The sequence below is a fragment of the Podarcis bocagei genome, assembly GCF_964188305.1.
Source record: "Podarcis bocagei genome assembly, chromosome: 2".
Classification (NCBI taxonomy): Eukaryota; Metazoa; Chordata; class Lepidosauria; order Squamata; family Lacertidae; genus Podarcis; species Podarcis bocagei.
In genome coordinates this window covers 109,554,080-109,842,437 of record NC_138126.1, presented here as the reverse complement: position 1 = coordinate 109,842,437, position 288,358 = coordinate 109,554,080, and the positions used below count along the sequence as shown (strand labels likewise).

Genomic DNA, 288,358 nt, shown 5'->3' with positions numbered 1-288,358 from the left:
AAATTCCTAATAAAAATATTAAAAAATAATTCTACATGTGCAATCTAACAGGGAAGTCCATTCTTTGTGTAGCCAAAGCAGCACTATCTGTGCACAACCAGGAGGTATCAACAGCCTTTTGGGCAGTCCATGGTTTTCAGAAGTACAAAAAACACAGGGCAGGAGACCCAAAGCAGCCTGATGCAACTGGGCATTCTCAGTGGCCATAGAATGCTAACTTCTGGAGAGGGGAAAATACAAAACCAGAGAGGGGGGCAAATGGAATTAAGAATCTTGGGAGCTGGCAAGGCTGTCTGGCTAGAACCCTACACAGAAGCAAGCCAACCCACAACACTTTTTTGCCAGCCCCACTTGTAAATACCAGATAAAAACCTTTGCTTGCAGCATGGTATCTCCATGGTTTACTTTCCACATCACCCTAAAATAGGTGAGTTGGGCTTGCCTTATGGAAGTTTTTTGTGTGATGCGTATCTCACCTCTAGCCATAAGCTTTCTGGCTATTTGGGAGCAAGTTCAAGGTGTTGTTGAGTCATTTATCCTCATGGTGAACTTGCCTTGGAATCACGTTTCCAGCGAATCTTTTTTGTTTTCGGGTCGCGAAAGACCAAGCTCCCAATGTGCCGACACAACAAACCGTTTGAAGCTTTTCTGGGATATAATGAGCTGCAATCTCATATGTCGCAGCACCTAGGAGATCATTTCACCATGCCAAAATTGTGTAGAAAAGTCAACTGCTTCACCACTCCAAGAACTGTTTTGCTTACTAGGACAGGCTATACGCTCTTGGCCAAAAAAATAGATTTGTGGTGGCAGAGTCACTTTAATCTTCAAATAAATATTATGGCTAAACAGGAGAGAAAATCCTCTTCCCACTAAGAAAGAAAACAACCTGGTTCTTTGTTGACTGAGTGTGTTGCTGCATCTGAATGGCATAAAAATAGGATTCTTGTTCCGTGGGCGTCAGGGTCCAATAGAGCCCTAAGTAATCGCATCTGACAGCAAGATTCCAACACCTGCAATCAAAATGTCACCCAGAGTTTCCCATTGCACTGTGTATGCTTGGTTCATGATGAGTGGAGAAAGGGTGCATGCTGAATTATTCACCTTTTAAACACCCCCCAGCAAAATACAAAACAGGAGGCAGCCAGGCAGACCTGCATTCATTTGGGAAAGGTATATTTACCTGGATCCTGACATGTATTTTCCTTCCCATATGTGATGAATCCACAGGGACATCTTCCTTCATATTTCTGATCATTGTGTGCATTTGCCGTTATCATTGGACCTTTGGAAATGTCTGCCTGTTATTTATAGATTGTTTTTTTTAAAAAAATAGATTGAATTTATTAAATAATGACAGGCAGGTTATGGGGGGGGGGAGCAAATGAAAGAAAAAAATAGTTTAAAAGTGAAAAGGGATCACAATTGCATAGGATGCAGCTGTGTGATTTACCAAGTCAACTGACCGTACCCACTGTCTTGTCTTCTGACGCGTATATTATACCCATTGCTTACCCCCCCCCGCTGCAAACAATTTGAAATTTGTTTTGAATCTTGTCTTAGTCGGTTGTAGTGCCTAAGGTCTTGGAAGTTTGTCTGTTCTCTCATGTTATGAAGCTTTAGGTTGGAAACCTGTGCATAGTTTCCTGGGAGTAAGTACAACTGAATATGACGTATTGCTTCTATGTTTTAAAAAAATGCTTCTATGGTGTTTTTTTTAAAAAAGCATTGGCTTACAAAGTAGCAGAGCTGTGGGAAAAGACAAATATTTTTGGAATGCAGCTTTCAGAATGAATTTTAAAGGCTTGGATGTGCTGTTTCTCTTCAGGCACAGGTGGGGGTGCTATAAAACAAGCACAAGGGAAAACTACTTCCAAGAGATGCATAGAAGAAATAGAAAAGGCAAATGGAAAAGAATGAGAAAAAAAATTCTTCAAGAAAAGGATTGTGTCATTTAAGATAATTGCTTTCCCTCAGTGCCCTTCACAGATTGCTGCACAAGTTGCCTTTTACAGCCATTTCTGCCATCCACACAAATCAAAGGGGACTATAAGATGAGTGAAATTAGTGGAGCGTTGCTTTTGTGTGTGTTAAGAAAGCATCTCATCTATTTTTCTTCCTCCAAGCTGCTAGTCCTATGTCAGTGAGGAGTCAGATGGCTGCTGGGCAAAATGTTCCATTTAAAAACTGAAAGAGTTGTGGATGTTTGAGTTGACATTAGACCTTTTGTAAAAACACTGTCAGGCAATTTGGGAAATCTGGCTTCATGCAACAGAGGGCAAGGCATGGAAGGTTTTCAGAGGATGACACAATGGCCTCTAAATATGATAGTTCATTCATGATCAGACAACACTGTATGCACCAGGGGCATTTATTAGCGGGTGGGCCAGGGAGCCCAAGTCTTGGGTCTTGTTGGAAGTGTTGGAGTGCAACTTGGCTTGTATTGCTCTGAGAGGAAAGAAGAGATAGAGAGGGGAACCTCCAAGCTTCGTAAACTGTTTCACTGCCCTTTGCCTGGGCTGATCTTCCTTCAGATGTTAGATTGAGACTTCTTAGGGTTGCTGACCTCATTTCCTGCTCCCCCCTTCTTCTTCATCTCACCATGAGAGAAGAATCATCTGGCTTTTCTCTGCACCTACAGCTTCGTTAGATGCAGCTAGGATCTCTTTACTATCAAGCATGGATTTCCTATAATAAACTTAGTTTTCGTATTTTTGCAGACTGAAAGTCACAGTGTGGTTGCTTCCAAGGTGTTGTTGTTGTTTAGTTGTGTCCGACTCTTCGTGACCCCATGGACCAGAGCACGCCAGGCACTCCTGTCTTCCACTGCCTCCCGCAGTTTGGTCAAACTCATGCTGGTAGCTTCGAGAACACTATGCAACCATCTCGTCCTCTGTCGTCCCCTTCTCCTTGTGCCCGCCATCTTTCCCAGCATCAGGTTCTTTTCCAGGGAGTCTTCTCTTCTCATGAGGTGGCCAAAGTGTTGGAGCCTCAGCTTCACGATCTGTCCTTCCAGTGAGCACTCAGGGCTGATTTCCTTCAGAATGGATAGGTTTGATCTTCTTGCAGTCCATGGGCCTCTCAAGAGTCTCTTTCAGCACCATAATTCAAAAGCATCAATTCTTCGGCGATCATCTTTCTTTATGGTCCAGCTCTCACAAAAGTTCAGGTCTCTGCTGATGCATATGAACTCCATATGCTATCAGGTATTTTGCAGTGGTCCTCTCAGCTCATAACCACCCCTTTTAAAACTATGTTTACAGTGTGGCAGGGAAGGCTATAAAACCCAGTGCTGGTGAAAAACAGCCACCTGCCATATTAGTTTTGCTCAGAGGTCTAAATTTGCACATGCAAATGTGCGTGCGGCCTTTATACCCCGAGTCCTATAAATTCCCAGCAATGAGTCTGGTATGAAGAAGGCCTGGTGATAGTACACACATCTTTGGAGAACCCCATTGTTTCCCAGGGACCATCACCATTACCCTCTGTCACCCAATTGGCATTGTTCCAAGTCATTGTAAATGGTCACTTAATTGGAGTGTCGTCATTGTCTACCATAGCTGCTGTCACCAGATGAGTCCACCAGGGAGGACCACCATGGTAGGAGGGGGCCGATCAGTCAGCATCTTTTACCAAATACCTCCTCAAACCTGGAGTTAGCCCTAAGATGAGCCATGACTAATTCTATCAGTGGGGGGAATCTGGTGAGGAACTCACCACCACCACCACCAAAAACCGTAGAGATCAGTGAAGGGCAACTCATGGTGTGTGGACCAGATCTTTCATATTGTCAATGAATTTGGGTTGAAAGGTATTTAAAAGATTGTCTCGTAAGAAAACAACAGAACCATGCTTTCAAATTGGAATAAATAGAGGTGTTCTATATTGGCCCTGACCCCAGAGTCCATTAGCAATCAAGGCTCAGAGTCAGAGGCTGCAGAATCTCTAAGAAGCCAGACCAGGTGCTTGGCTCCAAGTCTGCTGCTGGACATTAGGAGATCATTGACACTGAGCCTGCGACAGACAGACAGGACTCCCCAGAAGAACCTCACATTGCCTGGGCAGAGACTTTAATAAAGTTCGGTCTGTTCCCAACCATTGCTGGAGCAAGTTGCTTGCTTAGAGCTGTCCATGGTCCTGAACCTTTTGACCTGCCTTGCCCCATGGGTTCTTACATCAGACCTGAACAGGACAATAACTTGTTATTACTCCCTGGTTTTGGATTATGCATGGACTGTGGCACAATCCCATTAAAGGTTTATTCATAAAGAAACTGGAGCAACACTGATTTGAGAAGGAGTTATGTCATGCATGTAGATTTGATCACACAATGCTGGAAGGAACAGAGGAAGATGCCTTGTAGTGAGTCAGATCATTGGCCCATTTAGCTCAGTATTGGCTACACTGACTGGCAGTCTTTACCAGTCCTTCTTGGGGATGGCAAGGATTGAGAGCAGGTGCTTACCATTGACCCTATGGTCCTCTAGTACATGTTCCCAGACTCCTAAAAGTAGCATCACCAGTTCTAGAGAAAAGAGCCTTCCAAAGGAAGAGCAGGGCGTAAGTGGAAGCAGTATGGGGAAAGAAACTGCTGGCGTCTGCCACATATTCTGAAGGTCAAAAAGCCCTTGTTGCTATACCCTCCTTGTTGGAAAAGCAGAATTCTCCCCCACAGCACTAACAACTCAGTCTCTCTCTCTCTCTCTCTCTCTCTCTCTCATGGTGTCAATCATTTGGTTTTTAATTGCTTATCCCCATTTTTTCCAAAGACTACTAAGAAACCCTTGATTCATAAATGTCACCTCTTGGCAATATAGCAAAACAATCTTTTGAAGAATGGGTAGGATTTGGGACTTTGCAATCTATTGAGATCATGAATATTTTATCTAAAACCTTTGCTGCAGACTGACAGCACAGCTGGAGCACAGGAAAGGCGAGTAATCTCCTTACTCAGAAGTCTGCCAAGGTTTCGGAATTTCCATTACGTCATAATTCTGAGAATCCCTAGAAAGTCCAGCTTGTTGGCAAGTCACAGTAGTGGCTCCAGCTAAACCGGGCTATGATATTGCGGATCAGCAGGGGAGGAAGGAAATAGAGGCATGTGACTGTAGTGTGTGTAAGGAGTAATGGTGGGGCTGTCAAGTCTATATCTATATTTAAAACTGCCATTAATATCACCTTGGCTTAGAAAAATTGGCAAGATCAAACGGTTTTGTAGTACGATGGAGAGTTTTGTCTGTTTGTGACTGGGGAAGATGCAGAGGTCCCGGTCCGAAAGGAGTGGCAGCTTTCCTTCTCGGGGAAAAAAATGTCGGCTAACATAAGTTGCAGAAAACAGCTTCTTCAAATGGACAAGCCCAGCATTTTAGATTACTCAATCTGCCTTGACCTAGTTTCTCTGGCCTCGTTTTCTCTCTTGATACAAACAAGATTCTGTTGCATTTTTAATTGCAATAAATGTGTTTACATGAAAAGAATACAGCTTGTCAGGGGAGAAGGTGACCTACTTTCTTCTTGCAAAAAAAAAGTGTATATCTAAAAAAAAAATTCCATATTGTTGTGAGTTGGAATGCAGCTTTCAGAATGAATTGATTGTGGTGAATAGGTGGGTGTCTGATGTGTGCTAGGACTTTGAAACAGAAGAATCTAAATGTCCTCTTAGACTGGAGATGTTCTGTTGATGGACAGGAATCCAGCCTTCAGATGGTAACACCTCCCAGAGCTAAGAGAAGAGTTTGGCACCTGTACACTGCAACTGTGTTGGAGAAGCAGGAAGATTGCAATTTGAATTTGAGAAAGATAGTGTGAGTTTTCACTCTGGAGGTTGCAGAAAGTGGGGTGGGGTGTGCATTTGTCTCTGTAAACTTAGGAGCCAACTCCTAGGGGCTGGGGTCTCTTCAACCTCACCCCCCCCATAAAATATTTGAGGGCCCCTCCCAAAGTTGATGGATGTTGCCATTCAAATGGTATGCGTGTGCTGTGTCTTGTGATTGATTATGCAGGGAGAAGTTTCCCTGGCCCCTCCCCAATATTTTATTCGTGTTGGCACCTTGATATGTAAATAAAGCAAATGCTACAAAGGAACCCTAAATCTCCAGTTTTCTATCATCCAAAAGAAAACCAAGCTCTTTAGCATAGCCCTTGGATCTCAGAGAAAATAGGGAGCACTTAATAATGATATTCATTTCCCTCATTTTCATTCCTCCAGTTGTGCAACTATACTGCGTTGTTTTTTGTTCTTTGGAGTCATACAAGGAACAGTGATATATGTCACAATGACTCATATAGGGTGACCACACTTAATTTTACATTTTGCATTACCATGGCACCCTTAGAAGCCGAGGGTTTGACTTCCCAGTGCAGACAAGAAGCATGTTGGATGGTGTGTAATTTACATAATTTCACAAGGGTTTCACCAAATTAGCTGTGCCCTACTTAGAAATGCCTCTTTCTATTTATCTAGATAATGAATAATAATATGGAATATGCTATTGTTCTGCATAAATATGGCTGATGTTTTTGTGGAAAACTTGTGCAAACCTAACCCAGGGTAATGGAAACACACGCCAGCTAGGGCTTCAGTCTGTGTATTGATCACATTTGCAGTAAATCACACTGTTTTAAAGCCCTGCCAAGTACTTCTCATCATTCTTTCATAGGTCTTCTTAATGTAGAGAAACAAATATTTAACTTGCGTTTACTTACATGTTATTGCCTAAATTGGAATCGTAAAAGCTAAATTGAAAGGAGTAAGGCACTTCTCTTTCTAACCATAAATATTAATCAAGGTATCAAGGAACAAACAACCATATTTCTAGACTGTTTCTTGGGGACTCTGATGAGGCATGGATTAGTTTTTAAAACGATCACAGGAAATGTACCTTCATGTAGAAATGTTATGCAGAGACTGTAAAATTTCCCCCGGTGGATTAATGAACAGTGTGCTACTTGGGTCTTATTCATAGATTCATTCTAGAAAAGTGGATGATCAGTCTCACATGAAATTAAGCTCATATAAATGATATGCCATGTTTTTATGATTATGGATGCTGTATTTAATTTGAGTTAACAAATACTTTTGTAGGGAGTGTTTTAGAAATAGAGTTTGCATCTTTCATTGCCCACAAGGACAATGTGAAACAAAATGCATCGGGCGTGTTATATCTCTTAAAGCTTCCAATATATTTTATCACCATTTTGGGTCTTTCTTTCTTTTTCTTTTCTTGCCCTTATTCCAGAGTAAACACCTGGGGTGGAGGCTGTTGCAGCAAAAATGCACACACGCGCACACTTAGCAAAATACTATAGAAGCGGAGCAGCAGTGTTGTCAAGATGTGTTAAAAGCATACTAACTTCGGATATCTGTTCCACTTGTGCAACACAGTGTTGGATATAACCCAACAGGATTATTCCCTTCACATGGCACATTTTGCTCCCCTAGGATTATCTTCAGAAAAAAGCAATTCCGCTTTCAAGTGAATTCCATAAAGTTTTAACAAACTAAGGCGGCAACCCTAAACCCCAGTTACCTGGGGGTAATTCACACTGAATTCAATGGGGCTTACTTCTGAGTAGGCATGGTTATGATCACCCTATAACTCTTACAAATACTTGGGTTTGATATTTAGCCAAGATAGTGAGGTTGGGTGTTTTTCTTGTCAGTCTTCCTTGTTTTCTTGCCATTTTTTTATCCTAGCCTTTGCTTCAGCACTGATAAAATGCCCTTAAAATATATATACTGCTGTAACCATTTTGTACCACTGGTGAATTGGCACCCTGTTAAATGCCTTTTCCTGTAAATGACTGTGTACGGAGAAACTTGCAACGTGTGCTACACTGGATGATCTATTGCCTACCTCAGCGTTTTGTGCTTTAAGACTGTGGCGTAGAACAAAAGATATGGGAAATCGTATGGGAACAAGAAGTGTGTGCGTATTAAGGAAATATCATACAAAAAAAATGAACTTGCATTGCAGGAAAGACCAGACTTGCTTGCATGTCTACAAGCAATCAAGACACACACACACAAATGAATAAAGACTGCCATGCATAATAGGCCTGGAAACAAATGATCAAGAATGAATGGGGGCAAATTTGAGTTGCAGAAAATTAGCATACTTAATGTCTAGAAACACAACAAACTGCAGGACCACATTGTCCAGTTTGGGGCAAAAAAAATCAAATTTGCTGCTCTTTATTGAAAGTTAGGCCTCATTTCCATATGCAGCTCCACCATTTCGGTGGACATTTCATTAGCATAATCATGACTGCTTAGATCAGTGTTTTTCAACCACTGTTCCGCGGCACACTAGTGTGCCGCGAGATGTTGCCTGGTGTGCCGTGGGAAAAATTGAAAAATTCGAAAGATTTTTTTTTAAAAAAATGTCACATTTTCGCCCACTAGGCGGGCGCCGGACTGTGTCCACCCTATTTTCCATCCGTCCTGGGTGGGGATCAGATCGGATGGGATCGGATGAGAGCGGACAGGCGGTCCGCTCTCATCCGATTCCCCATAGAGAGCAGCGGGGCTCTGACATCTCCCTCTCCGCACACAGTGGTGGTGTGCCTCGTGATTTTTTTCATGAAACAAGTGTGCCTTTGCCCAAAAAAGGTTGAAAAACACTGGCTTAGATTACTGGTAAGCAACAGTAAAATCCTGAAATAACCTAAATAAAGCATTGTTGTCACAAGGGTGCTTGGCAGATTGCTCAGATTTGACAAAAGTTGAATTCATCGAAAGGACCATGGGCAAAGATTATTATCAAGGAATTTACTTGCCCCCCCCCTGTTTCCACCCGGACAATCTCCATGCACAGGGGTCCAAGAGAGCAGTGATGAGGAGAGAGTGCTTGCTTTGCTTGCATCTTCTTACAGACATCTGCCACTTCAGACATGCTGGTCCAAGATAAGCACAGACAACTGCATGAAGGAAATGTGGAATAGCCAATGGGATAGGTTGGGAATTCCTGAGAATTTTGAGCTTCTGAGGCCAAGCAGTTTCACATGGGAACACGGGATTTCAGTTGTAGTAATGTAGCAGAAGATGCCTCACTGAAACCAAATGAGCAAGTTTACTGTGACTTTAAGACCCATTTCAATGGAAATGACGGAGCTGTCTTCATTTCAACAATTCGTTTTGCTTTCCTGCTATGTCATGGGTTGTTTCCCCCCCTCCCCAAACAAACTAACAAACTGAGCAATAGAACAATTGCCCTTATTCCCTTGTTTCCACAACAAAAAGGATTTTATCTGGTACCTTTGCAATAATTTACATTGGCCTGGGGGGGGGGGTGTTGCATGAGAAAAATAAATAAATCCAAGTGTGTATCTGTACTCTGCCACTCCAGACCCACTTGCCTTCTCCGTTAGATCATTGCATGCTAGAAAAAAAAATATTGTTTTGAAAACTTGCAAAATAAGATTAGTATTTTTTTAAAAATGACATTGTGGAAAGCCATGACACGTAGCATTAGCCTGAGAAGAGCATTCATCACGAAACTCCAATTCATCATGAGACTTCCCCAGCTTCTTTTCAAACTGTGGGCTTATCTGTCTCCCCCACATGCTATTTCTTCACTCCTTCCTGATCTTCTGAACAGCTTTCTGGTGTCATGAACTCCGTATGTCATCCAAATGGTTATAATTCATTTTTCTCTCTGTGCGTGTGTAAAAGAGAGAGAGAGAAATGTGTCGGTTGCAAGTGACTTTCAGCCTGATGCAATATTTAGTAGCTCCAAAGAACATAGGAAACCTTTACAACGAAAATCCCAAGCCATTGTTTTCCTTGACCCGAGTAGCAAACCAAACTGCTGGGCATGTTTGTTTTTGAGAGGCATATTGCTGAGATATTAACATATTTACAGATTCAACAAACTGAGTAGATTGAAAATAATATTTTCTAACACGTGTCTTACATTTCAAAAACAATAATGGTATTTGGATATATTTAGCCACCATATTGGCTATTTTGAGCGTAGAATCCAAAGGGATCTCTTGCAGCATCTTGTTTTCATGTTCTTACTTCCAATGATGATTTTGGTGGTGTGTGTGTGTGTGGGGGGGAATTATGGAGTTTCAGAACACCCAGAGACCATCTTACCTGGCAGTTATCAGAAGTGAGAGTATTGATTGTACTAAGACTAGGTAGATCCATGTTGATTCATCCCCACTCATTCATGAAGTCCACTTGGTGACCTTGGAAAAGTCCTTCTTTCTCAACCTAACGTACCTACAGAGGATAAAATAGGGTGGGGTGGGAGGGGACCATTTTCACCACCCTGAGCTCCTTGGAGGAAAGGTGGAATATACGGTACATTTGACAAACAAAGAATATTGTGCATCCTACTAAGCCACAGTTGTCTTCTTTTTTTAGTATAATTTTATATGTTGAAGAGCTGAACTCTGATGTATGGGACTGAATCATGGTGAAATGGATCAAATTAGGGTTGTTGTCTTTTACATTGCTTCTATTAAAGATTTTTTTTGGGTTACAAAAGTCCATACAGCATCTCTGTTTTCAATTCGTAGAGTCCTTTCTACAGTTCAGTTATTTTTGATGTGAGACACTAGAGCAGGGCTTTCCAAGGTGGGGAGAGAAGGGGGGGGTAGTAAACTTTCATTCTTTTACACAGTGTATGATCAAGGCTTTTGTGTCAGTGTCACGTGGGTAAGTTCTATTTCTATTCATTTATTAGGGGGGTTTTTTGGTTGTGAGAGAGATTTGGGGGCCCAGGGCCCGATTGGTTTCTGTCAGTTCACCGCAGTGAGTTTTGTTTGCATGTGTGTGAGGGAGGGGGTTGCTAGGACAAGTTATGCTTTTGGTGGGTTCTTGTTGTTGTCTTGTGTATGTCATAAAGGGAAGCCACACCGGGGTGAAGGCATCCTCTTTTGTTTGTCCCCATGCTAGTGGATCAAGCTGTTGTTGTTTAGTCGTTTAGTCGTGTCCGACTCTTCGTGACCGCGTGGACCAGAGCACGCCAGGCACTCCTGTCTTCCACTGCCTCCCGCAGTTTGGTCAAACTCATGCTGGTAGCTTCGAGAACACTGTCCAACCATCTCGTCCTCTGTCATCCCCTTCTCCTTGTGCCCTCCATCTTTCCCAACATCAGGGTCTTTTCCAGGGAGTCTTCTCTTCTCATGAGGTGCCCAAAGTATTGGAGCCTCAGCTTCAGGATCTGTAGTGGATCAAGCTAGGTTTGAATTAACTCTTAAACTCTTGAGTGGGGAACCTGTGGCCTTCCAGATGTTTCTCAACTCCAATAGCCTCAGCTAACATTGTCAAGTATAATGGAAGCTGCAATCCAACAACATCTGGAGGGCCACCTCTGTCTTAAATAAAGGCTGGTAAATAAAAGTACTAGTACTGAGGTACAAGAATGCCCTGGTACCTGATTAAAATGTTCCCTGCTTCCATCATAGGTATAAAATTTATTTAAGAGTTTTCTGCTTAATCCTTGAACATTCCTAAAAATACTCAATAAGTATGTGTTTTAAGTGGAAGAAGTAGAATAGCTTCAAGGAGATAATGTCAAAAACATTTACACACATTAGAAGGCCCAAAATCACACTCTGGATTTTGAAACAAAGTGAATTCCAAAATGATTTCAACCTGTATATCGATGGAGCCCTATATAGCTCCTGTTTCTTCAGTCTGGGCTGGAGTGACTTGACCTTTCAGTTTATATACAAGCGCTTGACTTGAAATGAAGATAACAGCTAGAACTGGCATATTGCGTTGCCATACCAGGAAATGCTAGTGTATGTCCTTCCACATAATTAAGTTGCCAGATGAACGCTGGTGCCCTTTTCTTAACATGAAGAGAGGGAAAGATGTAGGGGAGTATAGCGCCACATACCAGAGAGAAAGAAGTAGCATAAGTACACGTTACCTTCCTTCATTCTCATGGCTTGAACCCCATTTTTTTAAAAAAACTAAGTTAGAAGTGTATTTTACACTAGGGTTCCAATCCGTCTAGGACAGGGGTCAGCAAACCTTTTCAGCGGGGGCCGGTCCACTGTCCCTCAGACCTTGTGCGGGGCTGGACTATATTTTGAAAAATAAAAATAAAAAATGAACGAATTCCTATGCCCCACAAATAACCCAGAGATGCATTTTAAATAAAAGGACACATTCTACTCATGTAAAAACACCAGGCAGGCCCCACAAATAACCCAGAGATGCATTTTAAATGAAAGGACACATTCTACTCATGTAAAAGCACGCTGATTCCCGGATTCAGAAGGCGATTGGGCCGGATTCGTCCCTCGGGCCTTAGTTTGCCTACCCATGGTCTAGGAGCTCTGTGCATGCTCCTAGCAGGAAGCTTCTGCATTTGTATTAAGAGCTGGATGGGCAGACATGTACTGTGCACAGTGTTCCACTCGCCAATTCAGTAGTCAGAAATGCATGTACAGAGCTCCTTTCTAAAAGGTAAAATCTGGCTGTTTGGAGGAAGGGTGTGTGTGTGGCGAATTAATCCCCCTGCTCACGCTTCCCCACCAAATATCTGATCAGTGGGATTTTAGCTTTGGGGGAGGGGGCAGGGCTCCATTGCGCATGAGTTTAGAGGGACGCGGGTGGCGCTGTGGGTTAAACCACAGAGCCTAGGACTTGCCAATCAGAAGGTTGGCGGTTCGAATCCCCATGACGGGGTGAGCTCCTGTTGCTCGGTCCCTGCTCCTGCCAACCTAGCAGTTCAAAAGCATGTCAAAGTGCAAGTAGATAAATAGGTACCGCTCCGGTGGGAAGGTAAACGGCATTTCCGTGCGCTGCTCTGGTTTGCCAGAAGCGGCTTAGTCATGCTGGCCACATGACTCAGAAGCTGTACACCGGCTCCCTCGGCCAATAAAGCAAGATGAGCGCCGCAACCCCAGAGTCGGTCATGACTGGACCTAATGGTCAGGGGTCCCTTTACCTTTAAGACAGAATAATTAATTTCACATTTCAATTCCATAATCTGAGATGGAAAACTTGGAATCCTGGAAGTAAAATTGGTGGATATTTCATTATTACATACAGAGACAAATTTAACACCAGCAACTGACACATCTAGTAAGGAAGGAAATACTGGACATGTAAGATCAAAAAGTATACCAGCTCCAATATGTGTATTTGTTCACGATCCTGTGTTATTCAATGAGAACAGTCATCCCGTCTGCAACAGCCTGAGTGTTTTCGGAATCTTTGTCATTATTTTATTTTTTAGCATAATTAATTCTTACAAATATGTTGCAAACAGACTGGAAGTCTGGATTTTGTTTACTTCTTTTTGATTACAACTCAGGATAACTTCAGAGTGGAAACAAAAACTGGCATGTACATAGAATTTTGTACACTTACGTTTTTCAGAGCAGCCAATCAGCTTACTGTATTCTGTACATTTGACTGCAGTTCTCTGAACATTCTAGCCATAATATACACATGGTACAACATACAGATATGAACTTTTCTTTTCTGTATACTTTATTTACAGGCAGAGCTGAATGCCAACATGACCCAATCAATCCCCTGAGGCGCCAGTTATAATACAAGCACTTCCATTGCAGTGGGTTTCCCAAAGAAAGGAAAATAGCAAAATAAACTAAAGGTGATTCATGGAATGAAGCCTTTGGACTTGGTTTTTGCAGAGCATAAATTATCATATCCCCTATTCACTCAGTTCTAAGACCACGTATTATGAGCCAAATTATATTTGGATCCTTTATTACTTCAGAACCTATATTTTCAGTCTGATATCAGAAGAATAGATTGTGTTTACACGTGCAGAGCACCAGGCACTTTATTTCAACGTGTTGAACCGCAATGTCAGAGGGTTTGTTGTGAAGTTATCAAATTGGATTGAGGACTACCCTCACCGGAATGGAAAGGGATAATTGGTGAGGGCTAATTGTCTGGTTCCTAATGAAAACCCCAACCTCACTTCATAATGAAATACTGCCAAGAGGAAGTACTTTTAGTTAATTCTAAAATTCTACCTTCCAGCTTGAAGACAATGGCACCAATCCGCAGTTTTCTTACGATCATTCACTAGGAATGGACATTTACATCTTATTCTGGTAATGTTTTACAATGAACATATTCTAATCCGCAAACCTTTGTTGCTTATCACAGGTTGCCTTTACGAAAACCCTACAAGTATCTTTCTGGTCTCAAGCTTCTGCTGGGTACGATCCTGTATCTTTTCCACACTCTCTCGCGACTCCAAGAGATCTGGGCATATGGACCAGCTGCAGGATCAAAATCTCCACTGTAGTTTTCTGGATATGCATATGTGCATCGCTGTGGGAACCCGTTTATACTCTAGGTAAGAATTAATATTATTCACTAATTGTATAAACGGAGAGGGATTGTCCTGTAAGAGTGGGCTTTTTATTTATTTTTTAAAAAGTACATACTGAGGACACAACAGCCTCCACCAGGTTTTCATTCCTAAAAGGCGAAGGAGTTACTTTTGATTCAACACGGAGAGGACGACATCTGGTCATAATCCGGACATTTCAGTAGAGCAGGGTAACTACTGTTCATCTGGAGAGATGCATCGCTGGAGATGTCGGAAGGACTGCGTCCACGAACCCAGGCATCCGGGTGGAGGAACTGGCCAGAGTAGTCGGAGCAGTTGCTAAGCCGTGGGCGGTAGAAGCCAGGATGAGGCCTGTACATCTCCTCTGCAGTATATCTCTTCATGAACAGGTAGACAGACATGACACCTGCGCTCTGGAAAGGAGAACAAAAACAAAAGCATTGCTTGAGTTGTCGGAAGGACTGGGGTTGCTGTTCTAATGTTCTGATAGGATGTGACATGCTGATGAGCCAGGCAGGCAAACCAACCATGAAATATCTCCACTCTGAACCTTGTGGGATGCTGCTGCCTTAGCCTTTGAGGGAGGTCTGTAGCTCCGTGGTACAGAAACTGCTCTGCAGGTAAAAAGGTAAAGGTAAAGGGACCCCTGACCATTAGGTCCAGTCGTGACTGACTCTGGGGTTGCAGCGCTCATCTCGCTTTATTGGCCGAGGCAGCTGGCGTACAGCTTCCGAGTCATGGGGCCAGCATGACTAAGCTGCTTCTGGCGAACCAGAGCAGTGTACGGAAATGCCGTTTACCTTCCTGCCGGAGTGGTACCTAGTTATCTACTTGCACTTTGACGTGCTTTCGAACTGCTAGGTTGTCAGGAGCAGGGACCGAGCAACGGGAGCTCACCCCATCGTGGGGATTTGAACTGCTGACCTTCTGATTGGCAAGTCCTAGGCTCTGTGGTTTAAACCACAGCACCACCCGTGTCCCTTTGCTTTGCAGGTAGAAGGGTCTATATTTTTTGCTTTGCAAAAAAATTTTTTTTTGCTTTGCTTTGCAGGTAGAAGGGTCTATATTCAATCTCTGGCCACTCCCGGTAAGCCTGGGAATGACCCCTGTTAGGAACCCTGGAGAGCATAGACAAGACTGGGCTAGATGGTCCAATAGTCTGACTCAATGTATTATTATTAAGATAGCTCAGTTGGTTAGGGTATGGTGCTGATAACACCAAGGTAGCAAGTTCAATCCCCATATGGGACGCCTGCACATTCTCGCATTGCAGGGGGTTGGACTAGAATGATCCCAGCTCCACAAGTCTATGGTTCTTTGATTCCCCTCCTTTTTCCCTGATGGGACTCAAGGCAGCAGTGATATAAGGTAGCTTCCTTATATCATATGATGTGCCTCTGAGGGTAGGAGTGTGTTTTGGTTGTGAGGCTGCTGGGGGATTTGACATGCAGAATTTTTGCATGCATTAATACTTCAGAAATATCGCTCCCAGCTGGAGTTGTTATAACTGAACATCTTGTCCCAACATATTATTTCAGGAGTGCAGGTGGATTTTCTATGGCTGGTAAGTCAAATGGTCTTCATCTTCTCTCTGGGAATGTGCAATCCTCCCCTTTGACTATACGTTATGGCCAATAAGTGGTACCTCGGGCTACAGATGCTTCAGGTTACAGCCTCCGCTAACCCAGAAATAGTGCTTCAGGTTAAGAACTTTGCTTCAGGATGAGAACAGAAATCGTGTGGCGGCAGCAGGAGGCCCCACTAGCTAAAGTGGTGCTTCAGGTTAAGAACAGTTTCAGGTTAAGAACGGACCTCTGGAACAAATTAAGCTCATAACCCGAGGTACCACTGTACTCATTTGCCAACAGTGAAAGGACATCACAGCACGCTCTGTGGGGAAAATAGTCTGAGTGGCTCTTTCCTCCACTACCAGAGCACTCAAGCCAGACATTGCAGAATCAGTTTCTCCGTCGCCTCCTGAAACTCCCCATGTGTGTGAGCAACGCAGCCATACGTCTGGAGTTAAGGATTGCAACATTGGAGACTGTCATCTGGAAGCGAGTCTTTGGCTATTGGCTGTCCAGCTGGCATAGGCTTCCCGACCATTACCTTTTTCAGTGCCTCTGGCGGGACGAATTTGTTAATCCGTGGGTAGGAAAAATCCATGCCAAACTTCTGAGCATCGGAATTTCCCCAGCGGACTCCCTAAAGATGAACTTACGCTCAGCTAAAAGCCTCATTGTGCAAAGATTAGCAGACATTGAAAATCAACACAACCTTGCCAGAGGTGGGGGTGTCTGCTCCCCCAGGTATCACGGAATAACCCCACCACTTGACCTTCCATCATACATGTCATCTCTTTCATCAGTACCACACCGACTTGCATTTATTCGTGCAAGGTTCAATGTCCTTCCATCGAACCTGCTGAGCCACAGATTTTCCAAGGGTTTGGTGTCTCCGCTATGCGTGTGTGATGGGAAAACTGTTGAATCTCTTCCACATATAATGTTCAACTGTCCCCTACATAGCATAGCCAGGACTAAATTCCTGGGCCCTGCTTTACTGCGCTTGGTTAGCAGGCCTGTTGAGTCACACGCCGCACTGCTTTTGCAGGATACAGATCCTTCTGTTACTCTGCAGGTGGCGAGATTCCTGAATGCGGTTATCTCACATGCAAAAACCACCAAAAAACAACAACAACATCAAAATCTAATCGGACAGTTATGATGAGAGTGCATGTCGGATCTCGTCTTCAGTTTTCCTTTTTCTGTGAACCGTCCCTTGGAGCTCTCCGGGCCACATCCTGTTATTTGGCTTTGCCCAATGAACCACCCTTGCATCGCAGTGTTCACCTTCTGTTGTCAGATATTTCGGTTTTTTAAGCCTTTGTGCTTTTTTATGTTTGTACATATTTTATGGGCTAATAGCCGTAAATAAATAAATAAATAAATAAATAAAATAAAAATAAGCCACTCTTATCAAGCAAAACTGCTCCAAAGAGGAGCTGGAAGAAACCACTGGGACAACAGTGCCAATGGGAGCTGCTGCACTGGGATCAGGAGTCTTTGAGTTGGTGAAAGGAAAGCACACGTTTCACTTCCTGTTATCCTGGTGTTACTTAAGCCATTGTGCAGAATTATATGCAACACAGGACTTCACAGAAACAGGATTTCTGCTGCTGTGTTCGTATTTTGACTTGACAAACCCATTCTTTCATGTGTCCCCTAACAGATAGGTACTTCCGATTTCCAAATGCATGAAGGTACAGCAAGGTCAAAGGGCTGTTTGAAGCAGGGATGCTTGCAGTTCCACAGCCCCCTCAAGTTTACAGGTAAGGCATTCTTGGTTTTTTGGGGGGTGGGTTAGAATCCAAGCAAGTGACAGTGTCGGCAAGAGGAGAACATCACAACAAGCTCCCTCACTTGCCAAGCCACACTGAGCCTTCAGGGCTGTGGCTGCGGTGGTGACTCCTTCTGCTCGTGGTTGGTGAAGGGATGCCCGCCTCTGGGCCAGCTGAGAGGAAGGGCGAGGAGAGTGCTGCCACTGCCCACCAAGGACAGGCATGAGGCTTTGGCAGCTGCCCCCTCCTCTGGGAATGGGGAGGCTTTGAGCCTCTTTCTCCCTCACCTCGCCACAGGTCCAGACCACCATGGCCCGGTTGGCAGCCACCCTCCAGACTCCTTTCTGAGAGCCAGTGTGGTGTAGTGGTTAAGGGCGGTGGACTCGTAATCTGGGGAACCGGGTTCGCTTCCCCGCTCCTCCACCTGCAGCTGCTGGGTGACCTTGGGCCAGTCACACTTCTCTGAAGTCTCTCAGCCCCACTCACCTCACAGAGTGTTTGTTGTGGGGGAGGAAGGGAAAGGAGAATGTTAGCCGCTTTGAGACTCCTTCGGGCAGTGATAAAGCGGGATATCAAATCCAAACTCTTCTTCTGAGGTTTGCATGGAGGGGTGGGAGAGTTACCTTGCTCGCCCCCCACTCACCCAATTGCACGGAGCCTGTTAGGCTCAATGCATTTGACTGCCTTTGCTTGTGGGGGCCTCTTTCCGCCTGGAGTGGTCATTTAGCCTGGGAGGAAAGACACAGCCCATCCTCCTGGGCGAAGTCTGCAAGGTGGAGCTGGGCCTGGCAGCATTACTGCCTTGGCAGGGTGGGAGTCTAATGAGGCCCACACCCTGCCAACAGCAGGAGGTGGGCTGGGGGCTCCTTTAAACTTCTCCCTTGAGGGGGCACACAGCCACCCCCCCCGGGAACAGCTTGGGTGCAAGCAGGAGCCGGACTCTCTCAGCTGGGGAGCCCCTGACAGCTCCCTAAAACTTTTGGCACACTCCTCAGCCAACCAGAGGGAGGAACATGCTCTGTTGTGCCTCACTGATGCAGCCTCACTCAGCGGTATGTTGCTGATGAAACCGCCACTGCTCCTGAGTCAGTTTCATCAGTGATATACCGCTGAGTGAAGTCATCATTGTGGTCTGCCCCTCATAACAGTCCTGGGTGATATATTGATATACAGTGGTACCTCTGGTTGCGAACGGGATCGTTTCCAGAGGCCCGTTCACAACATGAGCAGAACGCAACCCACCGCTTCTGCGCGTGACGTCATTTTGAGCATCTGCGCAAGCTGCAAAACCCGGAAGTAACCCTTTACGGTACTTCCGGGTCGCCGCGGGACGCAACCTGAAAATGCTCAACCTGAAGCAAATGTAACATGAGGTATGACAGTATAGCCAAGGCCTACCGCCCATGGATGTCTGGGGGTGGAACCAGCAACATGGCCCCACTTCACCTCCGAAGGGGCTGGTGAATGAGGGTTATACATCATTTACTAAATTCTACTGCAAGTCAGATCAGCGGCAAAGCCTGTCTCCATGTTAGAGTGACAACAGTCCTGAGCAGTATGGCTCTTGTACCTTCCTTATACTACCTTCCCTGGTTCCAAGCCATGCACCCCTTGATCCCAGCCTCACTGGGGACAGCAGTGGAAGAAGGATGCAAGAACCGCGTGCTGCCTGGCCAGCTGACGCGGCACTTGGAGGTGCTCCCATGCCAGTACGGCTTGGCCCAGTGCTTCTCTCTGTCAGCATTGGTTCCTCAGACACCAGGAGAGGAGTGCTGGGCCAGACCATGCTGGGGGTGCCTGCTTCACACCAGGGCCCCTCTGACTACACCCCTGTGCTAGAGAATGATAAAAATACCGAGCATCAACTATTGACACATCAAGATAAAATCTTTAGCACAGGGCTTTCTAATGATCTCGCAGCCAACCTTTACCTCTGTCAGGAGAAAAGAGATGGCAGAAAAAGCAAACGACCATCCATATCTATAAGTGAAGTAAGTCTCGGAGTCCTTGGTTCTGTTGAGCATCTCATCGTTGATGCTGGAAATGTACAGAACGAGCCCCACAACCAGAGATAAACCTGGGGTGGAGAAAAATTTATGATTAGAAAAAATACACACACACAGACATAGGGTAAGACTCCAAAGCACCCATTCAGTTTCCTCAATGGCAAGGATGGGGATCAGGGAACCTGCAGCCAATTGGCAATGCTGCCTGGGGGAGTCCAATAATACTGGGAGGGCCACAATAGGATATTTACAAATGCAGTCAAACCACCAATGCATGTTTGCTAGATAAGAGCTCAGAGTTCTTCCTGTAGAACGAACTCTGAGATACTCCCACTGTGCCTGTCAGGAGGAGGCCATAGCCATATATATAATCTCACCTGAACAGGGCACTTCCTCTTTGCTCGATGTCTCATCATCATTCCAGCAACGTGAGAACATATGCTAAGTCTGAGCCATCCATTTTAAACTGGACTAAAGCATGTATTTGTAACCAGATTACCATTTTAAACCTGCCTTAACAAAGCTGCTACATCTGTTACTCTTCAACAAGTATTCTGAGTGAGTAAATGTTATTTTTTTACCTTCTACAAGATTGTCTGTGTGGTTATTGTTTTAAGGGTGAGAAACCAGGAGGATCCAGTATGTATGCCTTAAAGCACCCTGTATTAGTTAAATTAAAAGGCTAAAACTAGCCTTTTTAGGATGCTGTACAGTGGTGCCTCGCAAGACGAAAAGAATCCGTTCTGTGATTCTCTTCGTCTAGCGGTTTTTTCATCTTGCGAAGCAAGCCCATTGAAGGATTAGCGCTATTAGCGCTTTTAGCGGCTTATCGGATCAGCTGATAAGCGGCTTAGCGGCTTAGAAAAAGGGGGGGAGGAAAAAAACCCCGCAGGAACTCGCAAGACATTTTCGTCTTGCGAAGCAAGCCCATAGGAGATTCATTTTGCGAAGCACCTCCAAAACAGAAAACTCTTTCGTCTAGCGAGTTTTCCGTCTTGCGAGGCATTCGTCTTGCGGGGCACCACTGTACTTGCAAAAGTGAGGAAGGAAGATTAATATCAAATAAACATATCCCCTCTGTTTCCCTACACTCCATCGCTGGTCTAAGATGAAACATGCAACCTGAGGTAACAATCTTGGCCATTACCCTGAGGCTGCATCCGCAGTCACTCACTGAGAAATGAGCGCCCTATGCTGAATTAAACAACATATTTATGTTCTCAGACATGGTTCTTCTGAACTACAAGCTCTTGATACGAGAGAAAGCTTTTAAGATCTGCCTTCACAGCTGCTGGTTTAACACTCGCTTAATGCTATGAATAAACCATCAGCTTCTCCTCTCAAATGGAAACACGGTGGCTGGTTATTTCTAAATTCCAGCTCTCCCCTGTTAACTCCAGCCACCATAAAATGAAAGAATTGTGCCAGATTTTTAAAAAAACGTGTCTGGAGCTGCAGCAGAATGTTCAAACACCACAGAAGATTTTGCATGCGTGCGTATGTACATGCACACACCTCATTTTATCAGGTTCAGTTAGCAAGGGCTAGACTCCAATTGTCCTTCGCAATCTAAGCCTGAGCACTTTTCGGAAACATGGTAAAACCAGCCTGATTGAGGTGGGTTTGCAGGTTCGGTGAAAGGATGGTGAAATCGTATTGATTCCCAGGGCACAGCTCTATATGTTTACTCGGAAGTAAGCCCCACTGTGTTCAATGCAATGCAGCCTTGATTGCCCATTTTGTCTTTATAAGCTGCCATGAACCTTCAAGGTGGAAGGGGCCTCCTAACGCACATAAAGAAGTAAATAAACAAAGGGCCTGTCAACAATGTTGGGAAATAGGACTATGAGACAGACTGTAGTGAAATCATCGCCTTTCAGAAGCATCTTCTGCAGTGTGTCCATTCAAGCAATCGTGATACTGTCTGGAATATCTGGCACGACTGCCACAGGGCCATGGGAAAAAGTGGATCTCCATGGAATGGCTGCAAACCTTTGGGGAAAAGAGCTCACACAGAGGCACGCTTCAATAAAGAGCTTTTCCTCAGGGAGCATCGCAACAAGGGCAAAGTTAATGCATTGACACCCACCCTTTTACATTTTTTGTGACAGTCATCTACTTAGCCAAAGTGCTGCATCTCATCAATTTTAGCCAATTTACTTAGTTGGGGTGAAGGGAGCTGATTTATTTACTGCGTTTTATGTCCTCCCTTTCATCCAGGGAGCTCAAGGCAGTTCTCCTCACGCTCATTTAATCCTTCTAACAACACTGTGAGGCAGGTTTGGCTGAGAAATAGTGACTGACTCAACGCCACCCAGTAACCTCCTTGGTTGTGTGGGGATTTGAACCAGGATTTCCTCAGGCCTAGTCTGACACACTAGCCATGACACTTTCCTGAGATGTTTTTACTTTTATTATGCATTTTGTGCTTTTATATTGTGCTTTTGTGTTGTAACCGCCCCGAGACCTGCAGATATAGGATGGTATACAAATTATTATTATTATTATTATTATTATTATTATTATTATTATTATTATTATTATATCTGTTTGATTGTTCGATACTTGGAATGAGCCCTACTGAGGCAAATGCAGAACTGTGGCATGATATTATGCTGGGGTTGAGCAGGCTGACAGAATACAACATCAAAATCTGTCACACACTGACTTTCTTAATTGGTCCCCCCCCCCCCCCCGATTCCATCGTCCTTCTTAGATGTGAACACAAAAGACTGGATTTCAGATGCAGACTAAGGAGCTGGCAAATAAGAATGTCAGATTCTTAAAACTCACCGGACAGAATGAAGAAGATCCCAGATACGAAGGCCAGGATGGTTCTGTGAGGTCGAATATGCCCTATGTTGCTGAGAATGAACCCGATAAACATGAAGAATAGGCTGACCAAAGGAAATGGGGTGGCAGAACGAATCATCTCTGTAAAATATAATGGGCAGAAATAACATGAGAAAGGGTAATATGCGCAATGCTTCCCTATAAAAATTAGTAAAATAACACCATGTGTATAAGAACATTTTCGGCACTTGTGACTCATAATTTGCTTTGTTTTTATTTTTATTTTAAATCTGCATGCTCCTCACATATGAATAGAAATAAGTGCCATATCTGCAACACCACATATTTAAATTGTACCATTTTGACAGCCATGGCTCTCCCCACCCCCCAAGAATGCTGGGAATTGTAGTTTAAGAGTGCTGAGAGTTGCCATGAGACAATTATTCCCCCTCACAAAGCTACAATTCCCAGAATCCCCTGGGAAGAAGGCCTGACTTTTATACCACACTGAGAACTGAAACTCTGTGAGATATGGCCACACATTCCTGTCAATGGGAAAACCCTACTTTCTGTGGAGTTTACACCCTTTCTTTTCTTAGGTGTTGTTAGTATGAAAGCATCTTATTGTTTGATATCCCAGTGTCCCACTAAATAACTAACAACACAGTGCTAGGCGTGTCCACTCAGAAGCAAGTCCCATCAAGTTCTATAGCCACTTACCTGGGAGAAACCCACTTTGAATGTACTTCTGGGTAGACTTACATAGGAACTGTTATACAGTGGTACCTCGGGTTACATACGCTTCAGGTTACGTACGCTTCAGGTTACAGACTCCGCTAACCCAGAAATAGTACCTCGGGTTAAGAATTTTGCTTCAGGATGAGAACAGAAATCGTGCTCTGGCGGTGCCGCAGCAGCAGCGGGAGGCCCCATTAGCTAAAGTGGTGCTTCAGGTTAAGAATAGTTTCAAGTTAAGAATGGACCTCCGGAACGAATTAAGTACTTAACCCAAGGTACCACTGCACTGTATTTTTATGACATTGCTGGATGAATGTTCACTCACTTGTAGCAAAATATCACCCCCTGTGGCTTTAGCTCATGCCTAATTGTCAAAAACAAATGAATGCATGTTGACAGCAGTTGCACTCTGGGGTGTAGTAGATGCTACTCAGAGTAGGCACACTAAAATTTAAAGACATGACTAACTTAGGACTATTCATTTCACTGGCTCTACTTTGAGTAAAACTTAGTTAGATACCACCCTTTGATTTTTACAACATCTCTCTGCAAAGAGCTGTAAAATAGATGGTGGTAGAATGTAATATTAATTGCTGCAAATTATTTACTTGTCTCTTGTGAGCACAAAATACAAAACCATCTGTTCCAGAAATAGAGATATGGATTGCTATAGCAACAGAAGATGCTTAAAAAAAAGACGTAGGGTGGATGGCCTATGTGAATTCCTCCTAAAAAAATAATTTCAGATACTTTGGCCAAGGCAAAGATCTCAGAAGAATCATTGGAGAGGGTGGCTGCTGTTGCTTGCTTGCTTACTTCGTGGAATGGGGAAAATCTAAGATCATTTAAAAATATTGTTTCTCATCTGTCAACACTAAAACATTTACAATGCAGATGTTACCCCCCCCACCAGTAAACAAAATATCCTTTTTGATTTTGAGATTTGCAGTGCTCTATTCTTCCACCTCGTCCAACAAAGTCCTGGAGAACTTACAGGGCAGGATATTTTTCTCCTCTTAGCTAATAGGATTCCTTTTTTTTTGCAGGGGGTAGACTTGGATCACTACCATGGTATGGGAGCAAATGGTTTGACTCCAAATCACTCACACACACCCCCCCCCGGTGGGATATTTCCAAACATGGAATACCCATGTTACAAACCGTCTGACCTTAGAAACTTGTGTGGTGTGGGGGATAAGGAGTAAGACTAGGACCTTTGGCTCGCCAGACATTGGTGAACTACACCTCCCATCATCTCTGACCATTGGCCATGCTGGCCGGGGCTGATGGAAGATGAGGCACTATCCAAGTGCTCTCAAGACAATCTTGTGATACTAAAGGTAGTAGACCGGTGGGGTTTAAATTTAGCCAAAGCCAATAATTAAATGTCTTACACCAAATTTGTAACTCAGTAGAGGGGAGATTAGCTTCCAAGCACAATGAAGCATTTGAAACACAGGGGAAAAAATGCCTTGGGAACTTAAGACTGAACAGCTTCTGTGGCTCCAAGGTGAGCACATACAGTCCTCAACTTTACAAAATGTTTGCTTCCCTCCCAGTAACCCTGATACAACTCTATTGTTTGCAGTGTCTGTGGGACCCTATGGGAGCATAATCCCACCCACCTCCTCCATTAGCCTACAGCCCTTCACATATTCCTGGGTTATGTACCACTTATTGAACCTTCTCCTTGGGTGCCTGCAAGTTCTCCATGCAGAGAAATCTATTTCTGCCCTGTGCCAGTTCTGCATGTGTTTATTCATAAGCCACTCCCACCCATTCAGACTCATTTCCCCATAAATCTACGCTGTTTACTCTTGTTTTTAAAAGCCATATGAAAATTCCTATTTCAATATGTACTCAAACACATCTGTGATCCTAAAGTACACAAATATTGTGCTTTATCTCAACGTGCAACACATTTCTAGACGTATTCTATGTTTAAACACACATTTAAAGGATGCAATTTGGTATGTTTATGCAGCCAAATCTGTCAGCTAATTACATTCTGATCCATATCATAATTGGAAAAATGCAAAAATATATCTGTTTGCTTAAAAGTGACGTTCTCATCTACCCCTATCTCTATGGATACTTATTTCCAGTTGAGTTATGGAGTTAGCTGAACGTTGTGATAGAAAGGTCGTGCCTTGCTTCCATGGAAAAGGGGGGTTGTTCCAGATTATTTCTGTGCTACAAGGAGATTCAAACACCTGTCTGCAGGGAACAGTTATCAGTGTCTGTTACCACTAGATTCCTTCTTGCTTTGCCATGGTGGTCTGCAGCGTAGAGATCAGTTTACAGCAATTGTCTATTGTATATTTGCTGGCTATTCTAACATCATTATGATGGGAGACATGAATGGGGTGGTCTCTACCTATATGGATAAGTCACAGAACCAGAACCTGACCAAAGATGGAAGACTACCAAAGACTTTTTTCGAACTAACTGACAATATGGATTTGATTGATCTATGGAGGACGAGAAACCCCCTAGGTAAAGAAGGAACTTTCTTTTCTGAGGCCCATCTGTCATGGACAAGAATCGACCAAATCTGGACAACTAGAGGTCTGGCACCTAAGACCACAAGAGTAGAAATCTGCCCAAAGACATGCTCCGACCATAACGCTATGAAAATAGAAATGAGATTTACTACTGCCGATTCCTTCAGATGGAAAATGAATGACAACCTGCTAAGAGATCAAGAGATTGTAAAGAAGGCCCAAAAAACTTTAAAGGACTACTTTGAAATTAACCTCAACACCTCGGTGGAAAAAAGAATAATCTGGGACGCAAGTAAAGCTGTTATGAGAGGGTTTCTGATACAACAAAATATGATCAAGAAAAAACTTTGGAATGGGAAAAAAGATAAGATATTAGAGAAGATAACAGCCGGAGAGAAAAAATTAAGACTGAATCCAAAATCAAAAGAGACTTTAAGAGAAATTAAATTTCACCAGTCACAATATATGAAACTGATCAACCAAGAAGTGGAATGGAAAATTAAACAAATGAACCAAAGATCTTTTGAATCTGCGAATAAATGTGGGAAGCTGTTAGCTTGGCAGTTGAAAAAGAGACAAAAATTAAACTATGTTACCAATCTAGAAGTGGAAGGAAAAAATATTCAGAAACCAGGAGAAATTAGAAAGTGCTTCCAGAAATATTTCAAAAAACTGTACACCCAAGGGCCTGAGGAAGTGGCTGAGATAGAACAATTTCTGAAAGATAATGGCCTACCAGAATTATCTCAAGAGAAGAGATCAATCTTGAATTGTAAAATAACACAACAGGAAATTGAGGTTGCCATACAGAACATGCAGTTGGGCAAATCCCCAGGCCCTGATGGACTTACCTCCAAGTACTACAGGATGTTAAAGGACTACTTGACACAACCATTAGTGGAGGTTTGCAACCAGATTATGGGGGGAGGGAGGGCACCAGATACGTGGAAAGAAGCATTCATCACTCTGATACCTAAAGTGGAAACTGAAAAGACTCAACTTAAGAATTACCGTCCCATCTCACTCCTGAACGTGGATTACAAAATATTTGCAGACATTTTGGCAAATAGATTTAAAAAGGTTTTAAATGAAGTAATTCATAAGGACCAAGCAGGCTTTCTCCCTGGTAGACATTTGTTTGATAACACTAGGAACATTATTGATATTCTGGAACTTTTACAAACAAACATTAACACTAAAGCAGTGTTAATTTTTATTGATGCGGAGAAAGCCTTTGACAATATTTCTTGGAAATTTATGAAGAGAAACTTGGAAGGGATGGGAGTGGGAAGGGGGTTTGAGAACGGAATAGAAGCAATCTATTCCGAACAAAAAGCTAAGTTGATAGTGAACAATGTGGTGACAGAAGAACTTCAGATTGAAAAAGGAACACGCCAGGGGTGCCCCCTGTCCCCTTTATTGTTTATTTCAGTCCTGGAGGTTTTGCTGAACATGATAAGGAAGGATCGGCAGGTACAAGGAATACGGGTCGGAGTGAAACAATATAAACTGAAAGCATTTGCAGATGACTTGGTTTTAACATTACAGGAGCCAGAATCTAGTACAAAAAGAGTTTTAGAACTGATACAGAAATTTGGTCGGGTGGCGGGTTTCAAGTTGAACAAACAAAAAACTAAGGTGTTAGGGAAAAATTTGACAGCTACTGAAACAGAAGAGTTTCAGAAGGAAACAGAACTAAACATTGTTAAAAAAGTGAAATACCTGGGGGTTAATCTCTCTTCCAAGAACCTGAACCTATTTAAAGATAATTACGAGAAATGCTGGTTAGAAGTTAAAAAAGATTTAGAAATTTGGTCAAGACTGAAGTTATCCTTGTTAGGCCGAATTGCAGCTATAAAAATGAACGTTTTGCCAAAGATGCTGTTTTTGTTTCAGGCCTTACAGATTGTGGACAGAGTGGAATGTTTTGGAAAGTGGCAGAAGGATATCTCTAAATTTGTCTGGCAGGGCAAAAAGCCCCGAATAAAGTTTAAAATACTAACTGATGCAAAGGAGAGAGGGGGATTTGCCCTGCCGGACTTAAGGATATATTACGAAGCTGCAGCCTTCTGCTGGATGAGAGATTGGATTTTGTTGGAAAACACTGATGTCCTGGATCTGGAAGGCTTTAATAACTCGTTAGGTTGGCATGCGTATTTGTGGTATGACAAGGCAAAAACACATGGAATGTTTAAAAACCATATTGTCAGGAGAGCAATATTTATGGTCTGGAAAAAATACAAAGACTTATTAGAAAGCAAAACTCCGAGGTGGGTATCACCAATAGAGGCCAAGGCTCGGAAAAAACCCAATATGGAGGCCGGATGGCCGAAATATTGGGAAATAATAGAGAACATTGGAGACAATTGGAGGTTGCAGAGCTTTGAAAGGTTAAAGGGTAAGGTGCAAGATTGGTTTCACTATGCCCAAATTAATGAGGTTTTTAAGCTAGATAAAAAAACAGGATTCCAGGTGGAAAAATCGAAACTTGAGACAGAATTGTTAGAACCAAAGACCAAGCTATTATCGAGAATGTATAACTTGCTGCTTAAATGGAACACTCAGGACGAGACAGTTAAATCAGCCATGATAAAATGGGCTCAGGACATTGGTTATAACATCATGTCTGAGGACTGGGAAAGGTTATGGACCACCGGTATGAAGTTTACGGCATGTAATGCCTTGAAAGAAAACATTATGAAAATGGTATACAGGTGGTACATGACCCCAGTCAAGCTTGCTAAGATTTACCATTTGTCCGATAATAAATGTTGGAAATGTAAGGAGGCTGAAGGGACATTCTTTCACCTCTGGTGGACCTGCCCAAGAGTGAAGGCCTTCTGGGAAATGATATATAACGAGTTAAAAAAGGTGTTTAAATACACTTTCCCTAAGAAACCGGAGGCATTCCTCCTGGGCATTGTCGACCAGAAGGTGTTAAAGAAGGATAGAACTCTTTTCATGTACGCTACTACTGCAGCAAGGATTCTTATCGCTAAGCATTGGAAGACTCAAGATTTGCCCACACTGGAGGACTGGCAGACGCAACTGATGAACTACATGGAACTAGCCGAGATGACTGCAAGGATCCGAGATCTGGGAGAAGAAGCTATGGAGGAGGATTGGAAAAAATTTAAGGACTATTTGCAAAAGTATTATAAGTTATATGAATCTTAGGACGCCGTATGATCTGGAATGTTAGCCCCAGCAACAAAAGTGGTTTATATAAGAAATTGGATAATTTTTATGAAAGAATTAAGGTTTAAATGGGTAAAAATGACAATATGCTATATTTTAAGAGTAAATGGAAAACAAGAGATTTAAACTTAAACTGCAATTGAAAGTAAAAAGAAACACAGGAAACAAGGTTATAATTTGCTGATAAATTTTATTGTTAAGAATGCATTATGCGGGAGATGTGGGGAAGTCCGATAGAATTCTGAAATAAGTTGATGAAATGGTTGAGATTCTCTGTCTTTTTTCTTTCTTTTTACTGTTTATGTTCTTTCTTTTCTATCTGTAATTTGGAAAAAACTCAATAAAAATTATTATATATATATAAAAAATATATATTTGCTGGCTAGGTTAGCATCATTCTGCCATTACCATGCATGACTAATGTGGGGCATGTGATTGGTACACAAAGCCATGATTGGTGGGCAGTGGCGGGAGTTTCTAGAGAATGGGGGAGTGTGTCAGAATTGCTATTGCCCCATAGGACATAATATACAATGTGAGGACTGGGAAAAACTGTGGAAAATAGATTTAAAATTTACAGACGGTTTCTTTCCTTGAAAGAAAATTACATGAAAATGATGTATAGATGGTATATAACACCAGTACAGATAACAAAAATGTACAAAACTGGCTCAAACACTTGTTGGAAATGTAAGGAAAAAGAAGGGACTTTTAATCATATGTGGTGGGAGTGTAGAGAAGTTAATTTTTTGGGGGGAAATGATATACAATGAATTGGAAAAAAATGTTTAAAACTACATCTGTAAAAAAAACCAGAAGCATTTTTGTTAGGGATTGTAGGACAAGACCTGCCAAGGAAAGTAAAGAATTTATTTATGTATGCTACAACAGTGGCAAGAGTTTTGATAGCACAAGGATGGAAGAATGAGGAAATCCCGACGAAAGAACGGTGGCAAGAGAAATTGATGAATTATGCAGAACTGGCCAAATTGACTTATAAATTGCGAGACAAGGACAACTGTAACTTCAAGGAGGAATGGGAACTTTTTACAAATTATTTAAAAAGACAACAAAATGAATTGGACTCCCTGGCAGGTTTTGAATAAACATACACAAATTCATTGGTTTGATAATATGATGGATAGATAATGTAAGGATAAGTACAATTTTATAACATGCAGAGAATAATATGTGCAGAGAAATCAGAGAGAGGAGCTGAGGGAAGTCCTTGCTCGGGGGGGGGGGTAGGGTTGGGAGGGGGGAGGGGGGAAATAATGTATGTGATTATATGGTTTGATAATTTGGTATGTTGAAATTCTTTAATAAAAAAAATATTTTTTTTAAAAAAAGAATTGCTATTGCCCCCTCTAATTTAAAGGAGCACCATTCTGCTATCCTCTTTGCTGCTTGAAGTGCAAAGGATTGATCTGCAACTACGTCACACTGTGGTGCTGATGTAAACAGCTGCCAAGCCTAGCAGGACTATTGGAATGGCTTCGTGTCTCCCTTCCACATGTGCTCATGAACTCTTGAGTTTCCTTTGACAAAGAAACCCAGGAAACAACGCAAACAACAACGACTTCTCGAATACACAATGTTTTGGTGCAGTCCTTTGCTGAAGATAAAACACATGACTTCTTTTCTAGTCTCTGAAAAGCCGGTGTTAGAATGAACACACATAAACACTGCTCCCGCAATAAGAAAAGATAACCACCTACTTAAAACATTGACTGTTGATTCAGATGTCAGCTGGACATTCATTGGCATGACGTATTCTATCGTGAAGCACCTCCCACGTTCTTCACCTGGAATGGCAAAAGCCCATTTTACACTTTCTTGGGGAGCAAAGGCATCAAGCCCCATACTTCCCACCAGGATCAACCTGTGATTGATATTTGCTTCTTTTAAACCATTCATACAATTGCAAATTGTGTAATTGGTGTATTTCCTTGTTTAGTTTGGCTAAGGGCCCTTTAAAATATCACAAGTAAAAGAACAGAAACCAAGCAGCCCGGTTTTAAATATTGCTTAGAAATATGTAAACTCCACTGATATAGCAATAGCACAGGTTTCATCTTCATGACAAGAGTATAATGCAGGGATCTGCAAACTTACTGTGCCTCGGGCCGATGTCTCCAGAGCCGATTTCGCGGTGGGCTGGAGGGTGGGGGAGCACGTGCCCATACGTGTGCCCACACTCTATTTCCGGCGCACTTCCGGGTCAGAGGAGCACCGGAAATAGCTTGTGCGCATGTACACAGACCTCCTCCGACCCAGATGTGCACCGGAAATAACACTTGCGCATGTGCACAAGCTATTTCTGGTGCTCCTCCGACCCGGAAGTGGGCAGCCGTGCAGCACAGCACCAGTAAGAGTGGGCAGGGGGCAGCAGGGGGCGCCACGGGCCGGATAAATATGTTCATTGGGCCTTATCTGGCCCGCAGGCCTTAGTTTGGGGACCCCTGATATAATGAATGGATTGTGCTCAGAGGTCAATGTGTGCACCTCATTTCTCTTCCGAAGCCTGCCACGGTTTGATTGCTAGTGGATTTACAGTGCAATCCTAATGAGATCTACTCAGAAGTAAGTCCTATTGGATTCAATGGGTCTTACTTGCAGGCAAGTGTGGTTAGGATTGCAGCCTAAGGGTTGTCCTGTTTGCTAAAGGACTTTCACTTGTATCCCTTTCCCTGCACATCCTTGCCCCCAAACTGCTCCAGAGCATTGGAAGAACCCCAAAAGCAGATCTGGGGGCACACAGGCAGAGGAGAGGGAGGGAATTTTTCACTACACAGAGATATGTCCTTGCAGGAGAACTCCATTAGCCATTGACAGTGGATAATGTGGTCACTGAGACCACATAACACCGGTCCTAAGATACCTATATTGGCTCCCGGTACATTTCCGAGCACAATTCAAAGTGTTGGTGCTGACCTTTAAAGCCCTAAATGGCCTCAGCCCAGTATACCTGAAGGAGTGTCTCCACCCCCAACGTTCAGCCCGGACGCTGAGGTCCAGCGTCGAGGGCCTTCTGGCAGTTCCCTCATTGCAAGAAATGAGGTTATAGGAAACCAGGCAGAGGGCCTTCTTGGTAGTGGCTCCCGCCCTGTGGAACACCCTCCCATCAGATGTCAAGGAAATAATCAACTATTTGACTTTTAAAAGACATCTGAAGGCAGCCCTCTTTAGGGAAGTTTACAATGTTTAATGCTGTATTGTGTTTTTGATATTCGGTTGGGAGCAGCCCAGAGTGGCCGGGGAAACCTAGCCAGATGGGTGGGGTATAAATAATAAATTATTATTATTATAATGGAGTGGCTGCGGACTGAGGTTGCATTAAGACATGCAGTGTGTGTGTGTGTGTGTGTGTGTGTGTGTGTGTGTGTGTGTGTGTATGTATGTATATATATATATATATATGTAGGTTTTGGTGTCTTCGGGTGTCTTCCCGTGTAAGAGTTGGGGTGTCTAGGCGACGTTTCGACGAGGTCTCACTCGTCATCTTCAGGCTGGTGCTTTCGGCTTCTTGTTACTGGAACAGAGCAGGATCTCAGTGTTTGAGTTCCTATAAATACTGTTGAAACGTCGCCTAGACACCCCAACTCTTACACGGGAAGACACCCGAAGACACCAAAACCTACATTCCTGTACCCGTGAAAATCTACGAAAGCAAATATATATATATATATATATATATGAGAGCCTATGCAAATCCATATAGTGAATTGCGCATGTGAACCAATCCAGTGACTCACTGGAATATTCCAACAACTTCAAAATGGGCCACCAGTCCATTCTCCCCACCCCCACCCCAAGTTGTTGGAAATTAAAACTGTGAAGCCATTTGCACATAATCATGCATGATATAACTGGAATATTTCACAGACCGTAATTATAAATTTAATCAAAATGCACAACTAACAGGACTCAGAAACAGTCACTAGACATGACTAGCCACAGGGACAGCAAGCAAAAAGAGATCCACTTTTCAGTAAAAGCACAGTACCTGCCAAAAAGCAAACCCTCCAGAGCCCAGAGTGCAGAGACATCTTGATTTCAGCACTCTGGTTTTGGGGCAAGATAATCCCTTCCTCCAGGTACAGCCAGTAGTCCGTGCTCACAGCAATCCCCAGGAGTCCCAATCCACACACTGCAAACACACTGCTAAGCAGAGTCAGGGCCTTTCTGCCACAGGTGCTCATTCCCAAAAGCATCAGGGTCCGACGGGACAAAAGAGAACTCCTGCACGGGCAGAGAAGAAAACAAGATCTGTTAGCAGTGAATTGGAGACGTTATATGCACTGAATGAAACAGAAATTTCCCTCCTTTTGTGCACGGTTTGATATCAGAGTTATCGGTGGGGAAACAGCACAAAAGCCCCATATAAGTTGAAAATGAATGTGGCAAACCATTGTCATGTCCCTTCATGTCCAGGCGTAGGCAAACTTGGCCCTCCAGAGGTTTTGGGACTACAATTCCCATCATCCCTGTCCGCTGGTCCTGTTAGCTAGGGATGATGGGAGTTGTAGTCCCAAAACCTCTGGAGGGACAAGTTTGCCTATGCCTGCTCAATGCAATGTGCTCTAGGTGGGGCTACCTTTGAAGGTGAACCCGGAAAATACAACTAATCCAGAATGCGGCAGCTTGACTGGTGACTGGGAGTGGCCACTGAGACCATATAACACTGGTCCTGAAAGACCTACATTGGCTCCCAGTACGTTTCCGAGCACAATTCAAAGTGTTGATGCTGACCTTTAAACAGCCTTGGCCCAGTATACCTGAAGGAGCATCTCCACCCCCATCGTTCAGCGTGGACCTCTGGGTCCATATGGAGTCATAGTATTACATATAGTAACATAGTATAGTCATAGTATTACAATAGTATCCCAGAGGGTCAGTGTGGCATGGTGGAAAGAGGATCAGACTAGAGCTTACGCTCTAGCCACTAGGCAACACTCTCAGCCCAGTCATCTCTCGGCCTACCCCCCCCCCCATTCATTCATTTGTTCAGCCTTTATTGGCATAATTTAGACAATAAAACCATAGGAGGAAAACCACCCATTAAAATAATGGTAATCCAGACATATTAAACACATAAAACATACAAAAGACTCAATAGCCACCATTAAATAAAATTAAGTAATTTTAGATTTGACTTTAAAAATCTTGGCTAAATATCCTGATACAATCTCAGTAGTTTTGGGAATACCATCCCTCAACAAATACTGGATTACAGATTCTTTGCAATTTAATTTACAGGGCTGGGGGAGGATTTTTTTTAAAAAAAGTGGGGGCAGGGAACCACACTTGAGCTCCCTGGAATAAAGGCAGGATATAAATATAAGAGGGGTGGGACTTTACATCAGGAGGAATTTGACAGAGTAATAAGCCGATTGCTCCATCAGTGCAAGTATCTCTGATTGCCTGTTGGAACAATCTACCCACTCTTCCCCTTCTATTTTGTTCTGGGGGTTTTCTCATTCTTCCCCCACCCCCCAGCCAATTTAGACGATGCACTCAGGGGGCTTAGAGAGGGAAGAAGCCTCATGGTGTGAGTGGAATTCCTTGTAAGGGGCTTCCACTAGCACAGGGATCCCCACACTAAGGCCCGTGGGCCGGATAAGGTCCGAGGGATTTGTTTATCCAGCCTGCAGCAACCCCCGCCACCTGCCACCCACTCTTACCGGCACTGTGCTGCGCAGCTGCCCACTTCCAGGTCAGAGGAGCACTGGAAATAGCTTGTGTGCATGGGCAAGTGTTAGTTGCACACGCACAAACGTTATTTCTGGTGCACATCCGGGTGAGAGGAGGCCCGTGCACATGCACATAAGCTATTTTCAGTGCTCCTCCAACCTGGAAGTGCGCCGGAAATAGCATGTGGGCACACGCTCCCCCACCCTCCAGCCCGCCGCACGATCAGCGCTGGAGACACTGGCCCAAGGCGTGGTAAGTTTGCTGACCTCTGCGCTAGCAAGACTGAGATGCTTGCCTAAGGCTGAAAATCTACAGGCACTTACTAGGGAGCAAGCCCTGTTGAATGTAGTGTGACTTACTGCACAGAATTGGGCTGCTTGGGTGCCTAGCCAATTTGTGGATTTGAGGTGAGACTGAACACTTATCCATTACATCAGAGAGAGAGAGAGAGAGAGAGAGAGAGAGAGAGAGAGAGAGAGAGAGAGAGAGAAGCAGTTTGCCAGGCCACACTGCAAGCTTTCAAGATGCTCAGAGTCCTTTTATCAGCACTGGACTGGTGATACGTGCACAGCAAGACAGCCAACTCTCACACAGGATTCGAAATCCCGCTGCCTTCGACTCTGACAAATCTCTCCCTCGGCGGATTCTTGACGTGGATATTATGAAGATGTGGGGCTCAGCAATGCAGTGTAGCACGGCAAATTACTGTGGTAGTTTCCCCCCCCCTTCAATATATATATTCCTAGCACTGCCATTTGGCTTCCCGTTAATTAGCCCTTTTTGGTACTGGTTCAGAGAAAAGCACACAAAGTCTCGATACTCCGGCATGTGTAACGTGCAGTTTGTGAGCTGCACCTCTGTCCTTTCTCTGCCGGAACAAACACATAACTCTCCTAAATAATAGGAAGCAGCTACACAAGTCCTTTAGAGAAGCAATCATCACAATGTCACACAAGTTATTTACAAAGCATGGTGCCGTACTTAAACGCACAAGAAGGCAGCCCTCACTCTGCAGGGCGTATGGTCCAATGTAGACCCCAAGTTACCAGAAGCCTTCTCTGACCAGGAAGCTTTGAAAGTCAGAAAATTGGTGCTGATGTAATGCAGAGCTCACCTCATATCGGACATCACCTGCTTAAAATTCCTACAGAGGTCTCAAGGTTTCCATAGTCAGTACATTCATCAGGACTAAGTGTCTCTGACTATATGGAGATGCAGAGGGCTTGTCCGCTAAAGGACAGAGCTGTGTGAAACAGCGAAGGGGCTCATTAGGGGCACTTGCTATCAATATGAAAAACAGGGCACCTGATCCATGCGACGGTCACCTCCAGGCTTGACTATTGTAATTCGCTGCCCTTGAAGCTGTCCCAGAAACTCCAGCGGGTGCAGAATGCTGCAGCGAGGCTCCTCACAGGGTTTCTGCCATGGAAGCATATTCACCCAGTGCTTTTCCAGCTGCACTGGCTCCCGGTGGAGTACAGGGTCAGATTTAAGGTGCTGGTTTTGACCTTTAAAGCCCTTCACGGCCTAGGACCCTCGTACCTACGGGACCGCCTCTCCCGTTATGCCCCACGGAGGACCTTAAGGTCCATAAATAGCAACACCCTAGAGGTCCCGGGCTCTAAGGAAGTCAGATTAGCCTCAACCAGAGCCAGGACCTTCTCAACACTGGCTCCGGCCTGGTGGAACGCTCTGTCTCATGAGACCAGGGCCCTGCGGGATCTGATTTCTTTCCGCAGGGCTTGTAAGACAGAGTTGTTCTGCCTGGCCTTTGGCTTGGAATCAACTGGATCCCCTTCCTCTCTATCCTTTTTCCTTTCTCCTTCTGTGATGGAACTCCTATTTGGGGACTTCCTTGGCTTTTTTCCTAGCCCACGTAGGACCAGTCTGGATAGTTGGCCTGGTGAAGATTTGACGCTTTCATCCCCCCAAAAGTTTTTGATTTGAGTTTCTACTGAAATGAGGCTGCATTTTAATGTTGCATTTTAATCTTGTTTTTCAGTTGTATTTTAATCAATTGTTTTATACCTGGTGTTAGCCGCCCTGAGCTTGGTCTTGGCTGGGGAGGGTGGAATAAATAAAATTTCTTCTTCTTCTTCTTCTTCTTCTTCTTCTTCTTCTTCTTCTTCTTCTTCTTCTAGCCCCCCCCCCCCATTCTGTTCAGCATCTGTTCAGAATCTGGCTGATCCAAGCACTGGCTGATCTGATGTTGACAACCCACCTGCAATTCAATTGCATGCAGCTGACCCGATAACAACCCAGCCACAATAGGGAACAAACAGGTGGCACTCTGAGGAAGGCCTGGCCTTGCACGTCCCCCTGTTGCATGCCCACATCAACAGCAACCTAGCTGAATGAGACATGACGAGGTCGAGTCATGGACATCTGAAAAGCACCTTCAGTTGGTGGCAATTCACCACTGTATCCCTTAGGAACTGTAGATTCCCTGGGAGCATACTGGGATGGAGGAGCTCAACCGAAAGATCAGTAAAGACAGACAAGTTTCTTTCCTAAAAGAAGTGCCTGTCCAGTGTGACCAACTTTCCTCTGCAATATTCAGTCTCAGAAGAGGAATGGGACCTTTTAGCCTGTTGGGTGCCCCCTGTCATGAGACTGCACCTTGTAATATGTTCCAGGCTACAAAGGTATAGTGAAGGCTTTTTAGCAGAGAAAAACAAGGAACTTTCCAAATCCCAGAAGCTCTTCTACGGGTCAAAATTCAAGCAGTAAGTAGGTCAAGGCATGTCGTTAACTCCTTTTCACAACCTCAGTTATACGTAGAGCTGGGAGATTGGAAACAGGAATGGTCTCAAATAGGGCTGTTACAAACGTATTATCTATCTATCATAATAGTCAGTCAACCCCAACATGGATCTACATGCTGTATTGTTGCAAGCTGTCGTGCTTCTTCAGTGAGCATGATCCAAAAGCCACAACATTTGGTCTAATAGATCAGCCTTTCCCAAACTTTTGTCCCTCAGTTGTAGTATTTTGTACTACAACTTCCATCAAACCTGAGCTTTGGTCATGCTGGCTGGGGCTGATAGGAGCTGTAATCCAAACCATTGGGAGGGTACCATATTGGACAGTGAGTATGACCATTACACAACTGGGAAGATGACCATGGTTCAGGAACAACTCTAGACCTAACTTTTAGGCACTTTCCCATCATCTAGGGCAAAGAAGATATTACTCTGGGATACCATTACATAAGATGTCATTGAATCACAGCTGAGCACAAAAACAAAACAGAAGAGGGACTGACAGTTGAAAAAACCTGGAGCTGGTTCCTAAACAGAGGAGGGAAATGACTAATTTTGAAAGTACAGAGCAGGAGGAGTCGGAACATATGCTGCCAAACACCTTGTTTATGAAATTCATCATTTATGGTGGTAACGAATAGTTCTAATCTCTCAAGGACCAGAGTTCAATCCCATGCGTTGGTTGGCCACAATGACAACAGGATGCAAGATTAGATGGACCACTGGCCTGATCCAGTCAGTTCTTCTTATGATCTTATGTTCTTAGTTTCAACAGATCTCAGCAACCACTGGGCGACCCACACAAATTATGGCAGTGAGCATATTTTTCTATATTATTTCCCAAGGTTTCAGCACTCAGCGGTAAGCTCTTTAGAAACTACTTTCCTTTTACAACCCAACCCTTCTATTTTTCTCATTTCTAGCATTTAATTTAAGTATTTCTATGCTGCTTTTTAGCAGAGAGACCTGTTCTTCAGTTCTGGCATGTGCAAGCTGGAATCAAGCCAAGAAGGAAGTTTCAAGTTCACAGTTGGCAAATCTGCTAATTGCGACAGTCAATGCACACTGGATGACTTTTTTTGAAATTAATCACTTGCAAATGTATGCTCATAATTGATAGCTTTGGAGCACCCCACCCCCAAAGCCCCATCTGTGTTCACTCAAAAATAAACCCGACAAAGTTCTTAAGCACGTTCCTTTCTCCCAAGAGGCAATTTCCATGGACACCAGTGAGAATTATTTCAAAAGAGTTGTGTTGAATAGTGAGGTGCCAGTTCCTTCTGCTTAGCACAGCTGGCCCAATTTCAGGGATGTAATTTTCAAGCAAGTACCTATGAATGTTGGAGGGTGGCAAGGCCATTCAGCACACCCCCACATGCCAATCAATAAATAACTTTTCTTCAAAACAAATATGGCTGTTACCGGTTTGTGCAACCTCTATAAGTTCCTATAAGCCCTGGAGCGTGGTAGAACAGCAGAATATAATTAACAGATAGGACTTGCCCTTATGCTGCTTAAGTGCAAGAAAACTGGCTTAAGCACTTTATGGCTTTCACTGTAAGTAACTTTAATTACATAGTTTTTAAGCTAGACAGAGTTATGTCATGCAGAAAGATCCAAGAGCATGATAGACACATATAGTACAGTGAAGCCCAGATACAAGATTGTTCAAGCTAAGCTCTTTAAAAGAACCCACTCTGATTAAGACAAGTGCAAAAAATAGCTTCAATATGAGCCCCACTAAGGGGCCTTGGGCTTCCCAGTGCCTGCTCACCAGCACAATCCATGCACAAGGTAGGAGCTGAGTGAGAAATGATGAAGTGCTAGACCAGAGGACTTCTTCAGAAGGTGGACAGAATCTGGGAAGCGTAGTCTGGCCCAAAAGGAATAAAAGGTCTCCCTTGAGCTCCAGACCCTCAACAGAGGAAACTGTCTGATTGGAGCTATCCAGGGTCCTGAAAATGCAACATTTTATCAGTTACCTAGGTAAGCTGCCCTCAGATGCCTGCAATGCTATGCCCCATAGGCTCCCAGATCATGGGTAAGCAAACTAAGGCCAGGGAGCTGGATCCAGCCCAATCGCCTTCTCAATCCGGCTCGTGGATGGTCCGGGAATCATGTTTTTACATGAATAAAATGTGCCCTTTTATTTACAATGCATCTCTAGATTATTTGTGGGGCCTGCCTGGTGTTTTTACATGAGTAGAATGGGTGCTTTTATTTAAATTGCATCTCTGGGTTATTTGTGGGGCATAGAAATTCATTCATTCCCCACCCCCGTAGTCCAGCCCCCCACAAGGTCTGAGGGACAGTGGACCGGCTCCCTGCTGAAAAAGTTTGCTGATTATGGGAACAAGAGCAATACAATAGGGGACATGCACATGACAAGAGACAGGAGTAGATCAACTGAGGCTTTACAAGATCACTTTGGTGTGATTAAGATTACAGGCTAAAAAGTGGAAGCGTGTGAAGAAGAAGAACACTTTCTTGTTTTCTATAGTCTGTATTTTAAAATCTTTAAATAACCCTCTAAGTAAGAAGTAAATGACATAAAAGTTTGCTCTTCCAGTGGAATCATACCTACTGTACATGTTCTATTTCCCAATCCCCTTGCAACAAAAAAATATGTTACTGGTTGTGACTTTTCTCTTTGTAGATTCCTTAAATGCTACGTGCATCTGCAAGGCTGCACACATACAATATTTATGTATTCTGCTTATCAGTTACTGATGATAAAATAATGCAGTGAAGGCGAAAAAAGGGACAGCCATAACAGCACACAAAAGTGTCAGGAAAAAGGGTTTGCAAAGCAGAAGGAATATGTAACTATTGCAGGGGTTGTCACCCTGGTCCCTACCGCCCACTAGTGGGCGTTTCAGGATTCTAGGGGGGGCAGTAGGGGGGGTTCTATTGCACAAGCTGAATCCTCCTTCCATCGAGCACTGGTGGGCGGTAAGGAAATTTTACCATCAAGAAAGATGCATTAGTGGGCGGTAGGTCTAAAAAGGTTGACTACCCCTGAACTGGGACGTGGGTGGTGCCATGGGTTAAACCACAGAGCCTAGGGCTTGCCGATCAGAAGGTTGGTGGTTCGAATCCCTGCGACAGGGTGAGCTCCTGTTGCTCAGTCCCTGCTCCTGCCAACTTAGCAGTTCAAAAGCACGAAGTGCAAGTAGATAAATAGGTACCACTCCAGCGGGAAGGTAAACAGCATTTCCGTGCGCTGCTCTGGTTCACCAGAAGCGGTTTAGTCATGCTGGCCACATGACCGGAAGCTGTACGCTGGCTCCCTCGGCCAGTAAAGCGAGATGAGCGCCACAACCCCAGAGTTGTCCGCGACTGGACCTAATGGTCATTCTGAACTATTGCATGAAATGTCTTTGTCAACAGATGCATTTGTGAATGCACTAGTGGGCTTTTTGTGGTGTTGGGGGACATGTTACTCCACACTCATTTTTAACACCTCCCCATTAACCTGCCGTTGAGGCGCTCCTCACTTAGGAGAGGGTTAAGTTCCACATTGCCCCATGCAAATCTACTCTAAACGTGAAGAAAAGGTGGGTCCTAAGAGAGAAATATCATGTTAGCGTGCCCAGTGCTCCAGTTACCAATTAGGGAACACATCCACTGACTTTTCTATCCTATTGTCAGGATGGCATTTTCATTTACATTCTAAATGCTCACAGAGATCCAGCAATGATACTTTGCCTTCAGTGCTTTGGCTAACTGAAGCCTGGAAGTGCTAACTTTAAGCAAAGGCTTTAAGAGAAGCATTGATGCAGGAAAGAAAGCTGAAAGCCCTGAACTAGCATAAAAAAAACACCAAGAGTCAAGTGGGAGAGAGATGGGGAGCAGACTGGCTGACAGCTAATCATCTGAAAGCAGTCTTCATCCCAAGATCACATAGTTGGAGGGTGAAAGAATTACCATCTGCAATGGCCCAGATACTTTCCAATAATGTTTCTGCAGTGTGTGTTTTTTTGTGTTTTTTTTTGTCCTTGCTAAGTGATACATCATTTCACTCCCACATTCCAGGATCAACGTTTGCTTGTGCTCCCTGCATCTGAACTGCCTCTCCTAATTTATTCCATTTATTTCCACAGCTCAGTCTGCTTCCAAAGACTCTATTAGCCACCAAGACCACCACATTTTATTTACTTAGATTCATTGTCCTTTCTTATCCTAAAAAAGGAGGCTCTTTCAGAAAATACCAGTTAATTTATTTCTTTCAAATTGTGTTTATATTCAATTTATAGATGCAAATAAAGAACTAACCTAGTTATTAGATGCTCTGTTTGATGAAGCCATGTTTTCCTACGTTTCTGGTTGTGGCAACAGAGGTCATGCTACAGTCTTATTCCTTTGTATTTTGTCTTCAAGAACAAAAAAGTATATTATTTAATGTATAGAATTAGATAAAAAATATAGCTATAAAAATGGCTCTGAAACAGTCCCAAGTGATTGGTAGTTGGAGCACTGAAGATACAAACTTTTATTTTTCTCCCAGGGTCTCTGTCTCTCCTGCACAGGATAGCTCAGTTGGTTAGAGCATGGTGCTTATAATGCCAAGGTGGCAGGTTCGATTCCCGTATGGGGCAACTACATATCCCTGCATTGCAAGGGGGCTGGAGTAGATGACCCTTTCCTGCTCTCCAAGTCTATGATTCTAATAAATTAGTATCTAGAACTTGGAGTTTGTATCTCTCTGTGAAGTGGTGAGCACCTCACCTTTCGATTTTTGTTCAAAGCAAATGAAATAAAATAGAGCCAGTCACTCCATCATAAAGATAATGATTCGTTCTGGGTGCTAGACACACACGGTGCTAGGAACCAGTCAACTATGATGAGGCACAGAGTGGGAAGCAGCAGAGTCATTCAAAAATCCAATGATTCTGGAACCAAAATTCTAATATCCTCTCGTGCTCCTTAGTAGATAGATGCACGCCAATGGAAGCCAGAATGTTCTTGCTTAAGACTACCCAATAAATACAGGAAGGACTGAAAAAGGAATCTGGTTTTGAAAGCATTCTCATGTGAACACCCAAATGCTGTGTGCAATTCACTGGGCAACCCCTAGGTGTTTATCCACACATGTTTACAAATTGCAACATGAAAGTGTCTTATCTAATTTTGAATTTCACAATAAGCAAAGGCCCAAGTAAGCTTCTGGGGAGTGCAAATTACATCTGTTACCTTGTTGGGATCCCTCCTCCCCAAAACTTTAAATTTTTCAAAGGTAAAAAGGGAAAGGCTGCTTTTTTCATGTTCTTCAAGTTAATCAGCAGAATGCAATATGGCAGATGAAAACCCTCTGGATATAATTTCTGCTCTTAGGCTCATAATATATTTAACAAGTTATAGAAATGAACCACTCCTGGCTTCCATTAAGCCAACGCCACCTCAGATGAGCCTTGACTTAAATTATTCTCTGTGCTATGCCACCTTAACTAGGTCAAAGAGCTAGGAAGCAAAGAGTAAGGCTAACTCAGTACAACAGACTTATTCATTACTATTATTATAAGACTTGGTAGAAGGAAGCTAGCTTTGGTTCAGAAACATCTCTGCTCACTTTGTCCAAAGGAAGAACAAAGAATGTGCCGGTCAAATCCATGCACACTGCTTATTCTCACATCAAAGAAAACTTTTTAAGATCTCCCTCCCTTGGCTCATGTAGATGTCTTTCTTCATCTAAAAAAGCTGCCCATCTCAGAACAGGCTATATCTGTGTTAAGTGAATAGGATTGATGTGTACCGTATATGGAAACATCATTTTCTAGAGATAAATAAAATTTGTGTAGCATAAATGTCTGCTTTATTTTAAATATACTATCCCATTTGCAAGTTCTAGTTCCATGCAAAAGTACACTAGCTTTCCCAATCTTTATTTCATTTTACACGGACATGATTTTTCCGTTAAATTTTTATCCCTGTACCTTCAGCACCCAATTCCCCTTAGGACTGCCAACCTTAAAAAGAAAAACACAGTACATTCAGCCTCCAAATCATTAAAGCTCCAAAAACAAACATCACATAAAACCTAATAAGGAAATAAGAGAGAGATGATAAAATTATCACAGTAGCCGAGTAGCCAATGGTTACAACAAACATGGAAGAATATAGAGATCTTTCCTTGGTGCTATGACAACATATTATGTCCCAGGAGAGATTCCCTAAGGACAGCATTCCAGAAAGGGGGTGCCACACCTGACCAGGTACTCATTTGCCTTACCTTACGTGGCGGAGGCACATGGAAGAGATTCTGAAATCTGAGATTCTCAGTGATCGGATGAAGAATATGGGCATGACAGCCTAACAAGTCCTTGGGCAATAAAGCACATGGGACTTTAAAAGCAAGCACCAGCACTTTGGGGTGGTGTTTAACTAAGAGTAGACCAATTTCAATTACTGAACATGACAATGTTAGGCCCCTTAATTTTAACAGGTTCACTCTGAGTAAAACTCAGCTGAATTGAGTTGAGCTTGGAAATGGACCAGGAGACAGTGAAGATGCTTCAGGACAGGTGAGATACAGTAGGCTGAGACCCTACCTGCCCGTGGACTGTCTTGCCAGAGTGGTGCATGCTCTGGTTATCTCTCACTTGGACTACTGCAATGCGCTCTATGTGGGGCTACCTTTGAAGGTGATCCGGAAACTACAACTAATCCAGAATGCAGCAGCGAGACTGGTGAGTGGGAGCAGCCGCTGAGACCATATAACACTGGTCTTGAAAGACCTACACTGGCTCCCAGTACATTTCTGAGCACAATTCAAAGTGTTGGTGCTGACCTTTAAAGCCCTAAATAGCCTCGGTCCAGTATACCTGAAGGAGCGTCTCCACCCCCATCATTCTGCCCGGACACTCAGGTCCAGTGCCGAGGGCCTTCTGGCGGTCCCCTTGCTGTGAGAAGCCAAGTTACAGGGAACCAGGCAAAGGGCCTTCTGGGTAGTGGCACCCGCCCTGTGGAACACCCTCCCACCAGATGTCAAAGAGAACAACAACTACCAGACTTTTAGAAGACATCTGAAGGCAGCCTTGTTTAAGGAAGCTTTTAATGTTTAATAGGTTATTGTATATTAATATTCTGTTGGAAGCCATCCAGAGTGGCTGGGGTATAAATAATAAATTATTATTATTATTATTATTATTATTATTATTATTATTATTATTATTGCTGATAACACAGAGAATGAGTATGGTATAGCGAATAGCAGGGTAGACTTAAATACGGAAAACCAGATTCAACCAATCTATGTGCTAAAGAATAACATTTATTAGGTGGTCTTGGGCAATATGGCCAGCTGGCCTACTTTTATCCAATGGGACTGTTTTAAAGACAATCAAGGTAATATCAGGGTAAGCTCTGAAAGCACTTTGTGCGTTGACAAGTGCCATAGAAATTAGCAAGGACTTGTGGGGGGAGAGCCCCCACTTTAATATTTATATAAAAGGTTAAGGTAAAGGTAAAGGGACCCCTGACCATTAGGTCCAGTCGTGGCCGACTCTGGGGTTGCAGTGCTCATCTCGCTTTATTGGCCAAGGGAGCCGGGGTACAGCATCCAGGTCATGTGGCCAGCATGACTAAGCCACTTCTGGCAAACCAGAGCAGCGCATGGAAACACCATTTACCTTCCCGCCGGAGCAGTACCTATTTATCTACTTGCACTCTGATGTGCTTTCAAACTGCTAGGTTGGCAGGAGCAGGGACCGAGCAACGGGAGCTCACCTCGTCGCGGGGATTTGAACCGCTGACCTTCTGATTGGCAAGCCCTAGGCTCTGTGGTTTAACCTTATATAAAAGGTTACACGTTGACAAAGAACCAGTGCTCTGAGAACACGGGGGGAAACCCCCTGAATTGAGTGTAAATGGTCTAGAGGCAAGGCTTTCTTACAGTTTGTTACACTTCCCAAGTACACTTTGGAGCTGGCATTGCAAATCTCATCTACACATCTGTCATCCTTGTGAGCAAGAGCCTTTGGCACCAGCTGGGAAGCAGACATTTGGCAAGCTTGATCTTCCTTGCTGCTTTTCTCGGCAAGAAGAATGGTCGGATTGCTTTGCAGGCAAAAATATTGCTTGAGTTCATGGTGTGCTGGTTGCCTCCGCGGTGGCAAGACTCAGCTAAGAAGGAACAGAGATATTACTTTCTCCCATAGATTTCCTTCCTTTTTGTTTCTTTACTGAGTGCTGAGTAGCAACATTTGCACATCACATCCATGATCCTCATGGTCAGCAAATAATGTTAGACCCACTGTAGTCTAGTGGTTAGAGTGCTGGAACAGGACCTGGGAGACCAGGGTTCAAATTCCCACTCTGCCAAAAAGCTCACTGGGTGACTTTGGGCCAGTCACCATGTAGGCCACTTTGAGCTCTTTGGAGGAAAGGTATGATAAATTTAACAATAATTTTACTGATTGTTACTGACAAAAGGTCAGTGTTCTCCACTGCACCTGAAGACAGAGGAGAAGCCACAGGGAAAACACAAAGCCCTTCGTACTGCTGCTCCTTGCATTGACTGCCTGAATCTACCATATGATGGGGACAGTCCTGTCTAAGAACTCTTTGATATTACTGAGAACAGATAAAAGAGATTCTGTACCAGGTCAAAGTTCCACCCTCTGTAATGACTGCATTCTCTGTAATCTGGGCACTCCTCAAAAAAAGTACAGTCGTACCTTGCTTATTGAACAGCTTAGTTCTCGAACATTTTGGCTCCCGAACGCCACAAACCGGAAAGTGAGTGTTCCAGTTTGCCAACTATTTTTGGAAGCTGAACATCTGACAGGGCTTCTGTGGCTTCCAGTTGGCTGCAGGAGCTTCCTGCAGTCAATCAGAAGCTGCACTTTGGTTTTCTGAAATTTTGAAATCGAACGGACTTCTGGAACGGATTCTGTTCGACTTCCAAGGTACAGTGGTACCTCGGGTTAAGAACTTAATTTATTCTGGAGGTCTGTTCTTAACCTGAAACTGTTCTTAACCTGAAGCACCACTTTAGCTAATGGGGCCTCCTGCTGCTGCTGTGCCGCCACTGCACGATTTCTGTTCTCATCCTGCAGCAAATTTCTTAATCTGAGGTAATATTTCTGGGTTAGCGGATTCTGTAACCTGAAGCTTCTGTAACCTGAAGCGTATGTAACCCGAGGTACCAGTGTACAACTGTATTGTGGAACTAGATAGGGCCCACAAAGGGGCAGCAGAAACAGCTTTTTCCTTTCTCAACAGATCTGAAATTTGCTCCTCTGAGGACAGGAGTTTCCCCATGCTGGGTATAGAGAGATCCACTGAATGGGAAAATGACTAAATCAGTGTGCTTCGATGGATACCATCTGCTACACAAAGTTCAGCTTTGACATCGGCAGTACATTTTTGTAACCATAAGTTTACCAGCCCATAACCATAAGCAAGAGCCATGCTGATCTGCAAATGCAGATTCCTTAAACTTGAGTAATATTTACCAACCATCGAAGGGGCGGCAGGGGGTGGAGAGACCTGCTAAGCTTCTGCTGAAAATAGTACAGGAGCTAGTGAGCCGTGTGAAATTTAACACGCAGAGATCTCCTTCCGCATCATTCCTGCAACATCAGCTTCATGCTGACTCTTGTGTTCTGGCATCTTGGGAGCCTTTGGTCCTCCATATGTTATTAGACTACAACTCCCATCATTTCTTGCCATTTGCCGTGTTGTCTGGGGCTGCTGGGAGTCGGAATACCTGAAGGGTCACAGGTCCCCCATCCCTGCTCTGCCTCTTTTGTTGTCGATCTTTTACTTCTTTTAAAAAAGATACTGCATCGCAAAGCTATCCCCGCCTTATGCCAAACTTAGCATGTCGATCAATTAAATACCTTTTTGTGCCAAAAGCAAGCTGGAGTTGCTACTTTTTGCAGCAAGGATGTTGTGCCAGATGGAGATTAGTTCAACTCAGTGAATATATCAAACGGCTACATGGGAGCTTGCAAGGAACTGGGACAGAGCAGAAATAGCCCTGATGCTGGCCTTCACATTTAACAGAGGCGCTTCCAAGAGCTGGCAGATGGAGGAAGCCTTTGCAAGAAATGCCTCTACTTATACCGAAATGGCTTATTTAAAGGCCAAGACTTAAAATTAATCTCACTGAAGCCAACTAGGCATGTGGAAAAGGAGGGCAGAATTTAACCCAGAAACAACAGCATTTCACCGCAGCAGTTCTGCATGCTTGCAGAGGGAATTCCTAATGGCAGGGAGCCAAGAAAGGGGTACGTGTGTAAGGAGCTTCCTCCTTTTTTAAAAAAAAAACCAGCAACAACCCAAAGAGGTGTTTTCCTTGGAATTTTGGCTGTGTCCAGAAGCCACCTCTCTTGTGACACTGACCCGTGACCTACTGATCACCCTGGCAGCATTGACCTGGAAAAGCAGGCATTTGTCACAAGTGCCCTGAGCCAAGCTGCTGTCTATCCTCACTGTGTCCTGCCTCAGTAGCTGGCACGTTTGCCACATGTGTCCTCCTAGCACACTGTTAGAAAGTCATTGCCCCCTGCCTCACTCCCCCTGCTGATAGCTCAAGAGGAGGTGTCCACCAGGAGGGAATACAGCTTTGATGAGTGGCTGTACTATGGAAGAAGGGTGTATTCGTTAGAAAGCAATATGTGTTATACATGACTTGCACCTATAATAATTACACCATGTTCTCCCTCTGATGCTATCACTATGTCACACAACAGCAAACTCAGATTTGCCATTCAGTGGTGAACTCTACAACCCTCGAGATCTAAGAGTCTTGCCATCACACCCCAAGCCATTGTAGCTTCTACTGCAGCAGCTACGCCTTCTCCTTATCTGACAAGCATCAAGATGCCTGGTGCTGGTGGGGTCCAATAGGAGCAGAAGGGGGTTGTGGCTCCACAAATGAAAACAAAGATACTACCCCAGGAGTCTCTGAGCACTCTCCTGTCTTGAAAGGAGCTGGAGAGAGGAAGCACAACTTTTTGCACTCCTTTTGGCCCCCTCCTTCAAAAACTTCCAGTTGCTAAGCAGGCACTCCTCTATCTGGGGGATGGGATACCGTCAAGTATCTCCAGTTTGTTGGTGGTGGGCCATGGGCAACTCTTGACAAGCATCCACCTACATTGACTGTCAAGGTCAGCCACGGAACTGCAGCCAATCCCAGCTCCTGGACAAGTGTACCTACAAAGCCCACATGTATTCTTGCTGATAGATGAAGAGGTCCTTGTAGCAGCTGAAATGGGTCTGCCAAAAGGCCTCTCATCAAGGCACGGAGCTGCTCAGCTTGTGCAATGGAACTGCAGCATGAGACTTCAACATGCTCTGGGCAAATGGAACCCCATATATTTTGAGAGCTGTCACTCTATGGCAGGGGATAATTGCTCATAAGAGATGCTTGTGACGAAGTTACATTGACTGAGCTGTCTCGGGATAAGTTTGCCTTTCAGAAGGAGTGGTTATATTCAAGTATGTTGGGTCCGCAATACACACACTTCTTTCTGTGAAGAACGCGTTCTACAGCCCCTACAGCTTCTACTTACTTCTACTTTTGAGGATGCTGTCCTCCTTTGTAGAGATTCTACTTTGAAGAAACAAACAAACAAAGGAAGAACAATACCTAAACTACTCTGGGCTTCAAGCGTCTCTTGCACAGACGCCACACTTTGCCTGCAACAGAAGCTCTTGAGCGATAAATTATTCCCTCACTCTCCTAACCTAGTCTTGTAGGCAGCAACCCTCTGTTAAGTCTTGTGCCTTAATTTAAACCTTGCTGCAACAGTGCAAAGCATTCCCACCTACAAAAGAGTCACATTTGCCACTAAAATTAGCCGGAACATGTGTCATTTTGCGAATTCAAAAGGAAAAGAAAACACGGAAACAAAAGAGGCTTGGGCAGAACAAGCACCTTGTGTGTTAATGTCCCTGCGGTAGGATGAAATCATTAGCTCCGTTTTTTGTTACCTTTACAATGTCTAAAGCGCTGCCTTTTCAAAAGGCGCCCTGCCAAGAAGGCCGCTCCTTCCTCTCTGTCAATGCCCTGTAATGTACTGGGCCCTGTAATCACAGCAAACTCTACTAATAGGAAGCAATTCCCAGCAAGGACTTGGTTCTGGGGGTTGCCCAAACAGCTAGGGAAGGGACAAGCTTTGTCAAGCTGACAATAGCTTTCTCTAAGGCAAGCCAGCTTCCACCTGTTCACTGAAGAATGGCTTGGATGTGATGGTAAGGAGAGGCAAGGGAGAGCAGAAGAGGAGGAGGAAGAAGAAGAGCTTAATTCATTTTGGAGGTCCGTTCTTAACCTGAAACTGTTCTTAACCTGAGGTACTACTTTAGCTAATGGGGTCTCCCACTGCAGCCACGTGATTTCTGTTCTCATCCTGAAGCAAAGTTCTTAACCCGAGGTACTATTTCTGGGTTAGCGGAGTCTGTAACCTGAAGCGTCTGTAACCTGAAGCATCTGTAATCCAAGGTACCACTGTACAGTTATTGTGGCATGAATCCATGCTTGCAGTTGTGACAGAAATTCTCACAACCAAGAGTCTTAGGTAAGGAAAGGGCAGAACTTTTCTCCAATCAGACAAGCAATTGCGGCAGCCGAAACCTTTCTCAACCAAAGCAAAACACTTCACAAAACACTTCATTGGATGCTAGGTATATTGTACAACTGCAACACTTACATATCCACAGTATCTTCGCAAGGGAAGAGGATGGAGAGAAAACCAGAACAATTCCCCACACCTCTGTGACCTCACAGTCACACCCCCTTGACTTCCTAGCAGCCCTGCCAATTTTGGTGGGCACCAAACTCTAAGCCATTTTTAGCCTTTGTCAAAAATCAACATTTGCAATGCTCCTTGCTGCAGTTTGCCGATTCCAGCCTAAAAACACATGGCCTGGCATTATTTTACTTATACTTCATTTAACACCCAGGCCATACATTTGTTGGCAAGGCTGACTGAAAGGAATACCCCTTGTTTATTTCATTTTGTTTATCTAGAAATAACTATCCCTGCCCCCCTGCCCTTCTAATGTCAATGTACTACTCAGAGCTCTTTAGCAACATTTTAAAACCACAGTACACTAAAAATATATATCAGAAATGGAAAGAATCCAACAGCAAACACACATCAAACATCCATTTAGAAGCTGCAATGAACAAGATCGTAAGACCTTAGCAGGCAAACGCCTGCCAGAATGCCAATTCAAAGGCTAGCCTATAGATTTCTCATCCCCACCCACTTTATTTTCCTCTATTTGTGGTTTAAAATGTGGGGGAAAAGAGGGGTCTTTCTACCACATGTGGTGGGAAAAAGAGGGGTCTTTCTACCACATGTGGTGGGAATGCAAAAAGGTAAAAGGTTTTTGGGAAAGTGTATATAATGAAATGAAGAAAATTTTAAGGTATACATTTGAGAAAAACCCCGAGGCTTTCCTGTTAGGAATAATAGGAAGGGAGATATAAGTGAAGGACAGATAACGCTAGTGGGGTTTAAAAGAGCACTGTGAAAAATGTAGGAGTATTGTCTAAAGAGAAATGGAAGTAAGGAGTCAAATAATGTCAATATAAAGTATGAAATGCGTAACTCAAAAAATGACTACGGATGATTTGTGGAGAAGCTGAAGGAAGTCCTAAAGAAAGTAATTTGTGAAAATAAGATGTAGAATTTTATTTTTGTTTTGTTTTGGTGTAAATCAATAAAAGTTATGTTTGGGGGAAAAAATGTGGGTAAATACGGCAAGGAGTAGGGTGACTAGTTACATGTTGTGCATGCTAATTCATATGGCTATACACCAATGCAGAAATAATTGCTGTGATTTAAACAGAAGCATAATAAATCTTACCAAGAATGGGGAAGATGACTGTGAGCTGGGACTCTACTACACAGCTGCAAATTATACGTTTTAAATGCGTTGTGCGATATACAAATGTAACAATAGATGGCAACAATGAGCTATGCAAAATTCAATGTATTTTTCAAAATGTTTTTTTTTTTGAAAAGCATTTTCACAGCGTTTTTTAAAAATGTTTTTAATGTGTGACATTTTAATGTATTTTTAATCTTTGTTGGAAGCCGCCCAGAGTGGCTGGGGAAACCCATCCAGATGGGCAGGGTAGAAATAAATAATAATAATAATAATAATAATAATAATAATAATAATAATGTGTGTTTGTAGATTCCAGGTTACCCATGTGTCCACTTCAAGGCTTTTCTTGCTCTCTTTAATAGATGCTTCAACTGGAGACTCCTTCAAAGAGAGGCCTGTCCTCTTTGAAGTAGGGCAAATGTTCTCCTAGCTCAGGATGGTGGTGGTTGAAACAACGAATAATCTTACGCAGTAATCGTGTCAGAGGGAGTGCACACCTGTGCAAATGTGTGTGACAGAGTATGTACACTTTCCCTCCAACATTTCTCCAATGAAAATAGGGACATCCTAGTCCATAATGATAATTATAATCATAATTTATTTATACCCCACCCATGTGACTGGGTTGTCCCAGCCTCTCTGGGTTGCTTCCAACATATATAGGACATTTAATATTAAAAAAACAAAACTCAAAATACTTCCCTATACAGGGCTGCCTTTATATGTCTTCTAAAGGTTGTATAGTTTATCTCCTTGACTTGGGGCTCACAGGACTCCATTTCTCCAATGAAAATGGGGAAATCCTAAGGAAAAGTGGGATACTCCTGAATCAAATCAGAAACAGGATGGTTTTTGTAAAACCGGGACTGTCCCTGGAAAATAGGGGCACTTGGAGGGTCTCTGCACATAGACATGCAAGTATATATCGTGGGAGGCAGACAGAAGTGAAAACCACTGCGCTCCAAATGAGCATCTGTTCTGTACAAGATTTATCATTTTATTGTTATTTATTACATTTTTCAAGGACTCTTCTCTCCCAAAGGAGCCCAGGGCACTTAACAGAACGAACGGAAATAAAAGAAAAACAATTCCAGCCTGTACTGCAAGAAATCTCATTTAACACATTTCTTTTAGATACCGTTCATTAGAAGCAGTGGAACTGCTTGCAAAGCCTGTGATAGGACTAAGGCACGTCTAAAAGGAACCATTACATGGAGGTAAAGGTAAAGGGACCCCTGACCATTAGGTCCAATCGTGGCTGACTCTGGGGTTGCGGCGCTCATCTCGCTTTATTGGCTGAGGGAGCTGGCGTACAGCTTCCGGGTCATGTGGCCAGCATGACTAAGCCGCTTCTGGCGAACCAGAGCAGCGCACGGAAACGCCGTTTACCTTCCCGCCGGAGTGGTACCTATTTATCTACTTGCACTGGCGTGCTTTCGAACTGCTAGGTTGGCAGGAGCAGGGACCGAGCAACGGGAGCTCACCCCATCGCAGGGATTCGAACCGCCGACCTTCTGATCGGCAAGTCCTAGGCTCTTGTGGTTTAACCCACAGTGCCACCTGCATCCCATTTCATGGAGGAGAGGGCCACAAAAGGCTACTCGCCAACAATGGCGATGCTTCTGCAGACCAGCTGGCAGAAACCACAGGAGGGGAGAGTGCTCTGGGGCTTGGGTCCTGTTTGTAAGTTTCCCCATAGGCATCTGGTTGGCCACTGTGAAACCAAGAAGCTGGACTACATGGTTCAGTGGCCTGATCCACCAGGGGTCTTCTTATGTTCTTGTATCCAGTGGCGTAGCGTGGGTTGTCAGCACCCGGGGCAAGGCAAGTAATTTGCGCCCCCTAACCTGTGGATTTGCGCCCCCTAACCCCCAGATGTTGCGCCCGGTGCGGCCGGCCCCCCCTGCACCCCCCACGCTACGCCACTGCTTGTATCGCCTGGCTGTGAGTCGTGAAGGCCACTCCCTGCAAGGCCCTTTCCACCTGGCCTGGGGGTGAGGCCCAGACTCGCCGGCTCTACTAAAGGGGCTCTTGGTGAGACCAGGGGAACATCGCTATGCCTGACAATAAACCCTAACTTTGGGATTCTTTTGCCCCATCTTTTTGTGCCTGCCGAACAGCCGTGTCACCTTATGACAATGGCTTATTCTTTTGTTAATTATGCTGTTTTAAATGTGTATTTTATATTTGACTTCATTTAGTAATTTTTTTTTCTTTCTGAAATGTTTAAGTTTTTTTTTTGTTAGCTTTGTTTTAAATATGTATTCTGTACTTGACCTCCTTTGTAATGTTTTATTTTGAAATCTAAGATAATATTTCAGTTTTCTGTTCATTACAGTGGTACCCGTTCGCAACATGAAAAGAGAACGACCCGCAGTGGCGCGTCTGCGCGGGTTGCGATTCGCTGCTTCTGTGCATGCGCGTGATGTCATTTTGCGCTTCTGCGCATGCGCGAGCGGCGAAACCCAGAAGGAACCCTTACTGGTACTTCTGGGTCGCCACGGGACGTAACCTGAAAGGACGTAACATGAAGCGGACGTAACATGAGGTATGACTATATGTTGCTTTGACTGTATACTCTATATTTGACTTTCTTCAGAAATGTTTGATTCTGGCTTGTTTTATTGATGTTTTAATATGCCATAAACCGCTTTGAGATTTTTCTTAAAAATATAAAGTGGTATAGAAATGAAATAAATGAACAAATAAATAAATTATAGAGCTGTTTTTGAACTCCAGCTCTTTTTGGACTACAACTCCTATCATCTCTAGCTAGCAGGACCATTGGTCAGGGATGATGGGAATTGTAGTCCAAAACAGCAGGAGACCCAAGTTTTGGAAACCCTATTATAGAGGAAGGGCATAGGTCTGCAATGGACAAAACCTCCAACAATCTGCACATCTAACATATTTGAAATGACACATGTGCTAGGTTTTGCTTTGTGAATGCTGATATTATAAAATCAGTAATAATAATAATAATAATAAAAAATTTTTAAAAAGCAGTGGAACCGATGTGTGAGAAGGCAGCCTGCTAACCTTGCGAATGCAGCTGAAAATGCTTTTCTCTCTGGGAGGGGTGGGGAATGGCAAACACATAAGCGGACACCTTGCGCCTTGCAACACCAGCACGTTCAAACCAGTGTTGGGATAGAGCGCCAAGGAGTGCCAAGTATGATGAATGGGGTTTTGTTTTGTTTTGTTCTGGGAAAGAAAGCAAACTCATCCATTTTGCAGGCTGATATCATCGGAGAAGTTGCCCAGGCAGTTTGAAGAGCCTTATCCAGGAGGAACGTTTCGTAGAGGTTCTGAATCTGAAGCAATGGTGGGCTGGGAAGGCTGGGATACTAGTCTAAGCGTGCAGCGAAAGCAATGGACAAGAGGCCCTTGACAGATGTCCCAGTGCTGCCCAAGCTTTTCTTCCCAGGCAGCTGGACCAAGTGTCCCCACACCTACGGCCCACCAAGCAGTTCCAGCAACCCACGGGCATGGCTGGCGTGCGTCCTGGGGGCATGGCATGCCTGTTAGGGTATAGTTCCGTTCCACCTTAAAAGGGTACAGGCATGACTGTTGTGTGTCACATGCCTGTTTACTTCCAGCACGGTCTGCTAGGAACTTCCGTTTGTATATTGCTTTTGCTTTCTGCTGTTTTGCTGGAGACGAAGGGAAGCAGACATGTTTTTTCCTTTGTTCCTGCTGCTGAATAAAAAGCTGTAAAATACTGCTTACACATGGCTCTGTCTGCCTCTTCTGCTGTGAGAAGATTTATTCACTCTGCTGATAGAGCGTGCATGGGTCTCTAAACATATCTGAGGCTCGTGTCGCTGATTGACTGATGCTGTTCCAAGGGAGACCAGTGATCATCCAGCCGCCGGCCAGTGGCTGGAGCCAGCTGGGGACCTGCCTGATGCCACCGTCTCCCCAGCAGTATCCCAACAGTGCCGCCCGCAGGGGCATGGTGTGCTGCCTGCGGGGCCGTGGCACCCGGCATGGTGGCAGGTGCGTGGTGCGTGTCTGGGGGTGTGTGGCCGCGATAGTACCCCCTCCCCGATGGTGCTGGGGGCGGGGCGCTCCCCCACCCCCCCACGCCCAGCTGCTCGTGCCTCAGTACAGCTTTTCCTATTATTCTGTATAAAGATGAGCAGATATTTACAACTGCACATGTACACACACCTGTGTAAGCAAGGAACGTAGAATCAATCACAGCAAACCTTGCCGGTGGCAGAAATAGCGCTAAGTGACTACAGTGGTACCTCAGGTTACATACGCTTCAGGTTACATATGCTTCAGGTTACAGACTCCGCTAACCCAGAAATATTACCTCGGGTTAAAAACTTTGCTTTAGAATGAGAACAGAAATTGTGTGGTGGTGGCAGCAAGAGGCCCCATTAGCTAAAGTGGTGCTTCAGGTTAAGAACAGTTTCAGGTTAAGAACAGACCTCTGGAAAAAATTAAGTTCTTAACCCGAGGTACCACTGTACTGGCAGCAATGACTAGCAACCAACCTTTCGACTACCGTATTGTCAGAGGCATAGCGTGCATGGCTTGTGCCTGGTGTGTGCCCAGGTGCAGGGCTGCGCTGTGCCCCTACCTGCCTGTGACCCTTGGTGGACAAAAACAGGCATACACACCTGAAGGGCGCACTCACACAGCCCCGCCAGCCCCGCACTGCTTTGCGATGCTGCAGGGCTGCATGAGTTCTATGCAACAGGCATGCGCCATGAACAGGAAGGGTGCGTCCCTGTTGCATCCTCACATGTGCTTCTTGGACACATGTGTGTTGCACCTGCCAAGGGCTGCAGGCAGGTAGGGGCGCAGCAACATGGGGCTGGCAGGGTGGGGAGGAGCAAAATGCACCCCCATGCATCTGGGGGCACCACCCCTCTGGCCCTCCCTACACGAGGCCACTGCTGACTGGTTAGTATTCGTCTACACCTGTCTAAGGCTAAGGCCACTCGTAGCATACATTAAAGCCAGGCATGGCCACACTTGGCCCTCCAGCTGTTTTGGGACTACAATGCCCATCATCCCTGACCACTGGTCCTGTTAGCTAGGGATGATGGGAGTTGTAGTCCCAAAACGGCTGGAGGGCCAAGTTTGGCCACCACTTCATTAAATCACTATGGTACACTTTTGACATCCATGGCTTCCCCCAAAGAATTCTGGGAGATGGAGCTTGTTAATGGTGCTGAGAGTTGTTATTCCCAATACAGCTTGGGTCCCACGAAGGAAGAGAGGTGAGATCTAAAGGTACAGAAATATTTTAAATTTCCTCATCCAAAAACAGCATAATCCTATGTAAGTTCAGATGGAAGTGAGTAATTCAATAGTTAACGGGGATTATGCCGAGAAAAGTGAGCCTACTCAGATGTAAGGTCTATTGAATTCAATGAGAGTTCCTTCCAGGTAAGCGTGTAGAGAGCTGCAGCCTTAAAGGTAAAGGGACCCCTGACCGTTAGGTCCGTCATGGACGACTCTGGGGTTGCGGCGCTCATCTTGCTTTATTGGCCGAGGGAACCGGCGTACAGCTTCCGGGTCATGTGGCCAGCATGACTAAGCTGCTTCTGGCGAACCAGAGCAGTGCACGGAAACGCCGTTTACCTTCCCGCTGGAGCAGTACCTATTTATCAACTTGCTCTTTGACGTGCTTTCGAACTGCTAGGTTGGCAGGAGCAGGGACTGAGCAATGGGAGCTCACCCCATCGTGGGGATTCGAACTGCCGACCTTCTGATTGGCAAGCCCTAGGCTCTGTGGTTTAACCCACAGCACCACCCGTGTCCCAGCTGCAGTCTTAATGAACCTCAAATGCAGGTTGTAAGTAGGAGAAATTTAAGCTCAATTTCCCCATCAAACTCAATGGGAGTTTAAAGTTGAAGTCCTATGCTGGCTTACCGAGGAGTAAGCCCCATTGAGCACACCTTCCACTCTGAAGTACATAACTGGATGGATCATGCCTCTGTTTGGGTCAGAATATTAGGTCACAAAACTTTTCATTCCAACAGTACATTGATTTAAGGGCCATTATTCAAAAAACAATCAGCTAATTGCCAATGTTCCTAAACTTGTACTATGCTAATTTTATCCTTTCTGGGGATAAAAAAAATATATGTTTCATTCCTCTAAACTAGTCACGTACCAGTGGTAGTTTATTTTTATGGCTCTTAGCAGATTTATAGTCCAAAATATCATTCTCCTACATGTGAAAGTACATTTTCTCGTGTTTGGTGTAACAAAAATGTGTCAGGAGTAGTTCACTGCCACCCACCCCAGCAACCCATATGCTAATACTTAAAGCCAAATCTGAGGAAACCTTCGATATTCAAGGAATAATTTTTTTGGTATATAAATGAGCAAACAATGTGGAAACTAGAGACAGGCAGTTCCCAATTTACGCGGGGGTTACGTTCCGAAGCCCCACGTGTCTAAGTGAAACCACAAACAGTGGTACCTTGTGCTAAGAACTTAATTCGTTCTGGAGGTCCGTTCTTAGCCTGAAACTGTTCTTAGCCTGAGGTACCACTTCAGCTAATGGGGCCTCCTGCCGCCACACGATTTCTGTTTTCATCCTGAAGCAAAGTTCTTAACCCGAGGTACTATTTCTGGGTTAGCGGAGTCTGTAACCTGAAGCGTCTGTAACCTGAAGCATCTGTAACCCGAGGTACCACTGTATACCTGAAACACCATTGGAAAAGCCTGCAAACACCCTCCAAACCTCTGGAACCCCTGGAAAAATTCTTTAAGAAACCAGCAGTACTTATGAGATGCCAAACTCCACCACAATCACTACCCTCCAAACTTCCAAGCTCAAAATTCCAACTCTCCACAGGATTCAATGGTCAGTGCAAGGGCTCCTGGGATTGAACTTGCAAAGGCTTATGGGATTGCTAGGCACTGTTTCCATGTATTTTTGTTTTGTTTTTTGCCCTTTCTGCATTCTTTTAGGGCTGTTTTGCCATTTTTTTCTAGTTTGGGCACAATGCACGTGTGAAGGCCTGCATCCATTGAACCTGTGTAAATAGTGAGTTGCCTGCATTCACATAAACATAAGAAGTTTGAAGCAGCCCTCATAAGCAAAACTTCTAATAATGGGGAGCAGGAATGCTATTTGAGGCAGGGCAAGGAGAAGAATCCTGTTGAACTCAGGACTGTTCTACTCTACCAGCTGGCCCCATACAAGGCACAGTGTGGGCCGGTGGAGATCCTCTCTGCTTTCCTTTGGAAGCACCTTCACAACAACGGTTTGGAAACTTGCAAAATAAGGCAGTTAGCACACTTTTAGGAAACAGGTGTTTGGATCACACGCTATTATACACCAGTTAGATCAGCTGCCTGTTTATTTCTGGGCCCAGCACAAGGTGCTGATTCAAAGCTTGGTTTGGCTATCTGAGGAAGCTACAGTGGTACCTCTAGTTGCAGACACGATCCGTTCCGGGGTGCCGTTCGCACCCTGAAAAGTCCGCAACTAGAGTGGCGCTTCTGTGTACGAGCAGAGCGTGATAGAGCGCTTCTGCACATGTGCGAAGCGTGCAGAACGCTTCTGCGTGTGCGGTGAAACCTGGAAGTATACACTTCCAGGTTTGTCGCGTTCGCAAGCCGAAAAGATGCAACATGAACCTAACGCAACATGAGGTATGACTGTATCTGCACCCTGCCCTGCTTGTAAGATTGGCATCTGAGGCCCCTGCTTTGTGTTCCACTGGTGAGAGTTGTTAAACTGGTGAGCACCAGAGACAGAGTCTTTCTTGTGGTGGCCCTGCATTTCTTGAACACCATCTCCAGGGAGATACCTTGTTTTGGAACACAGGAAGCTGCGTTACATTGGAGTATCTTGTTCAGTATTGTCTACACCAGGGTTTCCCAAAGTTGGGTCTCCAGCTGTTTTCGGACTACAGTTCCCATCATCCCCGAACACTGGTCCTGCTGGCTAGGGATGATACGAGTTGTGGTCCAAAAACAGCAGGAGACCCAAGTTTGGGAAACCCTGGTCTACACGGTCTCAAGCAGATGTCTCTCTCTGTCCTACCCAGGGGATATGCTACATGACCATTTGGAAAACCACAAAGACTTTTTCTTCTGGTGGTCTGCATTCAGGTGGTGTTATGGAGCTGAGCTGTTCTAGACGCTGATCTGCTGCTGCTACACTTAATGCAATATTATTATTTCAATAACTGGAATCTTAGTATATGGCTTAGGTAGCAAGCTGCCTAAAAGGCAGGACATCAATCTAGTAAACTATCAAACAAGCAAACAAAACTACTCTTGGGAAGTCTCTCTCTCAGGCGTGGCTCCTGTGAAAGTGGAATAACTCTGCATTCATTCCCAGGACAGCTGATGCTAAATGCAAGTGCTGCTTTTGCCATCTCCCCTGAAACAAACTTATCTATAGAAGCTTCTCCTGTTGTCGTTTATTAGCAGTCCATCTCCCCTGCCACGTGGCAAGAGCTTTCCAAGGGACCATGGGCATAGCCAGTTATTTTTTTTGGGGGGGGGTAGGACTTTTGTCGGGGGAGGGGGTGCAGAACCGACCTGATTAGTCAGCTAATTAAGTATTTATATTACTTCATTCAGGGGGCGGGGCAGCTGCTCCTCCCTGCACCCCTGGCTACACCCATGCAAGGGACCCAGCTGAGGTCAAGGTTCAAACGCCACCACTTGTGAAAAGCTGCAGGGATTCCAGACTCCATCCCGATTCAGAGACCGATAGTGTCCTGCTGGTGAGTGGAGCGCAGCTTTTCTTACTGGGGTGCCACAGACGGAGTAGGAGAAGAAACAGCTTTGCCTCTGCCTTCCGGGGTCCACCATTCCACAGCCCCCACCACTACCCACAGCTAAGTCACAGTCACCCAAGAACTGCAACATCAGGCGGTGGCTTGCGCACCTTAACCAGCCTCCCAGGTTCACAAGCGCATGCAGAACTTTCACATCTCTTCAAGCGCAGGTCAGTGGAGACCGCTCACACGTTCAGCTAAACCCAAGAGTCGCCAAGCATTACAGGGTGAGCTGCGTGTGTGGACCAGGGAGGGGAGAGAGGTTCTCGGCTACCCAGGCACGCCACCCACCCTGTCCTTCCGCAGATGCTCCAATAAAAGCGACAATCGCCTGCCTCGAGTCGTCGGGGTCCCCGTGACACGCCGCGCCGCTCCACTCTCGCCAGGTCTCATCCCAGGACCGCCTCCAGCCTCCAAGGGGAAAGGTGGTTGTCCCGAATATCCCCACATCCAAGGGAACACCGAGGGCACCCAAAGCGCGGCTCTGGGAGTCAAAGTTGCGCACGAGCCCAGGACTCCAGAACCGGTCTCTTTCTCACACACAATACACAGAGTCCTCTTTGCTGATCGGCACATGGCCAGGGCGCAATGAACACCTCCCCACAAACGTCTTACGACCCCCACCTCCAAAGCAGCAGAGCCCCGAGATTTCTTCGCCTTGCACCCCGCGCTCTCCCTAGGACGCACCGGCTGCCACCCTCCTCCCTTCCTCGCCAATTCAAAGAGGGAGTCGCTCTTACCTTTGGGCGCCAGGTGACTCCGGAGCTCCCCTTTGCAAAGGACCCGAGCTCCCCACACTTTAGATGCTCCCCTTTCCCCTAGGTTGTGGGGTGGCGACGCTCCGATCCGAGGCAGTGGAACTGGGGCGCGCGGCTGCGAGGGTCTCTAACTGGAGCGCTGGAAGGGCGCGCGGAGTTCCGTGCTGCTCCAGCGCCGCGCTTTTTATCCCTCGCCCGCCCGCCTCCCCTCGGGGCGTTGCTTCGAGGGGCGGCCAGCGCGGGAGGAGGGGGGCCCCCTAGAGGAGAAGAGGCGCGAAGGCGGCGTGCCGGCAGGAGGAGCTGGTGGCAGCGGGGAGTGTTGCTGCAGAGACCCCCCCTTCCCCAACCCACAAAGGCTTCCCTCGGCTGGGCAGCCTCTTTGGCAGCTGCACCCAGGACGCGGAGGGGAGGGGAGTTCTGGGCATCGCTGCTGAATTACAGCAGCCAGAAAGCTCGAGGGCTCGCTTCCCCGCAGAGACACGGAGGGGAGAAGAGGACGGAGGCTGGAACAGGCTCAAGGATGCCGGACGGGGCGGGCGGGGAGACCCCCCTGGTCTCCCCTGGAATAACCGGCGACATCTAAAAGACACCTGCCGCCCACCCCATCAGATCCAGGAAGTGCCTCACTGAAGGTCAACAAGGTCGGAACCAGCAGGGTCCTTAACGGGAGATCCTAACCTAACCAACCACCGCTGGAGCTCTCTCTTTGTTGTTGTTAAGAAATGAGTACATTCAGTGGCGTAGCGTGGGTTGTCAGCACCCGGGGCAAGGCAAGTAATTTGCGCCCCCTAACCCGTGGATTTGCGCCCCCTAACCCTAACCCCCAGATGTTGCGCCCGGTGCGGCTGGCCCCCCCTGCACCCCCCACGCTAGCCACTGAGTACATTTCCATTTTTAAATCCCACCCCCGTCCCCATCTGTGAAAGCTCTTTAAGGAAAAAATGACTGGGAACCACTCTGAGATCTAGCAAGTGGGGCAGGATACCAAACAAACAAATAAAATTTAAACTATAAACGTATTTTAAAAATAAATAACATAATCGAAGGTATGATTCATGCCAGTTAGAAATCCCTTTCATTTCAATAGGATACTCAAAGCACATGTTTAACTCTCTTCTAGAAGTTCAGGGAATGAGAACTAGCTCTCTCTAACCTTGGATGAAACATGCCCTGTGTGTGTGTGTGTGGTTATGATAATCAAAAATATGCTAAAATTATGGTCGTGCTATGCAGCTGAAGGCTTACACAGTGGCGTAGCGTGGGTTGTCAGCACCCGGGGCAGGGCAAGTAATTTGCGCCCCCTAACCCGTGGATTTGCGCCCCCTAACCCATGGATTTGCGCCCCCTAACCCTAACCCCCAGATGTTGCGGCCGGTGCAGCTGGCCCCCCCTGCACCCCCCACGCTACGCCACTGGGCTTACACAAATGGCTGAAAATTCGTTATAAGCCGTAGTCGGCTTCCAAAATCTATCCAGGTCCTTTGCAACTTCGGGACATTACTAAAGCTTGGGGTGGTAGTAATTAAGCAGGGATTACAACCTTTCTGTTTGCATGTCCATCATTTGAGACTGCGCTGTCAAGCGATGACTTGGACATGTGAGTAAACTGACAGAGACAAAACACTGCGTGCCACACCTCATACACAACACTTTTCAATGGGAGCAATTGACACATTGATTGCACTGGCTGTCAATTAACTGCCAGGGTAGCTTAAAGGTGTTGGTATTGCTGTACAAAGTCCTATATAGCTTGGGACTTGGTTCGCCTCAGCCCTTACATAGCCAACCAGTCCCTGCATTCCGCAGGAGTGAGCATGCTGCAGATACCATCCTGTCAATACAGTGCTACCTCTGGTTACAAACGCTTCTGGTTACGAATGCTTCAGGTTACGAGCTCCGCTAACCAAAAAGTAGCTGCTCCTGGTTGCGAATTTTGCCCCAGGATGCAAACGGAAACCGTGCGACGGAGGTGTGTGTGCAACGGGAGGCCCCATAAGCGAAAGCGTGCCTCAGGATAAGAACGGTTTCAGCTTAAGAACAGACCTCTGGAACGAATTAAGTTCGTAACCAGAGGTACCACTGTAGGTCAATTCTTCATGATGCTAGAATCAGGCCTTTAGTGTGGTGATACCTGCTCATTGGAACCCCCTATATATTGGACAGGCACAGCGTTTTTGTTCGATTTTTGGTGCCTGCTAAGGACGTTCCTGGAAGTGAGAGCTGGACCATAAAGAAGGCTGATCGCCGAAGAATTGATGCTTTTGAATTATGGTGCTGGAGGAGACTCTTGAGAGTCCCATGCAAGAAGATCAAACCTATCCATTCTTAGGGAAATCAGCCCTGAGTGCTCACTGGAAGGACAGATCATGAAGCTGAGGCTCCAATATTTTGGCCACCTCATGAGAAGAGAAGACTCCCTGGAAAAGACCCTGATGTTCGGAAAGATGGAGGGCATAAGGAGAAGGGGGCGACAGAGGACGAGATGGTTTAACAGTGTTCTCGAAGCTACCAGCATGAGTTTGAGCAAACTGCGGGAGGCAGTGGAAGACAGGAGTGCCTGGCATGCTCTGGTCCATGGGTCATGAAGAGACGGACACGACTAAACAATTAAACACCACGACGTTCCTCTTTCAACAAGTCTTCTAAATGGAAATCTTTATCTTAATTGGTATCCGTATTGATTTTATGTGTGTGCCATTGTTGTTTTTATGGCTTTTAAAAAGAAAGTTTTTTTATAGATGAAAGTGTTTTAATTGCCCCAAGCTAATTTTAATTTTTTTAAAATTGATTTTGTTAAGAGGTACAAACTTGGAAAAAAGAACAGAAAGTGTAAAACGTAAAATATCACAGCCTGGAAGGACAAAAATACAGCACAGCTCTAAAAGAACTACAAAGTACTGACTCAATGTTTTAATTGATTTTATATATGCAACTATTCTATATATGTTTTATGACTTTGTATATTTGCTCCAGGATGCCTCATGGGAGGTGATGCATCAATGAAACAAACAAACAAACAAACATGCAAACAATAGTGAATCATGCAGTGTTGAGTAATGCAGTGATGAAGAGAAACAAATGCCATTCAAGCATACATCAACCAGTCCAGGGAACTTCACTCTCAGCCTACAATATTAGCAACAGCCAAGATCAGGAGTTGTGTCCAGGGAGAGCTCTAGATCTTTTAGCTCTCTATCTGGGGCAAGAGTCCTCCAGTGTGTTTGAGGCTGCACCCCAAATAAATGATGTGAGCAACGCACTCTTTCGCACCATAGAGTTTCGTGTCCAGGGGGTCCCTTTTCTAGGGAGATTAAAGATAAAACTTTATTCGCATTAGCCAATGGGCATAGCAACAGCAAAACATTACAGTATACACAGAAAAGGAAATTTGATATGAGCACAATTTAAAGTCAGTCGTCAGTTAGTGGCCCTTATTCTGATTGCTCCTGCTGTGAACCTAGCAACCTTTGCTGCTATCTGCTCATTTTGATCTGACAGAAGAAAGGACATTGTGGCAGTGGTTGAGCGCCCTGGGATGGTTAGTACAAGTGAGGTGATGATCTCGTTCCTCAGGTCTTTGTAGAGAGTGCAAGACAGGAGGACGTGTGCCCCTGTTTTGGTGCTACCATCTCCAAAGGGGCAAAGACGTTTCTCAGGCGGGATCTTTTGGAATCGACCCTCAAGTACCGCAGATGGCAAAACACCCAGTCTTGCAAGTGTAAAAGCATGTCTGTATTTTGGGATAATAAGTTTGTGCAGATATGGGGCCAGAGAATCAAAATGGAGAGGTGGGAAATGAACCTACCAAGGACAGAATTTCCTTATAGTGGCCAGGTTTTTCTGATGCTCGATATCTTTTAGACATTGACCAATTAGACTGTTTGCTTTAGTAGGGCCCATAGTGAGTAGGTGTTGTGGGGATAGGCCACAAGAGTGAAGTTTTTGATAGACGGTTTTAAGCCAGGCACTTTTATAGGAGTCTTGATGTACAGTGGTACCTCGGGTTAAGTACTTAATTCGTCTGGAGGTCCGTTCTTAACCTGAAACTGTTCTTAACCTGAAGCACCACTTTAGCTAATGGGGCCTCCTGCTGCGGCCGCGCCACCGGAGCACGATTTCTGTTCTCATCCTGAAGCAAAGTTCTTAAACCGAGGTAGTATTTCTGGGTTATCGGAGTCTGTAACCTGAACCGTATGTAACCTGAAGCGTATGTAACCCGAGGTACCACTGTACTAGGGGAGTCTTGTATGGGATGTATGGGAGTCTTGATGTACTAGGGTTTCTAGGGAGATTATGCCACTCACTTAACTCCTGTGGTCCTTCCTTCAACCTCCTCCTGACTGCCCAGCAGTGCTGTTTTTCTAGAAAAAGGGGTTCCAGAACTCATCATGAACTTGTTCTCTTACAGTGGGAATGGCACCCACCTGAGAGGTGATGGAACTGAGTTCCAGTGACTTCTGGCTGGGGAAAAAAGCCCTGCCTCCCAGGCATCAAGGAAGCTCAGAGTGGATGGTCCTGGAAGCAAAATTTAGGTTGCCAGGTAGGGTGCTAAAAGCTAGGGCCTCCAAGGTAGCTTCCTCTGAAATAGGAATTCCTCCTCACTGGCCCAAATAGGACTAATTTAGCCAGCTAGCCCTGGTGATTATCTAATGTTTATTGGATGTATTCCCCCCCCCCAACTGATTTTTGAATTCTGAATTTATTGTTATTCACGTTTTATACTGTATTTTATGCTGTTTTTTGTTGCATCAATTAAGTGTTTTAAATTTGTTGTTAACCGCCCTGAGCCCAGTTTTCTGAACCAGCAAGGGCAGGGTATAAATACAAATTTATTATTATTATTATTATTATTATTATTATTATTATTATTATTATTAGGGTCAGCTGGACAGGTGCCATTACGTAGTCTCAATGCTTGGATGAGCCAATAATGTTGGGAGGCGGAGTTTGGATCAGATAGGCACTGGGGAGAAATTTAGGACAGGCTGGGACTGTACAAAAAGGGATGGGTTCTGATTGAACTGGGATGGAACCAGATTGCTGGCACTTAAAATAAAAACTTAAAATGATGGTGGGTGGGGGGAGCCAACAGGAGCTGAAGTGGTTCTGGTTTGGAGTGAAGCTTCCCCCTCACATCAAGAAACAGTTCAGCCTGAATACAACCTGATAATAAGTGAATATTTAAGTTTTGATAATAAATTTGAAACACCCTGCGCACCCAGAAGAATGATTGCACATGAAAGGCACAAGTTCTTCACTAGAACTCCGAGTGAGGGAGAAAGCACACTAACCCATCTGTGACCAACTTAGTTTAAAGCTGTTCCCACGAACTTCTGAATTTGTGGAGCTTTTGAATATCAAGATTAGCATGCAACATGAAGCCAGGCAGACGGAGATCCAGATCACTGTGACTGTTTTAACCCTCAGGTGGGAAGCAGATTTGTAAGAACAAGTTGCTGAAAGCAATGGAGAGGATGAAGGCAGAGAAAAGCAAAATGGCGGCCTACAAAAATGCACTTGGATGGCAAAACACTTGGTTTCTTCTTTGTTCTGACATATTAGGAATGTCAAAGCAGTTATGAAAAAAGGGATTACAATTGTTTGGGGTGGGAATGTTAATTGCTTGTTTAACAATTTCAGTTAGACCATTAATTCCAGAATCTAAAATTCCCTAGTGGCACCACTGAATGGAGATTTCCTCTCTGTAATCTACCATTTTTGAAGTACACACCTAAGGAGCAATCCTATGATTCCTGGGAGGGCATGCTTCCAGGGTTATAAAAGTAACCATATTGTTCTCTACTTCATAGGTCTGTGGGGCTATGACTCCGTATCTGTTAACTGTTCTCTGATCCAAGTTGGCTTACATTTATTTTGTCATAAGGACATAGGTAAGCCCTTCTAGATCAGGCCAAAGGCCCACCTGATACAGCAATTCATGACTAGCCTTCTCCTCCATGAATTTGTCTAATCCCCTGCTAAAGCTATCCAAGTTGGAGGACATCACAGTATTTTGTGGTAACCTTTGTCACTATTTATTTCTTTTATTGAATTTATATACCACCCTATACCCAGAGTGCAAGTAGATAAATAGGTACCACTCTGGCGGGAAGGTAAACAGTGTTTACGTGTGCTGCTCTGGTGTCAGTGTTCCGTTTCGCCAGAAGCGGCATAGTCATGCTGGCCACATGACCCGGAAAAACTGCAGACAAACGTCGGCTCCCTTGGCCAGTAAAGCAAGATGAGCACCACAATTGCAGAGTCGTTCACAACTGGACTTAACTGTCAGGGGTCCTTTACGTTTTTTTTTACCTAGAGGTTTCAGGGTGGGTTACAGAATAAAATCACAATATACTGGTAAAACCACAAAATACGCAATCAAAGGAACAACAACAACCCAATAACCCCCCCCCCAAAAAAAAATCACCCACATTTTAAAAGGCCAGTTTGTGTACTGAAGTAGATATATTTGCATTTCAGTATTGTGGTGGTGGTTAAAAAAAAGATTCCCTGCTCTCTCACTTTAGCTTACAGGCATAGTATGTTTTGGAGCTCCCAACTTTTAAGAGCAATTCAGGTTTCCAATTATCTGAATGCAGAAGTGAGAGGTAAAATCCGAGAGCTTCTGTAAAAAGGAATTATCCCAGGATGAATACATTGGATATAAAACTTGCATATTGATGAATTCCTCCCCCCCCCCGTTTTTTCATTTAAAAACAAATTTAACCACGAGTTTCAACTCCCCCTTCTCCCTTTGCTTCTCCCCTTCAACACTGCCCCCTTTTTCTCCTTCAGAAGTGGATTTTGTGCCAAGGGTACACTTGCCCCTCTTCCTGGAGTCAAACTGGCATGTGGAGTGTTATTTGAGTCATGTGGTAGGATGGCTGAGTGTGCAGTTGGATTAAAAAATATATGCAGCTGGGGGGGGGGAATTGTGCAGTTGGAAAGCAGAGAATATGCAGTGGGAAAAATGTGGGAAACGTATCCTGTTTATGTGCTTATTGAGCACTTAAGTGGCAGGCAGGGCTTTTTTTCCAGTTGGAACTTGCCGGAACTCCGTTCCAGAACTTCTTAGAATTTTCCATTCTAAGAGAATGAGGGAGGAATTCATGGTGAGTTCCGGAACCTCTATAGCACTGACGACAGGAAACGTCAGGGATAGCATATACAGTGGTGCCTCGCAAGACGAAAAGAATCCGTTCTGTGATTCTCTTTGTCTAGCAGTTTTTTCGTCTTGCGAAGCAAGCCCATTGACGGATTAGCGGATTAGCGCTGTTAGCGCTATTAGCGGCTTTTAGCGGCTTATCTGCTGATCAGATCAGCTGATAAGTGGCTTAGCGGCTTAGAAAAAGGGGGGGAAGGAAAAAAAACCAGCAGGAACTCGCAAGGCATTGTCGTCTTGCGAAGCAAGCCCATAGGAAATTCGTTTTGCGAAGCACCTCCAAAACGGAAAACTCTTTCGTCTAGCGAGTTTTCCGTCTTGCGAGGCATTCGTCTTGCGGGGCACCACTGTACACAAATTATATCAGGCTAGAATGTGCTTAGCTTCCATACCTACAACAAACTGCCTAAACCATATTGAAAAACCATATACTTTTTAACTGAAACCTCCTGAGAGTTAATTGGGTCCTGCTCTTACTTTTCAGCACAATATTTGCACTTGCAAGCATATTGACATCAACACTATGGGGTCTGGCTTGGGCATAGAGAAATTGAAATATTTCTGGCCCGCCCACCAGAAGTGACATGGTCAATCCAGGCAAGGGTCCCTAAGATTTACATCAAATAGGGTGACCCCCGCAGGGACCGCCAACTGGGAGGATGTTAGAATTCCTGCTCCGTGATTGCAGTCATGGGATTTTTGTCTATCACATGACGCTGTATGTTTTAACTCCACGAAGTGGGAAGTGATGGAGACAGGATGTTTGTGTTACAGTGTTCTGTGAAGTGGGACTATTGTCCTTTGTTCTTTCTCTTTGCTGTCTGATGCTAGAGCGAGAGGGAGCCATGTTGCAGTGCTCTGTGTGTGTTTATATGTAAATAAAGTAGATTAGCCCAAATGCTGAGTTGCTGAGGTCTGTTACGCAAGCTGCAAAGACTCTGCGGATCCCTAAGTGTGCCGGTGTCGGTTGGCATTGGTCACTGTGATGTTCGGGCTGAAGAAAGCTTTTGAAGCTCCCAAACAAACAGGAGGGAGAGAACATGCCAGTCGGGCATGTGTCTCTGCCAGGGTCCTACTCGAGTATAGGACGAGCTCCTGACAGAGAGTGCCTTTGGCCTTGGCCCTGCCTGGGCATGTGGACATGCCCACTCCTCCCAGATCCCTTTGATGAGATACCCCAGTGTTTGGAGGGGCAGGTGGAGACTACAACCTCCCCTCCATCCAAGACAAAGGATTGCCCCAATGCCCAACCCAGTTGTGACAATTGCTGTGAGGTAGGCAAAAAACAACCTCCCCTCCATCCAAGACAAAGGATTGCCCCAATGCCCAACCCAGTTGTGACGATTGCTGTGAGGTGGGCAAAAAACCACTGGGTCAGAGCCAACTTGCCCAGTGCACAAATTCCTACCTGGCCCCATAAAAATGGCGACCACCCTAGCCATAGCACGGTCCTTGACTATCAGCTTAAACCGAGGGCGAGTGGGTGGGGAAACCTGACAAAGGAACAAACACATAGTGCCCCAAGCGTGGGCTGCATAAATGGCCAGGGGGTGGACCCAATGGAAGCCATCCCGCTCCGTCTGCTCCACCCCCTGGCGCAGCCCAAGTCCCAGCCTGCAAGCCCATTTGCCAAAGCAGGATGCAGGCCAGGATCTGGCTTCCGATAGGCTGCGGGGGCTTATGTATTCAGTTTTGAGTGACTGAGTCTCTGGTTATTCTGGAATCAAGAGTCTTGTTCATTTGAAAGCGCTCCCATTTCCAGAGTCTGAATAGCTGAGGCTACAGAGGCGGATAGTTCAGCAGCCTTGGCAACTGCACGAGGGGTGTAGGCAAGAGCCTTTATTTATTAAACAGCAATGGAGAGGCCGCGCAGAAGATAAATATATAGTTTTGTAGCTTTCAATACCAGTCAGCAGAGCAGAGATTTCCCAGGACAAAAATAAAAAAGGGGAAACTCATCCAAAGATGTGCGGTAATGAGCAGTTTCCTCGGATCTGACAAATTAGTTGCTCCAAGTCTTTTTAATAAAACAATGGCTCAAAATGCATTGGCTTCATTATTCATGATCTGCCCTTGCCGTGGCTGACAAGCTACCCAGCGACTTGCCTAGAGAAGCGAAATGCTTCACTGCTGCCTGGAGAAGTGAAATGCTGTGTCTTAACGTCACTGCTGCAATTTGACACGATGGATTTGAACCCTGTAGGTAACAAAGCCACAGCTGGTGTGTATACACACAAAAAAAGTTTTGGAACTACAGACCACAGGTTCCTCACCGATGAGGAGCTGGCTTACGTGAGTTTTAATTTGCAGGCAGTCCCAACCTTATTCCGGAAGAGGTAATAAAATTATATATTTAAAAGCCTTACCAACGACAAAGCAATTACAACCCTTCATGTTTACCTCTGTATTATTGGGGTGGAGACGCGAGCTGTTGTCGAAAGACTGTGGCATACAACAGCTCTGCAAAGTTGTTGTTGTTGTTGTTTAGTCCTTTAGTCGTGTCCGACTCTTCGTGACCCCAGAGCACGCCAGGCACTCCTGTCTTCCACTACCTCCCGCAGTTTAGTCAAACTCATGCTGGTAGCTTCGAGAACACTGTCCAACCATCTCATCCTCTGTCGTCCCCTTCTTCTTGTGCCCTCCATCTTTCCCAACATCAGGGTCTTTTCCAGGGAGTCTTCTCTTCTCATGAGGTGGCCAAAGTATTGGAGCCTCAGCTTCACGATCTGTCCTTCCAGTGAGCACTCAGGGCTGATTTCCTTCAGAATGGATAGGTTTGATCTTCAAAGTAGCCCACTGTTAATAGTGCAGAGATTGCGCTTGAGCAGAGAGGGTGTTTTTCAACCACCCTGCAATGTAGCCCAGTTTTGTTAAATCCACCAAAGGCTGGTGGGGAGATTAAGTTCACGATGCAAGACACAACAAGGCATGCCACTCGGAAGCCATGTCTTATAGGTAATTTGCTGTGTGCCTGTGTATGATTGCAGGGGCTGCTTAGATATTGTACCCTGTGGGGCTGCAGTATTTTTTGTGAGCAGGTTTTGCCCTCAACACAACTGCATTCCTAAGGGCAGTACTCAGGGGTGGCCCATCCCATTTAACCGCCTGAGGCAAAATGGGAAACCTGAGAACACACACACACACACACACTCTGCAACCTTGCTTGCTGAGGTGTAGCTTCCATGTTCTGTCAAGATCTCGTGAGAGTCCAGCAAGATCTTGCAGGGCTCTTGTGAGTTTTTACAGGGCTCTTACCAGATCTCATCAAAACCCAAAAGCCGCTGCCACAGCCACAGCCACAGCAGGTGGGCAGGACATCCACAGCAGCACCGGAGAAGCAAGAAGCAGCTGCTGCTTCCGGCAAGTTCTTGGTGGAACCCACAACTGCCGCATCTCTTAACTTATCCAGCAATGGTGGGACAGCAGGCAGGGTGCCTTTTGCACCCTTGGATTCTACCGCCTGAGGTAGCTGGCCGGCCCTGACAGTGCTTTATATGGGGGAAAGTAAGGGATACACCTGCAGATACCACAGCTAAACCTGCTCTCTTGCTATTAAGCAGCAAGCCGCCTACTCTTTGCATAGCCCCATTCAGGATTTTGATTCTTTGTCACAATAGCTTGCCTGGCGTTAAGAGCTGTAGAGAACACTGGGAACTGGGCTGGCTTACAGAAATATTCCGTTCCCCCCTGCCCTTAGGATCTAGATGGGCAAAAAACACACACACTGAGCTCACTAGTACAGTGGTACCTCAGGTTAAGAACTTAATTCGTTCCAGAGGTCCGTTTTTAACCTGAAACTGTTCTTAACCTGAAGCACCACTTTAGTTAATGGGGCCTCCTGCTGCTGCTGCGCCGCTGCCACACGATTTCTGTTCTCATCCTGAAGCAAAGTTCTTAACCTGAAGCACTATTTCTGGGTTAGCGGAGTCTCTAACCTGAAGCATATGTAACCTGAAGCATCTGTAACCTGAGGTACACTAATGTACACTACTACATTACAGTTGTTCTGCCTTTAGGCACCAGGCAAAAACATTCCTTTTTAACCAGGCCTTTGGTTGATCTTATTGACATCCAACACCCTTTTAGAATGCGGCTTTTTTGGGGGGTGGTTATTGGATTACTGCTTTTGGTTTGAATTTATATGTTGTGGTCTTGTTGTGAACTGCCCTGAGACCTCTGGGTATAGGGTGGTGTATATGTTGAATGAATAATAATAATATGTGCTCTATAAAGGTCAGGAGGACAGCTACCAGGGGTGAGCACCAACAACACGATTCAACAGACTGCAATTCAGTGTTTCGGAAAAGAGCCTGATTCAGCGCAGACTGTTGTAGAGACTTGGCTTGGGTCTGAATCGGAATCCCAATTCCAGAGCACCAAAGTTTCATGTCTCTTCCCCCCCCCCAACTGATTATAATGGGGAAATCAACAAATGGCGACATCTGTTTTGTTTTTGACAGAAGTGGATTCCATTTGCAGGCGTACCAAACCCAGTCTGAGCTGCAGAAAGCAACAGCTGCGAGGCTGATTTGGCAGGAGTGGTTGTGTCGGAATTAACAAGGAGCACAGAGCACACAAGAACAAGGTGACAACATCACTTTAACATCCCTCCACATCAGCAGTGTGATTAGAGAGCCCTCAGATAATCATTCCCTCTGACTGAAAGCTAGGCTCAAAACTACAGACCCTTCTTTTCAAGCCTGGGGAAAGTGACATGTTTTAGGTTTTGCAGATACAGTGCCTGCAGGTTTTTGTTTTGATCTCCAAATCTCTCCCAGGACTTTGAGAGGCTCCTGATTTTGATCAGCCACGTGATTACAGAGGGAGCACAGTTTGACCCCAACAAGTCCAGAATATCTCCAAAACTGGCCAGAAAACCACTTAAGGATTTGCGTTTCCTCCAAATCTGATGCACACTCCTGACAGCAAGACATTCCGCTGTGGATATTGTAGAGCACTTACCTTGTAGATATGTGTCTACCTCAAACGAATGATTGTTTGTGTGTATGTTGGGCGAGGAATCTCATAGAAGCAGGCCTTTTCATTGCCTACGAACTGGGTTTGTTCTGAAAAGAGAAAGGGCATTTGCTGGAATCAGCTCTCCGCAATGAAACATGGAGAAAAGCACATCAAGTGGAAGAGGAGACTTCAAAGCACCGGAGACATGGCTACACAAAGCATCAAAAAAGGGGAAATGCTGCAGTCGCTGCTTGGGGCCGAGTTGAAATCCAAACACAAAAGAGTACCTAGGGAGCTGGGCTGGAAAGGGACGCTCTGAACACCTTGGAGACAAGATGAACTGTCCCACTTTGAGCTTTGATGCAACCATGTTTTCTCTCCCCCTTGCATTGCAAAAAGCTTTAATGCGAATTCATCCTTCCCAGGGGGACTCTTGCAGGCGAACATAAATATTGATTTATGGTATTTAGCAACACTAACTAATAAAGATCTCATCTGACTTCAGTGGGAGGTGGGAGGGCTGGGCTATTGTCACTCTCAAAGCACGCCGGCACATTTCTGCCTGCACACCCACAAAGTTGTGTTACACAACTCTGAAGCTGCAACTTAAGTCAGCAGAAATGATTTTCTGATTCACCGTGGAGCAGGACCCAAACTTGGAGATTCTCCCCCCCCCACCCCACCCACGCGCAAAAAAGGACAATGAATAATTAACTTTTTAAAAAAGCAATACAAAAAAACAACCTCTCAACAGCCTGCCTGCCTGCTGTATGGGGGTGGGGGGTTATTTAAGAGACTCAGAAGTTAAGAAAACAATACAGTGGTACCTCGGGCTAAGTACTTAATTTGTTCTGGAGGTCTGTACTTAACCTGAAACTGTTCTTAACCTGAAGCACCACTTTAGCTAATGGGGCCTCCTGCTGCTGCTGCTGCACCACCGGAGCACGATTTCTGTTCTCAACCTGAAGCACTATTTCTGGGTTAGCGGAGTATGTAACCTGAAGCGTATGTAACCTGAAGCGTATGTAACCTGAGGTACCACTGTAACCTATAAAATAACTTCAATATTAGCAGTTTGTGACCTGCTGGCATGTCAAATCTGTAGCAAGTCAGTGGTCTGCCTGGCTGCTGAACCAGAAAACTACAGAAGGCAGCAGCAGCAGCACAAATGCTATGCAGAATTCCTATTGCATGGTCAGTACATAAGCTGTTGTGTGGTGATCCCAGGGTATTGTACAGGCATGGGGGGTGTCACCAGGTTCAAAGAGGTTCAAGTTCCTCCGTGCAGCAGGGCTTTCGTACATCCACTGGTGAGAACCTCTCCTGTCCTCGCCCTCTCTGAAGACATTCCCTGGGAACTCTCCCTCTCCTCCCAAGAACTGTCTGGAACGGGCTCTCCCTCTCTCCGCAATCCCTGCCAATACATATTCAACTCTCTGTCCCCCACCTCCACATTTGCCTGAGGTGGCTTATGTTAAAGCGGCGCTCAGTTCCAAGGTGCGTGCATGCGTGGGGTTTTCTGAAGTCAGCGTGCCACGAGGCACACGTCTGGGAACGTACCCATCCGAGCTAAGCTGGAGGTTCTCCACGCAGCTCAGGTCAGATAGTTTTGCAGCATAAGCATTTCAGAGCAGCTGTCAGCAGATGCCAGCTTTCCTAAGGGATGCCGCATTATTGCCAGCAAAAAGAACATTGCCATCCGACGTCTTTCAGTTCTGTCCCTTGCTGCATTGCGTTCAAAAAAAGGGGGCGAGAGGAAAGCCAGGGAGGACATCAGTGGCATTGTGTCTTTGCACATTTATGCAGTAATAGCTCCACTTCAGACTCCTCTCCTGGGGGAGGCTGGTTGGGGGGGGGGTACCACTTGCACGCAAAAAATAAATTACATCAATCCCACCCGACTGGTCAAAGGCCTGGAAACGATGCCTTATGAGGAATGACTAAGGGCGCTGGGCATGTTTAGCCTGGAGAAGAGGAGGTTAAGGGGTGATATGATAGCCATGTTCAAATATATAAAAGGATGTCACATAGAGGAGGGAGAAAGGTTGTTTTCTGCTGCTCCAGAGAAGCGGACACGGAGCAATGGATCCAAACTACAAGAAAGAAGATTCCACCTAAACATTAGGAAGAACTTCCTGACAGTAAGAGCTGTTCGACAGTGGAATTTGCTGCCAAGGAGTGTGGTGGAGTCTCCTTCTTTGGAGGTCTTTAAGCAGAGGCTTGACAACCATATGCCAGGAGTGCTCTGATGGTGTTTCCTGCTTGGCAGGGGGTTGGACTCGATGGCCCTTGTAGTCTATTCCAACTCTATGATTCTATGATTGCATATAAAGAAAGGACACTTAAACAGTCTCCGAATCATTAATTGCAGAGATTTCTGCAGGCCCCATGGTGGAAAACAGCTGGATTTTCTTCTGTTGAGAGCCCATTTAGCAGAGGATGTTTGGGAAAAGAAGGAACTGCATTGGCTATATTCTTCTCCTTCCCATACATAAAGTCTGCCCAGCAGACAAAATTCAATAACCCAGAAAGAGTCTGTTAACTTGGAGTGCGTGTGGAGAGGGGAGTCAGAACATGAGTGCAAATTGGAAACTGAAGTCAGGTCACTCAGGGCCTCTTCACATATTGGGTTTTAGAGTGTACATCTAGAAATGTTCTGAAGTGTGAATGCAATGAAGACAAATTTGCAAACCCTTGTATCATGCCAGGTACACTTATCAGGGAGCCGGGATTGGTGCCAAACCTAGCTTTGCCCTGTGGAAGGTGTAAAATGGATCTAAGATATATGCAGTATATATATATATATACTTGAGGGTAGGAAAGGCTAACGGTGACTCAGATCCACTCTGTGTACTTTATACCCAAATACTCGAGATGAAAACAAAAATGGTTGGGGGGAAAGCGTAAGAAATGCTTTCATTTGAGTTGAAGACTCTGATCTTGTACTTCCCTGAGACCATGGCAACAATACATTGTGTTAATGTAAACCTACCCAATTCACACTTTCTTGAAACAACCCGAGAACCAACTTGCAGCTATCCTTGGAAATTCACACTTCTTTAAATTTTGTGACACAGCTGTCTTACCAGATAACACGCACACTCTCTCAGAGAAAGGGTGCATAAAAATGCAAATATTAGTAAAATCAACACATTTTATGCATATGAACATGGGTGTATTGGGGGGGATGCCTTAAAATAATAATGAATTTTCATGAGGACAATATATACAGTGGTACCTCGGGTTAAGTACTTAATTCGTTCTGGAGGTCCGAACTTAACCTGAAACTGTACTTAACCTGAAGCACCACTTTAGCTAATGGGGCCTCCTGCTGCCGGAGCACGATTTCTGTTCTCATCCTGAAGCAAAGTTCTTAACCTGAAGCACTATTTCTGGGTTAGCGGAGTCTGTAACCTGAAGCGTATGTAACCCGAGGTACCACTGTATTGGAAACTGGTGTACAAAAATGTGGAAAACTGAACTTCTGGAAAAATAAGCAACTGAGAGATTTGTCCAAAACTGATTGATTTGTCCATCACTGTCTGCATAGAAACAAGTTTGTTTAAAGCAGGAAAGGTCTATGAAAATGAATCTCAGCCTCAAGCAGCTCACAGAGGATGTGGTTTTTCGTCATGGTAGCCTTAAAACACACCTAAGTTGGTGCCAGCCACCACATTCTGACCTGAAGGCTCTTTAGATTCTGGCACTAAAATGCAACAGCAGCTCTTCAAATGGTTGCAGCTGAGTGCCATTTGTATGACTGGATAACAGCTTGAGTGGGGAGAAAAATCATAATGGCTGGTAAGAAGTCGACAAAAAGATGGCTAAACTACATGGGCCTAAACTGCACGTTTGAAGGAGTCCCGAGTCAACTATATGATTCTGACTGGAATTAATGAGAGCCAATAACTGGCTGGGCCTGCTGCCAGTTCCCAAAAATACCAAGGGCACTGGGAAGCAGGCGGCAGCAGACATAGCAAGGTCTAAGCAAAGTTTCCTGGACCAGATGACAAACACACAAAAAACTACACTGGACTGAGGGAAAAGGGATGTGAGAAGGCAACAGAGTGAGACTGAGGAGCAAAGATGGAAGCCAACAGGAGAGAAAAGTACCTGTTGCTGAAGAGATCTCTTTCTATGGTGACATATCAACAACATGGAGTGGATCTGCCTTGAGCCGAAAGCAGCACCGTTTAGATTTAGCACCAAATTCCAACAAGGCCAGATGCAAGCTGCACTTCCGAAGCAACGTCAGGAATGCAGTTGTTCCTCCACAGCAGGTGTGGGGAATCGCTGGCTCTCCAGGTGTTGTTGATTTGCCATCATCCCTGACCAATGGCTGTGATTGCAAGGGCTGATGGGAGTTGTAGTTCAGCCACATCTAGCGGGCCAAAGCCACTCTACAGTCATGGCTTTACCAGTCTCACAGCTGAGCATAGGATAGCAGGTGAGTGAGAGGTAGGTGTGGCTGGGGAAATTGCTTCACAGGGCAAATTAGGGAATCTGGTGGGCCTAATTTTGTTCACAGGCTGCATTTACCTCACCCATTCTTATTTAGGGGAAATGTTTAATCAAATAGATGCCTTGCCTCAGAAATATCAGGTGGGTTCCATTAGCTCAAGGATTTCCAATTGTGCAATGGAACATCCTCTTATCTCTTCTCCTTGTGGCTCTGCGCCCTCCCCAAATCTGCTCCAGGAGGTTGTGGGAACCCTCAGGACAGAGGAGAAGGAGGGGGAGTTCTGTTGTGCAGACAGTAGTCCTTGTGCTAATGGATTTTTTGGGTATTTTTTTGGACGTCACTCAGATGCAAATTTAATGGGCAGGTTAATGGGTTAACCAACCAGTACTCATATGCTTAATAAATGAGCATATATTTAATTGGCCAAGGTAAAAGCAAGGCTCATTCACATCAGATGAAAAGGTGGAAGGTCCTGTTTCAAGGACAAAAGGGACTTGGGCCTCAGAGGTTCTGAACCTTCTCTTTGCCCACATGGTAAAGGTAAAGGGACCCCTGACCATTAGGTCCAGTTGTGGCCGACTCTGGGGTTGTGGCGCTCATCTCGCTTTATTGGCTGAGGGAGCCGGTGTACAGCTTCTGGGTCATGTGGCCAGCATGACTAAGCCGCTTCTGGCGAACCAGAACAGCGCACGGAAATGCCGTTTACCTTCCCGCCGGAGTGGTACCTATTTATCTACTTGCACTTTGACGTGCTTTCGAACTGCTAGGTTGGCAGGAGCAGGGACCGAGCAATGGGAGCTCACCCCGTCGTGGGGATTCAAACCGCCGACCTTCTGATTGGCAAGCCCTAGGCTCTGTGGTTTAACTCACAGCTCACATGGTACCTTCTCACAAAGGTGTCCTTGTTGTGAGGGAAGTGCTTGGATGGAGAGACTACAGGGAGGTGAATTATGGGGTGGCCTTCCGCTTCATAACCATGCACAGCCTTTCACACATATAAACTGAGCTCCTGCCCTTTGCTTTATGCGTAACGGGGACAAACCTGCATTTACAGAGATGGGCCTGCAGCCATCACATCTGGTTTGGGCCTGAGTCACAAAGATAACAAAGGCCAACGTGTGACAGGAAGTCATACTATGCCCTGTTAAAATAGAACACTTTTCACTCTCCTGTGCTTCACTCTCATAACAAAGGCACCAGAATGCTAAATTAAGGGTTGGTGCCTCAGCATTTCCGGAAATTGCCTAATTTTAGACAGCTGTGTGAGGAGGTGGCATCTATAAGTACCTGGCAGCTAGCATCTATTTGGAACCAAGCTGCAATTTGGCTTTGATGGAGGTGAAATACTAGAACTTACCAAGGCCGCTCAGAGTTTGCTAGCACTACATATGTATCCTCTGCTGGTGCAAATCTGAAGCATCCATAATGCCTTGACCCTCATCGTCTTGAGGGGTCCTTTCCATAATACCTCAAGCTTTATCTTTTATTGCGCAGGAAGCCACAAGATAGGGAGGGGGTTTGTGTGGTGAAGCTTGCTGGCAGCCCGGGGACATTGCTAGACCCTTAAAACCCTCAGGGCACAGGACTATGACATAAATGTGCATATTCTAATATATGGGCATAGATGCAAATTTAGGCCAACTTTTAAAGGGAAAGCTGCCCTGTAAGCAAAGGGGGAAAAGTTGTTCAAAAAAAGGAGGTCCAAGGAGGTCCAGGTGGTTTTTTAAGGTGGGGCTCAGGGCCCCTTGGGCTGCGCTCTCAGAATTCTCCTGCTACAGATTGAGAAATATCTTGCCCACCATATATGTGTATGACATCCCTATCGAATTGGCACTTCCTTACTGGTCCTATTTCTGTGACTGACAGAAGCCTGCTTGACTCAGAGACATGTTGATAGCAAGTGCCCCTATCTGGACATGGATAGCTTAACTTTTGTCAACTATGCTTTGATAACCTCTAGGTTAGATTACTGCAATGTGTTATATGTGGGGCTGCCTCTGATGGTTTAGAAACTTCAGCTGGTGAAGAATTCGGGTTGCTCACCAGGAAAAGATAGTTTGACCATATTACACTGATCCTGACCCAACTGCACTGGCTGCCAATTAGTTTCTAGGCACAGTTCAAAGTGCTGGTTTGACCTATAAAGCCTGAAACCGCAGCACCTCGAGGTCTGCCTCTCCCCATATAGACTGAGCCAGCCCCTGCCATCATCACCTGAGGCCCTTCCTCGTGTGCTGTCTCTGCAAGAGGTCCGGAGAGTGGCAACATGAGAAGGGGCCTTTTCTATGAGGGCTTCCCACTTATGGAATGCTCTCCTCAGGAAACCTTGCCTGGCGCCTTCGTTACATATCTTTAATCCCAAGACAAAAATATTCCTCTTCTCCCAGGCCTTTGGCTAATTAAACATTCAATACCCTTTTAAACTGGGGTAATTGGGGTTCTTTTTGTTTCTATGGTATGTATTTTGGTGTTTTTTATATTCTAAACCAGGGGTCAGCAAACCTTTTCAACAAGGGGCTGGTCCACTGTCCCTCAGACCTTGTGGGGGGCTGGACTATATTGGGGGGGGGAATGAATGAATTCCTATGCCCCACAAATAACCCAGAGATGCATTTTAAATAAAAGTGCACATTCTACTCATGTAAAAACACCAGGCAGGACCCACAAGTAACCCAGAAATGCATTTTAAATAAAAGGGCACATTCTACTCATGTAGAAACACGCTGAATCCTGGACCATCTGCAGGCCGGATTGAGAAGGCGATTGGGCTGGATCCGGCCCCTGGGCCTTAGTTTGCCTAACCATGTTCTAAACAGCCCTGTGATCCTCAGATGAAGGCTGGTATAGAAATTAAACAAAGTCCCTTCTGCATGTCAAAAAGTGCATGCGCATGAAGCCCTTTCCCTTTGTGCCATTTCTCCATTCCAAATCTTCCAGCTGCAATTCCCCACAGCACGTGCTTATTTGAAATCCCAAGGGGTGTGGGCAAAAGAGTACATTGTGGAGCAGCATAAGACCTGAGTGTTGTCTCCTCTGCTTCCAACTGCCCCCATCAGAGGTGACTTCCCTAGCTCTGCAAGGAAACTATCACCCATGGTTGCAAGCCATGTTTTATTTGAGCTCAAGGCTGATGTTTAAAGAAGCAGGGAGAACAAGAAAGCACACACACACACAACATGGATCCCTAGATATTTACAGTATTATTCCCACAGCAGTTAAGGTGGCACTGTTCAGTTGATGAACCACTATGGAGCTCATCGTCCTTTGAACATGGGCAGCGAGACAGCCTTCCCGAGATGCAGGCTGTTCCCAATTTAGACCTGAGCTACATCCCACGGTAAACGGAGAGTTCAATACACTTCATGCCTCTTTTTCTTTAGGGGGAGATAAATAGCTGCGCTCCTGGCAAAGGCAACAGCTGAAACGAAGGGTTGCCATAGCAATCGGTGGCTGAAAAGCTCTCCGGGCTGGTGGCACCTGCACCAATTTAGTTAGGCAAACAAGGTGGGGTTTTGAAGTACTGTACTTTGCAGCCAATTATGGCAAGAAACTGGAGGACCGTTTTTTAAAAATAGTAATGATAATTCACCCCCTCCCTCACAAGGAAAAAGCAGGGCTGCTACATCAGTGATTAGAGGAAGAATGCTTCCAGACCTGGCTCTATCAAAAAGGGAGAGAGGGGGAAAGAGGGAGATATTGGACATGGCCGTTGTAGGACACACATTCACACACACACACACCAATTACTGACTGAAATTATTCCAATATCAAGATCCAAAAGATAAATGGAACATTATTCATAGCTGCTGGCAGAAACAGGAAAGGCCGGATTTCACAGATGCAGATGATGTAGGGTACAAGTATTGCTCATTGTGGAATGTAGCTAACAAAATTAGAAGTGTGATCAGAAGTACAAGAGATCTGGGTGAAACGGACAGGATAGTGGTCCTGTTGGTAATAATAATAATAATAATAATAATAATAATAATAATAATAATAATAATAATAATTTGTACCCTGCCTATCTGACCGGGTTGGCCCAGCCACTCTGCGTGGCTTCCAGCTCATATAAAAACATAATGAAACATTATAAAGATTACAAACTTCCCTATGCAGGGATGCCTTCAGATGTCTTCTAAAGGTTGTATAGTTACTAATCTCCTTGAGGGGAGGGTGACCCTCAGGGTGGGTGCCACTACCGAGAAGGCCCTCTACCTGGTTCCCTGTAACTTCATTTCTCTCGGCGAGGATTGGAAGGATACCCAACCCACCCACTCCCAATTAAAAGATCTGAAATTGCAAAAACATTCCAGTATATTGGGGTACAAGTGTTAGGAAAAATAGGAGAACTTACCTGTTTATGCTGAGGCTTTTGCTGGCTGTTGATTGCCAGCCATTTGTCATAACGCTTTTGCTAAACCAAGCAGCATTGTCAGTACACATTTTATTTTATTGCTGTTGTATTTTAAGAGATTTTACGTTTTTGTTTCGTTTAAACCACCTTTATATTGTATTATAGGCAGTATATAAATAGTTTTAACAAATAAATATTATCAGACTCTGTGAAATGTTGCCCACAGGCTGGAATCAAAACATATTGGGGTTGGTTGGCTCGCTTCACGACATTCCCTCACAGTAGCAAGAAGTTCTTTTCTTCTTCATTTTTGCCGGCTGTGAGAAGCCAGAGAAGTGGGTTGAAAGCACCTCTAAGCTGCCAGAGTTTTGCTTTCTGAAATCAGGTTGGTGTCACAGGTGTGTGGAAGCACAAAATCCTCTGGCACACATGGCTTTTCCTAGAATATTGCCGGCAATATGGTATTATTTCTAAGATTGCAAAAATGTGAGGAATGGTGAACAGCAGAGGAGCGTGTCTCAGGAAAGCTGCCCCATCCTAAAAATAAATTGCTCATAAATTAACTTCAGATTAGAGTCATAGACTGTAAAGCCTGAACTGAGTTAGGTTGCTTACATTGCACTGACTTCAGTGGGATTTAAACAACCTAACTGTACTTTCCCCCCTTTTTTATATTTATATTTTATATAAAAAAGTATAAAGATAGAAGTAATCTACATTAGACACAACAACTTAGTAAAAGTAAAAAAATTGAGGTCTTAGAACAAAGGAAGGAAGTCAATACAGTGGTGCCCCGCAAGACGACTGCCTCGCAAGACGGAAAACTCGCTAGACGAAAGAGTTTTCCATTTTGGAGGTGCTTCGCAAAACGAATTTCCTATGGGCTTGCTTTGCAAGACGACAATGTATTGCGAGTTCCTGCTGGTTTTTTCCCCTCCCCCCCTTTTTCTAAGCCGCTAAGCCGCTTATCGGCTGATCCGATCAGCAGATAAGCCGCTAAAAGCTGCTAATAGCGCTAATAGCGCCAATCCGCTAATCCGTCAATGGGCTTGCTTCGCAAGACGAAAAAACCGCTAGACGAAGAGAATCACAGAACGGATTCTTTTCGTTTTGCGAGGCACCACTGTATGTGTATATGTATGTACAGTGGTACCTTGGGTTAAGTACTTAATTCGTTCTGGAGGTCCGTTCTTAACCTGAAACTGTTCTGAACCTGAAGCACCACTGTTCTCCTCCTGAAGCAAAGTTCTTAACCTGAAGCACTGTTTCTGGGTTAGCGAAGTCTGTAACCTGAAGTGTGTGTAACCCGAGGTACCACTGTAATGACTAGATTAGAATGATGAAATATGATAAAATATGGTTTTATTTGTAGATGTGTGCTTTTTCTTTTCTTTTTTGTTTTCTTTTTTGTGTTCTGTTTTTCTTTTTTGTTTGTACAGTATCATTTTGGATTCAATGTTTGCAATTTTTGTTATAATTTTGCATTGGAAATAAAATATAAAAATATAATATATAAGCAACTTAAATGTACACTGTTGAGGTCCTATATTTGCTGAAGTTAATTTATTTTAGCTGGTCGAATAGAGGGATCATGTCTAATATAGTTATCAACACAGTAATGAAGAACTTCCTCTCAGTGACTGGGATGCTAGTTCGACACCGAGAATGCAATGGTGGCAGAGAAATAATATCCCTTCTTTACCACAGCCACATGGTAAATAGGATTAGGTGCCCTTAGTTGCGTTTATTTATATTCCTTGTCAGATTTGTGTCACAAGTGTGTGGTCCTGCCATGGACAAGGAATTACTCCCAGGTTACTGTTCTGGGGGTTCTGAAGGATATATTTTGTATTGGCCACTTACAATTATTTTTTATAAATGCAGCTGATATTTGCTTTGCTGAGTGTGTCAGGGCAACACAACTGTTAAGGGTTTTCATATACCTGTTTATGGATCTGACAGTTTGTCTTCTACATAAGCCAAGGTCCAAAATAACAATCCCTCTGCATGCATCTCAGGCTAAAAGCACTAACTGTTCCCTCAAGGAGGATTTAATCCACCAGGTTATTTCAGCAACCGATTTCTAATGAGCTCCATCTGACCTGAAATTCTAGCAGCGCTGTGACTCTCCCCTTCTGCTAGAGCAGGTGCCTGCTTTGAGAGTATGAGATATTTATGTTCTATCAGCTTATTTCCTTTTCTGCATTCTGCTGACATGGTTACAGAGAGGAACGGAGCAACATTTGAAAAGAATTGTCATGGTTAGAGGAACTCATAGTGTGGATTAGAGCAAAGTGATTTTGCCCGGGTGCCTTGCAGAAATTTTAGTTCTCCTGTGAACTTCTGTTGTTGTTGTTTCGTAGTTTAATGGTGTCCGACTCTTCGTGACCCCGTGGACCAGAGCACGCCAGGCACTCCTGTCTTCCACTGCCTCCCGCAGTATGGTCAAACTCATGCTGGTAGCTTCAAGAATACTGTCCAACCATCTCATCCTCTGCTGTCCCCTTCTCCTTGTGCCCTCCATCTTTCCCAACACCAGGGTCTTTTCTAGGGAGTCTTCTCTTCTCACGAGGTGGCCAAAGTATTGGAGCCTCAGCCTCAGGATCTGTCCTTCCAGTGAGCACTCAGGGCTGATTTCCTTCAGAATGGAGAGGTTTGATCTTCTTGCAGTCCATGGGACTCTCAAGAGTCTCCTCCAGCACCATAATTCAAAAGCATCAATTCTTCAGCGACCAGCCTTCTTTATGGTCCAGCTCTGGTACAAATAACTAGTTAGTGGTGCAACTAGTCAGAGGTGCAGAGGGCTTGATGTATTATTACACCTTTGGATGCTGAATCACAGCTAAAGCGCAGGAGGAGATAAATTGCGTCCATAGTCATTTCCAATGTGAAACAAAAGCAAATTTTCAACCCAAGCAGGTGCCATGGAGGAAGTTGAGTGAAAATGTACCCTAGGTTTTCTCAGTGAGAATGGAAACAAAATTTAAGTGGCAGGAGTAGATGTGAAAATTGAATGTCAAAGTTATATGATACTTTTCACAAAGGTGCAAAGGGGGAGAGGGCTTTTATACCAGGAAAGTAGATTTAAAAACAAACAAACAACCGTGTTAAGATGAAGCTTTGTTTGTACATTCTCTTTGTTCTTATAGAATGTCCTACATGACAGCCAGCACAGGACACCTGATTCAAATTGTCAGCTGTGAAGTTTACTGGATAGTTTTGACCCAATTCTCAGCACAATCCTGAAGCATAGAGTGAAAACAAGGCAACATATATGCACTGGCCACTTTAGGTTTTGCAAGAAGCACAAATGTGATGTACTTTGGTTGCCTAATAAAGGGGAGGTGGGAGCAGACAGCTTCTTCTTAGAATATTTTATGTTATTGTTTATTGTGTGTATGTGTGTAGATAAATAGAAATGTGTGTGCAAGAGAAGAAAAACTCTGGTCTTCGATAAAAGAGCACAGGAGGCAACTGTTGGATTAGAGACCTGGCAGGGTTCTTGTGTATGCAGTGGTTCCTGAGTATTCAGGAGGAAACCTACAGCCACTCACACCAGGGTAAGGAGGTAGTTTTTCCAAGCATGGCTTCTTCTACATCTCCCTTTTATGTAACTGTCACAAGAAGTGCCCAGACCTGTACTAGAAGCTGTGCATAAAAATGGACCACATTAGCAATGCAGGGTGTGTGTGTGTGTGTGTGTGTGTGTGTGTCTATATATCTCTACAAATACTGTATATAGTGGGAAACATCTTTCATGTGTTGCAGCTTTGCCAGTCCAACGGTTCACAGAGTTCATTCCTGCCAAGCCTTGCCCACATTTAAAGCACAAAATCAATCTGCTCTCTGAAGCGCACACAACTCTTTGCGGGTTTTGTCAGGCAGAACAATTTAAATATGCAGAGATGGTGCTAAAAACGGCTTTCTTTTCTTTCTTAAAACTCAGTCATGTGCTTCTCAGGTTTTAGAAATAACTTAAGAGAAGCCCCCTTTTCGCTTTGGTGGCAATTTTGCAAATGACTGTTAACAATCACAGGTAAAGAATTATTCTGCAATGGAAGTAATTAGGCAGCCGAAGAACTGGAGGGGTGGGGGTGGGGGAGCAGCGGCGGACATGAATGAAATGAAAACAAAAGAAAAACAGCAGACATAAATGGCTCTCTGGTTTGTTTCAAGAGTGAACTGGGCCTTAGAAGTATTTCAAAATGTCATTTCAATGCCTCCAGAACCCGGAAATGCTAAGTAATGTGTGAACTGAAAAAACGCTAGTTGTTAGCCCTTACACACAGCCCAAATGCTGCTTTAGATAAGGGGTGGGGGACTGTTTTCAGCCCGAGGGTGGACTGCATACCAATGGAAGGCAGGGCCAGAGGCAGTAAGTGGGGCCCCCAGCAAGCATTTATCCAGTAGACAACATCCCAGCCATGCAACAGCCAGAAATCTCTACAATCCCACCCACACCCCAATCCATCACCCACTCAGGCAAGCAAGAGTAGTTATCAAAGTTCAAGGATGCATTCTTGTGGGGGAATCATATATATGATGGACACCCTTCCCTTGGAAATTAAACCAACATCAAGTCTTTTAACATTCAAGAACTTTACCTACAGAAACTGATAGATGAATTAAAACATTATTTTTACAGTCAGGTGCTTCTCCAAGCAAGGGCCCGCAGTCTCTTCTTCTAACTTCCAAACAACTGTATTTTCCTCTAAGCAGTCAGTCTTCTGTATCTCAATTAGGCCATCCCTTGCAGCTCCTATGAGAGATTTCTACTTTTACCTTCTCCTGCTGCTTTGCTCTTTTCCTTTCAAGCAGAGAAGAAGCCCCCCACCAGTCTATTCAACTTAGCAGTGTTCACAGTGGATTCTAAAACAGTCATCTCAAATCACATAAAATAGAGTCTCTCCTTCACTAGATACCTCCCTTGTGACCAACGTTAGCCAACCCCATGAGAACTACTAGAGAACTCTCTAGAATTCAGTTACCAACCAATCAAATTTAAGCATGTGGTAATGCATTTACAATTTTGGTGAATTAAATTACCATACTTAACATGCTCGCCATAAAAAAAGGGTGTGTGGTAATGGTGATAGTGCTTAGTGAAATCCCTCTCAATGCCAGTCACCCAGTGAAGGGGAAAAGGAGACAATGGACATGTTCAGAGACCCTCTTTCTTCCCCCTGCTTGCGCCTTGCCCAGCACCTAATAAATAACTTCCCCCAGAGGTTCCTCACAGCAAGCCTCTAATGAACGTTGAAGGCTATATACTTGGAAGCAACTATGCCAATGCAACCTTAGGTAGTGGACGACTGGAAAAAAACAAAAAAAAACAAGAATGAAGTATGAACAAAAGAAAGACAGCTAAGGACCCCCCCCTCCAACAACTTATTTTCAGCCCCACTACAGCTGATATGTGCACGGACTAGAACACTCTTCTTGGATGGGGACAATTCAGAATCAAATGCAAAATTTCCTTGAGTCAAGCTTAAAGAAAGGAAAGGCAGTCCACACAGCGAACTGTGAGAACTGTACTTCAACTGGAGTACCATCAGGGATAAAAAGCAATAAATTCAAGCTCTTGACAAGTCAAAAACTGGCAGTGTAAGGAAGACACTCCTCCACAAAATAATTATCAGTATCTTTATTCATATTCACTTGCTTTCAAACTACCATTAATATTTAACAAAAGAAAATGTCATGCAAACAAAGATTAAATATTAATATTAAGGGGTGTGGGGAAGAAATGCAACAATTTTTACATTAATCTTGCCTGCTATTTTTTTTAGATTTCCCCCTGCAAACGAATGGCTTCTCCCATTATCCCTACAGTACCTTATCGTCATTAAATAATTAGAAAAGGTTCCCTTCTCTCCAATAATATAAATGTTGAGCCTTAAAAGTGGTATCATACATACAAGGTAACTTTTATTGATTCTATCCTTTGTCGAAAGAAAAGATAAGGGTTAACATAGCAAATACCATGATGTTATAAGTTGTTGACACATTCCAGGGCTGCAACCTGACCATAGTGTGTGACCTGCATATTTGTAGGCTTTACATTAAGCAAATAGAATAAAATAACAATAAAATCACATTTTATGTTAAGACTGGCTTGCATTCATATAAATAACAAAAAGAAAGGAAGAGCTCTTAAGTTATTTCCGTGAAACCGGCAGTGATCTTCCAGCTACGTAATAGAGCAGACCTCTGAAATAAATAGACTTTCCCATTGATTTAAAGGGGTTCACTTTGGGTATTATATTACTTACTTGGAGATCAGCTATAGTATGCTACCAAAGAAAAGAACCATTTAAACCCTAGGCCTGAAACCCTGTATAGCACGCAGATAAGCACACACAATCAATGATGAAATTAATTATGGGTTGGTTAAAAATCCATCCATCCTGGCCCAGCCATTTCTGCTTGGTACAGATGTACCTGTAAGGTACTTGCATGGCACAGAGATAGGCTCCTCTCCTTCAAGGGCCTCCCAATTCACTTTAATAGAACAGATTGCTATGGGGCTGCCTGGCAATGAATGGGAAATCTCAGGGGCAAGACGTGCATTGCACTGAAAATCTAGGGAGCACTCAAGGACATTGGAGAGGTGAATTTTTAACCTTTGCTGGAAAATGGGTGGAGGTGGTGGACTCAGGTGCTTTGCACAATCTTGCCCAATAGGTTTCAATGGGGTTTGCATAGGAGAAATTCCCAGCGGAATTTGTGAGCTTTGAACGTCCGATGTGGTACAAAAGATGTATCCGATGGAATCAGACTGTGGCCTGCTACATGATCTGAAACCTTTTTTATTTCTTTCTAGCATCCGTTTCTTCGTGGCACCCACCGATAAAGATCAAATCTCTCCTGTACAAATAGTCATAGTAGCCGAGGCCAGCAAACCTCAGACAAACCGAATTAAGAACGGAAGTAGATTTTTTGGTGATGGGATTGGTTGCCTTCATAAGGATAACTTATTTTATTTTCTGGTGCTTTGGGGTACACTGAAAATATGGTGTCGTTTCATTCTACAGTAATCAGTGATGCTTTATTTATACAAGATTTGAATCTCTTCAATAGGAAAACTGTTTTTTGTTGTTGTTGTTTTGTAAAAGCAGCACTTGATAGTACTATATAGGACTTTGCCTGGCAAGAGCTAAATTGTATTCCATACCCCCGTAAGACATTGATTAGGATAAGTTCAGTACTCCCCCCGCCCCCCTCAGTACTATTACAGTTGTATAAAAAGTATAAATAGCATTGGTTTTTTCAGCAAACCATGTAAATTGAACAAATGGATTCCTTATTAAAAAGTATAATACTTTTAATATATATATTTCATATTAGAAGTGTACCAGGAACAACAACTAAACAGCTCTCACAGCAGCCTGTGAGGGACGTAAGTAGTAGTATTGTCCCCATTTTACAGATGGGGAACATGAGGCAGAGAGGTTTAGTACCATGCCAAAGGCCACCAAGGGAGTCATCGGTAGAGCTGAGAAAGAAGCCCTAGATCCCAGAACTGTGGTACAACTATGACAACATTATAGCAATACGCCCCCCCCCGAATTTCTTATGAACAGGGAGGACTTTGCTGCATGCTTTTAGAGATTCACTATAAGGCTGTATAGATGCCAGCTTTCACTGGCAGTGTTATCAGCTGATGATATGAAGTGATATGTAAATTATCAGTGCTAAATCATTCCCAATTTACTTTAAATATTTCAGATACGTTTTGTTGGCAAAGATGTGAGGTTTAACCATTTTGTTGTCTTGCAAGTAAACATTTTTTTCCTTTGAACCAAACCTTGCTACAACCAAATTCTTAATATTTGACACATTTTTACAGATGCAAACAGATTTAAAAAATGAAATAAAAGCGACAACCATTACATTCTAATGGCCTAGACAACAAAGATAACAAATCACATGATTATTATTATTTTTTAAAAAACCTACCAAATTCCTTAATGGGCATAAACTGAACACTATAAATACATTTCCCACACTATGTTGAGTTTGTGTTGAATTTGGCCACCAGGGAATCACTTGTATTTGATAACCGTGGACCAATATGCACTGAGGGCCTAATTCAGCTGGTCCTGTGAGCACAGCTCTCGACTTACAGGATGCTACTAATGTGATGGGAAGGATGCGAAAAAGGTGGAGTTGTGTCCTGAATATACAAAAATAAAAATAAAATAATGCAACCTTCAGCTTCATCTTCCTAGAAGATCCGTTTTGTCCTCCATTTGTCTCCTATTGCAAAAATAATTCTAAAAGTCGGGACAGAACTCTGTTCTGTGGATACTAGACTTGCTAAAATTTTCATATGCAACCTTAACCCCACCCCCTCAAGGCCAATAAGAATTGCTTTTAATTCCACGGACGATTAAATAAGCTATGTCTCCGGTGTTTATTAAGTCTGCGTAAAATGAAATGTTGACTTTCAGGGGACCATGGCTTCTTGAGCATGCATTTATTTTCACTATTAGAAATAGGAATCCAGCTATTACGGATGAACTGTTGTAGGAGCTGGTGGGTAGAGGCTTGTGCCATTTTAATATTCTGTATTGGATGCACAAGTGTCTACAGCTGGTCCTGGTTAAGAATACATGCTCTCAGGGATTCTAGGGGAAACTAGCTTGCTTTGTGCTAAAAAAACCCCAACAGTCGCCAAATACTTCGCTGTTAAACCCTTGCGGCACCCTCTTAACGCCTGCCATTTTGCTATACAAAAAAAAAAAGGCGGGGGGGAGTCTCTGTGTTTCTGTAACTGGTGATTTTCCCAGTTATGTAAAAGGTAACTAATGGCTTAAAAGCATTGAGCATATACCGCATTAGACCAATGCTGGGATTTCAAAAGAACAAGAACAGAGACTACTGTCTGCTATTGAACAGGCAAATTCCAGAGCAATTGAAACAGCTTATGAAAGTGCCGGTATGTTTGTCTGCTGGAAAAGGAAGGGAAAGCAAATTATTGTATTTTGTAATGCAATGCTCCACCTGCGTTTTAAGCAGCTGTATGCAAACTGAACAGCTGAGACACAGGGCCCTGAAACAAAACCTAGTCAGGGCCGGTTACTGCTCAGTATCACACTTTTCCATATATGTGCTATAAATACAAGTTCCTGTCATTACCATCTATTTGCCATTATTTCACTAGCTTTTGTTGGGTGATAATTTTAGAAGCAGTCCTTTGCTCAGTTCAACAAATCCACATTATCTAGCACTCAAAGCCAAAGGAACATAGGGTAGCGTCATATACCTGGTTAGACTATTGGTCTATTTACCCCAGTGCTATCAACTATGAATAGCAGCAGTTCTTCATAGTCTAAGGGCAGGAAGAGGCCTTTCACAACACCCCTCCCTTATCTTTTTAAACGGGAGATGTCAGGAATTGAACTGGTGCCTTGCACAAGAAAAACATGTGCTCTACCATGGAGCTAGGCCTCCTTTCCCAATGGAGGCAAAGCACTCTTGCATCTTGCTTTTTAGACTGTAAGCTCCTCAAGGCAGATACAAGTCTTCTTGTTTGTTGCTCTATAAATTGCACCACCACCTCCACGTTATTGCAATCCATGCACCCTCAACGTATATACTGCAATCCCCTGTCTGTGTCCGTGGCTGCAGAAAGTGGGGATTTCATGGGGAAAGAACATGTCCTAAAATAACGTTCCCTTCTCAGCATGCTGATGGGCAGATTTTGAGCCTCAATATAGTCCCAAAACTGTCATCACCGAATATATTGTGTTCCCTCGCCCCAGTGGCAAAAACATATCAAGTAAGTGGAACGCTAGCGTTTGTTTCTTTATCAAATGAAAGTTTAATTTTGCTAGCTAGGCTGTGCCAATTATAGATAAACCACTAAGCGTTAAGTCTGGGAATTAAAAATTATCTGCCCAATTATGATAAAATATGCTTAATTTTCTCTCAAACTGTGACAACTGTTTAGAAAAAGAGGCAAATGTGAAGGAGATATGGTGCCAGAATTCAGCTCAGAACACCTTTATTGTAAAGTAAAGGTACCAATGTCTGATAGCTTTGATACTTTTATGCGTAAAGATAGTCCACCCACACTGACCACATTTTTCATTGTTATACTATTTTTATAGTATAAAGTTCATATGCCTCTTATTCACAGTATCGGTTATTTGCTGCAGATTTCAAGTGGCATGCTTATGTGATGTTCCACATGCACACATGCGACCCTGGGGCCACTAGTGTGCTTCGTGAGTTCTACACCAGTGAGCACACATGAAGGTAAAACACTCTGTGTTAAGGTACCTTCAGAGAATAGTGGGGCCGTTCAGCAAGTGCTTTCAAGAAGAGGAGAGATGAAATATTTTGGCACTGTTCGGAGCTATAGTGTACTATGTAACAGTTTCATAAAAGTGGAGACCTCTCTTTCCTTCATGGTAATCTTGTGGAACTCATCCCATTTCTAGGAAGCACATTCGTGCGGCCAAAACAGCAGGCGCATTGCCCTCCGTGCAGGAAAAGGCATGACAAGATTCTGGCACTGGAGTGCATATTCAGCATCTAGGTTTGCAAATATTAAAAGGGGGAATGTTAACAAATGGAGAGGAGTGTACCATACCGCATGCCGAAAGTGCAAATCAAATACAAACTGATTTTTAAAATCAACATATTCTAATAATAATAATAAAATAAGGTGGGGGAGAGCTTAAGCAATTTAAAACATGGGGGCTGGAACTCTAGAGGAAGCATCTATCAATTATAGCAATGGCCTATTATTATTTTCCTGTTTTGAAAAACTAATTGATGTGTAATAGCCACAACTTCAACCATGTCTCAAAGAGGATATGAACATGTTCTGAGCATGCAGTCAGTTCTTTTCAAATTTTCCTGTTCCAGTCCTCTTTTCCTGTACATATGAAACCATCAAGCTGCTCTATAAACTGCCAATGATCAAAACATGTTTTGGGGATTTGGTGCAAAAGGAAACCTTGGGTGAGGTGGGCAGAGAAATTATCTACATGCACCAATAGAATTTTTCTTCAGCAGCCTGGGGGCTCAGAGGGCAGTGGTTAAAAGTTTTTTGATGGAGGTCAGAGCCTTGCAGAAAAGCTGCAGGTGGCTGTTATAATTTAGCATTAGGCCTACGTAAGAACAAGGCATAGATTTCCCTAAACTATCCACGTTATGCAGAACTTAAAAAAAACAAAACACACCTCCAAAACTAGTAATAATAAAACATTAAGCTAAATCTAAATAAAGAGTCATCCAGAACAATAACCTTCACAAAGATAGCACAGCTGTGTCTTATAAAAAATGTATATATCTTCTTCATTCTTGATAACAATCATCCGTAATAGAGATTCACTTACTGCTTATTATTAAACATGCAAAATTCAATGCATAATGCATATGCAAAAATGTATTCAACGTCTTCAGCCAGGACAACTGCAGCCAAAGACAACATCTTCAGCTGCTTTTCAATTCTCGTTTTGTTTTTCTGTGGCTCCAGGGCTCTTAAACCATGTAAAATACTGAGGGAAGGGATTCATCTAACGAGCCCCATCCATAGAAGTCCTGTGCAAGGACTTCTCCTTGTGCCTAGAGATTCCCCCCAGAACAGCCTGTGGGGAGAAGAGAGGGTGATCGTTCTGTCTGGCAAGCTGAGATGCTTTTACGGACGGAATTTAATCCTAACACGATGTTGAATTCCACCCTAAGCTTTTAATTTTTAAAAACCTTACTTTTATTGGGAAAAGCAGGGACTGACTCTGAATTCTACATTTCTATTATTCGCTGTACAAACACCTTCCTATCATGCACTTTGCTAAATAAATAAGTATAAACTGGGGACTTGGGGCTTTGCAGGTTTGTCTCAGAGCCAAGCTAAGAAACAATTTTTAGAACACAGTATTAGAACTTGGCTTAATGATAAACGTTGAGTAGTGGCGAAAATTAAGCAGTACAAATGGCACCCTGGATCACAGTGTAATCTCATGGAGATTAAAGTTAATACACATTATCAGCATGATGCAGTTTTACCTTTGAGATAGTTCATCATAGGTTCAGTTAATCTTACGTATCTTATCTTTTCCATTTCATATTTTCATACGTTTGCCGCTACTTTGATCAACTGATTTTACAAAGATCTCATGGATCTGATTTGTTCATTTGTTTGCTGTAATAGGTATACATGCTCAATTTTTAACATTGAAGCATTTCCCCCCACTCTCCGCTCTTGTTTTCTCTCTGTTTCAGTTATTTTACATTTCCGGGCCTATTACCCAGCCATTCATCCTGTCATGTGACACCAAGCAGACCAAAGAAAGACCTGGTCCCACAGGGTTCTACATGCAATAATTCAGATTTGCTTATTATGATTATCCCCCCCCCAAGTCTACATGATACTCTTAATTAACCCCCTGAAAGGAAAGAATCCCAGAGGTGCAGGGTACAATGGGAAACAACAGAAGTTATATTAAAAAAAATGACAAAGGCTAGCTTCGTAAGAGTAACCTAAAAGCAGCAGTGATTCCTAGATGAATACAATGGGTAGTATGTGGTGATCTCCTGAGACCACACGATCTTTGCTGTAAACCTTGGCATCTTCCCCCGCCTCTTACCCCTACAATTTTCAGACCCAAATGGAATCAACAAGGCAAAGGTCTAAAAACTCCAGGGCTAAGTACAATTTGTCACTGTGTGGCTTCTTCGCGTCTATCGTTTTCATACTGAGCTCTGCAACAGGGGATGTACAAACTGTGGGTTGACATAGGAGAACCCTTCAAAATCTGCTTGGTCTATGTTAGAAATGACCAGCTGATCAGGCGGTGTTAACACTGGCTGTCCTCTGGTAAAGAACTTGTCGAAGTTTTCGGCGCCCTTGCCGCACTGTAAGGTGGGAAGAAGAAAAAAAATCAATCAGAAAAAGAGAATCTTGCTGTAAGTTCTGAAGTAATTTAAAACATTGCACCAGGTATGGAGAAGCTGTGGCCCTCCAGATGTTGCTAGACTCCAAGTCCCGCCATGCCTAGGGCCACACTGGCTGGGGCTGATGAGAGTTGAAGTTCAGCAACATCTGAAGGGCCAAAGGTTCCCCACAAAGGACTACAGTGTTCTGAAAGTGTGCTAATTGCACTGGACCTCGCAAATTTGTACCACTTCTTTTCGACACAAGCGATGAATGAAGAGAAGTCCGCACATTGTTTTGTTCCATACAAACAGTTCCAACTATCTTAGGGCATGCATTCAAGTGAAGTAAGTAATAATAAAGCTATTCAACAGTATTAATTCAGTGGTGCTTAGTTTGTTTTTGACTGTTATGTTTGTTAATGTCGTTAATACTGCTCTGTGGGTTATGAGTGCCGTAGTGCTTTGTGATTCGTGTGAGCGAAAAGTAGCGTAGAAATATAATACATGAAATGAAACAAAGCAAGGATTCCAGTTGTTGTGGTGGCACTTTGCATCAGCAGCACTTTAGTGCTCATTACAGTTAAATAATCTGTAATAATTCAGATCTTACATGAGCATTTGTTCATGAGAATCTAGGAGTGGTCAGGGCAGCCTATGAATTTTTAGTTTTTGTACTGATTCCCCCCTGCAAGCTAGTTTACAACCCAGTCTATTGCTGCTATAACTGAAAAGAAGAGCTGCACGAGTTTTAATGTTAAGTATTCTTTTCTTTCTTTCTTGAAGGATGTATGTACTCAGACTCTAGACAGCTGTAAAATAAAGATGAAAAACCAAGGGAAATGGGGGGGGGGTGTCCAAATGCCACAAGCAGCTTTTGAAAGGGACGTGGCAGGCAATTTTGTCGCTGGCATATTCCGTCAGACAACAGCCATAGGAAAACACTTCCAACAGTTGCACTAAAAAAAAAGATTGAGTTGCTGGATCAGGAGTAGCCAACAAGGTGCTCCTAAGATGTTTTGGACTACAACTCCTATCAGCCCCAGCTAGCATGGCCACTTGTCAAGAATGATCGGAGCTGTAGTCCACAACATTAGAAGAGAACTGTGTGGGCAAACTCAACTATGGTATTCTCGTTACTTAATATTGAATTAAATGTATTGTACTTCAGAAACATTTGATTTGGATTTTTCCTCTTAAAAATCATGAAATGCTATTGCAATTACCACAAATGTCCAATATATGTACTTCACATGAGCTCCTAAATGACTATTCTCGAGTGAAAGGCAGAAGTTTTAATACATGCTGCAATTTAATTAAGGACTAATATATTAGCTACCCAGATTCTTCCTTATTTCAGATTATCTGAGCTACATATAAAATAGTCCTACAACAGAATATCATGTGTGATCATTTCTGCAATGAAATAATTAAGAAGGCTTGAGGAACATGCCTCAAATATATGGTACAGACGACCAGAAAAAATCTCACACATACAGACATAGATATCTGATGGTCATGAAGTGTTAAAAAAAAAAATCATCCCAATCATAGCTCTTGAGCCAGAGAAAGATAGTCTGGAATTGTGCACATGTAACTCCTTGGTCAGATAATTGACAATAGCATTTATCAAGGACTCAGGTGGAGGAATAAATTCATCTCCCCACACCACCTCATAACCAACTGTTGACTGGTGTAATATGACTCCAGTCCTGTGAGCCAGAAGTATACATAGAAATATACATAGAATCATAAGTGACCCTGAGAATGATCTAGTCCAACCCCCTTGCAATGCAGAAATAGGCAGCTGTCCCATATGGGGATCAAACCTGCAACCTTGGTCTTATCAAAACCCTGCTCTAACCAACTGAGCTATCCTCTTTCTTGCTTGACCTTCTGAACTGGAGAGCATGAGATGACTCCTCCTCCAGCCTTTTGCTCACGTGATCCTGCCTGACCAGTGAAAGGGAAGATTTGGGGAGGAAATGCGTAGATAATATCTACAAGGCTCATAATTCAGTTAGTATGTGTGCAGGAGTCTGCTTCTGTAGATGTATGCCTAACAGGATTGGGAGCGATAATTAGTCAAGGAACTCCCATTTCATCTGCAGCAGCTAAACTGTAGAACAGCACGAGTAATAATGTCCCACTAGCTGCTCAGCCCCCTCCCATGTATTTAACCTCGGTTTTTGCTTCAGCATCCTGAAGCTCAAATGCTTACACTGCTATTAGAGAGGCACAAGTTCTATATTACATTCTTTAAAATCTCAACATTATGTGGCCATGGCTATGACTCATAATTGCCCTACAGTGGGATTTGTCATTAGTCTGTCACTATTCTGCCAACATGCACCACCTTAATGTCTGGTTTGCTATAAATGGGAAAGTGTTTCAAATGATACACTCTTACCCTTTTGCTGTGTGTGTGTGTGTTTTTTTTTTTTAAGAAAACCAAGCAACGCTGTGACAATCACAAAGGCCTTTAGCTTGGTGGGTTTTTTGGTGGCATTCCAGCCCACAAACCAAAAATAGACGTTTTAGAGAATACTCTTTCCAGGTCCCCAGTTTATTCTGTACTAAGCAGCATGTGACTGCAATTAATTGTTCCATCAAATGTAATGTTCATAAACTATGAAGCATTTCAAAGCCTTCAGCTGCCCACACCAAAGCTGGAAAACAGCTTTCCATTATCTAAGTATGCATAGCAAGCATTACCAAACAAATTAAAAGGTATTACTGTTATTTCAACTGACATGGAGAGCCAAAGTTTTGGGTGGTTGGGTGTTGTTTTTTGTGTGAAAAAGGAAATGAAATACAAAATTCAAGAAATAGTAATGAAACTGCTGAATTCCCATGAGGTGAAAAACCAGCACTACCCTACTCTGTGATATGCTGCTGCTGCTTATTATGATTATTAATATCAATCTTCCAGCACACATGGAATTAAAAAACCACAGGTATTCCAGATTGGGATTCTCACTCAGAGAAGTGAAGAAGTGATAAGCCGGAAGGGCAAAAGTATAAGTGCAAGGGAAGGGAACAATGAGAAAAATGCAGACTGTATAAGACTGTCACTCCACTGAGCTACCATTGAAACTGACATGCTTCACACACTTTACAGTGACTGGATCCAATTGTATCTATCAACTTCAGCTGCTACTTTAGTTTTAAGTGCTAAAAACAGGTGGCTGATATAAAAACAGATTACAGGGTACCTGCCTACTCCATGGACTGATGTAAGTATATTCTCACTCCATGCTTAAAAGTGTAAAGGCTAATGTGCTTGACGTTTAAACTTAGCATGACGTAGTGCCATTTCTGGCTGCCGTTTTATTGAATGCCTCAAAGGCTACTTGAGTTATTCTATTGTTCTCTTTGCTGTTTCAAATCTGAGCATATTTCAGCATACGTATAAAACTTGTTATGATCATTGAGATAATTTGGATTGAAAATGTGTATTTCAGGAAGCTCAATTTTTTTTTGTAGTATGTGTACTTAAATTATGAAAAACAAAACAAGTTTTAAATATTTCTTTTTTAAAAAACAACAACTCCAGAAACAGTTCATTGGGGAAAGGAAGTGTTTGTTGTGCCACTTACCACTTTAGGTTTGAAGGGAGGCTGTATCTCTCGGTTTTCCAGTCTCTCCCAGTCAATTCTCCTGAAGAAGGCATGCTCTCGGATGTCTCTCTCCCCCTCAGGCCCACAGCCAAGACGCTTTCCAGGATGTTTAGTCATTAGCTGGAAATCAAGCACAAAACTCATGAAAAGAGGTTTCCAGAATGGGAGCAACAAAGTAGAGCTGTGCCTGGGAATAGGATATTTGAAAATGTCCTTTAATTGTTGCAAACCTGGTTATGTTTTTATCTCTGGAAACAGCTTTTACTTTATAAACAAGCCAATTAAACTTGATAAATTCCATTATGCTGAAACTGTAAGAAATGTAATTTACCCTTTATCTTTTGGCCACACTCTAGCCATCCCATTGGCCTGGCTCACGCATCATGTTAAGCCAAATACTGGCTCGTTGGGAGAAGATTGTGGCCTCTTTACTCCTCCTTGGACATTTTGCTGCTGCACCAAACCAAGCTAGGTCACGCCGTGGCTTAGCATGTCACCTGAACCTCAGCTCCTGGACAACCCAAGAGATGTAAAACCAAGAGCAAGTTTTGGTTATACCTTGTTGTTAGAGCCATGGTTCAACAACACGCTAAGCCCAAACCATTGGCATGGCAGGAAAAGGGCCAGGGTGACACAAAGCAGCCACAATCTCTTTCCTGGGAGCCCACAAGCTTGCATTAAGCCAGAGTTTGGCTTAGCATGACATGCAAACCAGGCCACTATGCGATTTAACCCAGTGGCAACAAGTATGCCTCTTTTTCGTTTGTATATTTACTACTTATCTGATCAATACCATCTGCGTGGAGGAAGCATGATCTTGGAAAAGGAGAAAGCCTTTATATTTGTAACTTGAATGGCTCTCTTAAAAAGGAGGGCAAATGGATAGTTGCAGGGAGTACGGTTTCAATGAATTCTGTGGTCTGTCTACCGGCTTCAACACCTCAGCGATTTCTTTAATGTTCATCTCTAGTTATGTGTTCAACATGAATAAATGCGGAGTTAGAATAAGCAGAAATCAAAACAATTCAAACTTTGAAACAGACAGCAAAAAACCCCTACAAGTCACTTTCAAGGGTGCACCATTTTTGACAGGATAGCAACTTATATACAGTATAGGAATGTGTGAATTACTGTAGGTCTAATTTTGTGTGATTTTTAAATGCTTCCTTTGTATTCTTTGCTTATCTGTATGCCACCCTGGGTACTTAAGAGAGGAAGAGGGCAGGGTAGATTAATGTCTCCATTCACTTCTGCAGCATCTCCTTATTAAGACCCCTAAAGTCAATAAAGCAGACCTGTTTTTCTGTAACACTTAAAGTGTCTTATAGGGGAATCCTAAGCCCACTGGGACGCGGGTAGCACTGTGGTCTAAACCACTGAGCCTAGGGCTTGCTGATCGGAAGGTCGGCGGTTTGAATCCCCACGACAGGGTGAGCCCCTGTTGCTCAGTCCCTGCTCCTGCCAACCTAGCAGCTTGAAAGCACATCAAAGTGCAAGTAGATCAATAGGTACCGCTCCGGCGGGAAGGTAAATGCCGTTTCCGTGCGCTGCTCTGGTTTTGCCAGAAGCGGCTTAGTCATGTTGGTCACATGACCCGGAAAAACTGTCTGCGGACAAATGTTGGTTCCCTTGGCCAGTAAAGCGAGATGAGCGGCATAACCCCAGAGTCATTCGCGACTGGACCTAACAGTCAGGGGTACCTTTACCTTTAAGCCCACTTACCAAAGCTACATAGGACTTCTTAATATGCATGCTTAGGACTGCACTGTTAATTGCAGAGTTTCTGAATCTTTGGACACAAGCCAAATGCAGATTATCACTTTGTCACAATTACAAAATGAAAAGAAGGACTGTGCGGGTTGAGCACCAGAGATCTAAAGAAATGGCAGGCTTGTTTCTGGATATAAAATAACCAGAGCACATATAAAGCATTTGTTTGAGGAGCAGCTGGCTCCAGAAATGGTTTCTTATCATAAGTACGGTATGTGTTCCCCCTAATCTACGGTGAAATAAACTTCTCTGTTAGGAACAGGTGCATAACTGCTCTCCTGCTGACGGATCAGGTCGAATTGCTAGGAAGAAGAAGGAAAATCCATCTGTATTTCAGAAAAGATTTTTGCATCAGGGAGTAAATCAGCTGTTTCTGCCCCCCTTAATTTATGGACAGTATGCCCTCCTAAAAGCATGAATTGAAGCAGATATTGCTGTGGGAGGTGTCTGCTCAATTTGCAAGACACGATGCATATGCCACCTAGCGGTGCAGGTGAGCAATAAATGAAGCTCCTTTGTTAGATTTCTTACGCACCCTTTACCATAAGGTCCTAGGGCAGTGACCTTTTGTGGCTGCACAACTGGAAATTAATTTCAAGGGTGGACAGAAGATAAACTTAAAGACAAAGAAAGATGTGACCATTTTCTTCTACGGAGGAAGGCAGCTTTCTATGAGCGAAGCAGCCTTCAGAATACTTAGGAATGCAAGTAAACAATTCAAACACAAAATTCTTTCTGTATTAATAGAACAAGGAAGTTCTGGTTCAGAAGTGTCTAGTGAACAACCAAAGGACCTAATGATTTTTTTTTTAATTAACAGAGCTTAATAAAATGTTTAGTAATAATATTAGTGGTATCATCATCATCCTGAAAACAGAGAGAAATACAACAAGCAACACCCTCCCCCTAAAGCAACTTTCCCAAACCTGGTGCCCCACAAAGAACTTCCACATGTGTAGGTCAGAACATTTAGAGGGCAACCAGGTTGTGGCAGGGTGCCCTAAAGTATAGCAGCCATTTGTACTCTGAAGGCATGAAACAAAAACCAAACTAAACAAAGAACAGGAAGAATGCAGACCCAGGGAGCACAAAATCAAATTTTAGAATCCTCCCTGAGATATTGAGCATCTCCTTTACATTCAAGCACCTTAAGGATAGAAAAGATTACTTTATATTGCCACCAGCTTCTATCTTTAGAACCAGTGCAAGATCTGGGAGCTCCCTCTTCAGTTTCTAATACCTATGAAATTGAATTTGTGCCTCCTAGGTTCTACGAAACTGTGTGGCTATGAAAGGGACCTCCAGGAATAACCAGGTTGCAGTTGAATCCGATGAGATGGGAAACATTAAAGCAGAAACTTATGGGAAAGGCAGAAGTTCCAATATATTCATTAGTATGAACAGGCAAAACCACCTGAACCATGGAGTACCTCCAAGTATAAAGCCATTACACGTGGCTGATGATGCATCTCAAACCACTATAGCTTGTTTGTTTATTTAAATAAAGCACAGAAAATAGTATAATCAATAATCTCAACAGTAAAATACAGTATATAACCCAAACAGCAAAACAGATAATTGCAGCAAACTTTCTTACCCCCTTGCAAATGGACACAGCTTCTTTGGACATTGCTTTGGGGTACGAAACATTATGTTCCATTATTGATTGAAAGAGCTCATCTTCATCTTCACCATCAAATGGAGGCTGTTAAAATGTGGAGTAATTGTTAGATTAAATGTTAAATGGGTAATTCAGAGTTAATGTCAACACAGAATATTTACCCAAACGCAGATTAATCTATTGAGCATAGGTCAGCCTTCCCCAACTTGTTGCTCTCCATATGTTTTGGACTCCAATTCCCATCTTCCCCAGCTAGCATTGCCAATGGTCAGGGATGATGGGAGATGGAGTCTAAAACATCTGGGAGGCACCAGATGGAGGAAGGCAGTTTTAATTACCTTCAGGTGAATATCTATGCTGTTAGGTGCCTTGATCACAATTTTATGGAAAGGTGAGATACATTTAATAACAAAAATGTGGCCAAGGTCAACCCTGAAGTATGAGATAGTGTGCTATTCTGTGCACACTACTGTGTGACAGCTATACATTGCTAAGGCTTTGCTTCTACTCCACCAAACGAAGGAGCAGCCAGCGCTGTTGTCCTAGAGAGGCAAACAGGGCAGCAGACCAGCCTCAGTGCCATAGTTCAGCACATATGCCTTCCAATTCCTCTCCCTGAGTGCCACAAAACCCTGCCATTTATGCTGCTCCTGGCATCCATTTCATAGTATTATATTTGCATACACTTTCCAATTTAAAGTATCAGGGATGGAACAAGAGCATGTAAAAGCTTGAGTTTCTTCCCCACCCCCAGCAGTTTTTTGGAAGAGAGGCAGAAGCAGCAAGATCTGTTCTCATCCCCAAATCAGCTTTAAAGACACCTAACTGCCTGTGCCCAATCTACCTGAATTTGGAAGGCTTTGTCCCCTCAGATGTGTCTGCTATGCCTACAAATGTAATCCAATTCTGACAAACAAAACGTTACAACAGTTTGTTGATTTCCCCATTATAATCAATGAAGAGACATTATAATCAAGGGAGAGAAACAAAGTAACAGTGTTTACAGAGCAAAGGTGTTGTCTGAAGCACTCCAAGGTCCATAGGCCTACTATATGAAGCACCCAATCAGGATCTGAAGATTTTTGTTTGTGTGCACACCTCAAGTTTAAATGTTCAAATCTTTGCTTAATAAATCAGGATAGGAGTGAGCTTACTGCACACACGCTTATTTTGCTCCTTCCTCTGCACAAGCTGGGAAACAAATCAGGAGGACACAGTTAGATACTGCTTTCTTTTATATCCAGACTGAAAACCACAGTTAATGGCTTCCACACAAACCAGATTAGGAAGAAAAGTTCCATGGGTTTATGTTGTGGATGGTTCAGATGGTATTAACCATAGTTTCCTGGTTAGGACATAACATGAAGGCATGGTTAGCCATAGCTTCCTGGCTTGTTTCCATGCTCATATGAAGGGAGGAGCAAAAGGACTCTGTCCAGGTATATAAAACTCATTCACACTTCAGCTTACTAAACCAAGATTTGATCATCCGAATGAGGCTTTAGTTTGTGCTGCATTACATAAGGGAAGGGATGCGGGTGGCGCTGTGGGTTAAACCACAGAGCCTAGGACTTGCCGATCAGAAGGTCGGCGGTTCGAATCCCCATGACGGGGTGAGCTCCCGTTGCTCGGTCCCTGCTCCTGCCAACCAAGCAGTTTGAAAGCACGTCAAAGTGCAAGTAGATAAATAGGTACCGCTCCAGCGGGAAGGTAAACAGCGTTTCCGTGTGCTGCTCTGGTACGCCAGAAGTGGCTTAGTCATGCTGGCCATATGACCCGGAAGCTGTATGCCGGCTCCCTCGGCCAATAAAGTGAGATGAGCGCCGCAACCCCAGAGTTGGTTAAGGCTGGACCTAATGGTCAGTGGTCCCTTTACCTTTACATAAGGGAAGGTGACAAACTATTTTCAATCTGAAAGTGGCCGATGATTCCCCAGAAATCCCTAAGTATTGGAGACAAAAGAAGCAGAACTATATAACTATAAACCACACTTTTTGCGCAGTTTTGCTCCTTCACTCCCAGCGATGGAAAACAGCACAGCTTTCAATGGGAAGGCTAGCTCTTAATGGGTTACTGGATCACCTCTTCCATGAGCCAGCAGAACGAAATTAAACCTAACTGATATGTTGCCTTCAACCGAACTCGGCCACTCTGTGTTTGCATTTCTCATTACATACTTAAACGGTATCAGTTTGTGTGCACACAGGAACAGGTTGGTTATTAAGGCTGATGAGCTGTTAGCTATGCAAACAATGTGCATATTATAATCTCGTGACTTGATTTAACTTTCATAGAGCGTTTGGGGGGGGGGAAATATGGATTGAACTGACTGAATCTAACAACCCTGCTGTTAATTTCTCTACTAATAAGGCATCTTTCACATTTAATCATTCACCTGGCATCAATGCTCACTCATTGAAGTATTAAATGCAGAAGCACAAACATCCTTACCTGACCAGCTAGCATCTCGTATAACAGTACGCCATAGGCCCACCAGTCGACTGACCTTCCATATGGCTGATAGGCAATAATCTGTGAATTGTAAATGAAGAAACATATGTTTTAAAGTTGATTTTATTATTTTTTAATCAAACATCTAACTGAAATATTCTGTAGAAATAATTTTATAAACAAAATCAAGATAATGGAAAAATACGGAAGTCATGCTACGGAGGGACACAGTTGGAACAACTGGTTGATTCAGCTTCATGTAATTAACATTTATAACTCCATGCAATTCACAGGAACAGCTACAGGCAGGCCCATGCATAACAGGGAGTAGCCAGGTACACTTGCCACAGGCCTCAGAGGGCTGAGCCAGCCGGAGGGTGGGGAGACCCACCAGATTTATGTTGGCATGCCAAGAACAAGACTCACTCCCACTCCAGGCCTCAGACAACCTCTGCATGGGCCTGGCTACAGGCATCTGTAATTGTGGCAAACTGAAAAGGGCAAGAAATGGCCACAGTGTGCAATCATGGGTTGACAGCCATGGTTTGCATGAAGTTTTAAAGCTGCAACAAGCAAACCATGGTTAAGAAAATATTCTCAACTCTCCAGTCTCTATGTTTGTTAAGGGGAGAAACTGATGTTGACAGTATCTTCCTATGAATCAACTCCAGAGGGAAGGCAAGGTAAAACATTCTGATTTTAGCAGGGGCTAAGGAAACAAATCATAGTGAGTGCTAACCAGAATTAAGGGTATGTTTGCACTTAATGCTAAACCATGGCTTAGCAGCACATAGATGATTCTCAGTAAGCCAACTTCGAATCAGGAGTTATGAAGCTAGCTTGTTTAACCATTGCTTGTTTCAAACCAATATTACATGTTTGTACACAAGCTATGCAGAAGTCAGTATTCTGGCCATAGGGGAGAAAGAGGGAGCGTGCAAGTCCGACACTTCACTTGGGTTTGCTGAGGCTTGTACACATAACACCTGTTTAAGCATTATGTGTAAACCAACCCTAAGTGCTGTATCTGCACAAGGACTACTGAACACCAGTTATTTGTTTGTTGAAGTAGTTGAGTATGTTAAACAAGGTGTTTCAGTGGAAATTCACATTGCAGACCAGATCTATTACATGCTACTTCAAAAAGAAATGTTAGTAAACACTGGTTTTAATGGATCCTTTTGCTCTGCTGTAGTAACAGAACTTCATAGCAAGTCAACACTAACATTAAAGCGATTATTGCTTTATTCTGGGTCTTTAAAGGCGTTTTTTAAAATCTGCAAACCCTAGTTAAAGACATACTAGTTGAATCATCAATTGATTTCTATTCCATTTCACTTCTACAGTATAAATAAAATGCAGGAAGGCTGTCTTACTGTGCTAATGCAAGCCACATAAAATGAGAGTGGAAACTGTGTTCACACTTAACAAACAGGTGCTGTCTGAGGCACTAATTGGGAGAATGTGTACTTCAAAGACATAAGTAATTGGGAAGCTGAATTAATCCCTTTCATGATATAAAAGGAAAGTGAGCAGAAAGGTGAGAGCCAAATAAAAAAAACATTCAGCTCACTTGCTTCACTGACAGAGAAGATGTCTAGATACACAAAATATGAATATATATTAATTCAAGTAAGGATTTATTTGCCTGTAAATAACAAGCCAGTCCTAACTGACACTAATTCAAGATATAACTGTGTGGTAAATTCAGACTTTACTCTTATGGCTGTATAACCTATAAAACTCAAAGAAACTGGCTGTGTCAATGATTTCCTTTTGGATAAATGCAGTTGGGTAGCACTGGGCCTAAGAGACAAATTAACTGCTTGGCAAAGTTTTCCTTCACTGTGCTTCATTTGTCCATCCTATTTGGGCTTGCAGTGCTTCAGGAAGGCCCAGGAGGGTGTGGTTTTCCCCAGTTTGTCACTATGCACTGTTATGTACTGAAGTTCTCACCCTGGGCCGGCAGGGGGATACTGTAGATAGTTATGCAAATAAGGGATCGAAAGTGACGTTCAGTGATTGGATAGTTTTAGCAAGTTGTTACAGTAACGTTGTACTGGAGCTCTATATAAGCAGGCTGACTGAACCCTTCAGTTCAGTTCTGTCCTGGCCTGTGAATAAACAAGAGCTGTTTGGAGAATCACTGTGTCGTCTGATATGTTCACCCACAACCTAACATGCACCATTTTTATCATCATGTGATTATCAGTGAAAGGAATCTGGTACTGGACAGGTTGCTTAAACATGCATTTCATAGTTGCCTTGGGGAAATGGGTGTACGGTGTTTCACGTCTCAGATAGCAAGTACCTCAGGTGCAATGTAATCGGGAGTCCCACAAAAGGTCCTCGTCGACACTCCATCTGCCATATTCTCCTTGCACATCCCAAAATCTGCAATCTTAATGTGCCCTTCATGATCCAACATTACGTTATCTAATTTCAGATCCCTATGAGAAATCACACAGCAATTAAAAGTCTGAATCCAAACAAGAGGCGACAATGCTCCATGGGCTCCAATGGAAATTTCAATTCCAGTGACACAGGTTCATAGTCTGGGAGTGCTCATGGGTTAGGTGTGAGAATCTCAGGTGCTCAGATACAGTGGTACCTCAGGTTAAGTACTTAATTTGTTCCGGAGGTCCGTTCTTAACCTGAAACTGTTCGTAACCTGAAGCACCACTTTAGCTAATGGGGCCTCCTGCTGTTGCCACTCCACCGGAGCACGATTTCTGTTCTCATCCTGAAGCAAAGTTCTTAACCTGAGGTACTATTTCTGGGTTAGCAGAGTCTGTAACCTGAAGCGTATGTAACCTGAAGCGTATGTAACCTGAAGCGTATGTAACCCGAGGTACCACTGTACTGTGAAACTCCAAGAACTAACTACTGTAACATGTATTGTACTCTGCCAAAAGTATTCTGCCCTCAAAGGGAGTTCAGAAGTTTCCACTTATGCAGTATGTATACTCTCATTTTGGAAATTGGAATACATTTGTTTCTTCAGTCTGAATTGTGGCAACTGCTGTGGTTATTGATCAGTTTCCAGATACTCAGTTTTATGCTCTAAGGTGGCCAGGATAGACCACATAATCAAGCAATTCAGGGTTCAAATTCCCACTTAGCCATGAAACTCACTAGTTGGGCCTTGGGCCAATTACCATTTATCAGCCTAACCTATTCCTTCCTGAGAATGCATGCAGCCAACTTCCTCCCGCCCTCATAACTATTTTTTCGCCGGTGGTGACAAACTTTGTTTTTCTGCAGAGCAAACAAAAGTGTTTCTGGGTGCGACTTGAATACTCACCGATAAATGATTCCTTTTTTATGCAGGAAGAACAGCCCCACTGAGATCTCTGAAGCATAGAACCTGCAAGAAAAGGACACCGCATTAGATACAGGAATATGTTTTGGAGCTTCCATTCTGGCACTTGCCAAGCAACTGCTGCCTCTCCCCATTTTAAAAATTGTTCTGGCTTTTTGGGGGTCTGTTTGGCTGTTTGTGTGTGTGTATGGGAGGCTGCTTGTTGTTGTGGTGGTTGTTTTTGTTGTTGTTGTTGGGCTTTACTACAGCCAGCAAAATAACTCAATGACTGTGTCAAGAAAGGCATGTGTCCTGGAGCCAGATAGAGAGGTCTGCATTTGGGCCTGGGCTTAAGGTTCCAGACCCCTGTTTTATGTCCTTCCTTGCTTTTCTCGATCCCTCAGGTCTCTCTGGCTGGTTACCAGGGGCCTCATCCTGGAGGGGCCTATGCCCCTTTCTCTCCTGAAGGAGAGTTATCGGTATCAGCCCAGAATGTTACACAAAGCTTAAAAGAAATATAATACAACCTGACAAAAGCTGTGTGAACAGGAGATAGCCTATGTCATATCAGACGATATCTAATTTTTGTGACTGCCACTGTTGCTTAGCTTGTTTAAGAGTCGCACAGGATACAGAGATCCAAGAAATACATTTCCTTGCCAAATGCTCAGTGACTTAATTACATGAAGATAACGGAAATGACTGGCGCCTAGAATGTAATTGTTCTGAGCAGTTCACAAATCTGCGTAATACTGACGAGCTTTTGGAAGCCAGAGTTACTGCGTAGGGTTGCCAATGACACACCCTAGTAAAGGGGCAGGGTGGGGATGGGAAGGAGAGAGGACAAATATAGCCCTAGAACAAAATATTAAATGACAACTCTGATTTGAAAATGAACAGAGAAAGAGACACTCACACGGCTTGAGGCTCCTTGAATTTTCCTACTTGCTGGATATGATACATGAGGTCACCGCCATTCACGTACTCCATGACAAAATATAGGCGATCCTAGCACACAATGTGAAAGCAAAAATATATAGCAGAGACCTGTCACTATGAAATTGTTAAGAGAAATCTTAAACAGATCTACACTGAACACAAATCTATATAATAATAACACAGCAGCACAGACAAGGCATGTAACAATAACGTATAGCTATAATAACGTCAATGCTCTTCTGTTCGGTAGACAAACTCATATTGGCTTTTCATAATGATATTTGATTATTGAGCCTGTCACTGGGGGGGGGGGAGCCTCGCCCCCCAATCATTATTTCTGAGACAAAATAAGGAACAAATAAATTGATATTGCAATAGTAGATAGGTAGCCGTGTTGGTCTGCCATAGTCAAAATAAAAAAATTCCTTCCAGTAGCACCTTAAAGACCAACTAAGTTAGTTCTTGGTATGAGCTTTCGTGTGCATGCACACTTCTTCAGATATTGCAATGTTGACTTTAATTTCCCTAAATTTCTGTTTTTTTACAGAAAAATAAATGGAACCAGTGCCAGATATAGGGCAGGGCGGGCGGTTCACCCACACAAGGTTCCCAGCTGGGGGAGGGAGATAGAATCCAACTTAGTGTCACATAAGGTAAAGGTAAAGGGACCCCTGACCATTAGGTCCAGTCGTGGCTGACTCTGGGGTTGCGGCGCTCATCTCGATTTATTGGCTGAGGGAGCCGGCGTACAGCTTCCGGGTCATGTGGCCAGTATGACTAAGCCGCTTCTGGCAAACCAGAGCAGCGCATGGAAACGCCATTTACTTTCCCGCCAGAGCGGTACCTATTTATCTACTTGCACTTTGACGTGCTTTCGAACTGCTAGGTTGGCAGGAGCAGGGACCGAGCAACGGGAGCTCACCCCGTTGCGGGGATTCGAACCGCCAACCTTCTGATCGGCAAGTCCTAGGCTCTGTGGTTTAACCCACAGCGCCACCCGGGTCTCTTAGTGTCACATAGAAATGGTTAAATTTACTTCCCAATTACAGAGCTACCCTTATGACTTCTTTTCCTTATGTCTATTAATTGCTTCATCAACAGTCAAACAGTTTGAAGTATATTTAGAACACACTGTACCAGAAACTCATTAATTTAGCATTCCTATTCTAGTTTTTATACATTCGTTTTTATTCCTTTGCCACAGCATCATTAATTTACTGTCCAGTAGCTTATTATTTTTCTTTTTTTAGAAAAAGAAATTTCTTTTCATTGTTTTGAAGTGGATGCCCCCAGCAAATTTCATTATTTTAATTAATGTGGGCAAATCACAACTTTCAAGATTTATTTTGGGGTTGTGTGATAGAGATATATCTCTTACAAAACTATTTAAATTAAAATTTTAAATAAGCATTACACCACTTTACTGCATATGCTTACTCAATGACATGTTCAAACCTTTTGTGCAGAAATAGGGTTCCCCTCCCATTCTTAATTCTATAATGCTTATTTCCTTTATTACAGATCCAATTCCATCCGGAAGAATATGGAATGAAATACAGAATGTCAGAATGGAACCGTAATTCGTTCAAGGTTGTTGCTCAGAACAGCATCTGAGAAATTGCTCAGAGAATAAAGTGACAGAGTTCACTGAGGTCTGGTGCATGGTCACTTGTAAGCTCAGCCTGTGAACTGTCTTCACTGAAAAGCATTATAAAAACTCTGCCTGTGCTATTAGTTCTGGAACAGCCATTTCACACATGCTGATCACCCATTGACACCCATCATGTAATGAGTGTGTGCATGGATGAACTGACTGGTTTTCTTGCGCATCATCAGTTCAAGTTAAACTGAACATGCATCAGAAAGCCAATGATGAGTTTTATAGGTTTGAAAGATCTACTGCAAAGGTTCTAGAGGCAGTCATTTCCAAGCAAAGTTCTTAGTTGTTGCTTAAGGCTTATGTCAGGAAAACACTTGACATATGGCAAGTCTAGTTCAATGACAAAATGAAGAGGATGGGATTCAACCAAATTGTTCCATGCACAGACCAGAGTCTTCTCACACAATGAGGCTTCCGCCTCTCTAATCCCCTGTGCAACTCACACCCCTAAATCTGCTCTGGCTGGTTGGGGAACGACAGAACAGGTCTAGGGTGTGTGTGGGGGGGTGGGGACAGGAAAGTCTTGTTGTGTGAGTGGCCCCTGTTCCATGCATGCTCACAACACTTTGTGGTTTGCAGAATTCCACCCAGAGCCTGTATATTCAAAACTCTGGCCTTATTTTAACAATCTGTTAACTAAATTATCATTACCATCTAAATCTCAAAGAGCTCAGAAGTTTGTTGTGAATGTTACTGAAAGACAGTGCCAAGAGTGGTGACCTTGGCAGACAACTGAATAGCCGCAGGAGTCAGAAAAAATCAGGGTCACCCGTGAACATGTGACGTACCACAGTCTGGAAGCAAGAATGAAGCTGGGTTAGGAAGGGAGGCTTGTCCTGCAAGGCTAGAACTCTCTTTTCAACCATGGTACACTCTACATCATCATCCTGAATCACCACATCCTTTTTCAATATTTTGACTGCGTACAGTTCTTCTGTCCCTTTTCGTTCTGCCAGCATCACCTGCACAAGGAGAGGGTGAAAAATTTGATGGCCACAAGAGACAGGTTATTTCTTATAAAAATCTATAGACAAGCAGCCCTGGTGATTTGTCTCCTGCTCTAAGGAAGTGTAGTCAAATTCTTACTAAAATCTTACTGTTCTACAATGAAGCTATGCTACACAATCAGTTTTGCAAAAATATATATATATAAGGAACCGAATCAGCTCTCAACAGCCAATTACATCTCCCAGGAATAGGTACATATTTTTTGATGTAGAGATTACATCTTGTTTTATTAAACACCATTAAAGTAACAGAACAATAGCAGGTTGCTTAGTGGCTAATAGCTGAACTAGAAGACCTTCCTACTCTTGTAAATTCAAATTTTAATCATAAAGTCGCATGGCCATCTCAATAATGGCTCTTATAACTTTAAGGAATGGTCTGCAGCATTTTTAGCCATTAAGCAATTAAAGATGCATCTCATTCAGAAATGGAAAAAAGGGGGTTGAGCTATTATCCTCCTTTCTCAAATGTTGGCAATGTGGACTCCCATATGCATGCTGTTGAGCTGTTCACTAATGTTACTTTTCTTAGGTGAAGTCTTGAATACAGATGTTGTTTGGAATCAGGCACCAGGCAAGGAATTATGACATGTGAGGGCACTCGGTGCAGTTAAGAGCAGTTATTGAATTCTCCACCATCCAATACAATAATGGATTGAGAACTCGCATTCCCTATTTTATACTCACTCTGAGCACAACAGCACACCTACAAGGATATTAACTCTGATTTTCTGGAGACATGCCCAGTACTTACTAATTCTGTTTAGCACAGTTCTTCCCTTTATCAGAGATTGGGAACACTGAATCTCTTCCTTCATACATTCAGTATTCCTCCTTTTCCTTTAATTGTTGTTGCTCCCCACACCTGCCCCTGTGTATTATTCATTTCAGTAAAACACAAAACCCCATTAAAATAAGGCACATGAGAAGAAATCATCAAGGCTACCTACCTTCCCAAAACTCCCCTTTCCAAGCACCATGAGAAAGTTGAAATCTGTCAGCTTAACCTGATCAAGGTTATTAGATGGTAAACTACAGCTCCGGTCTTCAATTGGAGATATGACTTTGTTAGCTGAAGGTCCAAGTCTGGCTTTCTAAATAAATAAAGAATATAGCTGTAAGGTTTGCACTTTGCTTTCAAAGCTATGATTCTGACCCTTGTGCAATGAGAGAGGGAGTAGGAATGAAAGTACTAGCTGCATCCTCATCACACTCCATGAGTTGGAGGGTTAACTTCTGAAGTGGGAGCCTTTTCTACTCATAGGTAAAGGACCCCTGGATGGTTAAGTCCAGTCAAAGGTGACTATGGGGTTGCGGCGCTCATCTCGCTTTCGGGTTGAGGGAGTTGGCGTTTGTTCACAGATAGCTTTCCAGGTCATGTGTCTAGCATGACTAAACTGCTTCTGGCACAACGGAACACTGTGATGGAAACCAGAGTGCACAGAAATGTCGTTTACCTTTCCACAGCAGTGGTACCTATTTATCTACTTGCACTGGTTTGCTTTTGAACTGCTAGGTTGGCAGGAGCTGGGACACAGCAACTGGGACAGAGCCTGAACCAGGCAAATGCCTACATGGGATTAATCTGAAGGTTTGTTCTCAGAGAAGGAACTGCACAAAATATTGCATAAGCACAAATTCAAAAACCCATTCCAACAATATTGTGGGTATTGTTATAGGTGGCAATAATCTGTGCGACTAGATAGAAGCAACTTCTCTCACCTGCTTAAGAACACCCAAGAGAACAACATCAAAATAAATTATTACCTTCATGCCAAAATCCCTCAAATCAATTGATTTGAGAGCTTCCCTTTCAAAACATGAAGAGTGTCCTTAATAAAATTCATGCATTTAATATGTTGCAGGGTATACAAAACATTTTGAAATGTTTTAGTTGAAATATGCTCTTCATAGTGATGTTTTTCACAACATATGACATGCTTTTTTGGAAAGGAAGTCTTTACTCTCACCAGACAGCATATTATAGCAACCCACATTACGAGACTTACTTTCTGACCAATTACCACCAACAAATTTTGTTAGGGATTGATTAGCTGCTTGTGCGTAAAATCGTGCTCCCTCAGAGTTTGTGCGACCCCACAAACCTCAGTGTGTGACGGAGCTCCTCAGACATGTCTGCTCTAGTCACTAGTAGAGTCCGACAGTGGCTGTCTGCGGAAGCGTTTCCAGCAAAGGAGCTCCTTAACGGAAACGCGTCTCCTGGACTCACGGCGTGACAGTTTCCGGCGAGGTGTAGGTCTCCCTATGTGAGACTCAGATACCTCCCCACTGTTTTCGCTGGAAGCGTCCCTGAGCCCTCCCTCCTGCTCACATTCCCTCAGAGAATCACTCCTCCCCCTGCTGGTGCCTGCTTCAGCTGTTGAGTCTCTTTCTTCCTCCCTGAGCCCCTCCACCACCTGATGCTCCGATGGCAGTTCCCTGACATCCACCTCCCCTCCAGGGCCCCCCTCACCCCTCCCATTACCTCCCCTCTGGGAGGTGAAGGGCTAAAACCCCGAAAAGAATCTTCCTCATCTTCAGACGTCTCGAACAACTCCCTCCATCGATCGTCGTCCTGGCTCGCTGAATCCTCTTCCTCTTCAGAATCTGGGAACCCCTCCAACTCCTCTTCCTCATCGGTGGTGGCAAAGTATTCCCTTCGGAACCTCGCTACAGGCTGAGGTTTACGTGGGAACCTCTGATGAAAAGTCTCTATTAAAACTTCGTCATTGACATCCTCTGCCCTAACCCAGGTGTTTTCCGACTCCGGTTCCCCTTCCCACATTACCAAATACTCTACTTGATCTCCCTTCCACCTGGAATCAAGGATCTCCGCTACATGGTAGCTGTGTTCCTTCTCCTCCATTGCTGGTCCCCTAGTGACCCTCCCTTCACTGTCTCCTCTATACGGTGACAGCAACGACCTGTGAAAAACTGGGTGCAGCTTCATGTGGTTCGGTAACCGGAGTCTGAAAGCCACTGGGTTGACCTGCTGCATGACTTCAAACGGACCCAGCCTTTTGGGTCTTAACTTCTTACAACCTCCTTTGAATGGCAACCCTTGGGTTGACAGCCACACCTGGTCCCCCACCCTAATGCTTTCACCTTCTCTTCTGTTTTTGTCTGCCTGCCTCTTATATTCCTCCTTAGCCCTGTTTAAGTTGAGTTGGAGCTGGCGATGAATCGCTTCCATTTCTTCAACGAACTGTTCTGCAGCTGGAACGCTCCAGTTCTCCCCTTCCCCCCCTGGGAAGGCTCTGGGATGGCACCCGTGATTAGCCAAAAAGGGGCTCATCCCCGTGGACACGTTCTCTGCATTGTTGTAGGCAAATTCTGCCAACGCCAGCTTCTCCACCCAATCATTCTCTCTGTCATTAACGTAACACCTCAAATATTGCTGGAGAACCCCATTTGCTCTTTCCGCCTGCCCGTTGGTTTCTGGATGACGGGCCGTAGAGAAATTAACCTCTACATGCAGTAAGCTCATGAGCTTCCTCCAGAACCTGGAAGTAAATTGTTTTCCCCGGTCTGAAACCACCCTCAAGGGGGCGCCATGCAGCCGAAACACATTCTCTACAAACAATTTGGCTGTTTCTTCTGCTGTGACCGCATGTGAGCAGGCTATAAAGTGGGCCATTTTAGTTAACAGGTCTACCACCACCATGATGGCTGTTTTCCCTCTAGACCTTGGCAGATCAGTCATGAAATCTATTGCCACTGCTTCCCACGGTCTTTCAGGTGTGGGCAGTGGTTCTAATAAACCAGCCGGCGCCCGCCTCTCCCCCTTGGCTCTTTGGCATTGTTCACACCCTCTCACATACTCCCGCACATCTTCCCTGACCTTGGGCCACCAAAATTCCCTAGTAACCAGCCACATGGTCTTGTGTTGCCCAAAATGCCCTGCCGTGGGACTATCGTGCAACTGCTTGAGTACCTTCTCCCTCAATTCCCCTTCGGGTATATATAACGCTCCCTTGTAATACAATGCCCCATTTCTCTCCTCAAAACCACCGGGTTTGTCTTCCTCCCTCCTGAGACCCCTGAGTTTGTCCTGGGCGTATGCATCAAGCACCGTACCCTCTACCAATTCCCTTTGTCCCACCAAAGTCGCCCCACACACCCAGCGATCCTCTGGGATGATATGGGTTTCTTCAGGTGCTCCCTCCCCCTCCAAATATTCAGGTTTGCGTGAGAGAGCGTCCGCCCTAACATTCTCTGGGCCTGGCACGTAACAAATCTCAAAGTTAAATTTGGAGAACTCCTGGGCCCATCTCAACTGCCTTTGGTTGAGCACTCGCGCAGTTCTCCAATACTCTAGATTTTTATGGTCCGTGCACACTTGCACCTTATGTTGGGCACCAATTAGCAGATGCCTCCATCTCCGGAACGCCTCATGAATCGCAAGAAGTTCTCGGTCGTACACCGTGTAGTTCCTCTCGGATTTGTTCAGCTTTCGCGAAAAGAAGGCACACGGTCGCCACTCTGACTCCTCCTTTCCCGGCTGCAGAAGAAGCACCGCCCCTATGGCTCTGTCAGATGCGTCTGTTTCGACCCTTAGCTTCTTTTGTAAATCCACATGCAGAAGTTGTTCTTCAGAGGCGAAGGCCCTTTTCAGCTCCTCAAACGCTCGCTCCGCCTCCGCCGTCCATACAAACTTCTTTTTACTGCTGAGACAGTCAGTAATGGGCGCCGTCAGATGGGCGAAGTTGCGGATGAACTTACGATAAAAGTTTCCAAACCCTAGGAACCTCTGCACATCCTTCTTGGTTTTTGGTGTTTTCCAGTCCAGCACCGCCTGCACCTTGCCGGGATCCATGGCCAATCCCTTGTCTGACAGGCGGTACCCCAGGAATTCCACCTCCTTGGTATGAAACTGACACTTCTCCAGTTTCACCCACAGCCTGTTGGCTTGCAGTCTCCTCAACACTTCTCTGACGTCTCTCACATGTTGCTCCTCATTCTCCGAATACACCAACACATCATCTAGGAAAGCAACGCAATTCTTGTAGAGCAAAGGGCCCAGTACATGGTTCATAAAAGATTGAAAGCACGCGGAGCCTGCTTGTAATCCAAATGGCATAACGAGATATTCAAATGCCCCCAAAGGGGTAAACATGGTGGTTTTCCATTCATCTCCTTTCCTTATGCGTATCAGGTTGTACGCCCCCCTTAGATCCAGCTTTGTAAAAATCTTTCCCTTCCGCACCCTGGTCAAAATATCATCAATCCTGGGCATAGGGAACACCACTGGTTCAGTCACTGCGTTCAACCTCCTAAAGTCACATACAAGTCTCGGCTTGTCCGCGTTTTTTTTGTCCACAAAAAACACTGGGCTACCCCCCGCTGCTTTGGACTCTCTGATGAAGCCTCTCTTCAGGTTCTTGTCAATAAACTCTCGCAACTCCTGCATTTCCCTGTCTGACATGGCATACAACTTGCCCACAGGAAGCTGTGCTCCAGGGAGTAAATTGATCTGGCAATCAAAGGGCCTATGCGGGGGTAGTTGGTCAGCTTCCTTCTCGCTGAACACGTCGCTGAGATCTGCATACTGTGGTGGTACCTTCACCTTCTCCATTACTTCAGTCCCTGCTAGGGTGGCTTGGGCCCCTGCTGAACCCCTTTCCCCTTTGCAGTGTTCTAAGCAATGTGCTGAACCAAAGGACACCACTCTTTGATGCCAGCCAACCAGCGGATCATGTAGAGCTAGCCAGCTCATTCCCAAAATAATGGGAGCGCCTCCCAAGGTGGCCACATTAAACGCTATCAGTTCTGTGTGCCTTGCCACCCTCATGATCATTGGGACCGTCTGCAAGCTGACTCCTCCTCCCAACAACTCCCTGCCATCGATCGTGGTCACCTGCAGGGGGTTGCTTAAAGGGATAGTCTGTATCTGGTGTTCAGCAGCAAACTCCTTGCTCATAAAATTGCAGGAGCTGCCTGAGTCCAATAGCGCCTTTATTTTTAGGGGGTGTCCATTTTGCAGCTCTAGCGACACTTCAATCACTAGAGCAGGTCGAGGAGCTTCTGGCACGGGCACTTTCACTGCTCTTTGGCCTGGCTGCAGTGCCCCGATTGTGGCAACCAGGCGTTGGCTTTTACCTGCTCCGTCTCCCCCTGCTCCTCCCCCTCAACAGCTCCCACCATCCCTTGCCATTCCTTCCTCTGGGGGCAGACTCTGGCAAAGTGGCCTGGCTGTTGGCAGAGATAGCATTTCCGGGCGCCCTTTCCCTCCTTCTTAGCCCCCTCGCTGGGTTTTGAAAATGCGCGCGCGCGCGCTGTCCCGATTTCCATCGGCTCTGCCGGCGGGAAAGCTGGCTCAGGAATGTCTGGAATGCGGAACTCCTTCCAACGTTCCCCTCTCCCTTCCCGCCTCTCCAAGGCTCTTGCCTCCTGACGCGCTCCTATGGTCAGCGCAGATTTGGTCAGCTGATCCATAGACCCCGCCCTGGGGCTCCGTGACAGCTCGTCTTTCACAGCCGACGAAAGACCTTCTTCAAATAGCATCTGAATGGGTGCCGCCGATAAATCCCAACCCAGTCTGTGAACCAGCATGGTAAACTCAGTCCAGTACTCACGGACAGATCGGCTTCCCTGCTTGCAAGCCATTAGCTGTCTGCGCACCACCCCTTCCTCAATATCGCTGGAAAACATGATATCCATTGCACGAAAGAACTTCATCGTGTCCTTTAGTACGTCATTGTGCGTTGCCATCAGGGGTCGAACCCAGTCTCTCGCCCCCCTCTCAAGATGCCCAATCACGAAAGCAACTCGTGATTCCTCATCAGGGAATTCATCAAACTGCACATTAAGTGCATATTGCATCTCTGTCCTAAAGGCATGGTAATCCTTGGGGTCCCCCCCAAACTTCTGCACCAATCCTGGTACCTTTCTGGGGAACTGAGTGGCTCTCCCCTTCTTGTCTGCATCCTGAGCCCTTCTCTCCTCCAGCCTCGCCGTCTGCAGCGCCAGTTGGACCTCCAACGCTCGGTATCTATCTTCCAAGCTTGGACCAGCCCCAACCCCAGCTCCTCCGGTTCCGGTTGGTTCGCTCATGATGCTTTCTCTTGCACAGGCAGCGTACAAAGACTGTCGGACTGCTGTTAGGGATTGATTAGCTGCTTGTGCGTAAAATCGTGCTCCCTCAGAGTTTGTGCGACCCCACAAACCTCAGTGTGTGACGGAGCTCCTCAGACATGTCTGCTCTAGTCACTAGTAGAGTCCGACAGTGGCTGTCTGCGGAAGCGTTTCCAGCAAAGGAGCTCCTTAACGGAAACGCGTCTCCTGGACTCACGGCGTGACAGTTTCCGGCGAGGTGTAGGTCTCCCTATGTGAGACTCAGATACCTCCCCACTGTTTTCGCTGGAAGCGTCCCTGAGCCCTCCCTCCTGCTCACATTCCCTCAGAGAATCACTCCTCCCCCTGCTGGTGCCTGCTTCAGCTGTTGAGTCTCTTTCTTCCTCCCTGAGCCCCTCCACCACCTGATGCTCCGATGGCAGTTCCCTGACAAATTTGATTTTCAATCAAAACATTGTTCTCAGTGGGAAAAATATTGTTGCACTCAAAGCATTTGTCATGAGATATTTATGATTTGCAAATGCATCCTTTAGGGTAAATAAAATTTAAAAGCAGCAATAAACAGTTCTTTGTATAAGCTGATTTCCAAACCACAGAATGTTAAGACAAGGAGAATTCAAAGACATCTCTTAAGGAAAATCTCTCCCTAAAACATAACTAACTTGGGCTACAGTCAATGAATTCATTTTGTTAGCACCAAGATTTGCACCTGCACAATGGAACAGTCTCTTCTCCCAGATTGTGCCCCCTGTACCCCACAAACCTGCTCCAAAGGGTTAGAGAAACCTCTACAAAACCCCTAGGAAATTTCCCCAGATCTTCCTTGTCATTTTTGTGCCTAAAATTAACATCCAATCATTTTAATAAAGAAGCATGAATACTGGGATTTTCTAGCTGCTTCAAAAAGCCCCCCCCCCAAAAAAAAATACAGACAAAGGTGATGTGTAGAGTCAGAAATGCTTCAACAAATTTTCACTGTATCATTTCACTCATAACTTCACTGGCAACATCAATTGGTTAAATGTAGTATACTCCTCATAAGTGGCACACAGAAAATCAACTGAGATAAGAAAAGAAAAACACAAGACTGCAAAGGACTTTTATCAGAAAAGAAAATTCTTAGAACTGTAAACTCCGATTTGAGTGTTTTATGGCCAAGTAAAATTAAGATGATAGATAAATTTATACAGGGGGTTAAAATAATAAAAACAACAGCAACAGTAAGTAAAGAGTAGCCCCTATTACTTGAATAAAAGGTTGTGTTTAAAGCCACAACCACTACACTAAAAGTCAGCGAATCCTCACACCATGTCGTAGTGGCAATTATGGTGTTATCCATATACCATCATTCAGATCTCTGGATGACCTCTTACAGAGGCTTTGTACAGATGTTAAAAGGCATAAGGGACAATACTGAACCCTGCAAACCCCCACAGCATAATCATCACAAGGTTGAGCCGCTGTATCCCAGTGCTATGCTCTGGCAATGATCCTGCAGGTAGGAGTGTAACAAAGCCATTCCAGGAGACTATAATAGTATCAAAAGCCATTCAGAGGTCAAGATGAATAAACATTTATCATTCCCCTGATATAAGGAATCAACCAGGGAGATCAAGTCTGTTTCAGTGCTAAACTGGCCTGAAACCAGATCAAAATGGGTCCAAGATATCGGTAAGAACACAACGATAATAAAGAGTGTAATTCTGTCCCACTTATTTCTGCTACAGAGTTCAGTGGAACCAGGACTGGATACAAAATCTGGAGGAATTTGTAAAGGTAACTGAGAAGACAACAGGTAATACTGGGGGACATGTCTTACATTGCTAGAAGACCATCAAAAAGGAGCTAGGAGGCTTTAATTTCCATCTAGACAACCCAGTCCCAATTATTGGGGACGACCAATCATCATTCGCCAAACACTAGGTTCTTGCCTGAAGCAAGTGCTAGCTAATTTTTTTTACATATTGGAGCCAAATTGCAGAATATGAAATATCACAATTCCTAAAATTAATTACATGCCTCCATTTTTAGGACACAGAGTATGATAATTACTGCATTATAGCATATGCCTCATATTACTCCAGGCAGAAAATATTATTTATAGTGTGTATCCCAAGGCTGGCTCCTGACCTGTGAACTGAGGTTGAAAGGAAGCAAGCATCCTATCAGTCTATCAAACCTGACACGGTACATCCATCAGATTGGGAATAATCCCAAGGGGTTTTAATTGAGTTCAACATAATTTATTAGGATAAGAGCCATCACTTGAATATTTTTCATAGCCGTCCTCCTTTTTTAATAAGAAATCAATATATGAAACAGATTTTTAGCCCAGCACAAAAATCAATAAAGGTCAAAATATTTTAATGTATATCTTAATGATAAAATGGAGGGCCTTTTTCAGATTTATTTTTAATATATATATATATAACACAAACTTTTTGTGGTATTGGTTATGAAGAACTCAGAGAGCTTTTAAGCCTCTGAATCACATTATTCTGTCACGCTGTATCACAAGCCAAATCTCACCATGCAATATGCAATGCATGCCGAATAGACTTCAGGCAGAATACCATGCAATTGACTTACTCTGCCTTAGCCAGAGAAGGCGCTATAGGTAGACATTTAAACAAGGAGAAAAAAGTTGTGTTCAGTATCAAACTCAGAACACTGCTTTTGCCCTTTGGATTCATGTTAATGTTTCAGAAACCAGTGCTTTCTGAAGAAGCAAAATACCACTGGAAAATATACACTTTACAGTCTGGTGCCATTTCTGCTAATGGTGGGGTACATTCATAGTCCTCCCCTGGTTCAGCAGCACTTATTAGGACTGCTGATTTCCTCATTCCTCTGCGTAACACAGCTGGGCTTTCAAATTTTAAGCCAAGAGCACAGAAGGGGCAAAGACCGTTCTGGTCTCCTTTCAGGCATGCAAGACCTGTGCAAGTTGGCTGGGGAGCTTTTCGTTGCACACAGGGTCCTACTTTAAGTGCAAGCCAAAGCAGGTTAAAACTATCCATAAAGCTGCCCAGGAGATACCTATCGGGATCTCTTTTTTGATGATTTGTCATTATTAGAAACTCATCTTGCATATTGACACTACACATGTTAATTATCTCTTAGTAAAACAATACAAAAAACCCACAGACAAACTTCAAATGCAGATTTCAAATGGAAATTAGTTGCACCACGAAGAGGGTAGAAAAATCCCAAGACATGCACGTAGTCTTACTTTCTTTGGTTTGGACGCACCTTATCTTGGACCTTTCTTTTACCCTGTAACCACAGGCAAGTTATTACTTTTGGGCATTGAACGAAACCATTATAATTCTATAAGTAAAAAACCAACCCCAGCCCCACCTGGTACAATTATAGGGGGTTCCATTCACTTTATCTGCTCCACAACTCTCTTTGGGTTTTACCTGCAAGTACTTTACGGACAGCATTCCTTCACAGAGAAGAAGAAGAAGAAGAGTTTGGATTTGATATCCCGCCTTTCACTCCCTTTAAGGAGTCTCAAAGCGGCTAACATTCTCCTTTCCCTTCCTCCCCCACAACAAACACTCTGTGAGGTGAGTGGGGCTGAGAGACTTCAAAGAAGTGTGACTGGCCCAAGGTCACCCAGCAGCTGCATGTGGAGGAGCAGAGACTCGAACCTGGTTTCCCAGATTACGAGACTACTGCTCTTAACCACTACACCACACTGAACTAGCAAGAACATACCCTCCCAACTCAACAGAAGAAAAGTGATCATAGCCCAGTCCTCATGCTTTCTCTGCCAGCAATTTAATCCTTAGAAGGGCATGTACCAATAGCACTGCCACAAAACATGTTCGCTTGCCTTCATGAAAAAAACAGGAATGGGTATCTTCAAAAGTATATCTTCAGAAACTGATATGTTTTTTCCTAATTTGTGGATTTCACAATTTCAAGAATTGTGTCTGCAGATTCATTACAGACTAGAGGGAGGCTGAGTAGGGTGCTTTCCTGAATTCAAAAGCCAATCTGTTATACTCAAGCAGAGAAGTCACCATGGTTGCATCCATACCATACATTTAAAGCACTTTTCAAAGTTATGGCTTCACCCAAAGAATCCTGGGAACTGTAGTTTGTTAAAAGGGTTGGGAATAATAGCTTGGAGACACACTGCAGAACCCAGGATTTTTGGGGGAGGGAGAGCCATGACTGTTAACAGTTGCAAACAGTTCAAAATTGAACTATTAACTTCAGTGGCAATCACACTTCATCCATTGCTCCGAAATGTCATACACACACCCTTGTTTTTTCCCCTATACAAAATCTTCTGGGTTCAGTTTAAAGTAACTATAGTCTGGATTGCATCTTGTCTCCAAACCATGATTTGAACCTGGAGTTTGATGTGGGTTTGCAAACCATGGTTTAGAGGTTGGCTCAGACCACAAATTTGCCTCAGCAAATTTTACCTCAGCAAACAATGCTTAGCAAAAAACGAAAAGCAAACAAATAATAATAATAAACCCAGGAAGTGGAAGAAGGAACCCATGGACAAGAATGGGAAAGCACTTTGCTTTTGTGCTACGTTTTAATTAAACCTATGAGTCACACTACAACTAACTGCAAATAGTAGCAGGGCTACTATCTGGTCCATTTGAGAAGGCACAGTATGCCTGTTGTCATAGCAACATGTTTAAGACAATCTCGAAGGAGCTCTCTTGCCTGCCTTCTCTTCAGTACACAGAAAACATGAAAAATGGTTTATGTGTGTGTTTTCATCTAATACACTGGAATATGAACCTATGTTTTCTGTAGTCTCTTTCTGGTGAACAATCACTTCAGCCACATCTACTGATACTCCTGCAGTTGATCCCTGCATTGCAGGGGGTTAGACTAGATGGCCCTCGGGGTCCCTTGCAACTCTACAATACAATGATTTTAGACTTATGTGACATACATCTCTGCAGCTCACTACAAATTACTACTCTGAGCTCAGGAAGGCTTAGGAGATATAAACAGTATGTGACCAATGCAGCAAAGAGCAGAGCCCATGCAGATCCGCAAAATGTTATTGAGCTTTGAGGAAGAGAAATCAGAGTTTGTCTATGTCCCTGCTGTTGATTTAAAAACAGAGCGAGGGATAACAACAACAACTTATTATTTATACCCCGCCCATCTGGCTGAGTTTCCCCAGCCACTCTGGGCGGCTCCCTATCAAATGTTAAAAACAATACAGCATTAAATATTAAAAACTTTCCTAAACAGGGCTGCCTTCAGATGTCTTTTAAAGATAAGATAGCTACTTATTTGCTTCACATCTGAAGGGAGGGCGTTCCACAGGGTGGGCGCCACTACTGAGAAGGCCCTCTGTCTGGTTCCCTGTAACCTCACTTCTCGCAATGAGAGAAGCACCAGAAGGCCCTCGGCGCTGGATCTCAGTGTCCTGGCAGAACGATGGGGGTGGAGACGCTCCTTCAGGTATACCGGACCAAGGCCATTTATGGCTTTAAAGGTCAGCACCAACACTTTGAATTGTGCTCGGAAACGTTCTGGGATCCGATGCAGATCTCTCAGGACCGGTGTTATGTGGTCCCGGCGGCCACTCCCAGTCACCAGTCTAGCTGCCGCATTCTGGATTAATTGCAGTTTCTGGGTCACCTTCAAAGGTAGCCCCAGGATGGGTGCCTTAGCTATTTTCTTACTAATTAGAGGGGAGGTAACCAGCCTCTCTCTCTCTCTCTCTCTTTCTCTCTCTCTCTCTCTCTCTGTGTGTGTGTGTGTGTGCATGTATTCAGCCTAGGAGCAAAGACAACAAAAATAAGGCAATGGCTGCTACTGGGTAAAGATGAGCTGAAGGGAGGAAGACTGGGCTAGATGGAATAACGGGAGGAATGCCATAGGAAATGAGTAAAATAACAAGTTTCTGGTTGAAACCACCAAGTGAGGAAAGAGATCATGAGTTGTAGCACTCCCAGAATTCCACCTGTTCCCCACAGCAGTCTAGGAATACAACTGAGCTCTATCTTCGGCACCGGGAGGGGATAAAAGGATGCAAAACAGGGGTGGCTAACATGGTGCCCTCCAGATGTTGCTGGACTACAACTCCCATGACCTCTGACCACTGAGCTGTGCTGGCTGGGGCTGAGGGGAGTTGCGAATTTCAATGCCCGTGATCCACGTTTGCTATCCCTGGTGTAGAATGATAAATGGCAGGGATAGGCCGTTTTACGTTGAGGACTTCAGTTCCTGTTGAAAGTCATTGGTTCAGGGGCTGCTCACCAGTCGGGAGCAGAGCAAAAAGTGAGCAGGGCTGGAACCAAAGGTGTGTCCCTGTCTGTCTGTCTTTCTGCCACCCCTTTTTTTCCTTTCTGCTGCCCTTTCTTGCCACCCCCATAAAATCAAGACAAATACACCGAGGGAGTGAGCAGGTTGCCCAACCCTGCTCTACCGGGAGAGAGTGGAGTTGTTCACATGACAGGGAGAAGTCCATAGGGATTGAGCGCTGCAACTAGGAACTGCCATCCTAGGTAATCATTGGAAATTAGGCAAGATTTTTTTTTTAAGTTCACAGATCTTCCCTACCCAGAAGCCTCCGTTCAAGCCTGTGTATCTCCCTTGACACCCAGGATAATACCAGTTTAAGTATTAAAGCAACAGGCTATGTTATTTTCCTGTTATGATTTAATGTATATGGAGGGACAGATAGAATATGTGTTAAACGTTTCCCCATTGACATTAAAAGCGGAACTTTAAAAAAATCAATTATTTTTGCCTGGATTGCATACTGTGCCTTTAAGCATTAGGAAGAGAAATGTTCCTGAATCAGGTTAATGAGTCTCACAGAATGCTTCACTCACTATATTGCTGCTTCTATCACAGAGTAAGAAGACAAATTATAGCTTAAAGCAGGACAGAGACTACCTGCAGCATTATATGCTACATATAAAAATAATGCCATGAAATCACAATTATGTGGTCCGCAGTAATAAACAAACACATAAATAAATGTATGCAGTTCTAATTTCTTACATTAGGATCCCAACAACCTGAATTAATTCTTAAGAGATGTTTAAAAGGAACCGCTGCATATTTGCTTTGTTATAGTAATGCACTACTGCCCTCCTGTGGTTTGCAAATTTAAAGGAAACTTATTATACTCCGTTTAAAATTACAGACGTGCACACACACAAACAAACACACTTTTGTGTATTGTATATCTGAAGCATCATAGCTGTAGAATCCATCATGCCAAGGAAACCTGTAGACAAAGTTGTTTCATATTACTTCCTGCAACACTATTTGCAAATGTCAGTCTTCAGAAGCAATTCACTGACTACTTAGGTAAAAAAAAGGTAAAGGTAAAGGACCCCTGGACGGTTAAGACCAGTCAAAGGCAACTATGAGGTGTGTCACTCATCTCACTTTTCAGGCCAAAGGAGCTTTCCGGGTCATGGGGACAGCATGACTAAACTGCTACTGGCGCAATGGGACACCGTGGTGAGTGCCAGAGTGCACGGAAATGTCGTTTACCTTCCTGCCACAGCGGTACCTATTTATCTACTTGCACTGGTGCGCTTTTGAACTGCTAGGTTGGCAGAAGCTGGGACAGAGCAACAGGCGCTCATCCTGTCGCATGGATTCGAACCTCCTACCTTCCGGTTGGCAAGCCCAAGAGGCTCAGTGTTTTAGACCACAGCGCCATCTGCGTCTACTTACCTGGCTACTTACAATGTAATGGGTCACCCACACCCATGGGTGATTGAAGGTTGATTGGAGGTGGGGGAGAACAAATAAAGAAACAGCAATCTGCGAAAGGCCGCAACTTCTTTTGAAAGGAGCATGGCCTAACATGTATCTCATAAAACCAGCATGGATAGGATAGTTCAAACGTCTCTTGACCCCTTATCCAGGGAGATTGCCATGGAAAAGTCATCTACTGATTGCCCAGCAATTGTATAAGGTAACTGGCTTCCCTTGTGGGCAAAGGTGCCAACTCTATGGGGCCCTGGTTCCTTTGGCCCTCCCTCAATAAAATATGTAGGGATGCTGCTCCCCCCCCCCAATATTTTCTGCAAGTTGACACCCCCTCCCTTCCTGCCTCCCACCCTCCCTTGGGCAGCCACCTCACTGCTAACTGGGCACCGCCCACTTTTCCCAAGCCATGATTTAGCTTATCTTAACATGTGGACTAGGCCTATGTTTTCACCAAACTAAAAGATTTAGTGCCACCTGCAAACCTGGCCACCTCACTGTTCAAAACCCTAACTCCAAATCATTTATGAACTAGTTAAAAAGCACTGATCTCAATACAATTCTTTGTGGGACCCCACTGTTTACACCTCTCTTTTGCAAGGAATGTTCACTTATTCCTACTCTCTGGTTTGCCTTCTTGGTAAGTATAACATTCCTATTCTCCCCCTAATGCTTAGATTTTCCCAAATCTGCAGTGGTCCTTCTGCCAAAGTTACAGCTAAAAATTCAACCAATGTACATTCCCCAAGAAAACACCACTTATAAAATAAAAAACCCTCAAAGGAGATTAAACATGAACAAGACAGCCCAAAAGTCTTATTAAAATTATTGTGAACTATTTCTTTCTAGCTCCCATAAGGAGCATCTCCACCCCCATCATTCACAGCCCAGACACTGAGGTCCAGCTCCAAGGACCTTCTGGCAGTTCCCTCACTGTGAGAAGTGAGGTTACAGGGAACCAGGCAGAGGGCCTTCTCGGTAGTGGTGCCCACCCTATGGAACGCCCTCTCATCAAACATCAAACAGATAAACAACTATATGACTTTTAGAAGACATCTGAAGGCAGCCCTGTACAGGGAAGTTTTTAATGTTTGAAGTTTTATTGTGTTTTAATACTTTGCTGGAAGCTGCCGATAGTACCTGGGGCAACCCAGTCAGATGGAGTGGCATATAAAGAATAAAATCATCATCATCATCTACCCCCAAAAGGTAGGGTGTCTAGTCTACCTTCCTTGACTAACAGGGCTTTTGATAAGTTCTATTTCCATCTCTTGTCTGAACTATTTCAAGACTCAGGGCCAAAGCCTGAGTCCCATAAGTGTTATATTTTCAAAGCTGCACTGTTTTTCTGTATTTATTTTTTACTCAAATCTGCATTATTTTGAGATTGATCTAAGCAAGATTCATATATATAATCTTTGTGTTTCATCAATTTATTCTGATAAACAGCAATGCTGGTCAGCAGGATTGCATCAAAAGACCTTAGGATTTTTAATTAAACTGTGAAGGCAGAAGCCTTGAATGCGGAGTAAAGGGTTTTAATTTCCTCAAGTTAATTATCAGAAATCCCTCTGATGTATTTCAACCTTTTTCATAAACTTGTAACCAATTGAAGCTTCTTGTATTTAGTCTTTATTTGCTCTTGTAAAAGTGGAGGCTACTGAAAGCAAAAACGTAACTGAAGAAAATATCATGGGAAGACGAATGCCAGGGACGGTTTTTGTTTTTTTAAAGCTTTCTACCACAGCTATCCGTTTTAAAAGCAACATAAAATCCTTCCGATTAAGAATACTGTTCATTGGAACAATGCAGAATGTTTGGCATGGTTTAGACACAGAAATTCTTTGTTATATTATGCAAAGAACAAAACGAGTATGAAATTACAAGCTAATATTCAGGATCTAAGGGAAGCAGCTAACATGTTTTAAATTTAGCTGCCTGTTTGTAGGACTACAGTTTTAAAGCACAGGCAAACCTTCTTTCAGAAATGCAGTTCTGCAGGGAACAGATTTTTCCAGTATATTTTAAATCACACACACAGAAGTACTCACAATAGCTGTAATCTCACTGGAAATGACTTCCTATCTTCCAGCACCAGATTAAGCCCCTTTTATTTCCCCTGTTCTTTTAGTGTTTATATTTAGACTTATTTTAGCCTGGATATTCATTTTATTCTGAGGCTAAGTTGCTTCAGGTTGTGCCCATTGATTTCCCTCCGCTGACATCAGCGTAAAGTGAAGGAAGGTGAATTTCGCAAACTTCTTCTCCCTGTGACCCTCAGCACCATTTTAAGTAAAATAAAATAAATGAATAAATTATATTCCACATCAAGTGCACCACAGGTGAGAAATATCTATAAATGCAAGGGGGAAAAATAAATAAATATGTTGTAACGCTCAGCTTGTTAGCGATTTCAAGTCACTTATGTATGATGCTTCATCATATAGTTATAGATAGGCTTTGGGGTTTTAACACTGTAACGGGGGGGGGGATGATCCTATTATATATAAAAAACGAAGTCCTCTTCTGAAGATACTTTTCTATAGCAAAGACCTGCTTTTTAATACACACACACACACACACACACACACACAGGGCCGGATTTAGGTTTGATGAGGCCCTAAGCTACTGAAGGTAATGGGGCTCTTTATATGTCCAGCTGTCCTTTGTCAACAACAAATTGTCGCTGTTTTTTGTGTTGAATATATGCTATATAGTAATTTATGGACCTAGTAGGTATCTAAAGCCATTTGATTTTTTTTACCTTATATTTTAGAAATGTACATTCAGGGTTTTTTCCCTTTAAATTTTTTGGGGGACCCCAAGAGAGTGGGGCCCTAAGCTATAGCTTGTTTAGCTTACACGTAAATCCGGCACTGCACACACAGACTGCTTAAAAAGTAAAATTGAATCCAATGTTGTGTGAGTGAAGTTCTACTCATGCAATAGGATCTTCCCCGCCCCCTGCCACACCCATACCCTGCCCCCCAGCTCCAACTGGCCAGAGCACATGGGAACAGAAGAAATTGAATGTTTGGAAAGATGTGTGAGAACTTAACTAAGCATTATTATTATTATTATTATTTGCAAACTGACTCTATAGCTAGTTCTAGAGAATGCACTGCAAGTACGGTACTTCCAGGGGGTGGGGATGAAATAAACCAGTATCATTTAGTCGAAGATGTGCTCTTTCAATTTCAGGAATTGAAACAAATTAAAAGATAAGATTTTACTAGATGCATCTAGCTAGCTTTTGCAAGTGAACTTTGTGAATAATTTCTATTTTATGAGACGTTATTCTTCTAATAGGTTATATTTTTTTGCCTACCTATATTAAACTAGCAGCTTCATTACCTAGTGTTGCTCAGGAATTCTATGAAACAAAAATAAAAAAGGGCAGTTTCGAAATCAGTGGTTAAAATCATTGCAGGTTTGAATGCTTTGGTCCACCATCTTGATTCAAAATGGTATCCAACTGTATCTATGCAGACAAAAACCTGCAAATTGATCTCAGGGACCACTGTGCAAAATTTGGTTATGATATCTTAAGAGGTGTTGAAATGCATAGTGAACAAGCAACTTTCTAAAGCTTTTAAGTCAGGCACAGGCAAACTCCGGTCCTCCAGATGTTTGAGACTACAATTCCCATCATCCCTAGCTAACAGGACCAGTGGGGTCAGGGATGGTGGGAATTGTAGTCCCAAACAACCTGGAGGGCTGGAGTTTGCCTATGCCTGATTTAAGTGGATGAGCAGCGCTAACTAATATTAGAAGATTCAATGCATCCTAAAGAGGTGACACATATGAACTGGGATCTGAATTTTGGAAAGCGAAAAATAACCCTGGAAAGAAATGTTGTGGATGCAAATGAAACAATTTAAAAGGAGAAAACTACTGTGAAGAAGGCAATATGTACTTGGAGAACTGAAAACAACAGAAAAGGATGGAGGGAGCCTGCCTTGTTAAAAATGGGAGAGTGAACCAAAACAATAATAATGAGTTGCAACAGATTTATGGCAGCAGCAATGTAGGAAACACAACTTATTTTTGAAGGGATAGCTGAGAGCCCAGTAAAAATCAGTAACTTCATCTCCAATAGCAGACACAATGCATGGCATTGCCCTTAAGCAAAAAGGGGAAAGTACATAATTAATGAAGGAAGCAAAGCATACCCCTATCTGCAAAAATTGTCATTTACCTCAATACACAGCACCATTTGACAGATGGAATCATTGACCAAGACAGCGTTCCCAGCCTACCATTTGCCTGTTAAAGGTATCCATTTGAGAACAGCAATAGGCTTAATGAGGCTTGCATGCAAGGATAACTTGCTGATCTCTGGGGGAGGGAGAAAATATGAATAAAATAATGATATAGTGCAATTATAGTAGCACTGTAATTCTATGGAGGCATGGCAGTGAGAGAAGCCTTAAGAGGGAGTGTCATGTTTCTCATGCAGTGACGTAGAATTGTGTAAATATCCACCTGCAAACATATATAAGGTAAAGGTAAAGGGACCCCTGACCATTAGGTTCAGTTGTGGCCAACTCTGGGGTTGTGGCACTCATCTCGCTTTACTAGCCGAGGGAGCCGGCGTACAGCTTCCGGGTCATGTGGCCAGCAGGACTAAGCCGCTTCTGGCAAACCAGAGTAGTGGATGGAAACGCCGTTTACCTTCCCACCGAAGCGGTACCTATTTATCTACTTGCACTTTGACGTGCTTTTGAACTGCTAGGTTGGCGCAAACATATATATTCATCCCTATTAACATAGGGTGCTATTTTCTAGTTTGAGTCATGACGGGTTTTCCCCTCAAAAATTATCTCCCACTCATTCATGCCCTTTGGCACTTTTGCATGAATGCCCCTCTCACACTGCCATGCAGCATTTCATTTTTCCTGAAATCTGTATTGTTGTTTTTTACTTAATTTAGGAAACAGCAAATGCTCTCTGCACAGCAGGGCAGAGAGTAGATGGACGAGGTCCCTTCTGAAACTTGAACTTTGGAAGTTCTGAGCGGGACAATGCCAGAACTGACTCAGCGACAGCCATGCCAATTTCATAAAAGGCCATGTTATACACTGACTCTTTGTGCCTTTTAAAAAAAATATTTGTGCTTCTTGTTCACAGACTCATTCCTGCTAGTTAGCACACACTATGTGATCCATCATCTTATATGTGGCACAGCCGTGTAATACACTGTTTGCTTGCTAAAGGGCAAGGGAATCATCATAAAGAGTTATTTATGGCAGCTCTGAGTCACCTACCTCTTGCGAGGTGAAAACTGAGGAGTCTTACTTATTTATAGCCAAGACTTGTACTGATACATTCTGCTGGCCTTTAACATGAAACTGTGGTAAAGATGGTTTAAAATTAGACAACACAGAAGCACATCACCCGTGATGAACAAGACCATAACGGTTAACCCTTCCCCCCACAAACCACCACCTTTTCCGGTGCTTCGGCCTGAAGCCAATCTTGTTCTGTTCCAAGGTTCCTGAATAACCCTAGGGCAGCATTGGCAAGGGAAAGAGTAGCACCAGATTCTGAAAGAACTTCAGTGCAGAACCTCGGCGACAGGGAGAGAGTGATGTATGCAAATGCTCCTCCACGGTCCTTGCGGGCTGCAGTAAAATTACTTATATATCACTACTACCAATTGTATGACCATATCGCCATAGTTCTTATTTAGGGGTTTTAATGCATTGCTTCAGTGCAACAAATGCAAACCGTTTGTTATTTTGCCCCCTGTGAGCTGCTCCATCCATTTCATGATTCAGGAGGGCCATAATAATGTATGCAGCTAGATTCACATTACTGTGTGTACACTCACGCCCCGGTTTTTCCACATTCATGATTGTGTATCCGTCTCATTATGATGTTCATCACATGGCTGAGAACATTGTAATAAGCACTGGTTGTTCACTAAATGGGCAAGATCCAATGTTGCGCCAGTAGACACGATGGGACTCCCCTCTTTCCTCTCCTAGGCCTGCTCTTGAGGGTCCCCCAACCTTCTCAGATTATTTTTGAGGGTATGCTAGGGTCTCTGGGGGAGAGGACAAGGAGTCTCATTTGCACAAGTGGAAAGTCATTGTGCAAGCAAGATGACACAATTGTGTATTACGCGATAAAAGCCAATTGTTTCTGAAGAGATGGACCACTGGAAGAGGTAACCACCTGCTTCTCAAGGAGATCATCATGCCATGATGAATGAAACATCCTCTTTGCAGCCCATGAGCTAAGAGACCACCATTGTTGAGACATCTGACTTCTTGTATTTTCAGTTTAGTCCATTAGCACAAGATTCTAACACAGATTTTTCTAAAGAAGCACAGAGTAAATGGACAGTTCTTCTTCTTACCATTTATTAAATTTGTATATTGCCCTTCATCTGAAGATCACAGGGTGATTTACAACATAAAAATTCAAAATGAGAACACAAAATACAAACAAACAAACAAACACAAACAAATAGCCCCCCTCCCCCCAAAAAAGCATTTAAAAGAATTAGAATGTTTAATCAGCCAAAAGCATGGTTATAAACAAACATTTTTGTCTGATGGAGGGAGGTAAAAAATGGATTGGTCTTGGGACCTGTGCTTTTTAACTTGTTCATAAATGACTTAAAGAGTTGGGAATCTATGGTGTAACCAGACTCAGAATACGGTGTACAGTTCTGGTTGCCTTGGCTCAAAAAAGATATTGTAGAGTTGGAAAGGTCTATCCAATTGGATGCTCGCTATACAAACACAAAAAATGGATTAATTGTTTCCTAGAAGTAATCAGGACCATCCCTCAAGTAGGATTTGAAGTAAAGGATGTCACATAGAGGAGGGAGAAAGGTTGTTTTCTGCTGCTCCAGAGAAGCGGACACGGAGCAATGGATCCAAACTACAAGAAAGAAGATTCCACCTAAACATTAGGAAGAACTTCCTGACAGTAAGAGCTGTTCGACAGTGGAATTTGCTGCCAAGGAGTGTGGTGGAGTCTCCTTCTTTGGAGGTCTTTAAGCAGAGGCTTGACAACCATATGTCAGGAGTGCTCTGATGGTGTTTCCTGCTTGGAAGGGGGTTGGACTCGATGGCCCTTGTGGTCTCTTCCAACTCTATGATTCTATGAAAATATTTTCTAATGGAGCATTTAAGAAGCATCTTCTGCATTCTTTGCTTGGTATGTTTAAGGTAAATAGAAGTCATCAAGGTGAAGGCACTTGAAAAAACAATTTTTGCTGGCACTTACTGCCTAGGACAGATCATTACTATCACAAGAGAAAGAAATTCCCTGGATGCAATTTTGCCTCCTCCTGTCTAGCCATCTGAGCACCCCTAAGACAACAGCTTGAAGCCTGGAAAAGGTTTTTCTATCAGTTCTGCTTAAGATCTGAGCAGTGATTTGGGTTCATTATTCTTTTCACTGCACAAGCCAGTTGGCATATTCTGTGGTGGTTAGGCATTCTAGTGCGACTGTGTTCAGATACATGACTTGAACGATAAATTGAGAAAGCATTTAATCAGGGTTGTGTGTATGGTGTGATTGCACTGGGCAGGTTCTGAAATTAATGTCTTTTTCTGGAGAACTCCAGTTTTCATTAGGGAAAAAAAGCCAATCTCTAGCTCTTAAAGCTGGAGGGGAATATAGGCTTGGAACAGTAATTACAAACTCACAGAACCCACAAGAAAAGGATGAATGGTATCTGCAGCGCTCAGAGTTGGTGGCACTGTTTTCCATGTTCTAGATAGCTCTTTGCCTCTTCTTATGACTATATTTGGATATATACAAATTTACACAGACCCTATAATTTTTACAGATCAGAGAGTCGGGGGGGGGTGTTGTAGCAAACTGTAGGTTTGCAATAAAGTCAGAGAAACAAAGTCGTTCAGAATTGTCACAGCTAAAAATTGGCCGCTGTTTCTTTAATGCTAAAAGAACTAAGTCAGCCTGAGTCAGCGGCCTACAATGACTCATGCAACCTTTCACCAAATTGTACCTGCATATATAGAGTGGTCAATGTTAGTGTTGAGTATGGATTGGTTGGACGGTAGAAAGCTGGTTGCGTTTGGTGTGTGTAAAAGCTGTCAGTTGTGGTTGGAGAAGAAGACTTTTTAAGAATAAAAGCAGCAACACAGTGGTACCTCGGGTTACATACGCTTCAGGTTACAGACTCCAGTAACCCAGAAATAGTACCTCGGGTTAAGAACCTTGCTTCAGGTTGAGAACAGAAATCGTGCTCCGGCGGCGCGGCAGCAGCAGGAGGCCCCATTAGCTAAAGTGGTCTTCAAGTTAAGAACAGTTTCAGGTTAAGAACGGACCTCTGGAACAAATTAAATACTTAACCCGAGGTACCACTGTACTCTGCAAGAATACTCTTTCTCAAAGACTCTTTTGTGCCAACTAAGGACTAGGCAAAGGAGTAAAAAGGAGGTCAGAACCTTTTCTTTTTCAAACACTGAATTTCACAGACTACAGTGGTGCCCCGCAAGACGAATGCCTCGCAAGACGGAAAACTCGCTAGACGAAAGAGTTTTCCGTTTTGGAGGTGCTTTGCAAAACGAATTTCCTATGGGCTTGCTTTGCAAGACGACAATGTCTTGCGAGTTCCTGCTGGTTTTTTCCCCTCCCCCCCTTTTCTAATCCGCTAATCCGCTTATCAGCTGATCCGATCAGCAGATAAGCCGCTAAAAGCTGCTAAAAGCCACTAATAGCGCTAATCCGCTAATCCGTCAATGGGCTTTCTTCGCAAGACGAAAAAACCACTAGACGAAGAGAATCACAGAACGGATTCTTTTCGTCTTGCGAGGCACCACTGTACTACCAAAAATGCTTGATTCTCAGGAACAGCCTGGATAGCTTAGTCAGTTAGAGCATGGTGCTAAGAATGCAAAGGCTGCAGGTATGAGACAGCTGAATATTCCTGAATTGCAGGGGGTTGGACTAGGTGGTCCTCAGGATCCCTTCCAACTCTACAATTCTATGATTTTATGAAATCCACTCTTTGTAGCAAGATAGTTTCCGTGAAAGCTCTTAAACTGCAAAACACCATACGAAGTGGGTGGGTTTATTTGCTTGTGTTTACCCGTCAAGAAATTACATAGAAGAAAAATAAGAGGATAATATTGTCAAGAACTGACTATTATTAAGTCACAGCTTTATTGGATTATCTGAAAATAGGTAAGGATAAACTCAGTTAATGCAAATGTGTGATTTTTTTTTTTTTTTTTTGCTGTGCAAGGTGCTAATCTTCTGTTAATTTGTGTACATTAAAAAATGTGTGACAGGCTGCATAGCTCAGTTAGCATCTGTAGCAGGGTGGGAGAGAGAGTCTGTATGAATGCGTGTGTGTTTTATACATACATACATAGATACTTAGATTCTCACACACACTCCTAAAAGCTAAATTCAAAAAAGGTGCAGTGGAAGGGACTTAACACAAGACGAGCCCTGCTGGATGTGACCAAAGGTCCAGTTTAATCCAGCGTTCCGATTCCTACAGGGACATCAGATATTCAAGGGTACTTTGCTTCTGAACATGGCACATTCAACTTATCTATCCTCTACAAACTTGTCTAATCCCCGTTAAAAGCTATCTAAGCCAATGGTCCTTGACACCAGACTTAGAATCTTCTGATAGCAGTTCAATGCCTGAGTCAGAATTCCAGCATCTCTCTTCAGCTCCCTGCCATCCCCCTCCAATCTGCTCCAGAGGGTTGAGACATGGGGTGGTATTCAAAGAGGTTTTACTCCCAAGTAGAATGACTGGAATTAAACAACATGACCAAGGGCGTATCTACATTCATGGTTTTTAATCTTAAGGAAGGGTTAAGGAATGGTTTGATAACGTGGATGGACAACAGGACATCCTATTTTTTATGTTCATAATGTGTTATTACTGTGTCCCTTTTATTGCTTAATTTTAAAAATTATTTTATGCTGCTATATCGGTAGAACACTGCTCATATGTCCCTAATGCAGTATTTTACCTTTTTGACTGCATTCAAACCCTGATTCCCCTCCGGTGGTATTCAAGTGGCAGATAACAAAGGACACAGAAGGTGGGAGGAAGAATTAAAATGTGACACCAGAGAGGCAGAGCAGAGCAACCAGCGACCAGCAGCAGGGGAAAAAACAGTGTTTTGGAAAATGGTGTGGCCTGATATTACTTACATTTGTCAAAGAGAAAGGTAAAAAAAAAAGTTTTAATTAACAAGTATGCCCTGTGACATTTTAGAATGACATATCTAATAGCGTTCTAATTGGGGAAATAATGTTAAACAGGTCAGTGTAGATCTAGTCTAAGTTAGTTAAATTCATTTGGTCTACTCTGAGTAAAATTTGTTTGAATACCACTCATGGAAGGTTGCAGGATAAAGAGGGTTGTTTGCTAAGATCACCCTTCCTACTTTTCTTTCACAAAAGCCTTGGCTGGTGTAAAGAGCCTTCAATAAGTGGAGGAAGACAGTAACATACTGCCCAGAGCGTCCTTGCAATCCTGCAAATAACATTTGATTTAAAAAAACAACAACAACTAAGTGTGGAATCAGGGAGCCAGCTAGTCATTCCATTTATTTTTTTTACCTGTCCAGGTTTCCCCGCCCCAGTACCAACAAACACTCAACATGCAATGCTATGGGGAAAGTTTTTTTTTAAAGTGATCCTCCACACTACTGAGGTTCCCTTTCATGATGCCAGTTTCTTGGGAAATAGAAGCATCAATGCAAAAAAGTTGACGAATGGTATCCCATTCAGTGTATTGGAATCACTGAGCTGAGGCCACTTCCATCCATGCTGCCTGACCATTATTATTATAATAATTCATTCATTCATTCAATTTGCCTGTTATATACTGAAGTTCTCACCCTGGGCCAGCAGGGGGATACTGTAGATAGTTTTCACTCAGGTCCACATATGCAAATAAGGGATTGAAAGTGACATTCAATGATTGGATAGTTACAGAAAATGGTTACTGTTGCGTTCTAGTGGAGCTCTATATAAGCAGGCTGGCTGAACCCTTCAGTTCAGTTCTGTTCTGGCCTGTGAGTAAACAAGAGCTGTTTGAAGAATCACTGTGTCGTCTGATGTGTTCACCCACAACTTAACACTGCCCTTCATCCATAGAACTCAGGGCAGTTCACAACACAAAATTATAATATAAAAGCCACAAGATACATAGTAAAAATAAGAAGATTAGCAAGCCAATAAGCCCACCCTCACAACATAATTAAAAGGGTATCAGATGTCATCAGCCAAAGGCCTGGTTTGAGAGGAACGTTTCTGCCTGGCGCCTAGAGGCATATAATGAAGGCGCCAGGCAAATCACCCTGGGGAGAGCATTCCACAAACAGGGAGCCACTGCAGAAAAGGCCTGTTCTCGTGTTGCCACCCTCCGGACCTCTCGTGGGGGAGGCACACGAAGAAGGGCCTCAGAGGATGGTCTCAGGGTCCAGGTAACCTGCTCTTCTGAGCTGTTTCTTGGTCCTGCAGGAGAGCAACGAAGCTTTCAGACTTATTTTTAAATCTCTCATGGATCCTAAATTACTAATAGTTATGCACAGAACCTGCCAAAATAAACTAAATTGCGTGTGCATTGGAAATAGGCTAGGGGCCATAAAGGAATAATGATTTCAACATGTTCAATACCAGCTGCAGCTTACTCTTCTAATCACCTGTGACTTCTCTGCTGGGTTCTGTTCTCTCACCTGGAACATTTGTGCCTGCACCAGGTAATTTTGAAAAGGCCGTTTAGGCCAGGCCTCGAAGCCTGCAGCCATATATATTACTGGCTGATTTCTATCCACCCCAATATCCCCTATAGGCCCATGTTTTGACTCAGGGGGGTGCAATGGGGTTTTTTACGTTATATTTTTACGTCTTATTTTATATTCAAATTGTTTTCTCATTTATTGTAAGCCTCACAGAGAACAGGGCAGCCCACACACACTGCACAGCAAACAAGAGCGTTGTTGTGGGGAGCAAGATTCCATATACAGGCTAGTGCATGGATAGGCAAACTAAGGCCCGGGGGCCGGATCCGGCCCAATCGCCTTCTAAATCTGGCCTGCGGATGGTCCAGGAATCAGCGTGTTTTTACATGAGTAGAATTTGTCCTTTTATTTAAAATGCATCTCTGGATTATTTGTGGGGCATAGGAATTTGTTCTTTTTGTTTGTTTGTTTTCAAAATATAGTCCGGCCCCCCACAAGGTCTGAGGGACAGTGGACCAGCCCCCTGCTGAAAAAGTTTTCTGACCCCTGGGCTAGTGCATGTGAGATCTAGCAACACGGCAAAAGGGTGTGCTCTTGCTGTTGCCTTTGTGGAGCCCTGCCTGAAACAGATCTGACAGTGCTGATTGCTAGTGATAAGGAATGAGTTTATTCAGGAAATTATGTCCGGGAAAATGGCTCCTCAGATCAGAAGCACTGAAAGGCTCTCAGGCATAAAATGGGAACACAAACAGCAGAACAGTGCTCTTCAGGAGGACTACTAGCAGTAGTGTGGTTTTTATTACTCTGTGTAATTAACTGAAAAAATATGACTAAGACTAATGTGAGCCAATAAAAAATGGAGAGACGTTGCGGTTTAATACCACTTGCATGATATGTACTCTGAGACGTCTGAAAACTAAAGAAAACAAGAAGAAGAAGGAACTTGGTTTACAGGGGTCAGCAAACTTTTTCAGCAGGGGGGCGGTCCACTGTTCTTCAGACCTTGTGGGAGGCCAGACTATATTTTTTTTGGGGGGGGGGAAATGAATTCCTATACCCCACAAATAACCCAGAGATGCATTTTAAATAAAAGGGCATGTTCTACTCATGTAAAAACACGCTGATTCCCAGACCAGATTTAGAAGGCGATTTGGCCGGATCCGGCCCCCGGGCCTTAGTTTGCCTACCCATGGTTTAAGCTACTTAAATTTTCCACTGTGCACTCCATTAACTGTAGGAAGAGTTGCAATATTCAGCTCATTTGGTCTACAGATCATAAAGAAGGAACAATATGTCAATGTCCAAAAACACATCTATTATTTCAATAGATACAACGACTTTATATACAGTTGCAAAGTATTGCATCTGCTAAACTTGTAAAAAATACGCCTTAATATTACATTGGTAAAGGTAAAGGGACCCCTGAACTTTAGGTCTAGTCGCGGACGACTCTGGGGTTGCGGTGCTTATCTCGCTCTATAGGCCGAGGGAGCCAGCGTACAGCTTCCGGGTCATGTGGCCAGCATGACTAAGCCACTTCTGGCAAACCAGAGCAGCGCACAGAAACGCCATTTACCTTCCCGCCAGAGCGGTACCTATTTATCTACTTGCACTTTGACGTGCTTTCGAACTGCTAGGTTGGCAGGAGCAGGGACCGAGCAACAGGAGCTCACCCCGTCGCGGGGATTCAAACTGCTGACCTTCTGATCAGCAAGCCCAAGGCTCAGTAGTTTAGACCACAGTGCCACCCGCGTCCCTATTACATTGGTAATATTGGCATTTTTTAAAGTGTCCAGAACTTCAAAAGTATATTGGCACTTCCACTGCTGGAATTGTATATTGTTAACATTACTGAAGCGCAGTTCACTTTTTGTGCCTGCCAGAGGCAGTTCAGAATGTAACATGAAAATAAAGCGTTGCCTCCAATGATGTCATTCTGCTAGCACAACAGAATTCCCCTACACTCCCAACTATCACGGACAATCAAAATTTGTTCCAGAGATATGATCAATTTGATCTATATGAACACAGCACTGGATAAAACCTAAAATCTTTTCAGCAAGTGCCATATTCACACCAAAGCAAAAGCAAAATAATTAAGGATTCTACAACATTTGCGTAATTAGTTGCATTACTTTATATACCCTGTACCCGAAAACCTATCAGATTAAGATGATCAAATGAGATATTTTATTTTACATCATTTTACTAAACTGTCCAAAAGACCCCCAAACATTTGATGAAGCAGGAAAAGAAGCTTAGAGGCCAATTATGCTGTGAGAATAATTATAAAAGGAATGATGTGCTAGAAATGTATTAGAGCCAAGTCTGGAAGTTCTTGATTTTCTATGGAAGCAGAGTTAAAACACAACTCCCTACAGTGGAATGAATGATTTTCACAATACTGTCAGCTTCATGGTGTTGTCAGCATCAAGATGATGTTAATATTCTCTAGAAGCATTTCCTAAATTCAACCACTTTCATCCCCTTCTCTGTACCTAACTTCCTTCTGTCCCCAGACACCTTCCCCTGCCATTTTCACTATTCATTTCTAGTCCTTAATCTCCCCAAACCACTCAGGCCTCCTGTTTCCATTTTCTTACTCCACCCTCCTCCTCAACATTCGCTTTTCTTCCTCTCTCTCATCACTCTGTCAAATACTTCTCTCAGTTCCTCTCTTTCAAGCAGAAATAGACAAAGAAACACTGTGCCACCCTTAGAGTCAGCACACGTAAAATCTAAACAAAGTAGATGAGGCTACTAGTCAAATGATGAAACTTAAACATACAGAGAGAGCTACATTGGAGCAGAGGCAAAGGGAGACCCCAGCTGTCAATGGGACAATCATCAACTTGCCTGTGGAAAGTGGCAAGAAGATAGTAACTGGGTCCTCCTTCATTTTCATTTACTTAATGGTAATGCAGTCTACTGGAAAGCTTTCATGTGAGGAAAGGATGGAGCCCTCAAAGTCACAGAAACTCACAGTCCGCTTGCTATGTTGGTTCGATTGCAACGAATTACAGTCCCAAATTCCATTGTGAAAGTAGATTCGTACCATTAACACTGGCCAAAAATTATGCAAACCAAGTTCAGAGTTAGTGATTATTGACGATCCATGGACTGGCAAGAGAAAGAATTGTACAGTAAGCAAGAGACAGGAAGTCGCTCCTGTCTGTTATAGTAAGCACTGCAGCAGCAGAAGCACAGAATCAGGCTCAACATGGGATTTGCCATACAATGTATGCTAAAATTCTCACCTCAAACTTCTGTCTCAGTTCTACATTCCCATCGTCATCTGCTTCTGGTATCGGAACATTGTAATATTCGCCTTCTTCCTGGTTAAGTAGTTTGTACCTGCATTCAGTGTATTAAAAGGAGAGACTGATTTTGCATCTTTTTCTTATTTCAGCTGGCCTTAAAAAACGGTATTGCCCAACTACCCATCTCAGGTCTTTTTCTTATGGACTAATGTAACTACTTTCAGGTTAAAGAGACTCTCTCCTTAGCAAGTGTGCTTAAGTTTGCAGCAACAGTGAGAGATGTCACATGGTTGCTTTGATATTTTAAAAACCAACAAAAAAGAATAGTTAGTTTCTGTGTGTTTTTTGTCCTCCATATCTATTGACTGAGGCATTCAGTCAATATCTATTGACTGAGGCAACACTGTGCATTCTGTGAAAACACAGGCGATACGTTTAGGAAATATTTAAATATGTCAATAGGATTTATTGCCCATAATTATAGCAATGCATTAGTAACATATTCATAACAAAGAGCTTTTTACCATCCACATGCAGGTGATTTCATGAGTTCCGACACTCCAAAAGAAAGAGAGCCCATGAAATCATTCCGAGTTGTCCGATCCCAATCCCAGACTTCCACGGATAATCTTCTGTCTTTGTCTGTAGGCTTTAACTTACTACGAAAAGAATGAAGAAGAGAAAAAAATAGGTGTTGTTCTGTTAATTTATTAAAACACACGATGACGTATGCAATCGGAAATATCACTAGGAAAAGTATCAAATTTCAACTTACAATGTGAATGTCTCACCCCATTGTGGATTAAGTGTGGAACGGATGGTTTTTGTTTTTTGTTTACTTTCATTCTTAGGATCTGGAATAAGTTTCAGCTTCACGTAAGGATCTGAAAGTCCATTTGGATCCATAGGAATCAGATTTCTTGCATCTCGTACTGAAAATATATAGACGAACAATAAGGATTAGACAAAGATTCAAAGGGCAAGAAAAGGTTTTCCTGCATCCCAAAAAACCCTAATGTAAGTGATATCGCCTGCACTGATAAGCTTTCTATAGGTTTGTGTGGGGTAATGGAAACCCCTGCAGAAGCCAATGAAAACTGATGCTAATCTGATGAAAGTAAAAAAACAACACACCTCTTTGCCACCTCTATTCATTGAAATAGCCCAGTTCTTTTTATCCCCAGTACGAACACCCAAGAAACAGACCGCCCATTCCCATCCTTGGTGACAGCAGCTAAAGTTAAGTTATCTGTAACAAGATCTAAAGTAGTATCCTATATGATTCAAGTTGGACAGCACTGGATAGTTCCATCCAATGTGTTGATAAATACAGATGAGGAGGATCCCTGATACAGTTCTTTGATGTCTCCCCAGTTTAGGAGCAATGGGATTAGGGATCCCTTTGGACCAGAGATAGGAAAAGAGCACACATGCCTTTTTCCGCAGCAGGAGGAAACAGGTTTGGATTTCTAGCAATTATCAATGTGTTGGATAATGAAGTGTCAATACAGAAACACTTTTAAAAGATAAGGTCAAATTAGACATAGTTTTCAGTCCCACTGGGCCAAGGATAATTTAAATGCATTTGGAGCTAGATCTGGAGAAAAACAACAGTAGAAGGGCAGGCAAAAGAACCGACTGCTTGGAATGCTAAATTCTGCATTAGGTATGCGGGCGTGGGTTGACTGGAGGAAATTATTTGATTATTAGTAAGCAGTGGCATAGCGTGGGGGGGTGCAGGGGGGGGCCGGCCGCACCGGGTGCAACATCTGGGGGGGGGCGCTCGCACTCACAGCTCTCTGCCCCAGTGGCGTAGCGTGGGGGGTTAGGGGGCGCAAATTACTTGCCTTGCCCGGGTGCTGACAACCCACGCTACGCCACTGTTAGTAAGGACAACAACAGTACTGTTGTGTCCTCAAACCCTCATGCATCTTTTTTTAGGAAGTCAATAACACCTCATTCAGCACATCCTAGTCCACAAATATTAGTGGGGTGTGCTCATTAAAAAAAATCAATCCCCCACAGCAAAAAGAAAAGAAACTTAGGCTGATCTGATAAAACAGGATCGTCGCCAGTGTCTTATTGTGTAAACTGTCTAATGCACTTGTATTTTTCTCAACCACACAGAAACAGAGTTAGGGGAATGCCTGTTGCTCATCAATAGACCATCTGTTCTGAATGTAGAAGGCACTGGTTCAATCCCAGAATATCCAGGCAGCACTAAGAAAGTCTGAAACCCTAGAGAGCTGCTACCAGTCAGTGCAGGCAGTACTGAATGGATCAATGGCCTGACTCAGTATAAGGGAGTATGCTCCCTACGGATTAAAATTCCTTTTGAACAATGGTAATCACACAAACCCGCAGAACCCAGGTCGAAAAATAATGTTATTGTAAGTTGGTTTTTTAAAATTATATAACAATTAACTGGCATGCCTGCTCACATTTTAGTTTATCTGTCTATACTCTATTGTGAGATGAGCAAAACCATTTTAAAAACCATTCCTAGGCAGTGTTGAGAGACTTTTCTGCGTTACAAGTTTTTAGCACAAGTTATATTGCCCATATGATACAACAGCCCCACTGCGCTGTCTGCATCATTGTGTGTTTTCTTTATTCAGCCCTGAAATTCCCATTCAGTTATGAAGAGGAAGCCTCACACTACTCTATCCAACAATGAATTTTCTCTTAACTGACTTTGTGTTCCCCTGCAGAACAACATAACAACAACAACAACTGAACCTGGTGCTGATCTAACAGAGCATGGGTGAGCAATCTGCAGCCCCACTATAGATGGAACAGTCTCTCTCAGGAAGCTGTGGACTCTCTATCCTTGGGAGGTTTCTAAGCAGAGGTTGGATGGCCATCTGTTACGGATGCTTTAGCTGAGACTTCCTGCATCTCACGGGGCTGGACCTTGGGGTCCCTTCCAACTCTACAATTCTATGATTCTAACTACAACTTCCATCAGCCCCAGCTAGTGTGGCCACTGGCCAGGGATGATGTGAATTGCAGTTCAGCAACATCTGGAGGGCCAAGGGTTTCCCACACCTGTTCCAGAATGACCACCTCACTTCACTCCATGATGTAAGCACTAGATTCAGGCTAGTGCAAATAACACCTAGAGAAGTGAGTGTGGAGCATTTCTGGATTCCATAACAACACTGCTCAGAGCATGGCTGGGAGAATAAGAGGAGGAATACTGTATCCTATTAATGAACTCTTGTTCATACTTATTCTGCTCTACCTGTGGCATTTAGCAACTTATTGCTAATGACATAATAAAAACCATGCCAGTATTTCTCATGATAGGAATCACAGGTAAAATTAACGAAGTTAGACGGCACTTAGTTTGCTGCCACCCCCTCTGTGATTTTGCTGCCCAAAGACAAGAGACAGAGATGTCAATAGATATATTTAGTGGCAACATACAATGATTTCTCCCATGCTGAACTGAAGACTGTAAGATGCCCATGTGGTCATTTGTGCGATGGGCTTATATAAAGGGAATATGTCACAGAAAGTTCTGCTTTGGAAATATTAACCATCAACGTCTGGGTTTTGTATTGCTGACCTTAAATCCACCTGCTTTTGGCTTAGAACATTCAGTTCACATTCATTTGCAATAAACAAACAAGCAGCATATTTCACCACAATTTCCAATGAAGTCAAACAGCTGGTGAAGTTTTAGAAACGGCCAGAGGCATCATTATGTATTAAGAATGACTGCATCTAATAATTCTGGGCTCAAAACGTTATCTACCTTTCTGAACTACTGGGGTGGCTTTAAGATGAAACTGTATCCACAAGTTGCCCAAAAGAATTACCGGTAAGTTATGGTTTAAGTACATGTCTCCATACATATGGAAAGTAATATTATAATAATCACCTTATTCTTGTGATAATCTCTCTCTCATACACACACACACAACCTAGCAGATAAAACACTTTTGTTTTCCACAGTCTCTGCATAGAAAAGAAGAAGAGATGGTGGACAATTCACAGTGAAACTGAAAGCAGGTATCAATTCTGCACTGAGAAGTGTAGAAAGCAGAAAGCCATAGTTAAATTCCATACCATTATGTTTTGTACTTTCTAGTCCTACCAGTTCACTACCTGGCTTCATACAGACACATAAATGCATCTGCAGAAAACCAAATCGTATATTTTTTATTAATATTTATTTAACAAAATTTATATACTGCTTGATTGCAAAAAAAAACAACCCTCTAAAACATCCACAAAAATATAAAACGAAACATTAAAATTCTCATTAAATAACAGTTAAAAACAGGTAGTAAAAACTTTCAAAAGATGTTTTAAATTAACAGTTGCTAAAAAGAGACAAAAGCTATTAAACAAGTTGGGGGGGGGGAGCTGCCCTTTCATTTGTGGAAGGGGACTGCAATCCAGTGTAGGCTCCCATCAGAGGAAGTAGGCAGGTGATTTTTGCCCATTTCCTCTCCCCGCTGCAGCCCCCTACTCTCTCACCCACACAGTCCTAGAGGGGCATCCAGTCCACCAGAAGAGATTTTCAATGAGTAAAAGGGCTACAGGAGGGAAAGAAATATCAGTGGAAGATGACTTCTCCACCACTTTTCCAGTAGGAACGTCCTGCAAGTGTAGGAACCCTGGATTCAAGCAACGTGATTTGTTTTTAAACTGTCTCCCAGCTTAATTTCTATTACCACAATAAAACAACAACTTGCAGACATTTGAGGCAGGTGATTTGGGTCACTGCTGTGGCTTTCACTTGATTTCTGAAGGTAGAAAGTACAGTGGTGCCCCGCAAGACGAATGCCTCGCAAGACGGAAAACCCGCTAGACAAAAGGGTTTTCCGTTTTTGAGCTGCTTCGCAAGACGATTTTCCCTATGGGCTTGCTTTGCAAGACGAAAACGTCTTGCAAGTGTTCCAATTTTCCCCCGCTTCCCCCCCTTTTTCTAAGCCACTAAGCTGCTAATAGCCTTTTAGCCGCTAATCCGCTAAGCCTTTAATAGCCGCTAAGCCTTTAATAGCCACTAAACCGCTAATAGCGCTAAGCCGCTAAGCCGCTAATAGGGTTGCTTCACAAGACGAAAAAACCGCTAGACGAAGAGACTTGCAGAACGGATTAATTTCGTCTTGCGAGGCACCACTGTATCTGAATAATTAACTTAGGTGTTGGATAAACCAGAGTCTAATATTCTGTAAACTTTAATTGTGTGCAGAAACAGCTCCATGGAAAAATCACAACTTGGAACATCTCTCCCCAACCAGCTTTTGAGAAAATGACCCATTTTCCTTTCTGAAAATAAAAGCATGACTGTGGTGGGAGTTACAGCGGCACACTAGAGCTTTTGTCTAACAGAAACAATAAACAATGAAAAGCAAAGGGCCGAGAATCTCTAGCCATGTCACAAAAGCACACAGCAAAGGGTATATTTGTTCAATAAAAGGCCAGAAGAAACATTTCTTAAATTATTGTTCTACACTATGAAACCCAGCATTAAAAATATAATGCCAAGTAAGGAAAGCAACATGTACAGGTTGCATCATATTACTTGAAATGTTTTGTAAGCTTCAAAACAAAATCAAATGAACTGCTTGCTGAATCACTACATACTATATGCATTGCAGGGAGAGGAAAACAGCTCAGTGTAGTAGTATTGTTGTTGTTGTTGTTGTTTAGTCGTTTAGTCGTGTCCGACTCATCGTGACCCCATGGACCAGAGCACCCCCGCACTCCTGTCTTCCACTGCCTCCCACAGTTTGGTCAAACTCATGCTGGTAGCTTCGAGAACACTGTCCAACCATCTCATCCTCTGTTGTCCCCTTCTCCTTGTGCCCTCAATCTTTCCCAACATCAGGGTCTTTTCCAGGGAGTCTTCTCTTCTCATGAGGTGGCCAAAGTCTTGGAGCCTCAGCTTCAGGATCTGTCCTACCAGTGAGCACTCAGGGCTGATTTCCTTCAGAATGGATAGGTTTGATCTTCTTGCAGTCCATGGGACTCTCAAGAGTCTCCTCCAGCACCATAATTCAAAAGCATCAATTCTTCGGCGATCAGCCTTCTTTATGTTCCAGCTCTCACTTCCATACATCACTACTGGGAAAACCATAGCTTTAACTATACGGACCTTTGTTGGCAAGGTGATGTCTCTGCTTTTTAAGATGCTGTCTAGGTTTGTCATTGCTTTTCTCCCAAGAAGCAGGCGTCTTTTAATTTCGTGGCTGCTGTCACCATCTGCAGTGATCATGGAGCCCAAGAAAGTAAAATCTCTCACTGCCTCCATTTCTTCCCCTTCTATTTGCCAGGAGGTGATGGGCCCAGTGGCCATCATCTTGGGGTGTTTTTTTTTTTTTATGTTGAGCTTCAGACCATATTTTGCGCTCTCCTCTTTCACCCTCATTAAAAGTGTAGTATTAGATATGGGTAAATCTATACTCCTTTCCAGAATACAAATGATCATTTAAATTTGCAGAAAAGCAGCACTTAGCTTAAACTGAATAAAAATCCTGGGAAACAAATCCCTAATTAGAAAGCTAGGGTGGCACAATGACCTGATGTAGTGTGCTACCATGGTTTACTCTAATTGGCTTGGATGTAGTGGAAACCATGGCTTAGTCTAAACAGGTGCAGGTCTCCAGAGTGATCACAGCTGTTGAGCTTCTGCCATGGTCCTGCCACTACATACTACCCAGGGGCTAAGCTACATAAGCCTCATGGGAGAGCATAACCCTCTCTAAACAACCCACAACGTGAAGCCAAGGTTTGTTACTGGCTTCCCAATAACGGTTTCTTGGGGAGAAATACGGTACAAGCACTGGTTCAGGTGTAATGCTAAGCCTGGCACTCTGGGGTTTGTTTCACTGCCAATTACAGAAGGTGTGAGGGTGAAACACACGTATATTATGACTAAAGCAGGCCATGTACCTTGGCATCGTATTATGTGCAAATATTGCATTAGCACGTTGTGCGGATGAGTCTACTGAATGGCACAAAACAAAGGGAGAATGCTCAAAGAAGAATTGTTAGTAAAGTTCACATTAAACACAGGTTGCTAAAGAAAAAGGTCATTATTTTGCTCGCTTTTTTGTTTTCTGGCCTATTTGTATTTTTGTCTGCATAATTAGCACTCTGATTTTGCCTCCCCCCTCCGTTGAACGAGTGCTTCTTTTTCAAAAGAGCAGGATGATGATGGTATTTGGAGAGAAAAACCGTCTCTGTAGTCCACCTCTTTGATGGCAGCCTATTTTTAATGAGACAGGGTCAGGCATAGCTGAAAGGAGCAGCTCTTTACTCCCCAAATGAGAGGTTTGATGTTAACACAGACACACTAAATAAAAAAAAAAAAGCCTTGGAAAGTAAATTAGAAGCCCTCCCCTTCTCCAGAAAGCTCTCCCTCCCCCATGCTTAGTCTATGTAGAACTGTTTCTCTCCCTTTTATGAGGCTTTTATAATATTGAAGAATATAAAGGCTTTTAAAACCTTGAAGAAAAAGAGTCACAAGAGTTCAATTTGCAAGGTATTGCTAAGTTCCTAAATAGAAACCCTACTTAGAGATACCAATAGCTTCTAGGGAGAATAAGGCAACCAAAAGTTACAGTTTCTTGTGAGAGCCCCATGGGGAGAAAACATCATGTGGGTACCGGTATATTCCAACTGCTTCTATATATGAATTAGTCTGCTGAAGACCTCTATTACTCTAATTTGCATAGGAAAATATTTCCAGTTTTAAATTCCCATAAAACCCACTCCACATACCCTCCAATATTTATCTGATGAAAATAGGTACAGTCATACCTCAGGATAATTACACTTCAGGATAAGTATTTTGAGGTCGCGCTCCGCGGCGACCCGGAAGTAACGGAGCGTGTTACTTCCGGGTTTCACCACTTGTGCATGCGCAGATGGTCAAAATGACGTCACGCGCATGCGCAGAAGCAGCAAAATGCGACCCGCGCACGCGCAGTTGCGCTGTCATGTCTTACATTCTGTTCGGGGTGCAAACGGGGCTCCGGAACGGATCCCGTTTGCATCCCGAGGTACCACTGTACATCTATTCAGGGAAGCTTTTAATGTATGATATTTTAGTGGTTTTTGGTTTCTGTGGAAGCCGCCCAGAGTGGCTGGGGAAACCCAGCCAGATGGGCGGGGTACAAATAAATAATAATAATAATAATAATAATAATAATAATAATAATTATTATTATTATTATTATTATTATTATTATTATTATCTTTTTCAATTATTATTATTGTTGTTGTTATTAATACGACACCCATCTAACTGGCTTTCAACATATTTAAAAACACAATAAAACATTAAATGTTTTTGTAAAAAAACTTCCTTATAGAGGGCTGCATTCGGTTGTCTTCTAAAAGTTGCTAATCTCTTTTTTTTTTTTTTTGCATTTTAAAAAATTTTATTAATCTTTCCATATATATACATTAAATCCGTGTTTCATACATCTCATTCTTTTGGACTTCCTTCAACGTCCTTGACATTCATTCGTATTTATCTCTTTATAACGCATTCCAATCTTTCGTACTGCCATTAGTACCATTTTTCAGACATTGTTTTCCATAAGCAATACTTCTTAGTGTTTTACAGTGCCTCTTTAAATCCTACTAGCGTTGTGTTTACTAAACATTTGTTCTCCAGATAATCCGCAAATTTTCCCCAGTCATCTATAAATTTTTGATCCTTCATATATCTAATTTTCCCTGTTAATTTATCTAACTCCGCATATTCCGTCAATTTTAATCTCCACTCTGTTAACGTTGGGCTTTCTTCCTGCTTCCACTTTCTGCGCCACCACGATTCTAGCTGCTGTTACCGCATATTGGAAGATTTTACAATCCTTTCTTTTAATATCTTTTCCGACCATACCTAATAGAAAAGCTTCGGGTTTCTTTACAAATGTGTAGCTTAATATCTTTTTGATTTCATTATAGACTTCGCCCCAGAAGCTTTTAACCTTCCCACATTCCCACCATTGGTGATAGAACGTCCCTTCTTTTTGTCTACATTTCCAACATTTGTTATCTGTTTTATACATCTTGGCTAGTTTAACGGGTGTCATATACCACCTATATAACATTTTTAACATATTCTCCCTTAACAGTACACATGCTGTAAATTTTATATTCACTCTCCACAATTTTTCCCAATTCTCCAATTGAATATCATAGCCGAGGTCCTTTGCCCACTGAGTCATCACTTTTTTGACTTTCTCATCTTTCATGTTCCATTCTAACAGTATTTTATACATACTTGACAGATTTTTCCGATCACTGTTTATTATCTCTCTCTGAAATTTCGATATCTTTTCATCGTAGCCCCTCTCTTTCACTTCTTTTTTAAATATCTCATTTATCTGATAGTAACTCAGCCAATCGTATGTATATCTTTTTACCTGGTCGTATGGTTTAATTTTCCACTTCCCTCCTTCCTTCAATACCATTTCTTCGTACCTACCCCATTTTTTCCCCATATTGACTTTCTTTACACTTATTAACTCCACTGGTGATAACCAGTGTGGGGTTTTTGGTTCTAATATGTTCTTATATCTATTCCAAACTTCTATCAAAGGTCCCTTAAAGATATGGCTGCAAAATCCCTTATGTACTTTTATCTTATCTCTCCACAAATAGGCATGCCATCCAAATTTGTTCTTATACCCTTCTAAATCCAATAACTCTGTATCCTCCAACTTTATCCACTCTAATCTCATTGGCTTGGGGGGGGGGGTGTCGCAGAACTCCATACCCTCCAATATTTCTCCAGTGAAAATAGAGATGTCCTAAGGAAAAGTGGAGCATTCTGGGATCTAATCAGAACTGGGACAGCTTCTGTAAATCTGGGGCTGTTCCTGGAAAATGGGAACATTTGGAGGGTCTGACATCACTGAGGATAACAGAAAGAACCCAGCAGCTGTTTCAGGAGAATACTTTCCCCCTAAAAATCCAGTGTCTTTTGACACAAATCCCTTCCCCTTTCATATTACTTTAAATCCGAGAGGTGGGGATTGCCTTTAACATCTTTTAAATGTTGTCAGTTTTATTCTATGCTAACCTGCTTGTTAATTTAATGCTGCGTACCCCAGTCTCTGGAATAAGGTGTGCAAGAGATTAAACCTCAGACAAAATACAAATAATAAATACACCGAACCAGAAGAGACATTATTTCTCAATTATGACCAAGAGCTTCAAGCATTCTGTACTTTTGAAACGTTACACTGAAATAATGTGGTGGGTTTTTTAGGATTTGTGTTTTGTTTTAAGCAACAGTGGAGGCAGGGACTTGCTGACAGTAAAATCTACAAGAGGGTATGTTTAATGATTTATTGCATATTTTCGGCACTGCAAATGCTTAGACCTCTCCCTTTCTCCTATGCTGTTGAGAACTTCACTCCCCTACGTGCCAAATGGAAATTAGTCTGTGCCTCAATCACATCTGCTTGATAGGTTGAGACTGAATCTAATCTCCAATGCAATAAATATTAGAGAGTGAATCTAATCTCCAATGCAATCAATATTACAGATACCAGAAGCCAACCTTTCCCAAATTATATTACTTTTGATGGCAATAATATGCTCTTAGAGAGTACGAAACACATTGCCCACATGAAACACACACACACATCAAATATTATTCTACTGAGTTGTCAAATGACACAATAAATGAAACATTAGACTTTTGCATTTTTATTTTTGCAGTGGAGCTGTTGGTCTAAGCACCAAAATAAATTATGAGGACTGTGTTTTCCTTATGGCATCAAATTTCATTCCAGTTATCATCTTCATTATGGCCCTCTGCATTATGAGGCTCTGTAACACACTACTATTCTCAGTTCAGCAATACTATTTTAATATGCCTCATGAGGGCAATGACTCTTCATTACATTCATAGGTCTGACTTCTGAAAGGTAAGTCTATAATAATCACAGAGCATTAAAAAGTCTCTATTTGAGTGTGGGGACTGGGGAGAAAATAATGTTAATATATAACATTAAAAATATTGTGATGCTTTATTATATCTGACGTTATCTGTCACCTGTCTTTGTAGGTGTTACTGATTTAATAGTATAAGGTTATTTTTAAAAGTTTTATTTGATTGTTAATACTTTATACTGCATTTGATTTTTATACTGTATACCATTTTGAGACTTATTTATTTTTTTGTCTTCAAGTTCTGTTTGGTATATTGCTTGATTTCTTTGAATTGTATTTGACCTGCGCGTTGTATCATTGTTTTGAGATTTCTTCACAGTGTACTTGATTGTTACATTGTTGTAAGATCTGAGTTTATGTTTGATCTCTATTTTATTTTATCTCTATTTTATACATGGTTCTGTTACTCTTTTGTACATCATTAGATCTCTACTTTATTTAATGCTCTGAAACTCGGTTAAATTGTATTTGATTTCTATCTCCTGTTCATTGATTTGACAAGTCTTCTGAATGCAAAGTGACTTAGAAATCTTCTAAATTAATAAACATGTGTTAACAGTAGGGAAGGGAAAGTGCTTCAGTGAAGCTTGGGAATCACAATAACAAACTCGGAGTGGGTAGGTTGCTTCAGTCCAATCCTATCTAAAACTCGGATGTTCATTATCACACAGAAGTCACGGCTGAAGTCATTCCGCAGCATGTTCAATCAGCAAAAATGAGTGCCTTTTTAAATATGAAAATTTCCTTCTTTCACAAGCTGCCTAAATAAAGAATGTGATGACTAGCCATTATTCTTGCTCCTGAGTTCAAATCCCATTAATTCTTAGTTTTACAGAGTGCCATTCTCATTGGAAGTCAAAAGAGCTTTTGCAGAACTCTCCTTAAACTAAGGAAGAAAACACCTCCATATATATTCCATAGAGGAGGAAAGTGTGTACATGAAAATAGAACAGTGGCTTATACAATATGCCTTTGAAATGTTAGCACAGTGTAAACCCTCTAACTGTGGAGTATAAATAACAAAACTACTACTACTACTACTACTACTACTACTACTACTACTGTGGTACCTCAGGTTAAGTACTTTATTCATTCCGGAGGTCCGTTCTTAACCTGAAACTGTTCTTAACCTGAAGCACCACTTTAGCTAATGGGGCCTCCTGCTGCTGCCGCGCCACCGGAGCACAATTTCTGTTCTCATCCTGAAGCAAAGTTCTTAACCCGAGGTACTATTTCTGGGTTAGCGGAGTCTGTAACCTGAAGTGTATGTAACCTGAAGCGTATGTAACCCGAAGTACCACTGTACTACTACTACCAGAAGGATGCATGGATATATCTTCTTAGTCATTGCCCCACAACTGTGGAACTCCCACACCCTGGAAACTTAAACAAGGCCAAAGCCTTGAGCCTCTTCACCAAGTAAATACATACAACGTAAATGAAGCTTGCATCCTGCAAACAAGTTCTTGGCTCCTACTGGAAATATTATCTTCCCAAATCCAAGTCTGATTCCTCTGTGTGAAGAGGCAACAAAACTCCCACAGTCCAACTTTCTACCTCATATGCAGATCGACTTGATCTATTATATGGGGGAAATACCCTCAAATTTTGAGGGCTAACAGAAAAAAATTCCCCTTTCAGACTGGTTTAGTAATCAGTATACCTTGTTCTCTATGAGTGATAAATTTCAGCTTTTTGGGTGACTTGGAAATCATATGACCCCTATTTTGTTTTGCCTCCCCCCCCTCCTAACAATAGGGCCATAGTTTCTAGGTCATCCGGAAATACTGTACATTTTTACTTGCTGTAAGTAAGTAGCTCCCATATACCTTGGCTTTTTCTGTATCTGTAAACAAGCTCGCAAGGAGAAGCTGTGGTACATTGTGAAGCCTTATCTCCCCAGGCCTATCACTCCTACTTAGATGAGAGTCCTCCATGAGTCTGAAGGTCTTAATGAAGAATTTGACTTTTTCACAGCCACAATATGCTAGGTTGACATTTTCATTGAGTTCTCTATAATAAACCCAACATAACTCTTTTCCCTGGTCTGACACCTGCAGCTGACCCTGAACAAGGTGGAGGGTAGCTGCCACTAAGAGGACCCTATTCTGTTTGCCTGCTGACCAAATTATCTTTGCAGTTGGGCATCTAAGCAGGTTGATATAGATGTAGGTGGCCCCTTATGTGACCCAGTCCAAAACCATTCATGACTTTCAAGGTAATCACCTGTGCTTTCAACTGGCCTCAGAATCCTACTGGTAACCAGTACAATATTTGCAATATACTCAAGCGCTTGGGATGCGGGTGGCACCGTGGGTTAAACCACAGAGCCTAGGACTTGCCTATCAGAAGGTCGGCAGTTCGAATCCCCGTGACGGGGTGAGCGCCCATTGCTCGGTCCCAGATCCTGCCAACCTAGCAGTTTGAAAGCACGTCAAAGTGAAAGTAGATAAATAAGTATCGCTCTGGCAGGAAGGTAAACGGTGTTTCCGTGCGCTGCTCTGGTTCGCCAGAAGTGGCTTAGTCATGCTGGCCACATGACCCGGAAGCTGTACACTGGCTCCCTAAGCCAATAAAGCGAGATGAGAGCCGCAGCCCAGAGTTGGTCACGACTGGACCTAATGGTCAGGGGTCCCTTTACCTTTACCTTTTACAAGCGCTTGACTGTATGGTCTTAGCAGTTGAGTGGCTGCATTTAGTACCAGTTGAAGCTCCTGAGCTGCTTTTCAAAGTAGCCCATTTGGGTCCAGCCCTATATTTACTATGGTAGCTGTATATCCTACACTTCCTTTCTTTCAGCCTGAAATAACTATGGTTTTTTAAAACACACACACACACACACACACACACACGGAAGACAAAGTGTACCTCCAAGGGGGAGATGAAGTATGAGCAGCTGAGGCAAAAACAGCAGCCACCTCCTCAGTAACAAGAGATGGCGCAACAGTGTCGATTTTGTATTCAACTCATTTTAACCTAAAACATTAAAATTTCGAAATAACTAGCTCTTCTTGCTTCACGGCATCAGGCAAGGTAAGACCTTTTGCGCGGAGCATTTTAAGATCAAATGGAACTCTGATTCAGCCTCCTACAGAATTTTTGCACTGCATAACACTAAATTAAAATCCAAGATCAGCAAAAAGGAAAATGAAAGGGGTGTGTGTGCGTGGAGAAAACAGCATTACTTTCACATTCATCAACTGAAGCTCTTGGCCTCAAGTGGAAGTCAATACAAATTTGGAAGTAATGGAAGTGGTGTTCTAAAGTTTAAAGACCTAGCCCAAGATTAAACTGAATTTAAGATGCGAACCAATAGAAATAAAGGCAACTATTGGAGGAACTTGCTAAGGAGCAGTCAACCACCAGATCTTGCTTCATCTGTGCCATAAGGGGGAACATGCTTTAATAGAATTCACAGAGGTCAAAGCAGATGTATTATTAATGTCCAATTCTTTTTCGGAATAGGAAAAAAACTTCCCAATAGCCATGCTAGATACGAATTAAGTCACAAAAAGGATATGGCACCAATTTATTTAAGGCAGGATCCTTCACCCTGTGATGTAAACTTGCCATTCTGTCCACACATTTGCACTGAAATATATGGACAATTTTTGCCATATGCATATAAAAGTGAAATTCACTCTTCTGTCCCCATTTTGTCTTACAAAAAGTGCTTTGCTTTGGATTGAGTTTCATTGCATTGTATAAAGTGCCTTGAGTAACAACTAGAGGTTTTGATGTAGTTGTAAGCATATATATATATTAAGGCAAGTGCATCACTTTACAAATCCTAATGACTACAGCGGTACCTCGGGTTACAGATGCTTCGAGTTACAAACGCTTCGGGTTACAAACTCCACTAACCAGGAAGTGGTTGCTCCAGGTTAAGAACTTTGCCCCAGGAAAAGAACAAAAATTGCGCGCAAGCGGCGCAGTGGCAGCAGAATATGTGTGGTGGCCAAAGAACACTAGAACCAATTTCAATAGTTCATGAATGCAAAAAGTTTAATGAAGAAAATGAAAAAGATGCTTAATCCATTTTATGTAGCTTCCACACTAGAGTCCCCTAGCACTGTTACCCATAAGCTGCAAACAGAATTAAAATGGAGGTTCTAAACAGCACAATGTAATGCAATATTTACCAGTGTTACCCTGCCTCATGGTCATCATCCTTCTGTAATGTTTACTCAGAAGCAAGCCCCATTTCACAGAAGTGAATGGTCTACCTCTCACTTCATTATCCCCAACTACTTGCCGTTTCTCTGAGATAAACTCATTTCAAGAGGTTTCATTAATAAAGGCTCCTTCAAATTTTAATTAAAACGTTCCTGCTTGCAGGTTCTGGATTCTTTATTGCTTCTTCTCAAGCAGAGAAGTGAGAATGTTGCAAAGTCTACTAATTGACACTCAAAAACCCTCTCTTAATTTCCTCTTAGTGCATACACTGTGGGGTAGGTTAAGAGAACTTTCATTATTATCATATGTCATAGGAATTCTAAGGTCTCACATATATATATATATATATATGCACGACCAGGTTTCAGTGGTCCGTAACCTGAAAAAATGCAAGCTGAAGAGTCTGTAACCCGAGGTATGACTGTACAGTGGTGCCCCGCAAGACGAAATTAATTCGTTCCGCAATTTTTGTTGTCTAGCGAATTTTTCGTCTTGCGAAGCACGAAATCCCATAGGAATGCATTGAAAATCAATTAATGCGTTCCTATGGTCAAAAAAAGTCGAAACAAAGCCAAATTTGGTACAGCAACAGTTTATTAACTGCTCTTTAAAGTCACACATACTGTAAAGAGCAGTTCAAAAATTGAAGGGAAAATAAATTAACCTTATAAACAAAACATGTCTTTGTTTTTAGACAAAGGAAACAAAGCCGCGAGACGTTTTCGTCTTGCGAAGCAAGCCCATAGGGAAATTTCGTCTTGCGAGGCAAATCGAAAACGGAAAAACCTTTCGGCTAGCGAGTTTTTTGTCTTGCGAGGCATTCGTCTTGCGAGGTACCACTGTATACTGCCCGATCTAGAGCACAGGACAAATTAAATTTAGGGATTCAGTGCAATTTTCCAGTATGGGTGCAACTCCTTCTCAAAATAACTGCTGAAACATCATAATTATAATTGAACAAAAGCACGCCACAGATAGCCCTGCCAGACTCAAGGGGCGTGCATGTGTATATTACAAACACACAATAAATCAGAAATAAATGCTTTATTTTATATACATACACACATCACACAAATTGTGTATATATATGACACATTTTTATTATTTTACTATTGCCTTGGAAATAATAACCTTGGAACTGAAAGCAATAGATGGACCATAGAAAACAGCCTGCTAGCTCAGCGCAAATTCAACTTCCGACTGGTGCATTAACAGAAACAGACCCTAATAATGCTTTGCACTCACTAAGCTGATAAATGATGCTATTTCACAGAGAATGCAGAAAACATGCTTTGCATTTTCATGGGCTATTGCTTCAGATATGCCAGTACAGCCGAAGAGAAAGCATTTTTATTAGCCTGAGTACCACCCAGCAGTAATATTTAACAGCATGCATTTTTAGCACAAAATGGGCAAAAAAATTGTATCTGTTCACTTTTTAAAAACATTTCCTGGTATTAAGAATAATTACAAAAGCAAAGAAACAGCTTCAAGAAAACAAACGAACGTAAAGGGTCGAGAAAGGGTGAGAAAAAGGAATTCACATATCTGGCCAGAGCTGGTCTTTAATTCTAGAGGTGTATATGTGAGGTGGAAATGAGAGAATCCAATACCCTAATTAAAGAGAGAGGCAAGTCAAAATAATAAGCTTTCCTATAGTGGGGTCCAAGGCTATAGCTTTCTACAAAGCTGAGAGCTGGTGTGATGTATTAGATTTAATACCAGACTTAGATCAGAGAGTAGAATTATGTATTTTGTGGTAAAGATTTGGAAGGAAAGAACTTGCACACGTTAAATGTGGTCACACATCTACTTAGGCCCTCTGATGGTCATTCCACAAATGGATGGATTGCTTCCAGTCATGGAAGATCCAGTAGATCCCTTCAGCCATAGCTGTCAATGTTTCCCTTTTTTAAAGGGAAATTCCCTTATTCCAAATATGATTCCTGGCAAGAAAAGGGGAAAGTTGACAGCTATGCCTTCCGCTGAAGGCAAGTGGGACGCAAGGGAATTTCTCCTTACCCCTGCAGCCCCTAACAGAACATCCCACATAATTCTAGATGGTCTCCAATAGTCCCAAGCAGATTTGCAGGGAACTAAAAGGAGCAGAGATAAACTGGAGAAACCACCTTTCCCCACTTCCTCCAGTGAGAGCATTCCATAAGTAGAGTGGAACTCTGCACCCAAGTCACCAGCTCTGGCAGCTCCTTAGGTCTCCACAGAAAATCTAATCTCATTTGTTCCAAACTACCCTCTGTTGCATGGGACATGGGTGGCGCTGTGGGTTAAACCACAAGAGCCTAGGACTTGTTGATCAGAAGGTCGGCGGTTCAAATCCCCGTGACGGGGTGAGCTCCCGTTGTTCGGTCCCTGCTCCTGCCAACCTAGCAATTCGAAAGCACATCAAAGTGCAAGTAGATAAATAGGTACCACTGCAGCGGGAAGGTAAATGGCGTTCCCGTGCACTGCTCTGATTCGCCAGAAGCGGCTTAGTCATGCTGGCCACATGACTCGGAAGCTGTACGCCGGCTCCCTTGGCCAATAAAGCAAGATGAGTGCCGCAACCCCAGAGTCGGCCACGACTGGACCTAATGGTCAGGGGTCCCTTTACCTTTACCCTCTGTTGCTATTTTTTTACTAGCATTTATTGTCTAAGAGCAGGATTCAACTAAGTTGTTGTGTGTGCAAAATGAGGTCCAGTTGTACAACAAAACCTGTCACTCTCTCCTCCCCATCTCTGTGCCCCCTAAATCTTCTCTGGAGGATTGGGGCCACACCTGGAATGGGTTTAGGGGGTAGAAAGGGTGGAAAAGTCTCATGGCACAAGTGGACCTCGACCCCCAGGTTTATATCAACTTATGGCTACACTGAGTGCCACCCTGTGCTTTCGAAAATCAGACTGCTGGCACATCCATAACAAAAACATGCCACAAAACTAGACAAAGTTATATACACTGTATAAGCACAACAAACAGCCATTGTAAAGTACAGAGAGCAATTAATTTCAAGCTGGAAATTCTTCTCTGTAAACACATTAAATAACTGGGTGTACCAACTGCTGTCACAAGAATTGTGTTTATTTTATTTTTTTAAACTCTATTTGAAATACAGTCCAGTAAAGGTCAGTGTGGGTGAGATGACAAGTTGCCAAATTTGTAAGTATTAAGAATATTTTATAACCCAGCCCGTTTGTTTTGGAGAAAAGTGCCAAAATAAAAAGTTACTAAACTATAAATATTTTAAGTGTTTTTTTAATTGTGAGCCTTTGTTTTAGATCCAAGCCTTAATAACAAATAGCTAGTCTCAGTTCTTCTTGATGGTGAAGCTACAGTACAGGCAAGAAAAGAAATATAAGCCCCAGCGAAAGCAAGCGGTTGCGCAAGTAAGAAGTTAAAAATATATATATTATCTCAAGTTTAACGTTTGTGTAAGAATTCAATGATAGATGTAGTAAAACATTCAGAAAGGCAAAACATAATTTCAGGATTTCCAAAAATAATTATTTGGGGTGGAATTCATTGCTGCGCTATATCGAATTCCTGTAAGTTTGTCAGATGGAATCTTCATCCCTTTCCTCCTCCCACTTTGGAGTTCTCTCACACACCCCTCGCCAATTTTGAGGAGTTCAGGAGGCGAACAGGGGAGGGGAGGGGAGGGGGAAAGCCACATTGCACAAGTGGAAGCCGTCGAGTAGAGCTTCCACCGAGAAGGCTTGCCTGGTGACTCCCACCATTAGTTTACATTTATTTGTGATTTTGAGATCTATAGGAAACATGGGGAGTTTTCAAAACTATGTACAGTCATACCTCATGTTATGTCCGCTTCATGTTACATTCTTTCAGGTTACGTCCTGCGGCGACCCGGAAGTACCAGAAAGGGTTACTTCCAGGTTTCGTCGCTCGCGCATGCGCAGATGCGCAAAATGACATCATGCGCATGTGCAGAAGCGGCGAATCACAACCCGTGTGCGCGCACACACACACATACACATACAGTGTCGGGTTAAGTACTTAATTCATTCCGGAGGTCCGTTCTTAACCTGAAACTGTTCTTAACCTGAAGACCACTTCAGCTAATGGGGCCTCCTGCTGCTGCTGCGCCACCAGAGCACAATTTCTGTTCTCATCCTGAAGCAAAGTTCATAACCTGAAGCACTATTTCTGGGTTAGCAGAGTCTCTAACCTGAAGCGTATGTAACCTGAAGCGTATGTAACCCGAGGTACCACTGTACTATACCAATTGTACTTTATATGCTGCCTCGGTGAAATGTCTCAAGCCAAATCACCAGCAAACGGCACAGCGGCAACAGGAAACAGCTGTCTTCAGGGGTGGTGGATGGTGCAGAATTCCAGTGGTTTCTTAATGTGTGTTCAGCATCTGAAGTCATTTATCTATGTGATGAAAAACCTACTAGGCTGTAATGTGGATTGCGTGAATAGCCAGTTTTAACTGTGTGCAGCCAACTGTGTGTAGCCATGCACAAGCTATTGGGCTTATTGACCAGACTAAAGCAATGCTAGAAAATGTTATTATTGTGCTGACGTAAGCTATTAAATGCAAATGAGCAGACATACTACCAAAGCAATAGGAGTTCTATAATGAGGCTTGCAGCTTTCTTACCTGTGACTTCAAGCTTTTCACCATTCACTTCAGCCTTCAGATAGAGCCTTCCTCTTTTTTCTGTGTGATCCATTCCGCAAAGACTGGGTACATTTATTACGCATTGCTTGTGAACATTCATATCACAGGCTGTAGATCAGAAAGGAGACAGTTCGACATCTTACATTACATAGCATTGGCGATGGGTAGAATCCTAAGGATTGTGACTGTACTGCATTACAAAAACCAATCACAGCAAACAGCAGATCTATCCAAACTACTTCTTTAGGTGAGTACTGGAAATCTGTGAGCTCATAGCCCCTATGGAAGGACCCATATGTCCCATATGAATTACGGCAAAAATTTGGTCAATGACCAGTAAAGAAGATAAGAAGAAAAGAAAGCACATAAAACACAATAAAATACATTAAGTATACTATTAAATGTGGAGTTAAAAACAATGTAAAATATGTAGAAACAATGAAAAATATAGAATAATTATATTAAAATGGTAAAAAAACAAGGTAAGGTATTAATAATTTTAAAATTAAGACAAGATCCTGTGCCTGTATCCTTTCCATATAGGCAAAATACTGGTAAGGTTTGTGGAAAGGCAGTTTTAAGTGGAGGAACATCCAGAAGTGAAAGGATAGAGCCATTCGTCCCTCCCACTTCGCACATCTGTTGAAACATGTAGCCTTAGAGATGTGTTTCTGTGTGTGTCTGTGTGCCTCTGTGTATTGGAACTACAAGACAGTGTGTAAGATGCAGATGGGCTCAGAACCAAAGACAACATTCCAATTCACCAAGCTGATTGGAAAAGACTTTAGTGTCAGAAGTGGCATCAAAAACTGGTATGGATTTGAACTGAAGACAACAAACTCTGCCTAAGATGTGGCAAAACTTAAATTGATCAAACATCTGCCAGGAGATCTTAAAAGGGACAGAGAAGATTAGAAAGGGCAGAATATCAAGAGAAATGCAATTGAGAATGTCAAGAACAAGGAAAGGGATGAAGAAAGTGTCTGGCAGAAGAACTATGACTACATGATACATGGAAAAATCATTAAGATAATTTATAAGAGTAACTTGCATGTATGGGGAAAAAGACCCTGTATCAGATAGGAACTAGGATGGATAGGAAAGAAAACCATGGCTTCCTAGCAAAGAACAAGACAGTAAGATTTCATTCTTATCCAACATGGCTCGTCTCTCTGACTTGGTGCTGGGGCAGGAAGAAGTTTCTGGTTGAATCCACGGAGGGAAAAACACTCCCTTTTCCTATTACTGGGGGGGGGGGAGTAGGGAGCAGCCAAATATTCACAGAAACCATTTCCATGTGATTTCTTTTTCTTGATTTTTCTTGAGTTGCACTCCTCTTCAGTAGCTTTTAAAATAGTAAGCTCTCACATATGATGAATTATAGCTTACAAGCTATTTGGGGATTCCTTAGAAGTTGGTGTGGGACGCGGGTGGCGCTGTGGGTTAAACCACAGAGCCTAGGACTTGCCAATCAGAAGGTCAGCAGTTCGAATCCCTGCGACGGGGTGAGCTCCCGTTGCTCGGTCCCTGCTCCTGCCAACCTAGCAGCTCAAAAGCACATCAAAGTGCAAGTAGATAAATAGGTACCGCTCCGGCGGGAAGGTAAACAGCGTTTCCGTGTGCTGCTCTGGTTCGCCAGAAGTGGCTTAGTCATACTGGCCACATGACCCGGAAGCTGTACACCAGCTCCCTCGGCCAATAAAGCGAGATGAGCGCCGCAACCCCAGAGTTGGTCACGATTGGACCTAATGATCAGGGGTCCCTTTACCTTTACCTTTAGAAGTCAGTATTTACTGAGAACAGTGATAAGACCAGTGTCTGAAGAGGAGTAAGAGGCTCTCATCTAATATATTCCTGTCTGTGAAGACCCTCTCCCCTTTTCTTCTGATATTTGACATTACTATTCATCCATTTTCCACCTTAGAGGTATACACATCACAAAGATCCCTGCACCTCCAGAGATTCATCTCCACCGCTGACAACACTTCAGACACCATTGCCATGCATGGTGTGGAAATAAGCCCAGGCATATCTGAAACAGGAAGTTCTAATGCAGTGGTACAGAATCTGTGGCCCTCCGAATTTTGCTGGATTCCAATACTCTTCAGTCCCTGCTCTGGTTTACTTCCATATGAAGAAGAGTGAGATGGACCTAAATAGCTTCTCTCAAAGCTGGCTAGTAAGTAAATAAGAAGGAAGGAAGGAAGGAAGGAAGGAAGGAAGGAAGGAAGGAAGGAAAGAAAGATCTTGAGGACTTTAAATTACAGTTGGTGTCCTGGTTTGCCACGATGTACACCAGACAACGATGGAGAAGAATACCTGGAGGTGCAGGGATTTTTGTGATGTGTATACATCTAACGCAGAAAATGGGATTAATAGTAATGTCAAATATCAGAAGAAAAGGGGAGGCTCCCAGACAGGAATATATTGGATGAGAGCCTCTGACTCCTCTTCAGACGCTAATCTTATCACTGGTCTCAGTAAATACTGACTTCGAAGGAATCCCCAAATAGCTTGTAAGCCATCATTAGTCATATGTGAGAGCTTACTATTTTTAAACCTATTGAAGAGGAGCGCAACTCAAAAACAAATGTTTGTGCACTTCCTGGCAACAGCTGCTTTTAGTTTAAAAAACTGTTATAACTAGTCTTGCATCTCCAAAAGGAACAGCAGATTAGCTTGTGCTACAACCTGACACGCTACAATAATATCTGAGATTCCAAACTATTAGCCATGCTGACTGGGACTAATGTTACTTGTAGTCCAACAACATCTGGAGGGCACTGAGTTGGGAAAGACTATTTTAGATAATGTACAAAGCATTCTAAGAGGTAGAACTAGACTACCATGGCTAATGCCATACAGACCTTCAATGCCTGGTCCCAATAAGGTGAAATTCCTCTTGAGACCCCTCCCCAAGACCAATTTGAGGTACAGTAGGGAAATTCCTATTCCTATAGTATTAGCCTGATTCTGAACAGTGGAGATGGCTCTAGGAGAACTGGATCCCTACTAGATTGCTACAGGTAAAAGAAACATGGGCCTTTAGACAAAATGATCAATACCTTGAGCCCTATTTCTGGGTATTAAAATGCTATGAGTAAATGGTGTGCCCATGAGTGTTATCTGCAGTGTTGGGGCTGTAGAGAGCAGGTCAGCATTGCCCTCCGCTTCAAGCTACCACAGTGGTGGAGAAGAAGAAGAAGAAGAAGAAGAGTTTGGACTTGATATCCCGCCTTTCACTCCCCTTCAGGAGTCTCAAAGCGGCTAACAATCTCCTTTCCCTGCCTCCCCCACAACAAACACTCTGTGAGGTGAGTGGGGCTGAGAGACTTCAGAGAAGTGTGACTAGCCCAAGGTCACCCAGCAGCTGCATGTGGAGGAGCAGGGAATCAAACCCGGTTCACCAGATTACGAGTCCACCGCTCCTAACCACTACACCACACTGGAACTGCAGAATTTCTCTTAGTGGTTTCCCAATCACTGGTGCTTTGGAAGGAGGAGCATCTCTTACATTTATGCCTTTCTCTGTGTCTTCGTAATGACAGGTATGTGCCTGCATCTGCTTCTTCTTCAGAGTAACGCTTCTTCTGCAATAGTTGTGTTGGGACACTGACTGAAAGCTTCTTTCAAAGGAATGACTTCCCAAGTGCTTGACAAGCCAAGTCCTTCGAAATGCTTGGGCACGACTCCAGTTTTCTTTTGAACCATGGTTGGTACTACCTCTGGCCCTAGGACCATACACTTATCTTCTGCATCCAGCCAAAGCCTGGTGCTAGGAACCACTGAGTGAAATAGACTCAAGAATGGTGACTGCTCTGGCAAGAGTTTGCTCTCCCCAGAAGAAACTGAGGTCAAGGCCCAAGTGTTGGGAATGGGTACTGCTCCTCCATTAGAGGGCGTCGCAAACTGGTTCCCACCACCCATCCAAGAAGGGACATGCCACATGAAACACTGTCCTAGTCTCCACGATCGTGGTTTAAGGAAGACTGAAGTTAGAAGTAAGGAAGACAGCAGAATGGTTGAGCAGACAGTACAGAAAAGAACTATGAAGCCACAAATTGCATTTAATTTTTTTTTAATGCTTGGGTTTTTGACCACAGTGTTCCAACTCAACCGCTGATTGAAAGTAGTAGCTCTTTCTTCCAGTAAGTTTCCATTAAAATATTGCAATAGCAAAATCCACATTGGAGAAAGCTCCTTTCATATACGGTATTTTGCTAGATGTGCTCAAATATTAATTTGAAATGGACAGTCATGCTTGCAATTAACAGTAACTGAAGCGATATTTTCCTGCCAAGAAGTTGGTCAGTGCCTAATGGTTTCATTCATTTTTTAAAAAAATCTTTCTTAATAGCATGAGGTGGATGGTGTTTTTGCTTACTGTCGCATTTCATCCCTTGGTGTAGAAGTCCATAAAGCAATGACCCGCAGTGGTCGCAAAATGTTGGGCTTCCATACGTGTGGATTTTGAACTTGTGCTTGCTTCTGGGATCCTAAGGAAGAAGGCAGAAATCAGGTGTCAAATAATATTTCAGAAATAAAAGCACATAACTCTTCCCACAGTGCTGAAAAGTTCATTTAAATCTCTAATAATAATAATAATAATAATCATCATCATAATAATAATAATTTATTATTTTTACCCCGCCCATCTGGCTGGGTTTCCAGAGACCAAAAATACAGTAAAATATCACACATTAAAAACTTCCCTGAACAGGGCTGCCTTAAGATGTCTTCTGAATGTCAGGTAGTTGTTTATCGCTTTGACCTCTGATGGGAGGGCGTTCCACAGGGCGGGCACCACTACCGAGAAGGCCCTCTCCCTGGTTCCCTGTAGCTTTGCTTCTTGCAATGAGGGAACCGCCAGAAGGCCCTTGGCGCTGAACCTCAGCATCCGGGCAGAACGATGGGGGTAGAGACACTCCTTCAGGTATACTGGGCCGAGGCCGTTTAGGGCTTTAAAGGTCAACACCAACACTTTGAATTGTGCTCGGAAACGTACTGGGAGCCAGTGTAGGTCTTTCAAGACCGGTGTTATGTGGTCTCGGCGGCTGCCCCCAACTTAGCAATAACCGAAATCTGGTACCTAGGTGGCCACCTGAAATTGAACTTTATGACATTGTGGCACTGTGGCATGTGACTCCTGCAATGTGGACCTTGGAACCCTCCTTTAACAACTTTTGGTATCATGGTGGAAATAGCCAGAACCACATGGGGAGCCAGTCCCCACTTGTGAGCGTAACTATGCAGAACGGCTCCCATATAGTTCTGCTTCATTCAACCAGCCACCTGTATGTTTGCCTACATGTGTGAACTGTGCTTTACATTTTTTCAAGATAAAAGCTAAGATCCTGCTTTAGATTTTGTGTGTGAGCAAGGGGGAGAAAGAGAGGTATATAGTTATTCTCTCCTTTCTTTTGCTCAGCATTTGAACCAGTCACAGGAAGAGAAACACATTCCAGAACAAGCAGCACAGCTTGGCTCCATCAGCCCTTAACTGCCCTATAGTTGGCAGCAGGAGAGGGAAAGCTAGTGTGGTCCCTCATGGGACAAGACCCCCCCCCCTTCTAACAGTCTAGGAAGCTGACATATAGCTGACGGACACAGAATAAGAGACATCATGTTCCCTTCCATTAGCTGACCTACAGGGGTGCATTTATACACAGCAGAATCTGTAGCTCAGTGGTAACTTTGTGCATAGAAGGATCCAGCTTCAAATCTCTGGCATCTCCTGCAGTGTCACCTAGCAGGAGATGGAAAAGACTTTGCCCAAGTCCCTGGAGAGAGTCACAGACAAAGAGGACAACCCTGGATGAAACAGACAAATATTCTGACCTGGAATAAGGCAGCTTCTTAAAGATACTATAGTAGCCGTTTCATCTGCCTTATTTTCTTATTTTCTTATTGTTATTGTTGTTGTTGTTAGCAATATATAAGGATAGAAGAGAACAGAGAGGGAAAGGAAGAGAAATCTAGCAGCTCTCTCTCAGCCAAAGCTGGAAAGAAAAGTTTGAAATCAGGAATGTAGCTCCTAGGCAACAAGATGCATCTCAGTTGGACCATGAATTCATTTGCAAATATTTATATTGAGTTATATTTTAAGTACTATTACAGGATCATGAAGTAGCGGGTTTTGTTCAGCTCTATTTACAAAAGCAGAAGGTCATTTTGCAGGAACAAACAATAACATGCCCCACAATGTTATAACGCAGGTCCAAATTAAGTATAACAATATAATATGGAGGCAAAAAGAAGGAGGCAAATACAACCTCACATGCATGCACTGGTAAGCGAGTCTTATGCATCAGATCTGGAGCATTATTAGGGACAGACACCTCATTTCACTACCGTGGGACAGAAACATTTCTGCTGCAGACCAGTGAAGTTCCAGAAGAGCTCCCAAATTTCTTTGCAGCAGCAAAAGAACAGAGAGGTCTCTAGAGGCTTGGACATCAATTTATTGTGCCGAAAGCTCTGGTGTGCAATAATCTACTTAATTTCTTCCGTTGCTTGGAGGCACTCCTGGGTCCAACATTGTCACGGGATCAATTTGTAAACCACTTTGAGGGTTTACAGTCGAGCAGTGCTTAAATTTCATGAAATAAATACATAAATAAGTGGCTTTGGTAGCTAGGAGTGCCTATTTCCAGGCACAGCTGGTCTGCCATCTACAGCCCCTTTTGGACAGAGATAACCTTGTCAATGTACTCCAGGCTTTGGTAACTTCCAGACCAGATTATTGCAATGAAGACAACTTGAAACTGATGATTATTTAGAACTCACATAACCCTTGTTTTACAACAGCTGCACTGGTTGCCTGCCCAATTCAAGGTGCTCACATCACTGCTTATTGCCCTAAATAACTACCTGAAATACCTAAAAGACGATCTCCTTCCCTACAGAATCTCTCAGGTGGCTCCACACCAGAGACTTGGGAGGTGGCAGCCCAGGAGAACGGATTCTCTGTGGCATTCCCTCCCTGCAAGAAGAGAGGCTTATGACACTGCCATCATACAGCTTTCATCATATCCTGAAGGTTGTATCTCTTTAACACTAGGATTTGACACCTGAGATGAATGCTTTTAGAATCCACCTTAAAACTGATTTTAATATTGTGTTTTTGCATTGTTGTAACAACATCAAGATAGATGCAAGATAAATTAGATGTGATATTTAAACCCTTGTCAATTAGCTCCCTGAAGCCAAATTCAACTGCCCAATAAAAAATGCTTCACCTCCTGTCCCCAGACAACTATACTTCAGATTTCTGTGGACAAAAGACCACTTATTTCTTTAAGTCCCGTACCACATACAGTCCACACCCCAAAGCTGCCCTATACACATGCAACAATAGTCCCTAGAGAGGGGATATGTTGTATATGTTTTTTCATGCCACTAACGGTGCAGATCTTTCAGTGAATGATTTCTTTTCATCTTCTAAACATTAAAGAATATCTAAACTGAGAAGTGTCTAAAATACCTACATGCCCCTCTAGAGGGAGGCAGAACAACATATAGGGAAGTCTAATAAAAACAATTATTTTTTGCATTGGTGTCTGTCCAACTTGTTCTCAACAGGTAGCATCTTCTATCATTTTTCAACATGTGACTTTCATGTAGTTCACCTTTACCCCAAGGGATTCACAAGTTGACTCACAACAATAAAACACGAGGTATGCATGTGGAACCTTTGGTCCACATGGACTCTAATTCCTATCAGTCCTAGTCAAAATTGCCAATGATCAGGGATGATGGGAGCTGTAGTTCACCATCATCTGGAGGGCAGCAGGTTCTCCATCCCTAACCTAAACAAGTGAATAATAAGTGGGTACAAATGATATTTCTTTGAACAAAAATTTCCAAACAGATGTCTGAGGCATATGGCAACCAGCACGTCAGTGCTGAGATCTCTGCACTTATAATGAGGGCAAGCTACACTTCACTATTTTTTCTGGTCCAGAACTTTCTGTAACTGTAATAATGTAAATTTTCATAAGCAACCCTCCCAAAAACTCCCAGAGGGAACAAGGATAGCACTGACAAATGTAAAGAAGCCACTGTAGCTCATCCAGCAGTGGTCTCCTTGCTAAGGTCTCCCCTTCACTCTCCTCTGAACATCTGGCATCAGGGAAGGACAAGAACTTCACATCTGGAAAAGAGCCAACCAAGGTAAATTTCTAATGCAGAATCCTTTCATTAGACCTTCCTTAATAATCCCTGTTCAAGCACTGAATCTGGCCAATTGCTTAAAAGGTACAAGAAGGCGTCTCCAAAAAGCTATACAAAATGTCTTGTATTTCTACTCGCTTCTTAATAATTGGCAATGTTCTCCCGCAATGCCCTTATGGATGCTAGCAATTCCACAGGGCCTAAAGCAATTCCCATGCCCTATCAGGTGAATGGTGAAGTCACCAAGGCCTCATACAATGGGTTTGTTTGCTTTTTGTTTATGTGTCACAGCTACTTATTCATTCCTGAACTAGGAATTGGCTCCTCCTTGATGCACTGGAAATCACCACCATGCAGGGGTGTGGGAAACTGTTGATATGCAAGTGAGAACAAACTTAGAACGGGTATCAACATGTCTTCAAGGGCTGCCTGGGGCCTAGGTGCTTATCAGACTTTCCTCTTAAAGCACAGATATTATGTACATGACCGCAGATTTGACGGTGCACTCAAAGGATGCTTGGCCATCATTTAAATTTGCACTTGTTTTAGAAATCCGGTATGATACAGTGTTAGACATTTAACAGATTTACATTGAATATTATTTTTCGTTCTAAAGATGGAAAGCTTATTAAAAAAAAGGGAGCGTGCCCTGCATTGGTAAAGGAAGTGATTGGCCCATATTCTCAATTTCAAAGAAGTCACAGCGCATACTTCCTTAATTAGGAGAAACTATTTAGCAATAATGATGTTGAAACTTCATGGAAACACACAAAAGGGTATGTGGTAACACATTTCTACCGGTTGCTTTATTTTTTAATTAATTTAATTTTTTTAAAAAGAATGCCATTACCATACGAAGATGTGAAAAAGACTGGGGCAGCAGAACGCTAACACAGCAAGTCTCTTCTGCAACACTACTATTACTGAAAGGATTGCTTGCGGCATTTGGGTGCCAGGGTCAAAGCTTATAATAACTTCCTCTCCAGTTATTATTTCCTAAAGCACAGCTTACAAAAATAAAGTAAGAAACCTGTTTCATATTAACTCTACATAGTTGCTATTTAAAAGGTTAGTTTGAACTAAGACCTTAGGTGTATCCTCTCTCTTTTTCTATTGACTTAATCCCTCAGTGTTGATACTTTTCTGGCCAAGGAAAGAGCAGCAGATAAAATGCCAGGGCAGCCACCTATCAGGAAGCAGAATCACAGCAGATCTCCAGACATTTCCAGAATTGCCTGAAAGTTCTGTGGATGGTGCCAAGATGGCAGATGCTGCCACTGAAAAAAAGTAACTTCTAAAGCTTGACATATGGCTTCTATGACAGTTGCTCAAAAGCATAGATGGAAGAAAGGTAATGTAGACAATCATAGCTTTACCCTTATTAAGGATAAAAAAACAGCACACAACTATTTACTGGAAAACTATAGGAAGAAAAATTAGTATCTATACAGTGGTACCTTGGGTTAAGTACTTAATTCGTTCTGGAGGTCTCTTCTTAACCTGAAACTGTTCTTAACCTGAAGCACCACTTTAGCTAATGGGGCCTCCTGCTGCCACTGCGCCGCCGCTGCACGATTTCTGTTCTCATCCTGAAGCAAAGTTCTTAACCCGAGGTAATATTTCTGGGTTAGCGGAGTCTGTAACCTGAAGCGTATGTAACCTGAAGCGTATGTAACCCGAGATACCACTGTATATAGATATATGTTTGTATTAGATGTAACGGTTTGTTGAAAGCAACACTTTACGCTTTAATGAACATGTTGAAGAAAAAACAAAAACAGGAAGCATTTTAGGAACCCTAAAAAATGGGCTCCTTGAGGGCAAGATAATTTAAATGAAAAAGTAAAAAACAACAACATTTTTTTCCCAGTGAGAGAGAAAACAATGACCATATGAAATAAACTTAAAATACCAAGACTAAGTGGTTTTTTATTTGTTTACCATTTAGTGAGAGGCAAGGGTTGCATTTCTGAAAATTATACAGAGGACTAAGTGTATTAGCTTACCCACCTTTGAAACTTGCAAAATTGTATTTACTCTATTCCAGGGCAGCCCAACTTTTCATACCAAGTGTGTTGCAAGAGTACTTCAACACGGAACCCATGGGTCACACACTGCCTTGTCACACAGGGTGGGAGGGTGGGTGTCAAAATTCGACACACACACACACACACACACACACACACACACACACACCAGCCCTTGCACTACCTTCCCAAAGCCAGGTAAGCAAGGCACTTGGATTTGGAAGGAGGAGCAAAGGCCCTCCCACCTCCTCCCCAAAGCTTGGAGAACACTAACTAGGCTTTGGGAAGGAGGTGGGAGGAATATAGGACCCTGTCAGAGTCTTCCACCTCCTTGCCAAAGACCAGCTTTGGGGTAGCAGTGCAAGGGCTGGGAGGCATCAAATGTTGCTGTGGGACACAGATAAAGGCACTGAGGGCCACATGTGGCCCTTGGGCAACACACTGGACAACCTTCCTCTATTCCCACAGATTCTTCACACCAACAGCAGGGTTCGCCCAAGACATTTTGGCATCTGAGGTGAACCACAAAATGGTGGCTGTCCCACCACCACTAGGGAAGAAGGGGTGAGTGAAGATCTACACCCGGGACAAGGGTGTGAGAAAACCAGCAGTGAAATGGAAGTACAACCAGCAGAGAGAAGACAACCCCAGCAGGATAATGTTTTACACCCCTCTGTTTTCCGCTCTGTTGGTAATCAAGTGCTAAGCAAGGGCCAGCTTCTGTGTGAAAAGACAATGAGCTCAGTTTCCATTTTGCTACCGGAAACCAAATTCTGGCAGTTTAATAAAACAACACAAAACCTAATTCTTACAACCCTGAAGTCTATCCATCTCTGATTTATACAGAGCTTGCCAGCAGTTGGTACAACAGAAACATGCCACTTTCTAATTATCATTAAAAAACAACAACACAACAACAACCAACATAATGGCAATTTAATGCACAAATCCAAAATTAAGCAACTCAAAAGCTGGAGCTCTACAATGCAGCTACAACTAATATGAACACCTAACATACAATCTATTTCTGAGAAAAATAATACATTCAGTGTTTTCAAGGCTTTTAAAAGCATTGTTTAGGGCACAGCGATTGTTACATACAAACCTCAGCATCAGCATAATTTTATTCATATGCCACCTTTCTACAAAAACAATCAAGCTCAAATCAGCTTTCAATTGAGAGAAAATGAATACAAAATCAAAATCAGCCATGGCAGAAACAATTTCATAATTATGCAACAACAACGTAATACCAAATTTAACATACAAAAAACAGCATTTTAGTACTAGAAATTTAATGGGATCATACTAAGAACATTATAATTCCTGACAATAGAAATAACAATAATGATAACAGTAACAAAAATAACTCTTGTCCTAGAAACATCTTCCCCATGATGTTGTTCCTGAAAATATAGCTTTGATCCCAAGGATACTTTCAAAAACTAAAATGACAGCACTGAAGTTTTGATCTTAGAAGATGATTTAAATACAGCTGATTAATTATCGTGTTTTATTTAAGAATGGGTTTTTTGTTTAGTCTGAGATCTAAAATTGTAGTCTCAATTTATCGTGTTCAGTATTTAGAACACTGTCAGAGATACAGCCTGTCACTTGAGTAATGTTCAGGTTTCAGCCTTCTGACTCTATGGCTGCACAATTCTATGGCACATGATGCTAAACCAAAGATTAGCACTATAAGGGCAACCCTGAGAGAAGCATATGAACTGGAGGAGGATTTTGGCTAAGTTTTGAAGAACCTGGTCATAGATTCTAATAAAGCAATAGATCCTAGTTTAAAAGGAACTATGATTAGTTTAATATTCCAGAGCTTACTTGTTATAAAACTAACCAAAGTTTGCTCTAAACTGAGGACCCTGTTCAAAGATAACACTAAAACCAGTATTTAGTTAAAATGAAACAAACTCTTATGAAGCCTTCCTCTCTGCCACACAGGTGTAGGAGAGGGGAGGCAGAATGTGCAAGCCCAACACTCAGGCTTGTTCCGGCTCATCCACATATCTCTAAGCCATGATTATCTATGGGCATGGCCTTACAATCTGCCTGGATGAGTAGTCATGAGGTCCTCAAAACAGCCCATAACTTAAACAAATGATTCCAAAAAGCTAAAAACACACTCTCATGTCTACAAGACTGGGCAGTTGCCTGTTCTGCATGGGGTTCTATTTCCTATAAAAGAACAGGACTCTTGGGTCCATCTTTGGTATTAGAAACTCAGGTGGTCTTAGCAGTTTAGAAGTGCTTTTTACCACCTACAGCTCATGTGTAAACTATGGCTGTACTTGAACGGAGATAGCTTGGCCATATTGATTCATGGACTAGTACCCTCAACTCTTGATTACTGCAATGCACTCGATGTGGGATTACCACCTGGTCTGGACACTCCAGCAAAATGTCCCAAGACAATCACTGAGATGACATGGGAGGGGCATTGGCCCCCACTGACCAGATGCACAATTTGTATCAATGAGGAATCATGCCTTCCATGTAGTGGTCTCAACCCTATGGAACTCCCTCCCAGCAGAAATCAGTCATTGCAAAGTTTCAGACAACTGGTTGAAATGGTTTCAATCCAGGAGGTTTTCATGCTGCAGCTAGAATGCTGGTGGTGACTAACTTATGGTTACCAGACGTCCCTGTTTCCCAGGGACAGTCCCCAGATTTACAAATCTGTCCCCGGACAAAATCCATCCCCAGAATGTCCCTGGATTTCATTTAATGTCCCCAGGTTTATATTTTAAGTGTTGTAGATTTACTAGTAGGGAATGAATGTTGCATGAATGGTTCAACGGCACAAGAAACATCATATGGGGACTTCTGGCAAGGCAAAATGGCTGCAAAGGGGGAAACGGGGATGCCCGGCACGTCAACTGGGGGAACCGCTGACACACACAACCCAAATCGAGCCAGGAGCCAGAGCACCTGGCCGACTGCCCAGCGACGCTCCGGGGCCAGGAAAACCCTGGAGCTGATGCAGGGAGAAGGAGGAAAGGAGAAGGAGAAGGAAGAGAGAGAAAGAAGAAGGGGAAAAAAGAGGAGAGCCCCAAGCTTGCCACGCCGCTGCTGCTGAGGAGGAGAGGTAGGAGAGCACCGGGAGGGCGAGGGCAAGGACATGTGGCTGAGCTTTTTTTAATAACCTTTTTCCTCTTTTTTTTTTTTTTTAAAAAGGTTTTCTTTGAAAAAAAATCTGGTAACCTTAGACTAACTACCACAAGGACTTAAAAGCTTGCACTGGCTGCCCATATACCAGTGGCATAGCGTGGGTTGTCAGCACCCGGGGCAAGGCAAGTAATTTGTGCCCCCTAACCCGTGGATTTGCGCCCCCTAACCTGTGGATTTGCGCCCCCTAACCCTAACCCCCAGATGTTGCGCCCGGTGCGGCCGGCCCCCCCCCTGCACCCCCCACGCTACGCCACTGCCATATACTATCAAGCCAAGCTAAAGTTTATTTTATATTAATTGACAAGGGCCTTAGTGGGTCTCAGCATACATTGAGGGCTGCCTGATACCTTATATCTCTTCTCAATCACTGAGATCTTTGGAAAGTGACTGTTTCTAGTTCTCCATGGCCAGTGCTTTTTTTCTGTAACAAAGTTTAGGGGTACTCTCATTTTCCTACTCATATTGAAATACTGCCCCTCAATGAGGCCAAACTTAGATTCACAAAATGTTTAGGGGTATGCTTACCCCTGCGTCCCCCCCAGAAAAAAAGCACTGCCCACAGCTCAGACAAATGACTCATGTGCCTCAGGAGCAGTGGTGTTCAGTATTACAGGTCCAAGTCTGCAGAACTCCTTTTCAGGCAAGATCACCCAGATCAGGAGAACTTCCAGTGTTTGGGGAAGGCTTTGATTTCAGCAGCAATTTTAAGTGACTTTTCTAACTTTATTGCTAATTTTAATTGATTTTATGCTTCCCTCTTGCATCCTTATAATACACCACAGAAACTACAGTATTAAGTGATATATATATTACTGAAATAGTTTTTAAATTATTGCTACTCTGCCTAACTCTAAACATACTCCTGACCTAAAATAAGGTCCGTTTTCATGTTATGAAATAAGTTGCTAGTTTTATCTCTTTGTATAAATACTATTAGCAAAAAAATAGAAACAACTTTAACCTATAAAGTACAGCTACAATATAACCATTATGCTATGCAATTTCCTATACAGTATTATTAAACAGCACTGTTGGTGCTAATTCCTGCTGTACGAAGCCCTTTAGAGGTTGTGACCAGTCTGAAAAGTCATATGGTATCTGCAAGACACCCCCATTTGAAGAACATAATTACTGATTTTGTTATGTAAACCATTCAATTAAAAATTATATATGCAATTTAAATTAATTGTTTTATACATGTTTTATTATATTGTGAAATCACTCCGAGATGCTTAACAGATTAATAAATGAAATAAATTAACAGTATCAACACAGAAAAGCAGCTCACCTAGCATTTGGTAAATCATTTTTCACTGACAAAACGCATTTTGAGATGCACATACTAGTTAGGAGAGAACATCTGCTTCATGCTGTAATTTTAAGTTCATATTTTACATTAATGAATGCTATTGCTTGTAACATAAAAAGCAAGATAATCTCTGAGCCTCCTGGGTTTGATTGCTGCCTGCTATTAACGTTCTTGTTGTTTATAATAGTACTGATTTAGCTGGCAAGCACAGAAAGAGCTATGTGCCGGCACCCACAGGGGTTTCTCATTTCCTAATTACAATATGGGCTGTTAAATTTGGAATACACTCAGTATTTACTAAACTAACTATATTTTGTACACTGTTTTTAATGAAGGAACTGCAACTTAATTAGAGGCAACACATAAACAAGGAATCTTGTGAGGAGTCAACTTACTGTTCTGGGTAAATCCAGGCCAAGAGGGGAACATAAATGTTTTAAGATCAAATATCATAAGAAGATTGAAATGTGGCAAGCATAGTAATCCAGGTTTTCTCCCTTTCATAACTTTGTTTTACAAATAAAAATGCAATACAATGGTGCTTTTAAAATGATTTCTAAACACCCTTAAACCTATGAAGCTTTCCAGCTGTTAAGCCATCCAAACTCGGAGTCTGGATTCATTAGTCATCTTGAGAGAAAGAAAGAAAATCCTTATGGTCAAAACACAAGCTTTATCTTGGCTTGAGAAACAGCGATAGGCCCTATGAGTCAGCAGTTTCTTAGCACTTACTCATTTAAAACTGAAAATGCAGGGGCAACAGTGATGAATTTAGTAACAGCTACACGCATTTTTCTTTCTTTGCAGGTGTAATTATTAACATTCATTTAATAACATTATATACTATATAGTAAATTGCTATCATATCAATTCTCCTCAATGCCTGCCCCTTTCCTCATCTATAAGATTTTGCAGTATTCAAGAAGAATATCTACAAGACCCAACTGAATGTCCACATACCATATTTAACTCATTATTTTCTTCTTCTGCCTATTCTAACTTTTTCTTCTCCTCTTTCACCCCACCCACCTTCTCTCATGTACCGCCTTCTCTTTAAAATGTTTTTGCTTGCTTTGTCTCCTGGGGAAGATCAAATCTCAACCTCAAATAGCACTCCCCTACACCTCTTCTCTTTCCCTACAGACCATTTTGCTTCCCTGCACCTCTTAAATCCCTGAATCACAGGCCACGTTTGCTCCTCATAAAAAATATTTGTAGACTATCTTTACATTCTTGTCTGCCACGCATTATTAACAACTTTTTAATTCAAGTTATTCCTTGTCATTCCCTTTGTTGTTTGGTTTGCTGCTTTATTTCCTATTTCCTATGTCCAGGTCCAGAGTTTCCCAAACTTAGGTCTCCAGCTGTTTTTGGACTACAACTCCCATTATCCCTAGCTATCAGGACCAGTGGTCAGAGATGATCTGGGAATTGTAGCCCAGAAACAGCGGGAGACCTAAGTTTGGGAAACCCTGTCCAGTTCCTTTCCAATAGCTTGACATTTCTTCATTACTTCTCTAATGACCCCTCCTCACTTAATTTTTCCACTTCTGTTTCGCATCAGTTTGTCAACTACCGACTTCTTTGTTTCCTTGCCACACTACCATTTGGACTGTTTACAACTGCCTTTAATGTATAGATAGGGCAGAAGAGCATTTAATAAGAAACCAGAATGCAAAAACAATCCTGCCCTCTCCACGGAGCATATTTTCATCAAGGCCTCTGGGTAAGATTTACATTGCACACTCTAACAAGAAGAGCCTATCTTTAGTTGTATATGCAATGTAATCCTGATTTCTCTGGAACCTGAATACTGGGATCAGTTTTGTTAGTATACATTGTCGTGGATTAGGGCTGCTCACACCACTTTACAAACAAACACTTTGCATTTATACATACACACAAACACAACTATGGCCTTATACAATTGCTCACTTTGTATAACTTGTTCTGTTTCCAAGTGGGTTATTTTGGCCATGGTGGGATTGCTGTGGCTGAACACACCACAACTGTCTCCAGTTTGAAAAACTGGACTATGGGGAGTCCCACCTTTTCTTGATAATTTATATATGAGGAGTTCACTTTCTATTTATACTCTCTTATTTCACCAGTGTGTGTGCAGGGGTTCCTGCTTTGCTCTCACTCCCTGTACATATATTCAAAACCTTCTAACCACTACCACCATTTATTTACAATTAAACAGGCCTTTATCTATAACATGTTCGCTGTGCTAGTTTAGATGTGCTGGTTTAGCAAAACCAGCCAAGCACACTTTTATAATTAAAGTGCCGTTCCTAACCCTGTTTAACTTATACGCCAATACCCTTAATCTCTATTTACCAGTCAATCCTGCCACTAGGTCCTGTGAATTTTAGTTGGTGAACTTTGAGCTAGGTTTGCAGGCAGTTCTCACTCTGGTCAGCTCCAGAAGCTCCTTGCTGAATTCTCCTCACTATGCAAATCACTTATATGACCTTAGGGTCAATCTTTGGCTTAAGCCAGTGATTCAGCTATTTTGAGGCAGACTGATTCTAGTTTTCTGTAGCCTGGATAGTCCCTTGCCTGTCATCCACCTGCTTCTGCTTCAGCTCAATACTTCAGACTTCTGCCTCAGCCAGTCTCACTGTCTTTTTCGTTATTGCCTCTTCTTTTTCTGCGCCTCTCTTTCCTCTGAACAGCAGTAGAATAGGCCTGTTTATGTTTCAGCCAGCCTATCCTTCAGCCAGCCAGCTTTTAGTGGCACAAAACCCTCCCCCTCATCAGACCACTTTCTTCATCCAATAAGTGATCAAGAATTTTTACCCAAGTAAGCCAATCTGAAGCGCAATTTTACAAACCAAACCCAGTTCTACTAAACACATTTTAAAAACTCCTTTCTCCACATGGGCATATAAAAGTTCTACCCAATTTTACATCTGCCAAGTTTCAATGTGAAAACTTGTGACCTTAAGGCACAGAGAGAATCAGTGCAACTTCTGCTCTAATAGGCAATTTAAAGCTGTAACTAAGTTATCATGTACTCAAGGCAGAACTCATGAACTTAGAAAGAGAAGAATAACAGCAACAAACAGCATTTTTATGTAGCAATTCACATTCTCTGGAACTAGCTGTTTCTCAGTCGTTTTGATCTCCACTGAGATAGATCACAGTGAATGGGGATCGCGAAAAGTTTTCAATTAGGATCCAAAGACTACACATTCTTACTGTAGACAATTTAGTCTTGTGGAGCTTTTCATTCCAATGCATGTGACACCCTCTGGAATAGTTCCCATTTATATTACCCACAGAGCATCATGGCAGCTGTTTCCTCATAGTGGACCCATATTATTCCCCCCCCCCTCAAATGGAAACCACCCTCTAGAATACTTTTGGTTTATAAACCACATGAATTAATGGGCTGGTATTTTAATGAGCAATTGGGTATTTAATGGGCAATTGAAAATTTTAATGGGCAACTGCAAAATTCATTATTGTTCTGAATACAAAACATTAGATTTGTGAGCCTTGTTGACAATTTTCATTTCCAGAGGCATCCCTAAATGCCCTGCTGGAGGCACAAAATCCAAAATCGTAATATGCAGGTCAAAAGATTACTTTGTCGTCTGGTGAACCTTACGTAAGGCTCCATGAAAAGGAACAAATACAACTAATCCATAAGCATAAGTGGAATTTGCAGTACTTGACCAACTGTAAGAGTCTGTGGTATTTTAAAAATGCAGAATGACCTTTACTAAGAAACAAAATAATTCTTTGGCAAGCCAGCATGGGGCAGCATTCAAGTCTTCAATATACTAAACACTCTTTAAGGGGAGGTGGAAGGGGGAGAGTGTTTGTAAGGAAACCATTCATTTTCTGAACTGAAAACTACAAACATTCTTCTGTGATTTAATAGGTTATATATACCATCATGGTATCTTTTGTAAGTCTGTGACATAGTTGCATCTAAAGAACATATATTCTGACCATAAGTTCTGTTTCAGGATGTAAAGAAAATAACGGACAAAAACCTTTCATCCAGGCCATACAACTGAGAGACACGGATCTTAAAACAGAGAGTAAATATTTATGAAATTAGCAGCCAAAAACGACATAGTTTCCAGTGCTCTCAGGAGAAATTAGCTTCCTCCTGGTTATTCTTTCTCGCCACTAGAAGCAAATAAGTAAACAGTGAAGTTCCTTCACTTAACTGAACACTTAGATAGTATCATAAAAAATATTGCTCAGAGTACATGAAAAAATCACAATGTAGCTTAAACCGAATAAGCCATTTACTGAGCCAGAACATCAGATTTTCTAGTAACATTTATTTCACATTAAAAGAAACAACATGTTTCTTGTATTGCTGCTTTCCATGTGAGTCAATCATTTTGCAGCTCAATCGCTGCACCCCAAAGTGGCTTAAGTTCATCCAAAAGATCAATCCCACATTGGGGTTTGATCCTAAACAAAGCAGGAATGTGTTGTCACACTCTTTAAGAGCAAATCGTCCCTTCTGCCACTTTATGGTAATGGATGGCAATCTACCCAGTTCTTATGGAAGTATTAATTTCCCACACTGTTGTTGTTTTTTAAACAAACAGGGCAGATCACAGGGAACTTCACAACATAAAAATGCAAAATGAGAACACAAAATACACAATAATTCAAAAACAAACCAATAATCCCCCCTCCTACAAACACATTTAAAAGGCGATAGATTGTTAATCAGCCAAGGGCCTGGTTGTAGAGAAACATCTTCACCTGATGCCTTAAGATATGTAATGAGGGTGTCATGTGAGTCTCCTTGGGTGGATATATTTTTTTTAAACATTAACTTATTGTTGAACCCAACTGCTGTACATTCTTGATCTTTCCCCTAGTTGACTCCACCTGTCTGGTCAAAACACAGGCAAACTTTGAATTTGTTCCAAATGCTTTCTGCAAACTCAGTCACTGCAAGTCTGCCCATATATATGTTATTATTCATTTCTTACTGCTCTAAAGATTTTGATTGCTCGGAAGCACCCGAAATGAGTATCAGGTGAATTCAGAAGTGTGGTGGAAGCATGTGGAGAAATATTTTCGCTGACCTAAAAACAAACACCTCAGCATGCAATGTTACCTGATGGCAGAGGTGGCATGTCCCATTTCTCTGATTGAAGCAAAATGGAAAGTGCTGCCTTACCTTGCCATGCCAGCTATGCCCCCGTCACAATGCCTGTTGCCACTGGCACTGCTTCTCCAACCGCCCTGCCACTTCCGCAATTTTGGGTGATTTCAGCAGCACTTCTGTGCAGGCAGCAGGACAGGCAGGGCTGCTGCTTAGGGCTTCAGCCGCCTCAGTTTGCTCAATGGCAGAGCCAGCTCATCCCAATGACCAATGGAAGTGACCTGATCACCCAGATGCAATTATATAGGCCCCTAATTTGCAGCATATTTTGACAGCATGAATCTAGAACTTTGCATTTTGAAAAATCCAGGGGACACCCTCAGTTAAGAGCTCTTGTCAATTATTGAGCCGGCACTTAGAAACCCCATACCCTTAGTTCTTGAAATTGTTCTACTATTTATCCCAAAGAAATAAAAAGCATGAAACAGTAAGGCATATCTACAGAGCATTCCCTTATATCACTGGACACTTTTTAGCTTCTGAAAAATAAGCAAACACTTCAGTCTTACCATTAAAAACATCTCCTATTTTTGCAACTCTGCTGACACAACACAACAGCATTTGGTAGCCCATGCTGATACAAAGCTTCTCTTTTGAATTTCTAGTGCCAGCAAAAGGACACACTGGGAACCCTGAAGCTAAAAAGACAGCTAGTGAAAGCCACCTACTAAGATAGTCCTATGTAGCTCATGTCTTGTGACAGCATATAGTTAGGGAGAGAAATGTTCACTGAACGTTAAGTGAAAGCATACACTTTTTCCTGTAAACATAGTGTTGTTGTGTATTGATATGAGATAAGAGTTACTACAGAGTATTAACAAGTTTTGCTCTAAAGCCCTCTGGGCCCACAAGGCAACTTATCAGCTTCAGTAAAAGTAAACATACAAAGGAGCACAAACTGGACACTCCAGTCCAGTCACTGCTCAAGACCGAAACTGTGTAGCCCTCGGACAACATGACACAATTTATATGTACTTAAGCTGCTGAAACTAAAGTACAGTCTTTCGTCTGGGAAGTTGATGTGGTTGGCTTTCTATTCTTCCCAATGAAAGGTTATTCCTTTGCTTAATATTAGTTTTGACTAAGGAAACTTCAGAAGGGAATTTGAAGGGATATATATTGCAGGAATGGAGAAGCTGTGGTCCTACTCATGGTCCAGCTCCCATCATCCCTGACTATTGTTCATACTGGCTGGGGATGATGAGATTTGGACTCCAGCAACATCTGGAGGGCCACAGGCTCCTCATCCCTCTTCTGTGGGTTCTATGCAGTGGCGTAGCGTGGGGGGTGCAGGGGGGGGCCGGCCGCACCGGGCGCAACATCTGGGGGTTAGGGGGCGCAAATCCACGGGTTAGGGGGCGCAAATTACTTGCCTTGCCCCGGGTGCTGTCAACCTACGCTACGCCACTGGTTCTATGGGGCAAGACTATGCGAGACAGATCTTGAGTCATTCCCCATGCCCATCTGAGCAGCATACTCCATAGGACACCAGTGCTTTCCCAATGCAATACTGGTGTATTGTAACAGTTGTATGTAATTAAAAACAAACCACCAAGTAGGATTTCTAAATAACTTTTTATTTTTGAAATTTCAAGAAAAGGTTCCTCTTAAAAACAACCTGGTTTAAAAAGAAACCAAAATCTAATACAACTTATTTCATGTCTACACATCATCACTTAAAATGAGTCGTGACCATCAAACATATTGAGTTAATGGTTGCTTTTGGTGTAAAATAAGAACTCTACAGATTAGAGAGGTTTCAGATTTCTGACAGGAAATGCCATCCAGTATTTTACCAGGATTTTCAACAGAGCATATATGGATGATTTTGCTCTCCTCTTTGCTCGTTGTGGCACGAACTCTGCAATATAAGTAGTTCTAAAGCTGTGAATATTTATTATAACCCAGCTAGCTTTCTACCTTGTGACAAAACACTATTTTGCCCAATTAACTTCCAATCTTTCTGCATTCACGTGCATACATTTATTTACTCCCACATTATTCATTTCTGCTGACTTCAAAATAAGATTGCTTAGGATAGCAAACTTGGGTTCCAAGTGTGTGAACTGATATTGTTTAATATTCTTTCATGCACACAGAACCTCCCTCACCTTATTTGCCTCTTGTCGCAAAGGAGATAAAATTCTTCCATGCATATTAGCCACATGAGCAAAGGATTTGAATTAAGTTACTAGGTTGTATTTAGTTGCAAACCAGGATGTTTTGTTATAGCAACCAGGTAGTAGGCATGATTGTTCAGGAACATATTTGCATTTGAAAATGGGGAAACATGAACTAAGTTTGATGGTTTCAACTGATGACTGAATTTAAATCAAGCTTCCTCTTCTGAAATTCCTATAGTTCTCAAACAAGCATTATATGGCAATTCAAACATATTTCTGAACAGAGAAAAGAAAAGAACATTGACGAGAACTTCTCTTTCCATAAACGCAGATTGGCTGTATGACTAAGTTGTCAAGAGCTGTTTGGCTGACTAATCTATCTCCAGACAATTTACTCTAGCCAGTAGTTGGATATATAACAATGAAACTTGGTTCCCAGACCCCTGAGAAAACATTGCCTATTAAAATGATTAATTTAAATACAAGTGGCAAGAGTAAATTTATGAATAGCTGACTAAGAAGGATTCTGTACGAAGAAAAAATCCAAATAAACTCTACCATTGATTTCCTTAAGCATCTATAAATCATTTTTCTTCTAGCAATGATTACATCTGAAAAGAACCGAAAGGTGAATCAATTCCAAAGCCTTCCACCCACAGGCTGCAAAATGTGATTAATTTTCATGGTGCTCTACATTTATATAGGTGTTTAAAAAAAAAAGTTTAAAGTCTCTCAAAACAACATTCTTCAACAATTTACATGGTAGAACTTTGGAAATAAAAGAAGTCAAGTACCACTTAGGAAGATACAGGAGGTTCAGTAGACATACTGGAAGAGAGAAGAAACAATTGTTCCAAAAGTGGGGGATAAAAAAGGTTTAGTAAACAAAGATAAATTAGCACATGTTAAAAATGTCTAGCACAAAAACTGCTGGGCCTATTTGCTTACACTTTTTTCTAAATCCATTCCAGGAGGGGCTACTATGCCTGCAAATTTCATCCACTTATGTCAAGGGGGGTGTGTTATATTGATTTTTAAAAATTTCCTGTTGAAAATTGGAAGGAAATGACACCTCTGCAGACGCTGCCTCAGAGCAAACTGGGCAGCCCATACTCCTAGCATTTATTATCTCAAAGAATATTACATACTAGCAAATGAAATGCAAACTAGGACATAGAAAGTCAGACCACAAAACTTGCTACTGCACTGATTTTGCATTTCTTGTGCAGTTGCGTAAGTCAAAGCTTCAATAAAATGCAGAAAACAAGATAGCAACTGCATAACAAGTGCTTGAACACACTCTTTACATGTGTTTTACTTCTTCGTATCCAAGTTTTCTCTACCTGTTTCACATGACTGCCTTCAAATCACTAAACTTGTCTGCTGAAAATGGAACTGTCAGTTACAAATGTGTAACAAGCCTTCTCCACCACTGCAGGAAAACAGACCTTTGAGGCCACTGTTCAGAGAAAATTCATCTCAGAGCCAGGATGAGAATTAATTCACGAATTCTTGCCATATATAATGCTAAACTTGATTTCTAGAAAAATCTATGTCTCAAGAGTTGGAAAATAGGTGGCACAGCTGAAGTAAACGTATGGTTCTGTACATGTAATTTAAATGTGAACCACCCCCCTTCCCCCCATGCATTATGTTTTGTCAAGATTTATTTAATGTGAAGCACTTGTTAATAAATATTTTAGAAAGATTTGGCAATGCATTTTTGACAAAAGGTAACCAGATGTGCACATTTGGCTCTGCAAAGAAAAGAAAAGAAAGGAGAACTTGTTAAAATATATGTGTTTGATCCTTATTTAGTTTGTGCAATTAAAAATTGTCTGTAGTTATCATTTCCTAAAGGCCAAACATTAATTAATGTTCAATGTATATGTTGATATACATATTGATTTATTCATCTTCGTCATCTACTTTGTCCTGAGCACATCTGGTCTTACATGTTCCCTTTCAAATTAGTTGTTAACAATAAACATCCAGAGGGTGGCAACATGAGAAGGGACCTTTTCTGTGGTGGCTCCCCATTTGTGGAATGTTCTCCCAAGGGAGGCTTGCTTGGCACCTTCATTACATACCATTAGGCACCAAGCGAAAACATTTCTCTTCTCCCAGGCCTTTGGTTATTTAAACAATCTATAGCCTTTTATACTAGGGGAAGGGAAGGGGTATCATTTTCTTTGTTGTTATGTATTTTTGTGTTTTTATACTGCAAACAGGCCTGTGATCCTCAGATGAAGGGAGGTATATAAATTTAATAAAATTAAAATAAAATAAACTATTTGTCCTTAGTTAGATGGTCAACATTCTCTGAACCCAATGCCTGACTTTCAGCATGCTGGTGTTTGCCCGTATCAATGCATTTGAAGCAGACATTTCATTGGCAATGTGTACTTCTTGGTGAAACTGTAGACAAGTAAAGCAAGCATGGTCTCAAGTGCTGGCAGACACTACATCCAGGATATGAATGTAGGATTTGGTTTAGCACAAAGTTTCTTGTGAGATGCCCGTCCAGTTCTTTATTCATTTCCAGATTTAGGTTTGCACCCAACCCTAAGCAGTGGATTGTTTAAAGGTCTACTATGTTTATGTTTAACAAACATGGGACGCGGGTGGCACTGTGGGTTAAACCACAGAGCCTAGGACTTGCCGATCAGAAGGTCGGTGGTTCGAATCCCTACGACGGAGTGAGCTCCCGTTGTTCAGTCCCAGCTCCTGCCAACCTAGCAGTTCGAAAGCTCGTCAGAGTGAAAGTAGATAAATAGGTACCGCTCTGGCGGGAAGGTAAACAGCGATTCCGTGTGCTGCTCTGGTTTGCCAGAAGCGGCTTAGTCATGCTGGCCACATGACCTGGAAGCTGTACGTCGGCTCCCTCGGCCAATAAAATGAGATGAGCGACGCAACCCCAGGGCCGGTCACGACTGGACCTAATGGTCAGGGGTCCCTTTACCTTTTTATGTTTAACAAAACACAAGTTGTCTCACAGACAAACCTACCAACCATGGCTTCTTTTTTTCACAGCTTGGTTTTGTTTTCCAACTTGCACGATGCCTTTGCAGCTTGATAAGCATCTGGGGTAGGATGGCCAAACAAATCATTGCTAAGGAAGGGTGGCTGGTTCGCACATAACACCAAGTCATAGTTAAAACAAATCGAAATTTGTAAGTCAACAAAACACGGCTTCAGATCATGCTTTGTTGGCAGTAAACAAACCATAGATAAGCTGCGGGGAAGGGTTTGGATGATCAAACAAACAATGGTTTTGTGTTATATGTGAAGCAGGCTATTGAGAATTATTGGCATGGGGGCACCATGTCTGACAAGGAAGCACTGTACTGGAGATATGGGTGATCACGTAAACATTCAGGGACTTGCATACACATCCTCCCTGATGCTGCCTTAAGCAGGTGGCTTTACCTTGAAACATGGAGGGGTTTCTCCTGGGTTAAGAATTTTGCACACATTCACAATTTACATAATCCGTGAAGGTCTTCCATCTCTTGTATTGTGAACTGCTTTGACCTTATTTTTAGATAAAATATGGTATATGAATGAATTAAATAATTAAGAAAATGAAGACTCTGAACGCAACATGGAAAGTGGTAACCTGAAGTACAATTCAGTAATCATATACCTTTAAAAAATCAGGTTTGCGTGTGCTATATTTCCCCAAATGTTTCAGACAGGAGCTAATAGAACACAACTAGACAGATTCTCATTCTTAGCAACCTTAATTTACAGACAGCATTATACTACGAGTGGTGTCACAACCTGAAAAATATTTAAACCATCAGTCTATCAAATGCATTCCAGTGTAACTAGGCACAGATCTTAGTAAGAATACAAGACATTTTAATGTAAATAATGTCTGTGAAGGTGAAAACTAGTGAGCAACACATTTTAGAAAGTCAACAGCTTTTGTTTCAGGTAATAAAATCACTTATGAAATATGCCTTAATATCATCAGATGAAAAGGCTCTTGTAGGGTAATGTCATCTCCTACCCTCAATGTTCCAAAAGATTGCTCAAATTCAGGGTTCCATGTGAGCAATACTGTATGTCACTCTTATAAGGCCACTTATGGCCAACGATTAAAACTGCAAAATTTAGAATAAAGCACACACACACATCCCTTTGGATTCTTCAATCTCCTCAGATCAAAATCAAAATGAAGAGGAATAAGTACAACAAACTGCAAATTGCTTAACCTTTGTTTGCAGTTTTTCTATGTGGATTAAGAAGCTGCTGTTGTGAAAGATGTGATTGTGCTATTATCACCAGTAATAATTATTTTCAAACCAGCACCATCCCTAAAGGGAATTTTATCATGTGGCATTGTTTTAACTGTGGAAAGGTGGCATACAAATATAAATGATGGTGATGATGAAGAAAGAAAATGGGGTGTCCATGCAAGAAAAGGAGGACCAGAGACTTCCTTGTGTTTAACGGGAAATGAGTATGATAAATGAGTATCATAAATACTGGTATCTTTTCTCCCTTCCATTTTCATATCCTATCAACTGGTGAAAAGTTAAATCTGGACATGCACAGCTGCTGTTCCAGGGAATCAGAAAGCAAAGGAAGCCAAAGCCCTGTGTGCCTATAGTTCTTCCATTCTCCTCATCCACGTGGTTTCATTCTTCTATTTCAGGGTCACTTCACTATTTGAATAAACAACATAAGCTTTACTATTTATTTATTAAATTTCTACAGCGCCCTTCAACCGAGGATCACAGGGCAGCTTACAGTATAAAAATACAAAAGGCAATTTCCAACCAAAATTAGTTTGGCCAAGTACAGGAAGTGGCTTTTAATATGAAAAGGAAAAAAAATTCAAGCAAATAGATGCTATCTTGACTCGTCTTTAATCTTAGAGATTATTGTTGGCAGTGGTTCAAGCTTCATTCTTAAGGAAATCCCTAAGTGACCTAGAACTGTTTTTACAGCTGCTTCCCCTTTCTTGCTCAACAGTCAAGGCAACTGTAAGAGTTCAGTTTATTGCAGATGCTTGATATGTAGTGATATGATAAAAGTTTCCTTATCCTTTCTAAAGGACCTCTCACATAAAGTTGAGGAGCATAACTAATCAAATTGTTCCTTTTATCTCCATTTCTTTCTCAATATAATCATGACCCGGACAGAAGAGTGTATAAACAGATCAACAAACTTTTCCTGGCACATGATTTATGATGCCAACTCCTTCTTTGAAGGAGAAGGTTGAGTGGTTTTACAAGGAACAAAGTCCAGGCAACAATAAAAAGTGTGCCAACAAGCCCTTTCCCCCTCTAACATCTTGAGCTGAAGTTGTATACCTGCTTATTGTCAGCTTTAATATATTTTTTTCCTAACTTGTTTTGAATATTCTGTTGTCTTTAATTTTTTTATATATATTTTTAACAGTTTTAAAATGTTTTCATTTTCATTTATTTATTTCTAATTGTTTAATTTTTAATCACAGAAGTTTTTGCCACCCTGGCCCCTTTAAGTAAAAGGTCAGATACAAAGTACGGTAAGTTTAAAAAATAAATTAATTTTCGTTGACGTTGATATTTCCCTCCTATACCGTCAAACTTTGGTTTTCAAACGTCTCAGCTGCCGAACGTTTTGTAAGCTGAACGCTGAAAACCTGGAAATGCTTCCATTTCTGAACGCGCCTTGGAAGTCAAATGGCTTTCGAAGCATGTTTCTCAATTTCCACCACTGAACTTGCTGACAGCCCTTTGATCCTTTGTTTTCGAATGTTTTGAAGGTCGAATGGACTTCTGGAATGGATTACATTCGAAAACCAAGGTTCCACTGTATCTGTTGCAATATGGCTAATTCTTGCTTTTCTTTCTTTCCTTGGTATCATTTTAACAAGTCAGGATGGCAACAGAGTCAAATATTGATTATGTTCAGTTATTAAGTACCCACACATTAAAAGAGACACTCCACATGGTATTTTTAGCCAATTCGTTATTGTAGAATGGTATCTGTACAGGGAAGGGAATGTATCTCAGTGGTAGAGAACACGCAGAAGAATACAAGGGCATCAAAGGATAATATTGAATGAACACAGTATAAATATGAATGAATCCAAATGACAAGGAAACACAAACTGAGTTCTAAGAATCACTTTCTCAAGAAGAGAAAACAACAACAAATGCAGATGAATGGATAAATACAAGATATTACAGGATCTTAGAATGTCAGAACAATTCAGCACCCTCCTAAGAGAAAAAGGCACACAATAGCTGAAAATAAAAGTGAGCTAAAAGTTCACATAGAAGAATTCATCAGGCTAGAGAAATCTCATTTCTTTCTTTTTTTGATGGAGTTACAAGTTTGGTGGATCAGGGGAATGCTGTGGACATAGTATATCTTGATTTCATTAGGGCTTTTGACAAAGTCCCCCGTGATATTTTCACGACGAAGCTGGTAAAATGTGGCTTGAAAGAGGTAACTGTTAGGTGGATTTGAGTACCAAAAGAGTACTCATTAATGGTTCCTTGTCATCCTGGGGGAAAGTGACAAGTGAGGTGTTGCAGAGTTCTGTCCTGGGTCCATTGTTGTTCAACATCTTTATAAATGACTTGAATGAAGGAATTGAGGGGATGCTCATCAAATTAGCAGATGACACAGAATCAGTATTCAGAGTAACTTTAACAGATTGGACAATTGGGCCCAAGCTAACAAAATGAATTTCAATAGGGACTAGAGATGGGAAGGCCTGGAAAAATTGGGGGGAAACCCGGGGGGTTTCCGTTTTCCCCCAAAGCTGTTTTTTTCCAGTAAAATTGGAAGAAGAAAAAAGTGTGTGGAATATTCAAACTATATCAAACTGTTTTTTTCCAATTCCATACTACTCGGTCGGTAGTATGAGAACGTAAGTCATACTTATTAATGGTGTAGATACTAAATGTGTCAATGGACTATTACAACCTTATATGTCAACAAGGGTGCTAGACTGCCCTAACAAGAACCATTAGGCAAAAGTTTTAGAGGGCTTATCTGGAGGGTGTGGGGTCTCTATAGGAAGCTCTGCTAGCAGTATTAGGATCTGAAAGATTTCTCCATCTCAGGGAGTCTGTTATACTGCATAATAAAGCTTGTCACAGATCAGTTTCCTTGGCAACAACAGCATGACATGGGCAGAGATTCAGGAGAGATAAAACACTGTACGGTTAGCAGAAAGGAGTGTGCATGCTTTCCTATCTTGAACATTAAAGGGCTCTTTTTCACCTTAATTTTGATGTGGAATGATAAATTTAAATGCACATTTTTCTTAAATTATTGTAAGGGTTCAACACTTATTAACAGTGCTGAAGAGGTATTCCATTTAAGCTATAATGCCAGTTGTTGTTGTTTTTTTAAAGTATACATAGTAAGACGGTCTCAAGGTCAAAAGGTAGCTTATACAGCGGAAATGACAAACTGCAAACTATTAGCCCATACTTCAAGATGGAGAGCAAAACATTGGCTGCAAATATCTTTTTCTGCATCATCTACAAGCATCTACAGAACATGCTACCATTATCTACTCCCACTTGCCCTGGCTTGGGATCTCTGAAGCTGAACACCCCCCCTTAAACATGGCCACATTTCACGGATTGCCAGGAGTGGTTAACTATTCTCCCTTCCATTCTAAACAAAAAGCTGCAAATAATTTCTCTCTCTGTGAGTGAGTGAGTGAGTGAGTGAGTGGTAGGTAAGTAGATCCTTTTCCCCCCTCCCAAATGGAACGCTAGCACCATTTTGTGGTCCTGTCTCTTTTTTTGTTTTTTGAGAAATGTTAAGCCACAGCTCCAAAGCAGCCATTTAGTGTTCTGCTGCCATTTAGCAGTTGACTCTCACAACACTTTTTCTACTTTCTCTTACGGCTATAAAGCGAGATACACCATATTTTTCAGTGTATAAGCTGCTATTTTTTCCTTAGAAATAATAGGCAAAAATTGTGGGTTGTCTTATACACGGACAGCGGGGGGAGGGGGGAGACAGGCGATTGGTGGCAGCATCCAGTAGGAGATCGGCAGCGGCGATTGGGTGTGGCAATTGGGCTGTCAATTACAGCAGTGACATGGCATACGTGCAATCTGGTGTGGTTGTGTTGAATGCTCTTGTAGCGAGCGTTCTTGTGGCGAGTGTGCAGACGATTGGTGGCAGGCTGTAGAGCGATTGGCAGTGGTGGGCAGGCTGTAGAGCGATTGGCTCGATAGGGGTTGACTTATTCATGGGTGCATGTTATACACGGAAAAACACAGTAAGTATTTTAAGAAAAACAGTAACCACAAATAAATTTCAAAATGTGCCCACTAACCCAAAAAGACTGGTGACTCCTGGATTAGGTAAACATCGATCTGAACCGATCATCGATCAGCAAGACAGTTACTAGGGCCTTAAAATTAATTCAAACTGCAAAAACCAACTTTTCAACTACAGTGGTGCCTCGCAAGATGAAATTAATCCGTTCCGCGAGTCTCTTCGTCTAGCGGTTTTTTCGTCTTGCGAAGCAACCCTATTAGCGGCTTAGCGGATTATTGCTATTAGCAGTTTAGCGGCTATTAAAGGCTTAGCGGCTATTAAAGGCTTAGCGGCTTAGCGGCTTAGAAAAAGGGGGGGAAAGGGGGGGAATCACAAGACTCGCAAGACTTTTTCGTTTTGCGAAGCAAGCCCATAGGGAAATTCGTCTTGCGAAGCGCATCAAAAAATGGAAAACCCTTTCGTCTAGCAGGTTTCTCGTCTTGCGAGGCATTCATCTTGCGGGGCACCACTGTATACTAGTAACTGAGTATACACTCAGTTACTAGTATAGATGATATTTTATTTCTGTTTTTGTTATAAAGTCTGTTAACTTTTACTTCACACCAGACATAGGACCGGCAGCACCCCCTGCCAAAAAAGAGCTTACTTTTTAAAAATACCATCTTTAATTTACCAAAAGGGGCATTTCCCTTCCCACACACAGATTTAAACTCACTGAATACAGCTGCAGCATCTGTAGCATCTCAGCGCAACTGAAGGTCCCATACAATTGTATAGTCACATCTGGAGTTAATTATAGTTCTGGCACTTTTAGGGATCTTTCTTGAAAGGTGATGTTCACGTTCAGCCAAAATCTATTTTTGCATAGCTGCTGATGCCTTTGTTCCCTCTCTTTTCTTAGAAAACACATCTTTGTTACAAGAATTCCAATCCAAATACTGTACAGGACACTATTTTCCCTAGTTCACTGAGATTAATAACCCCGGGTTTCCATTGCCATACTCTGAATTTCTAAGGCAAAGAAGTAACTGAATACCCAATCACGATGTTTAGCTTATTATAATGAGGTATATTTGAGTGAGAAATGGCCTTGAAGCTAAATCAGAATTCTAAGAAGAGTTTGGATTTGATATCCTGCTTTATCACTACCCTAAGGAGTCTCAAAGCGGCTAACAATCTCCTTTTCCCTTCCTCGCCCACAACAAACACTCTGTGAGGTGAGTGGGGCTGAGAGACTTTCAAAGAAGTGTGACTAGCCCAAGGTCACCCAGCAGCTGCATGTGGAGGAGGGGGGAATCAAACCTGGTTCACCAGATTACAAGTCCACCGCTCTTAACCACTACACCACACTGGCTCTCTAAGGAACAGTCTGCACTCATAAGCCTAAACAAAGCACATCCTTTTGAAAATCATGCGGGACAGAATTTAGGATAGCCTGTATGTTAGACTGATAGATCTTTCTCCTTGGAGTTTTGCATTTTCTCTTTCAGAAACGTCTAGCTCAACCCTGCAGTTAGTTGCGTGATTCCTCCATGGATTTAATGCATGAAGGGGGCTTATATCACATCAACTGGATACGTGGAGCCCTGAGTTCTTGTGTGACTTTCCCATTAGTATTGAAGCACAACCACCTTCATTCAAGATCCCTGATATACCCCATGAGCATAACAGTCTTGCTGGGGCACGCTGACTCTTGCAACTTCAATCTTCATTCCCTGCATTCCTTCATCCAGATATTCTTACACAGTAGCTACTTGCCTTGGCCCAGGAATGCTGGCTCCTCCTGCTTTGTTTTTAAATTATTCAACCCTAAGGGCCTTTGCTCCCTCTGTCTTTGGTGTATTTTCAGACAGATCATAGAGGAATTTATCCTTCCCCTATTTACCGCTTGCCAGCATTCACTATCTCCCCAGCGCTAAAGCATTACTGTGCACCTGCCTTGCGCTCATTGCCAACTCAACAAGTCACTCCTCTGCCTCCTCTTTCTATATGAGATAATCTTCACGAGTTAACCTATAAATTGCCCAGTTTTCTATCTCAACAAAACCCATTTTCTTGAAGAGTACTCACTTCCACCTGTTTCTCCCTCCTGAATACTTTACAAGGGCAATCTGCTACCAAATTAAAGTTTCTTAAGTTATGCACACCGTGTTTCTGTGTATCTTGGTAAATCTGCTGGTGGGACAGCTTCACTGTGCTGACAGCATTGTGTCATCCAGCAGAACAGAGCCAGGGAGCAGAGAGGGAAAAGGCTGCCCTAACTCCATAGTTAATTCCGTCTTAGTCATTTGCATTTGGAGAGGGCTTACTCCCTAAACATTGCATGCCAGACGTTTTAGATAGGTGTCCTGAACAAACACAGTAGCATAGCTCTCTGCGGTGTATTAAAATTCATGACAAATGAATGGGTTCATTAGGGTCTTTGGGCAAGCCTATATTAAAGATGGTGGGTGAGATTGTTTAGTTTTAGGGTATTTATAGCAAAGTAGAAATAAATTAAACATAACTAATTCAAATTAATGCTTCAATAAGGATTAATGGGGGGGATATGAACTGCTCACTGTACCCACACATAAAGCTTAGCATGGATCAGCATGTTATTCTGCTTTTATAATTCCTAGTTTAGTACAAAGATTATTCTCTAATCTGAATATCTAAATAAGTAAATGAATGACAAATATTTCCTCTGACTCACTCCCTTCAGAAATGTGTAATACAATTATTGACTTTAGAAGATGTAAAGCATGAGAAATTCAAGAGATCCTTGTGGAAGATTTACCGTATTTTTCACCCTATAGGACACACTTTTTCTCCTCCAAAAATGAAGGGGAAATGTGTGTGCATCCTATGGGGCGAATGCAGGGGGGAGGCAGGCAGGAAAAGCCCCCAAGAGTGACAAGGATCAGACAGAAACCCATGAGAAATCTGTGGTGCTGACCTTCTTAGTGGCTGTGCCCAATCTATGGAACTCCCGCACTCCCGCACTCAGCCCTCTCTCTGACATACAGTGGTACCTTGGGTTACATACGCTTCAGGTTACATACGCTTCAGGTTACAGACTCCTCTAACCCAGAAATAGTACCTCGGGTTAAGAACTTTGCTTCAGGATGAGAACAGAAATAATGCTCTATTGGTGCGGCGGCAGCAGGAGGCCCCCATTAGCTAAAGTGGTGCTTCAGGTTAAGAACAGTTTCAGGTTAAGAACGGACCTCCAGAACGAATTAAGTACTTAACCCGAGGTACTACTGTATTTGTCATTTTGGAAAAATACTGGGCACTACCAAACTGAATTCAATCCTATGCATAACCTTGTTTAGAAATAGGTGGCCCACGGGCCAGCTGACAGTTACAGCTGATGCCCTCTTCTCATGATCCAGTCAAATGCACAATGAGCATGTCAAAGAGAGGAGGACTGCTATCCCTGCGTTGACCTCCAACCTGCATGTGTTCATTGGTGCTACATTCATCATCCGTGAAGTCAGTGTAAAGTGAGAAAGGGTGGTAGGCATGCAAGACTTGAATGCACATTCAGGAACATTTGGGTTTGTGAACACATGTATAACTATAGGGATACAGAGCCCATTGCTCTCCTTACACTGAGAATAAAGACTGGGGATGGGGAAGCATCAGGCCAAGCTAGCTTCATCCCATTACCCTTCCATAGGTTCAATTATCCTATGGCTAAATCATGAGTATATGGCACGCGGGTGGTGCTGTGGGTTAAACCACAGAGCCTCGGACTTGCTGATCAGAATGTCGGCTGTTCGAATCCCCGCGACGGGGTGAGCTCCCGTTGCTCAGTCCCTGCTCCTGCCAACCTAGCAGTTTGAAAGCTACAAAGTACAAGTAGATAAATAGGTGGGAAGGTAAATGGCATTTCCATGCACTGCTCTAAGAAGCGGCTTAGTCATGCTGGCCACATGACCCGAAAGCTGTACGCCGGCTCCCTCAGCCAATATAGCGAGATGAGCGCCGCAACCCCAGAGTCGGCCACGACTGGACCTAATGGTCAGGGGTCCCTTTACCTTTACCTCAAATCATGAGAATATGTTTCCTGCCGAAAATTTTTTTCCTATCTTCATCACAGCCATTGTTTACATGACTGCCAGTTATCACTAACTGAACCACAATTTTATTCCAATATTTTTTGTGTACAAATAAATCTATAGGGCATGGAGTGTTTGGGGCAGGGGGGCAAGAGGTGCGTAGAAAATACATTCAGAAGTGCAAATACAAATCATGAATTTTAAAGACCAGTAGAAAACGCCTACACTCCAATTTAACAGATCATACATTTAAATCACATTTAAATCTGGTATTATCCTAAATTACTATTGCTTCCTGGGAAAATAAAGAGAAGGTTGAAATTAAATTATGGCTATTTGAGCCACGCAATCGTGGCACGCAACAGGAAGAAGGCATAACTGTTGTTTTATAAATAGGTTTATGGAATCCTCCAATATTTAAAGCTTTTTCTTTCTCTCCTTTCTTCGTAGCCCATTTCAGTTGGTACAGGAATCAATGAGCCAAAATTGGTATGCAGAATACAGTTTTAAAATTTGGACCCCTGCAAAAATATTTAGAACATATTTCATTCACTTCAACATATCATCACCGCCAAATCTTGATTTAGTGGGCTTGTTTTAATCTGGAAGATTTGTTCATGTGTCACAAGACGCCCACTACATTAAAATCTGACACGTTTAACGGCATCAGTATAAGAACAGGATTCATGTGAAAGGAATTTTATGTGTCTCTTTCCCTCTTCTATGATATATGTTTATTCCAAGTTTGTTTACATAAACTTAGCCTGGTTCTCAGTGGTTTGGGGAAGCCACATAATTTCACATAAACCCACAGACTGCAGACACGGGGGCTGTACTACATAGCGGAAAAATGATAAAAGGGGAAAAATTATTTATTTATTGAATATTTATCGAAAAACTGATTTTGCATTTCCACAAATGCCCAATGTATTTTGAACATTTACTCTTTGTGGGAAAGTATAAAATGGTTACACAATATCAAGTCATAGGGGGAGAAACCTGTCCTCTCCAACTTCTGCTGGGAAGAAACTCAATAGTCTTATATTTTCAACAATGAAAATAAGCTATAACTCAAACACTATAAAGTTCCAACTTGCCTGGACACTGAAAACATGGAAGGACTTTGATTCAATACAGTAGAGGTATCTGCAGATGAAAGGAGAGGTATACATTTTATACTTGATTTCTGCAGTTTTAAATTTCTTATTGCTGGTTTTTAATGCAGCTGTGTTTTACGCCTTAACACATTCTTGTTCTACTACTTACACAAATATTTAGACACCCAACAGAAGTAGCAGAAGTGCTGTTAAAACTCTTTTCAGATTTCCTCAGCTTTGAGGAAGCCCTCTACCCTTCCACCAAGGACCTCATGAGATTATCATGCTTTCCCCTCTCTGCCACTTTCATCCCCTCAACAATCCTGTGACAGACCAAAGGACTTAGCTGAACATCATCTGTAGCAGTGTTTCCCAAACTTGGGTCTCCAGCTGTTTTTGGACTACAACTCCCATCATCCCTAGCTAGCAAGATCAGTGTTCAGGGATGATGGGAACTGTAGTCCAAAAACAGTTGGAGACCCAAGTTTGGGAAACCCTGATCTACAGTAAGCTTAAAGGCTGACGAGATGTGAGCCCCAATCGCCCCACCTTTACACCAGTACCCTAACCACTATGTTGTTGTTGTTGTTTAGTCGTTTAGTCATGTCCGACTCTTCGTGACCCCATGGACCAGAGCATGCCAGGCACTCCTGTCTTCCACTGCCTCCCGCAGTTTAGTCAAACTCATACTGGTAGCTTCGAGGATCTGTCCTTCCAGTGAGCACTCAGGGCTGATTTCCTTCAGAATGGAGAGGTTTGATCTTCTTGCAGTCCATGGCACTCTCAAGAGTCTCCTCCAACACCATAGTTCAAAAGCATCAATTCTTCGGCGATCAGCCTTCTTTATGGTCCAGCTTTCACTTCCATACATCACTACTGGGAAAACCATAGCTTTTACTATATGGACCTTTGTTGGCATGGTGATGTCTCTACTAACCACTATAAAGGTAAAGGTACCCCTGTCCGTACGGGCCAGTCGTGTCCGACTCTAGGGTTGTGCGCCCATCTTACTTTAGAGGCCAGGGGGCCAGCGCTGTCCGGAGACACTTCCGGGTCACGTGGCCAGCGTGACTAAGCGGCATCTGGTGAGCCAGCACCAGCGCAGCACACGGAAACGCCGTTTACCTTCCCGCTGTAAAGCGGTACCTATTTATCTACTTGCACTTAAGAGTGCTTTCGAACTGCTAGGTGGGCAGGAGCTGGGACTGAACGACGGGAGCTCACCCCGCCACAGGGATTCGAACCGCCAACCATACGATTGGCAAGTCCTAGGCGCTGAGGTTTTACCCACAGCGCCACCTGCGTCCCTACTAACCACTATATCACCCTGCAAATCAAGATGTATTCCCAACACTGCAGTTTTTTTTACACACTGAAAACTATAAATGACAAATAATGTTAGCAGTTATAGTGAAGTGGCCAGAACTCTCCTGAAGAGTTCCTAAAAGTATTTTGCACTGCTAATAAAAAAAAACAACAACTAGCTATATTTCCTCTAGGAGGATTACACTTACTCAGTTACACTATTAAGGGCTCCACAGTCTACATTGCCCTTACCTCCAACTGATTATAGGGCCAATCCACCTCATAATTAGGTGTACTGAAATCTTTCAGAAATTAGTGGGATTTAAGAATACTTAATTGTATGCTAGACTGTGTTCCAATGTCAGGATGAGTTTTCTTTTTCACAGCAGTGTACTATGAAGGAATATCCCTCCTGACACTGGGATGTAGTTCTAGCATACAATTAAGCATTCTTCATTTCAGTGAAGCTTAAGCATGCCTTTGCTAAGTCCTTTCTCTCAATACCTTTACTAAGACAACCATGTGTGTAACTTGATAGAAGTTCTTGCTTCTATGCTGCACTGAAAATATCTGCACTCAATGAAAGCAGGTCACATTTAGATAGGGGTAACTATCACAACACCTGTCACATGTTGAATTACAGCTCCCATTATCCTGAACCACGGGCCAATCTGGTTGAAGATGATGAGAGCTGTAGTCCAATAGAAACAGGAGGGCACCGTGTTGACCACCCCTGATTTAGATTTTTGGATACAATAACAGGCAATAATGTTCATACAGGTCAAAATGCAAATGTATGGTATAGCACTGATTTGTTGTTTTGCCTAACGGCAACTTCCTATGACAAATATAAGAGGCAATACTGGAAACAAATAATGGTGCATATTCTTACATGGATTTATCATTCCCATGGAATTAAGAGACAAGACCCAAAGAATTGTGGAACTAGTTATGTGTGAAAGGACTTTTAGATTTGTTCCTTTCCAAAAGGAGACCCCAATGCCATAAAATGTCAGCATGTTTCTGAAGACAGGTAGGCAGGATGACTGCATGGATACTAGACTGTTCCATTAATATTAAGAACAGTTTAGCAAAGGTTTCTGACTTTAATATGGCATATTTTTCTGGTGCCTAGGATGAAACTAATATTTCTTTTGTAAAAATGCCCAGGCAAATGCAAGATGTGTATGAATTCTTATTGCCTGTTGATCCTTGTAACTTTTTACAGTTCAATTCCTACAGGCTTACTGTTACAGCTGAATTTCAACAGAGTTTGGAAAGCTTCCCACTAAAAATGACTTATTGGAGACAGCTTTCTTAATGGGCAGATCTCACTTGTCCAGCATTATTTTAAGTGAGTTTCCATTCACTAGAAACCAGTATGTGCATTCTCTCACAGAAAAAAATGAAGGGCGAACATCTTACAAAATGTCCCTCATTCCTCTCCTTTTCTGGAAACTTCCCTCCCTCTCTCTCTCTCTCTCTCTCTCTCTCTCTGTGTGTGTGTGTGTGTGTGTGTGTGTGGATATAGACATATTTTATTGGTTCGGAGTGTATAGAATCCAGAAATCCATATACAGTACTGAAATAACCAAGTAGACCCTCCCACACAGTTTAGACTACTCCTTTCCCACTTCAAAGTATTTCATTGTTTTCACTTATTTATACAAGGAGCGACAAACATTCAACGATCCCCCCACCACCACAACATAAGCACCAAATGTCTGTTTAATTACATTAAACATTCGGTTTTTAAACAAATGCATCTTTCCACAAGTTGCCATGTGTCCTCAGAGTCCTAAAACCATGTTATATCAATGTTGCAAACAATGTGTGTGTGTGTGTGTGTGTGTGTGTGTGTGTGTGTGTGTGTATTTAACCCCAAGTGTTGCTGGTAGTTAACAGTAATTTTGAATTTCACATTTGATCCCATGTTCCTTAAAATATATACTCTCCAGCCCCCAAAGGGATCCATTAGAAATTATGAGCTAGTGCTGAGGCTGGTGCAGGGAAACAGGCACATAAATTCTATTCTCTTTAATGTTGATGGTACCCAGAAACAAATTCATGCATAAATTAGCATACATAAATAAGTGCATTTTCCATTTCCCACAAAGTCACAAATTTTGCTGAAGTAAAAGCAGTTGTTCCCAGCTCTTTCCCCTTCATTTATTCTTATTGTACGGTAGAGAAATAAAGTGACATTAAAATATTTGGCTGTATAAATCATACAACTCGCGTTTGTACAAGTGCCTTGAAGGGAAAACTAACAGTTTCTGAACCTGTCAGGCTGCAATGCATTGTTTATCATGACAGAAAAAAGCCTAAGCAAGTCTAGGGTTAATTTGTACACACACCCCGAAAAAGAGTGTGAAACAGCATTTGATTAATCACATTTGCTCTATTTGATGAACCAAGTAAACTCTGACTTATCTTAACAATGCTTTCTTTGGAAAAAGCCAACTTCAAACCACGGGTTAAGAAACAGGCTTGTTTCAACAAACTTTAACACTAATTGCATATGCAATACTAAATTGTGGTTAACTGAAACCAAAAGTGGGAGCTTCCAGTCTCTTCCTCATGGCTGTGCCTGAGAAGGACAGGGAAAGGGGTATGCAACCCCTGGGCTCATTCCACAGTTGCAAAATTTCCATTTGATCTTCAGCTGGATTCAAGAAAGCCAACAACTGATATTCTAGGAATTCCATATAAATTGTATCTAGTCATAGTCCTTATGTATACAGTGCTAAATATATGCACAAATACTCATATGACATTAGTATACAAGATGATCTGTTGATATGTGTCAGGGTACTGCCATCGAAAGGGGGGAGGGAGGCAGAAGCGTACAGGGAGCCTCCGACTTTGCTGAGCAGTAAGAGACATCACCTTGCCAACAAAGGTCCGTATAGTTAAAGCTATGGTTTCCCCAGTAGTGATGTATGGAAGTGAGAGCTGGACCATAAAAAAGGCTGACCGCCAAAGAATTGATGCTTTTGAATTATGGGGTTGGAGGAGACTCTTGAGGGTCCCATAGACTGCAAGAAGATCAAAGCTATCCATTCTGAAGGAAATCCACCCTGAGTGCTCACTGGAAGGACAGATTGTGAAGCTGAGGCTCCAATACTTTGGCCACCTCATGAGAAGAGAAGACTCCCTGGAAAAGACCCTGATGTTGGGAAAGATGGAGGGCACAAGGAGAAGGGGACGGCAGAGGATGAGATGGTTGGACAGTGTTCTCGAAGCTACCAGCATGAGTTTGACCAAACTGCGGGAGGCAGTGGAAGACAGGAGTGCCTGGCGTGCTCTGGTCCATGGGGTCACGAAGAGTCGGATACGACTAAACGACTAAACAACAGTGCTAATTTTACAATATTTCAAAAGTGTTCGAAGTGAAGTATTTGGTTAAGGAAGCTAAATCTAATAAAGCATACTTAATGTAGTTTACTTGGAGATAATTATTATTGTTACATGTAAATAGGCATGGCAAGCCAGTAGCACACAGTTCCCATGCATTCCTTAAATTCTGAGAACCAAAATGAGAGCAGTGAAAACTGTAAACATATGCATATGTGATGTATATTTGATATGCCGTGCATATGAAATATACACTTCCTGGGGATGGGAAAATGTTGGAAGGAATGTACTGGTGTTGCATCCATTCCAACGTTGCATTTCACATGCCAACCATCCAGCTACTGGCATGAAAGAACTGTCCCTGCTCGTTTTCAGCTGAAAAACTGGTGACAAAAGATAAGGGTGTTCAAGAACTGGAGATAAAACCTGGCAAGCCAACATTATCTCCAAGAGTATGAAGAGTTCTAGTTATACATAGCTATACTCCTCTGAAATGACTCTGAAATAGAGTCATTTCCAATTTTTTTTTAAAGTTGAGAAATAGCTAGTCTCTCTAATTTCCAAAGGGCAAATGGTTCTTTCTAGTCTTTGTTCATCAGAAGTCTGTTGAAGGGGATTGAAATGATCAGTTTTAAATGTGTCTTTCAGTTATAAATACCATTTCTTAGGACAGAATTATATAGAACATAGCATCCCTTACAATGGGAGGCAATCAGTTGATCCAATTCACAACTTGAAGACTACAGTAATGAATTGCTGAGGAGATTGGAGTCATTCTACTAACTGCAGCTGAGCTAAAATTATATATGTCGTATACATCCATCCACCCTCCTTTTCCATGGCATTTTAATTTCAACAAATGTATCTAAGATTATCTTTGTAACTTCTACAAAGAGTGTCCTGTAATGAAACTACTTGCCAAAAGGCACTTCTGAACAGAAAATATAAAATAATGTGCTTAATTTTAGGTCTTTTTGTTACCATTTGAACTCATTCACACAAGGGAGCTTTATAAAGTCATCCCAGAAAAATATATCAGAATACCAAAATCTCTTTAGCCATGATTCAGAGGGCCTCTTGAGATAGGAGTGTCGATATAGCAGTCCTCACATTATTTTAAACTGCTTTTGAAACTCTAATGTTTCAAAAGCGTATTGCCGAGTGAGGAGATGCAGTTTGAAAACAACTTTAGAAGCCACACATCTATTCAATTATTAGAGATTATTTTCAGCAAGCCTTTCCAGTAAATTCTCAGGACTCCTTAGAAGGAAAGCAGAAAATAAAATAAAATAAAAGTCAGAAAGTAATGAAGCAATTAACACTACTAGGGTATTTTAAAAAGAAGATCTCAGCATTAGATAATCTTCAATGGATATCATTATGAGCAGCAAATTGTTGTCCCTTCCTTAGCCTGTCTTTATTTTGAAATCAAATATATGTCTGCCCTTTGTTTACATAAAATAAAATAAAAAAGTAATTACAAAACACACAGAGGAACCTCAGTTCTCTAGGAACATGTGATTATCAAAGACACTCGAACGATGCAATCCAATCCAGACAGGCAAAACAAAATGGTCCCTACCACAATGGTTCCATAGCAAGGAAACACACTGCCAGTTTGTATGTGCAAAGGAATCAAGCCATGAATTATTATTTTTTGAGACACCAGCACTTCTACCAGCAATTGGACAGGTGAGATTGTATATATGAATGCTATTGCACAAAAATGCGCCATACAAACAGGAAAAGAATATACAGCTCCCCTCTCTGACATGCTAATTGGTTGTTCTCCAGAAGCTCTTGTTAGGTGGGGGGATATTTACATAGGCAACCCTCCATTCTGCAGCATGAATCAGGCAAAGTTGATTTTGGTCCGAAGGAGGTGTCAACCCATGCTACAAGCTAGGGATGAAAAATTCAGTCCACTTTTTAAAACAAACTGACCTAAGTTCCAAGACTTAGACAAAAAGATAAGATAGATAAGATACAGACAAAGACACAAAATGGAACACAGTTCACAATCAGATTGCACACGTTCCTAAATTTTGCAGTGATGGTTTTGTTCAAAAATGTGTCCAAAAATGTATGTTACACACACACACAAAATGTACAAAAATAGGGCAATGCATAGGAAGGCATTAGAATGCAGATCTGGGGGAAATGCATACAAAATGCAAGTTTTTGAGAAAGTGTGTACAGAAGTGTGTATAATACTTGTGTATTTCTAAATAATAATAATAATAATAATAATAATAATAATAATAATAATAATTGTGTATTGTTTAATTTTTTTGTAGAAAACAGGATGGAACAGATCTAGGATTGAATGCAAGCAGAACTGAAATCTGGACTGAAAAGCCCAAACGCCTCAGGTCAAAGACATTTACTCTAACAGATAGGCTATCGAAATTGTTGTGTAAGCTCCAGAGTCAGATGTACAGAGGTTAATCAACCTTCTATTCCCCACTGAAAAACAAAATTGTGAAATCAATGAACACTACAGTGTCTACCTGAAGTCGGCGACTGGCTAAATAATAATAATAAAAATAGTGGGCTCAGAATGAATGAAGAATATAGTGTTACACATTATTGGAAATATGCAATAGTACAGCAGTTGGAAGTTTGACATGGCTAACAGCTGGCTATAACTTGCTCTCAATATTAATAAAAGTGACTTTATAATTTATGTTGTCTTTCATATATTCTCTCCTTCCCTTTTATTTTTTTTGCTTCATAACTCTGCTTTTCTCTTATTTGTCTCTCATTGGCTTCATCGTTGCAATTGCCTGTGATCATGGAGAAGACAGACTGTGACAGAAGAAACTTAATAAGCACAATCTATTAAAGAACATATTAACTAACCTCTAAGCTGTCCATATCTACCATCCGTGAATCAACAAAACGCATAAACAGAGCAATGAATCAACACAGATCAGAGAGCAAAGTAAAATGTACTTACATCCGTGTCCGGCCCCTTGTCTGCCCCGGGACAAGAAAAGGTAACAAATTCATGGCACCTCTTGTGAACCACAAAGCAGCAAACTAGGAAAAGAAGAAAAAACATTCAAGCAATTGCAGATTTGTTAACAAGTTTACTGCCAATCTACTGAAGTGAATTGAAATAAACAACCTTTTGAATAGTGTTGATAGACATTCAAATCATGGAAAAATTAATTCTCAAGTCTTCAAGAAATGCAGCATTCTTTCAGCACAGGCAATTGCTTCTAACACATGATGTCCACATATTGTAAAATGACAGTATATTTAATTTTGCTCGTTGTTGTTTTTAACATAGGCTGTGGTCAAAACAAACAACCAAAGGACTCCAAAACATTTAACTCTTCGCCCATTAAGATACAAGACAGAGTAATTCCCCATTGTTATTTTGCCTGAGATTTTACAGTTACCACTTTTCATGCAGGCAACAGTATCCCACATTCTTCAACAGAGGATGAAAAAGAAGCATTTATTTGATAGGGGTTTTTTTGGAGAATTTTTATTTCTGATACAATTTTGCTACATCTATAAAAGCATACACTACTTAGTTACTTTAGCTGTGCTTTATTGTTTTAGCAGGACTTTATACATTGCTCTGTGCAAGTTGGAAGCCATCTTGTGTACTTTGGTAAAAAGGCAATATAGACAAAAATAAATTACTGGCAATTCTCCAATGCTCTTGCCAATGATGTGTAATTGATAAAATTACATTCGCAAAATACAGACATCAGGATGTGTTCTGCAAAACCTTAAGTTAGGGTGGGCTCTATCCTTAAGAGTAATTGAATAATGTGTTAACATACTATCGGTGCATATCTAACTATTGAAAAACATTGCTGTTATGATGCTAGAAAGGCAACATGGCCAAATGTTAACCTTGGGTATTAGTTGCTTAGCATGTAGAAAACTGGGACGCGGGTGGCGCTGTGGGTAAAACCTCAGCGCCTAGGACTTGCCGATCAGAAGGCTGGTGGTTCGAATTCCCGCGACGGGGTGAGCTCCCGTTGTTCGGTTCCAGCTCCTGCCCCCCTAGCAGTTCGAAAGCACCCCTAAGTGCAAGTAGATAAATAGGTACCGCTTTATAGCGGGAAGGTAAACGGCGTTTCCGTGCGCTGCTCTGGTGCTGGCTCGCCAGATGCAGTTTGTCACGCTGGCCACGTGACCTGGAAGTGTCTGCGGACAGCGCTGGCTCCCGGCCTCTTAAGTGAGATGAGCGCACAACCCTAGAGTCTGTCAAGACTGGCCCGTACGGGCAGGGGTACCTTTACCTTTACTTATGTAGAAAACCATCATCAAAAGGCCATCAGTGGCTCCTAATCCTGATGCCTACGTTCTCTATAACACTGTCAGGGGTAAAGGTAAAGTGAACCCTGACCACTAGGTCCAGTCATGACCAACTCTGGGGTTGCGGCGCTCATCTCGCTTTATTGGCCAAGGGAGCCGGCATACAGCTTCCAGGTCATGTGGCCAGCATGACTAAGCTGCTTCTGGAAAACCAGAGCAGTGCACAGAAACACCGTTTACCTTCCCGCTGGAGTGGTACCTATTTATCTACTTGCACTTTGACGTGCTTCCAAACTGCTAGGTTGGCAGGAGCAGGGACCGAGCAATGGGAGCTCACCCCGTCGCGGGGATTCGAACCGCTGACCTTCTGATCAGCAAGTCCTAGGCTCTGTGGTTTAACCCACAGCGCCACCCGTGTCCCATTGATGGGAGTTAGAGTCCTTCAAAATATGGAGGGCGACAGGTAAGCCACCTCTGATCTATGAGGAAGGGTGTCCTTATTTGAGAGGAGGAAAACGAAGAGTCTGGGCATTATTTTGTGAATTCTGATGTTGGAAGGATTTAGACCAGGCTTCCTCAACCTCGGCCCTCCAGGTGTTTTGAGACTACAATTCCCATCGTCCCTGACCACTGGTCCTGCTAGTTAGGGATCATGGAAGCTGTAGGCCAAAAACATCTAGAGGACTGAGGCTGAGGAAGCCTGATTTAGACTTTACTAGAAATAGGGACAACCATCTTCAATCAGAAAGCTGCAACACAATCACACACATTCCAGGTTGTTGAAATATGATCTTTTAAAAACCTCTTTCTCAGCCAACACTCAGGAATGGTGCTCCAACCACATCTGTATAAAACTAGTAGAAGAACACATGAGACAACTAAGGTAGGATGCCAGCACTGAAAGACTGTTTCCTAAGGAAGCCAAAAGAAAAAACGCAAATGCACAGTCTCAAAAACCTTTGATTATCTCAGTGTTTCATGTGGGAAAGTGTTGTGAATGGTGACAGGGGAGGGGGGGTTTAAAGCAGGCTGAAATCACTACTGATCACTACCATACTTCTTTTCCCTGCCTTCTGAATCAGTATTGGAACCTATATAAATGTCAAGTCAATCAATTAACGGCTTTGTTTCTTAAACTCACTTTTCAAATGCATAATTCAAAATGCCACTTCCTTTACGAAGTGAGATAGCTAATGAAAACGATGACTCTCCTATGACCCTCTTATGATCAATTGAGTGCAGGATTCGAGATTAAGTCAACGGAGAGAGACCAATTAACTAGTGTGCATGGTCAATTTGGCAGCGCAGATATAACCTCACTGATGAAATCAGCTATACTGATGTGAATATGCACAGCCGCCCATCTATATTATCTCATTTATATCCTACCACTCCTCCAAAAAACCGAGGGCTACATACATGTACAGTGGTACCTCGGGTTACGTACACTTCAGGTTACGTACGCTTCAGGTTACATACTCTGCTAACCCAGAAATAGTACCTTGGGTTAAGAACTTTGCTTCAGGATGAGAACAGAAATTGTGCGGCGGTGGCATGGCAGCAGCGGGAGACCCCATTAGCTAAAGTGGTGCTTCAGGTTAAGAACAGTTTCAGGGTAAGAATGGACCTCCGGAGCGAATTAAGTACGTAACCAGAGGTACCACTGTAGTTATACCGTTTTCTGTTCACAATAAGCTTGTGAGGTAGGCACTGCTGAAACTGACTAGTTAGTGCAAGCCTGCACAATTAAAAGCATTATAGCTGAGTGAGGATTTGAATTCAGTGTCCTGCTTGCTTGACAGTTTTCAGCCAGCCTTTCAATATCCACTGAACTCTAAAATATAATAGAGCTGTATCTTTGAAAGAAGCGACAAGAATTCCAAAGCCACTCTTAAATTCTTGCTCTATCAAAAAACAAAACAAAAAACCCTATTCAACAAGATGAAATTCATGTATCAGCAATTCATGTTTTGTTTCCTTGGATCTCTAGTGGATTGTGTCACTCTTCAGAAGGCATCCGTCCTTGTCAAAAGCATATGTAAAGCCACCCCGAGGGAGGTCGAAATATTGTATTCTACAGAGAAAACAGCAGGGATGAAAAACACAAGCGCAAGGCAAACACTGGTAGGGATATGGACAGGGATAACAAATGTTCTCACAGCAACAAGAACACCTGACCACACTGTGTGACTCCACAGTTATCCATACACCCCATGCAGTATCCAACCAGTAAGCTGTAAAAAGACATTCGTCTTCTCCCAGGCCTTTAGTTAATTAAACAATCTATAGCTTTTTAAACTATAGGGGGGTTCTGTTTTCGTTGGTTACTATGGTATGTATTTTTGTGTTTCTTATGTTGTAAACAACCCTGAGATCCTCTGATGATGGGCTGCATGGAAATTTAATAAATAATAAGTAATAATAAAGGACACTGGAGGGGAAGTCTAGAGACTCATAGAATTGTAGAGTTGGAAGGGACCACTAGGGTAATCTAGTCTGCAAGGCAGACATCCTTTGCCCGACGTGGGACTCAAACCCACAACCCTGAAATTAAGAGTCCCATGCTCTACCAGCTGAACTATCCTAGGTCATGTGAACTCGAAAAGGTTATACGAATTGCCCCGAAGCCAAACAGGGAGTCTGCTTACAGCATTAGTACATTATTTCGCCAATTAAAATGGCACATTGTCAAAGAGCGTCAAGTATCTTGAAAGCTTCTACTACCTAATATATTCCGTTTCATTTATCCTGCTTTAAAAGGATCCATGCATTATAACTAAGGGTTGTGTCCAAGGCTGAAATGGGTGATGATCTGCTTGCACAATGGGTCTTATCCTTCCTCTATTCCTCCTGCTCCCACAAAATCTGCTACAGAGGTTCCATCAAACCCCTGCAGCAGATTTTTGAGGGTGCACAAGGGGCTGTGGGAGAGAGGAAGGGGAAGCTCTGGATACAACCCTAACAGTAGATTTCAGGAACAGGTGTATACACGAGGGGAAAATACATTCTCATTTAATGAGCACAGGTAGCAGTAGTAATAGTGGTGTAATCCTTTATTAATCTTAATTGTAATTAATAGTATTACAGTGGTACCTCGGGTTAAGTACTTAATTCGTTCCGGAGGTCTGTTCTTAACCTGAAACTGTTCTTAACCTGAAGCACCACTTTAGCTAATGGGGCCTCCTGCTGCCACCGCCGCACCGCCAAAGCCTGATTTCTGTTCTTATCCTGAAGCAAAGTTCTTAACCTGAAGCACTATTTTTGGGTTAGCGGAGTGTGTAACCTGAAGCGTATGTAACCCGAGGTACCACTGTATTACTATTTAAAAGTTCTCTATAGTAAACATCCCATCTACCTCTTATGTAAGGTTAGGTTCGGTTTTGCACCAAGGAAGCCAGCATTTTTCTGTGATTAATAAATATTTGTGAAAGAACATTACACAATTTTTTATTTAATACCAAGGAATGCCCAGCTGCAGATTCACCTGAAATAGATCAAACATAAGATTTGTTCTCAAATCTCTGCCATCTCAAATGTTTGATGTGTTGATGTACAAAAAACATTAACACCAGAAACCCGCAGGTTAATTTAGCAGCCAATAGATTTCACCTTGCACAGAACAGTGGGAAGTTAAGAGGTTTCAGCCTGACATGAAAGCAAGGGCGGAAGAGGCAGGTTTGACTAGCGTGGGCTTGCTCAAACCTCTGCATCATACTTTTGTAACTTAATCTGACCTTTCTGATACCTTCAGTCCCTTTTTTGGCCACAGTTCTATCCTCTGCTAGAAAGAGCACGGCTGGCATATGGTCACACATTCCTCTCCTTATGCTGGCACAACAGATCTAGCCACTACATTACATCTACAGAACTGTAACGCTACAAGCCATTTCTACCAGGAGTCTATGCAGCACAAGACCAGCATTTGAAATTTGCCAGGCACCAGGTGTACCTGGCTATCAGCCACTTGTGACCAAGTGAAGATACCTGGGCACCAGAATGTCACCTGACATCTCCACCATCTGGAGGTGCATGCCTGGGGATCCTTGGATCTGGACGGTTTTCACACAGTAGCAACATGTTCCTGTTCTACAATTTAAAAAGTACTATATAGTAATGACTTCCCTTCTCTTTCCATGATTCATTTTACATATTATAAATCCCTGCATATTTTACAAAAACTATCCCATTCAGTATTCCATTATTGCATCCATCAAAACTTGCTTGCACTGTTGAATTTATCTTAATGCTGCCAACGTTTTCAGCTGTTCACAGTTATTTCCCATATATTCAATGAATGTTTCCCAATCTTCTTTAAATGTATGTTGTTCTTCTTCTCTTATTCTATATGTTAAGTCTGCAAGTTGTGCATATTCTGTCAGCTTAAGTTGCCATTCTTCTTTGGTTGGGAACATGTCCTGTAGAATTCTATTTGTTATATTTTATCACACACAGAGAACTTTATTGTGGTCCATAGGCCCAAAAGACACAGTACAAAATTTATATATCAACAGTTATTAAGTCATAAGAGCGGCCTTGCTATATTTTATCGGCACAAACAGAATGATTTCAGGAACCAAAAAGTCATATTGAAAAATACCACTTTTGAGACATCGGACCCAAAAAAATGGCAATCAGGCATTCCTTTTTGGCAACTGTAACCTTGGTTTAAGGATCCAATTGGTGCTTCTCTTATATATCTGGGTTTCTAATACTGAACAAGACTTAGAAAAATTGTCAAGTTAGCATGTTAGGGTTGGAGCAGCTAGACAATCTCAGTATCTCTTTCACACACATACACAAGCACACCCCTACACCTGTCTAGACTGAAGGGAACACAAGTCACCATTAAAATGTTCAACGTGTGTGCCCCACCCCACTTGACCACAGAAGGAAAAGGAAAGCTAGTGATTGGGCAACAATGGCAAAGATTTACAGGGAAGAACATATTGCACAAAGCTACAGACACCCGGAGTCCTATGATGAGGAAACAGGAGCTATAAACCACCAGGTATCCTTCTCCTCTTCCAATTAGCACTTCCAGAATACAGATGGGGATAGGGGCCACGCAAACACAACGGCAGTTATGAGCAGTGCTATTTTTCTAGAAAAAGGGGTGCCGGAACTCACCCTGAACTTATAATGGCATCAAGCCTGAGAGGTGCTGGAACTGAGTTCCTGTGAGTTCCAGCTGGGGGAGGAGCCCTGGTTATAAGGAGAAGAAGGAGAAGAGGAGGAGGAGGAGGAAGAGTTTGGATTTGATATCTCGCTTTGTCACTACCCGAAGGCGTCTCAAAGCGGCTAACATTCTCCTTTCCCTTCCTCCCCCACAACAAACACTCTGTGAGGTGAGTGGGGCTGAGAGACTTCAAAGAAGTGTGACTGGCCCAAGGTCTAGTGGGCTGCATGTGGAGGAGCAGAGAAGCGAACCCGGTTCACCAGATTAGGAGTCTACCGCTCTTATCCACTACACCACACTGGCTCTCCCAGCAGGTAAGTGTTAGCATAAAAATGGACAACAGATGTGAATATGTGCTAAGAGCAACATCAAAGTTCAAGCCCAGGTAACCTGTCATACTCCAGAACATTTGAGGCCAAGGCCTAAGAATCTGCATTCACAAGTGTGGCTCCTATACAAAAGGGAATCAGCACCAACCACGGCATTAGCACACACGCCAGGGGCGAGGGGTTCTCTTGTAGAAGTGATGCTTGCCAGGGGAAGACTGCATGGAGCATCACAAGTCACTGCTCAAACTGTTGCTGCTAAAACAGTTTGATTGCATCAGGCTAACCATCTTTTGAAAATGATAGTTCGGCAGTTGAGTCATGGAAAGGAGAATTGCCAAAAAGGAAAAGCACAAGGGAATTTCAAATGCCAAAAACATCTTCATTTTAACCCAAGATGAGAAAAGTTAACATTTTGCTAGGAGAAAATGAAAACAATTTAAGATTGTGATTGTATGCAGATTTAGCTGGGAGTTAAGTCCCACTGGACAAAGCGAAACACACTTGTGAGGAAACATAATGAGGACCAGGCTTCAGAAGTGCATAAAAGAGTATTAAAAAGGGACAAGAGGACAAGAGATCATACAGTTTATAATACAAAGCAAGGCATTTATCTTTCAGGCTCATCCTTTTCTCACCAGGAGTTATCAAACAGAAATTTTCATAGATGTTCTGGTTAACCTTCCCACCTACTTAAACCAATATACAAGTATCGGCTAGGACAGGGGATCCCAAATTGTGGTTTGCAAGCTTCATTCAGGAAGTCTACAGCACATTTGTGGATTTGTGGTTGAAGATGGGAGATACCATATCCACTGTATGAAATATTCATATTGAATTTTAACTTTATGTTTATTGCTTCTTTTATTTATTGTTTCTACAGTATTCAAATCGGAATATGTAGAATACAATATATAAGAAAGCTAAAATTCGGAATGAGCTCAGGCTTGCAAGAGAGGTTGAAAATAATAAAAGGATGTAGAAAGAACAAGGAAGTAGTAAGTCCTCTGTGTGGAGAAGGTGAATAAGTGCTATTGGGTGACAGAAAGAAAGAAGAACTGCTCAACACCTAGGTTGTCTCTGTCTTCTCCCAAAAGGAAAACAGCACCCAACCTGGTGATACTGGAATAAATGGTGCAGAGAGGGAGGTGCAACCCAAAATAGGAGAAGAGGTAGCAAAGGAACATCTAGCTACTTTAAATGAATTCAAATCTCCATGCCTGATGAACTGTTTCCAAGGGTACTAAAGGAACTTGCAGCTGTAACATCAGAGCCTCCATCTATAATCTTTAATAATTCTTGGAAAACAGATGGCGTCCCTGCAGGCTGGAGGTGGGCAAATGCTGTCCACATCTTCAAAAGGGGGAGGGCAGATCCAGGCAACTACCAACCTGTCAGTTTGGCATCAATACCTGGAAACGTCCTAGAGCAGATGATTAAAAAGTTGGTTTTTAAGCAAAGGTTGGGTGGATTTTTTAGCTATGTTTCCAGCCTTGCAAGGGGTTGGACTAGATGGGCACTGGGGAACCCTTCCTAACCCTATAATTCTGTGAATTAAAAATCATATAAGATTTAGGACAGTGCATTACAATTGTGGCAAGTAGAAAACTCATTAAGAGGTGTGCCAAGACTCTCTGCAATTTTGGGAACCACTGAATGAAGAAACATAAGTACATCTAAATTCTGATTAGAAATGTTATAGTCCCTCCCAATCATTTCTAGACCTAAAGTTTGAACGAAGTATTTCTCTGAAGAAAGAAACCCTTTTTTCTCTCGAAAAACCATAGTAACAAAACAAAAAGCGAAAAAGGAAGCCAAAGCACCATGATGAGGGATAATCAAGAGAGAGGTATTTTGCAATTACACAGTAATGATTTGCACTGCACTATTTATTTGTCATTCAGAACACGTATGTTTTAAGATCAGATCTCCCCAACAGAGATGTTCAAAACACAATCTGTTTGATATCAAAGCAATCTATTTAATCAACAGATTAAGTAAAACACAAAAGCATTTGCTGGACCTATTTCCAGATCTTGGTTGTGTTTATTCTCATTAAAATGAGCAATCCACCAACATCTGCCCAGTTCAATCTCTATTCCTGTTCATGGGGACATCATGATATAGGACCTATTTCATGGAGTCCCCATTAATACATTAAAAAATGCTGCTCCACCTAGATGAGAGAAAGGGGGGGAGAGAGAATCCCTCTAGCAGTGGATCTCCAAAAATCAGAGAGAATAAACCTACTTTTGGCAGATGTGCTGCGAGAGGGGGGGGGGCTACCTCAAGCACTGCTGATGCTTGTTTCCTTGGTTATGTTTGAGGCACACTCAAACAAACCGAGAAGCATTGAACTTCCGCTCAGCAGCTTCTGCACTGGGGTTATATTTTGCTGCTCTGGCGGTAGGTGCCTTTTCCTTGCTAGGAACAGCCACCAGCAGCCAATGCACAACCAAACACCGCCATCCCAACTCTTGGCTGATGTCACAAATGACATCAAGTAATGGGACAAGTGGGCATGGTTTGGAGGAAACAGCCTGGTTGGCCAAGGGGAGAGGTTCCCCACCCCAATATAAGCCCCTTATCAGATGAAGGTATCAAACTTGTTACCTGGTCAATTCACAAAATCAATAATACATATGGTTATTATGCCAAAACCTTTACTAGCTACTTGTACTGCAATCCTACAGTCAGTCTGGTAAGCCAGGAGTAGCCATCAGTGTGCCCCCCCAGATGTTGCCAGACTACAGCTCCCATCATCCCTGTCCATTGGCTGCTGGGAGTTTTAGTTCAACAACATTGGATGCCTATGAGATAAGCCAAATGGCGTTACTATGTCTTCAGGAAAGCTGGCTAGGTGTTGGGAGTCAAAAGGATGAGGAGGCAAGGATGTGGGAAGAAAAACAAGAAGCAGTGTGGGACCAAAAGTTTTAAAAAAGAGAAGGCAGAGGGACTTTCTGGCTCCCTGCCTCTCCCTCTTTCCATCTCTATTCTTTCAAAGATATAAAATGTTATACTCATAAGCAGATGACATAGGGTTTAACTTGCTCATTCAGAGCGTTAATAAAATGGAAAGGCTTGTTGACACCTGAAATGCATTTAACTTATTACCTCAATAAACTGCAACACTTTTGTGAAGGAAACCCCATCAAATAAAATAGAATGCACTGTGCAGAATTTCACTTCGCATTTCCAGAGTCCAATTATTATTACCTTATTAATCTTTATGAAATGTATTCTGGCCAAGCTGTATATGTTATTCTCAAGTAGTAGGGAAAAAGCATCATTTCCTATAGTTGCCGCTTCAGTCAGTCGCACTTCCTGCACAACAGAGTGAGACAACAGGCCAAGCCCTGTGCTAGCTTCACAAACAATGTGAAGCACAAAAATCAGCTGACAAATAAGGCCATTTTCAGATGTGAGACTTAAAATTGGTCATTCAATTTCCTCAATCTGCAAAGAGAATGAGATTGCTAAGCAACTTGCAATCAGCATCTGATTTGTTAACAGCTATCTTCCATGTTCTGCGTGACATTAACCAGATTGAAGCAGAGGTCTTTAGATACTTCACAGTAGGCTAATCTAGCACTATCTTGGAATCACCACTTTTTAATTATATTGGAAAGGCACCACTCATTTTCTGAAAGCACACAGGCCTATAGTTGAAGAGCTAGCCCTTGATGAGCCCCGCAATTAAAGCCTGCTAGCCAATCATTAACACAAGCCAAAATATTGAAATAAAATAACAACGAAAAGAAGTCTAGCCATGTAGATAGAGAGAGAGATGTGCACACACACACACACACACACACAAACCACAATATCTTCTCAAGTTCTACATAGCAAAACACACACCCAGAATACCCAAGTTCTACACTTCAATGACCAAAAATAACGCTGCCCTTCCAGAAAGTGGTGTCATGGGCAGGACCAGCCTAAGACACTTCAGCAGCTGAGGCAATCCTCAAAATCCAGGGAAGGAGTGAGTGGAGACCTACACCAGGAACAAGGCAGGAAATCAAATCAACATGACCCAATGGTTGAAGTGAAAATCAAAGGCTGTGATGGGGGGGGGGAGAGAAAGGGGCCCACACTGAATAATGCATGAGACCCCAGAGAGCAGCCCCACCATTTCCTTCTCTAGGGAGATGGGAAGAGACCAGCAATGCCTCCCATTCACCGAGATGCTACAATAGTGGTGGCACTGGGGAGGCTGCCGAGAAAGAGGGAGATCCAGCCTCCATGGGGTATGCATGACACAGCCATCACTGTAACAAGTAATATATTTCTTGCAGGCTGGATTTGCTGCCCTGGGGATGCTGCTGCCTGAGGAGGTCGCCTCACTTTGCCTCATGTATGGACCAGCCCTATTCATGGGACAAAGTAGAATTTAGTCTTACCTCCAGTTGTGTGAAGCTAGCATGCACTCCCAAATTTGCCCCTGCTTGTAGAGAAAACAAGAGGATCCAGCAAATTAACAGCTCAGCATGCTTCCGGTAACCTAAACGCAGGGGGGGGAAGTGTTTTTTTTTATTTTTGCTATTAATGACGTAATAGTGCTAAGCAGGTGGCGCTGTGGTGTAAACCACTGAGCCTCTTGGGCTTGCTGATCAGAAGGTCGGCGGTTCAAATCCCCACGGCGGGGTGAGTTCCTGTTGTTCGGTCCCAGCTCCTGCCCACCTAGCAGTTCAAAAGCACGTCAAGTGCAAGTAGATAAATAGGTACCGCTCCGGCGGGAAGGTAAAAGGCGTTTCCGTGTGCTGCTCTGGTTCACCAGAAGCGGTTTAGTCATGCTGGCCACATGACCCGGAAGCTGTCTGCAGACAAACGCTGGTTCCCTTGGCCTATAGAGTGAGATGAACGCACAAACCCAGAGTCATCTGCAACTGGACCTAATGTTCGGGGTACCTTTACCTTTACCCAGTGCTAAGCGCATTCAGTACTGTTTATACACAATCTAGTACCTTAGAAATAACACTCAGGAATAGATATATTCCAGAGAAGGTGAAGAGTTTTCTTTCTCTTTCATAATGGGCATATGGGCATATCATCAAAAACTTTCATTTGAGAGAAGGAAGAAGGGTAACTAGAATTCATGACAGCTATGTCGAAATGTAATGTCAGAGGAACAGGAAGGTAAGAAACAGAAGTTGCATCATGAACCAGAAAATACAAAGACACAGGATTAATGGATCACCAACCATGTACAACCACACTTCGAAATCAGGTGAGACATTTCATACCCCAAAAAACTGCACTACCACTGCTATAGAATCTCCAAATAAGCTGTTGCTTTTTAAGCAAATCCCGCAGCACTATACCTTCTGGTGTAATGCAATGGTTTGGGGGCAATGTCCTCAGGAATAATAGGAACAACGCAAAAAGCAAAAAGCTAATGCAGAAGAACTCCCATAGTCTTTATGATTTGCGACAGGCAAGGCACTCCTTTTGAAATCCATGTGGCTTACAAGGACTGCATGCATGAGTTCAGTCCCTGGCATCTCCAGGTAGGGAATAGAACAGAATCCTGTCTCAAATTCAGAAGAGCTGCTGCCAATCAATGTGGACGATACTTAGCTAGGTAGACCAATGGTCTGAGTTGGTTATAACACAGCTTTCTGTTTTCCTATGTTTTGTATCAGTTCGCTTTGAATTCCAGTTGGCATTCTTGGTAAAGTCATCATCCTTTTTTGCCTTACAGAATACTTAAGATGAGAAAAGAAAACCAGATAAATATAGTTTGTAACCCAGTGTAAACTTTTTGAGATGGACTTTAATTTTCACCCGGAGTTAAATACTTGCGTCCTCACATAGCAGATGAGATTCACACACGCAGCAAGGGGAACGTTTTGCCATTGCCACCCAGTCTAGGGGTGATGAAAGAAGGGCTTCCTGTGTAGGCAGCCTTTGGACACAGCTGAATCATTGTTCCAGTCGGTTTGGAAGCTGCACTTTCAAAATATTTTCCACATGAAAATGACAGACTTATTGCTAGGAAGAAGGAAGCATGGGAATAGGGAATACAATGCAGCGTTTTTCTTCAGGACAGGCCAAGCACGATGTAATTGCCTTCTTGGCCAGCCTAACTGTTGTTAGTAGAGGTTTCACACTTTCAGAAACACCGGAGCCATACGCAACCTCAACAGTTTGAACTAGATGTTAAACTCATAACAGCCCTGAATGAAAATTTATAAATCTCCACCATCACCTTTGGCCCCTGGCTTTGCCAATGGGCCACTATAATAGGGGATAAAGTGCAAGAAGTCCATTGGCCTTTTCCCACCATTACTCTCTTTGCTCCCCAGGTCTCCCTCTCCCTTCCATGCCTTATACAGTCATACCTCATGTTACGGACGCTTCAGGTTACATGTTTTTAGATTGTGGACCGCGGGAAACCCGGAAGTACCGAAACGGGTTACTTATGGGTTTTGCCACTTGCTCATGCACAGAAGCGCTAAATCGCGCTTTGTGAATGTGCAGAAGCGCCGGCTCCTCAGGATGCGAACTCTGTGGGTTGCAGACGTGCCTTCATCATAGATTACGTCCTCAACCTGAGGTTCCACTGTATCTTCTTCCCAAAATGATTTTGGAAGATCTGAGCCCTGCACAGTCTTCATTCCTGATCCCTACTTCAAACAGGGGAAGAGCAGCTACTGTTGGATAGGGGAACCACTTAGGGTCAGATTTGACAGAAGGTCACACCAAGGCTACTAACTCTTTCATTTATCACTATTTCGTTTTTGTTTATCTCCTTTTTAATTTTCTGTGTCATTGCAATGTAGGTGTTTTACTGCACTGAATGATACTGCAGGCTTTGTGCTTTTAACTTTCTTCTGAGCTAAAAACAGTGGGCATTTCTTAACACCCGTCAGGTACAACTTTTCAGACTTCAGGCTACTCCCAGTATTTTTGTAGCAGTGAATTGCTACTCTGCCCTTTCACGAGCAGTTCTACAGCCTTTCAGTAATAAAACATTTTGAGCATGAGAATTGTTTACGCTTCTGACCTTTCTTGACTGCAACTCGGCTATTCAGATCTGCCAGCTGCTGCTGCGGCTGGTTAATCAAATCAGCAAGGAGAGAAGGCTTTGCTCCCCAAAAGAGATAATTAGCTTGCTGGATAACATATGCCACGGTTAAATCTTTGAGTGTTTGTCAAGCATTAATTTAGGGTTGTACAAGCCATACAAGAAGGTAAAGTTTCCCACCTCCCCCAAATGCATAAAGGTAATGAGGGTCAAGACAGCTAGAGCATTCCTAACCAAAACAGTACATTCCAAAAGCTTATTCCTTAACCCCTTCCAACACTCCGTAAGCCTTCAAGTTCCAGCAGTAGCAGTATGCATGAATCATGGGAACTACACAGTTCTCAGAAGGACAAACTTGTTCTTCAGCAGTGTATGGACTATCTGCCACACAGAAACTGCCAGAAATGAAATTGCCATGCATCTACACCAAACAACAGCTGCAGAGGAAGAATGTGATGGTTGTGTTTGATTTCCTTCATAAGTAACTTCACAATTGTAAAACAGCATACACACACAGACACAAGTTTGCATGTATGTAGTAACAGCTGCCCAACACAGATGTACAAATGCATACCCATGGAGGAACAGCAAAGTTGAAACTCTGCAAGGGAACATTTATTTTAAAAAACAAAAAACACCACAAAGTAATTCACCAAGGTATACAGTGGTACCTAGGGTTACATACACTTCAGGTTACATACACTTCAGGTTACAGACTCCGCTAACCCAGAAATAGTACCTTGGGTTAAGAACTTTGCTTCAGGATGAGAACAGAAATTGTGCTCCGGCGGCGCAGCAGCAGCAGGAGGCCCCATTAGCTAAAGTGGTGCTTCAGGTTAAGAACAGTTTCAGGTTAAGAATGGACCTCTGGAACGAATTAAGTACTTAACCCAAGGTACCACTGTATTTCCCAGACCTGTGTGTGATAGTGGATTGTATCCTGAGAAGTCAATATTGACCAGCTAGGATTGGTCCTCATGCCTTATCTCTACAACTGAGAAACCTTAACTACAGGGATCTAAAGTTTCCTTATTCTTATTTTCCAAACACTCTAATCACAATGTTTGCTCTAGTTGTTTGTTCACAGAGTAAGGAATATAGAGAGGCTTGGAAAGCAAAGGGCTTTCTGCCAACCTCACTAGGAATAATGTGAATTAAATGTTCATTCAAATGTATAGTTGCTTTCATAACTAAAAGAGAAAGATAAATATGAAATTAAACAGCAGACTCCAAACAAGCTTCTTTAATAAGTCACATCAATCCCTTAGGTAGAATTATTCTAGCACAAATTAATTCAGGCTCTAGAGCAGGTGTATAAAATGGATATGAAAAGCGGTCACCTGACTGTTAATCACCTGAATGCCAGGTGACAACTTGAAAGGAGCTCATGTTTGAAGTCCATTTGCAAGCAGCTTCAATAAAACCACTTGTAAACTGACTTCAACAGTGGTGTCTCCACTGTTGGGCACTGATGGGCACCAGGAGACAATGACTTTGAAATCCCTTTGCAAAATATTTGCATTGAAGCCACCTACAAATGGACTTCAAGGGTAATGCCTTTCAACACCAATCAGCTGATGGTGGCTGAGACACATCACCTTGGAAGCCCCATTGACAGTCGTTTCAAAACAAATGACTTGCAAGTGGACTTCAAAGTGATGGCACTCACTTGACATATGTGTGTGTGGGGGGGGGGGTGATGCAGGCTGTGGCTTGTGGGCCAACTAAAGATGCTTGCTGGGCCTAGCTAGGCCCGGAGGACAGAGTCTCCCCACACCTACTCTAGAGGGCAAGAGTTGCTCATTCTTTTTGTAACATGGAAAATTTAACATTAAACTAAGGATCAAAATTGTTGCTGTTGTTGTTTAGTCGTTTAGTTGTGCCCGACTCTTCGTGACCCCATGGATCAGAGCACGCCAGGCACTCCTGCCTTCCACTGCCTCCCACAGTGTGGTCAAACTCCACCTGGAGCAGGAACCAGCAAGCCACTCCAGTATCCTTGCCAAGAAAACTCCATGGACAAGGGTCAAAATACATGTGACATTTGTCACATTTAGAAAAAGAACGCTTAACCACTCTGCTTTCACTTTGGTGGAAAAAAAACAACTGGTGTGGAACTCTGATACAGAATAAAAACCACCCCATTCCTGGCTTTTATATTTGCAACCCTCCTCACCCCCACCCCCACCCCAAAAAGGTACTGTCTACATTAAGCAAACCTTTCAAGCCTAAAAATTAGCTAGGAGAAAACCTTGAAGGGCCCCTTCTAGATCAGGAACATGTTGTGCTATCAGGGCTTGCAACTGTTTTTTCCTCCAAAAATAAAAGCAGTCGGATTAAGTGCACTTGTTTAAATCCCATAGTAAGACTGCCCCTCAAACTAAGGAAGTGACCAAAGAGCTGCTACACCACTGATAGAATACAAACGTGTGTGATGTTACAATGTCATATCAAAGAGGACTGTACTTTAGGGTTGGTTCTGTTATAAGAGGGGGGAAACTGCTCCTTTTCCCTTATGGGGTACCCAAGAGCCCATATAGAGTCCTTTTGTAGGTTCTCTATCAGTAGGAGAAGGTAACAGAGGCCAACCAGAGAATACAGTGGTACCCCGCAAGACGAACGCCTTGGAAGACGAAAAACTCGCTAGACGAAGGAGTTTTTCGTTTTCTTAGCCGCTTCACAAGACGCATTTCCCTATGGGCTTGCTTCGCAAAACGAAGCTTGCCCCGCAAGCTCCGGGGATAGCGGGGAAGCGCAGCGCATCTTCCCCGCTGTCCCCGGACCTCTTTTGAAGCAAGGGGCGGCGGGGAGAAGATCGCTTCTCCCCGTTGCCAGCCCCGCAATCTCCGGGGACAGAGGGGAAGGCGCGCGCGCCTTCCCCTCTCTCCCCGGACCCCTTTTGAACCAAGGGGCGGCAACGGGGAGAAGCGATTCTCCCCGCTGCCCCTTCCCTTGTTTTAAAACAGGTCCGGGGACAGAGATTGCGGGGCAGGCAACGGGGAGAAGCAATCTTCTCCCCGCCGCCCCTTGCTTTAAACAGGTCCGCGCGGCGCTTCCCCTCTGTCCCCGGACGGTCTCCATAGGAACGCATTGATTGATTTTCAATGCATTCCTATGGGAAACCGTGCTTCGCAAGACGAAAAACTCGCAAGAAGAAAAAACTTGCGGAATGAATTAATTTCGTCTTGCGAGGCACCACTGTATTGAGAAGCAATGCAGCTAGTAAGCCTGACCTTTATTAACTGTTGCAACAGGGCCCTCACCACATGCATGAGGAGGAACCCCGAACAATGAGGTGCAAACTCCTATATAGACTTTTGAAATTCCCACCCTCCAGTTCAAGACCTCACCCCCCAATACATCATACATACATCACAGAAGGGGCGGTCTACAGCGGAAATCCTGTCTGGCAGGAAACCTGTTGATGGGTTTACCTGGAAAGCCTGGCTATTCTTTTGTGATGATAAATACTTAATTCCTGAGTCCAGGTCACAGGTTAACTGTGTATTCATACACAGATAGGCCCTTAAGACAGGATTCATAAGCAAAGAGACAATGGGGAGGTTTTCCCATTTCCTTTGTCCTTGCAGAGAAACATTTGAGGTCAATTTGGGAGAGACAAAATGGTTTCAGGACTTTTTTCCTGTACATTTATTTTATATCTTAGACCTTATAATTCTCATAACAGTTGCTGCTGTTTTTCATTCAGAGGCATAAGAATTTTTTGAAATAAGTAAAATAAAGTAAGTATTACAGAGAGAGATATAATTCAATGGAACTTGAACCCATTTGTATGGCTAACTATAAGTACGGTTGCTATATTTCAAAAAGTCTAGACACAAAAGTTGTTGAGCAAAGTTGTTGAGCTTTTTTTGCCAAAGTTGTTGAGCAATATCTCAAAAAAATAAGATAATAATTGAGCTTTTTTTTTTTTAAAAAAGTAAATTTTCCAACCAACAACACGTCCGAGACATGGGTTGCCATACACCTGGGTTTTCCGCCCACACGCTATTTTCAAGCAGATGAATCCCAGATATGTTCGGGAAGTTCCAAACGTATGGCAGCGCTAAGCAAAGGGACAGTTCCTGTGACCAGAGGTACACACAGCTTCCTGAAAAGAGAGCAGTCTCTCACCCAATTACAACTCCCAGCATAAACTTGACTCCTTTGGGAGGCAAACTGCCCTCTTTACTTCACATTCAGCTTCACAGGAGGTGTCTTATCGAACTCCAAAGAAGCTTCTGCACATGTCATGGGGCTTCTCCACATTCCATTTTTTCCAATACATCTCCTTGAACCGCAGCCAAAAGTTTCAAGGGCAGTTTACGGAGCAGTAAGGAGGACTGCAGCTACAGTGGGGCTTTGGGAAAAGATCTTCTCAAGGTGATTCATTTCCTCCCAGATCCAGGGTGTTCTAACTCCCCACTCCATTAGCTCCAGATCGCCATTAGATCTTGGGGGAAGGGGTTCCCGTCTCACTGTCCCTTCCCCCTGGAAATACACCAAGCACTGGAACCTTTGACATCTGTTTATTTGCCCAGGTATTTTTATTGGGTGGGATGGATGATGAGGGGGTTAAAAACAATCTGAAATAAATAAATTGCTATGTGAGGATGGAGGTTTTGCTTCAAACCCTTGCCTGAACGACATACTTCCCCCCTTTTTGTTTTGATTTTTGTAACAGCAAAGAGTGCTAGCAGACAAACTCCATCTCCATCACACTGGGAAAGTCTGAGAATGACATTTCAGAAATTGCTCTCCTGCCTGAAACCAGAAGGGCAAGAAGTAACAACTACCATGGTTAAATGAATAAATATCTTAAAGACTTCCTTATAAAATTTATAACTTTCTCCCCCAAAATGAAAGTTTTGTAACTCTTAGTAAGCAGTTTACTGTGAAAAGAACATAAAGGGAACAACAATCGACTCCCCATCATCATTACAAACACAGCAACTTAAATGAAAGGGTTCGGCCTTGAATTATTTCAATCTCAAATTCTGGGTTTTTCCTCTCTCCAGGCATACCACCTCCAGATTTCTAATTGGGAACACTTTTACTCCTACAGCAGCATGCATGGAGACATTTCAGTACGAAAATCTATTCTAAACTACACAAATTAAATCACTAAGGCTATAACAGTAAAGCTAAAACTGGCAAGGGACAGCCATATTTAACGGTAACATGTGTCAGCCATAATCAGCATCATTTTAAGTCATTTCTTTATTAAGTCAGCAGATTTGGGGGGGGGAGGGAGATAAGAAAGGCCTGATTCTTCATAATGCATAATTGTATAAAATAGCTGTCACTGTTTTAAAGAGCTCCATGCCATGACTAGCATTTCCAAAGATATCCAACCTTAACTGTGACTGATATTACTGGTGGGTGTTGCAGCTTCCAAAAGTTTCTAACTCATTACTAAGGATCCAAGGGCCCAAGGAAACAGCCATTCCTGGTCATCTTGACAACCATTAATGTTCTACACCAGAATCCTGAGCACAAGAAGTGCTGATAATTGCAATTTTTCAGGACTACAGACCCAGAAACATTAGAAAACACTAAATCTAGCAGTCCTGGATCCTGAATTACTGTTCCTGCTGCCTTCTGGGCTTAAATCATTACTGCTACAACAACATGTTGATACTTCCATGGCCATGTAGTGGGTGGCAGAAGGAGAGGAAGTTCCTCAAACTTCCCAGCAGGGAGGAGGAAGGTTGTGGCAGGATCTAACAGACCCACATAGGACTGGACTGAAAACAAACAAATCAAGGTCCTACATAAATGAGTTTAATTTAAAAGGGGAGACATAGCAAATTGAATGAGATAGTCGTCGTCATCATCATCATTTTTAATTTGTATACCGTCTTTCTATCTTACAATACTCAAGGCGGTTTACAAGATAAAATAATACAATACAAATTGAGAAGCAGAGATCACTAATGATGGCATTTGTAATAATACTTTTCACCGATGCCTAGTTGCAAAAAGATGCCCACAGAGAAACTTTTAAGGCTGATCTATCAAATATTTTCCTATCAAAAGTTGTACAGTGGTACCTCTGATTACGTACTTAATTCGTTCCAGAGGTCCGTTCTTAACCTGAAACTGTTCTTAACCTGAAGCACCACTTTAGCTAATGGGGCCTCTTGCTGCTGCCATGCCGCCGCCATGCAATTTCTGTTCTCATCCTGAAGTAAAGTTCTTAACCTGAGGTACTATTTTTTTGTTAAGGGAGTCTGCAACCTGAAGTGTATGTATCCTGAAGCATATGTAACCCAAGCTGCCACTGTACTGTGCTTCTCTAAAGGTGGAATAAATTGTGACATCTAAAATTATTACAGACCCTGCTTACCTTCAGCCTAGCCACCAGTTCCTGCATCACCCTAGGACGGTGATGCTCTGTCTCAAGACTTTCTCCACCTTTCAACACATATAAGTTGGCCTCCCCTAACTTCTCATCAACACCAGTCTGGGGTAACTGTAAGGGAGTTCTACCTCAGCTTTTTCCTCCAGCAATCTTGGTAGGGTAACTTACCTATCAGGAAACACCAAGTCCTGAATGGCTATAAGTCTGTAGGACAGAACCATCACACCAAACCATCACTACGATTTGGCATGTCTGAATTGATGATTCCAAGTTAGCAATCAGGCAGCAAATCAGATTTTTTAATCTAATGGTTTGAAAGGTTTTTAGCTTTTTAAAAAAACACATGTAAAACTATGTTTGGTGTGAGATCTAAAGTACCTTAGTTGTGGCCATTGCACCACCTCAGCCACAGAGATAGGACTACTAGGCAGATAGAAAATGAAAGCACATACTCATGGTTTGCTTGTAAGAGAGGCAGTCAATGCAATGCCCTCTAGAAGTTGTTGGACACCAACACTCATCATTATCCTTCTCGATGCATTTGGTTAATATTTTACATAACAGTATTGACTGTCAATAGAAATACGGAGGCTGGGAACAAAATGTTGAAATTGGAAGGCATGGAATGTTGTGCAAATATTTTGTCCAGGGTAAATTATTAATTATGAGTGAATAAGCACAGTGGGAGTTCTAAACCTTTGGTTCATTCTTAAACCAAATTATCTGCTTTGAGCTTTCTTTTTTTGGATTCAGAAGCTGAATATGAGAAAACGGAGAAGGCATGTACTTCTCCGGATTTCAAAGTTGTTCCCCTGTTGTTTGGGGAAAGTGTTTGATGCTGAAACTATGGGAGGCTTACCAAAGAAATGTTTGAGAATCCTTAGAGTGTATAAAAGTGGAAGGTTTTAATACAGATTTCCATTAAAAAATCCAATTTAATCAAGAAATGAGACAATAAAAATTGCTTCATAGTATATTCTTTATATTAAAAAATAGTATATTAGGTTTTTTTAAAGCCTGACTTGCATATTTCTCACATATTTACAAGCACCCCCCCCCAGCAAAAATTATTGGAAATATTAAAATTCAAAACAAATGGCTCTGAACTTGGAAAAGTAGGATTTCTGGTGTGATTTAATTAGTCTAAAAGGAATAATTTTAGTGCTAACTCCATTTGCCAAAAAGGAAAGAGGGGGGAAATAGAGAGTGCTGATTAGCCATGTGCAATCAATTTCATTATTTGTGATTTGCAGTAGCATAGAAAAGATTACAAAGTGATGTCAGTAAAGAAAAATGCCATCTTTTCTGACTCTGCCAGCAAAACCATTCACGGACTGAATCAATGGCTTCTGTGTTTAATTAAGTACTGAAATTATGCTGTCCCTTGCAAGTCAACTGCACTGAGGACCAATGCAGATATAGCACTGTTCAGTTTTCCTAATTACAACAGAAAGGCTGTTCCTGCGGGCTGGCTGGTTTTCTGCCATTAGCCGTCCACTGAAAATCTTTCTACCTGGTCACCTGGAGCCAATTCTAAATTTCCCTATGCCACCTATTTAGAAAGCCTGTTGCACAGCATCCTATTTGCAGCAAAAAAGTAACTTTAGCGTTCATTAAAAATGAAAGCACTGCATTAAAGACCAAGTTTCTAGGAGAAATAAAATGCATCTCTATATGGGGAGACTTTTGGCAAATAAACCTTATGATAGATGAAAGGGATCTTACCTCATCTTATGAAAACATTTATTCATTTAAGCTGTCACACACACACACACACACACACACACACACACTTACAGATCGCATCCTGCTATATTAGTGCATGCTCTCGCTCTCTCATTCTTTTCTCACACACACTGGACACACTAGTAGCATAAAATGTAGGAGGTATATTCTCTACCATATTCACACTGCAGATTTCCATACACCTCCACGCGTGACTACAGCTCCAAAGCCAATACTCATGAATCATTACATTAATTAAAACACATGTATACCACCCATACGGTTTTTAAAAAGAGCTACAAGAAGACGACTAACAGTATTCATAAAGGCATAATAAAAAAGTAAATAGCAATCGAAACCAGGATCCATAACACACAATAAGGTGAACAGTACACAGGAAGCAACTGATTAAATTCAGGATCTCAGAGGGAACAGCTGTAAACATCCCCAAAGAGGGAGATCCACATACCCTTCAACATTTCTCTGATGAAAATAGGGACGTCCCATTCCATAATGATATTTTATTATTTATACCCCACACATCTTACTGGATCACCCCAGCCACTCTGGGCAGCTTCCAGCATATATAAAAACATAACAAAACATTAAACATTTTTTTAAAAAAACCTTCCCTATACAAGATTGCCTTCAGATGGCTCGGAGGTCGGATAATTCCATACCCTCCAAAATTTATCCAGTGAAAATAAGAACATCCTAAGGAAAAGCAGGACATTCCAGGATGAAATCAGAAACTGGGACAGCTTCTCTAAATCACGGATGTCCCTGGAAAATAGGGGCACTTGGAGGGGTTGTTGTACCAGTACAGAAGTGCTGGCTTTGGTGCCGATGCCCTGAAAGAGCTTGCAAGATCTCACCCAAATCTCAGGAGATCTTTTGCTCTCCTTGACATCTTGCAAGACTTTGATGAGATCTCGCAAGATCTTGCAGGAAATCAGCACCTATGCTGGCACTGCTTCTCTAGCAGAGGTGGGGGCATGAAAGGAGGCACCCATGAGGGTGCTGCTGTAAGAAAAACACTGGGGCCTAATTTGAATAGTAGAGTGCTTGGTATCTGGTGGGCGGGGCTTGTGTGCTTTGCTCCGGAATCAGCCCCTCCCTTCAGTGTGTGTTCAGTTCTGTTCAGTTAAGAATGTCAGTTAAGAAGGACCAACTGTCTCTTGTTTCTTCTCTCATGTTGCTGTATTTAGTATTTAGTTGTATTTAGTTTCTCTCATTGTATTATTTGTTAGTTTTCTTTATCATAAAAGCTTAGTTTACATTTACATGAGCCACTTATTTTTCTCAAAGGATGAGCTGGCCTTGCCTGAGATCATTATGGGCATGCACGCTGGCATCTGTTTACCTGTAAGCGCACGCCTTTAGTTTATATTTTTAAAATAAATAAATAAATGTTTCTCAATCTACAAGCTTTGCCCAAAACAGCAGCCATGTGTATGGGTGGGTGGGTGGGTGGGTGGGTGGTTGCTCCAAGCCACGAAACCAGAGATCCATGGGTATTTGTTCACATGTGCACATACACCTTTAGCGATCTACCATGTTTGCACAAAACAGCAGTCCAAAAATAAAAATAAGCCACACCTCACTCCAAACTGCGTAAGGATTTGAAGTTGTTCACATGAAAGGCTGCCCGTTGCTTCATTTCCTCCCCATCTCCTCTACCCATGGGCGTAGTCAAGTGGGGAGGGCAGAGAGGTCCATAAATCTTGTGGGAAAAGGTAGCCTTTCCTTTGGGCTGATGGAAACAAAATGGAAGTAAGGAGGATGGAGTGAAACAGCACCCAGCCAAACATCACCACAGGGATTTTTTTCAACAAGGGAGGTGTTTGTCTTCCCCCTCGCAAAAACCCCAAATTTCACAGCATAGGAGTACTGTGAGTGGGGGCTGGGCGCACCACATTGGAGACCCCCAGCACAGTAGTTGGGGCAATCTCATCCTTTATTTCCACACTGTCGCTCCAACCAAATGATCTGTCAAGAGAGCTATGGACTGGCCAGGACAACTTTCCTGTTATAGCTTCTGGGATTGACAAGGCATCTGAACCTCACCTGAGTCTACTCCAGCTGAGGAATCACACACCTACTCCCCAAGCTGGCGAGCCCCACCTGTGCTGTGGGTCCTTGCCTGTCTTCCCTCAGAACTGGCAGCTATAAATTCTGGAATCCTGAGGTCAAGGGTGCTTTTAATGAAAGGGCTAGTTCCATACTGTTTTTATTGCAATTTCAGTGGTACCTCGAGTTACAGACGCTTCAGGTTACAGACGCTTCAGGTTACAGACTCCGCTAACCCAGAAAATAGTATCTCAGGTTAAGAGCTTTGCTTCAGGATGAGAACAGAAATTACACGGCGGCAGAGGGAGGGCCCATTAGCTAAAGTGGTGCTTCAGGTTAAGAACAGTTTCAGGTCAAGAACGGACCTCCAGAACAAATTAATTTCTTAACCCGAGGTACCACTATATGTGTATGTTTTAAACAGATTTTATATCTGTTTTAATATAGTTTATTATATATAATATTATATAGTTTAATATAGTTTATATAGTTTTAATTCTATTAATGTTTAGTTGTTTCTTAATGACTGAAATTTTCTATGGTTTTTTTTTTTAGCAATTCTTGTTTTTTATCCATAAGCCACATTTGATTCTCATCAGGGGAAAAACCTGGAGAAAGTTTGGGGATTATAGTAATTTATTGCCCTAATATAAACTACTTGTAGGGTATTAGGCATTAAGTTACTCCTAGAAGGAATGCATTTTAAAATAGTTTCCCTGAAAGCAAAATTAATTATGGCTGTCACCCCCCAGGGCACATGCCCAAGGCCTTATAAGATGAGATGAAATTTCTGAGCTAACAAGAGTGGCTGAAATAGAATAGAATTGGCTTGTGTATTGCTAGAATCAAATAAACTTTACAGATATTGGATAGCTCTAAACATTTAATGCAAAGCTACCCAAAGGATTAATGATGATTTAACTATGAAGCTTCAAATCAGCTGCTTTGCTTGCCTTGAATAGCTGAAAACTATGCAAGAAATGGAAATGATTAAGTGTATTCATTAGTTGTAAATTATATTTATTATTTATTTTGGAGTTTATATCTCACCAGCTCTGCTTCAAAAGCACTCCAGGTGCCCTATTACGTATTTTCAAGTATAGTTAATAAAGGCCAATCATGTCAAGTATTTACTATTCTTTGGAAACAACAAACCTGGAGACAGAATAACATATTTCTTTTTTTCAATTTCATTTATAATTTCCCATTAAATATAGCCTTACATTCAAAAACTGACTTCCCTCCCCACCTTCTATGATTCCATTTATTTATCCATTAAGACTGAATATTCTAATTTCCCCATATATTCATATTTCTCCCTTACCCCTTCAATACTTTATTTATTCAATACTTAATCTTCAATACTTTAAACTGCTGAACTTGCATTAACCCTGCTAACATTTTAACCTATGAACATAGTTTTCAGATATTCTGCAAACACTCTTCATTCTTCCTTAAATACTCTGTCTTCCTGATCTCTTATTCTACTAGTTAAATTTGCTAGTTCTACATATTCCATTAATTTCATCTGCTAATCCTCCTTTGTTGACATTGTTCTCTATTTCCATTTCTCAGCATATACCATTCGGGCTGCCGGAGCTGCGTAGAGAAATAAATTCTTTTGGTCTGTGGGGTCCTCCATTCCTAATATTCCTAACAAGAAGGTTTCTGGTATTTTTATTAAAAGTCTTTTAAACCCCCCCCCCCATTCATTATATGAATGAAATCCTTTGCAAATTTACATGTCCACCACCTCCATTTCTTGACACTCCCAGAATAGAAGTCATATTTCCATAGTGGAAAACGATAATCCAGGGCAGAACAAGCTGAGTTCTGTTCCGTTTCTGACATCCTCAAAATCAAGGTAAAATATAGGTTCCCCACCCCCCAAAAGTTTTAAGCAGCATCACAGACTTTCAAAAAATTGCATTCCACACTCATGCACACACTGCAAAAAAGATACACAAGTTGATTATTTCCAGTGCCTAACACCATCACTATATAAATATGACTAGTTGTAGTAGTTCCATGTGTGTGTGTGTGTATCTTCGTATGATAAACTGGCTTAGGCTAGGGAAACGAAATTCATGCTGTGCTTCAGTGTTTATGAAAGGTAAACAAGAGACATTTATGATTGCTGTGTTTTAATTAGGCCATTAAGCTCAAAGGCACCGAGAGCCATTTGAGCCGAAAAGAGCAGGCAGTGAAAGCCAAGCAAAATATTGGAATAATTTAATTTTATAATGTAAATCCAGAGTCTGACACATGCAGGAACACACTAAAGCACAGCAGCTGGGATCCACAGAGCCAGCTGTGCAAGCAGAAGCATTGCTCCCTTCTTGCCCATTCCCAGCCAGTAGACCTAGCTTGCGGGCCTGGAAGGTCCCCTGATCATCATGAACAGCCTTTCAGTAGAACACAAAGGCATGAGGAGGGGCCAGAAATGATTGTGGAGTTCTGTAATCCCCACCACACTGTCATGAGGCATCAACTGGGCTCCACAAGGTGTTGTGTAAGGTGACAGTTCACCGGATTGAGCATATAGATCCCAGCATATAGTACAAGGGGAGGAAATTCGTCTGTCTCGAGTCAATACAACCACCCTCTGCCTCGGGGTCCAAGGCACAGATACAAAAGCAGGCATCAGAATTGCAATGTGCGGCACAGACGATTTATTAATTATAACATTTCTATCCTGTCTCTCCATTTAAAAACAACAACACAAGGCATTTGTAGCATACAAGATCTCCCCCCAGCCCTACTTAGTTGAGGGGACACATGCAGGAATGGGGCCAGCAACATGCCTTAAATGCCATTCCTTGAGCAATTTGCTAATATTCGTGCTGCAATGGGCAGTGGAACCATGCCCGGCTATACAGTGATCTGAAGACTGTGTCCGTCCGTCCCCTGGTGGAACCTTTTGATGTTTTCTCAATGAGATATGTAGTGGTAGAAAAATGTCCCTGATAGATAACTTCTCAGTCTCAAAAAAAAAATGTGCACGGCTACAGGGGAGTGTTTGTCATTTGTGGCAGCCATGGCAATGAGGAAATGGTAAAAGTCTGAAAACTGCTAGGCCAAGCCAAGATGCACAAACCAAGATTAAGCGCTTACCCAGTTAGGTTATCACGAGACTTTAAAACAAGTCAGAATATACCTACCGTATTTTTTGCACCATAACATTCACTTTTTTCCTCCTAAAAAGTAAGGGGAAATGTCTGTGCGTGTTATGGAGGGAATGCCTACGGGTGGCATGCCTACAGATTTTCCTCCTCTAAAAACTACGTGTGTGTTATGGTCGGGTGCGTGTTATAGAGCGAAAAATACGGTATATGCTTTACCTGCAAAGGGCCAGATGTAGATGTGCTAGCAGGAACCAGCACAAGTCCGGCTAGTGAAACAGGATGTCCCCCAAATCAGCTCTGAGGGGTCTGGAGAACTCCAGAAAAGCACACAGGGATGTGATTCTATCAGACAAAATGAAATGCTTGAGAGCACAGAGCTGAATGCCTCCCATTGCAGTGTTAGAAACTTGGATACATAAGCTAGGTACCTAATGGCTCCTTAAACCAGGGTTATAGTCACCAAAGAAATGCCAAATTGCTATTTTGGGGGCAGTCAGCTCAAAAGTCACATTTTTCAATACAACATTTTGGTTCCTTCAATTCATTCTGATTGCGCAGATACAATATAAAAGGTAGAATTATACAGGATGTGTTGCTAGTTTGTGAAAACAGTCAAGATCCAAAGATCCCCAAGCATGCACCTTCAGGTGGTGGAGACATCGGGCGCCATCCTGGCACCCTCACTTGGTTGCAAGTGGCCAATGGCCAGATGCAAAATGCACCTGGAGAATTTTGAATGCCCTATTGTATTTTGCCTTTACTCCTTGCAGCAACAACTACAGTACAGTACTGTCAAGCTGTTATATCACTTTCAGTTGTTATGCACAGGACTGCAGCCTAAACTCTTTGAAAACGGGGCACTCCGCAAGTGAGTTTTTTCCTTTCTGGATCGTTCAGAACGAAACACAGACCATTTTGAAGAAGGGGGAGGAAGGTAAACAGAAGAATGAGTGATAAGAGTGATCTGAAGACTTGGGGGGTGTAGTTTTGAAAATTAATTATTTGCTGTATTTATTTTATGTCCACTTCCTTGCAAATTCTGCCACTTAACAGGTCCATTTGTCATATAACTATCATCTGAGGAATCACTGCAGTTAAATTCAAAACAAAGTGAATCACTTTGGCAGCATCCTTTGTAGCAGGGCCGATTTATTTTACTATGTGTTATACAGAAACCATCTCAAAACACTTTTGTTTATCAAATATTCCCTGCTCATTTTCCCACCGGAGTTAGTGACAATGCTGAATGAAAACAAATGAAAAGGAAGAATGTCTGTCAGATGAGCACTATATTAAAGCTTTGTGAATGGCAGTAAGTTTTTAATACCAATATTCGGAGGAAACACTCATCTAGCCTCTTTAGAAGAATGATGTTTATATTCCAAAACAGTGGCTGGAACATTTCAACAGTACTTTTAAAACACACAACTAGGCCTATGTTTCAAGTTATGTTCCCCCCCCCTTTCTGTACTATTATGAGACTATGATCTATTACAGTAAAAAGAAAGAAATTATTTTAAACCTTATTTACACAGCCAGATATTAGTCAGTAGGCTGAATACATAAAGTGAGCATGTATGGAACAAAATACTGTGCAAAAATCACACAGATTCAACCATATAGCATTTAATATTAGTTTGCAATTATGCACATGACACAAAGCTAAAGGGTGTGAAGAGCCACTTTGGAGAGTAAGGTTGCAATCCTTAATTACTCTTATACTGGGAGTCTGAATGAAACCAAAAGCCAAATGGAAAGGATTGTGCTGCGCTACTGCTAAGTTACACTTTAATAGCAAATGAAGTTGATACATGAAAAAATAGGGTTTAGGAAACAGATTGCTTATCAACATGATAGGAAGGCAACATTAGTGCTGTGTTATGACTGGCCTGAAACATGAAAACACCATTGGTATTGCAATGCTGACACAATATAACAGTAGCACACTATGTTACCTTTACCCTAAGCTACAGATGGCACCTGTCCATCTTGGGATCAGTGCTAGTGAGGCACAGGCATCAGGATGGAATAAACCTTTTGACCAAGAAATCATTTGCCTCTGAATGAAATTGTGCCTTTAGAAAAACACAGCAAAGCAGTAGTTCTATTATTAATTCAAGACAATGAGATTTAAAACTACAGAAGGCCCTGATTACAAAACATGCAACGCATAGGCCACATTTGCACATGACAGTGAGCTAGAGCTGCAGAATTATTGTGCATGCTGCCTAATCACTCCTGCTTAATTTCTCGCCTGGCATGAGAAGGTGAAACAAACCAGGAAGCCACAATTGAACTTGGCTTCCCATTACAACCCATCCCGAGGGCGTGGCTTGTTTCTTAAGAAGACAGGACTCATATGCCAACACAGGTAGAAAAAAGTTAGGTAGAAAAAAGTGACAACCGTGGGTCCAGACATAACAGGAACCCAAGCCGAACTGTGGCTTCCTGGTTTGTTTCTCTGACTCACAGCGAGGGAGGAGTGCACATCAAGCCAGCAACCCTGGCTTATCATGACATATGAATGTGGCCTAAGAGGTTCTTGGGGAGTTCTGATTCCACACGTTTAGAGCAGTAGCCACTATGGATTTACGTCTGAAACAGATAAAATTATTATGACTCACTAGTTGCTAATGCCTCCAAAAAATAACAAACAAAGCTGGGTTGTGATGTAGCTCCGCACATCAGCTACAAGCTGACGAGGACACAAAAGAAAACAAAAGCAGCCTCACAGTTCTGTACACAGTTAGTCATACAACACACAATCAACTTGTGGAAATCACTGCTGCAAGGTGTGGTGGTGGAGGATTAAAGTTTGTCAACAGCCACTGATCATAAAAGCTAAAGGAGCCTCCATATTTTAGAAGTTATGTACCTTCAGATACCAGATGCTAGGGATAAAACATAAAATAGCTGTTAAATTCATGTTAATTCTACTAATTCTGTTTTGCACTTAAGACTAGATGCACTTGTTTGCACCACATACATAGCTGGCAGTGTTTAGACAGAGTTTATGACTCAGAATCTCAAGGGTTTTCCCCTACTCTTTTTTGGCTGAAACTGGCAGAAGTGCCTCTGACTAATGAAACATGAAAGAGAGGAGATCTATGGTCAGAACCAGCTAAGTCAGAAGTGCAAGACAAGTTTGATGGTTTTATTAGTTTTGTTGCAAATTTACAGCTTATTTGTTTTATCCCTTCTTCCCTTGTCCCTCCCCTCCCCATCATGTAGACCAGGGGTAGGCAACCTAAAGCCCGGAGGCCGGATGCAGCCCAATCGCATTCTCAGTTTGGCCCGTGGACGGTCCAAGAATCAGTGTGTTTTTACATGAGTAGAATGTGTGCTTTTATTTAAAATGCATCTCTAGGTTATTTGTGGGAAATAAGAATTCGTTCATTTCCCCCCAAAAAATATAGTCTGGCCCACCACATGTAGACCAAGACTACCTATCTGAGTAAAGCCAGCTATGACCTCATATAAAAGGGAGACAATTTGTACTCAAGAAATGGAATGGAATACCAACAAATATCCCTTTTCTGATATGAAGCAGCCACAGTTGTAGGGGCTAATTTGAGCATGCAGCATACGCCCAACTGAAATAATGCTACAATTCAGGTGATCTTTCAATCTCTCCCTTTCCTGACAAAATAGGATCACAGGAATCTGAACTGACAGCACCATGCAGTCAACCAACACATGTAGCCTGTGTGCTGAAGGAACCACGCATGGCCCCAACATTAGCTTGTGCTAATGATACTTCTAGATGGTAAATGTGTGAACTAACTCTGTGCTATCCTGCGCTATCCTCAAGAGATAGATGCTGATCCAGCAGGCCGTTCCATAATGTCGCCTGATTCTATAGAGTAGGGAACATGAGGCCCTTCAGACATTGTTGGACTCCCATCAGCCCCAGCCAAGAAGAAGAAGAAGAAGAAGAAGAAGAAGAAGAAGAGGAGGAGGAGGAGGAGGAGGAGGAGGAGGAGGAGGAGGAGTTTGGATTTGATATCTTGCTTTATCACTTTATCTCAAAGCGGCTAACAATCTCCTTTCCCTTCCTCCCCCACAACAAACACTCTGTGAGGTGAGTGGGGCTGAGAGACTTCCAAGAAGTGTTACTAGCCCAAGGTCACCCAGCAGCTGCATGTGGAGGAGCGGAGATGCGAACCCAGTTCACCAGATTACGAGTCCACCGCTTTTAACCACTACACCACACTGGCTCTCACCAGTGCTAATGGTCATGAACGATGGGGGCTGCAGTCCAACTACATATAAAAGACAATAGCTTAACCACCCCTGATGTAGGGTGCTCCCTGCTCTATGACTTTTCAACTCACACTTTCTACAACAGCCATTTAGGGTTCAGGCATTATGGCAACAGAACCTGTGTGTGCAATAATGCAAGTTATGTCCTGCTGCTGTCGTTTCATTGTATAATTCTAAACATAATCTGTGATTGTTTTAGTTACGACGTTTTTGCAACCCACCCTGGGACCATCTGGTGCAGAGCCAATTATAAGTACAAGCAACAAACAAAACTGGTGGGTGTGAAGGAGAGAAATGGCATAAAATTCAACATCAGCAGATGGGAGGGAGGTTTCCAGACCCGCTCCCCCCCACTCTCCCTGCATTTCCATTATCCAGTTCCACTCCACTCCTTCCACAGTGAGGCTTTGAGACCAGAGGTGATCCTTGCTCAGAGAAAAAGGAAGAAGGGGAGAAATAATTATGTGCACTAAACAGAGCTCTCGGGGGTAACAGCAGCAGTTAAATCAATACAGTTAAATAAATAAATAAATAAATAAATAAATAAATAAATAAATAAATAAATAAATAAAGTGACCACTCTGTGGGTTTGCACTCAATGCTCCTTAGAAGCATTCAGCCACAGCAACATGGCCTCTAACTCTTCACAGTGAAAAGTGTTATGTACTGAAGTTCTCACCCTGGGCCAGCAGGGGAATACTGTAGATAGTTTTCACTCAGGTCCACATATGCAAATAAGGGATTGAAAGTGACGTTCAGTGATTAGATAGTTACAGAAAGTTGTTACAGTTGCGTTGTACTGGAGGCTGGCTGAACCCTTCAGTTCAGTTCTGTTCTGGCCTGTGAATAAACAAGAGCTGTTTGAAGAATCGCTCTGTCGTCTGATATGTTCACGCACAACTTAACAAAAAGGGAGTCACTCTGTGTTCTCATCTGTGGATATGTTGCAATTCCTGCAATAAGCAGCAGTATGTGCTCAGAAGAACAGAAGCAGCCAAACCACCACCAACTACATCTCTTTTTGAATCTGAAGTAAAAGGTGGTGGGGACCCAATTGGAACTGGGTTATAAAGAAACAATATAGTCAGGAAGTCGTTTTTTTAAAAAATAAATAATCTCACGTTAAATACCATGACTATTTCAATTGAACTCCCACTCATTTTCATAGCTTCTCTGCTTAAAAACAGAATTTAGGACGGCAAGAGTGAACCAACAAAAATAGAATCCACATTAAAATATGCTCTTAATATATTCATAAATTGAAGACATGCAGACAACTCAAGAAATAAAACTACTGAATGTTCAAGTGATTAATTTTTTAAAAAAAATCATTAGCCAGAAAGTCATCAGTGAAATGCATCCAAATTTAAATCTGCTAAATCTACTAAGACGTTTTGGCTTTTAATGTCCACCGATGAAGTAGTGTACATTTGATGCAGTGTCCAAAAGCTGCTTAGTCTCTTAATCCTAAAACCCATGAAAGGATGCATCTAACCAATCTCCGTGCTTTAGAAAGCAAAACAGTTTTCCGGCAGCATGTTAAATGTGAGCACCTTGGGTTCAGCTAAAATCTTGACAGCCTTACTTATAAGGCCAGGGTCTAATTTGGGCTGGGCCTTACCACCCCTCTGGCTTGCCTTCTATTTTCAGTTTTTTCCCGCCTGTACTTTTGGTTGTTCTGACCACATGCAAGGATTCTTTGCCTTGCAAAAATGTCAAAAACTCTGGCTCGCATCCACAGAGTTAACGGGGCATGCTTAGCTTACCCCTGGCCTCCACAGAAAGGTTTTCACTGGTGACCAAATGGAGCACTATCTAGTATCCAGCCTGTTCCTTGCTTTTGGTTGTTCTGACCACATGCAAGGATTCTTTGCCTTGCAAAAATGTCAAAAACTCTGGCTCGCATCCACAGAGTTAACGGGGCATGCTTAGCTTACCCCTGGCCTCCACAGAAAGGTTTTCACTGGTGACCAAATGGAGCACTATCTAGTATCCAGCCTGTTCCTTGCAAGTTGTGCCAATGTAACTGAAGCAGTAAGTGCGCATTGCTGCACTGCCTCCCACATTCCTTCAGCGGCACTTGCCTCGCTATGATGTCAGCTAAAGTCCGGACTTCTTAAGCACATTTGCAAATATAGAGCTCGCCAAGCCCAGTCTCCTTCCCGAGTCCTAACAAATAATGTCACCAGTTCTAACACAAAGCAAGAATCAAAAGGGTTTGGGGAGGTCTTCTGAGTTACTTGACAAGAAGTGAGCCTGAACTAACTAACCAACCAAATAAATAAATAAATAAATAGGCAAAGAGGTTCAGGAACACACTGTTAAAAGCTTGCACAATGCCAAACCAGACAGTTTCCACAAACCAGCAGGTGTTAGATCCAAATTCTTTGTAAAAAAAATAAATCCAATATTATAGCTACCAAACCAACAAGTATCTATTATTGCCCTTTTGTTCTTTTTTTTTTCTCTTACACAAAATTAACACAGCATGGGTTGGCAGAGTGCACTGACTGTAGGACTTCCATCTGGTACAGGGTGGATTGTGTCCTGCACACCCAGCATCTTTCCTGAAATATAAGGCCTAAAAATATGTAGGCAACCCTTTTAATGACCTTTCTAATATGTGAATCAGAAAGAGAGAGAGAGAGAGAGAGAGAGAGAGAGAGAGAGAGAGAGGTGATTAACTGTGCATTTCTAAGAAGCTGGTGAAATTATCCATTATGCGGCTGCAGAATCAGCAAAACAGGCCTCCTAGTACTAGCACAAAGGAACACATATCACTCCTTCAATACGTGTTTTGGAAGCATACCCTGTTTCTGTCCATGGGAAACCCACAGCAACAAGAGTTTGTGGCCAGCAGTGATGCTGTGCAAGAGGACTGTATACAAGGGAACTTTAAGGTTAACACTACCCAGAGCCCCAAGTCCAACTCTCTCAAGTGTTCCCTGAGAACACTGAGCAACAGAACGAAGAGTTGGAGACTGGATTAACACAGCAGTTTGATCACAACTTAAACTTGAACAGCGACTAACTACAACAGCATGGGCAGGATCAGGAGGCCTGGAAATTACTACAATGATTTGGCTTACAACAAAGAGCCCTCCTCAACACATTTTCCGTGGAAGCGGCTGTTGAAAAACCAGCTGTAACAGCTATTTAAAACCAGTGTTAGAAACCCATATATATGTATGCAAAAGCTAGGAGCCAAATTCTCACCTTAAACCCAGGTTGTAATGGCCCAAACGGAATGTCTAGTTGCCATTTTGGGATAAGTATAATTTTTCAAAGGATGGACTGACTGAGATTGCTTCTCAGTTAAATATTTGGTTAGTTTAGATGACAACCTTGAACTATGTTAAGAGCTTTGAGAACTTAAAGAAGAAAAGTCACTTGAACCAGGGACGATCCCCATATAAATTGGCCTATTCCTACCTCTTTTACTTAATGGTGACTGCTCCTGCTCAGGCTACACAGAAAAGCATTTTGGTTCCAGAAATTCATTCTGACTGTGCAGATAAAATGGAACTGACAGAATTCCACAGGTGGGTTATTAGTGTGTGCAAACAGTTCAGATCCAATGATCCCCCAATGGTGGAGTTGTCAGGTGACATCCTGGCACCCAGACATCGTCACTTGGTTGCAAGTGGTTGAAAGCCAAGTACAAAATGTGCCTGGCTAATTTCAAACACTGTTTAAAACTGTGGTCAAACAAATATCACACATATTCATGATAGTGGCCAAATCACACCTAAAATGAAGTTCAAGTAACCTATAAATCAAACAGAATTGGTTGTGTTCAGAAGGTCATCACAGCCTTTAAAAGATGTGTAGCCTAGTCATATCCATGTTTCATGCAGAAGCATGCCCCACTATATCCACCATATCTTCCTTACAGGGCCGTCTTTAGCATATGCGCCGCTGTGGCGCAAAGATCCGCCCAGTGGCCCCCAAATTTAGTTTAGTCCCCAAATTAACTTTTATTATTCTTATGTCACTATTATGATTTGATAAATAGTGCTCACGCCCGCGCGGCTCCAAAAGGAGTTTGGGTTTTTTGCGGTTTTTTTGTTTTAAACCAGCTTTTCTAAAGAAGACAAAGAACACATTGGGAGTCGGTGTAAAGACTCCACGCATGCGCTTACGGTCGTAGGGAGGTGTCTGAAAGATGAGACGGGCGGGCATTGTGCGCATGCGTGGGAGAGCCATCTCGGGCAGCCTTTCATTGTGGGTGCAACCTTATTTCTAGAGGAGCTGGGAGGGCCTTTGGCAAGTGCGAATATACGAGTTCTTCTTGGGAACGTTCCAGAGCCAGTGTGTGCTCCCGTTGCTAGATAGGCGCGTTCTCTTTCTGTCTGTCTCTCCCTATTTCCTGTCACTCCCCCTCCTCCTGGCTTAGGCGGCAGCTTCAGTGGTCGGCGCCTGGTGCCCCCCCCCCCGAATTCGACGTCTGGATGCCCCCGCACCCCTTGCACCCCCGGGTAAAGACGGCCCTGCTTCCTTAAATACCACGACCCAGGTCTATTTATAATCACCCCACTCCAATCAGGTATATGGCATGCTACTAGTGTACAGGAATTTCTGGGCAATCACAAACTCTTTTTTGCAGTTAGAGGAATTTAAAGAGAAGTTTAAAGAGCAGTTCAAAAGATTCCATGCAAACCTATGGTCTGTAGTTAGAAACTCCTGCACAGTACTAATTTTGATGTTTCATGTTTCCTATTATAGCCATGTTGGATACAATAGTTTAATTGCTTCATGCATAGACATCTCTTTGCAGCACAGAAGAACTAAGCTACAGCAATGAAGAATCCAGACAGCTTAATAGCTATTGAAGAATCTTCACTTGTTCCCCTGACTTATTTGTACAAAACATTTTCATCAAGGTAAAGATATTCAGACGACATTGCCAACGGAAAATGAGAGAGAGAGACCAGAACGATAAAGTCAATATTGTCTTAATCCTGATGAGATTCTCGGGGTACAGATGCTTCATCAACAGAGCAGTTTGTGTAAAAATTAGCAAGTCAGCATTTCACTGACTACTACATCCAGTGGAACAGGCACTTGAAGCAACCAATGCAGACATGGGACACAGGACTTTGCACTGCAATGGTGGCAATCCACATGGTAAGTAGCTCTAGACTTCACAGCTGCCCAGAGCCTGCAAATCAACCTTTCTGAATCCTGCACAAGAATTCAGGATTGCCAGCGCATGCCACTCCAGCCAGCTCCTGCCTTTCCCCCTTGGCAAATATTTGAGATTACACTATATTTTGGTAGTGCAAGGCTGGCACACAGGCTACATATAGCCCCCTAATAAAAGCTAGATCTTGCTCAGTCACTTTGCACTGAAAGAAAATAAATAAACAAGTCCACCTGTCATGTTCTGTCATCTACACAGCATACACACACTTTCTGAATTCTACATTAAGGCCAGGATTTTGCATACATAAGATTAAAAGCATTAGCTTTGATATCATCACCTCAAAATAATTATTTTTAAAACATACACCCTAACTGTCAGGTTATCTGATCATATCCAGCTACAGAGGCCAATTGTAAATTCTGTGAGGCTGGCATAAAACCTACTTTGGTATGGAAACATTTAAGTCTCCTAGAAAGCCTCCTTTCCTTTAGTGGATGTTGAACTTGCCATGGCTAAGCCATTCTGAGAAGAATACAGTTGGGTTCCAATGCCAGGAAGAAGAAGAAGAAGAAGAAGAAGAAGAAGAAGAAGAAGAAGAAGAAGAAGACGACAAGACTGAATTTTAAAATACAGTGTGATTTTGAAGAACAAATCAACTTAATTATTTCTGAAATCAAAAACGCACCATCTATATATTCTTAATACTGCCTAGCATTATACTATTAGGAATAACTGAAAGGGAAAATCATCATTAGATACTGTACATATTCCACCCACACAAAGCTTCTGAAATTTAAACTGGCTCTTATAAGCTGTGTCAGTCTGTATGGCCTAGAAGCCACAGGAAAGGAACTGCAACAGAAATCAATACACTGCTTAAAAGTAATGCAATTTTGATATATTTTTTAAAGAAAATAGAGAGCACAAGATCAACTTATGATCCTCAAAATAGAACTATGAAACAAATTACATGACCTTAATTGAAATTAATATGCTACAACTATATTGCATCTTTATTTAGAGCTAAAATGTATGACCAGCAAAATAATCCTCTACGTTAAATAATCAGCCATTTGTTTCTTGAAATTTTGTTATCTAAAATCAATCCATTTATATGCACATTTTGGCGGCAACAGGAAAGACTTGTCAATAAGGCAAAAGCAAGAAACGTATGAAATAATAAATCATGCCTGTCTTTCACGTAATTAAATTCTGCTGAATGAATAACTGGGTGAACAAAATGCCTATAGAGTAAAATAGATAAAGATTGCTATCGCTTTCAGTGACCTAGCACGAGTGATCAGGAGTTGGAAGAGCCGATGACACTCAGTAGTAAAGCACCATGACAACTCCTTAGCACTTCAAATTTCAAGCCAATACAGTTTGAATACAAACATACAACCTTTATTTATGTATTTATGTTGAATTTGTTAGTCGCTTCATCTTGCCCAGGGCAATTCAAAGCAACTTGCAGCCAAACAAACAGACAGACCGAAACAAAAAAACCCCACATAGATGCATTCAAACCAAGAGGAAAAAGAAATACATTTAAAAACACCCCACCCACTCCTAAAAGGGTGCAGATAGTTAAAGGCCAAAGGTCTGGTTACAGAGGCAAGTTTTTGCCTGGTGCCTCCTTAGCAGTCCCATTAATTTGTCCACCAGGAACAGTTTCTGAGTAAGCTTCACTGAAATAAATGACTGCCGAAGTTAAGAGCAAATGCAACCTGGTAAGAACAATGTGAGGTTGTCTGGATTCAAAACATTATGACCAAACTGAAGGTCTAATCAGGAACCATTGTTAATAATAATAATAATAATAATAATAATAGTTATCATAGGTTGACAACTTGAAGGGCAGGATAATGCTAAAGCACGCATGTGACCTCATGTTGTTGGGTAAGCCTCTACCGTTTAGCCAAAATTCTTCAGGCATCAGGGCTTGAATCATCATCCATGTTCAAATATATAAAAGGATGTCACATAGAGGAGGGAGAAAGGTTGTTTTCTGCTGCTCCAGAGAAGCGGACACGGAGCAATGGATCCAAACTACAAGAAAGAAGATTCCACCTAAACATTAGGAAGAACTTCCTGACAGTAAGAGCTGTTCGACAGTGGAATTTGCTGCCAAGGAGTGTGGTGGAGTCTCCTTCTTTGGAGGTCTTTAAGCAGAGGCTTGACAACCATATGTCAGGAGTGCTCTGATGGTGTTTCCTGCTTGGCAGGGGGTTGGACTCGATGGCCCTTGTGGTCACTTCCAACTCTATGATTCTATGATCCAAACACTTTAGCCCACATTCCCCAAACCCACCACAACCGTCAGTATTGTAGCCTAACACTCATTTCTGCTTATTCTTGCTTCTTAAGTACAAAGCAGGGGCCCGAACAAAGTGGATTTAAGCAGAGTGCTTGCAGCTGAAGGACGATGTATATTTCTGTCAATATGCTGCTGTGTGTGTGTCCCCCCCCCCCAAGTTGAGCATAAACTTTGCAATTATAATGAAATGAGTGGACTGAAATTCAGTGAAGCAGATATGCCAACGGAAATATTTAAGTACTATGCTTAATTGGTGATGCAATTACAGGCCCACTTGGAAGAAGCAGATGACCTGGACCTTGGACCTGGACAGCCTTGGTAACCCTAGTTCAGTGGTGGCCAAACTTGGCCCTCCAGCTGTTTTGGGACTACAGTTCCCATCATCCCTGGCCACTTGTCCTGTTAGCTAGGGATGATGGGAGTTGTAGTCCAAAAACAGCTGGAGGGTCAAGTTTGGCCACCACTGCGCCTAGTTGATGACCTTTGTCAGAAGAGGGATAGGGAAAGAGCCACCTTGATGGTTCGCCTTCACCTCTCAGCAGCTTTCAACACCACCAACCACAATATCCTCTTGAATCAGCATCAGCAGTTTTGAGTAATTGACCCTGGGACCATTTACTGAAAAGTGATCTTGAAGGACAAACAATAAATAAAATATATGTAAGAGAAGAATTTCTTAACTTTAGAATCCAGTTTAGTTTACATGGCAAGTGGGTTTTTTGCTTCCATGCCAAATCTCACTTAAGACTCTCACTCTTTTTCAGTTAACAGTATCTTAATCAGAAAGGCATTAGGAGGTCATCAAAGCCAAGGTTAATACCATTAAGCAGGAAATCCAATTATGCTATTTCCAAGTAGCCCTTGCCATTAAAGAGATCTAAGTAATGAGCTGGTGTCCAAATCTGAAAGCAAACAACATGAATGCTTCAGAAATCCTTGCAAGTCCTAGGTCTTTAAACACATTCAGGTTTCAAGAAACCAGAACTGGAAAGCCTCATTTTCTTACTCCAAGCACATCTTTAAAATATTTTGTTTCTCCAGAACATACACAGAGCACAGAATTAAGCATGAAAATTTTATCTATTAGATTCACTCTAAATAGTCTTGTCCAAATTTTGCCTCTATAAGAAGTCAAATTCTCCCAAGCAGTTAATGCAAATCCCCCCTTTTAAAAAACACACCAGACACTAAATTCTAATTAAGACTTCAGTAATATTGCCTCCACAGAGGACTGCAAAACCAGCAACTTCTTACAATTTATCCTGGCTTTCCACTTCTACAGAAAACCCTCTGTAACACTTGCCACATTCCACAAAAAAGCAGGGCTGTTGATTACACTGCTAGCTTCTTAACTACATAGTCCTTTGAATATTTAGTCACTTCAATACAGGGGAGCCTTTTAAAAGGTTTTAAATAGGAAACCTTACTCCTTATTTCCTTTTAAATACCAAGGTAGGCTCCAATTTTATTTGGGTGAACTGCAGTTAATCCAATCAAGTACAGTAATGCTGAGGGTTTTCCCTAGGCGTTCTTTTATAAATTCTCTATATGAGTCTGCTTACCAAGTCACAGCACTCTCGGCAAGCAGCAGCCGGACTGCTTCAGTTTCAGTACCACTTGTGCAGAACTACATCATTCCCTGCCAAATCTTATTAAGTCCAATTAAGTTCTCCTTGAATTCAAACATGCTGTAAAATAACACCAATTTTTGGGGGAGCAGAGAGGAAGACAGGTTCCACATTTAATTTGAGCACCGTGCTAAAGATGGGAACTTGAACTGTATTTGGAAAACTATTACTTGAAATAAGACTGTTTTTGTTTTGTTGTTGTTACATGGACCAGGTCTGAATGACATTAAATTTTGCCCACAAACATCCACATCAAGACATCACAAGGTGTAAGCTCAAAACACAAACCAATCAAAATGTTGTCATAATAACGGTTTGCAGAACAATGCAAATAGAAACGAGCACAAATCAACCAGGTGATGATCCAGGTTTTCCCTTGGGCTTCTACACTTGCAAGTGTGAAATTCCCATGTCACACTCTCCTGTAATTTAACAGTGCTTGTGCTCCCCCTCCAGAAAATAGCAGTACCATTAACTAGAACTTGGCAATTGTCATAAATAATATTAAACTATGGTGCAGGTGAGAGTTTACACATAATCATGTGGCCCACTCCAGTCCATAAACTATTATCTGGCAGCCCCTAATACTCATCACAGAAGCACTTGTGCTTATAGAAAGTGTGACGGTTTATCAGTTGGTTCCTGATATGCTACAAAAGCACTGAAGAAGATGGTTGCCACTTGCTAGCCCTGAAAGGCAAAAAATGGTTTTACGTCTGAAAGTGCAGACACATTCTTAGCCTTCAGTGTTAGGAATAGAACACTGGAATAGGAATAACTAAACTGCAGCAGGACAGTATTTTTCTGAAATAAAGGGCAGTGGTACCTTGGGTTAAGTACTTAATTCATTCCGGAGGTCCGTTCTTAACCTGAAACTGTTCTTAACCTGAATCACCACTTTAGCTAATGGGGCCTCCCACTGCTGCCACGCTGCTGGAGCACAATGTTTGTTCTCATCCTGAAGCAAAGTTCTTAATCCGAGGTACTATTTCTGGGTTAGTGGAGTCTGTAACCTGAAGCTTATTTAACCCGAGGTACCACTGTATAGTTCAGCCTGAATGAGCATAGGAAGAGAAAACATTTGTTTGTTCCTGCCCCACCAACAATGCACTGCTCCATAGGAAGACACATATCACACTGCCCTAACTATTGCTTTAAACCAAATGGATGAAAGGAAGACAGAGGAAATTATATCAGCTTTAAAGGTTCCTTTACAGTCCTAACACCTCTGACATGAGCCAGATCAGCTGAATGTGTTTATACAAGGAAGAGATGACACTTCAAACAGCTCTCAGTAAGCAGACACATTACACCCATATTCTCTGACATTAAACCAAACACGACCTTGCCAATACAGTGGTACCTTGTTTCTTGAACTCAATCCGTTCTGGAAGTCCGTTCAACTTCCAAAATATTCAAAAACCAAGGGATGGCTTCTGATTGGCTGATTGGCCCCGGAAGCAATGCCAACAGCCCAAACAGACGTTCGGCTTCCGAAAAACGTTCACAAACTGGAACACTTACTTCCGGGTTTGCAGCATTCAGGAACTAATTTCTTCGTCAACTAAGCCATTCGGAAACCAAGGTACCACTGAATACAGATGGGCTGGTTGAGTTAACTAAAAGAGAACCTCCAAATTTCCCACTGAGCTAGTCAGTGTCTTTTCTAGGTGGAAACTAAACCTGAGACTTGTAGGCAAAGGATGTGAAAGTTATGGTCCTCTCCCTGTATTTATTTATTTATTTATTTATTTATTAATGAATGAGCTTGGAGTGTCATACAGTGTTGGTTCCAGGTCTTGGTGGAAGTTTGGGTAATATGTACTGCTCACACTGAGTCCACCTCTTCCTCCCATTAAAAGTCATGTGAAGAACCAATGGATCAAGTGAGCTTTGAACCTAGATGCAAGCTCAGCTCTCTTCTGAAAAGCACTCCTATCCCATGAGGAAACAAAGAGCACTTAACTCTTCAGATTTTGGTCCCCACCCAGGGCACATACCCTTCCCTATTTTTATTCTTTTTAAAATGAGGTTTCTTGGGTTTGGGGGTGGGGCTGCTTTTTTGTTTTGACTATGTTTTGACTGGTTTTGTTTGGAGGTGTTTGGATTATGACCATTAACAGTTTTTCTTTTGTGATGCCCATGATATTGTTTTAATTTCAAAATGTGCCCCTGGGCTTGAAAAACTCGGGAGTCCCTGTTTTGTATTGTCATGTTGAGTGGCAGTTCAAACCAAGGTTAGGAAGATACAGCTTGAAACAAATGAACCATAGTACTAGATGAGCTTACGAGCTTTAGGTCCTTTCCAACCAGAACCCTGGAACAAGTATAGGAAGCAAACATGTAGAAGGAAAAAATACTCAGTCTTTCATTTCAAATTACACTTTAAAAGCAAATACAGTGGTGCCTCGCAAGACGAAATTAATTCGTTCCGCAAGTTTTTTCTTCTTGCAAGTTTTTCGTCTTGCGATGCACGGTTTCCCATAGGAATGCATTGAAAATCAATTAATGCGTTCCTAGGGAAACCGCCTTCAGACCAGGTCCGGGGACAGTCTGTCCCCCAACCTCTTCTGAAGGCTGGGGGGGGGACAAGGGCTTTTCTTCCCACCGCCAGCCTTCAGAAGGCTGTTCTGAAGGCTGGCGGTGGGAAGAAAAGCCCTTCTCCCCGCCTCCCGCCCCGCAAGCTCCGGGGACAGGAGGGCTTTGCTGCCGACCGCCAGCATTTTAAAAGCCCCCGCTGTCCCGGGGCGATTTTAAAATGCTGGTGGGTGGCAGCGAAAGCTTCGCTGCCGCCCGCCAGCATTTTAAGATCGCCCGGGACAGCAGAGAAGTCTCCGCTGCCCCGGGGGCTTTTAAAATGCTGGGGGTCGGCAGCGAAGGCTTCGCTGCCACCCGCCAGCATTTTAAGATCGCCCGGGACAGCAGAGAAGTCTCCGCTGCCCCGGGAAGGCAGGCGGGGGGAGCAAAGACTTTTGCCCCCCGCCGGCCTTCAGAAGAGGTCCAGGACCTCTTCTGAAGGCGGGCGGGGGGCGAAAGTCTTCCCCCCCGCCTGCCTTCAAAAGCCGTCCGGGACAGCGGAGAAAGGCGCTGCCTTTCTCCGCTCTCCCGGGAAGGCAGGCAGGGGGGAACAAAGACTTTCGCCCCCCGCCCACCTTCAGAAGGTGTTCCCGCCCCGCCGCCCGGCTTCGGAGCACCGTTCCGAAGCTGGGCGGCGGGGGCAGGCTTCTCCCCACCGCCCCTTGCTTCAAAAGAGGTCCGGGGACAGCGGGAAGCGCTTCCCGCTGTCCCCGGACCTGGGGCTGCAGGGAGAAGATCGCTTATTCCCCGCTGTCCCCGGACCTCTTTTGAAGCAAGGGGCTGCGGGGAGATCGCTTCTCCCCGCCGCCCCTTGCTTCAAAAGAGGTCCGGGGACAGCAGGAAGCGCTTCCCACTGTCCCCGGACCTGGGGCTGCAGGGAGAAGATCGCTTCTTCCCCGCTGTCCCCAGACCTCTTTTGAAGCAAGGGGCTGCGGGGAGATCGCTTCTCCCCGCCGCCCCTTGCTTCAAAAGAGGTCCGGGGACAGCGGGAAGCGCTTCCCGCTGTCCCCGGACCTGGGGCTGCGGGGAGAAGATCGCTTCTTCCCCGCTGTCCCCAGACCTCTTTTGAAGCAAGGGGCTGTGGGGAGATCGCTTCTCCACGCCGCCCCTTGCTTCAAAAGAGGTCCGGGGACAGCGGGAAGACCCACTGTCCCCGGAGCTTGCGGGGCAAGCTTCGTCTTGCGAAGCAAGCCCATAGGGAAATTCGTCTTGCGAGGCAACTCGAAAACGAAAAAACCTTTCGTTTTGCGAGTTTTTCGTCTCGCGAGGCGTTCGTCTTGCGGGGTACCACTGTACAGGAAGTAGAAGCTTACATCCTCAATGTGAGAGAAAAATTAGCAGTATCATATTTGGACATCAGAAACATAGATATCCTTAGAAGCGATTTGGAATACCAGAATCAACTTTATGTAGCTTTTCCAGGCAGCTACAGGATGGCAAACTATGCTTTAAAATACCATTTCTCAGAGGGGTGTTATATTTAATCGCTCTTGAGGTTAAATACAGTATTACAAGAGAAAAGGAATGTGACAAGTCACAAAGGCAAATCGTCTCTCCTGCAACCTTTGCTAAGTTCAAAGATAGACGGCACCTTTGCAGTTTATGAGACCTGCTATTTATAACACAATGATAACCACATACAAGAAAGCTTTGGAAATATTGCTGTTTGTCTCACACTCTACAACTCTGTACGTGGGCTTCACGGGACTCTGGAGCACCTTCCAACAATACTTCTGTGGTGCAACATTTGCATAAAGAAGCAAGCCATGGAATTGTAGAATGAACTGTAAAATGAGAACCTTCCGCTTGCTTTAAAATAAAAATACATCTCTAGCCCACATAATTCTAGAAAATACCAGTGTTACTTCTCAAAGCAATATATACTTCTGAATCTAGCCAGTGGGTCTTGTATGCAAGACCAAAAAAAAAAAATCCAGATTATTAAAGCTTATTTCTGTCCTTTATTTAAATGCATTTATAATAATGGGAACTGGAACAGTGTGGTGTAGTGGTTAGGAGCGGTAGTCTCGTAATCTGGTGAACCGGGTTCGCGTCTCCGCTCCTCCACATGCAGCTGCTGGGTGACCTTGGGCCAGTCACACTTCTCTGAAGTCTCTCAGCCCCACTCACCTCACAGAGTGTTTGTTGTGGGGGAGGAAGGGAAAGGAGAATGTTAGCCGCTTTGAGACTCCTTAAAGGGAGTGAAAGGCGGGATATCAAATCCAAATCCAAACTCTGGAACTGCATCAAAAATATGCCATCAGCTCAGGGGAAGAGAATAAAAAGCAAGCTGTGTGGCAATGGGTGGAGTAACCAAAGTGGGATGGACTGCAGCCAGCAAGATAGCTAGAAGATGGATGAGAAAACAGCCTACATTTTCATAGGCCTAAAAGGTCTTGTTGTGTTGCTTATAATTATCTCACAGATTATACATTCCTCATAGCAAGGGCTGTTTTACTCATTCTGCTGCATGGGTGGGTGTCAAGAGGTCTACCTTGATTACAATTATTCACAGTGACAATGATGCCAATAAAACGTGAACTTAAGGTGGCTCAATTAGAATGCCAAACATATATACGAAGACACCCCCCCACCCAAAGTCATTCAAACTATGCTGACAGGAGACCTATTATTTTGTCAAATCAGGGGCAGACTGAAGAGAATCCTTGGTTATTATATTTAACCAGTTTCCTGCCTTCCTACTTCTTGTTGAGTGTGTGTGTCTCTCTGTGTATATACACATATTATATGAGGGGTTTTTTGGGAAGGGGTTAGACTGAATGTCTGGGGCTCCCTTCTAATTCTTGGATCCAGCATGGATTCAATTGCTGGAATAGCCAGGCCAGCCTGGATGATGAGTAATTAAGAAGAACACAGTGATGGGCCATTAAGAGAGCAAAGGAGAGGGGGCTTTGTGCCAGAGGTAAAGGGGTGGGGCTCCTCCTCTAAGATAAGTTACTAGGACAAAGCTGGAGTTTGAGAGCAGAGTTTGCTGTGGAAGAATCTGCAGACCAGAAAGGCAGAGGAAAAAGCCATGGCTGATTTCTGACTGAACCCAAGACTGCAGCTATGGGAGAAGTAAGTCCCTCCTGGGGTATTAATGCTGTGAACCCGTCCATCGTAGGCTCAGGCTGTGTATATATGTGTAAATAAGCAACATATCATAAAGACAACACAGTCTATGCTGTGCCTCATTTCCAAAAGGAACCACGAACCCTGGGCAAGCCCCTGGAACCTCACGACACTCAGAGATTGGTAGCCTGCAACAACAACACACACACACACACACACACACGAGTATGGGGTTGCTGAGGATCAGTAACAACTGCAGGAATGTGGAAATGATGGGATGTCAGTGGTCCTCAATCAACCTTGTACACTTTCTAATAATAATAATAATAATAATTTATTATTTATACCCCACTCATCTGGCTGGGCTTCCCCAGCAACTCTGGGCGGCTTCCAACAAAATATTAAAATACAGTAATGCATCAAACATTAAAAGCTTACCTAAACAGGGATTATGATTGTGTGTGTGATTGAAACAGTATGTGCTTGAAGAATTCTCCCCTTTCAGCTAAGGCTAACATGATAATGTTTAGTTTAGGAGGGTAGAATGGGGCCGCTACTCCTGGAAACAAAAGTATTATTACATCATCCAATCAATCCCTTAACTCTCTGTAGTCAGTTTCTACTGCAGATCATCCCAAGATTTCAAGTCAACTCAAATGAATACTTTGTGTGTCGTGTTAACTCATGAGATTGGTCTATTCCTGTTAGCCACGCAAGATATGCCAACCAGAAGCTTAATGATGTCATTTGTACAAACTTCAGTAACCTGTTTGGGCCTTTCCAGTTCATCAGTGTTTAGCTTTTTAAAAAAATTAAAATAAAAAAGCTGACTTACCGCCCATGTGTAACAGAAAACTCAGCATACCCTTAAGTGTATGTTTCTGCTCTAGGCTTCCTCATTTTCAAAAACTCAGGAAATAAAATTGCACATTAATTATGTTGCAACTGCTATGTGGATTGCAGTTTCACAAGGGTCTCAGGCACCTTCTGAATACAGTGGTACCTCAGGTTAAGTACTTAATTCGTTCCGGAGGTCTGTTCTTAATCTGAAACTGTTCTTAACCTGAAGCACCACTTTAGCTAATGGGGCACGATTTCTGTTCTCACCCTGAAGCAAAGTTCTTAACCTGAAGCATTATTTCTGGGTTAGTGGAGTCTTTAACCTGAAGCGTATGTAACCTGAAGCATATGTAACCCGAGGTACCACTGTATTAACTGTGTGGCATGAATTGTTCAAAGGGAAACACATGTGCGCACCCAACATCTATGCCGTTCTGTGACATTTTCAGCGTTCTTAAGTATTTTCTTTGAAAACAAAAAGCTTCAGAAGAAGCAGTCCCTCACCCTTTCAAACGAAATGCCAACCAGTGCAAGACATTTTTCTCTGCAACAATCCTCTGTGATTTTAACAATCTTATGTTTTTATTTAGTTCTTTAAAGGATGCGTACTACTTCCTTTCTCCTGCTGCAGTGCAAATTGCAGCTGGATTTAAATGGGGGGGGGGAGGCAAAGAGCCGTACATCTCTCCCTTTCCCACTTCAGTCATTAACGCAGACTGCAGCGCTGCCTCTGAATTAGAAGCCTGTGCAACTCTTACATAAAGTTAAAACAAAGGGAGGGCACAGCAGGCATCCAACTGTAGGAATAGCTTCCAATCCAAGTACTAACCAGTAGCTCAAAGTAATTGCTTAAGGAAAGCTGCGATTTACAATATTCTGTAAGGGTTTGCAAAGTATCCCTAGGAACACTTTTCAGATAAGCACCAAAAAGCTCTGGCCTAGCACTGGTTTATGGGACGCGGGTGGTGCTGTGGGTTAAACCACAGAGCCTAGGACTTGCTGATCAGAAGGTCAGCGGTTTGAATCCCCGCAACGGGGTGAGCTCCCGTTGCTCGGTCCCTGCTCCTGCCAACCTAGCAGTTCGAAAGCACATCAAAGTGCAAGTAGATAAATAGGTACCGCCCCGGCGGGAAGGTAAACGGCGTTTCCGTGCGCTGCTCTGGTTCGCCAGAAGCAGCTTAGTCATGCTGGCCACATGACCCGGAAGCTGTACGCCGGCTCCCTCGGCCAATAAAGCGAGATGAGTGCCGCAACCCCAGAGTCGATCACGACTGGACCTAATGGTCAGGGGTCTCTTTACCTTTAAGATAGATAAATTGAGATGATAGATAGATAGATAGATAGATAGATAGATAGATAGATAGATGATTGATAGATAGATAGATAGATAGATAGATGATAGATAGATAGATGATAGATAGATAGATGATAGATAGATAGATAGATAGATGATAGATAGATGATAGATAGATAGATAGATAGATAGATAGATAGATAGATAGATAGATAGATATAGATAGATAGATAGATAGATAGATGATAGATAGATAGATAGATGATAGATAGATAGATAGATACCAAGCACCCACACAAAAAATGTTGTGGGTGCTCAGCACCCATACCACAGGGTCCCCATGCAACTTCAGAGACCCTGGAACCGCCGCAACCCCAGAGTTAGCCACGACTGGACCTAATGGTCAGGGGTCCATTTACCTTTACCTTTTTTAGCACTGGTTTAGAGGCATGCATTCATTCAACCAACAGTTTGAATAAGCACCCTCGTTAACTGTGTTTGTTTCACCGCTCATGCAAGTTGCACTGGTTGAAACATTCCTCTGCTCATTAAGAACCTCACCCTCGGAGTAGAGGGTGCAGCAACTACTGAGCATGTAAAGAAGGAAAACGTGATTAGGGACAAACATAATTCCAAGGAAAACCTAACAATGAAATTCTGTGAGCACACTGGCACTGCTTACTGAAGAAACGTGGCAGGGTTTTCAGGTTCTTCACCTGAAAAGTCAGCAGAGGTTGAGACATAGGAAGCTACTTCAGCTGTTGTCTTACTGTGTAACTAAACATGAACCACACCTTTTATCCCAGCAATAACTATCTAGCAATACATTTCTTCTTTCCCGCTTAACAGGTCGGCCTCGAGTCACCCTCGCACAGTCGCACCTGAAGTCTGTTGAAATCACAATGTGATTTCAAAAGCATTGCGTAACTTCAAAAAAACAACACATTGCTTTGGAAATCTAACTCTTTTAACACTAGCCTGACTACTAGGATTAATTAAAACATTTAAACTATTTTTCTTTTTTTTAAAAAAAAATGCCCCACTTCAAATTATGGTCTGATGCACTGTGTCAAAGAATAATGTTAACATTTATAAACCACTTAGAGGGTTTTCGAAGCATAGATCTCGGTTCATTCTTACAGCCCACTTTCAATGTAGGCCAGTATAATTGCAAAAGGATTCTTGGGCCTGAAGCAGACACAATACTAGGAACCAACAAAAAGCATTAAGAGAACAAGAGTATGCTGAGAGAATAGACATTCACCCTTCCCTTTTACCTGTATTCTTTGTTCCATTTTACTCTTTGTCACCATTAACCCAGAGCCATAGTGGGGTGGGGGGGTGGGCTCTAGCTGGATGAAGCCTGCAGAGGGCGCCATTGAGGCTCCCAGCCTCGTGTGTGTGTGTGTGTGTGTGTGTGCGCGCGCGCGCACGCGCACATACACACCCAAATGAGCATGGGGGGGTGCCAAACTGGGGACTCAGCTAGACTGGTAAAGGAAAAGCGATTTATATGTGTTGCATATGCGATATAACATTGTGCCACCAGAAGGCGCTGTGGAGTCCCGTTTTTCTCTACCTGTTTTCCGTGTTTAAATTTACAACACGTTTAACCACACAGTAGCACAATGCCAACACTAGAGTTATACTATACAGTAGTTTGCTTTCAACATGGTTTGCAAACAAACTCCTAACTCTGGATTCAAATTCTAAGTTAAAAGACAACCATGATAAGCGTTAATGCAGAGAAAACACTATACCTGTTGATGCTGATCTGGGAAGAAGGGTGCAATTATAACGGTGGCAGGAATCCCATATTCAGGCAGCTGCCAAATGGGTATTTGCACTTTCTACTCTTCTCCAACCGGAAGTATACAAAAGTACAAAAGTTGTTTGTTTTTTAAAAAATAGGAACTAATATGTGTAAGACAGAACTATCTTACTCATAAAAAAATAGTTTTCCAAGTTATTTAAATTGGAAAGGGGACCTGAAATTTAATCCCCAAAATTGCACAGACCATATTTGTCTTTATGCATTATTATATTTGTGGATGGCTGCACTAATACAAATTAAACACACAATTCAGTGAACATCTTCTGTAATGCTATTGCTAGACAGAACCACCGAACTCAAAAGAGCAAATGGAAGGTAGCAGAGTTATAATATATAAATAATAAACGTTAATAGTAAAGGTTCGACAGTCATAATAAGGGAGGAAATACTATTTGTTTTCAAGAGGTCATGAATAGAGGAGGCAGGTGCATCTCTGTCTTATTCCACATTAAATTCTTCCTACTATGGATATGGGGGAGATACATTATCAAGTTATGGTAGCGAGATATTAAAGTCAGAGTTTAAACAACAGCAATAGTGTGTCCCCCCCCCTTTTGTAACGGGTCCAAAGTCTGACATGGAAGAATGGTCAGTGGTTCTTCGGCTTGTTTCCCTAATAATTACCAACTACAGTGGTACCTCTGGTTACGAACTTAATTCATTCTGGAGATCCGTTCTTAACTTGAAACCGTTCTTCAGCTAAGGTACCACTTTAGCTAATGGGGCCTCCTGCTGCCGCAGCGCTGCCAGCGCACGATTTCTGTTCTCATCCTGAGGTAAAGTTCCTAACCCGAGGTACTACTTCCGGGTTAGCGGAGTCTGTAACCCGAAGTGTTTCTAACCCTAGGTGTTTGTAACCCAAGGTACCACTGTACAGTAAAAGGGTCAACACACCCTCTCTTGTTAGGCTATGGCTGCTGTGGGAGAACATACCACCTCAACACTGGAAGCAAGGCCTAAGAAAGGCTTTCTAAAGGGGGGCGGGAATAGAACAAAAAGCAATTACATAAATGAGAAAGCGTTGTCAGAACACAAAGCTGTAAAATGATTAAAATCTTTCCAAATGTGCAGACCCAGTGGAATTGTTGATAATGGCAAGGTTTTAGAAATGATAATCTGGGACATGCCCCTCTGTCAGAGGAGGGTTGATTAGGTTAATGCAATGATAGCTACACAGCTGCTGTAGCATATCCTTTGAAAGCATGTTACAAAATAAGTCTGACTTTACGGCCACAATAGCATGCCTTCGGTGATGCATGATATTCTCTTTCAAACTAAGCAGTTTATCGTAAGATTACAAGAGATTATTGAAATGCATCATGCAAACACAAAAATACCCGAACAGATTTCAATACAGTAGCTGTGTTAGAGAAGAAAAACTTGCAAAAATCAAACAAGGGAAACCTGTATTGTCCACCTGACCATCAAGTGCATTCAACTATCATTTAAGAGAATGGCAGCCTCATCCTTTATCATACTTATTCTAAAAAGTGTGCTTAGCTTTCAATATCAGAAAACATTTCGCAAAGCAGTCATTACCCATCATTGTAATTACAGTATAGCCATTACAAAGAATGCCACATTTTCCTGTCCCAGTGTTAACACTGTGTGTGTGTGTGTGTGTGTGTGTGTGTGTGTGTGTTTTACACACTGTGACCTATGGACCAGTGTGCTTTCAGGATGGCTACAAGATGTATGGAAGTGAGAGCTGGACCGTAAAGAAGGCTGATTGCCAAAGAATTGATGCTTTTGAATTATGGTGCTGGAGGAGACTCTTGAGAGTCCCATGGACTGCAAGAAGATCAGACCTCTCCATTCTGAAGGAAATCAGCCCTGAGTGCTCACTGGAAGGACAGATCTTGAAGTTGAGACTCCAATACTTTGGCCACCTCATGAGAAGAGAAGACTCCCTGGAAAAGACCCTGATGTTGGGAAAGATGGAGGGCACAAGGAGAAGGGGACGACAGAGGATGAGATGGTTGGACAGTGTTCTTGAAGCTACGAACATGAGTTTGACCAAACTGCAGGAGGTAGTGGAAGACAGAGGAGTGCCTGGCATGCTGTGGTCCATGGGGTCACGAAGAGTCGGACACAACTAAACTAAACAACAACAAGAAGAAGACAATAAAGAAAATCAAGAGAAATGTTGTAGGCCTCCCCCCCACCTCCGGAAGGGAGGAAAGACTTTTGACTTGTTCTGTGAACTGTATGCAGGTCAGCACAAGCAATGTAACACGACTGCTTAGGAAATTCTTCTGGCCTTTGGAGAGCAGAACAAGGCTAAAACTTCCCGACACCATTCGTCTGTCTGGCAGATTAGTAGTTTGTACAACTGCGTGTGTGTTTTTAACGAATCGCTGCGAAGGCACTAGGGAAAAGGAGGATTAGTACTGCTTCATTATAATTAGCTCATTTTTTTATGCTAAGAAGATTGTGACAATGTAGGTCAGAGAAAGTGAGGAAATGACACTGAGTGCAAACACCCTGAATTATCTGCCCTACGACGGGGTTAGGATGACCTGGTGCAGTTAAGATAAGGCTGTAGATCTTTTGACAGCTGAACTTAACTAGGGTTGGGTGCTGGGTGTGCTAAAGTGGTCGGGTTACCTGGGAGTCATACCGGAGATCTCAAAGGATGCAAGCTAGAAGCGAAGTTTTCATTGCTTCCTTATTAAAGCACAAGTACAAATATAGTTCCTTAATTTTGTTCAGTCAAGTTTCCTCATAAGTGAGGGAATTCTGCACCCAATTATAAATATGGGAACACTGCCATCAGAAAAAGGAGCACTGATGTCTCTCAGTGATGTTTGATCAGACCTCCCTGTGCTATTTCCCCACATTTTGCCACCAGCAGCTGCCAATGACCAGGAGCAGAGAAGGGACACAGGTCAAATCTAATGGGATGCCATAGGGAGTGGGTGGGGAACTCAATAAATGACTACCTCCTGTCTGGAAATCATACCTCCCTGAGGTAGGAGAAACCTTAAAATGAATTTGGTAGCCTGTGACACTGTGTTTTCTAGTGAAATTAAACGTCTAAGCTGCCAATTACACGAGCAGAACTTAAACCTATTATTGAGACTGGGAGAATATTTTGCCAAAGTAAATTCACAAGCCCTCCTCCATGTGCTACACAACTATAAATATTGCACATACCATCTTGCACTTAAAATAGACATAGACTAACAAGGTTCCCCTTAAACATGTGTGGCTTGTTCAACACAGAAAAATTGAATGAAGAGCTACTTCACTATCTCCCCCTCAACAACCAAAAGGAACAAAAGTGAACAAGGGTCCTACTATCCTCTTATCGAACCACGCAATGGTGAAAAGCCAGCAAACATTTACAGAACAGATCTTTGCCGTCAAAGTATTGCAAATGGGCAGAACAGGAAAAAAATCAACATTAGCTTCAGCCATGCAGTACATTTTAAAAGGTCACTATAAGGCCAAGATGTCTCCAGAAACACTCCCATGACCTTGTCGCAAATGTCCCCGTGCTTCATCCTAGCAACATCTACATGTATTAGGAATAGGAGAGTGTTCTAAGGAAACTGCAACATGTGAAAAACACCTTTCAGAAACTTTAGAGGAATATTTAGCAGAACAGATTAAGAACTAGGAACTTATTAGACACGTATGGAGTGCTTGTAGCTTCTACTACTAACAGGTTTTTAGGAATATAAAGAACAACAGTATTAGGCAGTCATAAGATTACAGCATACATGCAGAAATATGTAATCTTCAATTTTAAAAAAAATTTAACAGGAGGAACAAAAAAGAAGTATTACCAAATTTAGATTAAGACAAATCAGCTCTTTAATCAAGCCAAGGCATGCGTACATTGTTACACAGATAATAAGCTACACTTATAAATGAAGACGCAATTGCTCTGTGCCAGGATGAAACTGGTAGTATCAACAGTATCCGGTTAATTGCTTGTGAATGGCAGTAATAATATGCATTTTCACAATCCCCTGTCACATATTTTACAGAACATAAAATATGAACCAAAGGAGAAATCACATCATTTATAAGCCTTCTTAAGAAATAATGGAAATGTCTTAGAAAAATAAGCATTTTGCATACCATCCAAAAATATGAACACAGAATAACGGAGCTATTCCTCTGTGTATAATTCATTTTAAGCAAATGGTTTGTTGCTAACACAATTCAGCAGAAACAACCTATAGAACCTCTTATCTGCTTGAGGTGAATTTGCTTTCACTATGCCATTTAAACTACATTCAATGAAGGCATGCAAACTCAGAGGAGACCTAATCTTACCATCATAGGATCATCTGGAGAAGCACCATTATTAGTTGTGATCACTATTATTAGTTGTGGGTGGAAGCCCTACAAATATACACAGGCCACTGGCCTCCACAATAGCGTGAACAATGATTTGGCTAGTATACCATGGAAGTGGAAAGCCCTCCCATCAGATGTCAAAGAAATAAACAACTATCTGGTGTTTAGAAGACATCTGAAGGCAGCCCTGTTTAGGGAAGTTTTTAATGACTGATGTGTTAATGTATTTTTAATCTTTGTTGGAAGCCGCCCAGAGTGGCTGGGGAAACCCAGCCAGATGGGCGGGGTATAAATAATAAATTATTAAATTATATCATTATTATATATGCCACAGGGACAGTGCAAATTGCTCAGGCCCAGATACTGACAAAGGGGGAGGCAGATAAGGCTTTGCCCCTTTGTGCTTTGGAACAAGAATGGGGAAGCTCAGGCTTTGGAGTCAAATGCAGTCCTCCGGGCCTCTCTGTCTGGCCTTGGAATTCTCTGCAGGCCCAGAATTAACACATGAACATACAACACACACAACACACACACACACACAGGCCTTGCTCCAGAACTTCCATGAATGTTTTTCTCTGACTGGAATGTGTCCTTAAATTCTGATAATGACTCTTCCTTACCTGAATAGAAAATAAGTAAGGTGTGTGAGTGTAGAAATGAGCCTACTGTACAAATATAAAATTTACCACTGCTTCATCCACCATTTTCTCTGGTCTCACCCACCACTGGCATGACCTAATTACCCCAGGCTGGTCATGGAGCCAAAGTAGACATCAAGGTTAATAAAGTCACCACTCCAGTGAAAAGATCATACAACTAGTTGTTGTCTCTCCCCTTGGGTCATCAAGATAATAGATGCAAAGCCTGTACACCATTTGGTTAGTCTGCGTTTACCAAGCTGTATGCTCTTCTTGTCAAGCTAGGTTGTAAGAATTATAAGGTTCATATATGCTGGCACATTTTCTACCATATCTGAAAGCAGCAACTCTTTAAAGTTCTGTGAGTGAAGGAGAAAAGGCCAAAATCCCTTTCAGATGACTAAACAATTCCTGACTTCTGTGGTTTTGAGTCAGATGTGATATACTGCCACTGGTTCTACCTTAAAGGGTTCCTGTTATATTAAACAGATAAATGTCAATGCATATTGAAACAGCAGTGTGATTCACACTGTATGAAATATTTCCATTGTAAAAGTGACATGATTCCACCCACTTTATAACGTGAGGAAAGGGAAAATAGGCACAATGGACCAGAGGATGAAAAAGAGGAGGAGAAAGAAAACTAAGGTCCTGTTCCACAGCAAAGGATAGCTCTAGACAAACATGGAGCATGCCCTTCCGTGTGTCACACCAGTGAAACAGCTATGAAAAATTTATTAGCGTTGCCTGTTGCATCTAAAATACATGAGATTACATTTCTCGCTCAATGGGAACCCCACAAACTTAATTACTGAAACAAATACTTGATTGAAAGCAGTACACATACTTAAGCATTGGCTGGAATCCTGCATTAACCAGACAATTAGCTTTCATTCATAATAAATGAGATATACTGTATCAGGATAAGAATGTGAGAGATGTTCTGGTTATATATGGGAAACAGATGGCCCAGTGAATAACCCTGAGACTTGGAACATACCGATTTCTCTCCCACTATATCACTGACAGCATCCGACGCTGGGGCAAGAGACATCACTTGCTATAATAGCAAAACAACGGGCTGTATGTAGCTGCGTCACTCCACTGACGGAAGGTTTCTGGATCCAGCGGAGGTTTCCATCTGTTTAGCTGGTCCTCAGTTCCAACGGGCATGTTTACTACAGTAGTAGAGTCAGGAATTGTGCAGGGTGCAATGGATCATCACCAGAAATAGAAAAGACTTCACTTAGCTTGGAATAAGTTAAGCAAGTAACCTCTATTTTTTTATTATTATTCTTATTATCTATCTATCTATATACTAATATTGCACATTTTGGGATGTCTCCATGACGACGCTGAGTCAATGTGCATTGAATGAGCACTGACTGAGTGATCAAGCTGGTTGCCTAGGAGGGCAACCAAGATAATAAATAATAATAATAATAATTTATTACTTATACCCTGCCAATCTGGCTGGGTTTCCCCAGCCACTCTGGGTAGCTTCCAACAGGAGATTAAAAATACATTAAAACATCAGTCATTAAAAACTTCCCTAAACAGGGCTGCATTTCTAAATGTCAAATAGTTATTTATTTCTTTGACATCTGATGGGAGGGTGTTCCACAGGGTGGGCGCCACTACCGAGAAGGCCCTCTGCTGGGTTCCCTGTAACTTCGCTTCTCACAGTGAGGGAACCACCAGAAGGCCCTTGGAGATGGACCTCAGTGTCCGGGCAGAACGCGATGGAGGTGGAGATGCTCCTTCAGGTATACTGGGCCAAGGCTGTTCAGGGCTTTAAAGGTCAGCACCAACACTTTGAAGTGTGCTTGGAAACATACTGGTGATGGAAACCAATCCTTATGAGGAACGGTTGAAGGAACTGGGTGTGTTTAGTCTGGAAAAGAAGAGACTGATGATAGCTATCTTCAAATAACTCAAGGGGTTGTCACACGGAAGAGAGAACAAGCTTGTTTTCTCAAGCTCTGGAGGGTAGGACTCGAACCAGTGGCTTCAAGATACAAGAAAGGAGATTCCGACTAAACATCAGGAAAAAACTTTCTGAGAGGAAGAGCTTTTCCAACAGTGGAATGGTCTCCCTGGGGAGGTTGTGGACTCGCCTTCCTTGGAAGTTTTTAAGCAGAGGTTGGATAGCCACTTGCCACGGATATTTTAGCTGAGATTCCTGCATTGCAGGGGGTTGGAGTCGATGATCCTTGGGGGGTCCCTTCCAACTCTACAATTCTATGATCCTATGAGATGCTCTGTGCAAGGAGGTGGTCCCTAATTTTCTTCAATGAGGTGGAATGCCTTCCACACTATGCACATTCCTCCTACACTGAAGAGAGTGTGAAACCTCCAGCCCACATGTAGAGCCATGTGGCTATTTGCATTGCCATAGAGTTGTTGGTATTAGCCATTGTGTTAACTTTGAAATAATTAAGCTGGAGTTAATAAACTGGACCTCCCCCCCACCAAGTGATAACAGATCCAACAAGCAAAATCAAACAGATTGCATACACGTTTTAATAATAATAATAAATGAATTATGGAAACACCTTCAGGGTAGAATTCTCCATAACTTTCAGTGGTCATGTACACATGAAACATTGTTCCTTGAAGGCCAAAGAATGTGCCATATGTTTCCATTTACAGTAGTACTATAAATCATGCAGAAAAAACATATCGTAAACATCTACTGCATCACAAATTGAACGGCAACAACATCAGATGTGATTTTTCCATGATGTAAATACAAAAAATGTCTCCAAAAGGAATAACTTTCTTGAAACTTTCAGAAAAGTGCTATCTACTCTGTTTTTAAAGTTCTGGTGATTTTAAAATTCAGGTAAATGTAGAAGTGAAACAACATAATAGATGCCCTATTCCCTTTTTGCAGTGCAGTGGAACCTCGGGTTGCAAACGTGATCCATGCGGGAGGCATGTTTGCAACCCACAGCGTTCACAACTCGCACGTGCAGGTCGCAATTTGGTGCTTCTGCGCAAGCGCCGAAACCCGGAAGTAACCTGTTCCGGCACTTCCGGGTTCAGCGCGGTGCGCAACCCGAAATAGTGTAACCTGAATCGTCTGTAACCCAAGGTACCACTGTATTTAATTTAGTTCATGCTGCAAGCCAATATACACTTACTCAGAAGTAATATCCACTCAATTCAGCTGTACTTGCTACCAAGCAAATATGTATAGCAATGTGCTGGAAATCTCAAAGATTACTTGCAATTCTTTCAAATTCTTCTGCTGTCTGCACAAATTATCTACCAGAACAGTTTTTCATGGTTGTCTTGAAAAGAAGAACAATCCAATCAAATTTGGGGGGGGGGGGACACCAGACAGTTTCCATATTGCCTCTTTGACCTAAAAATGCTGTCTTAAAAATAAAGCTGTGGTGGTCATTTTAACATTCCAACCAAGTACTTACACGATTTTGTGACTGAGTTAAGCTATCCTATTTTCAGTATGCTTGCATGTTTAATAAAGACAATTCCATTTCTGGTATCTGGAAGAACGAACTATGAATCCACAGATGTTCACTGCCTTAGCCTTTGCTCATAACCTTTCAGCTAAAAATAACTACTTAACACAAAGTTAGTGGATGCTATTTTTCTGCAAGTACAATATTTGTGTGAATCACAAATAAAATGTTTAGCAAGAATTCATATCCAAAATCTTTCTCGTTCAGAAATGAGATGTACAAACTGGCTGTACTGCATTGGTGACAATGTAGTACCTATGACTTAAAGAACAACACCACCTCTTCACAGAAAGCTTATATCAAAAAGGAGTCTGGTGACTCCAAGCTTGAGCATATAATGTCCTGGGCAGAAGGCCCTAGTCATATACAATTTAATTTTAAAACATCGTGGCAACAGGGCTTCTAGTACCCCAAATTGCCATCACTTTCTGAAACGCCCTCACTGATCTTGCCTGAAACTGAGGTACTGAGAGAGCAGAAGAACTAAGGCAGTCAATCTGTGTTGCTTGCATGCCCATGGTGTAATCCAGGTACCCAAAAGCTTTTCATACATTGTACAGAGAGGTGAAAGACTTCTGGATTCATGTTGAATTTCTACTTCTTCACCTTACTTTGAGTTTTGTGGCTAAAACAGGAACTCTTTTGCACAACTTTTCTACATTCTGTTGCCCTGTGGATGTAAATCTCTAAAGCTCCCAAATGAATAAACAAACAATGCAATTCTTCCCCAAGTGATGACGTACTGAGGACTTTTCACTAGTAGGTGAGTTCTGGATTTCTACTTTCTATGTTTGAAAGCAGAACACACACAAGTGTGTGTACGTGTACATACACTCAGAGTTAAAAGAACCAAAAAAGGTGCATAGTAAAATTAGAAGTAAATTAATTTTGCTCTTCAGAAAATCCTTCCCATAACTAGAAAACTGTAAACAGCTTCTTCAAACACACAGGAGCTTAGCCAGGACTAGGAGTTTTCTGTACCAACTTCTGAAACAATGTTGACTAATTTTGATGGTCTTTTCAACACAGCTGAAACAGAAAAAAATGCACCTGGGTGCATATATTCAGAAATTAATTGATTGAGAGTTTTCCAGTTTGGCAAATGAATCAACTACTCTGCAGACTAAGAGCACCAAATTTAGCCCTCTAATACATTTTTAAAGTAGCATGGTTATTAATCTTCAAATACCTTCAAGAAGATTAAAAAAATTCCTTCCAGTAGCACCTTAAAGACCAACTAAGTTAGTTCTTGGTATGAGCTTTCGTGTGCATACACACTTCTTCAGATACACTGAAACAGAAGTTTGCAAGAAGATTGTAAGTGGCTACCAGAATCAGAATCAGGAAGTTACAGGATTGTCTCCGACTAAATAATTGTGAATGCAGAACAGTTCCCACAACAGGAATGAAAACTGCACTCTCTCTATCCCTGCACAACCCTAAAATCTGCTTCAGGAGACTTCGGGCAGTTCCACTGAGTCTGCAGAAGTCATTCCATGCACAGAATGATTTAGATGCACACAACCCAGAGTGTTTATTGAGCCACCCATAAAGTTGCAAAGGATATGTAAAAGGCAACTTCGTTAAACGCCCTCTCAGCAGATGTCATAGAATCATAGAATCATAGAGTTGGAAGAGACCCAAGGGCCATCGAGTCCAACCCCCTGCCAAGCAGGAAACACCATCAGAGCACTCCTGACATATGGTTGTCAAGCCTCTGCTTAAAGACCTCCAAAGTAGGAGACTCCACCACACTCCTTGGCAGCAAATTCCACTGTCGAACAGCTCTTACTGTCAGGAAGTTCTTCCTAATGTTTAGGTGGAATCTTCTTTCTTGTAGTTTGGATCCATTGCTCCGTGTACGCTTCTCTGGAGCAGCAGAAAACAACCTTTCTCCCTCCTCTATGTGACATCCTTTTATATATTTGAACATGGCTATCATATCACCCCTTAACCTCCTCTTCTCCAGGCTAAACATGCCCAGCTCCCTTAACCGTTCCTCATAAGGCATCGTTTCCAGGCCTTTGACCATTTTGGTTGCCCTCCTCTGGACACGTTCCAGTTTGTCAGTGTCCTTCTTGAACTGTGGTGCCCAGAACTGGACACAGTACTCCAGGTGAGGTCTGACCAGAGCAGAATACAGTGGCACTATTACTTCCCTTGATCTAGATGCTATACTCCTATTGATGCAGCCCAGAATTGCATTGGCTTTTTTAGCTGCCGCGTCACACTGTTGGCTCATGTCAAGTTTGTGGTCAACCAAGACTCCTAGATCCTTTTCACATGTACTGCTCTCAAGCCAGGTGTCACCCATCTTGTATTTGTGCCTCTCATTTTTTTTTGCCCAAGTGCAATACTTTACATTTCTCCCTGTTAAAATTCATCTTGTTTGTTTTTGCCCAGTTCTCTAATCTGTCAAGGTCGTTTTGAAGTGTGATCCTGTCCTCTGGGGTGTTTGCCACCCCTCCCAGTTTGGTGTCATCTACAAATTTGATCAGGATGCCCTTGAGTCCATCATCCAAGTCGTTGATAAAGATGTTGAATAAGACCGGGCCCAAGACAGAACCCTGTGGCACCCCACTAGTCACTCTTCTCCAGGATGAAGAGGAACCATTGATGAGCACCCTTTGGGTTCGGTCAGTCAGCCAGTTACAAATCCACTGAGTGGTAGCATAGTCAAGACCGCATTTTACCAGCTTCTTTACAAGAATATCATGGAGCACCTTGTCAAATGCCTTGCTGAAATCTGTAGGCTATATCCACTGCGTTCCCTTCATCTACCAGGTTTGTAATTCTGTCAAAAAACGAGATCAGGTTAGTCTGACATGACTTATTTTTCAGAAATCCATGCTGACTATTGGTGATCACAGCATTCCTTTCTAGGTGTTCACAGACTGTTTGCTTAATGATCTGCTCCAGAATCTTCCCTGGTATTGATGTCAGACTGACTGGGCGGTAATTATGTCAAGGCAATAAACTATTTTACTTTTATGTCAAGGCAATAAACTATTTTACTTTTAAAAGACAACTGAAGGCGGCCCTGTTTAGGGAAGTTTTTAATGTCTGATGCTGTATTGTTTTTCATATTCGGTTGGAAGCCGCCCAGAGTGGCTGGGGAAACCAGAGTATAAATAATATATTATTATTATTATTATTATTATTATTATTATTATTATTATTATTAACATATTGGATAACTTACAACATACCTAATGCAGAGGTTTGAAGCATGGGCTGCAACCTATTACTTATAAGGATGATCCAAAATGTTTTACAAAGTTGCCTGTAACATGCACAGTTGATTTAGAACTCGGGTGGAGGGGGGGAGAGAGATTGTTCAAAGTCCTGTTAAATATGAAAGCTTTGCCCCGATTAAAACGTTAGGTAAATCATATTCTTCACCAAACACTTCGGGGGGGGGGTGTGGCATTTTACCGAGGTGTTTCAATATGGTGTTTGCTTTCTAAATGCAGCTATTTCCTTGTCTTAAATTCACCCACATGCTAGTACAAATAGCACAGTGTCGTTTAATTCTGGTTTCTGAATCAACAAGCATAGTAATTGCCTTAACTTCTATATGTACAAAAGGACTCCTGTTTCTGCAGCTTCCGAAAATAGTGACTATTACCATGTGGTTATGTTAAACACATCTAAGTTAACTTTATTCTGCACCTGAAGATTAGGATATAGCACCTCTCTTCTTGGTAGTGCTAAATCTCTCAACAACTTGCACCAAAATAATACCACTGATTATTATCAAGTTCTCCTAACTCTCTGACAGCTTTAATGTAGGTAGGAAGCTCTGCCTTATGGTGATTCCAGGTTTTCTTTTCAGAATACTTGTAGGGGTATCCACCACCCTTTGAATGTTAGAAAAACAAACATGAATAAATCCAACTTCCTGGCTGACATAATCCAGCAAGTTTTCCCAAACAGAACTAGGGTTTGAAACTTCCCTCTACATAGTCCAGCTTCCCTAATTAAATAGAAGGAAAAAGGGAGCGGCTAATATTTATGGGTTATGCAGTTGGCAGCATCTGGAACTTCCTGTGAAAAGCTGTGTATCAGAAACACATTAGACTGACTTTAATGCCTTGCTGAATTTCTTCAAGATGAGGCTACCTAATTTGTTCTATTTCTACATATGCCCCTTTATTTTAAAACCAGACATTTAGAATGGGAGTTACTAATGTTAAATAAGAAGAGTGACCATGAATGAGGTGTCTATTAAAAGGAACAAAAATCCAGGTTAGTGCTCCAAGTTAGGTCTAGCAATCTTTTTAAAGTCCCACAAAAATATACAGGATGTAACATCATGGAAGAGCATTGTGGGAAATTAAAATAGCAAGTTATGTAGCCCTAAGTGGTTCTATACACCACTTCCAAGTTAATATTGTTATTATTATTCAGTTTATATATTGCTCTTTATCAAAAGACCTCAGGGTGGCGTACAGGATTAGAAACACATTAGAAAACGTAAGTTGAGAAACTTATACCATTTGGTGAAAGTGAGAGGTTGAAATGAATTCAAGCAGAGTTGGTGGAAGGAAAGCCCTGCACACAGATCAGTTAGCACAGCAATCCACAGAACGAAGTATTGTTAATAGCAAATGGTTTTGGTTCTGTTCGACACAAAGATGTATTTATGATAAAGTGTCTTTCATAATTGAGCAATGTGCCCGTCAGTCTCCAGCGAACCTTAAGGAAGCGAGCGGATTTAGGCCTTTTATTGGCAATGCAATTCCTGCTTGGCTGAGGAAGGCAAAGGAAAGGCAGATACAATCAAGGAATAAAACATTCAAAATTAATAAGTAACGTCATTTCTCATTAAGCCTGAAGCAGAGAAGGGAACATTAAGTTATGGTTGCAGCAATATCTTTTGTGTACCCATTAAGTGAGTTAGGCAAGAATTCCCTAAACTATTAAAGTGCATAATATGCACTGTTATCTGACGAAAAAGGCACCAAAATATTCTTAACAATTGTGTTCCTTCGTTGGACACAAAGAAACAAAGAGATCCCAAATCTCTTTAAATGGAGATACCCTTTGGTAGACTGTAGCCTTGCTGACTAATCTGAAATAGGAAGATTTCGCTCAGAAAACCAGTCCCTGGCTAGGTCTTGTTACATATGCTGTTCCCCGAGCTACAAGCTGCTTCTGTTAGTCCTAATTCCTAAATCAAAGTTGCCACATGAAGGCCACTTCAAAACTGTTCTCTGCAGAAACTCTCTGCATGGCAATCAAATTGTGTGAAGACAAATTCAGCGACCTTCTCTACACAGATTCAACTAAGTGAAATAAAAATAAAATGTTTGTGGCACAGTAGAAACTGCCTTAGTCCACTGAGGAGCTGCTGCACACAGTGGCAGAGAAAGAGAAATGCGGGGGGAGCGCACTGCAGTGCGATCCCAGTGGGGTGCCATCGTGGAGGCCCCACTCACCCGTGCTTGGCGCCACGCCCCTGGGATGCGCACCAGCCCCGCCCCTACCTGCTCTCCACACACACACACACACACACACACACACACCAGTGCTAGAGCATGAAACTCGGCCACTGGTTGCACTTGACTGAAATGCTACATGGAGCAATTTGAAATGGTCTCTATAACGTTCTCAAAAGATCTCACGTTCCAAATACAGTAGTACCTCGGCTTAAGTACTTAATTCATTCTGGAGGTCTGTTCTCAACCTGAAACTGTTCTTAACCTGAAGTACCACTTTAGCTAATGGGGCCTCCCGCTGCCGCCACAGCACGATTTCTGTTCTCATCCTGAAGCAAAGTTCTTAACCCGAGGTACTATTTCTGGGTTAGCAGAGTCTGTAACATGAAGCTTCTGTAACCCAAGGTACCACTGTATAGTAAAACAAAAATATATAGTGCTTGCTACTAGAACTGCAACAGGACTAGACAGAGAGACACTCAACTTGCAGGATGGGTGCCGACCATGGAGAGCTCCTTCTCTGTATTGAACTACGGAAGTCCCTCCCACTGAGCCCATGACAAATCTCTATGCTGCAGACTTTTTGAAAGGCTCTGAAGATTTATTTTTCAATGGGACTTCCAGCTATGAAGCTTGTTAGCTAGAAGATGGTCTTGCTCAATTACATTCTCTCTGGTTGTGTATTCTGTATCTTGTACCTTAAATGCAGCTGTGCAGTATGCTAGTGTTTTGCATTCTGTACTGTTTTTCGCCTTTTGTTTTCCTTGTTTAGGCAGGCAGTTGCCCATAAAAGTCACCTTAAAATAATTTACATGACTTTTTAAAACAAACAAAAAACCCAGATTGGTTTTTTTAAAAAAACTTCAAGGGATACATAGTTTTCACATTATGCTTACTGCTGTTCCCAGTCGCTGCCACAGACATGTGCTAGTGTTGTGCACATCTAGCTTCTCAACATTTGATGAAGAGTCATTGATGAACATTTTGAGTGCAAGCAGATCTTCCAATCTAGGACAAAAATGACTACTTCACTTTGAGACTGTTGTCTACTCAAATTCTGGCTTTTTTGGCCATGGGAGTGAAGCGAAGATCAAGACCTTCCCTAAAGCATGCATGTACAACCATGCACACAGACTTATAGTGTGTACACAGCAAGACAACAGGGCTGCTCCCACCATACAACTCTTCCCCCAGAAAGCTGGCAAATGGAAGACGAAGAACCAAAACCACATTTAAACAAACTTTAAGTAATGTAGTTGGAGACCCTACTTGGTTATCACCAATTCTAAGCACTGAAATGTTGAGGAAAGGTTGAACACACCATAAAGCACTGTTTATGTAATAATTAATGTGGGTGAAAAATGCTTGCTGTAATGGAACCAAGGCTCCTAACAGTTATTCCATTAACACCACTATTTAGGTTACAAGCAGAGAAGCGCATGCTATGAATGCCTCCTGGCCTCTCAATTCTCCAACGAGCTCCACTCTCCTTCCCTGAAGTAATTATAAGCTGCTCCTCAAGAAAATAATTTCTTCAAAAGGAAGAGCCAGGAGAAAGAAGGGCCAATGTTTCATACAGAAATAGTTTGTACAGTTAATGAAAAGGAGCAAAGCAGGGTGCTTATCTTCCCTTAATTTCCTTAACACAGGGAGCATTCATATTCGAGAATATATATATAGACAGACAGATTTGTCTAATTTCCAGTAATTTCCTTGTCATGCCTTCACATAATTTGTATTAGAATAAATGTCATTAATTTCATAGTCAGTGTGTTCTCCTGCTTGCTCTGCAAAATAAACTGCCAGAATGCGTGTTAATTTTAAACTTATGCTTTCAGTGCAAAAAAAACAGGGTTGGAGTCTTTCTTTCTTTTTCTGTAACAAATGAGAAACTTCAGCTTTCAAAAAAAAATAAAAAAAAGTTTCCCCTAATAACAAATAGCCTGGGTAGACATGAATGATACTAGTTTACAACAGCTGAAAGACCACCAATACAGTTACATTAAACGGAAATACCTGCCACAAGCATTTGTGTCCACAGCACTATAGCCCAGAACCCATGCATGATCAACAAGAAGTTCATTCCACATGAAAGTGGGGGCTTTCATCCCCCCCCCAGTTACCCCAGTTTCATCCTGCTGTATCTCAGCACATACCATTTCAGAGGGCTTCACCTATCCTCAGAAGTGCCTGCCTAGGCTTGCACAAAATCCACAGCCTATGAAAATATACCCTATCCAGTAAGGAAACCGTAATATAACAGTTCCTAACACTTGCATAAAGAAAGTGAGAATTTCAAAGGACTCTTAAATACACCATGCTCTTACACTGAGCATTTACTGCATGGTATGAGCAAATGTCACAAATGGAGACTATGACCAAATGAGGCCGACAGTTTTGAATGCCCAAAAGTGACAAATAAAACCACAGAAAGAAAAAGAAAACGAAGACACAAACTGCCTGATGAAAACTAGGCATGCATTTATAGGTCACTCTCAAGTACCTAAGTTATTGCAAGTTAAGAGCATTTTAGATCTTGAAAGTATGACTTTATAACCGAATTATAATATCCTGTTCACAGTTGTTGTTTTTAAAGAGCAGTAGGAATGCGAGGTGCTCCTAGAATCTGTGCAGTTTTAGCTGTAGCGGTTCAAGGATATTCGTATTGTAGAAACTCCTTAATTAACTGGCAGGTTGGCTGGTAATAATGCAGGCATAGGCAAACTCAGCCCTCCAGATGTTTTGGGACTACAATTCCCATCATCCCTGACCACTGGTCCTGCTATCTAGGGATCATGGGAGTTGCAGGCCAAAAACATCTGGAGGGCTGAGTTTGCCTATGCCTATAATAATGCAACAGAAAGTGTTCAGAGAAGGGGAAGGAGGATATTTCTGGCCAGCTACAAAGGCTCAGAGCACGCAGCCTCAGGGCTCAACCTCAGTCCCTCAGGTATCGAAACATTCGCCTAAGCAAGGTTAATTATTTTCAGGGAAGTTTTTAATCTGTGATATTTTAGTGTATTTTTGGTTTCTATGGAAGCTGCCCAGAGTGGCTGGGGAAACCCAGCAAATAATATATTATTATTATTATTATTATTATTATTATTATTATTATTATTATTATTAAGATTGTTACTTTTCAAGGCAGACAAAATGTAGCTTCCCTCCCCTGCCCACCCACCGCCGCCGCTTGCCTAATCAAAGAAGTCTGTTAGAAGCTTGCTTAACAATTTATGGCTTGCTCTGACATTATTCCACAAGAAACTGCACTTGTTGGAAGACAAACCTAAAGAATGTTGTAATGCCTTTATAATCCGCGAACCTAGAGAAGTGTTATGGGTTGACAATTGAAATCTGCCTAAAGGAAATTGTGCTGTTAACAGACACAGCTAAAAAAAAAAGTACCCTTATGATCGTACTCTGTGGGGTGACTTGCCTAACATGACCAGCCAGCCAGCCAGAAATGATCATAGCTATGTCCAAAGTAGAAGTGATTTGCTGGCAGCTCCTGAATGCCATCTTTGGCCCAACAAGGGTCTACAGCTCCGGTGGGGTAGCAAAACAGGGCTGCCAGAGTGAGGAAAAGCAGCAACAGGAAAACTCACTGACCAGTTGTTCTCCCTGGTCCAATCCACCCTGCCTAGGACAGCAGCAGGCTTGTTTAGAAGTTCCTGATGGACACAATATTAAGTTTTACATAGCATGCCCACTATTTTGGCTGGTGTACAGATTTCCCCCCCCCTTATTTTTTATTGTTAGGATTCAGTATGAATTATTAGCTGATTGTTTAATCTTAGTGTAACAGTGACTATTAATATGAGATGTTTGGGGCTTATTGGAAATGTTGTTTTTACAGCTATTTAAATTTGCTGGGCTCTCTTGCGATTTGTTAGTGAATTATCTTGAAATTGAAGTCTATCGTTATGAAGTGCTTTGCAGAGGGGAGCCTACCACAGAAAAGCAGCAGACAAGTAAACCATTGAAGAAAGCCAAGTTCGTTGGAATGGGAACGGGGGAAGGGAAGAAGCAAAACAATTAATTTGTTCAGTCCAACCTGTACTGATTGTTGGCAGCATGTCGTGTACGGCTCATGTAGTTTTAGTGGGCAAGTGTGAGCTGCGAAGCTCCCTGTTCAAACAGCCATGAACTGCAGATGGCTTTAAGCGTGGTTCCCTCAATTTCTCTTTCTGTCCCAGTTCCTCCATCCCCATCCCCCTCCGCAATACGATGATAACAACGCTGACCTCTTTTACCAGATTACCGCAAGGATTACAGAGATAATGTACCCAAAAAATGCCTTCTAGAATCCATAGTATGACAATACTTTCGTTAGAAAAACCAAGCTGTCACAAGACAGGGAGCAAGTGTCTCTGAGTTCTCCAGAAATCTTCATCAGGCCTGTTTGTTACGCAAAACAGGAAGTGGGAGGGGCAGGGGGCAGAGTGTTGAAGCCATAAAGTTTGTACTAGTATCTCTCTTAAAATAGGGAGTGGGAAGAGGGACCAGGCATAATAGATTAGGTTTCGAGTTGCACCTAGGGACACTGGGATGAAGAAGTGCCTGATTCCCCTTTTTAAAAATATAAAACCCTGTACAGCAGTTCACTAGCTCTGTCTCCAGTTTTATACAAACTACAGAAGTTATTGGTTGTAGGAAACAGCAATATATATACACACACACACACACACACACACACACACACACACACACATATATATATGCGCACAAAGCAGAGATCAATCTTAGGTAGTGTACCAGGTTGGGGGGAAATATCAATGGAAACTGAATATGGCAGCTTTACCTAGTGGCTGGAGAGAATGTGCACTCCAAGAAAATGTGTGGTATTCAACTACGTATTAATCAGAATAGATCCACTGAAATTAATGACCATGACCAAGTTAGGCCCATGTTAATTTTAAGCGATCTCCTCAGAGTAAAACTTAGCTGAACACCGCCCAAAGCTTTGAACTGTCTCAAGTTGTATTATGCATGACTTTGCACGTCGGTTCTTATCTGCTACTAACACTATTTCGAACGTATCACCTCACAGTGACCTTACCAGAGCTGCAATCCAAAGTATATTTAACCAGGAAGCATTTTTAGAACTGGACAGTTAAGACACCCGGGGGGGGGGGGAATCACTGTTGGAAGACACTTGGATTTAGGATAGTAATGAAAGTCAGTAGCTGTACAGACACCTTTTCCTCTCTCCTTTTTTAAGAGTTTGAATAAGATGTTCATTAGTTATCTTCCACCTACTGTGTTTAAAGCATTCTTTCTCACTCACTCACCACCACCAAGCTACATCTCTTTTTGTTTTTTCTTTTACAGACTAATTAAGCATCATAGCAGTATCTTCCTCTTTATCAATTCACCTTCTGGATTGAGCTCAATGACTTGGACCTTCACCGGTGGGCCCTTGCAGCCTTTTTGCCCTTGCAGCCTTCCTCCACTGCCACTATTCTAGAGGATCTCCCAACAAAACTTGTCAGGGAGAATGAGGGGGCTGCAGGGCAAAAAAGCTTCCCCTTTCAGCTAGCAGCATCCTATCAGCAGAATTCCACTCACTGAAATTTAATAAAATTTCTTATTAAAAAAAATATTTTATTGTTCTGAGTATAAGCCAAGTACAATATTTTGATAAACAAAAACCTATTAAAATATTATCACACAACACTCCTATCTCTGAGCAGTGTGAGATTCCAGGGGTCCCAGGCACTCGCCCAGGGTCCGTGTTTCCTTTTGGAAATGAGGCACATTGGAAAGTGTGGTGTCTTTATGATATATGGTTTATTTACACAGATATACAACCTGAGCCTACGATGGAGGGGCTCACAACATTAACACTCCAAGTGGGTCTTGCTGCTCCCATAGCTGCAGCCATGGATTCAAACAGAAATCAACCCTTGTCCTTCTCTCCAGCTACCTTTACCAGACTGAAACCTTTCCCCTCCATCCCAGTCAGCCTGAAACACTCTACCTCAAACTCTGCCTTTGCGTTCAAACTAACTCAGATCTGGAGGAGGGGCCCCACCCACTTGCAGTCTGGCACAGAGCCTTTGCTTTCTTAATGACTCATCACCTTCCATTTGTTCTCCTAACAGCCTACACCCCAGGCAATTTCCTGGTCAGGAAACTGGCCTGGCTTATATTTTAACATTTACTGGATCCAATAATTTAGGGGAGTCTAGTACCCACAAACTCATAACACTATTATACTATTCAATCAGTAACACGAAGACACAGCCATCCATATCCCCTCAGTTCAAAATTCTAGCCAGTCACATGTACAACAAATACAGGTGACCCACACCTAGACAGCTTATAACTGAATATTCTAGCTGCCTAAAATAGCTACTTCATTGACCAGCATGAAGGCTGTCAGCAAGTCTTCATGAACATTCCAAGCTACTATCAATCATGGACAATGACAGAAATCGAGGCACGTGCATTGTAAACTACTGCATCTTTAAATGGTCATTTGCACACTCCTAAATATGACAATGTTAACAGCAAAGTTAACACATACAAAGGCAACCTATGTTTCTGAAACTAAACACCTGAAGAATGAACTTAATGGCTAGCAGTTTTATATTTCAGTTTTATGATACAACCACAACTCAGCAGATTGTCAGCACAAGCCAACCCTGTAATTAATGCAATAATTTTTCCTCCATTACAAATTCAAAATTTTAATTGTTACTTGTTATCAGGGGCCCAGAATCCACATTTCTTTGTAACAAAATATGAAATAACATAAAACCATTTTTGCAGGCAAAAAAAAAAAAAAATATCAATGGAGGGACAATAAATTTTCCGCACCAGGTACCACCTGATCTTCCTACGCCTCTGCATGTATTCACATTTTAGTATCCTTGGAAAAACTAAAGAACATCAGGTGACAAGATGTGGCTAACAGTATGCTCTCATTACAGGACATGGGGGGAGGTAGAAGCTTAATCTTTGCAAATTTTGGGCTACTATAGAGAAAATACTACACAGCACTGATATAGTTGTTCAAGGAATTCCAAGTGTTTCACATACATTATCTCTAAACATTGGTATTCTTCATCCCTCTCCTGGAAACAGGTACAGGGGAGGTGAGAGTGAAAAATAGTTTGCTGGGTTAGGTCACCCAGTGGATACATGGCTGGACTAGAGTTGTCCCAGCGCATACTCTCAGCCACCACACCATGCCTGCTTTTGAAACTTTACCATAGAGAGAAGTGCGCTTTTTGCCTTTTGTAGCCAATGTGACATCCAATGCTAATTCCCCCTTTAGCATCTTCCTCAAATAAAAATTCCTGGCTCACTGTACAAAAATCTTAGTCACCACAACACACTTAACTCATGTGTATCTCCCAGCCATGCTAGCAAAACATGCCCATACAGCATGGGTAGGCAAACTAAGGCCCGGGGGCTGTATCCAGCCCAATCACCTTCTAAACCCGGCCTGCAGACGATTCAGGAATCAGCATGTTTTTAGATGGGTAGAATGTGTCCTTTTACAGTGGTACCCCAGGTTAAGTACTTAATTCATTCCGGAGGTCCGTTCTTAACCTGAAACTGTTCTTAATCTGAAGCACCACTTTAGCCAATGGGGCCTCGTGCTGCCGCCGCGCCGCTAGAGAACGATTTCTGTTCTCACCCTGAAGCAAAGTTCTTAACCTGAAGCACTATTTCTGGGTTAGCGGAGTCTGTAACCTGAAGCGTATGTAACCTGAAGGGTATGGAACCCGAGGTACCACTGTATTTAAAATGTATCTCTGGGTTATTTGTGGGGCATAGGAATTCATTCATATATTTTTTTCAAAATATAGTCGTCCACCCCCCCCAAGGTCTGAGGGACAGTGGACTGAAAAAGTTTGCTGACCCCTGCTATATGGTGTATAAGCAGATCAAAAACAAAAGGGTTTTTTGGGGGGGGCTTAACCTGCAAGTGTCACATCAACTCCAAAATTCACCAGCTGCCACTGTCAGCTGCCCTAAAATCTATGAAATCATCAGACCAAATGCTATTATTCTCACTTAATCAAACCTGTGTCCATGTTAGGAAAATGTAACATATACAATTAGCAAACAAGAACGCTGATGAGTTATGACGAGGGAGGTTGCTGAAGTGAGAAATGTATTGATTCATGCGGGATAACCTGAAATGGTGATCAACCTACAGACCTTAGAAAATCAGGCTATGGACCTAAGAATATGAGGAAAGGGCAAATTTCAGTTGTAGGTTTTTCCATGCAGACGTTCACAGTTTAATCCTGGGCATATCCAATCAAAATAATATCTGGGAGCTGTGCATCTCTTTTGAGTAACTGGAGAGCTGCTGTCTCAACATAGACTATGCTGGGCTAGGGAGACCAATAATTTAATTTTACATAAGGCAGCTTTGTGGGTTTCGTGTTCTGTACATATCCTAAAGTTTAGCGAAAATAAGCACTGAACAAAAATACAGCCATATTATGGCCAATAAGGCAATTCATGTAAATAAAGTTACTTCCTGTCCCAAGATTTTAACACTGAACAATTGACATTGAATTGAAGTTCATTCACAATAACAATGTTTACTGTATTTTACTCCATTCAGTTGAATAAACAGATTAAAATAAAGACCAAAGGTCCACCTAAATGTATTCATGAAACCCATGTAAATTACTAAGGGAGAGAAAAGATGGATTAGAGCATTAAAGGAAGCCCAATGGAGAGCGAATCCACTATTCAGAACACCCACACAGAGACAGCAGCTCCCGACAAGAAAAATGTTCTCTACAAAAATAAACCACAAAGATTCTTTTCATGAAAAATTAAAGAGTGCTCTATATGCAGATTACATGACATTTAATTTTAGGAAACTCTGCTGAAATGAAACTCTTCTGTGCATGATTCACAGTTCATGAGATAATAAATGATTAAATAATACACATCCTTTTAGATAATTTAATACTTTTCTTTCTTTCTAGCATAATTAATTCCTTCTTGAGGTATATTTCACCTAGATTTCATGATTAAAGCAGAAATGGAAGCCATTATTACTTACTTACCTTGACACTGAAATCCTTGTTTGCCAAACCCCCTAGGCAAGGAAAAAGAGAGTGAAAGACAAAGTTAGCTTTTTTTTGTTGTCGTAATATGCAACAGCAATATTATTTCCTGTCAAAGGAATAAGTTTTCTTAACTTCTGCTTACGGAGTAAGTCCCACTGAGTTTAACAACGCTTACTTACGAGTAGATCTGTACAGGGTTCTGCTCTCAGCCTCTTTACACTCAACAAAAAAAAATTCTGAACAATTAACTTGCAAAGAATACCTACTGATACAATTTATGCATTATATTCACAATGTAAGGGTCCATTTCATTAATACTATTATGGCTCTTGATGGATGCAGCCCACAACTTTGTATGCAGCAACACAACTACAGTGGTGCCCCGCAAGACGAATGCCTCGCAAAATGGAAAACTCGATAGACGAAAGAGTTTTCCATTTTGGAGGTGCTTCGCAAAACGAATCTCCTATGGGCTTGCTTCGCAAGACGAAAATGTCTTGCGAGTTCCTGCGGGATTTCCCCCCCCCTTTTTCTAAGCCGCTAAGCCGCTTATCAGCTGATCTGATAAGCTGATAAGCCGCTAAAAGCTGCTAATAGCGCTAATCCGTCAATGGGCTTGCTTCGCAAGACGAAAAAACCGCTAGACGAAGAGAATCACAGAACGGATTCTTTTCGTCTTGCGAGGCACCACTGTAATAAAGGAATAAATTGTCTTGGCTTGTTTTAATGTCCAAAATATACTTACAATGCAAGAGAATATCAGGTGGGGTGGGTGTGATAAACTGGCAAGTGAGACACATTTGTTAGTAAGTGGGCCAAAACACCTAATCTCCCAGGATTTGTTGGATTCAGTGAGAATACTGGAGCTGCAAGATTCTAGTTATTAACCTTCTCAAAACTGTCTGGATGGCCTTGATAGTCCCCCTACCCCCTTTGTTGTGATTACTGCCCTTTCTTCTTTTAAGAGAATCTAAGTGAAAAACTAACACATACACACTCACAAAAAGAAAGCTTAGCCTTACATCTAAGGATGCAAGACTGACGGAATTTCTACCAGTTGCCAAAACACGAACATGAACCTCTGTTATTTATTTTGCTAACATGCATTTCGGGGGAGGGGCTACATTAAGGAGCTCATATACAAATACTTTCCTCGTAGGTGTTTATATACAGATACTTAGTTTATACTACTCAAATCTACTTGCTAGGAGCAGCCTGCAAAACTGTAGGATGGCACACACACAAGTTTTTTCCACAGTGAAGTGGAGACTTCAAACACACACACGCACACATTTACTTTGTTTATAGGCACAAATCTGTGGGAATAAAATTAAACACACAGAGGAATTCAAACACAGCTTAACAATGTTGTTTGTGAAAACCGTCCTGATATTGACGGGTGTTTATTTTAACCACCATTTTTTTTATATACATGCCACCTTTTAAAAACACTGCTGCAACTGTCTCAAGATAGCCGGATTGTTGAGGTCAAATGCAATAATGCTAAATTAACAACTAAATTGATGCAACTGAAAGTTACTAATTCATAATCAGAGCATCCCTTTTTGTGTTCTTAAAAGTTTCTATACTTGACAGAACTAACTTCTAAATAAAATGAGTAATCAAACGATACCACATAACAGATTACTTTATCTCTGATTTATTGATTTTTAACACAGTTAAAGATAAGTGCAGTACACTTGCAACCTACACACATTTAGCTGGTGCTAATTCAGTTTTGCAAACTTGGCAAATAAATAAAATGGAATGGAAAGCAAGCAGGTGTACAGAAAAAAATACTTTGGCAATCCCACCCTCTATTGCACCCAATGTGTTTTGACTATACACAATTTTGGCTTTAGGTGCTATTCTTGGAATGTAACCCCTGTGTAAGTTGCGGGCTTACTGTATTGAAAACATAGAAGCAAAGCAGGAAAGGGTAAAGGCTGCAATTTCTACCTCCCTCTCTCTCTATATATATATTAGTAATAAATTGAAGTTGAGTGGTACAGACTTTTTCCTAATCCTTCATTGAGGAGGACCAAAAAGTGGTGGCTCCTCCACTAGGCTCTCTCTCACACACACACTGCAAACACTCTACAATTAAGCATTTTTAAAAGCTTAGATCTGCTTACAAGCATTTGGGGAAAATTGCAACATTAAAAAAAGAAGAACTGATTGGGTGACGATGGTGTTAACAGTGCTGCCCCTTTAGAGAACAGCTACCCAAATTTCGTATTTACAATTCACAGGTTTTCTGAAGTTTCCCAGACTCTCATTAAAAAGGCGCCTATATTTTATCTCTGAAGCAGAAAAAGGTTACTGCATGCTGTCTCTGAAGAATATTAAAAATCCTTCCTAGCTGGAAAAGGCAGTAGAACACAACTTTTCTTGTCACCTGCCAGCCACAGGATATGTTTCCCCATTCAAATGCACCCTGTAATTAAGTGCCTTTTATCAATGCAGTTTTAAAATGTATTCACTATCATTATAAACATGATTAAATGGGCCCTACAGCAATTTTATATCTATATAATTCTACTCTTCTTTTTGTTTCATTCCCCCCCCCAAATTATTTTCCTCTTCTAATTACATTAAGTAAATTGAGCATTATTTTTAAAATGTAAACAGCTATATCATTTTTATCACCTCCTCATTTCTCTCTCCAAAGTTTTGCATGCCCATATGATGAATTTCTCAACAATTACAGAGAAGTGGAATGATATGCAGTAGACCCATAGGACAATCCTATCCATTTTAATTGGGTTTGTCTTCCAAAATAGTATTGGGATGCTTTTAAATCACTGGAGTTGAATGCTTCTTAACTTGACTGCTTCAACTGGTATTTTAAGTGTGTGTTGCATTAATTATGTGATCACATCATTTAGCTTATTTATTGTATATTATTGTTTTATTTCAATTATATTGTAAACCGCCTTGGGATAAATATCATGAAGGGCTGTAAATGCAAACATATATGTTTGCTTGGAAATAAGCCCCACTGTATTAAGCAGAACTTACCACAAGTAAGTGGGCATAGGTTTAGAAAAAGGCTTTCCCCTGTGATAGGATGTCAAGGCCAAGAAAACTTTTGTTTCGGCACTTCTTAGACAACACTTAGTACTCAAAGTCTGATACTACAGCACAAAACAAACACAAAATATCTAAAGTATTAAGGGTTCATGCATTCACAATCCATACATTTTCCTTTAATGCACATGCAACACAAAGTTCTCAGCTTTTGCTTGTGTGTATTTTAAAGGGAGACACTGAAAGCTACCCTTGTGCTCTTCCTAACCAAGGCAATACAAAAATATTTAGTAATAATAATAATAATAATAATAATAATAATTTATTATTTGTACCCCGCCCATCTGGCTGGGTTTCCCCAGCCACTCTGGGCGGCTTCCACAGAAACCAAAAAACACTAAAATATCATACATTAAAAGCTTCCCTGAATAGGGCCGCCTTAAGATGTTTTCTGAATGTCAGGTAGTTGTCCATCACCTTGACATCCGATGGGAGGGCATTCCACAGGGCGGGCGCCACCACCGAAAAGGCCCTCTGCCTGGTTCCCTGTAGCTTCGCTTCTCGCAATGAGGGAACCGCCAGAAGGCCCTCGGCGCTGGACCTCAGTGTCCGGGCAGAACGATGGGGGTGGAGACGCTCCTTCAGGTATACAAACACTGGATTCGAAGTATCATCTGACAAGCAGAATGCTTTCTTCAGTAGGGCTTCCTCCAAAGTACAGGCAACCCCCCATTTATTGGGAGGGGGTTACGTTCCGAGTCACCTTGTGTGTAATTGAAGCATCCTGCAAACACCCTCTGAACCTCTGGGAATCCTAGAAAAACCCTTTTACAAACCAGCAGCCCTACCAGACAGGGTAGGAATGGTGGCAATGGAGACATTCAGTCTTCCTCATTGCTGAAGGACGATTTGCAAACAATGACAAGCAGGGCGGACCGGTAACCCCAAAGTGCTTGGCTGTGGGTGAGACTCACTTGGTGGCGCTGATGGTGTCTTGCAGAGGAACATGATGATGGGCAGCTGGCACTTCTGTCTCTTCAGTTGGTCAGGACATTTTTGGGCAGCCTCATAGTCCATGGATGTAGTTTCAACACAGGTGTCAATGTTCTTCAAATCGAAGCATTGTTTGAAGTGGGTCAGCCATCCAGAACTAGCTCAGAACTCCTTCTCAGGCTGCCTGAAGTGCACGTACAGTCTGAGAGTCTTCTTGCGCAAGGTGCTGCCATCAATGGGGATATGCTGGCAGTTCAAGGCCTCCAGCCACAGATTCAGTGCTTCATGTGCCTTCAACAGGGCCTCATCCTGCACATGGCTGGGGACCTTGGCAGTTGTAGTTGTACATGCACTCGCCACCTCCGATGCCTGGATTTTCTTCTCCCGTACCTTTACGGCACTTAAACTGGATTATTTCCTGCCAAACGTGCATGCCACATAACACCTGCTCATGCTGCCTGCTAAACAGTCCACAACTTCCAATTCCTCTTCCAGCGTGGGCACCACTCGCTGTCTCTTGGGTTTGTTTGTCATCACCCGAGGAAGGTGACGATGCTGTGCATTTAGGTGCCATCTCAAAGAGCAGCTCAAAGAAAAAAACACACACCTGCAAAAACTCCAACACAACCCCTCTCTCCCAACCTCCTTCCTCAAACTCTCCACAGGCCTCAATCCTGGGTGCAAGGGCTCTTGGGATTGCAATTGTGAAGGCCCATGGGATTGGTAGGTGCTGTTCCTGCGCCTTTTCTGGCTTCTTTGCGCCTCTTCTGGGGCCATTTTGGCCTTTTTTAAATTCATTTCTGGCTCAGCATGATGCGCGTACACACAGTCACACACATGTTGAATGCGCGTAAAAGGGAGGGTTGCCTGTGAGGATAGACCTGACACCTGGAAGTCCTAAGGTTCTCTCATAGCTGATACTATGGGAATGGCGGAGTATCCAGTCCATACCAAGGGCTCTTGGACAAATAAGTTGCAGCATGTGAATAAAATGGATGTATTTGGATGCAAGCAATCCACAATAAGACAACATGAACACTCGTTTTTCTTCATTCAAGATGAGTCCATGGAGGAAAGGTGCACAACCATTCACAGTCTAAACCACAGCCAGATATGTGCATGCAAACAACGTACAACACCACTTCAGCTAGCTGGCATTGTAACAGCCTGACATTGTTTCGAGGAAAGAAAGCACTGCTTTATCCCCTTGTGGCTCCTGAGTGGTTTTTATTAGTTTCCTCCATATCGGCTCTGCGCATAAATCTTATTTATGAGTATGCACATCTAAGAGGTGCAATCTGCAAAAGTATTTTCAAATCCCCTTGCCCACCAGAGGCAGCAACAGGAAACACAAAAAAGGGAAATACCAAACTCAGTACAAGAGATCCAAGCAATCTCGTCCTAAGCAACTGCAGAATCATAAGAGTTTGTAAAGTGGCAGGGCTGTGTAAGAAGAAGGGCAGCTTGCACACAAATGCTTATATGCACGAAGTGGTTACAGAATCAAGGTTAAGTGGAACAGCTGCATGCAAGCACGGTGTACATGACATAACCCAGGTGCTAAAGGGGAATATATATAGTATATATAGGAGAAAGAAAAACTAAATGAATTCAATGGGTAGGACAACTTACGCTGCGGTTAAAGAGAATGCACTCTGTTATGAGTTCACTGGCATCTTATGGCAGCTCCTGAACAAGTGTATGGGTGCAGGAAGAGGCTAAGATGACGGCCAAAAACTATACAGTGGTACCTCGGGTTACATACGCTTCAGGTTGCATACACTTCAGGTTACAGACTCCGCTAACCCAGAAATAGTACCTCGGGTTAAGAACTTTGCTTCAGGATGAAAACAGAAATCGTGCGGCAGCAGTGGGAGGCCCCATTAGCTAAAGTGGTGCTTCAGGTTAAGAACAGTTTGAGGTTAAGAACAGACCTCCGGAACGAATTAAGTACATAATCAGAGGTACCACTGTAATTCAGTCCTGGCATTGGGAGGTCCTGTGGGGAGATGGGTGGCTCTTGGTTCCAGAAACAGGTAATAGCACAGTTTGGGTGTAGTCTTTGATTTGTATTTATCCACAGAAGCTCAGGTGGCAGTGGTAGCTATAAGTGAATGCCACCTTTGGCACCTACAATGTCTGTTTCTGGATCGGGATAGCCTGGCCGCTGTGAACATTCCTCTAGACTGGATAGTGTGAATCTGCTCCATCATCTGGGACTTTGCTTGAGGCTGGTCTCAAAGCCAGGGCTGCTGCAGAATGCTGCAACCGTGTAACAAGGTTACTAGTGGAGTATCCTACCACACACATATTACACCACTGCTAAAGGAGCTGCATGGGCTGCCCATAAACTACAGGGATAAGTTCAAGGTTTCGATGTCTGCTGACCAGGATACCTGCAGGAGTCGCACTCTCTCCCTACTGCCATCTGAATATTCTGCTCAGCTGCAAAGTTCATCTGGGTTGGGCAACTAGCGTGAAGGGTAGTCCCCTTCTTACAGAATCAGTGGTAGTCCCCTTCTTACAGAATCACCTCCCCTCAGAGCTCTGACAACTGCAAATATATTTTAGCACTTCTCAAAAGCCTACTTGTGCATTCCAGCCTTTTCTGGAGTTTAGTGTTAGGAATACCAGCGACCAATTTGGAGGGTGCACATAAGCAGAGAGGGGAAGTTCTGTGGCACAGCCCAAAGTCTTTCTGCTAGGAGAAGTACTTTGCTGGATACCACCTCTAATGTTGCAATGTTACTATGCTGTTGCTTTTTAAAATCATTTTAACTTGTACATTGACTCAGGTTGGATTGCAACAGGTAGTAGTGAAATGAATATAACATAACATAAGTAAAACTTCTAGACAGTAGGGTTGTAGCAGAAAATAACTCCCCTGGGAGAAATTTATGTACAACAATTTCCTTGTCAGCCAGGTAAGCATCCACACACTATTTTCCTGATCTACAGTTAACAATCGTATTTTTTGCTCTATTGGATGCAGTTTTCCCCTCCAAAAATTGAGGGGAAATGTGTGTGCGTCCTATGGAGCGAATGCAGGCTTGTACTCTCCGACAGGGAGAGGCTGCACGGGGCTATGGCTTCTTTAGCCCTGCACAGCGTCTCCCGGCAAGGAGAGGCTGCATGGGGCTAAAGGGGAAGCCAAAACAGCGAGCGGGATCCATCCCACTCACTGCCTTGCCTTCTTCCATAGCTGCGCACAACCCCTCCGCAAGGAGAGGCTGCATGGGACTATGGATTCTTTAGCCCTGCGCAGCGTCTCCCGGCAAGGAGAGGCTGCACGGGGCTAAAGGGGAAGCCAAAACAGCAAGCGGGATCCATCCCGCTCGCTGCCTTGGCTTGTTCCATAGCTGCGCGCAACCCCTCTGGCAGGGAGAGGTTGTGTGCAGCCTGTACGCTGCTCTTTGGGGCTGGGGGGGGATATTTTTTTTCTTGATTCCTCCCCCCCTAAAAACTGGGTGCTCCCTATGGTGCGAAAAATATGGTACATATGATAAGAGGAGCCCATGAGTAGATCTGCAAATATTTTAAATTTTTACTTTGGAGGACTGTGAATTTGATTGGACCAATGGCATGGCAGGGGGAAATCATATTTCCACACACTATTTTCCTGATCTACAGTCAACACATACGGAAAGCTGCTGTTTTACCCTTCAGGGAAATAATACAGGTATTGTTCTTTTCCCTTAATTTTACTTCAGGATGGGATAGCATGGGGAAAGAGCTGAAATCCTCCAGCACTACTGCTCTGACCTAATTCAAAATCTCTCCCCACCCTACTCACTTCAGCCGCTTTTAAGTAAATAAAAATAAAAATGTTGGGAGATCCATCTGAACATCTTGAGTGCAGACTGGCCAAAAAGGCAGGCAAGAGATCAGCTACAGAAAATAATTAGATTGCAAGGGTTGGATCCTCCTGGAGCATGCCTTTGGAGTCAATAAATGGATTGCACACGATAGACAAGAGATAAGCACGTACAGTAAACTTTAGGGTGCAGTAGGGTGGTAGCAAATTGTACTTCAGCAGACGACAGGGGGGCAGAAACTTGGTTAGTTAAGCCTCTACCTAAGTAAGCTGGTAAAGCAGCAAATAGAACAATATACAAGGCAACTGACAGCCCACAGCATCACTACAGGGAATTTCCATCAGTGAGCTTAAGAAATTTGAAGAAGGGTTCTCTTTATCTCATGTGAAATACAGTTGGAAGTCTCACTAGATAAAGCTGGCGCAGTACAGAATACAATAATGTATAAGATTTTTTCAGTCCCCAGCATCCCCAGGTAGGATTGGGAGAGAAATCTGTCTGAAGCCCTGGAGAGCTGCTAGCAGACAGCATGGGCAAAACTGAGCTAGATGGACCATTGAGCATCCTACAACGTCCTATGGTAAGATACAAAATCTTGTATCTATGGTCTGTGCAACAAAGAAACTTTGTGTCTGGAAAGAGGAAACTCCAAAAAAGCCCTGTGGCAAAGATGAGACATAGAAAAAGGACCGTTGAGGGTGATGGAGGAAGAGGGTGTCTTGCATCTGTTTTGTATTGTTGTTGTTGTTGTTGTTGTTGCATTTACCATATTTTTCTGTCTATAAGACACCCCCAGGTATAAAATGCCCCCTATTTTGGGGGACTCAGATTTAAGAAAGGGGGGGAGAGATATATCCGTGCATAAGACATCCCCCTAATTAGGGGGGAAACCTAGTCTTATACACAGAAAAATACGGTATATCCCATCTTTTTGTCCAAGCAGCTCAATGCAGAGTACACAATTCTCCCCCTCCTCAACTAACCCCTACTGAGAGGCAGCGACTGACCCAAAATCACCTAGTTAACTTAACGACCAAGTGGGGATTTGAACCCTGAACTCCCAGGTCTTAGTCTGACACTCTAACCACTACACCATGCAGATGCTTACGGAAGTTGCCCCCTGTGGCGGAATTGTATTTAGAACGATCCCTTAAGCAGACGTTGTTGGTGTTGTTTGCATATAACACTTTCCGCGTGGGGATGACAAATCTCACTCCAGATGTTTCTGCTGTGATGTTGGGAGAGTTATACAGTGTGCAATCCAATATATGATGGCGTTGCTCTCCAGTTAACACCAGTTCCTTGACTTCCTGATCTGGGGTGGGAGGTGAGGGATAGAAGAGTACTTATCATGGTGCAACAGTGGGAAAGAATCTCACACGAAATAGTGAAATAGCAAAAGAGCAGCCTTACGCAGTTAGACTCACGATCCATCTAGCACAATACTGTCTGCACTAACTGGCAGCAGCCCTCTAAGACCTCAAGCAGGCAACATTCCAAGTGCTACCTGGAGGTGCCAGGAACAAAAACCGGGATCTCATGGAAACAACAACGAGATGCGGAGGACAAGGTTTCTGTGTCTCTAATAGTTGCACAGAAGAGGGAACTTTGAGAGATGCAGAGTGAGAAAATCTGCAGCTTGTCATGCTAGAGTTGAGAAAATCTGCACTTCCCAAACAACTTGGAAAAGATGGGTCACTCCAAACAGCATGGCCAATGGCCAGAGATTATGGGAGTTGCTCTCTAACAAAAGCTGACAGCCAACCATTTCCCATCACCGGTGGTGTAGAGCCTGGTCTGCATCTACATCAGTGCAAATGGATTTTAAGTGTCCAGAGGGGGACAGGGTGAGACTGTTTCAGAAGGAAGCCGGCTCAAGGACCAAGAAGAGGATTGTAGATGGAAGAGAGAGAGAGTGTGTGTGTGTGTGTGCTGGTCTGCACAGGAAGATTCGTATTGGAGTTGCTTTCATATCAGTGGGAGTGATGAACAGAGTTCTGGATGCAACCAGCTTCCTCCAGAGGATACAGCTAGTGTGGCTCTCTCTTCAGCGCAAGAGTGTGGCTGCTGAGAAGAAGCGGGCTACAGAGCCTTCCCTTTAAAAAAGAGTGTCGTTCCAGGATCCCAGCAAAATGGGTTGCATCGTAGGAGAAGTTTTTGGTTCTGAGAGCACGGTACTGCGTGGGGGTGGAAGTCTTTTACTGTATGAAATCAAATGGGCTTTTATGGGGTGTGCATGCATGTGTGGTACAGAAGGTCTATCTAAAGGCACTGGTTTTTTCCCCCAGATGTGGTCAGCGGAGCGGTGAAATGGACAGAAGGACCGGTGTTGGTTTTTCCCCAGATGTGGATAAATGGGTTGGCATATTTGTGGGGTGGGAGGGAGTCAGCTCTCTTTCCACGTGAAAAAGGTGCCCCAAGAGCCTTAAAGTAGAAAGATCCTTTCTGGCAAGTTGGAGTGCAGGAAAACTGAGTCCATTGGGTCAGCCTGGCCCAGAAGTTTTGTGTGCCCCTATGAAAAATGCAGCGCCACATGAACCACCCCGCACAGGGGTGGTGCCTCCCTCCCTCCCTCTCCGTAGGAAAGTAAGAAGGAGAGACACCTCCCATACATGCGACTGCATGGGGCGGGGAAAAGAGCTCCTGTCAGCGGGGAAGCAGTGCGCTGGGGTCTCATCGAACCGACGGAGCCCCCGGAGAGACGGCGAACCTCAAGCGCTTCCTCCTGCCGGTGGAGAGAGAGAGTGTGTCTCTCTTTCTGCCCCAAGTCCTTCACCTGTGAAGTCTGCCGAGCGGCTGAAGGGAAGGAGATGACTAACAGCGCTGAGGCGGCGCGGGGAGAGAGCCAGCCAGCCTGCCTACCCGCCCGCCCGCCTCGCCTGCCTCTCCGGGAGTGGAAGACTGCGAGGCTCCCGGCTGGAGGAGAGGCAAGGCGGCGAGGGAGCGCCGCTGGAGTTTCCCCTCTGCAGCCACCGCAGCGCAGCGCCCGGTTCTCGGGCGGGGGGTTGGGGTGGGGGGGGGTTGAGGCCGCGCTCGCTCCTTACCAGATGAAGTCGGTGCAGTGGCTGCAGAAGGTGGGCTGCTTGAAGAAGCGCGCGATGAATTTGTGGTCGCGGACCTCGTGCACGTTCTTCTGCCGGAGGGCCCCTTTGCGGGCGAAGCCCCGCGCCGCGTCGGGACCCGCGCCGGGCTCCGGGTTGGGGAAGACGTCGGCCATGGCGCGCGCCCCCGCCCCCCGCTCGCTCCTTCCCTCGCTTGCCGCGCCGCGTCGACTTTTGACTTCGCCTCAGCCAGGAAGCGCCTCCTTCCCTCCCACTTCTCTCCCTCTGCCCCGTCCGGCAGCCGCCGACACTCTGGCAGCGGCGGGGATGGGCGCTGCCTCCTGCCCGCTCGGGCTCCTCCTGACGTCTGAGCCACGCGCAGCAGGCAGGCGGGGGGGGGAGGATCCCTTTCCCCGGGCCAGCCCCCGACGGCTCCGCCCGCCCGCGCGCTCACTGGACCCCCTGCGGCGTGGGGGAGGGGCCACCAGAAGGGGGAGGGCCAGCGAGCGACGGAGAGACAGAGCGAGAGCCGGGGAAGCCCGTCTCTAGGGCAACAAGGCGGCGTGTGGGCGACTCCCCCAACTCCGGGGGGGAGGGAGGAGGAGGGGGAGGGAGGAGGATGGCGCGCGCCGAAAAGGGCCCTCTTCAGTGCTTCGCGCGGCGCCTCCCATCGGCAGCGCCCTGCGAGCGAGTCCCCTGCTCAGCACCTGTTGCATTCGGCGCGCAAGCAGCCGCACCTCGGATCGCTTCAGTTTTTCAAAATAACGCGCTTGCGTGTGTGCGCGTCGTCGACGTGGCGCTTGAGAGACTTTTTTCCCCATATGTGGAGAGAAAAAAAGTCACCCGCCGGCCGGACCCTCATTCCCTCACTCTGAAAGGCGCTCAAAAGAAATGGGCCCGCCGCCCTGCCCATTTATCGACTCCCCTCCCGGCTCCTCAGCGCGCTGATCGGGCGCAAAAGGTGCCACCACGGCTTCCCGGAGGAACGCATCGCTTCCAGCCGGTTCCGTTTGGGATTGTTTGCTAGCCAGGCTGGGGAGGAGAGAGAAATCCG

The 288,358-nt window shown here is 42.8% G+C and overlaps 2 protein-coding genes and 1 long non-coding RNA gene across 6 annotated transcripts; 1 reads left to right on the top strand and 2 right to left on the bottom strand.

Annotated features, from left to right (window-relative positions):
• Window positions 1-13,165: 13,165 nt before the first annotated feature.
• Window positions 13,166-61,234, bottom strand: CACNG5 (calcium voltage-gated channel auxiliary subunit gamma 5). Its single transcript, XM_081181549.1, has 6 exons — window positions 60,690-61,234; window positions 32,886-33,121; window positions 30,598-30,684; window positions 22,440-22,580; window positions 19,572-19,717; window positions 13,166-14,713 (listed from the first exon to the last, which is right to left on the bottom strand). The coding sequence occupies exons 2-6, from the start codon at window positions 33,091-33,093 to the stop codon at window positions 14,456-14,458; spliced, it is 840 nt and encodes a 279-aa protein (XP_081037675.1). The 5' UTR covers window positions 33,094-33,121; window positions 60,690-61,234; the 3' UTR covers window positions 13,166-14,455.
• On the top strand, window positions 14,171-22,450 carry LOC308580233. Its single transcript, XR_014004727.1, has 3 exons — window positions 14,171-14,303; window positions 17,532-17,631; window positions 22,363-22,450. It is a non-coding gene; the product is annotated as an uncharacterized lncRNA (long non-coding RNA).
• A 26,039-nt stretch (window positions 61,235-87,273) lies between the features above and the next one.
• On the bottom strand, window positions 87,274-287,686 carry PRKCA (protein kinase C alpha). 4 transcript variants are annotated; one of them, XM_081181350.1, is made up of 18 exons: window positions 287,308-287,685; window positions 276,423-276,454; window positions 203,392-203,474; window positions 164,796-164,907; window positions 160,391-160,519; window positions 141,438-141,594; window positions 141,187-141,321; window positions 140,660-140,756; window positions 121,228-121,251; window positions 111,852-111,995; window positions 110,683-110,856; window positions 108,212-108,303; window positions 107,299-107,361; window positions 106,306-106,444; window positions 103,995-104,075; window positions 101,520-101,627; window positions 98,132-98,272; window positions 87,274-94,514 (listed from the first exon to the last, which is right to left on the bottom strand). In XM_081181350.1, the coding sequence occupies exons 1-18, from the start codon at window positions 287,478-287,480 to the stop codon at window positions 94,350-94,352; spliced, it is 2,049 nt and encodes a 682-aa protein (XP_081037476.1). In that variant the 5' UTR covers window positions 287,481-287,685; the 3' UTR covers window positions 87,274-94,349. The 4 variants fall into 4 exon arrangements, with proteins under 4 accessions (XP_081037476.1, XP_081037477.1, XP_081037479.1 ...); XM_081181351.1 differs by lacking the exon at window positions 121,228-121,251 and having other exon boundaries at window positions 287,308-287,684; XM_081181353.1 differs by lacking the exons at window positions 276,423-276,454; window positions 287,308-287,685 and adding an exon at window positions 227,402-227,484.
• Between the last annotated feature and the right edge of the window lie 672 nt (window positions 287,687-288,358).

Bases quoted from the DNA above. Each gene is read 5' to 3' on its own strand.
- CACNG5 (XM_081181549.1), bottom strand. From the start codon at position 33,093: ATGCTTTTGGGAATGAGCACCTGTGGCAGAAAGGCCCTGACTCTGCTT. The intron at 30,685-32,885 runs GTACTGTGCTTT...TTGCCATTCCAG, and splicing joins GAGGGTTTGCTTTTTGGCAG to GTGAAGAACGTGGGAGGTGC. The intron at 19,718-22,439 runs GTGAGTTTTAAG...TCTCCACCCCAG, and splicing joins GATCTTCTTCATTCTGTCCG to GTTTATCTCTGGTTGTGGGG.
- PRKCA (XM_081181350.1), bottom strand. From the start codon at position 287,480: ATGGCCGACGTCTTCCCCAACCCGGAGCCCGGCGCGGGTCCCGACGCG. The intron at 141,595-160,390 runs GTAAGAAAGCTG...ATATATTTTCAG, and splicing joins TGAAAAGCTTGAAGTCACAG to TACGAGATGCAAGAAATCTG. The intron at 121,252-140,659 runs GTGAGAATTTTA...CTGTGGTTACAG, and splicing joins AACTGAGACAGAAGTTTGAG to GGTAAAAGAAAGGTCCAAGA.